The sequence below is a fragment of the Cotesia typhae genome, unplaced genomic scaffold (assembly GCF_013202065.1).
Source record: "Cotesia typhae breed Kobodo isofemale line unplaced genomic scaffold, CoteBio_Ctyphae contig_123, whole genome shotgun sequence".
Classification (NCBI taxonomy): domain Eukaryota; kingdom Metazoa; phylum Arthropoda; class Insecta; order Hymenoptera; family Braconidae; genus Cotesia; species Cotesia typhae.
In genome coordinates, this window is record NW_027423715.1 from 2,906,079 (window position 1) to 3,167,507 (window position 261,429).

General features: G+C 29.5%; 2 protein-coding genes and 2 long non-coding RNA genes across 9 annotated transcripts; 2 read left to right on the forward strand and 2 right to left on the reverse strand.

Moving 5' to 3' along the window:
- The first annotated feature begins 21,430 nt into the window (after nucleotides 1-21,430).
- On the forward strand, nucleotides 21,431-58,400 carry LOC141533364 (uncharacterized). 2 transcript variants are annotated; one of them, XM_074252222.1, is made up of 2 exons: nucleotides 21,431-21,505; nucleotides 55,932-58,400. In XM_074252222.1, the coding sequence occupies exons 1-2, from the start codon at nucleotides 21,458-21,460 to the stop codon at nucleotides 57,201-57,203; spliced, it is 1,320 nt and encodes a 439-aa protein (XP_074108323.1). In that variant the 5' UTR covers nucleotides 21,431-21,457; the 3' UTR covers nucleotides 57,204-58,400. The 2 variants fall into 2 exon arrangements, with proteins under 2 accessions (XP_074108323.1, XP_074108312.1); XM_074252211.1 differs by lacking the exon at nucleotides 21,431-21,505 and adding an exon at nucleotides 33,728-34,584.
- Nucleotides 58,401-74,934: 16,534 nt separating this feature from the next.
- LOC141533370 (uncharacterized) lies at nucleotides 74,935-235,348 on the reverse strand. Of its 3 annotated transcripts, XM_074252236.1 has the most exons (5): nucleotides 171,369-171,426; nucleotides 170,888-171,148; nucleotides 170,535-170,716; nucleotides 121,420-121,462; nucleotides 75,528-75,668 (listed from the first exon to the last, which is right to left on the reverse strand). In XM_074252236.1, the coding sequence occupies exons 1-4, from the start codon at nucleotides 171,417-171,419 to the stop codon at nucleotides 121,441-121,443; spliced, it is 516 nt and encodes a 171-aa protein (XP_074108337.1). In that variant the 5' UTR covers nucleotides 171,420-171,426; the 3' UTR covers nucleotides 75,528-75,668; nucleotides 121,420-121,440. The 3 variants fall into 3 exon arrangements, 1 of the variants encoding a protein (XP_074108337.1); XR_012480256.1 differs by lacking the exons at nucleotides 170,535-170,716; nucleotides 170,888-171,148; nucleotides 171,369-171,426 and adding exons at nucleotides 220,035-220,206; nucleotides 235,272-235,348 and having other exon boundaries at nucleotides 74,935-75,668; XR_012480257.1 differs by lacking the exons at nucleotides 170,535-170,716; nucleotides 170,888-171,148; nucleotides 171,369-171,426 and adding exons at nucleotides 123,598-123,716; nucleotides 124,592-125,875 and having other exon boundaries at nucleotides 74,935-75,668.
- LOC141535170 (uncharacterized) lies at nucleotides 114,743-115,343 on the reverse strand. The gene is made up of 2 exons (XR_012480559.1): nucleotides 115,029-115,343; nucleotides 114,743-114,922 (listed from the first exon to the last, which is right to left on the reverse strand). It is a non-coding gene; the product is annotated as an uncharacterized LOC141535170 (long non-coding RNA).
- LOC141533379 (uncharacterized) lies at nucleotides 127,046-132,116 on the forward strand. Of its 3 annotated transcripts, none has more exons than XR_012480259.1 (4): nucleotides 127,046-127,060; nucleotides 129,099-129,181; nucleotides 129,308-129,421; nucleotides 129,506-129,657. It is a non-coding gene; the product is annotated as an uncharacterized LOC141533379 (long non-coding RNA). The 3 variants fall into 3 exon arrangements; XR_012480261.1 differs by lacking the exon at nucleotides 127,046-127,060 and adding an exon at nucleotides 132,102-132,116 and having other exon boundaries at nucleotides 129,103-129,181; nucleotides 129,506-130,010; XR_012480260.1 differs by lacking the exon at nucleotides 127,046-127,060 and adding an exon at nucleotides 130,129-130,771 and having other exon boundaries at nucleotides 129,103-129,181; nucleotides 129,506-130,010.
- Nucleotides 235,349-261,429: the final 26,081 nt, after the last annotated feature.

The following is a 261,429-nucleotide window of genomic DNA, read 5'->3' on the forward strand; positions in this document are numbered from 1 at the left end:
GAAACAATCGTGACCCAAACCTCCTCTCTACTCGATCCTCGATCTTTTACTCAAGTTGTATCACTTTTCATACTGTTCTCAGGGTACTGAAAGGTAAGACTTGACAACATCAAGGCTGATGACCTTCCTGAGCCATCGGATCGGGAATCGAGAGTGGAGTTCCTCTTTACGCTTTTTTTAATCTTATTCTGCATTTCTGCTTGCACTATTCTCATTCTCATTCTTCTTCATACTCTTTAATTTAAGTTATTATTGTTGTCATTATTTTTATTTTCACTTAACTCTCTGTTCCCGTACCGGTACGCTAGACGGTGGAAGTGGTTTTTTCGGAAGACTGCATTCGAAAGCATTCTCATTGCATGTCAAAGGATAAAAATTTTTCGTCCTTCCAATTTCTTTTCTTTTTTTTATATTCATCATCTTTTTACAACTTTGGTATTAGTTTATGTACGTAATAACCTTTTAAAGACGATTACTACATGAAAAAATTACTTGACTCAAGAGAAATATCGCTGATTCAAGGAAATTATTTTGAGAATTGCCTTATATTTTTTTTCAAGAATTTTTGGTCTTGAAGCCTTCTTGAGACTAATTTTTAAAGGTATAAAAAGTAAAAGGAATCCGAGAATTGATTCAATCAATGGTACCACGTCGCTTAATTCAAGAGAAAAAAATAGAGATTATCTTGTGACCTGTGAATGAAAAATTCATTTTATAAACTCTAAAAAAAAATGATAATATTAAAAAATAGTCATATTTTCAATTATTATTATTATTAAATAAAATATTTCCAAGAAAATCGTACTGAGTAAACGCTAGTGAAAAAGAGTGATTAATCAATCATAAAATGTCCATAAAAGTTTGGATTGTCGACAAAAAAAGTGACTTGCATTTAATTATTATACAGCGACATAAAAGCAAAATCCTTATAAATCTCAAAATAATTATCAGATACAGATATATTTGTTAAAAAAAACTTGCCACAATATACACAACCATAATAATGAGATTTAAACGTATGAATGAGTATGTATGTTGGAGGACCGCAAAACATTTGTAGAGGGATGTTGAATCCCACTGCGGATTTAGTGGTAGATAAAAGGAAGAGGAAGATTCTGATGACTTGTATGTTGGCAGAAATTCTCGTCACGCTCTGGGAAATCATTCCCGTACGATAAATGTCCACCGTGTCGCAGCTGCATCCGGATAATTTCCACTGGACCTTATATGTATATATGGTATCAGACGTACTATTATACATGTATATGTATGTATAATTGTATTCCCAGAGGACCAGAGGGCGAGAATATTTTTGAGCTGCCTGTGACTGATCCCACTGAGACTTGTATGGCCCAGTTTTGCTCGAGGATTTCGGGTGATAGTAATTATAATTAAAACTAACAATATCTTAAAGCAATAATAATGCAAGTTAAGACTTACGTTCTGTAAAAAATCTATTTAATTTCCCTGGATTATAAAAAAATGACAATAATAATAATTAAAAATTCGGATAAACTGCAGAACATACCGAAAAAAAAGTAAAGTAAAACACGCAGCTGCTTCTCAAAGATCTTATTTCACTTTTATCTTTTTTAAAATTTTGATTGATCTCAAAAGATTGTCCCGGGAAAGCTCGTAATAATATAAATTGACAAAGGACTACCGTTGCGTGTTTTTAATTTACGACATATTATAATATATCGAATTCGAATTCAAAAGCGGATCCTTTATTCATTCTCGCCACTACCAGTTCCAATCGCCCAATACCTTTATATTACATTCGCTCGCGTCAATACACATACACACACATATATATATATATATATATATATATATATATATATATATATATATATATATATATATATATATATATATATATATATCACATGTGTCATATACATTATATACATGCGTAATACAAAATATAACATAAAAAATAAAAACATGCATTTCCGTTTTTAAAAAAACTCACACGATATATTTCCGATCTGGTGTTTCATTATTACTAATTACATCTATCCCTTATATTATTCGTTGTCTACCTTGTATACTTTTAACTCTCGAGAGCCAGTTGTTTGATGTTATTTCCTGTTTGTTAAATTTTGACATTCAACTCTTCCTTCGTTACCGTTATCCACATGTGGATTCAGATGATCATCTTACAATTTATTTTATTTTTATTATAATAATAGGAATCTATAGATCTAGTCTGCGGTCTTTGTTGTTATTTTGGATTATGAAGTGAATATTGTAAATTCTCTACATATTCATGTATAAAAACTTGAATGTAAAAAGTAGGTAGATGCCGATTTGTTAAAGGATCGGAATCTGGTAGACTCAAATTGCCGCGAGGGCGTTACTTGTGTGTGTCTGTGTTATAAATATTTTACATGTAGAGTATGCAAGCCATGCATCTGTCGTGAAACACGCAAAATATCAGCTGTAAGGGTTTTATGGCAAGAACTGATCCAAAAGGGTCGGTTTTAAATCTTCGATTTTATTATTTTATATAGTTTTGTACTCTTGTTATTATTCAGTTTCAATTCTTGATGAAAGTGTAATAATGCAACGAAAATATTTAATTTTAAACAAAGTTTAATTCACCAGAGATCGCCATAACTAGAAAGGATTTCTTTAATTAAGAAATTTGATATGATACTCTACAAATTGCGCATTGCTACCGTTATACTATACCTTTAGCCTTTTATTTTTGCCGAATATAAATTCTCTATTTCTTTTCCGAGCTCCGAGTTGCTGAATTAATTATTTTTCTTGTCAGGCATCTTTTTGTGTGAGCCAAGGTAATGATAAATAACTCCGTTCGAGTTTGAATCATTCTTTTAATTAATTGCCCATGAAATCTGACACTTAAATATCATTTATTAGGAAATTAATGATTATTCTTATTATACTCATTTTGTTCTTTTTTGGATTACTGTTTTTACACAATGAATTTTGTTTTATTCTATTTTATTTTGTAAATGCAAAAATGGTATCAGTGAATCAGTAATGAGTATAAGAATTACTCTTGAACCAACCCGCAAGCAGCTGGTCCATTTAATTCTAAGAAAGACACGAAAAACCCCGACAGTGTGAAATTGAGGGAAAATTCGTAAAGATCCGCCGCCGTGTACGTAAATACATTATTTCTTCTTTCTCAAACACAAATTTAAAAGGACTTTGGGCTTGTCTATTCAAGTTCTGCGTTCCGCACCGGCACGCTTTTCAATAACATCTCCACGTCCTTCTACTTCACGAGCAAACTATACACATATGTAGTAATATTTTATACATACATGTATATAAAAATCTAACATGTATAGGTCGTAAAAATAGTAACAGTAATAAAATAACTAATAACATAAAGAAATGTTAAAAAGAATAACTGCAATGCGATACACAAAAACGGCTTGAGCCCTCTACTCTCAGCTGCTATGCACACTAAAGACTATTTCGGATAATCGAATTGACATCCGTTAAAATCGTGGCCCATAAAAATTTTTCCCTATGAAAACTCGCTGGTTGGTCCTTGGCCCATAAAATTCTACACCCCGGGAAGATCGATCGTTAACGTTCCATCAAAAGAGAAGCGGAAATATGTTACACTATACTGTGTTACGTTGTTTTCCCCATTCTTATTCTTACAACATATAAGAGCGTATATTCTCCTCAAGTCGCGTCTTTTATTTTATTTACTCATTTTTATTTCATTTTCCCTCTTCTTCGTACCTCTATCAGTACTTTTCCCCATATTTTATTTATCCAAGTGCAATAAAACTTTCATAAGATCATACCACTCATAATAACGCATGATGTAAGATACATATAAGATATGAGATGAAAGACTATGGACCATAGCCGTAGACTTGTAGGGTAATCATGATTCACAACAAAATCGATTTTCGGCATTTAATCACCTTTTTTTCGAGTTACATAGTTATATTGTTCAAATAATTTGAAATATTTACCGTAGATCCAGGGGCAGTAAATCGGCATTGATATGTTCCAAAATTTGACACGATTATTCAGAGAATTTGCCGGGTTATTTTACGATTCTTCGACTGACCACCGTAGTTAATTCAAAATGTTTTATGGGCTTTTCTGCACTCAAATTTGAACGTCTTGGTAGCCCAATTTTATTTTTCACCTAGACACATTTAATCATGCATTAAACGAGGGCAAGTAAGACGTCATAAAATTCGGACATGTACATTACAAGAGACACAAAAAAAATTCTTTTACATTTTAAAGCTTGCATATAAACTTTAACTGCTGGGTTGATAGAGCTTCAATGTACAGAATTATATAATCACCCTGATGAAGTTCGGAGAACTGAGCCTGAATCTCCAAATGGATGGAATGCATCCATCTGTGCGTGCGTATGTGTAAATTCAAATAGTGAATGGCTTGTATACATACCGAGAAGTTTAACAAGTAAAGCTAAAGCGGGATCAACATGTGGCTGACGGCGAAATAAAGCAGGACTGGTTATGGATGATCAGTGTTGGTGGAACAGACGTAGAAAATAACACTACAACTAAAAGAATTAATACTAAACTGGGACTTTGTAATTATGAAGCTGGGTTTGGTTCTTATACTTGTACTTAAACCAGTGCAAGTGGATGTTGGAGAAAACAGTTCGTAAAAAGTTCGTAAATGTGTATATTCAATGATTCGAGGTACAATGTAAAATCTATAGTTCAATTTTTCACCGATTGAGAAATTTTTTTTGGCTTAATAAAGTTAATTTTATTTGATTTAAGAATTTTTCGTCTTGATCTAAAACAGTGAAACTCTTTAATATTATTTTCTTGGTTCAAGAATTTTTAATTTTTCTCTTGATTCAAGTTAATTTTTTTTCTGTGTAGGATCATCTGGTTTATTAATTCGTATCTAATTGGTATATAAATGTTTATTTGTGGTAAAATTTTGTTTTAGAAAAATTCTGGGGGATTTTTTACACCATCGTTGTTTTCATTTCAGATGACGAGGTGTTATTCGGGCTTTATGGGTTAATTTTGTTAGTAGGTTTGAGGGATTCAGGCATCAGAGTGATGTTTAAATTATTTAGGGTGTGTGATTCCTTTTATGATTAATGGTTGCCATTTTTATTTTAGATTCTTTTGTTCTTGTAATTCATAGGTGGTGAATTGAAAAGTGTCAGTGAAATTTTCCATACTATAGTTTAAATTCATTGATTAATCAGTTGAATTTTTAAATACTTTTTTTATGTAAGCCCAATGATATTCTACTAAAATACTGAATACAATAAATTTCTGAATAATAAATCGATGAACGGCGGTAAAGTTTATTATACACGAGATAACTGAATTATCAAAATCAACTTCACTGATTTGCTAGCCGGTGTAAATTCCACTGGTATAATGTGATTAACTTTAAACTTCAAATTAGCGGGGTTCGTTATCCTATCTCAGTTAATAAAATCGTGGGTATAAACTGAATTATTATTTGATAAATATTTAAATTTAAATACTGATAAAATATGAATTCCATGAAAATTTAAATAATCCAACCCGTTTAGTTTAAAAATTTAATTAGAAATAAAATAAAGTTATTTTCTGAAAAAAAGTTTATTCAAATAACTTGTCATTTAATTAAAATATTAAAAATTAAAAAAAAAGTCTTTGTTCTTCACCTAAAAGATAAATTTATAGATAATTTCCTTACCCTTCCAACTAGAGGAAAATATAACTCTGAAACCGATCCAGGTGGTGAGTAAATTCAGAAAAAAAACTTATCCAACAAAAGTTCATTAATCACTGACTGTTAATTTAACTGACAACTGAATGACATTACATTAAACTCTCATGAGCACGTGTGCAGTGGGATCAAGATCCACGGGGGGATGTTAAACATTTAATTGTTCACCAAATGAAAATCTTGAATTGAATTAAACAAAATGAATTCGGGAAATGGCTCGGAAGCTACACCAGGACACACCATAAATCTTTTTCCACCGGTCATTCTTCTTTACAATAGTATTAGTAATAGTGATACTATTGTACCAAGTCAATAGACTCTCTGGCCTTTATAGTAAATGATTTACTTTGTTGTAGGCATAAAACTACTACCACAGTCATGGTCATACCAATAGTAGCCAGTGTCATAATAAATTAATGATATCAATATCACATTTTACCAAAATACTTCTATAAACTTTTAGATTAATTCATACACTTGAAAAAAAATCTAACAGCTAAATTTTTCGACTTGCTGATAGCTTTTAGTAACATCATAATCACAGTAAATATGACTTGTGTCATACATGAGCATGTCAGTATGTATAAAAAATATACGAACATATGTGGTCGTATAAAAAAATTTTTCAAAAATAATTGAGCGATTTTTTTTATTTATTATTAGAAATGAAAAAATAAAACTTTAAATTCCAAAGTTAAAAACATACATTATAATCTTCTGACCTCGTTCTTATGCCCGGTCAAAGGACGTTTATAAGGCCCAAATTCTAGGTAAGGATCTATCTTGGGAAAGCCTTTTTAAAAGATAGTTTAGTTTATATTTCGGGTCCTATACTCTGGATCGAGTATAATAAAATATAATTTAATATTTTCAGTACATAAACCCCATTGAAAGTTTACTCACGCTGTAAGCAATGGGTCTTTATTTATTTATTTAACTTTTTTACTTTATTTTCTTTTTAAAATTTTTTTTTTCACGGTCTCTTGTTGTGTGTGTGATTATGCACACACGCCGCGGGTTTCTTAGGAGCCATCTATTCGATTCCACACACTGCCATATGAATATATACTATTACGTATATTATATTATGTAGCAGATACAATGTGAAGATGTGAAGGTGGTTATTTCCCTAGCGGGAAAAAAATCGTTAATGTTTTGAATAAGAAGCCGCTGCATTACATTAGTGTACGCTCATATCATTGAACATGTGTATGGGAGAACAAGAACTAGGCCACGGACCATTTAGAATTTTCTCATATTGCTCTTTACATCTAAACGTATGTTTACAACGCCATATGATAAATTTTTTTTATCGAATACATTCTGGAGTTAAGTGTATTTTTAGATTTGTTTGGTTTATTTTCTTGTTCCGGGATAGGAAGCTTTTTACTTTATACTTTATTTACTTAATAATAATTTATACGCGTGTTTTCCTTACAGTCAAAAGTTTACGGTTCGGTAAACGTGTGACAGTAGTTTTATTCAGTTGGTTGGAGACTGGGAAAACTTTTCGCGACTAGGTATGTGTTATGGGCATTTTATACTTGTAATAACACAAATACTAAATACAAAGTTTACTTTCTTCTATTAGTACATACAAAAATTTATTTCTATTATATTACATTATTATTATGAGTATGAGGTATGTTATATTAGGATAATAGTGAATTTATACTGTAGCATTTTCACAGGGTAACTTTATTGTCGGTATCGTTTTCAAAACAGAAATAACAATATTTTTCTTTCATCTTTTTGTTGACATTGATATAAAATAGTCTGGATGACACGGCATCCTCGTTTTATTTTATTGAGTGATGATTGTCCTCACCATCGGATCATGATTTGCTAAACTTTTGTGTCCTCCATTGTGTAAGTGTGCTAAGAGTTAAAAAATTCAACAAAACGGAAATTTTCACGCCAGTTATTTTATTGTTAAATATTCGTTATTTTTTTATACCAACGGTTTTCTTTTTTTTTTTTGTCAAAGTTTGAAAATATTCTCAAATTCACGGTGGTGAAATTTAATTCATGGACCCACATCAGTACATCGTTGATCAATAATTAATTAAGTAAATTGATAATAAAAAATTATTATTAATAAAAAAAAAATATCAGAATTTAAGAGCAAAAATTTCCTTGATTAAAAATTTTTTTTCTCAAGTTAAGTTAATTTTTTATCAACGTAGTTTTAAGAAAATTGTATTAAAAAAAATTTTTAACGTTTACACACACACAGATGTCGATTCAAAAGTTAAAATTAGCTTTCAAGAAAATTCTTATAATTGTTTACTCTCTTGAAATTCAAAGTTGTTGGCTCAATTTTTTTTTTTTTTTTTTTTTTACGTTTTGTACAATAAAAATACCAAAAATAATTTTTTATCCACATATTTATTCATTACACAAATGTTTGGAGAATACATAAATTTAAAATAAATTAAGCACTCGAATAAATTATTAATTTGAATAGAGATTTTCACAGATAAAAGCACAAGATTACTATGATTCATAATAACATGGTCAATAATAATAAATAATGAAGTAATGTAAAATAATGACCTCGATATGAAATTATTGATCGGTTATTTAATCGTTTGAATTTATTGCGAAGTTAAATAGCTGTTTCAATTGAATTTTCTCAATAAATACAACTCAACTTGATGAGATAAATAAATAAATAAATAAATAATAAGTGTATCTATCGATATGTTTATTTTAAAAATTTATATGTATTACGATTAACTGGTAATAAAATAAAAACTACAGATAATCGAGTTTGTAGTTATCGGACGAGAGCATAGGTTATCAATTATCAGTGTAATATGTATAACAGAAATAGTATAATAGAAAATTATTTTTTTTTTTTCATTGCATGTAGAAAATTAAATTGTTGATATTATTTAGCTTTTTTTAATTTTTGTATCTTTGTTAATATTATCTTATCAACAATATTGCTCAACTAAAACCTCAAACCTATTATTTTGCGATTTCAAATATACTTAAACTGCGCATAATTAATAAATTTATTTACATATTTAGATTGTTTGTGGTTTATTAATTGTTAGTTTTATTTTGCAATCATATTACTTTTTTTAATTATTTTTACTATCTAAAGCAAATGGCTGATAAAAACGATTAGTCATTTTTTATACTCGTTACTTTTTTTTTACTTCTGCACAGAATGTTCAGTAATTTATTTACATGATAATTATAATTACTTCCGATTGGATAAATGAAAAACGAGGCTACAAAAATAAAAGTAGCAATAATTATTTTTGTTGATAATTTTTTTGTTATAAAATTTATAATGTCCATGACTAATTTTTTTTTAGATGAATGTTTTACTGACGAAATTATTAAATAATTTTTTTTATCACAAAAATTATATTTTTACAATTAATTGCAATGAAAAAAATTAATTTTCTTGTGAAAAAAAAAAAGAGAAATTTTTAAGTTAAAAATTTTTAATTACAAAAATTGAAATACATTTTATTATTTTGAAATAAGTTATTAGGCAATTAATATTAGAAACTAGGTATCAACATCTATGTATAATAATTACGCGATGTTTCAATTCGCGAATTTAATTAATTACATCGTAGAGAAACACATGAAATAAATAAATCGAATTGGGAAACTTATTTTCTTTTAAAATAACATTAGTAATTTTAGTATTTAAAAAAAAAAATTATTTTTAAATCAGTCTATTGACATAATAAATATTTTTAATAATAAAATTTCAGTGATAAATTCTTGAGACGTAAAAATAATTTATTTTAACACTAATAAGTAAACAAAATAAGAAAGGAATTTAAAAACAAATAAATTTATCTAATAAAATGAAGACAGACGTGTTTGATTTGCGAATTAATTTCTAAAAAGCATAAAAATAATATTAACAAACGGAAAAACACAAGTTAAATATAAAATAATAATATTGGAGGTAAAGTAGAGATACAGATTGCAAACGTCACGGACGACTGGTGCACCCGCATTTCCCACATACTCCTCGATTCTCGACTGGTATGAGGGCTGATATGTTCAAGGCCGAGGTCGCGCTAAATATCTCTACGTGCGACACATACTCGTATTTGCTAGCTAACCCGAAAGAGCGCTCAATTATTGCAATGACGAGGACAACTACTGTTCCATCTGTGATGACGTTAAACTTTAATCAGTGTTAACTCACCGATTTTAAACTCACGTAAATTCATTTATCGCGAGCAAATAAATTGTTGTAAAGAGAATTTATCAAAAAATGCTACTTGTAGATATAAAAAAAAAATTTTTAATGCAATTTTTATAAAATAATTTTGGAGCACCAAAAAAATTTCCCCTACTCAAAAATTTGAAAAAAAAAATGTTTTTCAATTTTTTTTCTCATTTTTTTGGATTCAAACAGCCCAAAAAAATCTTAAAAATCAAAATCCCCTTCGTGCAACTTTAGTTACTGAATAAACGAATACAGAAAAAAAAGTGGTATCCCCTTAAAAAAAAATTACGCTTCAGAATAATTGTATAAATTAAATATATTCTCATATTGCTCAACAGTTATATTTAAATCGAATTTAGACACAAAATATTTATAAAATCATGCGCTTAATATTAAAAAAAAAAAAAAAATAATATAAATAATAACAATACTTCTCGGAACTAATACCAAATGACCTATTGACTTTCGAAATAAAGACAGAGTTTTAGTAAGAAGATAATTATAAACAATAAAAAAGTAAAAACAATAATTAAATAAAATAATAGAAAAATAAGAGTAAGTAGTGCATGACATTGCGTGGCTGGCGTACTGAATCTCACTTACACCAAGTAATCGTCCACGTGCATTTAAACTATAATAGCACAGAAGTACATCGTATATTGCACAGATAAACACAACTACTACTGCGTAATCGTCTACTTACTAGTTACTCTGTGTTGGTGATCGCCATGTCAGTGTGTGGGGGTTGTCTGGCGTCGTCTTGTCTAGCGCTCCCGCGAATCATGTGATGCAATGCAACTTTGTATAATATGTGTTCATCGTACTACACTACGTATACTTACGCTGATACTAATACTTATTGAACCCCGCACACATATTTACCTTAAAGTTTATATTATCTACTCTCACATTTCGATGTACATGTAAAATGATAATAGTAGTAGTGTAAATATAAAACTAAACACACTTACACTTACATCTACATCGGAAATAATCCAATCGCAACTGGCTGACTTACGCACATGTACAATACAAATGTATGTAACCGCGTAACTTGCCTATGACATAATAAAAAAAATGAACAAGCCACTGTTAAATTATTTATTTTTTGCACTAATCAATTCTCGTGACTTGTTTTCTTTTACTAGGAAAATATATACATCTGTATATTTATTACTTATTAACTTTACGATACATAAATTAGTCTTAATTATCGCTAATAAAATATCCCCATTTTTAGCTCGCAGTCCCGAGTAAAGTGGGATTTAAAAAAAATTTTTTATTGCAATTGTTGTAAAATATCTTCGGGAAAAAATTATTTAATAAGCGTCTTTTTAGTTTTATTTTATTGCTAAAAAACTGGAATGACAATAAAATTATATATTAATTTAAAGTAATTTAGCTAAGAATTTTTCCGATTGTTTTTTATTGTTATATTACATAAAGACCGCACTGAGTTGGTACTTGGAAGCTAAATTTTTTATCGGTTGAATTACATTATGAGAAAAACGGATTTTAAATTTAATCTACAAAAAAAAATTTTATTTTTATGCTTGTTCAGTTTTATTCTTAATTTAGTAACAAACAGGTTAACGGGTTAATCCATTTTTGTAATCGATTTTTATCATTTAAATAAATTAAAAGTGGATTATTAATTTTTCTCGCGACTTTATTAAATATTTATAATTTGTAATATTTTCATTTCCTGAATTATTAATTAGAGTTATTTAATAAAAAAAGCATTCTGTTAATATTAATGTGCTTTTGATGCGAGGTATAAACGATATGTAAAATTGGTGATGTTAACAAATCAACATAACATGTTTTCGATTTGCCGGTACAGTAAAGCACACTCATCGCTGGCGTCGGGTCTCGCAATATTACTCAATATTGAATAAACGCAATGTATGAGAAGAATAAGCGCGTGCTTGCTTGACATAAGTAAGAACAATTACGAAAAAAAATTTTTCAAACTCTTATTTTACTTATTTTTATATTTCTGAGGTGCTTGATAAGCATCTCAGATATATTTGTTGATAAATTCCACAAAAATCATAATTATAAATAAATAATTAAAGAGTTCTTGCTGTTTTATTCATAATCAAATTATTTATTAAAAAAAAATCTCCAAAAAATAAAATAAAATCAATTTAATTAGTCTTATTTTATTAACTCTCTAGATAGGAGAAAATTCAGCGATCATGCGCCATCTACGGGAAATTTTAAAAACTAAATTCGTTTGATAAATTTCACTTAGTCTAGGAAAAATAGGAAAAAATTTCCTTTAAAAAAATAATTTTTTTTTTTCCGTAGAATAAAGTGTTTTCTTAAAATAATGAGTAATGATGATTGAAATCCTTAAATTACCAAGGAACTAATCTCGATTGTTCTCGATACAAAATAATAACAGGTATCTGCAGCACCCATCGAAGGTTGACGTAGATACACAATTACATATTATATGAATTAAAATATTAACTTGCGTCACATTGTAAGAGTAATTGCTCCAAGGATTGGCTAATGACAAAGTAATAATAGGTGGGATAATATAACTCTATTGATGAATGGTTTCTGAAAACATCAGAGACTGTTTGGTATCAATATTAATGACAATTAATGGCACATGTATTATTTGTGAGTTAGTCCCTCTAATTGTACAGTTTTTGTAGTTTAATAGCCAGAAGTAGCATAAAGAAAAAATAAAATCACAAAGAAGATGCATATATGCTGATGATTATCTTGAGTACTTGGCTCGTGATTGTCCATCGGCCATGATTTAATGAATCACGATCAAGCTGCTCAAATCTTTAGTCATTTAAAATGAATGGACTAAGTTTGAATTAATAACAGCTATTTATTTTTTAGATAAAAATACTATATGCAGGTATGGTAAATTTGGCTCAAGATGAATTGAATAATTGGTGTTACTTGAAAAGTGGTTGTTGAAATCGGGCTGAGATTTACGAGTCAGATCCATGCACTAGACCTACTGTAATGACGCAACAAATCTTTTTGTTTCGTATTTAGTTTGGCCTCCGTGATATCACAGTGGAGATTGCGCTCTAAGCTCTAAATCCTTACTGTGTTTCCGAGTGTTGTAAAATTTTTATTCGCTTGTTTACTTTGATTCATGCTCGTTAATATTAACTACCGAGGCTTTTTAGATAGTTACTTTTTTTTTTTTTTAGTTTTAAATTGCTTAATTTTCTTAATGTTTTTCGGTAAGAATTTTATAGATAATTTTAGTAGAATTTATTAAAAATTAATAAATTCTTTTTATAAAAATAAAAAATTCATTAAACTTCAATTTTCTGTCAATAAATAATTAGAAACATTCTTATACAATTATCCATAAGCGTTAGCGAAAAAAATTATGGCAGAAACTTTTTCCTTTCGCCAATTGTTTCAGCCTCATTTAAACGATTGGAAACCAATTAAGTGCCCCGTAATTACATGGATAATTTTTAAATCCACAAAATTACTCAACGTTAACAATCCATGATCTGCAAAACTAAAAAAAAAAATTAACTGAGCAACGTTTTATAAGTGTAATAAAAAAATAACAGATGATACGAGGTATTAGACTTTATAACTCTCGATAAATTTATTTTCAATGATTATTATATACCAATTAAAATTTTTTCGCATCCCCTATAAGATTTTTACAAGAAAAATGTGATATCAGGCGTCTTGATCCTCCGAAAAAATATTCCTGACAAAATAGCCCAAAATAAAATTTCTACTTGTATTGAATCTATAAACATTGAACATATATTATATCTAATACAATATATATTGTATATTTTGGTGTATGGTAAAGGAAGACAACAAATATCAGAATTAAGGACAATCTTATCCACATCAATGTGTATGCACAAAACAAGACAAGACACAAAACCAGAAAACGAATGACACGACTATTTGCCGGTACAGATGGAGATGACTAATGGATTTAATGTATGATAAATTTTACCTAAATATCTATTTCATGTTCGGACTTAGCAACCGTAATTTTAACAAACATCATCATTACTGCCGTGTCATGGCTAGATCCCGTAATTTTTTTGTCCTGTCGGTTATCTGTGTATTTGTGAGGGTGATGCGTTATTTATTTTTTCTTAATTATTAAATCCCATTAAATATTAAACAATCTCTCTAATTATTTTATTTTTGTTCGTTCGATCATTAAGATGATTTATTAGACGTCACTTTAATCAATTATTTACATTAATTTTTACTTGCAGACTTGAATTTTCGAATTTTCTCCGAGCTACAAGCAAAAATTTAAAACAATATTGAATTTACTTTCTTCTCCCTCAATTTCCTCGTGCATATAACGTCAGTCACCCTGAACTGGGTCTCAATTACACAGAGATCATTATCAGTGCAACATTAGATTCCAAATGGACTGTAGAATGCGATTGTCGTACACGTATCTATAGTACAGTACCATTACTACGACTTCTATGCTGTTTAGTTTATGTTAAGAACAAGCTTTGTATCAAGCTATAGTCTAACTGTGCATATACCCGTATAATATATAACAGTGGATAAAATATATTGCCAAGGACTTTATTTAAATAACAGTTTTGGGTAAAGGACGTTTAAGCGTAAAATTTTAGCTTAAATAACAATTTGCAAGTTTAACTTCATATATTTACGCAAAAAATTTATTTTTAATTGAAGTTTTACAATTTATTTTGACTGAGAACAAAAATTTTCGGAATCAAAACAATTGTTCTCTTAAAAATAATTTTTTTACGTGATTTAATGATTCTTCATTTTGATTCAAGACAATTAAACTCTTCAAAATAATTTTTTTGGTTCAAGAATTTTTTTTTAAATACAAATTAATTTTTTTTTCAGTGTAAATATGTCGTGTCTTTAATAATCACTCCACAATTTTAAGATTACAATTTATTTTTTAAAATATGAAAGTAGGTAATGTAAAATTTTTAAATTGCCTTGGAAATTTAAATTCTACCTTGGATATAATTTTTATTTCATTAAAAAATTTTCTCAATAAATTCTATCAAGTTTAAAACACACAATACATATATTTTTTAAAAGATTAAATACATTTATATACCTATAAATTTAAAGACTAGTTCAAGCCATAGTCTAATGTGTATAGTGTCAAGTATAAATATTAGATGCCTAAACGTCTTGATAATAATGTAACAGACAGCTTGTCGCTTTGTGGTTGAGCTTCATATCATAACAAGTAATACCAATACTAATAGCTGAGTATATGTACATAATAATAGTAATAATAATAAATAATAACAATAAGTACTGATGCAATCATCACTTTTTCTAGTTTCTTTGTCATACTTTTCTTGTACATGCTTTTATTTCTGTCTTACTAACTCAATATCAGCATGACAAATACAGTTCCACCAAATATCATTACTTATTTATATTTACAATATATGTGCTCTAGTATTAATATTATATCCACGTATGTATTTTTAAGAGATATGTTTATGCATACACACAAGTATAGTACATAGGCTGACTCAGAGGCACAACCATAGACCATATACCAAACGACCACGCGTGTCAACTTCCGATTGACGATATAAAGAGATACTATCTTATGACCTACTAAACATCTGTTTTTCTCAAACTTTATGTGTAGTGTCTTATTATAACAACAATATTCATGTATATTCTCATATTTTATGTCTTTATTCATTTATTTTTTTTTTTATAATATTGTGTTGCATAAACAGTGGGATAATTTAATTAATTATTAAATATTTTGAGTTTTAACTCAAATATTTAAATTTAAGATCTTTGATATTATATTTGTGTTCTAATAATTCATTTTGTGTTATTTTATAAATTAAAAAAAAAAAAATAAGAATTTAAAAAAAAAGTAAAAAAAAATTTTTTTTTTTTTAAGTGTACTTAAAAAATACAATGTTTTTTTTTTAATTTTATTATGACCCTTTTGCCGATACAACAACCAACTAGCAATTGTAAAACTTATTAATTTAATAGAAATAATACAACTCTAAGAATATAGTTAAATGTGTAGTTTAATTAACGCACTATCTTGAATGTTTAAGCGTGAACTAATTACTGGATTTCCCGTTTTTTATTACAGAGGACCATTTTTGTGAATATTATTTAGGTAAAGAATTTCATTGTTCTATAACAATAGTTTTCATAATGATTGATATCTATACGGTTATCAAAATTAGAGCCAGTTTGTTCTAATTTAATAAAAGTAACAAAGGACAAATTTAATAATTATCAGTTCTCTTTTAACAGCCATTGATTGCATATATTTTTAATGGATTTCTCATATTTTTAAAATTATTTTATTCTTCACTGGAAACTCATTCCCGTTAATTTTGTAAGTAGACATAAATTTTTGACAGATTAGAAAAAATAAATTATTTGAACAATGCATAATTAATTACAGTAAGGCGATCGAGTAAAACATTAATGTAGCTTGGATTATATCGTTTACCTAACTCTTTAAATAATCGTTTAATCTAGTACCACTGGAGTTTACGTTCTGTTGTAAATAGATAAAACTATATATAAATATGTATGTATGTTTATTCTTATTATCAGTTCTGAGTCAGTTGAGTAGAAGTTGTTAGACAGCATGTATACGCAACTTTCGTAATCTTTTGTTTTATTTGGCTAAGTACTTACGGTTTTAAAAAATAAAACTACTGATATATACATATTTTTATATTTTATTTACTGGTAAAAGTTAATTTTAATTATTATTAAATTAGATCAAGTGAATTAACATTATATTTTTTCGATTATAATTATTAATAATAATAATAATAATAATAATAATAATAATAATAATAATAATAAAATTTAATAAGTTATTAACAATAATTGATGTAATAAAAAAATAATTAACACTGGCAGTAGTTAGAAAATATTATTACAACAATTACTTAATAGTAAAAAAATTAACTATTATAGTATACATTCATATCTACGTATGAAAAAAATTCAATAAAAAGTGACATATATATGTAATATTTCATTGGTTCTTAAAAAAACATGTTTATGACTTTTTTGAAGTACAGACAAGGTCAAAAATTTAACATTATTATTATTATTAATATTATTATTTTAACTTTAAAATTTTTCTAAAATTAATTTGTGATTTAGTATATTCTATGATTTGTGATTGTCTTTTAATTATAATTTATTGGCAATACACTATAGAGAAAAATAATTTTGTCATGATAACAAATGATTGATTCGTTCTATTATATACTGACTTTGATTTATCATTCAAATATCAAATACATATTATATTAAAGTGTTTCAAATACATTATACGTTATCTAACATCAGAATTTCAATCACTTACATTAGAGTGCAAAAAATCTCAACAAGTAGCTTATTTTTCTTAGAATTATTACTACATATTTTAATATTATTTCAAATAATAGATCTAATTCTGATTAATTAATATTCCATTATTTATTTAAAACTCCATTACTACCAAATAAAACTTTCATTATTATATTCCACAACCATATATAATTATAATTGTAAATTAAAACTATTTGTTTTTCATTAATTTACTTTATTTCTACGACCTACTTTTATCAAATTTTATTCCCACAAACATTATCTGTTAATGATTGAGAACGCGAATGATGTTACCACGAACGTAAATTACACAAACTGAAAATCTTCATGAATAATTACTTTTTCATATAATATAATATTTTTATGCGTAATTGTTTATAAATACGTGATTACGACTGATTTTAAATCATATGAATTGATAAAAAAATTTTTATTATTCTTTTAATTTACAACTGTTGGATAAATTGTTATTTTATTACATCCAATAATTACTATTAATAAAATAAATAAATGTTATCAAAAAAATTTAATTTTTATTTTCAAAAATTAATTACAATTAATGATAATACAAATAGAATTTATGTATCCAAATTTAGATAAATAAATTAACGGATTTAATTCTTTAAAATTTAAGATAATTCTTAACTATCAGTACAGAGTAAAAAGTCGATTTTTATTCGTCAATGTCAAAAAATCCATATACCTACGTTACATATTTATACAGCTGTAAAATTAGATAAAATGACGAGCTCGATGAAATCATAGTTTTTTCAGGTTTGCTGACAATGCTATAATATATATGAAAACGTAAACATTGGTAATAAACGTATGTATAAACAATACTAAAACGTACGAGTTAGGATGTATTACTTTAAAAAATTCAATGCTTATTACTATTAAAAATTATTTAATATTGCAATAAATAAAAATATTGGCCGTATAAAATAATTTTATAAAATTACAATGATAAAATTTAATATTTATTGTTATTATACTCAAGAAAATTTTTTACCAAGTATTCAGAAAATTTTTATCTCAATCTGATTCAGTGAAAATCCAATAAAATGACACAAGCTAATACGTACGTATAAAATCGCGTGTGTGCGCTTAATAATTAAGAATTAAATATAACAAGAGGTCGGTAAAAGTACTCGGTGTAGCATGCAAGTAAGCACGTAGCTGCAATTATACGTTATTTGCAACTATTTAATATTTATCTGAGAAGTGCTACAAAAAATAGAATAAAGTCATAAGTTCCGTTATAATTTTCCTAGTAAAAAAAAAAAAAAACCGATTTAATGAATTAGCTATCAGTTTATTTATTAAACAATAATTATTTATTGCACTACACTGCATAAGATTTTTGGATGATTTTCAAAAAAACGAAATTAAGGGATTTTCCGTGTGCTTATTACTTTTTATCGATCAATAATTTAACACTGCTTATTACGAACAAATTAACATTTAGCTCGTCTAATTACTTTTATTCGGTCATTACTGTCGCTGACATTTTATTCAATTTTTTTTACTGTACGTAAACAATAATGATCTATGCGGAACTCAGATACCGAATTTTTTTTTTTTTTTTTTTTTAAGAGGTCAATTAAATTTTGATTGCCGACGTAAAAACCTAAATCAAGAATGTATTGTCAGTGTGTCATTATTCACTTGTTAGTTGAACTTTGTTTTAATAAATAATTTTATTATATTTTTATTATTAAATTAATTAATGCATTTAAATTTGTGTGTTAATGTAATCATGCTAAATAATAAAATTATAATTATCAGTTTTATACAACTTGGCTTGCAAATATATACGGTTGTTAAATGATATTGGTATGTATGAAGTTGTTTATTATATAGATAGAAATGCAATAAATTTATTTACGCGTGCATAAATTAATTACTGTATTATTAAATTTTGCTTCAATTAATTAATTGTAAATTATAATCATTCTTTATTTTATTACTCGCTTATGATTTATATTTAAATAAATTTTTTTATTTTTTGAATAAAAAATTCAATTTGACATTAAAAAAAAATGGACTTGAAAAATTTTGATTGTAATTAAAACATAAATTTTTCATCTTAAGTAATTTTTCAACATCATTTAAGAACATAAAATTAATTTAAATTATAAAAAAAAATTTTTCCAATAATTTTAATTATAAAGTAATTAAGATAAATGATAAAAGAAATCATTGTAACAAATCATATGATATAGAAAAAAAAATATAAGATTAGAAAGCATTGAAGCGATGTCAATAATCAGCGCTACTATTCAAATACTCCCATAAAATAAAAGTCATACATTTTACGATAGTATATAATTTAATATATAATTATGATAGTATAATGATATACCGGAAGACCGTGTGATGTCTTCCTTGAAAATATCGATTGCACATGTGAACGGGTATGAATACTATCACACTAATCTATAAATTTAATAGTGTAATGAAAATCCGTTTATGAGTTATAAACATTCATAATTTTATAATTGCCGGTAATAATTGCACAACTTCCTCGCACGACAATTTCAAGTGTGCAATTTTAAATTTACAATTATTATTAAATATTTCAAGTGGTGAAAAAATTTTTTTGAGCTGATAAAATATAATTAGATTAAAAATAATATAAAAATTTCAAATTTCAAAAATTAACAATCATTCGGCAGCCACCTTGAAAATTTTGCATTCATACCTATTCCCTTATTGCGTCATGAATTGGAGGTTAAAGTCAAGGTCAGTCTAGTCAGGTTATTGCTTGGTAGGTCAAAACTCGAAAAAAAATTATAATAACAATAATAATACATAAGAAATGAGAAATAATTTAAATTTTGTATCACATGATAATTATTTCCTGGAATTAAGGTATTTTTTGAAAAGATCCATCATTATAAATTATAACTATGTGATACTGGTAATAATGTATTGTAGGTAAAGTATGTATGTTTAAATGTGTGTATGTTGATATTAGTGCGAGTTTGATTCGCTTTGGTGGATACTTGTTGAGGAAATGACGATAGTGGAGGGGGAATAAGCATTAGCGTGGGCAAACCCGTAATTACCTTTATCAAAAACGACTTGTTGGTGAGTAGGTGGATTCACAGAAAGCAATTACATGTAAATGTTGAATCGTCTCGGTTCTCGGTTTAGTTGACTAACCCATCTTCTCTTTCAGTATGATTATTTATACAGTAAACTTATTTATTTAAACAAATCAACCTTTATTTACTCGTTCTATCGAATACGTCGTCGATTATTGTTTAAATACATCCACTCTGGTATATTTATAGCTTCCATCTTTAATGTATAAAGTAATATAATATAATTTATTACCACAATACAATTCCTGTGAATATTTTTACTGATATCTGTGTAAGTAGTTGATATTTTTATTTTTTATTGACGTAAAGTCTATTTAAAGTTGTTTATTTAATGTATATATATATATATATATATATATATATATATATATATATATATATATATATATATATATATATATATATATGTTTTAAGTACAATTGTGGATGGTCAGCGTAAAAGACTGATTGCATATTACCGTTATCTTTGACTCTGCTTTCCTGGAAGCTGAAGCGCATGATGATGCAGACGCTCATCATCACCAAACACCAAGTATTTAGTTTCTCTTTTTATTATTTATTTTTATTTTATCTTACCGAGCACAGTGGATGGATGTGATTGATAAATAGTGACGTTTATCTTCATCAATACAAAATGCTAATAATCTTCATACTTATTTACTTTACATTTTTTAATTATCTCTCGCTTAAGCGTAAACAATTTCTAACAAACAAACTTAATTTTTGTATAAAATAAATTATTGCACTGAATTAATCAAAAAAATTTTCTAATATGCCCTTTTATAATTTTTTAAATAAATTTAGTATTGAAAAAATCCGACAGGTGGCGTATGATCGCTAAATCTTCTCATAGCAAGAAAGTTTCAGGTGTTTATATATAAGATAAAAATTATTTTTGGAATTTTCTGAGACTAAATAATTACTAAACTAATTTTTGATTAATACGACATATTAATTAACGTATTTTAAACAGCTAATTATATTTTAAAAAATTGTTTTCAGGATAGTAATGTAAAAAGGATTTGAAGAACGCAAGTGCTTCTACTCATCAATGATGGATTGTTACGAGAGTATGATCGTGTTTGGCAAGACCCAAATGGTAATGTATAAAAAATTTTTCAACATCTAATTAGATAAAATTTTTTTTACCCACAACTATTTAAGAATTATATTAATAAAATATTTAGAATTTTAATGACTTAAATTTTGAATAATTTTATTATTTTAAGAACAATGATGATCTAATAATTTTTTTAACGATCATATTTTAAATTTTGTTTAAAAAAAATGACTCAATATTGGAAGAAAAAAATCTTTGACGAATAAATGAATGGTAAATTAAAGGAAATCTATAATTAATTGGTAATACTTGTAAATAAAATTAAAATGAAGAGAGAAGAAAATATTGATGAATTTAACCGGGTATTAATTAATCAAAGATCGGTGCAAACGAGGCATGCTCACGCGCAATTCACTAGTGATGCGCAATAAATTAACGAGAGGGCAGGAGAACGAGTCCAGAGAAGAGAATAACTTTAAATGGTATTTAGGTAAGTGGGAGAGAGAAAGAGGAAGAGATTGAATAGCTTGCCCTCTACCTACTATTCTTCGCGTTTATATATACCCATACTTTAAACCGTACACTTGTTGTGTACTAATTCAATCGCAAACATTGTCTAATTGCCTTGAATCCCGAGAATACACACTAAAAATTAATATTTTTACTAGATATTTATTAACAGAGTTTATTTATCATTTACGTCTAGTACATATTATTATATTGATACATACTTTAAGTAAATATGTTTTCAGTTTACGAACATAAAAATATTTAATTATTGCTATGCGGTATAAAAGGGGTTATGTTAAAAATTGATTGTAAAAGTATTTTAAAAATGATAATAAATAAAAATAGTTAGTTTTTATTGAGCTAGGTTACGATCTCAGTTTATCGTGTACGTAAAGTTTAGTTTTATCACATTACTTACACTTGCAAATACCCACTGGAATGCCCGATAAATTTGCTCGATCTATACGTGTATTGGGTTCTCTGTAAGCGTTAGTACATTACATGTATAAATCTAAAGAGAGCGTACATATCTCTAACACGTAAAAATAAAGAGCAAACGACAGGATAGTTAATTTATTACTGAGTTATCGAGTAATGTTTAAGATACACTATAACAAATTAATTAGAATCATCGATCTGTTATTTTTTTTTTTATCTTTCATTTACATTAACTGATAATTTACTTTACTGCATTAATTTATTTTCAATAATAATAATAAAATTATTAAATTTCATTACCAAAAAAAAAAAATATTCAAATCTAAACAACCTTATTTTAAAAGCTCTAATTAACTTGATTAATATACTGCAAGTTAAAAAAAAAAAATCAAGTGCACCAATGTTTTATTTTTCATCTTTCGGCTTACTCAATGCGATAATGTTTTATTTGGTTTTTTATTATTTCGTACACGCGCAGATCAGCGAATAACTGGAACTACACTTGGTTCACTGAGCTTTTCTCTTGGGTCTTGTTTGCCGCATTTTATAAAACATTTAAACTACGTTTTTTATTTTAATTGATACAGAAATAAATAGACAATTGATACAAAACAAAACAGAAACCGAAAACCAGTTTCATGAATTTTATCATTTCTATAGGCATCAATCCAACAAAACTAAAAGTTATAAAACAGCCATGAAAATTCATTGAGTTTCGGTGAAAGACTCGTACTCGGTGCATGTAGTGGCTAATATTTTTTATTATTTTTTTCGCTTTTAACTTTTTAGTATGGTCGAATGAGTAGCCGCCAATTAAAACATTCACATCCGGACAACAGTGCGTATACATATATTGTATGTACATATAATGTAATAGTATAGTATAGACTGCATTTCGTGATGTGAGGTCATTCCCAGAACTCTGTCTGTGGCGGATATCGCGCGAGCTAGCGAAAGATATGAACAAACGGATAATTGCATATATTGTCGCGTAGTTTGCACATATTTATACATATATAAGTAAATTTATATGTTAACTTACATCTAACCGAACACACACATGTTTATAAATATATATTTATATTTGCACAGCAATATATAAATGTAATGAGCGTTCATTCAACCGCGTTTCATAATTCGCTTCCGAGAATTTAATGATTAAGTCTTTACGTCAAATCATTTAAGATATTTTTTTTATCTTTCCGAATAGAGTATCCATTATTTTTAATTAATCGCATATTAATCACTTATTCCTAATTACTAATTATTAACTATTTATTCTTTTTAAAAGATTTATGATTTTTCAATCACCTCAAAAATCTATAATTACTGTAATACAAATTTTTTTTCCCCAATAAATACCCGCGAAAAAATTTTCTGATACAAAAATTTGATGAATCTCTGATCTGATCTAAGTTGACGATATGAAAAAATTCTAATAAATTTTTTGCATTGAAAAGAATGATTGTCGATCATTAATAATTAAAAATTATACAATTTTATGAATGATATAATACATAAAGTAAAAAGATGTTTAAAATACACAAAAAAAAAATGTAAGAATTTGTAATTTAATGATGCGTAAAAAACCTTTCTCGTGTCCTTCGCTCCATCAGAAGTAAAACAGCCGTCCCACGTGATACGTCTGTCGAGGACCTTGAAATTTTCTGTATAACAATTCTATATAATTGCTGGCCGATTTCATAATTTTGTGTTCGGCCAAACGGTCACAGTCACTAGGGCACACTCCATATGTATATTTTATTTAAAAACAAAATTTTTTTATTTAAAAAAAAAATTTTTATCTCAAAATAAGTATTTTGATTTTTCGAAATAATTTAATTTTTTTTTTTTTTTCACTTTCATATTAATTTAAAAATTGCAACGAATGTAAAATCAGGCTTTCTATCTTTTAAAAATAAGAGAAGGGAAGTCTTGACTTTGAGGGCGAAATGAATAATTACATGTTAAATCTTACATTGGCAAAATCTAGATCATGGTCACATTTATTGCTCAGTCTATTGTATAACTGTAAATAAAAGGAATTAACTTGTTAGAGCAGCAGGGCGCCCAAAGAGTAAAGAGTAAAGAGTAAGCCGTAAAATAACGCAGCAATTATCTTTACTTTGTTTTCTCAACCCCTCTTTTCGGATCACGCAATTGTTAAGAATTAAGAGCGATCTGGTTGCGGTTAATCCGTCATAACCAGGTTCGAGAAAAACGTGGGAATTTAGTGTCAAGTAGTTTAAACTCAAAAAGTTATTCGCGGTGTATAATTAAAAATTATTAGATACAGCAGTACAATATCTGAGGCTAAGTGCCGGCAAGTGAAGGTCGGCCTGAAAAAATGTTTCAATTTTTATTTTTATATTTGTCTTATAACAGTATAATGACTGGGTTGTTGTATGTAATAAAAATAATAATAAAAATAACGAATCTACACGAATAATAACCTTTGAATTCTTGGTATTCGCCTTATATTCGCATTCCCGATACGACACGCGTATCACACAGGAAGTGGCATGTTCGAACGTGACGATTACTTTAGCAAATGAACAAACAACGCGGGAGAAAATCAATCTAATCGAACTTATTATCTTATTCAATATATTATATATTATGCATTTTTCGATTTTTTTACATCATTCATTTTAAATATATTTCATCCAATAATGCGGGTAATTTTTAAAATTATTAAGTTACAAAAAAATACTAAATCTATTATGATTTAAATAGAACGTCGATTATATCTTAAATTAATAAACCAAATTTTATTAAATTCTGAATAGTAATTTTACAATCAACGGTAATACATTAAAAAAGTCATTAACAACTATAGTATGAAATTATTTTGTCTAAATGACCACTGAGAATAGACCATTACACGCTATACAACACAAAATTTAAATATTTTACTGGTGTATGGTTACGGACCATAAATTTGACCTTTGTCATCCCTCGGACTCATGTTTATACCTGACTCTGTAAACATTACCATCATTTTTACTCTTCACTCAAGCAATAATGTCAAACAGTGGTCGGGTTAATATTGTACATATTTAAATATGTAAATTAAAATTTTCACGCACACTAATTTCTTTTATAAAATTATTACGAGCTTTGTGAAAATATTATCCCCAGTGATTGTCTGCAGCACAGGTCTAACATAAGTAAAGAGTAACGAGAGTTAATGTGTTTTGAGAAAAAAAATAAATCCGAGTAATAAGAGAAACCGGTATTGTATTGAGCAGTAAGAGGAACCAGTTACAATTTAATATTTTTTTTTTTTATTTCAAATTTATTTAGTACCGTGTCTATATATATATATATATATATATATATATATATATATATATATATATATATATATATATATATATATATATATTCCCTTTTTGCCTTAAAACATACTTTCTCCCTCTCGACGTTACACCACGAAATTACGCAAGTTAAAGCATGATACTTGTGTTGGATATTGGTATACCTATAGATCTACAAAAGTGGAGTGGAGAGTACAAGCGTGCGACGCTTTAGTACTTTAGTATTAGACCGGGACGTATATCTCGAATTTAACGGAGGCCTCCTTCCTGGCGTTCCCATTTCCTGTAGATCTCTCTCGGGATGGAGATGGAAGAGGCACCCTTCTTCCGGCCCAAAACTTCAGTCGTTCTGCAGGCAACACATAAGCAAACCCTACGTATTACCTTGATTATTATTATTATTATTTTTTATTTTTTATTATTATTATTGTTATTGCAAAGATTAAATAATAACAATAACTAGCAACCTTGCAGTCACTATGTGACTGCCGTGAATTGTGAACTATAAATAAAATTTTGCTTTAATAAATAATGACTTTTGTTAAATTGCATTGTATTTTTTTAATTATTGACATTTTTAAAGATTTAAGCTTATCCTGATGTTACACTCATCAAGAGCTTTCATTTAAGTACCCACTTGCATTTTTGATATATTTTTCATTTATTCATATATTTATAAAATATATAAATATATGAAAAATCGATGTGGGTACTCAAATGAAAGGTCGTGATGAGTATAACATCGGGATGAGCTTATATTTTTAAAAATGTCAATAGTTTTATTATTATTATCATTCTTACAAATATTTAACATTAAAAAAAAAAATAATAATAATACCCGATATATGTACCATGACTTATATTACAACCCCACATTCCCACGTGTAAAAACTACCAAAATCTGATACAACACATAGATGTTATATATACATACATAAACATAACACACATTAGGAGCTTAAAATCCGACGTATAGCAATGTAAGCGCCACTTACACCGACACCACTACACTCAATCAACTGCTGACTGTGCTGTTATTATATGGGATAGGACATTTAAACTTTAAAGGGACACGCTCGTCTCTGCCCGGTGAGTTTAATATGAAGGGCATTCCGAGACTGAGTGGTGTATGTGTGTAGGTATAGATGTGTGTTACTACGGTCAAAAGAAGAAGGAGTATAGAGGCTAAATATAAAGAAGGAGGTATAATGTAAGGTATTGTTGTTGTTATTATATGTTGTATGTAGTACGGATCGGCAAAGGGGAGACTGCAAAACTGGAGAACTCGAGATTTAATTGAGAAGAGATCGCCGACGGTAGACGGAATTGAAAAGTTATACAGACTTAATTAAGGAGATCCTCTTGATCTTCTTGCACGTGTTGGATGTATATGATGATAATAATAATAATAATAATAATAATAATAATAATAATAATAATAATAATAATAATAATAATAATAATAATAATAATAATAATAATAATAATAATAATAATAATAATAATAATAATAATAATAATAATAATAATAATAATAATAATAATAATAATAATAATAATAATAATAATAATAATAATAATAATAATAATAATAATAATAATAATAATAATAATAATAATAATAATAATAATAATAATAATAATAATAATAATAATAATAATAATAATAATAATAATAATAATAATAATAATAATAATAATAATAATAATAATAATAATAATAATAATAATAATAATAATAATAATAATAATAATAATAATAATAAATTATTTAATATTGAAAATCAGTTAGCGCGCATTTAGAACGATTTATAAATAAAAATTAATTAAAATTAATATCAATTATCTCAATTAAAATGATGTTTTTATCAGTGAGTATCAATAAATATATCAGTGTATATTGACCAAGGAGCAACCGAAGAAGATGCCAAAATGGGGTCATCGGGTTGACTCACTAACAAAATACATATATGAAACATGAAACACAAACAAATAAATAAATATGGAAATGAAAGGACGGGGGAGTGTGTGCAACTGACGGTTTAAAATATTTGTAAATACATACACAGATAAAATTAATTATTATCAATAACAATAACAATAACAGTAGTAAATATGATAATAATTATTATGTGTACCCAATAGAACATGAAAACTGACAGGACAGAAGATGGAATAGCGGAAACGTAATAAAATAGAGAGATGAGAGCCCTAGAGACATGAATTTCCGACTAAATTGTAATTGTTACTCAGCAGTGTGTGTATGCACAACGAATCAGTATGATTAATCGTTCACATGCAATGCAATTCGAGTAAAGTGCATGCTGCTAATGAGTACCCTGCATTGTCATACTGTCAAAGAGATTACAACCATTCTACTTCTCCATGGATCCTCTCCTCGTTGCCATTGCCGTTATCAACGGTCCCCAGGTGCATGTCACTAACTATTTTCAAATAATATACCTACTGCTGTCTTTTCTCGCGCTTTCTCTTCCCCCGTCGCTCCTTTTTCTGCGAGCTGCTTTTCCACTTCTCTCTCCTGCTCGAGCTCTAATGCTGCGCCGCTTATCTGCCAATTGTTGCAATCAGTCCATCGTTTTGTGTTTCACTTATTTCGTGTTGTTAATCGGACTACATTAACTAGAAGCTTTTAGTGTTTTTTCAATCATGTTGATAATGCTAACGATAGTCATTATTATTATCATGAAATTAATTATTTTTAATTATTGAAATACGCTCGGTTAAAAAACAATAATTGACTTTTACTTGAACAGTAAATATAGATGTTCAAGTTAAAAAATAAAAGCTGTGAGTTATAGAAATTTTAAAAGGGTTTTTATTTGTTAGTTTGTGAGTTGCTGGTGAGTGTTGAGTTTTGGGTGTAGAAGTAATACCGTTATTGAAATATCGGGATTTGCGATACTATCTAATGCGTAATGAAATGAAATAAAAGTTTCAAATCTAAATCTTTTTATTGTACTCCGAAAATAGTGATGAGTCATAAATTTAAAATCGTTTTCATCAATCGATCAATTGTATTTTTTAGAATTTTTAATGAGATTTAAATAATCCTGCCTGATGCTAAAACTCGGTATGTAAATTAAATATTAATTTAATTTAATACTGATTTTAACACCTTGATTTTTTGGTAGAAGAAAGAACGATCGAAAAATGAAGAAAAAAAAAATATTAATTAGCTTAGATTTTATAAAAAAAACATTTTTATTTTTTTACAGGAGAAAATCCTTGAAATAATCATAATTTGAAAGTTTTAACATTATTTTATTATTGACGCAAGAGTAGAGCGTAGTGTGAAGTCTTACATTTTATTATTATTATTGTTATTATTATTATTAGAACCGGGATTATCAATAAACTCGTAATATGACGAAAACAAACGTGAAATGATGAAATTAATCACGTTTGTTCCTTCATAACGTGTTATATTATTCATATTGGTATCACGTGAAACGTGATGCATTCCATATTCATTTTTAGAGAGAATTTATTAAAATAATATATATTATGTATATTGTATATTAATTCTAACGTAATTTGATGTGACGTGTATAATTTAATTTGGCTGAATAAGCACGTAAAATAATCGCGTGTATGAAATTTAAATTAATTAATACAGAATAAAAGTTTGAGTTATGTATTTTCAGATGAAATTTTCGTATCAAAAATTAAAAACATAATTTTTTAGTCTTATTTTAATTTTATTTTTCCGAAGAGAGGGGTTCTAGTATTTATCATAAAAGTTGAATTGCTCGGTAACTGCTGACACCTTACTGTCGTTTATAGAACTAAATCCAGGGATGGAACTTTTTTTAAAGTATAATCTTTAACTAAACTAATATATCCTGAATATAACAAAAAAAAAAAAAATATTTTTAATTATTTTTGACAACAGAAAAATATTTATCAAAAATATAATATTTATTGTGTTGATTAATAGATCAACAAAAATCAGTGAACGCGACTGAATTAACAAGTTTATTGTGCTACAAATCAAGCAGTTTTTTTTATTTTGCTTACGGAATTATATAGCGCAGCCAAAAAAAATTTATTATTCGAAATCGATACTTAAAACCCATTAAAATTAGTGTCTCAACTCTAAAACAATCCCGTTACTTGAATATATTTTAACTGTTTCATTACTAGGACAGGACATTTTAAGATCTTTTGTTTTTGCAACTAAATTATAATATATTATCGTGAACGCGCGACTCGTGAATTAAAAATAATCAAAAATTAATAATTATGTTAAATCTTTTCTCGGAGATTTTTCGGTTGATATACCTTAACTCAATAATTATTATTATAAATTTAAAATATACGTATTGTAATCAATTATACATGATTTTTAGCGATAAATAAATTTATCTGCCTCACCAACGATCAAGATAAGAAGACATATATCATTCTTATATATATGTTGATATCATTACAATGTGAATCTATTATAAATGCTCGTGATTTATTGATTTTTTATTTTCAATCTATGATACGCATAATGCATCATAGATATAACTAATTGAATTACTATTAAATATTCAATGTGTATACCGATGTGTCCTCCAAATGATAATATAATCATTTATGTTCTTCAATATCTATTTGTTTTAATAATTTCACTCGTATTTATTATTATTAACATTTTAATTATTAAATAATAATAAATTTATTGTTAAAAAGAGGAAATTAATGTTTATGTGTTAATGTACTTGTAAATTAAAAAAAAAAAATAAATACTGTAGAGATAATTGGCACGTGGATTTTATTTTGAAGGTTAAATTGATAGTGGGTAAAGTATTTTAACGTAAACACACTTTATATCAGTTAAAAGTATTTAGTATGCTCAGGCTGCAATCAAACATCCGGTAGCACTTCTACACATCTATATACTTCTAATAGACTTTTATTTATTTATTTATTTTTTTCAACGCTGTAAATTCAATTAACAATAAATATTATTAACTTCCGCGCAATTATACACATCCACAATAATTAATGCATGACCGCGGTCAGTTCATAACTATAAATTTTACTTCCATAAAAGCATTCAGTCCTTAAAATAATAATTTCTCAGTGAACAAAAAAAAAAATTGATTTTATTTTGACAGTTTTATCATTTAAATTTACACAAATAAAATAAACGCTTGTCTAATTAGTCTATATAACCTAACCTAATTATTTAAAGTGTTTATCTGTTATCAAATAAAAATTATTAAAAGTCCATATGCGTTGTAGTTACTTGGTCATTTTTATTTAAAAATTCATAACTGAATGTCGCTTAAAAATACATTACGCTGAAGTTATATGTTCAATACATATTAGAGAATAAATATTTTTGGATGAAAAAATTCGTGGAATTGCTACTTTTGACTGTTACGCCGGTAATGATCGCGAGATCACGTCTTAAACGTGACGTCTACACGCAGCCCACTCTTATACACTCTACGGCAGTTAACTCGAAATATTTTGGCACAAATTTATTTTCATGTCCTCACAATGATAAATCACTTTATATTTATTTAACATTTATATTGTAATCTTACAAGAAACACTAATTATAATTGTCCCGAGTCGTTTATGCCAGCTCTTTAAAATTCAACTGATAATTAATGCTTGTTTTATATTTAAAAATGATGTTTACCAAAAAAAAACATTACCGCGAAAAATTGTAGGTGTTTTAAAAACTACTTGCCTTTGCCGGGATTCGAACCTGGATCTTCGGCGCAGAGTTCAATATTTTTTTTTAACCAGCGCATAACCTTTTGATAAAGACTATTTAACTTTTAATATATAATTTTATTTTTGATTTGCATCAGCGGTTAATTTTTTATCTATTTATTTCAAAAATACTACAAATTTTTAATTAATTATTTAATATGAATTTTTTTATTTAATTTCAATAATAACTTTAGTCAAAAAAAAAAAAATTAAAATTAGTAAAATCTATCTCTAATTTTCTCTATACATATTATTTGACTTGTTCTAATAATTTTTTTGCCACTTTTATATAACTCGAACATGTAACGTCATGTTTATTACTGCTCGTGTGACGAATCGATTAAACGGTAAAATAAAAATCAATTTGTTAAAAAAATTTTTTACAATTACACAAATTATTTTTTGCAATGATTTTCAAATTGTTGCTCAACATATAATGAGTAATTTTAATTTAATGGCTTAGATTTTATTTTTAAAAAAATTTAATAGTCATAGAATTGAAGTTTATTTTTTGCTGCGTTAAAATGATCGCAAAGACAAATCGCGTGTGCAGAAAGTTTAGAAAAAATACAAATCACAGCTACTTGTAATAAAATTAACTTGCGTGTAAACTATCCGTACTTATTATATTCCCTGGGAGATTTTTTAACGCGGTTTTATTATCTAATACTTTTTAGTACTGCAAAAATAAGAGTAAATAATTTTTTTTTTTTTTTTTTTTTTTTTTTTTTTCAAGGAAAATTTACTCTTGATTTAAAATACATGTGTAATGACCGGTCATTGACTTAAGTTGAAAAGTAATTATGAACGATAAAAAATAAATTAAAATTTATTGTTTTTTTTTTAGACAGTTCATTTGGAATTTTATATATTTTTTTTTATTATATCAATGACTATGAATACAAATTATTGAATCGGCGATGAAAAAAGATTTCTTATCTGTTTATTATTGTTCATCGATTTATTTTACGGTACTATATGTGATACAGGTTCAATGACTTTTGGAATAATATTAATTTTAAAACAATTATTATTAAAACTGGTGTTTATATGTAGAGAGAAAGCAGATGGTTAATTTTATCAAAAGTTTAGCATGTATTCCATTTATTTAATTAGACTTAAAGTATACACTTTGCAATTAAATAAATTTTGCTTATTATAAAGTAAAATATCAAAATGAATTTATTTAACATTTTTGGATTAATTTTTATGAATTGTTAATTATGGAGCACTTAAATTAATAGTTTATTAGATTACTTAATTGCTTAAAATAAATATAAAAGTATTATTAATTTTTTGATAACTTATTTATAATTTAAAAACCTCGGGATGATTTTTATATTTTTTTATGAAAATTAATTTAGCAGTTGTTTGAAAATTTTAAAAATTATTTTAACAAATAAATTATGGCAATAAAAATTGACATTTAATAATTAAAAAAAATTGTATTAACTGTATATATTGCTTCCCCTTGCTAAAAACAAATTTAATTGTTTAATGCAATAAATAAATTAATTAAAAAAATTTTTAAATCATTTTAGAAAAAATTTTTTTGTTAAATAAAATTAAAAAATAATCAAGTGACTGCTAATTTTAATTTAATGTCATGAAATTAATTAAAAAAATTTTTTTATAATTCAATTACAATAAAAAAATGCTTCTAAAAATTTTCACTTGTAATTTTTATTAATTTTTACATGTGAAACTTTTTAATTTATTTTTTTCATAATAATTAAATTGCTATAAATATCTAAAAAAATTTGTACTGTCTTACAACTCCAGTGTCATTACTTCTGATTAGTTTTTTGAATAAAAAAAATTAATATCAAGCAACTAGAGAGACCTTGAGGTCTAAGCTGGTGATTCCTCACCCCTTATCAGCTAAAAGATTCAAAATACTTAATTGCATGAGTTTGACACCAACTAGTACCCTTAAGCGTCTCCCAGCGTGTCTGCCGAGAAGGCGAATCACACATACACCGAATCCCACACACTCACACCAATTACGCACACATACACGTCAAAAGCATGCGTGCGCAAGTAGTGTAGACACAAACAAACAGAGTCGGCGAGCTTTTAAGAAGCAACGCACACATGTACAAGACAGCTTGGTTACTTCGTCCTTACCCTCGCCCCGATTGGCTGATATTCAAAATAGAGTACGTGTTCCTAGTGCACAGTGTGCCGGCAGCAGCGCCACCTCCGGCAGATGGAACTAACACACACACACACTTTGCATTGCTGGTCTCGGAGTGGGGGCTCGGAGATCGCACAGCTGATGCAGTACTGTAGCCTGTAGCCCGTAGTCGTGTAGTCTGAGTAGCGTACAGAGTGTAGAGAGGTGAGCAGACGGTCCGCGCTCAACTCGGTTCTCGGTTCTAGTCTCGTTGAGTTTCGAGTTCGAGTATAGACCCCAGTAACTCCTGCTAACGAGTCAGTAGCACATGAGCGCTCGTCTAGCGGGTTTCGCAGCGTCTCGCCACCGGGAATAAAATGTCATCCCACAAACCGAGATCTAGTGTCAATGGATATTTATTATTATTGTAATTATTATTGATATTCGACAAAATAATTAAATTTTTCAAGTTTGTTTTTATTCGAAATAATAAACAAATTATTTATAAACTTTTACCGAAAATAAATATTTTTTCACGGTCTCGTGAAGAAGGGATTGATCAGCCCGTGGTGCTAAGACGTTTCACCATTATTTTATATTATTATTATTATTATTATTATTATTATTATTGCTTTCGGGATTTTATTGTATTTATTACAGTTTAAATTTGTAAGACTCTCTGGGATTTTATTTTTTATTATTGGTCGTTTTGACGTCATTTATCCAGAGGATTTGTGCGGGTGCATAAAACGACCTTATTATTTTTATTAATTATAATAATAATAATTGATTAATATTGAAATTATAAAATATATATTGTGTGACTGTGTAAAAATAGTGTAGTGAATATTGAAATAATATATATTATTATTATTAATATATAAGGCACGAAAATGGTGCCCCAACAGCAAGATAATCCCGCTAATTTGGGAACCCAGCAATTTGGATCTCTAAGAATTAACAAAAATTCATCCACGCCGTACTCAGATGCCACTCAGGTAACACGTGTTTTTTATTCTGTCTCAGTGCTGCTGCTTAGTGTGTCGATTAATTTTTTTTTCTTTTTATTATTGTGAAAATAAAATCAACAGGCAGTTGATTATTTTTTTTTTTTTTATAACACTGAAGTTGACAGATGTTAAAAATTTTTTAGCAATTAAATTATCAAAATTAATAAAAATTACAAGTGAAAATTTTTAGAAGCATTTTTTATTGTAATTAATTTGTTAAAAAAAATTTTTTAATTGACAGCTGACCGCTAACTTCAGTACTTTTTTTTTATCAATAAATTAGGCCTTAAAAATTATTTAAAAAATTTTTAAAAAATATAAAAAAAAAATTATGATATTGAAATCAGCTGTTGGATTATTTTTTAATAAATAAATGATTAAAAAAATTTATTTTTTGATAAATTTATTTGTTTGAAAAATATTAAATTGTCAGGTGTCATTTTTTTATTAACATTTTGTTACGGATTGATAAAATTTAAAGATAAGAAAATATTAAAAGGGAGTGAAATGAAATTTTTAATAAAGATACACATAAGTAAATAAATTAGTTGCAAGGGGTTTATTTTATTTAACTAATTTCCGCGGTAGCGACGGATTTAACGAATGATGGCAGCTTGCCATCCGGTTTTACTATTTCGTATTTTGTATAGTGTATTTAATATATTTTACATTGATACACTTTAGTGTGATTAACAAGTAGAATTTTTTATTCTTTTCCTGGAAAAAATTTGTTGCTATGTTGGTTTAAATGTCAGATCTTGAATTAAAATTTTTAGACAAAAACTGGATGAAAAATATATTACTTTTGGTTTTATTTTATCAGTGCGTGCAATTGTGGTTGTGAAAAATTACAAGAACTGTGAAGTTTGTGAGCACTGACAATTTTGGTTTTTTTTTCTGACAGAAAAATTGTTATAATAAAAAAAAAAAATTTCTTAAAAAATTGTCAGATGAAATTTTACTAAAAGTTTAATTTTTTTCACAATATATTTCGTTTAAAAAATCTTAATTATTTTTAAAATACTGTGTAAAAATTTTAATAAATATTCTGGTAGAATTTAAAACTCCTTTATTGATAAGAAATTAATAGACAATTTAGTTTAATAAATTTTGTCTTGATAAAATAAATTTAACGAAATTGTAGAAAATCAAAAGCTTAAAAAAAAATCATTAATGATTTTTCTATAATCATTAATGAGAGTCTTATAATCGTAATTATGAAATAAAAATAAAAAAAACAATAAATGTCAATCTCTAAGTAAAAATCAGGTTAAATTAATAATTAAGTAAAATATTTTAAAACCTGCGTTAAATTTACGATATCAGTAATAATTGTAGGTAACACGTAACATGTAATAAATTCAGCAGAAAACAGGTTAGTAGTTAGGATTGTGTATCCTACGTCAAAGAACGTGACGGTTCGTTAATTCCCTTAGCGACAATCCAAAGTATAAATACAAATTATTTTTTAACTTAAAAAATTCCTGGACAAAAGTTTACTTTAAAAGTTAGAGTGATTAAAATTGATAGCAAATACAAGCGCCGGAAAAAATTTTTTAAATGTCTTTCAGGTATAAATAGTCGATAAGTAATTAATTAGTTAAATAACACCATAGTATTGGTGTCAGTACTAAAAGTTGTTTTTTTTCTTTCATTTCAAATGACTGATATCAAGTCTTAAGTGATATAATTGACGATGTATCAAGGTTGAAGTTTGTTTTTAATATTTGGTTCTAGATATGGAGTAATTACGGTTAATAAATTTAATTATTTAACGAAAAAATATTCGGTAGTTTAATAGTGTAATTAGAGACCAAAAAATATACTTCTGTTATTTTAGTTTGTGATTAAAATTTTATATATATCTTACTGTCATTAATTTGGTGTTGATTTTTTATTTTTATTTATTCTTAATCGAAATTTTTTATTTCAATATTAAACTACTTTAAATAAATTACACAAAAAACTTTTCAAACAATTACTTTGGCTAAAACTTTAAAAATTAGGTAATCAACTGATTAAGTAATATTAAGTAGAACTTGTTGAAAAATTAATTGCATTTGGCAAATTAACAACTTTAAAAATATTTATAACTTTCATAAAAATTAATTACAATTATTATTCTTAATTTTTTTTTCAATATAAAAATATTTTTTTAAATATACTTTTATAAATTCCCAACACGTGGACAATTTTTTTTTTTTTATAATTTAATTACCAAAAAGAAACCATATGTCTGCTATTTTCAGTGTCATTAAAAAAGTTATTTTATTTCTGCGTTGTACTACGATAAGAGATAACGTGAATTTAAATTTAAAAGTACCGTGATTAGATTACGCTTCAATATTAATATAATAATATTAACGAAATAATTTAGTTTGGCCAGAGCCGGGTGAAACAAAAAGTAGACCGTGACATTCGTTGACAGGCAGTTAACCCTGAGCCTCTCTTTACTTGTCTCATCTCCTCGAGCAAATTCGATGTTATCGATTTTTGAGGGATACAGCGACTGCCAGATTTTATTTTTTTACTTCTCCGACTCCGCGCCTCCATATACCTACATATATAACTATAACCATTTGGTTTTTTTGCTCGAGCCGATGCGATACTTTACCTAACATGCGTTGTTTGCTTAAGAAAAAAAAAGTAACTCTTGCTTGCTTTTTTTTTTCCTATCCTCCGTTTCTTGTTTGTAGACCTCTACACATTTTTTTTTTTTTTTTTTTTTTTTTTTTTATAAGTATTGTAACGTAGAACAAATATTTCGAGTACAATACTCGAGAGATTCGAAAGATAAAAAATTACGCGGATAATCAAAATTGTTTTTTGTTTTGTTATTTTCTTTCTCGTTTTTCATCAGCATAAATTCAGCTTTACTCGATACTCGATATTTTTACCTCCGTGTCATTATTGCGGTTTCTTCGGGTTCGGTAAACTCAAGTATAGATACATCAAGATATGTATTCATACGTGTATTATATATAATGTCTTGTGTGTGGGAGTATGTCGGTGTTTGTGCGATATTTTTAATTAAAGGAATTGATTATTGTTTTATCTTGCGGTATTGTATGACATTTAAAATATTAAAAAAAATTCATTATTATTATTATTGTTTTATAAATCTAAAAATTATTGGCTTAATTAAAAAATCTTATAAATTTATTACAAATGCTTGCTTATAGCGACTTAAAATAATTAATAAAAATAAGTCTGTAATAAAATTTTAACAGCAATATATTTTCTTGAAGTGTAAACACCTGAAAAAATTTATGAGATTGACAAACAAGTAAAGATCTGTGAGATTACCAGGTGACATTAAACACCTCTTTTAAAATTAATTTTTCACTGAAAAACATACAAATCCCCAATCATAAATAATAATAAAAACAGAATTTTTTTTTTTATTAAAAAATAAATCGAAGTTAAAATTGAATTTTTCAAATTAAAAATTTTTTTAATTTTTTAATTTTGTCTGCATTGATATAAGCTGAAAAAATAATGAAATTATTATAATAAAACTAAATATTATAAGGTTAAAAAAGAAAACTAAATAAGAGCGTGCCAGACAGACGGGCAATTATCCTTCTCCTTCTGGATTTTAATGGGTTAGTTGTTCCTATTATATCCTCAAAACTAATTCTAGATTTTGCCATGGTCCCAGGTAGTCTCGGGTCATATCATGTGTTTTTTATCGCTTCAGGGAAACCGACGGTCCTCCTATCTTTTCTCCACACCTTCTACCTTCTATTCGCTTAATATATAACATACATTTACTTTATTTTATTTTATTTTATTTTATTTACAATAATATTTATTTAACCCCACTAAAATTTTCACGAATTTCAAAACAAAATACAAAATCATCCAAGCGTTTCGTAATTATTAACGAGAAACATTTAAATAATAAATTTAATGATATTTATTATTTTTAAGATAAACTAGTTTTGTGTATTACATAAATAAAATAATTATTAACCATGTATGACCTCAATTAATAATACATGACATACAGGAGATAAATGTATTAATATTATTAGCATTGACAGAGGGTTATTTTTATTTGTATCTACTCGTTTTGAGTAAATGTCATTGAAAAATGTATGCACATGTGTGCAATATGTAATGTGCATTTTAAACTTTTCTACCTTTCCGCGTTTGTTCATAGGTCAGGACCTCGTGAATGACCATTGAATGGTTGATTGCTATAATTAGTTCCCTTGAAAAAGTTCAGAGACCTCTTTCTGGTCGTTACTTATCTAAGCAAGCGATACGATAGGCACGGCAATTACCAGTCACTCAGTTTATTAGTCAGTTCGTATACCACCAATAAGAGAACTTTAAGAGATTATATTTAAGTGCAATATCAATTTAAGTTGCATTTTTTATAAAAAAAAATTTCAATTTAAAAATAAGTTTTTTTTTTTCTAATTAAATAACAATAATAAATTTTATTTTGTATTATAATTATTATAGAAATTTTTAAAATAATAATTAAATATTTGAATGACTAAAAAAATTAAAAATAATAAAACATTAACATAACTACATATGTGTAATAAATTTATTAGTGTGCATAAAAGTTAACAGTAGGTGATTAGATATTATTGCGGAATATTAGGGTGATTGTTTAAGCGGTATTGCTCAAAACTTAGCAATTATTATCATAATATATATTAATTTTCCAAATGTCGAAACATTTTATTTTATTAAATTTTATCCGTAATTTGTAATTTTAATTAATAACGCACTGCCGGTGATGTGATGTGAGCACTTAGTTTTGTTTCAATAATTTTATTTTGAGAGTAATTTAACAAGAGTGTATGTAGATGAGATTTAGCGGGGAGATAAAAAATAAATACGTATACAAATATATATATATATATATATATATATATATATATATATATATATATATATATAACGGTAAAATGTATAAAGGAAAGATAAAAATGTTTAATAGCGAGGTATATTTTATTTACATTGGTAAAAGTATGTGTATGTTGTATGAATTTATTGTATGCCGCGACAGATTTAACTCCCGCGGTGTCACGTTTGGTTAATGATTCGTAAATCCCGTCGCTTTAAGGCCGGACACAATGGTTAGAATGAGGCGTCACACTTAGCTGCGCCACACGTTACTTGCGAATCTAATTGTTCTAGCGCTTCCATTCTCTATACTAATATAAATAAACAGTCTAATGTCATTTAAATTCACGTATAATTTTCACTGTCGACAGATTAAATATCCGAGCTACTCTTTTTTATAAATTAACGCAATAATAATACGTAGAAAATAAAATAATAAATTTTTGATGAAGATTAAATTTTTTTCAATAATTATTTTCAGAAATAAAACTAAAAATTTTTGATTATATCCTGAATTAAATATCGAAAATCCAAAACTCAACTATACGCTTGTTGTCCATATAATATTATATACTCGCAATAAATAAAAGCTCTACTCTGGAGATGAGAGAACCGGCATACATGCATGCTCGATTTACGAGGGTATTACGAGCAATGTTTATCGCCGTCTTGGTCTTCCTCTCAACATTTTCTTCCTCAATATAATACAAAATAATAAAAATATTTATTTTTTTATGACGCTAAATAATGCTTATTACAAATACGTCCAGATCCGGTAATAAATCCAAATCAAAAAAATTTTTTTTGCACATTAAATTAATTAATATCAACCAAAACGGCTCAATATTTATCTTCGTATCTCACGTTTATTTATTATTTATTTTTGAATTTTTGGCTGATTATTTAAATACCTTTATCAATCCAAGCACGAAGTACACAAGAGGCGGATGATAATACATATAAATTTACCAAATAAGTAAAAGAGAGTGCAATGCACCCAGCGAGTGCGATATGCCAATGTCACGGAGAATAAAAGATAAGATTTTTTGGATAAACAAAATGTATGGATGAACTACAATAACCACTCAAGGCTCTGTACTCTTGAATCTTTACTCGATGCATCAGGACTTTGGGACTCCGTTATCGGGTATGTATCGGGAACAGCATTCACCACGGGTTTTATTTTTATTTTTATTGTATATGTGTGTAATATCGAGATATGTATAAATATGTGTGCGTTAAGTTGTCAAGACACGGGTCTTTAATTCTCCGGACAAGTACTTTGGGCTGTTTGTCCTCGAAAAATAACTTTTCAGATAGATAAGCCACCTACCGGTCCTACGCACTCGAAAAAACCAGGAGCGCCTTTACTTTCTTGTTTTATTATTATTATATACATTAATCCGCTTTATAATCTCACTTCATTTTTCTTCCTGACCTTCTTCAGCTTCTAGTCATTAGTTTTTTTTTTTTTTTTCCTCAATATTCCGTTCTGTTCTGTTATGCGTAATGTTCTTGAATATTTAATAGAACACTTAAAAATTTTTTTAATGCCTCGTATCTCTTATTATCGAGAATTTACATTTTTAATTTTCGGTAAATAAATAAATTCATAATCTATATTATTAAAAAAATAAAAAAAAATTTTGTGTTGTATTTTATATAATTATAAAAGAAAGAATGAAAATAAAAATGACTTGGCCACCCTGTAGCTGCTTAACAATTAAAAAAATTTTCAAATTAAGTAGAGTAAAATAATATTTTGACATAAGGCATACATATTTTATAATATACAGTTATAGTTATGTTATCTTAGATCTGACTAATGCATTTTAAATGTACATTTGTAATACGAGATTATAACTATTAGACAAATGTTTACATAGTGTCAAATTTTTTTTTTCTATGAGTATTTTATTTGACATAAATGCATTTATATTTTATGAATTTTGACTTAGTCTATTTTAATAATAATAACAATAGATAATTGTTAGAATAAAATAGAATATTGATTTAATATAATCCTGTTACGCGAACGCATGCACGCATCGCTTTCAAGTGAGTGAAACCACACTACACGGTTGGTACTCAAGATCTCACTGTCACTTTTGTAATACCGTTGTCCGTACACAACACCGCCGTTACAAGCACGTTACATTACAGCATGATTCTTATCCTCGGGTACTTTCATAATCGAGTCTCGGGATCATCATCCTTTTTTAATCTGTCGTTACATCGTATCGTATATGCCTCAAATTACCTCGATCCATCTATTCACGTCCAATCCACATACATTAATATAAAATTACCTACAAATTAAATTTAAATCAAAATTTAATCACCACTACTCTCTTATATTAGCTAATCCGAGTGATTACCATTTAGAATACCGAGCTCTCACTAATATTTATATTAAAAAAAAAAAAAAAAAAAAATAACCAGTAATATAAATTTATCAAGGCGTTTCCTTAAAATCGTAAAATTATATTTTCTCCAAAGAAGCTCTTTTACTTAAACTCAGACTTTAAGCAATCTTGTTCATAATATACGCATAAAAATAAACCGAGCCGTGCTATTTTCTTAAATTACCATCAATTATATATCTACATCATGTATACTACCATTAATATATAAGTAGAAATATAAATATAAATTTAAATATCTGTTAAACAATTTTTAAAATTCAATTTTCTTTTCTAGCTAAAACTTTCTCATTTTCTTCTTCTTCCCTTTTATTTTTTATTGCAATTTTACATTAATTAAAATTTATCATTTTAATTACGGCGTTATTACTCCAGCTGAAATCTAGCATGTTTATTTCAATTATAAATATCCACAATTAAAGTAAAAATAATAAATTAACAAGTTTTAAAATGTCTATCTAACTTTATTTCTCTAAATGATTAACTTGTCATGTCCTACATCGGCTATCGTGGTCGGATGTTAGTTAGCTGATTGAGTCGCGTGTCGGCCTCGTGGGATGAAGTCGATGCATATACAATATTCCGTTCAATATATCCAACTAAAACTAGTACACTGCTGAATCTGAAGTACAAACGAGACACGGATAATTAAAAGAAGAAGAAGAAGAAGTAAAAATTAAAGAACATGAAAATTAACCAAGTAAACATCATTGAAGCTCGGAGATGAGATTTGATTACTCGAAGACGAAAACGAACGAGCAGAAAATGTTACAAGTTAAATAGCGGGTACGAATTGACCGTATTATTATTGTTGTTCTTGCCAAAGTATCGACTCATCAAGCCTCAATTGCACGAGTTAACGGAACTAATCGCACGGAACGAGGACAAGCTCACCCGATTCCAAGTTTCGTTCCACGATTATTTTCAGTAGGTACTATACTACACTTTCAGGATAAAACTTCAATTTAGCACCATACTACTGAAGACTAGAGAAAATTTTATTGAGTTGTGTGTGCTGGCTATCGGATGAATCTTGATATGATAGTTTTTCTAGCGAGATGACACTCTAGACGCGAGAGAGTTGAGAGAAACCATTCAATTCGTCTGCATTTAAACGGTGATCCTTATACGATCGATTCTTAGAACGATCGACTCCCGTTATACGCGATAGCTTCCTTACACGATATGTTCATCTTTATCTCTATCTTTCTCTTCTACTTTTACATCCTTGGTGGATACTAACTCACTTATATCGATATTTTTTATTTATATTCCTTCAAGGATTTATTTCCTGATGTGTACCGATGATTCACCGCCTTTTACTTCTTACCTGTGAATCAGTCTTTAGTTTCCTTTCAAAATAATCTACTCGGAAGACTATTAATTTTGTTCTTCATTTATAAAAAAATTTACAAAATTTTTTCAATTAAAAAAATTTAATTTTAAAATTTTACGCAAAAAATTGAAATAAAAAAAAATTTTTAATTAAAAAATGTAATCGAAAAAAATTATTTTCCATAATTTTTAAAATTGTACTCATAATTCCGGTGGAATTAAAAATAAATATTTTAATTTGTTCGATTTAAAAAAAAAAAAAATTTTGTTATAAAAATAAAAACTCATTTAATTTTTGAACGTATTTGAAATGACGATTGGAAGCGTTGAGAGGGGATTAAAGAGTAGAGAGTATCAAGTATAGTTGGAGGCAGCTGGTGAGCTTTAATGCAACCACTGGTCGGTTGGTTGGTAACACTATCTATCGTATATAGAAGCAGTAGAGTGCGGTCTGGTTTAAAAGTGATGCGGTTTTCGACATTTCGTAACCGAGGATGCGGATGTGACGCGTGACGCATGTACACGCGATTCTCTTAAGCTTCATGGGCTGCTGCCATCCATTATTTTGCATATTATCTGCATTCATTTACATTCTCTCTTTCTCTGATATCACTCCAATAAAATATACTATTCTGCATCCATATTACTTATTAATTAATATTAATATTTATTCTACAGGAAAATTGATAAAAAAAACTTCCAATCGTGGTATTAAATACTTTGCTTTAATTAAAAATGTCGAAAAAGCTTGTCTCAAAGTATTATTTTCACACTCAATACCAAACGTTGTTTGTAATTCAACTCAAAAAGTATTAAACAATAATTCAATACTTTGAGATTTCAAAACAGTCGTTAATCATTTGCCAGCGGAATATCGCGGTCGATTTGCGTACTCTCTCATCTAGTATATATATATATATATATATATATATATATATATATATATATATATATATATATATATATATATACATAGTATGTACATTTGTATACATCCTGAGTGAGAGGAACGGGCAGTGAATTAATTACTGCGCTCGAGGTAATTAATAACCAAACGATATTCGTCCGCAGCAAGTTTGTTACTTGGTATTATAATAATACTCATGCACTTACATTACGGCTGTGCATATATATACCGGTATCGTTATCCGCGTGGGCAACACTCATATAAATATATTAAATACACATCATTCTGTGCTATACATATATTATAATACCTACGTACGGTTGTCCACGCGTGTGTTAATCGTAATCGACAAATAATTATGCAACTTTAATAATTAACATCCTAATGAGAAATATTAAGGGTTATTATTTAACATTTTTATAATAATAATAATAATAATAATAATAAATAAATAAATTTTGTGTTTAAGGATTCAAATCATAAAACTTAAACTCTATCCCAAGTGTTATATTGAGAGTTGTGTCTTGACGTGATACACTAATGTACCATATACAAACATATTGTATAGACGACATACCTATACATCGTATGCTGTATAAATTTAATAGTTGTACAGAGATAAGTTTACCTAAGTGTACTTAACTCTTATTGGCTAGTATAGTTCCCTTAGCTACTTTGTATCTCACTAAGTCTCATGTTCTATAGATACCAACAGCTCGTATGTCTATCAGTTTAACGCACTTAGCTTGTCCGCCTTTATAATTTTATAATTTTATTTTATTTTTTATTGCTTAATCTTTGTTTTCTTTTTACTTTTTACATTTTATTTATACGTAAATAATAAATAGTTACCGTCAACTATTATTTACATTTAAATACAGTTATAAATACAAACATGAACGCAATAACTTCCTTTATTTTTTCATCGTACAAAAAAAAAAAAAAAAAAAAAAAAACAAATCTTCGAAAATTACATCAGAATTTTTTTAAATACAGACAAAATTGCTTAGTTATTATCTTCAAGTTAATTATCACAACATTAAAGTGTAATAATAATTAAAAATAATAATATTTAAAAAAAATTATATTATTGTACTAATAATAAACATAAAACATTTGTGTGTTGGTGTAAACATTTACGATCAGACGCAAGTCACTGTCTCGCATTTGAAAGTCAATAATTATCTTACGAAATGTCGTCACAAGCCCTGGTGATATTATTTAACAGCATTCGTATGTTAATTTATTTAATAATATTAATGTCATTATTTATTTTAATATTTTCATTAAATTTATTTATTTTATTTTATTTTTTTTTTCATTTTAAATTTATTAGCGACCCAATGAAATATCAAGTGAAACCGTTAAAGTTTAGTTATACAACTTATAGATTTATTGGGAAATGAAAAACACACATGTGCATGTATGTGTGTATTGAGACGACGCGAGAATTAGAAATAAGCCGACTTAAGTTAACTTAACTCGTTATCGTAGAGTAAGTACGCGAGAACTATTTTCCCACGATCTGTGGCATTAGCTGACGTTGGTTAACTCATGTGTGTATATCTGATGTGATCTAAAGTGTCTGAGATCGAGTATTTTTGCATCGATCGAGATAATCTATACCCCAGTGCAGCCCACTTTCATAGATACAACTCACATTATCACCATTAAATTAAATAATACTCACCTACACTTTACAATGATAATATTTTCCCCCCTCAATTTTTTTCTGGCTAATTATTGCGGGTAAATACCGATATAATTCCGTGGCCCTATCAAGTATAAAAGTATAAAAAGTTATTTTCCAGACTAATTACTGTAAATCATCAGTAATTTAATGACAATAAAAATAAATACACCTGTCAAGGTTGAATTCAATGTTACTAGTGCCTAGTGTGCAGTGAAGGTTTTTCTCTTAAACTTTTATTGCGATTGTAAGCCATTTTTAGTCAAATAATTGACGGTTAATAGAATACTAAGGACAAAAATCGCCTGAGATATGTCCCGAGCAATTACCGGCAGCCATGCTCACTTTTTTTTATTTTTATTAATTGTAATATCTACAATGGCTCTTTTTTTTCAGCTAAAATTTAATACAGATATATGTTTTCATTAATTTATCAAGAATATTTTCTTAAGGATTAAATTATAAATTATTTGCGCTAATTGTACTAAGAAAACCATAATTGTGGTTCAAGATTCTGTTTATTAAAAAAGGATTTTTTTTTTTTTTTTTTTAAGACAATGATAATAAATATTTAAATTTGATGCAAATAACACTTTTATATTATAATAATTAGGTGCGTACATTTTCTTGAGTAATCGACGTGCAATTAAATTAAATTACAATGTCGATAATATATTATTTTCTTATAATACACACACATATATATATATATATATATATATATATATATATATATATATATATATATATATATATATTTATATCACATTATCGACACAGTATTAAAAGCAATTTAAAAAAAAAAATTAATTGGGCATTTAAAAATTATTTTTGGGAACTTTTACAAATTTTAAGTCAATTAAAATTTATTCATAAAATTTACAAAAAAAATTTTATATAAAGTGTAATTTTGAATTTAATTACAAAAATATCTGACAAAAATAAAAATTGCTATAGGAAGTTTCAAATGACTTATTGTAATTTTTACAATGAAGAAAGTTAAAATTTTTAAATTCTCACGGTTTTGTTTTGTAGTAATTTTTTTTAATTCTCTTCTGTTTGTAAGAATTTAAAAATTTTAACGTCAATTACTTTTTTAAATTATCAAGAAGTCCCTTTGAAAAGCATTAAACTTGACATAATAAAAAATTAACAATCTTTGATTTTAATCGACATTCAAAAAAATGACAAAAATATCAAGTAATGTTTTTTTTTTTTTTTTAAATAGAATAATACGCACAATTAAATATTTCAATGACATTATTCCTCTTTTATACAAACATCAGGCTATTAAACAATCGCTAGAAATAAATAAATTTGAACAGTTTTAATTTTTTTTTTTTTCAAAACAAACTTTAAGGAAATAAAAAAAAAAAAAAAACAATTTAACGATAAATGACATTAAAAACTACTTATACTCAAAGGTAATTAATTTGGTCTACAATTATTTCAAAAGTTGACGTAATTGAATGTTAAGCTGGATTAATCGCGACACAACAATTCACTGCAACGTAAAAGGAAAAAAAAATTTTTTAATTGTTTTTTTTTTAAATAAACTACAATCACTGGGTGGATTTAAATAATGATAATCCAGTGGACGATAAAACAAACGTGTGTCTGTTTGTTTGTTTTTAACACTCATATTTATTCTAATTATTATACACATGCATGTATAAAATATAAGGATTCAAATTGATGGTCATAATGTCTCTCTTTCTCTTTTCCTATTGACAGCTAATGACGCGATTATGCAATTATCGAAACGGGCGCGGGCAAGGGCATCGCTATTCCGATTAGATCTATCGGCGACGATTTGCGTTGCTTATTAGACACCGGTATATGATAATGCTGTAACAACAGAGCATTATACTTTTAGATAAGTTCGCGGATTGGATGGTATATAGCTGTAAGTATGTGAGCACGCTTACGCTTGTATGTAAACATAAACACTTAACGTCTATTCGATCCACGAGCATTATATTACTACATTTACTAGAGATCTATTATATCTATGTAGGTTAGAGAAAATAATTTTAAATTAAGAGGGCGTGAGCTGAAGATGATGCTTGAGTATTTAAATACATAATTTACTTATTATTATTATTCTTATTTAATAAAAAGGTAGCTTAATAATCAGCTTATGTACCCGATTCAAATTTTAGATAAAAATCAAATTTATTAATTTGTTACCACTACGCGGCTGCCCAATTTCTAAACACCGTAACTGACAATTTTAAGATTTTTATATTAAAAAAAAATACTTGAATATAAATATTTAAAAAAAAAATTACTTGAAATTAAGGTCTAAAAATTTTACAATAATTTAAAGTAATTTATTTTACAATATATTAATTTTTATATAAATTTTAAATTCAATTCAAGTCTAAAAAAATTTTTTATTTGATTTCTAAAATCATGTGTATAACCTACAATTTACGAAACTTTTTAATTTGTGATAAAAAAATTAAAAAGTTGTGATAACAAATTAATAAATTTGATTTTTGTCTAAAATTTGGATCAGGTATATGGCCTGATTATCAAACTACCTTTTTATTAAGCAAAAACACCGATCTTCACATCAATTATTGAATATTATTATTATTGTCATTATTAGAGGGAAGTATAGAGTAAAAGAGACAAATTTAAATAAAAAATTACAGAAGTAAAGAGTGTTTTCTGTTTTCGCCTGTCACGGTTGATTCGACTCGGTATCTGGTTGATCTTCCATGGTTAGGTAGCAAGTATTAAACCGCGGATGAAAGTCACTCGCTACATTACACTAGTCGGTCAAGGAAAGACGGGGCGAGAGGCTAAATATCGTTATATTGCTTACTACTTATACTAGCATACATATCTACATAAATACATAAATACACAAATATACAGTATACGGTATAAAGTATACTTGCGCATAAACTCCATGTAGTTACTCTCAAGTTGTAAAAGACCCGCCCACCCTCGTTGATGTCGATATTTACAACAACAAAAATAATAATAACAATCGCATATAATATCTGCTTTCCTCAACTTGAAACAATAAGAAAAATAAACGACTGTAAAATCAATGCGATGTAAGGAAGAATCCTAGATCCCACGAGACTTGTATTATTTATTTCTCTACATTACTGCTGACCTCCTTTATTTCCAATAACAATAAAAAAAATTATTACCATTACCTAGTGCTATATTACTTTTCAATCATAATCATTTATAAAAGTATGTAATATATATTGGATTTATAGACAATGCAAATATTCGTAAAAAAAAAATCTTGGCTTAAAAATTTTAACATTAAAATTTTTTAGATTTTTAATTTTCACTTTATTTAAATAAGAATTATTTGCATTCTAAATTTTCACTTCAAATGATTGATCACTTGCTATTTTACCCCACAAAAAAATTTTAACATTAAAAAATCAATAATTAAAATATTAATTTAATGCATTTAAACTATCGAGTAATTTTAGTGTAATAAAAAAAATCCTGGTGTGATTAATCTCCATTGGAAGGTCCACTCCCACTGGTGTCAGTCCTCATTTCACGTGTGCATGCATTAGTGTTGAGCATAATTCGAGGCGTGTGTAGAAAAACCAGCGATTACGTATTCCAAGGCCCCGACCAAGAGTGATTAGTCGGTAATGCTCTATCCCAATCACCGTGATATATGTTTCATGTTCCACGAAAAAATTAAATAAATTTTTTAATTTTAAATTCTAAAATAATATATTTTAACAAATTAACATACACTGAAGATTTAAATCGAGCGTTATAGATCGAGATTAATGTCATTTATTTAAAGTGAGAAAATAATGTATCTCTTCTCGCCTATTAAGTATAAAAAATAAAACGATTAATGACTAGACATTTAAATTTGTGTAAATAAAGACACCGAGCCATGAATATGTTAATTGGAATCATGAAAGCACGTTTTTTATTAATGAAAACAATGTGACATGAATTTAAATAAAACAACAATAATTGAGTTTTTAAAATTTTTTTTTATATTTATTTTTATTATTATTGGTAACATTAGCTGCTGCACCTACTGAAAATAAGGTGTGTAAAGTGTATTTAATTGATTATTTTCTAAACTAATAATAATACCAGTACTTAACTAACTCGTTAGTTTATATATTTTTTTTTATTTTAGTCATTTGATTGATTTTAAAAGTTTTATGCACATAAATATTGATTTTTTAGCGGTTTTAATTAACGGGTTTTTTTTTATTTAAGTATCATCGTAAATAATAACAGTATAAGATGAAATGAGGAGAATAGAGATACCCGGTGAGACAGAGACAGATCAATCCACTCACGCGATTTCAAGGCCTCAGGAATAAATACATTTTGAGATTCGATCACGGGTGATAAACGATTTCATAATTTTTCTTACTCACGTTTATTAGTCTAAAAGATCAGACTTTAAGATATTAAATCCCACTAATTTTAAATTATCTCGTTAAAAACTTAATTTTATAAACAAATAGTTTTTTTTTTTTTTTTAATTTTTTAAATTTTTTTTGTGAAGGTTGAAAAAAAATTTTGTTAATTTAAATTTAACAAGAAAGAAAATAATTTCATTTTTTTGTTAAGTAAACCGATAAATCATCATAACACTTAAAAGAATTATGACTTCCGTAAGTACTCAGGCTATTACAATTGTTTTGAATTTTCCTGTAATCACGATAGCGCTTTAATATTTCCGGTTCTGCGTATACATTTATATTAAAAACTCCTAAACTAATCTTCACACAGTTAAATCGATGCAATATTAAGATAAAAAAATTTCATTAGAATTTTGAATAATAATTCATACATTTATTAGAAGAGTAGAATAGCAGCAAAAAAAAAAGTAAATCCTCTGCTCGAAGATCTTTAAAAAAACCCGGTGAAGTTTATTCTCACGTTCTCCGACAAAATGACAATTCCGTGTTCTTCATGGACGTGCGTTGCCCGACTAGGAAGCGACAAAGAGATTCCTTGAGTGTGCGGTTTGTTGCGCAAACGCCTTGATCCTTGCCAGTACAATCCAGTGGCACTTGTACGCACATTTGTCTTTATTTTTTATTTTTCCTTATTTCCTATTTTGTGTCTTTTCATACTTAACTATTTTATAATTTTACTTGCTACTTATAAATAATAATAATAATAAAATGTATTATTAATTTTATTTTAAATTTTTTCTATAGTCAACTAATTTAAAATTCAATTTTATTTTCGATAATAATAATAATAATAATAATAATAATAATATTAATAACGAATAAGTAAATAAATAAATAAAAAGTTAAATGTAATAAGAAAAACATGAGAAGCTTATGAATATTATTATATATTATTCACTATTAGCCTGCAGCTGACGGAAGTGAGAAAACTTAAGGTCACTTGTAGAGGCAAGCCTGCATCTCAACTCGGTATCATGGCCTTCGGCAATAACTCTCTGAGAGTACTGAGTAATGAGTATAAGTAGTAGTATGCGTACTTATACTGGTTTCCTTACAATCAGACTTACTGAGCCAAGCCGCAAGTGCTTATAGATTACATTAAGTTAGAATGTATGAGTAGAGATCATTTGTGCGTACGTGACACGTTTGATCGCTCCGAGATTCCAAGCCTCAGACTACGTGTCTATAACTTTTAATTATTTTTACTTATATCATCAATATAATAATCCATTTAATTATTTAAATTTTTTTCAAAGAGGGAAAGACAACAATAAACCGACAACAAACTCATGCTACTTTTTAAGCCGACCCCTTCATTTGTATAATTCACGAATAGAGTCTACGAATCCTATAATTTCTCTATACGTTTAAATTATTATTTCTCAACAACTTATATTTACCGTCGATAACTCAAATTTATAAAACGCACCGTTACTACTTTAGAACTGTAATTCTCCCTTTTTTCAGCTTTCAAATTCCCTGTAATTAACGTTTTATAAAAAAATTTACCGAGGTCGCGGTCATTTCAAGGAAAGAAAAAAAAATACTCAAACTTTATACTATTATTTTCCATTTGAAACTTATTTATCAAATCGCTGGTTCAATCCCCTCAAAATAAAATAACAATAACAATAACAACAATAATAATAATAATAATAATAATAATAATAATAATAATAATAATAATAATAATAATAATAATAATAGAAAAACCATATCAGATAATAAAATGCATTTATCTGTTTTTCTTACCCCTTTAATAACAATAAATACAATCTAGTTCTTGTGAAATCGGATCGGTGTATAATAAACGCGGCACATGTCCTCTGAAACCTTACACTCGGTATCAGGCTAATTGCTAACCAAAGCTAATACACCTTGCCCCTGAATATGCACATGAATATATATCTATGCATAACATTTAATACATACCTACCGCAATTTTATGGTGTTGCATACGATAATAATACTATTACTATAATTATTGAAAACGGGCGCATACAGGTATGCACATACGAGTGATGTCTGCATACATGAGCTGGGTATTAAAACAAAGCCAGCAAATCGGTATCCACATATTCACTGCGAATTGATACTAGCTGCAATAGCTGAGAATAATTATATGAGACCTTGCAGCCGCGTCATTGTAAGCGTTTTAAATCGCTTACATTATTAGTAACTTTGATGTGATGTCTCAAGCACACGCACTGCAGCATAATTATCAGTTTATCTGAGTACTATTCTGCATACTTTCATATTTATACAAATCTATATATTCATTTTAATTTACTAATTTATTTTCAATAATAATAACAAATATTTTGTATCTTGTGAACTATTGACATTTTTAAAAATATAAGCTCATCTTGATGTTACACTCATCAAGACCTTTCATTTGAGTACCCACATGCATTTTCATATATTTTTCATATATACATATATATAATATATATAAATATATGAAAAATTGATATGGGTACTCAAATGAAAGCTCTTGATGAGTGTAACATCAAGATGAGCGTATATTTTTAAAAAGATCAATAGTTATGATAGTACAGTGCAATTTAACAAAAGTCATTATTTAATAAAGCAAAATTTTATTTATTTATAGTTCACAAGTCACGGCAGTCACATAGTGACTGCAAGGCTGGTAGTAATAATAATAATAATTTTCATAAGTTTTTAGTTTTAATAAATTATTATTATTGTTGTTATTGTTAGTATTATGTTTTATTGTTTATTTTTATTGCCGCATTGTTATTATAATTATAATTATATTTATATATTATAAATAATAAATTAGCAAGATAGTAGGCCAGGTGATAAACTAACATATATAACTAGGGTTAACACGTACTTGGCACATATCCATACTCAATGCCAGCAACCTTTTTTAATCATTCATTACCATCTTATTTTCCTTTCATCTTACCAGTTAAAACTTTTGTCAAAAAAGTATAAAAATATACTAAGAAAAAAAAGTTTAATGTTTTAAATTTTTGATGTTTCATGTGGGTTTTACGAGCAGTTAAAAAAAAATACGGGGGTGAAGAATAAAGAAAATGAAAAATAAATGTGTAAAACGCGTTCTTTTGATCAGAGATCTATGGCCGAGTTTTAGCGTGTACAAGTTGCGTGTGTGTTATGCACGTTTGAAGATATATATTTTATATTTTTTATTATTACTCACACTCTGCTTGGGTTTGTAGTAAATGGAAGCGTGACCCGAAAGTAGACTGCAGTCGTACGGCACCCTTACTTTTATTCGCCGGGGAAATCAAATGAAGACTTTAGATTTTACTCACCTTTTAAAGTACTTTGTACTTTTACTTTTTTTTTTTTTACTTGCTAGAGAAATATATAAATAAAATATGACTTAGGAGACCGTCCGTTTTACTTCTTGTGATAAAAATAACGAGAAGTTCAGCTGTAAATTGTTTGTTATATTTTTAGGAAAAAGTACGAAAATTTTTGACAAAAATTTATTCAAAAAAATTTTTTTTTAATTAAATTATGCCAGAAAAAAAATCTTAAATTAGCCCTAAAAAATTAGGCTAATTTTTTTTTTGAAGAAAATTTTCATTTATTTTAATTTTAATTTTTCATTTTCCACTTACGATCCTTAACTCACTGGATCTGGTAACGGGTTAGAGTATAATGACCCCGGTGTTATTAAATTGATATAGGAAATCTTCCAACATATTCGGCACCTTTTAACCATTAACTTTATGACGCCTCTTTCTCGGCTCAAACTTTTATTACTTTTACCGTTACAGAATCAAGTTGAGTTAATAGGAAATATGGGTAAAAAAACTATGCGTAATAATAATGTACTTGTACACATATAAGTAAATAAAAAAATAAACAAACAAAAAATAAAATATTTCTTGTGTAGTCGAGAAATATTTTAGTTTTTATTTCTCTTCTATTCTATTTAAACTCCAAAAAATTAGAGATGTAAATTTTCAATTAGAGAGCGTGAAGCAAATAAAAAAAAAATTCTACAAAATTATGTTAAAATATACTGCTGAGTATTACTCAATATTCAGCGCGACAGAAATAGAGTCTAAGTTTTTAATCTACAACTAAACATAAAATGATTCGAGTCCTTGGTGAATTTTTCTTGTTAAATCTGAGCGCGTTTTCTCATTATTGAACTTGATGATGTCTTGTAGTATTCAGCTGGTGATGCTCAAAAGCTTGTGAACACATTCAAACGGCAAAACAAAAACTGTCGTAAGAACAAGTTGGGACAACTACTAACTATATTTACGCTAACTGAGGAATTACATATATTATTATTATTATTATCCTAAGTATATAATATAATACCAGCCTGACGAGTTTTCCAGTAGCGTCAGAGGTGATAAAAGTTGTCGTGAGAACTTGTGGGTTTAACTTTAGTTATTAAGCAATAAGAGAAAATACCTTCGTTTTCTCTTTATTAACATACACACTGTATATTTAATATACTTGCTGAATAAGTTAACTAATAATATACTTCAAACGTTAATTTCAAATTATACATATGTATAATTTATTAATATTAATTGCTCCTTTCAGCTGCTTGTTTTTCAATTCACATTTGACATTACGTAAGAATGCCATTTTTTAAATAAAAAACTCTTTAAACTGAAAATTAAGAATATTAATAATTTATTTAAACTTAAAAAAACCATCTGAGGCTAAATGCGGAAAAATATTAAATATACATGTATGTATTTATCAAGTATGTACTTGAATTGAATCCAGTACAAGTACAAGTAAAGATTTAACTGTTACTGAACAGATCAGTATTTGAGACGCGACAGTGAGTCGCCAGCGACTGATTGCCACTAAATGCCCAATCCAAGTTCCTGTTTGATGTTATGTTGGTTAAACTGGCGCCATCGCACACTTGTACACTTCCTTCCACGTTCTCATACGTAGAATTATAATAATGTATTTTGTCTCATCATTTTCTCGGTTTATAAGAATACCTAATTGGTAATTACCATAAATTCTGATGCGTATCAACTCTTGATTTGGATACTAGACGGCGAAGTGGAAGCAACGACATCCATTAGCGCGAAAATAAAAATCATAAAGCAATCTGACGTGAAACAAAATAAAATAAATCGGCTAACGCGGAAGTACGTTGAGGGGCATGTAAAAAGTAGCAGAGCAGGTGTGGCCGAATCGTGTTAATAAATTCGGTGTAATGGCCGATGCGAGTTGAGGGTGGATCTTTATTGCCGGACGATATGAAAGTCAAATTACATCCAGGTGTTCACTTAGATGTGCAGCCCTCTTTCCGTTTAACTTAACATACATCCCATTATATCTATTTATCTATCCTCCGGGCGAGTAATTTCGTCTCAGTAACTTGATACACATTCAAATAGTTATTTTGGATTTCATCAGAGTCCTTTGCTTGTTGACCTAGTTCGTTTCAACCTGGGGCGTTAGACCGAAAACAATTATCAATTAATGTCAATTATTCGTTTTAAAAGGGGATACTTTTAATTTTACTACTCAGAAAATAAACTTACTTCAATTAAGTAAATAATTTTGAAGAACTTTGTTTTATTTTTTTTTTTTTAAGTTGTAATAATAAATAATAAATTTTTTTCCTGTTAATATTTTCCAACTGAAATTAAAATGAAAAAAAAATTTCATTTATGTTACAGACAAAGAAAAACAACCCGAACCACATAAAGCGACCGATGAACGCGTTCATGGTGTGGTCGCAAATCGAGCGTAGAAAGATCTGCGAGGTGCAGCCGGACATGCACAACGCGGAGATCAGCAAGCGATTGGGCAGGCGCTGGAAGACGCTGGACGACGCCGAAAGGAGGCCGTTCATCGAGGAGGCCGAGCGACTGCGGCAGCTCCATATGATGGAGTACCCGGACTACAAGTACCGTCCGCGAAAGAAGGCCGCGAAGCCGCCGTCGCCGCCTAAGTCCAAAGACACCAAGAAGTCAAAGAAGTCCTCCTTGTCATCTACATCGTCCTCCACGTCGTCCTCGCCGTTGGCCTCGCCGACCTACGCCCCCGCCAGCCCCTCGATAACGACTGCCACCACGACAATATCCACCAAGTCCCGTAACGACAGCAACAACAACAGCCACCACCAAACGCCCCTCAAGAGGCTCCAGGGGCACACCGTCTCCAGCAACCCAGTCTCCAGGCTAAAGATAAAGCTCGCCCTCGACAAAAGGCCCATCTCCATGGACTACACTCCAGTCCCGCCCAACGTCACCGCTAAAGTACCCAGCAGCCCCTCTTGCGACACTCCAGATTCTCCAGAGTCCGCGAGCTTCTACGAAGACAACTACCACGACCACCTGGCTCTCACTACCACCACCACCACCAACGTCCCAGGTGCTACCAGGATGAACAATAACAACAACAACAACAACAATAATAACAACAGCAATCATCACAACAACAACTTGCAGCCAAAAATAAAGGAAGAAAACGACCTGGAGTTTGGGTCAGAATTCACGAACGACCGGCATAACATCCACCGGGACTTAGCACTTGGGAGAAGCACCAATTTCTCATGTCCGTCCAACCCCCTGCACCTCGACAACTACAACAGCGTCTTGATAAAGCAAGAACCTGTCGACAGAAGTACGTCGGCGATGCTTCCTACTGGTGGTCTTTCCATAAACAACCACCCGACAATTAAAATAGAAGAGCCAGCGATTCCCACCGCAGCTGTCACTGATGGCAGTCTAGCAGATCTAGATTCCCTCACGGATTTGCTTCAAATTCCGACCTCCGAGTACAATTCAGCCCTGGATCTCGACATTGAATCGATAACGAGTGATCTAGAGTCCTTTGAATCCACCAGCTCAACCAGCGTAGAGCCTGCTTTTCCGTTCACTTGTACGCCAGATGTCGCTGACATGCTTTCTGGGATTGGAGTTAACAGCGATTGGCCGAATTTTTAGAGGTTATTATTCCCCTGGATTTATTTATTAATTGGAATTAATTGTCTGATCCACGTCGCCGTTTGCTGTAAAATATTGTAATGGTAATCGCAGATATTTTTTTTAACTACCAGCATAATTAAAACTTTTTTTTTTTTTTTTTTTTTTTTTTTTTTTTTTTTTAACGTGGGTATTATTTATTTTATAATATTATTGATAAATACTTGGTTAGACAGATTTAAGCTCGATATAACTTCCAAACTCACTTATCGAGAGTCTGTCGACAAAATGGCGCGTCGAGTCCATGAAAACGCGCCTTAGTCTTTCACTGCCGTCTGCCGTTGTTGCTACGGGCAATTTAAAAAGTTTATTTTATTTTATTTTTTTTTTTTTTTTGTTATTTTCTCTCAAAAACATTTACTACAGCTCTAATAATATAATCGGAAGGATTTAAAATAATAAAATGATTAAGCGGTCGCTCGTTTGTTGTTTTTTAAATCCGAGTTGGTCATTATTGTATGATATACATATTAAATATTCATGAATTAATATAAATGATAAGTGAATAATAAATTGACTTATTTAATAAGAGTTTTTGTATGTATTGTAGTATACTAGATGATAAGAGAAAGATATGAATTTTTTACCGAGTAAAGAAAGAGAGAGAAGGATTCTAACGACAGTAAACAAAGCTCGTTTCATTTATTTTATTAATATTTATAAATATATAACTATTTATTGCAATTAATCATAAGGTTTTACAACCTATTAATTAAGATTATTGTAATAATAATAATAACAATAATAATAATAATAATAATAATAATTAAAGATCAAGAGCTATTATTTGTTAGAGTTTGTTTAACCAGGTCGTTAGTTCTTTTGTTGTGTATATCGTTAGAAACTTTCATTAATATATTTAATATTATATTATTATTAATTAAAACACAATATACTTAAGTAAGAAAGCAATTAATAGCTTAAGTTTTTTTTTACTAAAATTTTAATAATATTTTGAGGGTAAGTCGCTTCAACGCGATGCCTCGGCATTAAATATTAATATTTTTTTTTTTTTTTTTATTTATCTAAATTTAAATTATAATAATCATGAGTGTTACAGATGGTTGTAAAAATAAAAATAATTGAAGTTATTTTAGTTATTAAATCAATATATATATTTATATATAAATATATAAATTTCATTATTATTATTACTATCATTTACGGCAAAAATTACGCTACTATTTAATATTTGGTTTTCGTTTGTCTGTTTTTTATTAATATTAATATATTATCATTGCTATTATTATAATCATCATTATTATTATTATTTTTATTACTATTATTATTATTAATATTGGCGTCTGTTTTCATTTTTTTTAAGTTAAACTTTTTACATCGAAGGAAAATGGTCGAGATATTATGAAAACTTTGATCTCATATTCTTACATTTACTTAACATTAATATTAATTAATAAAGTTAATTAATTAAAAAAAATTAATAATAAATAAAAATTAAATAACACTGACTTAAAGTTGTGATTTAAAATATTCGCATTTGTTTTAAGCAACAGCAATACTTAGAATTTTATTGCGGAAAATATTATCGCCATAATTTTTCTCATTAGGGTGGAAGAATAAAAGCAAAAGAGAGAATTGATGTTTAAAGTTTTTAATGAAGTAAATATAATAATAATTAAAAAAAAATAAAAAGCTAAATAAATATATTTAAATAGTGCCTCACTTCGGTCTTTAAACGTAACTTTCGTACAAAATTAAATACAGGGCCAAACTTAAGTGATGTTAGAGTTGTATTTGAAAGAAATACATTATTTAATAATGGAGAATTACAGATCACTAAAAATCACGTTTCAATAAAATTAAAATCATGTTTCGGTTAGGATCACGTAGGCGAGAAACTTTGTAGGATAGTGCATTAAAATGGCCGATCTGTAGTTTTACTCGATTTTTTTTTTTTTTTTTTTTTTTTTTTTTTTTTGAGTAACTAGAGTTCGGGGATTTTTAATGCATTGTAAGTTAGTTACATGGTATGGTAGAAAATTTGTGACTACAAACAGGCTGTGACTAACTCTGGAAACTAATGAATAATAATAATTTAAACAATACGAATCATAAAAGATACCGAGAATAAAGAAACAAATTTTGCTTATTTATTTTATAAAATTGACCTTTTTGAAGATGATTGCTTTTAATCTTTTAATTAATTAAAAATATTGTATGTAAAAATAATAGGTACCGTAAATGAATTACGAGAAAGAATTGACACATATCAGTTTAATTTCCCCGGTTTTTATCCAATTTATGTTCACTTTTGTTTGGTTTGGTCTTGTTTGGGCTTGTGTAAGCCAAGTGGCGGCTCAATTAAATTGCTGATGGTTATTGCGTTGAAGATTTTCTTAAGTTTATACTGTATGGCCAATATTAGTTTGTAGAAGTTACGAGAATTATTTAATGGCCAAAGGTTTGTTTTTATTTATTAGTCGACGCTTAGTGTTGGATATGTTATTATTGCCAAGTAAAGTAACATTTAACGTAAATTGTTTATTATTTTTTCTGTTTTTATACTTCTATGTATTTTAATAAAATGTTAGTGTGGTCAGGAATTTTAAATTGATATTGAAAGGTTAATAAAAAAATATACAATTTCATTGTTTCATTTATTAATAATTAGAAAAGTTCTAAATGGACAAAATATTTTCAAAATATAAGATAGTTTGTTTTTTTTTTTCGTACAAAAAATTAATTTTTATTTTTTTCATTGATTCAAAAAATTTTCTAATAAAAAAAAAAAAATATTTCTTTTTTAGTTTTATTTTTGGAAATTGAAAAAAAAAATTTTTTTTTCAAATTTTTTTTTGGTAATTAAAATTTTTTATTCCGGTATTGATGTTTAATTTTGATAAAAAAATAATTTCCAAACTGTTTTACATTTTTTAACTTCTTCATTTTGAACTTTTTTAACTTGAAAAACAATTTTTGAAATAAAAAAAAATTGGTATTGTATTTTTGGGATTCGGGTGCCAAAATGATTTTTTAAACTCGGACTTTTGAATCAATTGGACACGTGGTATGATATTTGTAATTTGAAATAAAATAAAAAAAAAAACAATATAAATATTCGATAATGATAACTATGAAAAGATAAAACAAAAAGTTAATTATTTTTGTGGCTTATTCGTTCTTACTTATTCACAAAAAGCGGTTATTTGCGTAATAAGTTATTAGCGAAACATAGTTATTCATTAAATATAAAAACATAAAATTTATATTGTATATATTCGTAATTTAAAAGCTAAGATTGCGAAAAATTATTCAAACGAAATTAAAAAAAAAAAAAATACATTTGTAAGAATAATAAATTTTTAAATAAAATTTATTGTATATTTTAAAACAAAGTATTTTTTGGTTAATAACCAAACTTCAAGGATTTAAAATATTTATTTAAATCAAAAGCTCAAAATTATCTCAAAGCTTGAATTTTGTTTCGGAATATTTTGGTAATAAAAAATCTAAGTCGCGCTTCCCAAAATTTTTAGACGTCCTCGAAGTTTGAATTAAAAGAAAAATCAAAAAGAATCTCGAGTAATAATTAATTATTTAACGAATTAATCAATCGAAACTTGAATTCAGACTAGTATAGTCAAGTTATGCTCAATTACATAATAATGTACCTTTAAAAAAAAAAATATATGATTAATTGCACTTCGGGATACTTTTTGGTGACTGCTCAGTTAAGATAATTATCTGATTAAAAATACACTAATTATTTGTCATGCGTTTAAAACGCACTTGTGTTATATACCAATAATGATATGAATAATAATAACAATAATTACTAATATTACCTTTCAATTTTCAATAATAATAGTAATAATAATAACAGTAACAATAATAATAATAATAATAATAATAATAATAATAATAATAATAATAATAATAATAATGAAATTAATAATTAACCCAATGCGTTTATTACGCTATATTGTGTAATAAAAAAAGCCAATAGGTGTGTAGAATTTGAACAATTCTTAGTATGTATATATGTCCAATTGAATATACATTTAAAATTATTTTAGCCTGGAAAAAATAAGTCATTCGTTTTTTTTTTTATATAAAAATCTGTGGACTTAAAAATTTTTAAGTTACATAAAGTAAAAGTCCCAATTATTGACAGGGGTCCAAATATTTACACCCTCAATTATTTTCAAATATATTTAATTATCTGTAATAAAAATAATTATCATACAAATTTTTATTAAATTCTAATTAATTAAAAAAAATGAAAAAATTTACTTTCGTTCAAAATATTAAATATTAATTATTAAAAAAAAAAATAAAGTCACCACCTTTTTCTTTAGTTGGTTTTTCTTTGGTGTACTTATTCATTTATGCTTTTAAAATTTTTACTGTTAACTTCTTAAATTAAATGTTTATAAATTAATATTGCTATTTAATTATTTAAAAAAAAATTAAATTATAATTTTGTCTCTTACAGTGTCAATAATTGGGGCTTTTACCCTGTGGCATATTTTTTCTGGGTAAAAAAAAGTATGAAAAAAATTTTTTTTGAAAAATGTTGCTTAAATTTGAATATTATATATTTGATTACTTATTGATTATTATTATTAACTATTAAATAAAAAAAAAAATGGTTTTGTTTTTTTCGGGTCTGATAACGCGACTATTAATTTATTATCTTTGTGTTTGATTTTATTATAAATTATAATCATAAAAAAAATATAAAATGCGAAAATTTGTGGCGCTTATTTTGGATACGAATTATTGATAAAAAAAAATAATAATAAGTTTCACGTCAATGTTTTCCGCGGATGAACCTCGCAGGTAAAAAATTTTAGAATTTACATCGAAAGTATTTGCGTTGGAGGTGTGCGGTATTTACGAGTAATAAAATAAAGACTAATGCAACTAGTCCAGTTTAAATTGCAATTGCCAATCAATATATATGTGTATATTAAATGAAATTATAACAGAAAAAAATTATATATATATACCATTAATTGTTCGAGCGACCGTTGATAAATAAGACAGATTTGAAATTTAAAAGCCCTGAAGTCTAGTTATTTGAGTATTTTTTATTAATTAATTAATTAATTATTGTAAGCGAAAATAAAAAAATAAAAATACTCATTGCAATAAATTGTCTTAATTAGCGAACAGTTTAAAAAATAAAGTTAAATAATTATTTAATAAACTTAAATAAACAAGTACACCAAAGTGCAATATAATTATTAAATTACCGCGAGACAGATCAAACTCGGCGAGCACTTTGACGAGATACGTAAAAAAAACAAAATAATAATAATAATAATATAAAATATATTTGAATAAAAAAAATTCTATCCACCAGTTTGGCAAAGGTGTGTCTATTTTTTGCGATAGATAAATATACTGGAAAAAAAAAAATAATAATAAATAAATATTATTGCATTGTAATTAAAGCTGATTTTTTTACATGCGTCAAAGTTAAATAAATTTTATAAATTTAATATCTATTAATATTTTTACAGAAATAAAATTTCAAATTATTATTATTATCATTTATTTATAATTTTTTTAGAAATAATATTTTAATTATTATTTAACGCTTCTTTTTTTAATTTTATTTGGCTATTTTCAATTAATTAATTGACTTTGATCTCTCGTTTCTTTCTGACTTAATTTTTTTTTTTAACTTTGCGTTAATTATCAATTATTATTATTATTATTATTATTATTATTATTATTATTATTATTATTATTATTATTACTATTAATATTACTATTTCTATTATTGTATTTGATTTTGTTTCTGAGCTGTAAGAAAAATAAAAAAAAAATACAAAGAGAGAGATTGAGTGAGTGCAAAGTGAGAAATAATTATGGAGATGAAGTTTACGTTATTATTCATAAGCGAGTACTTGGTACGAGCTAGAATATGTCAGATTTTATCATTAAACGTAATAAAGAATATTCATTAAAGAAATTACATAAAATATTTAAAATATAAAATAAAAAAAAAAGCAGTGTCTAAGTTATGAGTCTAGTTTATTAAGTTATATAAACTATAACTATAAATAAATAATAAAATAACAAAGGCGTTGTGCAGGCGACTAACTGAGAAGAAAATGATTGAAAAAAATACAAAAAAAACCACTGTACATTTGTATTTAGTCCTCTTGTTTATAATACTTATTATCTTGTTATTAAGTACCCGATTTATATCATTTTTTATCGAAATAATTAAAAAATAATTTAAAAATATATTGATTGTGTATGTTATATTATTTCAATTTTCCTTTCCTTTATTTTTAGATATTTATATTTTATTTAAGTATTAATATTAAATAATAATAATAATAATAATAATAATTATTATTATTATTATTATTATTATTATTATTATTATTATTATTATTATTATTCTACATACTATAACTACTTTATCGCAGTAATTAAAGTAAGTATATTTTTTTTTTATCTTATTTAATATTTTTCAGTAATAATGATAATAATAATCTACATTGTTAAAAGAATAAAAAAAATTTTGTGTCCAGCATACACGGAAAAAACAAAATGACACTGGATATCATTCCAGATTATACTCAGTGATATCTGTGGTGAAAAAAAATTTCAGATAGTAGCTAGTATAATCCATATTATACTAAGTGATATATATTATATATATATATGAAAAATATGTATATATGAAAAATATATGAAAATGCATGTGGGTACTCAAATGAAAGCTCTTGACGAGTGTAACATCGGGATGAGCTTATATCTTTAAAAATGTCAATATTTAAGAAAATACAGTGCAATTTAACAACAGTCATTATACAAAATCAGTAATTAAAAAAATAATTCGCCATAATTTTAGCGAGTTTAAACCGTTAAAAAATTGCAGGTGCAAAGCGACTGATCTCATTTAACCCGTTTATAATTACATAAAAATTTTAAAAATTTCCATAATTAAAATAACATTTCACTTTTAATACCAGCCGTACTGTGATTATATTCTGGAACAAAACCTCGGAAAAAAAAAAAAAAAAAAAAAAAAATAGTCAGCTATTATGTTTGTATTTAAGGTCATAAAATCACACAATAATAAAACAAGTACTCTTACAATAGCTTAATAGTTTCTTATTTCCGTGAGAGCACATTTTTAAAAAATAACAAGAAATAAGAAATTATTAAAATAAAGAGCCCATTGTGTATACTTGAGCTCTCAATTTGTAGCGGTAGAATGTTAGTTTAAATTGATGCACTCATGTTACTCTAAAAAAAAAAAAAATAATCAATGTAAGTGCAGTAAACTTTATAAATAATTCCGAGGCTTCTACAGTACACATAAATTAAACAAAATAATATTTAATATTAATTTAATTTAAAAAAATTATTGAATCAGTAATATGTGTAATTCGTTGTTTGCGTGCATTAGAATTGTGTAGTAAGGCTTCCGTGCACTTTAAAAAGCATTCCTGGTGGCGAACACGACAAAAGTGACGGCACATGCAATTAAATACCTCCGAAGGTAGGAATATATATATTCAGACATTTCATCGGGGTGGTTTGATTCATGAAGATTAGTGACTCGTTACGTTTTCGCACGGCTATGCATGAACGATAATGCGCACCAGCTATTAATAAACAGCTCCAGCTATTTCACCCGCACAGTAATATAAACACATATTATGCATTTGTATATCAATAAAGCAAAACAGCGAAGTGTAAAAATAAACCTTGATAAATATTAAAGGAATAATCCGTCGATGCGATAATGTATAATTGTCAAACTGCCAACGAGAGTTTTTTGCACCATTAACCATCGCCCATTACCCAGGCTTACCGCTTTTTTGGGTCTCGATTTACTAGTGTTCTGTTAGTTGCAAAAAGAGCACCCAGAGACGAGAGACGAGATATATAAGTTGTGGTGTATCGAGTTTCTTATAATGCCTAAAAAATTTCATTCTACATGATTACACTTGGGACACTGTATATCTTAACATAAACCAGCTGGCTTTAAATACGAGTTAAGTTGCTTTTGCAAATTTTATCGCCGCGGATTATGTTTTAGATTTTTTTTTTATCGTTAAAAAAATATTTGCTTAGACGATTTTTTTTAATTTACTTTTTTTGGCTTTGTTAAAATCGATTTAAAAAAAAAAAAAATTTATAAATTTTAAAATCAAAAATAAAATTAGCAATCTTGGTAAAAAATCTTAAAAAAATTTTTTTTTTAATTAATTTCTTACAAAATTGCCCATTTTTTAAAAATAAAATTTTTTTCTCAAATTTAGGACGAAATAAGTCAAATTTAAGATAATTAGTTTAATTTAAAAAAAATAAAATTAAGAGAAAATTAATTTTTATCGTCGACCCGGACACACATTTTTATCAAGAACAGTATGTACATTGCACGTAATGACAATGAATCATCTTGAATAATTATCCGACATTAAACAAAGTGTATAATAAATAATGATGAATAAAAGGAAAGTAAATTGTGATTAAAATAAATGAATGTAGAATGTACATCGACTGTAATGGCGCTGTAATAAACCCAGGGGCTTAGGCAGGGGCTGGGGGATCGACTACTTTAAAAAGTAAGGAAGGTCAGGTATTTTAACATAATCAAACGAACCAGCACATTAATGACGTAACATACGGTCCACAACAGTGTGATGGTACAGTTAATAATGTGTATTATATATATATATATATATATATATATATATATATATATATATATATATATATATATATATATATATATATATATATATATATGTGTACCCATACCGTGCAGTATAGCAATATATACCAGACTGGCTGTAATAAGTCACGAATTGATAAGAGCCCGTTATCAAGCTATCGGCACGACGACCTTGTTGATGTTTTATTTAAAAGTTATTATACGACTATCAAACCTTGCTTTTTATATCAAGATAGTACATAAATTATTAAGTGGACGATTTTAGCGAAACATAATATACAATAATATTACTATAATCCACGATGATAGAAGGATTTAGTACGGAGTAATTAACCACAAAAAATTTTTAGTAAAATCTAAAAATTTTTAGAATTTTTTTTTTATTGAAAAAATTATAAAAAAAAAATTTTTTTTTAATTTCCACGTGTAAAAAACTGCAAGTGCAATTTTATAAAAATATTTATTTGTTTCAATTTAATTATTAAAAAAAAAAAATCAAAAAATTTAGAACCATGAGCACGGGCTCGAAAAAAAGAAATTAATTAATCCGGTGTTAGCGGATATGTTAATCGAATTTAAATGAACAGTGGGAAAAAGAGGACGGTTCAACAGACGCGGGGTTTTAAAGTTTAACTATCAAATGCTTATTACTCATTGCACTGCACTGCTGTTGCTATCGCTATCGAAGGTGGTCTGTACATTGTCTGCTCGGGGGCTATAAATAATGAATTTTTTGACATCTGCATATTGTGGATATTGTACAAAGACCGATTGATTTATTTAATAGCTAGTGCATAATCACGTCGTACGATATTTTAGTATAATGCACTTTATTATCGCTTCCGAGCTGGTTTATGATTATTATTAGTTTCGCTGAGAAGTTTGACAGGCCGTTTAGGCGTTGTAAGCTTGTTTATCGCCGATTTTTGGAGAATTTCACTGCTGGAAAATTGACAGTAAAAAGTTTTTTTTAATCTAAAAAATTGGTACAAGAATTTTTTTTCTAATTTTTTAATGTTTAAAATTAATAAAATTTTTTATTATGTATCTATTCCAATATTTTTCCGTAAAAAATAAAAATAATTAAATAAATAAATAAACATTTGAATAAATTGAATAAAAATAGAAAAGCCAGAATTAAAATATTTAAAATTATAAATAAAAAATAACATTAATATATTAAACTCTTGATTCACCTGGACCCAGTGGATGAACTCGCCAGAGGTTATTAACTCCTTGATCGCGTATCGGTCGGAGCACTCTGCTAGAGGCGTACACTTTTGTATATACATATGAATATATATGTATATATATGTATTCCCGGGGAACCTGCAGTATAACAAGATCTCGTATACAATAACCCTAATACTAAAACAAAGCAGAATATACACATATATTAAATGAATGGGCTGGATGATACATCGATAATATATTCGCATATATTGTATACAAACAATTGCGTACACATTGCAAATGAAAAGGCAATTACACTTGTGCAAATATTGTTAAACAAAATGTTTTCAAACAAGTTCAATATTCTTGAATGTCCACATAATATACGCGCAAAACATCTTCAAACAAACAATTCGAGCGTACATACAATTATCGTCAATGTATTTTCATAATTAATTTATTGATTATTAATCGAGCAATCATCAGCTATTAATCACTAAATAAATTAATTTATTAAATATTTAGAAATTACAGGGACAAATATTAAATTTGTTTATGAAATTGCGGAATAAATTAACTATCAAAATGATACGCAGCAGATTAATGCACGCGCTATATATTACACGTGGAGTTTTAAACTGCCGCGCAATAGCTTAATACCATTAAATAATTACGCAGTGTTGTTTGAACGTTTCATTATATTATGCTAGTCGCCACGCGCGGACATACCATACGTGTCGCTTTATGAAATAAATTCATCGATAGTTTAACTTCTTAAAAAAAAGTGTAAATATACGTTTTCTATATTAACTATTGCTTTTTTTCATTACTGTTGTTGTTATTATTGTACATGCGTTTTAAGTGGCACGTTTGCAGAAAATTACTGTAGATAAAAATTTATTGTCACCTGCAATTAGTCTTTTAATTACTTGCATTATGTCAGGTTAATGATTTTTTCTGCGTTTGTTTTCATTCATTGATTTATTGTTTGTGCAATTTCAGGAGCTTGTATTAATTTTAATTTATTTATTTTTAAAATTGATCCTTACATTTTATTTTAAAGATTTTTCATTTGAGAAAATTTAAATGATTTAAAAAATATTTTTTTTTTTTTTTTTTTTAAATTATGTACAATTTTATTGCGCATTTAGTTTAAATTAAATATAATTTTGAATTTTTAATTTTAATTTTAATTTGTATTTTAAAATATTTAATTTATCGCTTATAAACAAGTATAATTTATTGATAAGAAATAAAGATATAAATGTCAACTTGAAAAAACATAAATAATTCTATTTTTCGATTAATTATAATTATTAGTTACTAATTTATATTATTTAGATCCTTTAATTATACACAATAATTTAAATTAAATTAATTTAAGGAGACTTATTGCTAAAATTTAAAGTTTCAATAATTTTTATTAATTAAAATATAAAAAATAAACTTATTTAATTTTTTTTTATCAAAAATAATGAAAATTAAGTTTTTTAATTTTGAAAAAAATATAATTTAGAAATTTTAATTAAAATTTTTAGACAAGTAAACAAATTTAACTATTTAAAAAAAAAAAGAAAAATTTTCTCTCGATTTAAAAATTAAAAAAAATTTGCTCCAAAAATTAATATTGTTCTCAGTCGAAATTTTATCTCGCCATCTTTTTATAAGAATAATATATTTATTAAATTTTTATTTACTCACAAACACTTTTCGATTCCCCAATAATATATAAATATAATCTTGGCCACTCTTACGCTGGCATACGCTGGCATACGATACATAAACATTAAATTTGTTGGCAACCCTGACCGGACGAGTGCAACGCCACGCACGACCTTGAACGCTTGGTTATATTCCTCCATCTTGTCGCTGAAGATTCGAAGAAAAATTTTCCCTCTTAGCAAAAAATTTACTAAAATAAAGAAAGAAAATTGTCAGCCAATTTTTACATCGCGGTTAACATACTTGTGCTTTTTAAGATCAAAGAAAAGTATTATTGTTATTAACGCAAGCTTTTAATAAGTAGTTAGAGGTTATTTTGCTCCACGAACAATGCACAATGTATACGAATTTAACACTAAGATTTACTCCTCTCATTTATCAGTAATGATAATAATTGATCCATTTCTCTGACACTTATCCGCGATTGCCTAATAACAGATAAAAATAATAATAATTATCATTATTTAATTTCCACGTGATGTACTTGGCACACTATTTAAAGCCGCTTAATATAAATCTAACACGCAGCGTAGATACAACTTAAGCATAAGTTTGTGTGGTTAATGTAAAATAAAAATATTGCTTTAAATAATTATATTGAATTTTAAATGGGAGGACTCTGACGTAAAGAGGAAGCTTTTTCACTCGCCCGAGCTATTTTCAAGGACTTAAATATTATGCTTAAATAAACTTTTGTTAACTTTATTGATTTATGTCCTATTTATTGCTTGTAAGTACTTTTACTTTCAATTGCTGTTTAAAAATAGTAACAAGTTTGTTTATTTATTTAATAAATTTTTTACGTAAGCGTTTAAAATTTTAAAAGAAAATTTTAGTGAAAAAATTCATTTCTAAACATAGAAAACTTTTTTCCGTGTATTAAAAAAATAATTTTTAATAAATTTTCTACTTGCCTCAATTTATGATAGCAACTCGCAAAAAATCATAGTCGCGGAAAAATTCAAGCGAATATTAAAAGTGAACTTTAAAAATTTTTTATTATTCTTATTGTATTTAAATAAATTCAATTTTCGTTTAATTCTACTGCGGAAGGTATGTAAATTTAGATTTACCAAAATTGTTTGTTTTTTGGTAAATATACCATTGACGCACATGTAAATAACGCCGTATATAAATGTTCTGACATACAAAATAGGAAGATCTTTAGTAAAGATACATCGACTTGTCTCAATACTAAATACCATACCCCACGTATTCTTAATCAGACCACTTGAATACGTTATCCAGAACGCTTAATTACTATAAATACCGGTCGAACCTGCTATAATACATATATTATACTCGTCTTGACGCCCTCTACATACAACAACACACTCGTATATACATATGAGCTCAGCCCAGCGGAATAAGAGGAAAACTAAGGTAATGTTAGCGTTAATTCTCGATAACCCATATACTTACATTTATATCGCACCTACCGTGACAGTTATATTTATGTAAACAAATTATCTGGCACGCAATGAAAATTATTTTCTCATTTTCATCTATTTAAATAAATTTTATTTTTATTATTATATTAAAAATTTTTAAATCTCACAAATTTATTTAATATTGACTCAAGGATTTTTCATGGTTAAGATGTTGACGCGGCCTAAGTTATATACTTACATTCTCAGTATTAAGTATTCAAGCGTCTATTCAATTTATAATTATTTTTATGGATGTCTCGAAGTCATTATAGATAAATTTTATCTAAACCGAGTATTAATAAAATTTTTAATCAGATCCGATGAATAAGAGTAGTATTTTTTTTTTTTTTTTAAGTGCCTTTATGATTTTAAATCTTTATTTAAATTTTGAAAGAACAAAATGACACTAGATATAATTTCAGATTATACTCAGTGATATCTGTGGTGAAAAAAAAATTTCAGATAGTATCTAATATATTTGGAAATTTTTTTTTATTGAAAATTTTAAAAATATTAAAATATTTTAAAAAAAATCAAAAATACTTGATAAGAAGATTTTTACTCGCCAAAAAAACAATTGTAATTATAATTAATTCTCAAAGTACCATAAATCTCTCGCTTACAAACGACTTGCATAAAAAATCCCCATCAGATATTCGTACTACAAGGATGGAACCAAAAAATGAGCTTGGAGTACCCGTAAATATAAATCAATAGACATAAAAAATGAGTATTTATCTTTTTAAATAATCATCGAATCCGAACGAAATAAAGGCGAGGTGAAAAAGTGGATGCTCCTAAAAATCCAGATAACTAAAATCCACAGCATAAATACCTCGACAAATTACAACACATTTAAATTTATACGTTTTACTTCAGATAAAAACCAATCAGGTAAATAATTATCCAGATAATTTCGTGATTTAATGCATAAAACATTTATAATTATAATTATAATAATAATTATTATAGCTGGCTTGGTCTTCAGGTCAAAGTAAATCCAAGGAGAAAAAAAAATAAATAATACAAACGAGCTTGCATTATTAACAGGACAGAACAATATTTAAAACTATTGTCGATCACGTGTAGATCTAACGAGCCACGTCTACTCGTCGTCACGCTAAACATTTTTTTACTCAGCATGCGTATACTAATTACATACTCTGTATAAACTTATACCCTGTTTATTCCACTGGATGCGTACCCCCCCCCCACACACACACACACACGCGCGCGTATGCACATAAGTACACAGTAATTAAGCATTAAGGATAAACATACGCAAGTGGTACGATTAAGGATGTACCCTCTTGTTGGCAACAAGTCCTATCGCTCGTTTTTCGAACCACCGACGTTCGATATCTGCTTAAACGATCAAACATTCACACACACGCACAAACCTCAGGCTCGAGCATAAAAAGTCTGGCACATATTTTTATACTATTTGTTAGTATGTATGTGATTTAATCGCCTCCTGACCCTGCAGAAAAGTTTAAACTCATGCATTCTCTTTCTCTCTTTCTCTTTCTCCAGCATATATCCAGGCTCAGACTTTTTATTTGATTTCGCTTGGTTTTAACAAAACTCTTAACTCCTCGATTTAAACGCAGATCGGTATATCTGTCCAACCGTGTCCAAACACAGGGACCCGGGTTACATATGCGTTTTTTAGTTACTGTACTTTTAAAGTTTATATTAGTTTTTTGGTTGTAAGTTTTTCAGCGGTGATTTCACATTTTTTTTAGAAAAAAAAAAAATTGGGATTGTTTTTATTTAATTTCATAAATTTATTATTATCATTTCACTAAAATTTTTAACTACTAATTTTACTTCTTTTTTTTTTTTTTATTATAAAAAATAAAATAAAATTTCCAACATTTTTAATTTAAGTAAAAAAATTTTTTTTAATTAAAAAAAAACAATAATTATATTAAATGATTTTATTAAATTGCACTGTACTTTCTTAAATATTGATGTTTTTAAAGATATAAGCTTATCCCGATGTTACGCCTATGAAGAGCTTCCATTTGAGTACCCACATATATTTTCATATATTTTTCATATATACATATATATAAATATATAAAATATATGAAAAATTGATGTGGGTACTCGAAAGAAAGCTCTCTAAAGTGCAACAGTGTGGAGTATAGGGTTGGATATACGCTCATCTACCTCTACTGGTGAGTAGAGTCCTTACCTCGGAGCACATAACACACAACATGTTGCAGCTACAGATATTTTTAGTATTACATTCGTCCTTGGTTTGATCGAGGTTCAAGGCTCACTGCCATATGTAATGAGACGTTGATTTTACTTCACGGCCATGAAGTTACAATTTTTCACCTCTATCCTCATCCTCATCCTCATCCTCCATCTTTCCTTTCCATCCACATCAGAATCTCGTCCTGACATTTATCTAAATTACATACCCCGCAATCCAATCTCTTTTTTTATTTATTATTTTCATCCACAATTCACCGTCGCACATCTAATAAATATTTTATCAACAATTAACTTTTATTCCGCGAGTGATCTGACCATTATTGTGAACATACATCCCCAGGAATTTGTTTAATTTATAAATAAAATCGAGGTCGAGGTTGAAGCTTTTCTTGTATATATTTTTTTTATCCTAGACCTAGACGTTTTTGTATGCTCACGTTGCGACTACTTTTATTCGCGCCCAATACTATACAAAAGACGAAAAATTCAGAATTCTATCTCTGCTGTCAGAATACACGCGAGAATATTGATGATCAAGAATATCTTTGATAGATTACTTTTTTTTTTTAATTTAAAATTTTTTTATGAGCAATAAAATCATTAATTAAATGATTAAAAAAATTTTTTTTCATAAAAATTTTCGTATTTTATATTTTATACGTGCTGTACCCTTTAATAATTTTAATTTTTTTTTTTTTTAATTTTCAAAAACTATAATGAATTCGAAGGATAACTTGTCGGGGATATTTTGTCCGGGAATATTTTTTTTGGGATATTTTGGCCAGAGATATTTTTTCGGCGATCCAACAAATTAATTAAAAAAAAATTTCAAGTCAAAAGTAAGCAAGAAATTTTTTTTTTTTTTTTAAGACTTTAATATATAAATAATAAATCTGTATTCGTATTCCTTTATTATTTATCGAGTATTTCATATAATTTATTTCGCTTAGCAATATTATTTTATATTTTATATTTAATTTATTTCCAGGCAAATGTATCTATGTATTTATGCTATGAGTTTATAAGTACATATAGGAGAAAATTGCGCTCGGTACGTGAGACATGTCGAGGAGAGCAAGAAAACCTGGTGCTGTAAGTTTATTACTGTGAAACTATTGAACAAGAAAACATCACCTAACTTAAACCGCCTACGTTACTTGTATTTGCGAAAAACAAATTAACCTGAGAAGAGGGAAGAGGGATTCTCGTATGGTTAAAAATCCGCAGACTCAAGGCCTTTATGCTGGTTAGCTCGTATGTTTGGGTCGACTTTGAGTGTGTATAAATATATATATAAATGCGAATATGTTTGCTTTGTACGGATTCAACTGTGTAGTTACGGTATAAGAGTGTGAGGTGAATTGTGAATCCCGGCGTCTGCTACACAGTGAACATCGGCCCGCAAAATAATGTGCCTTCAGTTGGTGGCTATTTTCAGTATGATAGTAGGTACTTTACTTGATTTCTACCTTGCCTTCACTCCTTACTTCCTTCTTTTAGATAATCGATCCAAGATATCAATTCTAAAGAGTTCTTTTGACAGACTTAAGTACTAGTTTGTATTTTTAGATTTTTTTATTTTTATTAATTTTTAATTTTTGCAATAAATCAAAAATTTAATAATTAATTTTGTACAAAAAATTTTATCAATTTATTTTTTATTAATAATTTTAATAATTAATTTTTTATAAAATTGAAAATAAATGGTGAATTTTTTTTTTTAATTTTTAGCCTTTAAAAACAAAAATTAATTTTTATCACAAGTTCTAGCGATTTAAAAATTAAAAGATGAAGAAGCTGTAGCATAAATACTCGGTAGTTAAAGAGTTACATGTGGGCAACGTGTGTATTTATTAGTATATAGGTACATTGAAACAGAATGGAAGATGTTACAAGTTCGGATGTCAGAAAGAGAGCTCTCACCCGCGATAAATGAAGGAGTGTGATGGCCTCGCCGTTGTGGGAGGTCAGGCACACGATGAATTTTTAAAAAAACAGGTCTCACCAAATAAAATACTTTTTAATTTTATTAACGCTAAATATATCCGACAATTTGTTCGTAGGATGACTCGGTTTATCGAGAAATCCTCAAATTAAGTTTGAAAACACACTTTTGTTTGCCTAAATAAATTGTCTTGAGAATATTTGATTTGATAAATATTTAAGGCTTAAATTAAAAAAGTTTCTGCAGTAAATATTTAAGATTTTTTATTTATTCTTTTTAAATATTATATAAGTAGTCAAAAATTTTTGTTCTGTAAACCGATTCTGTAAATAATAGATTAAGTAGATTTTATTTAAATTTAATTATTGCTCATTAATTTTATTTCTTAGTTAAAAAAATTTTTTTTTATTTAAAAAAACAGAATCAATTTTAAATAAAAAATTGGCGAATTTTTATTCAAAATTTTTTTTAATAAAACTTCTATTTAATAAAAAAATTACTGTAGAAAAGAAATTCATTTTTTAAGCCAAGTACAAATTTTTTAAATTAATTTTTTATTACGACATTGTTAATTTTCTTTTAAATAAATTTTTCTTTTATTATATTGAAGATATTTAAAAAAAAAAATAAATATCTATTTTTTTTAATTTTTATTATGTATGTAAATGTATATTTTTTTTTTTTTTTTAGGAATGAATATATGAGTAAGCGCGAAAAAGAAATAAGTGAAAAATAAAACAGTTATTTAATTGGTAATTTACATTTAAACAGACACTAAAATCTAAAGTGAGATAGCTTGACACGAATCTTCATGACTTCTCTTGCTCCCAGCGTGTTGTGCAGGTCAGTTGTCGACACCCACGTTCGTTCGTCGATGTGATCAACCTAAGTTACTGTTTCTTCGCAGTTTACGACTGCACTTGGGCTTTTAACTTTATTCTTATACATATACATATACATATATTTATAAATCCATGCATTTATACAAAGCGACGCGCAAGTGGGGTAGCATTGTGACAAGCCAATAAAAAAGGGCAAGACACAAAAGAAAAATAACATCAATTACTTTATTTCTTACAAATTGAATACACAGACTTTACTTGTTCCTTTTATGTCGCTTTTAAAATTTTATAACGGTCCGAAAAAAAACATTTGCATTTAACGGTCAGCCGAGAAAATTTTCGTATGAATAAAAATATAATTACTTGCACTTAAACATTGTTTTTTATTTTATTTAACTCTTCTTTGGGATGTTTCTGAAACAAAAAAAAATGTTTTACTTTAGTAAAATATAAAATAATATATTTTTTTGTTCTAAGTAGCAATTCAAAATTTTACGTCACTTGTATTGAAGTTATGACGCAGTTTTACAAAATTTTTCTGAAAAAATGCAATTATCTACGTCAAACTTTACGTTCAATTTTGTAAACATGCATCATAGACCTTAATTACATGTCATAATAGCTGTTTAGAAATTTTGGCTGCAACGACGTGTTATATATATATATATATATATATATATATATAACAATTTTTGTTATTTCTGTCACAATTTTTGGGAAATTTTAAAGCGCTTAATAATAGAAAAAAAAATATTTTAAATATAAATGTAACTTTACTCAACGATTTAAAATATATTAGCAAAAATGTAACCCTTAACCCCAGATATATTTTTTAGCGCCATAAAAAATCATAGACAAAAAAATGTTAAAATAAAAAAATGAACAAATCTTAACGTACACAGGATGTATTATTTAAAAACATTGTAAGTAAGAACGGAAATAGGTGTGTCTGTTGAAAACATAAGAAATGGATAAAATAATAAACATGTTATTTAAAGAAAAAAAAGAAAATATTAAATTAACTGCAGAGTTGCTTGACCTCAATAAATAACATAATTATACTCAATAATACTTGAATTGATTTAGCAAATTATTATCTATTTTTCTCACACTCTCTTCCATTATATTTATATTTATACTCTTGAGTTCTTACCACGCTGTTATTCATTTTGGGTAATAAAAATTATTAGCAATCCCGAGGAACAAAAATAATCATTAGACCGTGAAATATGTAACAGCATAAATTCGCGTGTTAAACATTTATTTGCGCTTATTTTAGATTATTTGTCCTTGATAGATGCATTTGTCCTCTATGCACACTTCTCGCAATTCGTGATACTCTTCCCAATGCATTAACGGCGGCAAATTTGCTTAGCAAAAAATCTCTAGACTCTAGAGTAAATTTTGTTTGATAAGTTTGGATGACTGTTTATGAAAATTCATTTATTTTTTCTTCCAACTATCCATTAAAAAGGATGTTTAAAATAAATATTGCTTTATTTATCCATCTCGATCCATGGAATAGTATGGGAGCAGGTTCATCATTTGTCGCATCCCTGAAATTACGAAAATCGTTTTTAAGATTGGTTTTTGCTGTTAACCTCGAGCAATCCTGTCTTACGATACACGTTCTGGTTCGGTGAACGATCCTTGTGTAAACGGGTCACACTATACACCAGCATTCACTTTGTATTTTATATATATACGATGGATGTATTAGTAGAAGTCATATTGGTATAACACAGCTAAGTCTCCTCGTCTCCCACGATGTGTTTATTGCATTTTAAAGAAACTAATCGATTTATTCATTTTAATTGATTGATTACTTTATTTAGCTACGGAGCGATCGTCTCATGAGCTTCTTATTCAAGGAGGTAAGTGTATTAATTAATTTCTTCAAGCTCTGTGTTGTAACTCCTCGTCAGGGCGTCAATTTTACTGTTTTTATTCTATTATTTTTATTGTATGTTTTGTAATGTGTAATGTATTGTTACGACTGATAATTATTAACCCGATAAATGTTTGCATAGATTTTTTTTCTTGCAAATAAGTTGAAAAAGTATAAAAATATATGAAAATTAAATTAACTGCTATTTAAAAATTTTAATAATTTATTTTATTGAAAAATTATTTAAAAAAAAGTAAAAGAAAAAATTACACGTTTAATTTTTTAAAAATATTTTTTTATTATAATTGAATAAATTAAAAAAAAATTAAAAATTTCGGCTAACTTTAGTAATTTAGCTTTTAAAAATTGTTAAAACTATTTAATAAAATGTTTTAGTTTTTAAATTTGACATAATTGTTAGCTCGGATAAAAAAATAAAATTATTAGATAAATATCCTGTTGGAGGTTTATAAAATAATTTTATTCAAATTCAGCGATACACATTGCTTGGACAAAAAATTGTTTGTTCTCACGACTATTAAATTTCCATAAAAATAAAAATAGCATATAATCAGCGTCGACATCATCATTATAATCTCACCTCGCGGGATATTTATTTTAGCGAATAATAATATTATCATCTCTTTTATTTCTTCCTGTCGCGTCTTGTACACTCTGGGTTCTCGTATTATATTATCGCTTGGCATCATTTCGAGGCCGATGATTCGCATGAACACCGGAATTATAATTTTTTAATCAAGGTCAGCAGATCTTTCATCAAAACACCAGATTTTAAGCGCGTGGCCATGAATGCCATCAGCGAGCCTTTTTTCATTCTACTCAATGTCAATCATCGCTTATTCTTTTCCTTTCTTACATACCACATACTACACACCATTGCACACCATCATCTCCAGTTAATTTACCCGGAAAAAAAATTACAATAACTCTGACAACGCCATCGTAATAAGCCCTTTACGCCTCAAAAATATTATTAACTCAATCCTCATTTGTAAACCACACACCAATAAATACTGCATACAAAGTTGTGATCGGAATGGTGTGCATTGATGGGAGCAAATAATTCCTTTAAAAATTTGAAAAAAAATTTTTCTTATATCTTTAAAAATGTCAATATTTAAAAAATTATAGTACAATTTAAAATAAAACAAATTAAATCTTATCAATAAAAAAATCCACAGCAATATAAATTCCAAACCATAAAATGGTGTGCAAAAAGCCTTCACACCACACACCACACACCACACACCACACACTGCACACCTATCTCTAAAATATCAATCCTCCAGTAAAATTATCTTACGATCATTTTTATTCGCTAATCTCGGTTACGTCTCAATCAGTTTTTATCATAAAAGCTATTAAACTTTTTTAGGAGGCTCGTCGAGACTTCTGCGGTCAAGTTTACATGAACGAGTGAGCAGAAGGGGAGCACCTTTTCTTTGGAGTTGTCTGAGGTTGCCGCCAACGGGCACCATCATACTACTCGTCTCTTTTTATCTGTGCTCACTCTCACTCTTAATTCTTATTCTTATCCTAATCCTCGCTTTGCACAGGGATTTTTTTTACCGGGTAACTTTTTATCTAGACTTGTTGTGTGGTGTGCATGTGTGTATCAGTAAAAAGACGTACCAACTCTTACTTTGTGATTTCCTTCTGTTCTGTTAAGCTGAAGAGAATCCGCAGTCTCTTTATTCCTCTCAACTCCTTTATCATGTGAGCACACCGCGGGCTCGATAATGCCCAGGGCAACAGGTGTCGAACGGTGAATTATGTCCGCCTTATGCTTCGAATGCGATCATTCATTTAATTCAAAATGATAACATCCTCCTTGTACATATATTATATTATATTGTGCGTTAAAACTAAGTTTTTTTTTTTTTTTTTTTTGTTTTTTTTTCCACTGCTTACATCGGAGATTTCTTACTCTTTCTCTTCGGTATTGGCTCAATGAATTAATTACCTTCGACGGTTAACGTCTTATCTCTCGTCTACGGTCTACACCCGATATATATTATAAATATGTTTGCATATAAATGTCCGCTAAGTATTAACAGTCAAGATATATTTTTATGTATGTGTTTTAAATACGAGTATTTTAGTTTGGCGAAATCGAAGATTGCTTACGCGAGGTCAGGAATCGCCAGTGGGTAACAAAAAGTAACTCGTATGGTACTTGAACTTGAGTCGACGCCAAAAAATAGCTTTTATCTACATACATACGTAAACGCCCACATTATCGTATTTTTTATTCGGCTCTACGCTGTACTATCTTTTTATTTTATTTTAACCTTTATTTTTTATTATTATATTTATTTTGTTGGAAAACGTACGTGTTGTCTTTAACGCAATCTACAACTGTTATATATGTTCTGTGTATTTATGTTTTTTATCCACGCACATATTAGCGTGAATACGTTATTAATATATTGAGTGTATAAATAAATTCGAGTGTCGTTGTACTGTGTGTGACCTTACCCGATGACGACAACAGATAATTCTTGTAAGTTCTCGGGTCTTTAGATTTTATTTATACGGTATTTGGGTATTGTAAGATAAGCGCCTCGAAGATTAATGCATTTTTCTTTTTTTTTAGTAATTTTTACTCAATTTAGATAATTTAATTAAGACTGTTTATTTTTTAGATTAATTTTTTAAATAATAATGAAATGGCAGGATTAAAAAACAATAATTAAATCGACAAATTGCTCCAAAAAATTGTCTAAAATTGCGCAAATTCACGTAAAGAATTTTTTATGATCACAAAATTAAATAAAAAAAAAAATCCGGCGTTATAACTTCTCTAGCCCTAGCTGAAGAGACCAAGACTAAGACTAAGACACCTAAACCGATCAAGGATAATAAATATATAGACAAGAAAGATTGTGACCTGAGGTTGAATTAAAATAAAACTCTTATGCTCATTACTCATACATGCAGGGCCGGGATCGGAGCTGGACGTTATGTTGATGGTGAGTTGTATCGATAGAATTAAATTGACGGCCGGCTTAAGTGACTGGCAGCGTACTGAGTCAGCAGGAGCAGAATAACCAGCAGAAGCAGAACCAGAAGAGCCGTGCACCAGCAGAAGTATAAGTCCGGCAACCAGCAGGTAGGACCTCGAGCTGGACAATAATTATTCAGCTGCAACGATGCCTGATGCCTGATGCCGCGAATGTATAGCCATTGAGGGCAATGGTTAGTCCAAGGTCTTGGGTTCAAATCCCTACCCTGGCGATTCCCAGTGGCGCTTCCTCCCGCAAACAACAACCTCCGTTCCTAGAATAGTCGCTCTGTCCCTCTACACTCACATCAGCTAAGTGTATGTGTGTGTGTTTAAACGCTCTTTCATCTCATCTTGGGTTATATTCTCCCAGAGTAACACCAGAGTGGATATAGTACCAGACCAAGGACCACAGACCAGATTTAAGACTCTACTCCGGCTCGGATATTATATTGGGCACCACTAAAACTCCCCAACTTTAAACGCTTATTATTACGCACTGCTCTTGTTTTCGTGTTAATTTAAAACTGTATTTTGCATGACTGTGCAAGATCAATGTACTCTATTAGTCACTGATTATTTTTCAGCTGAATAATGTTGGATGACTTTTTGCTAATTGTTCGTCATCTTAATTTCAGTTGCTTTATTTTTTAATCAAGTGTGGACTCAAATGTGTGGAAAAATTATTTTTTTAATTTTACTTGGTTTAAAAAAATTTTATTTTTGTTGTAGAAATTTTTAATTCGAGAAATTTTTTAAATTTATAAACAGAAAAAAGAAAATCAAAGAATTTTACAATTTTCTGATAAGATAACTCCTTTTTACCAAACAATTTCTTTTAAAGGAAAGATCCGGGTTCGAATCCTGGCTTGGTCGCAGTCTCAAGATTTTTCTAATAAGCACAATAATTTAAAGAATTCTTTTGTAAATAATTTGGGTACCGCAAGTGTGTTTAAAAAAAAATCCATTTAAAATTTTTGAGAAATTATTGGAAAATGGGGTGAATAAAAATACGCGGTCTTATTATTTTGAAGCGAAATGTATGCTAAAGATGGGTTATGTCAATAACTATGAAATTTAATTGTCTTTATGCAGAGCGTTATTTAGGAGTATTTGCTTTAGAACTTCTTTAAATAACGTATCTTTTGGTCGATAATTTCCGGGACGAGTCACATATGCGCCTGCTAAGATTACGCACCATCAAAACAACAACGAATTTACGTTTTCTGTTCTAAAATAGTCTTCGGGAATCCACCACTCATTCTAATTGCTATCTAAACTTAATGAGAGCCTCAGCTCTACTGGTCCCTTGTGTATACATACGTATATATCAACCTGTTGGTGTTTTTCTCATTAAGCTCAAGTATTATTATGATAAGTTTAACCAAACAAGAAAATCCCCAAATTACTAACAAATATTAAAAAAAAAAATTTATTTCAGATTTGAGGCAAAACTTTTAATAAATTTGAATTTTTTTTTTAATTCTTCAGTCCATTAAAATAATAGTGAATAAATTGAATCGCCGTGTTAATAAAACTCTAAAACAAAAAACTTTAAAATCAAATTATATAATTGATTCGTAAATTGCGTTAAAAAATAGCAAATACTTGTTATATAAAAAACAGTAAACGATTAAGTAAACTTTGTTGGTTTTATCTTTAATATACTATCTGATATTTAAAATAAAATATCTCCCGGAATAGCTTTCCCGAAATATATATTAATATCTCAGTTTTTGGTTTATTTATTTGTTTTTTTTTCTTTATAACAATTTTTTGATGAAAAGCTCTTTTTCAAATCTCTATTTACTCATCCATACATACATGCATACACGTATGAATTTAACGGCTTAATAATTGTCATTTTATTGCAATAATACATTATAAAAAAAAAAAAAAATAAAATAAAGAAAACAAACTACGGACGAACGTAAATAAGAAGAGCATGTAAGACGTACGTTAATGCCATCAGCCTCGTCTTCGGGTTAACGGCACGTTATTTAGTTTAAAAATAAAACGATAAAAAAATAAACTTAAAAATATGAATAAAGTTATATAGATAGGAGAATATTATCTTCCAGACGATTTAACCTATCGCTTCTTTAATACTTAACCGCTTTTCCGAAGTGACAGTCTTCCGAACAGCAAGTTTGCTAAATTACACCAATAAATCTAATCGAATATATTTATGTAACTTAAGTTAAGTATTATATGTAGATTGTACAAGGTAAAAATTCAAAAGCGAATAACTAAAAGACGGAGAATTTAAGCAACTCAGACTAACCGTGGGCGTCCTCGACGGGTTAACGACTCGGAAAAGCGACTATTGGTCTCTCTGGGTCCTTCGCCTTTTCGTTCTTTCACTTCAGAGCTCTGTCCTCTCCTCCCTCCTATCCTTTAACCCACCCCGACCCACCTCTCTTTTCTTCTCGTGTATCACCGAGCTCTCTTGTTGCTGTCACTGAAAACGGGTCCGGGAGCATTCATTTACCCCGGGTTATTATTTTTTTTTTTTTTCACTCTTTATCCTCTGGTCTCTGCTCTTTTCCCTTTGTAATTTATAATTCCAAAAGATGTGGACGTCATTATCGGGTTAATGCTTTGGAAAAATGACTATTGACCTTGCTTATTATTTTTACACGCGGTATAATTTCCCTTCTGAAAATTACAATCTACTTTTTTGTTTTATTTTAATTATCTTTCTTATTTTCAGAAAAAAAAAATAATTTACTTGAATTAAAAAAATTTATTTAATTTTTTTTGTGTGAAATTCAATTTTATTTTCAAAATTTTTAATGAAAAATTTATTTAAAAAACTTTTTTTTTTTTACCTCCAATTATAAATTTTCTTCAAATAAAATAAATAAATATAAACTAAGCTCGATATTTCGAGATTTAACCTTCAAACTTCGTCAACTATTTGTATACTACACAGCACAATATGGATAGAAGGAAAAGAATAATTTCAAATAGAGATAACGAGCTCCTCATCGTCATATCACACGAGTAGAGTCTTTTTTAACGGGCTCCTGCCACGCCTTTTCCGCGTATCACGTACTTATTTTATTATTATTGTTATTATTATCATTGTTGCTTTTCGGAGCTTCTTCAGTCGTTTTTTTTTAGTAACTACCAAACTTTTTCCTATTTTTTACATACTGAATATCCGTCAGCTTTTTACAATTTTTTTTTAAGTTCACAAATAAGTGTCGCGAGTTTTTTTTATGATGATAATACTTAAATACAAAAAAAAAAAAAAAAAAAAAAAAAAAAACATTAAACACCCATAAATTGATTGATTTACGATAAAATGAAAGTAAAAATTGAGTGTAAGATTAAGAGTAGGATAACTTTGGTAATTTTTTCCTCGATTCGTATATCCTATTGGTCAAGAAATAATAGCCATATATTTTTGACGCTATTCACTTTTTGGGATCCAGTAAAAGCATATTTAAAAGATATGATTCGCATTCCTAAGTGTGATTTATCGTAGTCTAATTTTAAAAATATTGTGGCGCCACTGATATTCTGTCCGTAGTTATGAACGATCTTTTAAAACATATACACTTATGATTATTATTATTAGTATTATTATCATTATTAAATTAAATATTTTATAAAATATAAAGTCAGAATTACAAGTACAAAAATAAAATAAAATAAAGAAATAATCGTTTAATCATTCTTCAAGTTATTGATAACCAAAACGAAAATCCTGACTTGTTAATTAATTTTTAATATTCTTAAATTAGTTACTATTAATTATTATTTCTTAATACAATAAATCTGTTATTTTTAATCCTGAAAAATTAAATAAAAAAATTTATTTGCATTTTTAAAAATAATACTTATAAATATAAATATTGTATACTTAATTTTTTTGGCATGATACTCCGGTTTAAATATTTTAAAATCTATATAATAATTTATCAATAAAATTTTCGACTGATTTATCAGCAATAAAAGCTTATAGGAAACACATGTTTTGGTCAGTTGCCAAAACCGGTTGGCGTGTTTAATCTTTATATATATATGTATATATGTATATAGTTTGAGAGCGAGTAGAAAAGGTGAGGACAAGCTTGAGCTAAAGTAAGAGTGAGTGGCTTTACTAAACTTGGTATGGAATTGACTACTCTCTATTATATATCTCTATAAACGAAAAAGTGAATAGACTTCTGAATCACGTATGCTCAGCTTTAAATTAAGTACTATAAAAACCAGTTCTGTCTACTCATCATAAAAATTTTTATGTTTACTCTTTATATTATATTATTCTCAAATATTTTCATATAAAAAAAAATTTATACTGTTATAACTTCATTTTTTTTTTTTTAGCTTCTAAGATTTTTTAATTATAATTTTACTAATAATAATAATTTTTATTTCTAAAAAATTATAATAAATTTATTAATAAATAAATAAGAAAATTAAAATTAAAAAAAAAAAAAAGGTAAAATGTTGAGTACGAATGACTATAAATAAAGAAAATATGAAAGCACTGCGCTTGGTTAAATTTAAACAGAGGTGTTTTGAATGGCAGACACGAGCGTTGAGTTTTTGGCGTTTATGAGTGTATAGTCTGTATATAAAAGCTACCGTAATTTTTAATTATGTTTTATAATTATGACAGACTCGTTAGTCGAGTTAGCGAAAATTTGCAAGGGTACCTAATGCTTGGCGACGTACCACTCTTAGTGTATATATATCTGTATAAATATACACTGTTTCTCTTTGTCTACTTGTTTTAAACGTGACCAGACACAAGATACCGGTTTTCTCGGCTTATTTACTTTATACAGGATCTTTATACACGGCTTTAAGTGCACGAGGGACAACAATAATAAAGGAATAAATAGACTAAGACTAAAAAGTAATATTCAATTTATTTTTTTATTTTATTATCTCTAATGAGCTTCTTTCAGCTATTTTTTATTCCAGTAATTACATTTAATGTCTCTGGAAAAAGTTGTAAGGGTCTCGACAACAAGAAAAATCCCGGCTAATGTAGTATCAATTATTGACACTGAATATTAATAAATTTATAGGGTATGAATCTTTTAAAAATTTTTTTTTTATGTTTTGGTATGAAGATTTTACTGAAGTTAAATAAATTTACCATAAAATTCTGTTTTTTGCATTTTCTGGTGGAACGATTAGTGACAGAAAAACTAAAGAGAAGTTATTAGTAGAAAATTTAATTATCTTTAAAAAAGATTAAAAAAAAAAAATTACTAAAAAGCATCGTTTAAAAGTTATAGATCATCTTACAAAATAATAAATGGTAGATTTTATTAATTTTTAAAAATGAACTATTAAAAATTTTTTTCACATTAGTAATAATGATAATAATAAAAATAATACGGTTTATTAATAGAATATCAAAGTCTAATAAAATAACATATATTTTTTATTATTCAACCACAAAAGATAAAAAAAAATACTGTGTAAATTGTAACTTTAGACAAAATTAGTCATGTACAGAGAATAGTATAAAAAAAAAAAAAAAAAAACTTTCTTCAGCTCATCACACATGTGATATGTAAGTGTGTAAAAGACGTATGTACCTTGATCTAGAAAAAAATATAATTAATGATATCGCAGAAATGAAATTGAGATAACAAAAAATAAATAGAAGTAAAATGATAATACCGATAGTTGTATTAATTTATTATGAAAAAAAAAAAAAAAAAAATCAAATAAAAATGAATAATTCATACGGCCGTTGATTATTCATGTAAAAATAAGTGAAACAGGTAAAATGATAAAATAGTATTACAATGGAAGTGATATACGAGGTAGAGGGTACGAGGTTGTGTTGTATTTCCCAGCAACCGAGTACAGTAGTACAGTGAAACACTCTCTTTTTATTGTTTAATATAATGTATATTTTAATGATAAATTAATTGATGACAACATACCGTTGCATTGTGATGATTTAATTCCGTGCTCATTAATCAGCCGAGCGGAAGTGGCGTCGAAGAGATGACAGTGTGGCAATTATTCCGGGTGTGCCTAATTCGCGATAACTTACGCGATAACACACTGGCAATTTAATTTTCACGGTCGCTCGGGTATTTCGGTCAGCATTTGTTTGCTCCGTTGTGCGATGCCCCCAAGCTATTTAAAATCATTTTTAACACGTGTTATACTAATAAATTACATTTAAATAATAATAATCATAGGTACAGTACACAGCGCTATGATGGATAGTGTTCAATCTATCCTAGGATATTTTATTTGATGTATTTATAATAAATATTGTTATACACAGTAAAAAATTTTGTGTCATTGCGTTAAAAAATTTTTTGTTAAATATTTAATACTTTTATGTGTTAATTTAACACAATAAATGTTAAATTAACACATAAAAGTGTTAAATATTTAACAAAAAAATTTTTAACACAAAATTTTTCATTTTATTTAATTATTTATATCATAAAATACCCAAAAAAAATTTTTTAGCGTTTGAAAATAAGTTTTTTGAATTTTTTAATCAGTGTTTGTCTACTCGAAGTACTCTCAATAAATAATAATTTAAAATAATGAAAAAAAAAAAGTTTAAAAAATAGAAAGATGTTGACGAAATAAATAAAAAAAGTGTATTCGAATATAATAAGAAATTGGATATGTGACCCGGAGGTTCCTCGCAGGTAGTGAATATAATAACGGGGTCTACATTACCAGAGTTTAACTCACTCACACCTGGACTCTACACACATGTACAGTTTGCGAAGAGCGAGTAAAGCTGGGTCCGCGAACTTGCCGAGACCAGGACTACACTCAAGGATATCACCAGTGTGTGCTATCTACCTGAGCGCGTTATGTATATGTGTGTGTGTTTTAAGATCGACGAGAAAGGTCCGGCAATCGTCTGGTGGGCGGACATCGGGCAAGAGTCCAGCGGAGATCGGTGCCCCCCGCCAAGGACACCCACAGTGCACCCAACACTGTTTGCTTCTTCCGAGCTTGTATCAAACCAATATTGCATTAAACTCACTATATCACCCTTTAAACATTCAAAAGACCATCCTTATACTCTTTCCTTTTTTCTCCGGCCCTTTTCTCCTCTTTGACATCGTTAAATAAATTATTTATGGTTACATTAAAATGATGTGTTGCAAAAAAATTTAATTTGTTAATTGACTACCAGACTAATTATTTTATACAATTTTTCGCCAGATATTAATTAATAATATTTTATTTAATTTTTTCTCCATTAAAATCATTTTTATATTTTTTTACTGACAATTTTAATTATTTCTTTTTTTTTTTTTTTTTTTTGATAAAAAAAAATTATTTGTCTAATTTTTTTCAATATTCTGTAAAATTAGATAATTAAAAATTTAATCAGGATACTCTCCTGTTTCAATTTTCTTGTTTTTAATCCGTATTTTTCCATTAATTTTTTTAACTAATAACAGCAAAAAAAAATTAATGAATAAAAATAATTTTCAGTTTCTACTTTTTCTCTTTCAACTTTAATATCCCTAGAAAAAAAAAAATATTATTAAAAATAAAAATAAACCACATGCATATGGTTAATACACAAATTTAATGTTGTAGTTAATAATATCCGTGATGTTTTATAGAACTGGTTCGTAATTTAAATAAAATTATTAAATTATTATTTATAATGATGTTATGATGACGGTAAGAAATTTTATTTTTAATTATAAAACAACTTACTGCTTTTAGCAAATAAAGTTAATAATAATTATGAATTTATTTTTAATTTGACTACTAATATTACTATTATTTTTTTTTACATAATTTAATTAATTAAAAATATTACAAATTCAAATTATTAACATAAAAAATCAATAAAACCAACAAGTACAAAATAATATAGCAGTAATAAAAAGATGTAGTTAATATACACATGTATCTGTGTGACGGTAATGAGTAATGAAATGAAGAATAAGGTGAGTATTAAAAATAAAATAAAATGAGTTAAGTAGTAAGTGTAATAATAAAGGTGTCACTTGTATACATGTGTGTATACCATGAAATCATGAGTGTGTACAAGACCTTGTAACGTCAAGGACACACAAGAGGGTACACTTATCTATAGACTCTTCCTTTCCGTTCTTCTTATCTTTCTTATACTGTTCAGTTTTATATATATGTATATATATATGTATAATAAAGTTATAAGGTAACGAAAGCGACTAGCAGTCTGTACTGACGGAGTTTCTTCTGAAAACCAGATACATAACCAGTCATTCTCATATAGTGTTATATAGTTTAGTTCTATACTAAGAAAATTGATTTTCGACTACCACACTACGCTATGGCGGTGGTATTAAACTCGACGGGTGAATTTATAAAAGTATAAGATTAGATAAGACTTGCCATATAGTATATTGTATAGAAAACGATTCAGATCATCATAAATAATATTTAACACTTTAATATCTCTGATAAAAAATAAATATAATCCACGATTTTATTGAATTATTATTATTATTAATTTAAAATTAAATTTTTTTATTAAATTAATTTTTTTTTAAATCAATTTTTTTGCAGATGATTCTTTTTAAAGATTTACTTTCAGAGATGATTAATGTAAATAAAAAAATTTTTTTTTCAAAGATTTAAAAATTGACTATAATTTTTAGCTTAAATATATGAGTATGCTAAAAACCTACAGCAATGCTGCAGATAATTATATATTTAAAAACAGGCATTTAAATAACTAATGTATCACAATTGCTTGTCTTAACATCCATTACTCAGGCTCGCATTTAAATATCGTTGAGTCGTGTAAACATGGGTACGTAAAGTATATAAAAACACGTTGACTTATTTTCTTTCAGGGAGCTCACTCGAGCAGTATATATAGTCAGACAGTTACCATTATGTGAAGCGTAAAAAAAATAGCTAAATAATCTTTTCATTACCGCCTTAATTATAATTTTAAATCTGCTATTGTTTTATTTATTTATTTGTTAATAATTTCCTTCTTAGTTAATTAATTATTGACGAGTGAATGATTTTTCTCATTCGCATTAAATATTGAGGTTTGATTTATAATATATAATTTTATTGTACTTCTTGTATATATATTTTATATTTATATATTAATATTAATGTACTGATAAAAATATTTGTATACCAGTAGTAGGCGTATGACTAGACTAGACTAGACTCCTTAATCCCTGATACATGATATACAGGATATGATTATCTCGTATAACTTAGTCATTAGTATTGTGTAATGCATTTATATAAATTACGCTTTTCATTCCCTTTACATGTTTTTTTTTTCGTAATACTTTTATGTTAACAAATCCATTAGGTAAGTAAGTCTTTAGGTCACATACGTTATAAATAAAAAATTAAAAATAATAATAATAATAATAATAATAATAATAATAATAATAATACACTCATCGAGACCTTTCATTTGAGTACACACATCAATTTTTCGTATTTATATATATATCTATATATATATATATATATATATATATATATATATATATATATATATATATATATATATATATATATATATATATATATATATATATATATATATATATATATATATATATATATATATATATTATATATATGTATATATGAAAAATATATGAAAATGCATGTGGGTACTCAAATGAAAGCTCTTGATGAGTGTAACATCAAGATGAGCTCATATTATTAAAAACGTCAATATTTAAGAATGTACAGTGCAATTTAACAAAAGTCATTATTCAATAAAGCAAAATTTTATTTATTTATAGTTCACAAGTCACGTCAGTCACATAGTAACTGCAAGGTTGCTAGTTATAATTAATTTCATTAAATTATTACCAGCAATTTTACGACCTTAAGTGAAGCCTTAAGCGACTTATTTTTTTTTTAAATAAAAAGTGAAATTAAATTTAAAAAAAAAATTTATACCAAAAAATACGAAGTACATGTATAATTAATAATTATTTGATAGTAAAACAAATGAGGCATGGTTGAAGATACACTATATTTAACAAAATATAAGTAGAGAGTGTGGAATTATTGATTAAAATAATGAATAATAATCATAAGTACGGAGGTTATTAAATGTAAATAATAATGATTGGTGTAATGCTGGTGATGACGGTTATAATGAGAATGAGTTTGTATTCAGCGAATGTGAAAAGTTAAATGATGAGAGGAGAGAGTAATAGCGGATAAGAGGGAGGAGGGAAGTGGAGGAGAGAGCTAAAGGGCGGAAATGACATGGTCTTGCGCTCGAACAGCAATGTAACTACTGTATGGATATAGAGGCTCTCCGAACTGCCCCCGGCAATAGCAAGTACTGAGAGAGACTCTCCCGCATACGCAATATCGCAATTACACTTCCATTACGAGGCTTCGCGTCATGAACGATTTATCGATCCTGCTTATTACCCTCGCGGTGACTGGTATCTGCTTCCCGTGCGCTAGTCTCACTATTGTATACATATATATATATTATTATTATTATTATTATTATTATTATTATTATTATTATTATTATATTATAAATAATACTTCAACCTCCAAAATTATTTAACTATATATACCTCCAATAAATTAATATAATTATATTATTATTTTTTTTTAAATATATTTGCACTGAAATCTTAATTAGTTGATAAAAAAAATCTTCATTTTATTGCAATGACCCAATTATATATTTTTTAAATTATAAAGATATATTGATGTCAATTGACAGTGGTTTTAATAAATTTATGTAATTATAAAAAAATATAAAAATTGTTCGTGATCTCAAAATCTAAAAAAACAATTTTATTTATCTTGAATAAATATAATAATAATTATTTTTTTATAATACTAATTTAATTTAATTTTATTTTATTAAAGACTCTGCATATTACGAATTTAAATATTTTTTTTACGCAAAAAAATTTACAATGCAATAAGTTTATATTGTACATTGATTTACGTGTTACTGAAAAATTAATCATCAGCTGTTATTACAACAAATCAATCAAAATTGACTGATTAGATGAACTATAAAATATAACAAAAAGATATGATATTATATTGTAGTATAACAATACGGCAATTAAGATACACGGTCAGCATAGGTGGATCATCTGTTAGAATGTCAAAGTGAATTAGCCGTGGGCAAACGACAAGCTGACTTGGACCTAGAACAATTTATCAAACCGCATCACCTTAAGAGACATTTCTTTTTGCTCTGCGGGAAGCGGGAGAAAAATCCTGTAGCGTATTTTTAAGAGCCCTCAACTTCTCTTCTTTTTTTTTTTTTTAATTATTATTTTTTTTTACTCTCCTCTTTAAATCTTAAACTCACAGATTTTCTCTTTACTTATGTAGTATTCTACAATACGGTTTATTTATTCGTGAAACGGAGAAAAATTTGTCGTTGCGCCAAAAACTTAAAGTTAACGTCCTCTAAAAATATACTCACTAATTGCTGGTATTTTATTTTAAAACCGTGCTCTGTACTCTCGATTTTGTATAGTCTATACTTATGGAAAAATGTTTTTAATTTTTTTTTAAAAGATTATTATTATTTTTATTATCAAAAGTAAAATTGAATTTTAAATTAATTAATTGAGTGTAGAAAAAAATTAAAATAACAATAATAGTGGTCCATAAATTTTTAATTTTAATTATTATTGTCTATATTATTAAGAGAATAAAAAAAAAATAATATCTATTATTTCAATAAAATTTTTTCGGTAAAAAAATTTTAATTGTAAAATTAATTTAATTTGGATAATTATAAAAAACTTTCTTAAAATAAAACAATGAAAAAAAAAATTTTTTTTTTCGTATGTAACCATTTTATTTTTTCATGCAAGTTAAATAATAATATATAAGTATGTAATTACTTAAAAAACAAGTATATTTAAAATGACAGTATAAATAACCCGATTAAATAATTGCCGTATACCCACTGTAATTTATACACCGCGGAATAGTGTATAAATATATAGAGGTATAGCATGAGATATGAACCATAGAAACCGGATCAGGTTCATTAATTTCCAATCAGTTTCAGTTATAATTGAAGCGTTACCAAGAATATCCTTGCAGCTGGAAAGGCAGTAGGGTAAAAAACAATAAAAAGTACTCGACATTGAACAATCCAATATTTTTAAACATCATTTAATGTTGAAGAATTATTCAGTTGTCAAATTTACACTTCTGTTGCCAACTGACATCTTTTCCGGTGCTATCGAACAGCAACCTTTCATTATTTTAAATAATGTATTCTGTTATTTATCCTGAAGAATAAATCCTACAATTATTTTTATTTCGTTTAACACCAGAGTACATTAAAATATTTAATTTTATCTCGTTGTCTATTTATGACATAAATAATTTATAATTTTTTATTTTATGCTCATGTATCTTTTTTTTTTATTTCTGTATGGCTGGAGTTTTTTTTTTTTTCTTACATCTGTACATTTATATATTTTTTTTTCGATACTAATTACAAGTAGTAGCTAATTACTTATTTAACGATTCATGTCTCAATGTCCGGACGGTAGATCGGTTACGGTCATTGACTGATGATTTGTTTTATCGCTAATTTTGAAGAATTTTTTCTTAATTATTAGCAAAAAAAATTTTTAGAAAAATTGATTTAAAATTTTGTGAAATTTTTAATTCTAAAATTCGACATTGATAAATTTTAAAAAACTATTGCAATAAATTTTACGTATTAATAAATTTTAATAAATAAATAAATAAATAAGTAAATAATATTTGATATCTTCTGATTTGATCATAAATGTCTTGAGCAAAAATTGGTCATATGGACAAACAATAAAAAATATCTGTAGATTAATTAAAAAAAATAATCACCGAGAGTTAATGTTAAATTAGCATACAATTAATTAAATTGAATAACAATATTGCGACATATACTAGTATATTAGCATGAACATGTATGAAAAGATTTATACGCTCAAAGCCTTATACATTAGTATCGGGCTGTATCACACAACATAAAACACAAGTTCATTGTTCCGACCTCTTTCCTCTTTTCTTGTTGCAATGTGATAATAATAAAGAGTAAGAAAGAGTTCTGCCTATTTAATTGTGAGCGAGCAAGAGGCTGTGGTTAAAATAAATAAATAAACAAATGAATTTAGAGTATTACATTAACAGTACTAATAATAATGTGTTAATTTGTTTTATATCGTATTATCGAGAGCTTTTATCCACGATACGAGCATGCTGTAAGCGGCTGATACATTAGTTATTAAGTAGTTGCTGTTAAAAAATTTGTAAAAATTTAAATTAATTAAATTTTTATTAAATTAAATTAAATTTAAATAAAATAAAATATTTATACATAAAACTAATATAATTTCTTATGTTATAACGTTGAATATTTAATTTATAGTTTAATCAACGTCTTGCACATAGAGTAATTAAATAAAATAAAACGGAGTTAATATTGAGAATTGAGAAATTGCTGGGAAGTAGAGGTAATTTAATAGTAGATTGCCGAGATCCAGATCATAAAACGGGCCGACTCGGTTTATATCTAGGAATCGGTCATGCAGGACATAGACAACAGGCAAGACATGAGACAAGAAACAACCACCTTGGTGTAGTGGCTGCACACATGAGTTAAGTCGTAAATATTGGATTGTAGTATGTCGTAAGTCCTGTGCAAGCCCGCGTGTGACTAATACTATTTTTCAGTATTATAAAACTCGTTAGGTCACTGATGTATTTCTATCCATGTGTATAAATTAACTATTGGTAATAGATTGCGACATGACACCCACGTTAAGATTTTAGAATACATGATATGAACTCCAGAAGAGACAAGGGAGAGCTTAGATGCTGGAGATTTTGTTTGTTCTATTCATTTAATCTATCATTAAGCATGTGAAGTACTACCAATTACCAATTAGTAGTAAATGTCATCGGAACGTATTATATATTATGTGAACTATTGGAGAAAACTTATTGCAGTTAAGTGATGATTTGATAACTAATAACTCAACTCGTACGCGAAAGTTTTCATAGATAATTAATTCGAATTATTGATTTTAATCTATATAATTAAAAGGATAACTCTGTGGTAGGAATATTATTATTTTAAATGAGATTTTTTAAAGTTGAATTTGTCTATAAAAATTTTTTTTTTCTTTCAAGAATTTTTTTACACAAAAAAAATTTTTCGTCGAAAAATTTACTGTTTAATATTTATTATAATATTTTTTATTATTATAATTTAAAAATTATACTCGAATATTCACACACTCCTAAAAAAAAATTCCCGAGATTCCAACAAAAGAGATTTGATCTAAAAAAAAGGTCAAAAGAGTTGATATTTAAAAATATTTGTGAGGTTAAAGTTAAAGTGTGTTGAGATGAGTTTTAAAATATGTATAAACGTATATGTAGGGGCTGTGATTTAAAAGTATAAACTAAACAGTTATTGGAATACTGTTGGTCCGTAGTCTTGGACTAAATACGTACTTGCAAAAGGAGAGACACGCGAAAATTCACTCAAAAGAAGTTAACAGCACAGCAGATGTGTTTGAGTAACGTGCCAAAAATGTGCCAACGCGAACAAGAGATATGTAAGTACCAATTTAACCAGCATTTGACGGTATTATACTCTCGCGAATAAGAGTAATCCAAGGGACCTTGAACGAAAACGGAATAAAATTCGCCGGTCATCCATCTCGGCAATCCTTTCCACTGTGTTGGATGTGTTGTATTACTAAAAAGCAGTGTGTGTGTGTGTGTGTGCAAGTGCGTGCTATGTCACCCTCACTATCACTATCACCGTCCTCGGCTCCATCACACCCTCAGTCTTTTCACGACAAGGTAAAGAAATGGCATATTTGTTTTCTTTATGACTACACTGGATGAAAAAGTTCATCACTTTCTATCTACTATCCATCTTAAATATATATCACCGTACTCTTTGTCTATTTTAACATAAATCTATAATTTATTATTATTATATCCTGAAATAATAGATTATTCTTACTCAATGTTATTTATAATTTTATTTACACATAAAGTTTTCATCATGCTACTATAATTTATTTTTATTGTCAAGGTATTTTTATTATTAATTTACGAATCAATACACGCTATTTATTTACATAAATTCCTTTTATTTGTTTAAAAATTATCAAAAAATATCCTGATAATAAAAAGCAACGATTAAAAAAAAAAAAAAAAAAAAAAATAATAATTTTAAATTTAACTCTCTAATTATGAGAAATTTTAGCGACCATGCGCCACCTGTCGGAATTTTTTAAAACTACATTTCTAAAAAAAATGATATTAAAAATTATTTCACCAGTACTTATATCAACCCGCAATTGCGTTAAAAAAAATAAAATTTTAATTACTCTGAAATGCACATAAAGTTTGCTTATTTATTCAGCATAACTGACAATTTATTATCCCCGATAAGAGTGTTTAATTTATATAAAAGCAAACTAGAGAATAATAATAAGTATAGAGAGGTAAGTGTGTGTTTTAATACTAAATCGAGTCATACAATCCATCTAAATATTAAAATCCTTTTACAGTATAATGTGAAAGATATAGCGAGTGTGCTTTGCTGATAAAAGCGCGAATGATGACAGGATAAGAAGTCACCGTGTTGTCTGTACGGTTGAGATAATCTTTGTACTGGTATAGTAAATGTATCCATGTATATGTTTATAGGTAATAGATGGTACATAGACATAGGTAAGTTTAAAGTCATGAAGCACATAACAGGCACAGTGATCGTGACATGTTGTTGCGCATCGCTAAAGTTCAGTACACTCACTACATACTACATACTACATACTACATACTACATACTATATACGACAGGATATAGGATATAGGATACGATTAGCTGTTTGTACCGTCTACTATTTACTATATGTGTACGTTGGTTTCTTCTGTTTGTTGGTAGGTATAGTACGTATGTCGCACGTACGCTTAGTCAGTAGTCGAGCGGTCTTGAGAGCTGAGTTTGAGCTCTATTCCAGAGTACACCGACACAACCCGAGTGACACACGGGAAATGCTAACGAGGGTTATAACCAACAACCAACAGCCAGCCCATCGCGGTTACGCACTAAACACAAAGAATGCTTGACAATTCCCAGGTGCAACTTATCTATATCACCAGTCTTGTTATTGTTGTTCTTATTATTATATTGTCACTTTGGATTTCCCACGTCATCATACTTTTTATGACACAACTTACGTTTAATTGCAAGATCATTTTTTGACTCAGATTAATCAAACTTTTTTCCTTTAGTTTTCAATTTTCATGGAAAATTGTGTTTCATCAGTGTTAAAATAATAATGAGACTTTTTAAACAGAAAAAAAAATTAATTTGAATCAAGAAAATAATTCTGAAGAACATTAACTAAAATAAAAAAATTTTCTGAGTAAATTTGACTTGATTCAAGACAATGAAACTCTTTAAAATTATTTTTTTGACTCAAGGAATTTTTTTTTGGTTAAAATTAAATTTTTTTTCTGTATAAAAAATAATTTTAGTTCGTGCTATTTTTTTTCCTTTTTACACGCTAGTGCTACCTATCTTACAGACTCTTATTCGCTTTTATTGATGGTTATTTTTGCTTAACAAGCCAGTTTATTGATAATCTATAAAAAAAAAAAAAATTGAATAGTTCTTTTTAATTCAAATATTTCAAACTTCATAAAATTTTGCATTCAATAGATACAAGAAACAAAAATAACGCAATAAAATTTTTTACAACAAAAATTTGTGAAAAAATATTTAAATATAATTGAAAAAAAAAAAAAAAAAAAAAAAAAAAAAAAAAAAGATTGATGCATTAATTTTGATAAAACCAATAAATAAAACCATCCATACAATGTTAAAAATAAAACGAACGATAATAAAAAAGCAGAGTGATAAACTCGAAAACAAGTTGAAGGATAAGGACATGTGTGTTTTTTAATTTTGTTATTATTTCTAAAGCGGTTAAATAAAATCTTGGTAAGACAGCGACTGTTGAATCGAAGAACACATATGTAAAAGTACAGTGAGTATGTGGATGTGAATGTAGTAGGGCGGCCACACCAGTGGGCGAATAAATCTGCTCGGAGTAGAGGCTGCTCTTGGAAGCAGAAAATAAAAGTCCCGAGACTAAAATAAGTTTAGACTTTAACTTGAAGATGCAGTTTCAGTGGTCAGCGCTTTCGACTTCGGAGGCCGATAGACGTCTCAAAGTTACGTCTGTAAGTGGTATCCCTATCCCTTTTCCTCTCCACTATCATCCCAGCTGAATATAAAGCGTGTCTTTGGCCACACTGTGTACGAGGTACAAGTGCATACATGCACTCGCATATGTTGATGTCTACCCTGAATTGTGTACACACCAGCACACCCGGTACGGGACTACGTGAGTCTACCTCATTAGGCGTCAACAATGGCATAACAAATCATCGAGATTACGATCTCATCTGCCTCCCTTTAATCCGCAAACAACCGACTGCTTGGTGCCGAGTAATGCTTTTATAATTATTTTCAATTGCGTTTACCCATTTTCCTTTTCAAAATTATTTTCAAGTATAATCAAATCATACTTACGGATTTATTTACTTTGCTTTGCGCCACTCTCTCATCTATATTCACGTTTATCTGTTACAGTGTTTACTTTTTGAGCTCAGTCGGGGTTTACTTCACGTAATTCAAGAAAAAAATATTTCTAAAAAATTTCACTTGTAGTTTTTCAAGTTTTTTACATGTGAAAATTTTTTTTTAATTTTTTAATTGAAATTTCTTCAATAAAAAATTTATAAAAATTTTTAAATGTCAGCTAACTTCATTTTTATCAAAAAGGCGTTAAAAAAAATTTTTTTTTGTAATTTTTTTAGAAAATTAATGAAAAAAAAAAATTTCTAAATTAATTCCAATGATCTTATTATTTTCAACTGCAATTATCTCAAGTTAGGTACGGTAAATCGTCTTCAAATTTTAACAACATATGTCCTCAACAAAAAAAAAAAACATTTAATCGAGTTTAATACCAAAGCTGAATTTTTTTCTGGACCCTATAAATAAATAATTCCTAGAAAGAAAATAAAATGAAAGAAAAGAAAAAACCTAAAAGAAAAAGAACAAAGCAAATAAAAAGTACCCGCGACAACTATAGTATGAAACAAGTTGTGACAAGTCTAAAGCAGGTAAAAATGTGCGCCGGAAGAACATGGCATAGAAGAAAAGTTGTGAGGATATATTTTTATATATGTATTGTATCTATATTTGAATTTTAAGAGTATAGAAAAAAGTAAAAATGCAAGTAAAGCGACTATTCTGAGCAGTATCGAGGTACGAATCCGAGTTTGAGCGGGTCTTGGAGTATTATAGGAAACAACACCTGCCCTGTGGTGCTCGCGTGATTCTAGGTGACTATCAACTCGGAATTATTGAAGATCCGTGGCCCGACTACTCCCCTGGAGGGTAATGCACCTGTATTATCACCGATCGATCGGTACCTATAGTCTGGTCAGGGGAAAATGTGAGTATTTTTAATTTCATACACGCACGTCCGACTACTGCTACTCCTACTACTTTTCTTGCCCTCGTTCAATTACTATTATGCAGTTAGATGAATTATTAAGCTATGTATCCAACCTACTCAGTTGCGAAGTTTATTTATATTATTTATTACTGTAAACTCCGGTGTAATTAATAATTACTTTTAATAAAAAATGTTAGCGATAATATGTACTTTCCTAACGCTAAGCAAGCTGTAAATAAATTATTTATTATTTTTAAGGAAGTATTTAGAAAAAAAATCAAGGAAATAATTTTTAATTTAAGAATTTTTTCAAGTTAATTTTATTTTTAATGTGAAAAATATTTATTAAAATTATTTAAATAGTATATTTTATTTTCTCAGGATTTTTTTAAATAGAGTATAGATTTTTTTTACAAATACCAAAAATTACCATAAGATTTTATTTAATCTAACCCGTACGCGGTGGCACTATAAATTATTGAGAAAAAAATTGATTATACAGTGGATAAAATATCTAAAATTATGCGTGGTCTGGCTTCTGGAGTTTGAGATTTATGTGTGATTATATCATTAACAAATAAAATCCGGGTTTTTAAATGATTATTTTGAACTTTTAAATTATCAGAAGCTTGTACAAAATTTAATATTAAAATTAAGCTGTGATGTTTATCAAAAAATTATAAAAATACGAGCAAATTTTTATTAAAAATCTCTTAGTAGCTTTGTTTTTAATTATACGGAATTATTGCTAAAATTAGAATCATTCCAAACAATTTTTCACCTTCCCCCCCCCAAAAAAAAACCATATTAAATTGTTTTTACTTTAACAAGAAATACAGTATCTATTTCTTGACAATTAATATACAAATTTAATGAATAATTTATTGAAAATGTCTCGTCTATTTTCGTACAATTTTTGTTGAATAAAACGAATGAAAAAATTATAATTTTTCTCTTTCAATGCTTTCAAATATTTTTTATTGAGTGTAATTGTTAATATTGTAATATTGATATTTTTTTTTCAATCCACAAAAATAAAATGTCTGTTTTAGATTTGTCCTTAATATTTGAAAAGATAATAAAATCATAAGTATCTCGTTGGAGGTTAAATTCATATTAATAAACGGGGTTATTAATTAAGCGACCGAGAATATTGATGTAAAGTAAATGAATAACCGTTTGGATATTATTAAACAGCTAATTATATATATGTATACATAAAAATCGATAATATTGAGGATGGCGCAGTGTCTCTAGGTGAAAGGTGAGAGATTATCGATTGAAGATGCGGGCGGTCGCCAATAAGAAATCCAATATATCGTGTTGATTATGGTAATTAGCGAAGATCGATTACGACTAATCGATTAATATATTATTAACATAAAGCAGAAAACAAATCAATATGTATGGAGTAATAAAAAAGGATTATTACCGTTTGTGTTATTATAATTATTAATTTAAAGTTTATAATTGCACTACTAAACGAGTTTTGTCGCTGAAATAGTAGCCACAAAAACCCGTTGATTGGAATCTAGACAGACGTGCAAGGAAAGAGCCTACAATATGTAAGGATGGATATGTATTAACTACATATGTGTATCTACATATACCTGGAACCCGTTGTGAGCGGTTTTCTTTGAGGTTTTCAAGCTACGGAGTTTGCTGACAACGCACACCCGAAATGCTTTGATTCCCACCGAAGGAGCGTCTAGTGGCCTTGCCAATAAATTATACAATATTTATTGGCCGTTTATTTTTTGGGACTTGTCTTAACATGTTTTGCTTGTATATATTATGTGTATATATCTATATCTTTATCTATGCTTGTATTTGTACATCTTTCACTCTTTTACACCAATACTATCTTACTCTTTAACGTATTGCGCCTTTTACCAAGTTCTGGAAGATTCAGTGTCATGTTTTTTTAGTGTGAGCTTATTTAAATTACGCTGTTGTGTTTTTTGTGATTGTTTTTGATAATAATATCAATAACAATACAGGTACGATGATTGAAAAAATATCGTGATCCCCAAAAACTATTTTTAAGATAGCTGGTTGTTTTAATTGAATAAAAAAAAAAATTTTGGAAAATTTACTTAAATGTTATCGAAAAAAAATCTAAAAAAAATTTTTAATTCAAGAAATTTTTTTCTAAAATTTTTAATAAAAAATTGATGTGACGTTTTCATTGTTGTCGTCTTCGTTACCATGGAAACGGTTGAATATTTAATTTTTATAGAATAAATTTTTAATAAAATAATTCGATAATTAAAACGTATGTTGAAAATTATTAAGCGTTAAAATATAATAATAATCAACAGTTACATAAAAAAAAATTCACGCACCCGGAAAGATTTTCCTTTGAGGTGATAAATTACCTAAAAAAAAAAAATCCTATTACTAAATAAAAAATGTTCCTTCAATTAACATACAATAATTACTTGTACTTAATCTATTAGCCACGTCACTTGCTCTTTACTGCTACTACATGGTGTACGGTACAGTCAACATCTCAACTTCTCAACTAAACATTAAATTACTTAAGTGCACAAGTGTATCAGTGGCTTGGTTGGTAAACCTACGCAGAAAAACGTGATGAACATATTAAACACGAAAAAAAATATAATAATAAAAATATATATCTCGGACTATGTAATCCACGCATGTAATGCCAACATTGCATTAGTAAATAACACTCCCAACATTTAAAAATATTAATTTTTTATATGAATAAATCTTCACTCAACTGTTACTATTTTATAAACTGCAAATAAAATAGTTATTATTTCATAAGCCGTAGATAAATATAACGTGTAACAAGTATATTATTTTTTATTATTTCTGTATTATGTGATATGAAGACCCGAGAAAGCATTATTTAGCAATTATAAGTGGTTATTTAATATGTAGCCAAAGAAAATAAAAAGTTTTTAAAGTTACTGTTGCGTAACTGGGAGTGTCTTTAAAGGGAACTAACAAACATATATAATGTATAATAATATAATTTAACGCAGTATAATAGTGTTACAGTACACATTCGCCGTTATGTACATTAAATACCCTCTGTAGGCGCCATCTCATCAAGCTAAGTGAAATATTTCACGATTCACGAACCAAGAATTATATTACGCATTAGAATTTAATTTTTTTAACTACTCGCTCAATGCTTATCGCTTACTGGCTATTAACTACTGGGAAAATTCGGTATTCTATTGTTAGAAAAGTTGTAAGTCAAGCTGGATCATGTTTTTTTTTTTTTTTTTTTTTATTACTTCGTATATAAAATTTAATGAAAAAAAATTTAACTTTAATCAATATCTTTTGGCTGAATTTTTTTTTATATTTTTTGACATTAAAAAGTCTTATATTTTTTTAGAAAATTTTTTTAGACAATTTATGCCAAAAATAAAGGAATTTGTTTCCTAAAACTCGAGCCACTGCCCAAAATAATAATCAAACTATCAGTCCCATGACCTAAAAATCTACTTAAATCTAGGTCTAGATAATCCTTATATTTCGACAGCAAGATCGAAACCACCGTGAGAAAACTTGCGAAAAGAAGTGAGTTATCGTAACTCATCGCAATTAAGACCGCTAAATCTATTATTTCAGACTCAGCGACTGTCACATTATTAAATATTAAAAATAATGTGTGTTTAGGATCTCTGAACGTGTGTCGCGGGTCGCGGCGCCAGACAGTCGTGGCGTCACAGTGGCCTTTCTCTGGCGCTATACCGGAATTTTATAGTTTAAACAAGCTCAGCTGGTTTTGTCTTAAATTGTTATCATTGCGATTATAGTTTTGTAAAAAGTAACTTTTATCACCGCCCAGTGCATAAGATTTAAAAAGTTTTTTCATTTTATTTTACATTTATTCCCTCCTGTCATTACATTCATTTTCAGTGGGTCAGATACTGTTTTATTTATTTTCCTAAGATTTACAATAAACTTCACAGTTTAACTCCGATCCTGATATTATGGTAATAAGGTACTACTAACTGTAGCAGAGCATAGATGAAGATGATAATTTTACTTGGAGAAAGTAGACCGAGAAAATAATAAAAATTTTTATCGTTAAATTTTAATATTAGATTGTTTTTCACAGAAAAGATCAATTCTTGAATTAAAAAAATTTTTATTGATTAAAAAAAATTTTTTTTTGGTAAAATTAATTTCTTTTTAATTAAAAATTTTTAAGTACAGAAATTCCCGATAAACGGAAAGAAATGTGAATTTTTGAGCTTAGTTTAAAAAAAAGTGTTAAAAAAATTTTTTTGCAAACACTGTGGCACCTAAAATTCACTAAAGATCCAGGTTACACAGAATTTTTTCTCTCGACTGTTATGTAGCTATTTGTAACAGTTTAAATATTCACCCGCAGAGAAAAACTGAGTGGAAGTAAAGAGAAAAAGAAAAGATAAATTTTTTCCCGTTGTTCAAATATTTACGCGCACTGATAATTTTAATTAAAGCTTTAGAAAAATTTAGTCTATTTGCTAGCTGGAGTTAAATATTTATCGAGCTACAAATGGATTTTAATTAAACTTGTTCGAGTACATGGAACTCATTACTTTGAAGCTTAAAATATTTTTTTTAACGTTTTTTCAAACAAATTCTCATTAATATGCTCTCAATTATGTTAAAATTCTTAGTTAATTACTATTGAGTAAAAATTTTCTGAAAAAAAAATTTTTTTTTCTATAATCAGGACAAATTTTTCAATTAAAATATTTTTATGCCGCATGTGTTCTACCACCGGTCCGTGATTACCAAATTAGAATTTTTTTACGACATAGTTGCGCCCTAAATTTTTTTTAACGATCATGGGCATCCCGTAATTTATAGCCGAAGGAATAAGAGATACTAAAGAACGATTGCCAGAAATTTTCTTGCTCCTCCCAGCCCCGAAAATTCGGTGATAAAATTCTAAAAATAACAACTTTCATTTTTGGGTTTTGCTTTTATTAAAAAAATAATAAATAAAAAAACTTTTGAGTTTATATTTATGAAGCATTTGGAAGGAATAAAAAAATAAATTTTTTTTTATTTTTCGCAAAGTTACAGAGAAAAATTTTCCTTTTATCGGTGTAAAGTAATTATATTAAAGACTCAGACCGTCTTCCGATGAATTAATAGCAACATATTCGAGTATTACTGTGAGAAAGTAATATTATAATACATCTCGGGGATTACATATTCATAAATATGACTATAACTGCTCAAAGATTATTATAATAACTAATAACGTTTCTTAATGCACATTGAAATGATAAATAGTTATATTAAGTAACAAAAAATAAAGCACTAAAATTACTAGAGAGAAAAACTCAAAATTGCATAATTATGTCAGTAAGTGTGTCAGTGAAAAAAATTTTTTTTATACATATATTATATTTCTATATAGTTATGTTTATGTATTACATATGCAAAGCATCTAGTTGGCGTTTTCTGATAGAGTTGCGGTTTGTTTTGAATCGTAATTAGTGCCACAAGATTATTCTTATAAATGTATGAGTATAGCTGTAATATTACAGATATAGTTATATATTATATGTTTATAGTAATATTTATGTACATTACATTCGCATATAATATAATGACAATCGTGTAAACTTCTCGAGTTAAAATACTGTAATTTTAAGCGATAGTTCGTCATCATTTATGCCGTTCACTCATGCGTATTTATTTAAGCTCTGAGTCGCGGTTTTAATTCTACTTTTGTAGAAAAATTTACTTACGAAAAAAATTTTAATTATTACAATTATTTAGCGTTACTTTATTTTTACTCAAGCCGATATTTTAATATTGGAAATTTAAAAGAAATTTTATTAAAAATATTTCCAATGTTTATATTTATTCGTTAGTATTTTTTTATTAATTAGAAGTGAGATAGAGAATATATGAAACAAGATATTGATATGCAAAGCACCAGTAGCAAAACAAAACCGATAACTCTTCAATAAAAATAAACAATTCTTGATATTATAAATTCTATAATAAAAAACAAATGTTAAATGTCACATTAAAGTTCAAGGGCAAGTTTTAAGTATTTTAAAAAAATTTTTATACCTATATAGATTTGTATTTATAAAATATAATATAAATAAAAAGAAAGTATTAAATAGTTTATCATGTCTGGAGGTTATCAAAATCCCTGCAGAATCAGAATCAATTATCCAAGACGTTATTGAAATGTTGCAATTTTATCTTTTATTATTATTAGATAAATATTTGTATTAACTGTGCATTTATTTATTTTATTTTTAAATTCAAATTTACATACTCGATTAAATTTTTGATATTATCTTTCGTGCTTATTAAAATAATTTTTTAGATAAATTTTTAATTATCAAAAAAATTTTTTTTCCTCAAAAAAAAAAAAAAATTATTATTTTTCAGAGAAATCTCACACCGAGAAGCACGTTATAGAATATTATAATTGTATTATAATTATAATCATATCAATTAGAAGATTCTGTTGAGTAACTGGGCTTTGAGGGGTGATCTGGTGGGTTGACGGAAGGTGACAGAGTAGAAGCACCGGATAGGTTCTCAGCTAATGGGTTTGAGTCGTGACATTTGTCAAGAGGTTGAAGAGTCTAAATGGAATGCTCAATGTATGTTAGCTGTCCGTTACCACCGGCGTGTTTCTACATACGTCACGGTACGCGGTGCCTGAAGTATACCTATATATTTATGTTATGTTCTCTTCTGATCCTCAGTTAAGTTCGCTATTAAACCATTATATATCACATAAGAATAAGAATGTCTATAATACGGGTATAGTACTCAGCATACACCATATACTTATTCTATACACCCCACAACTAAACCAGAGCAAGCAAACTCGGTTTCCCGTCTCGATTAAGCGTTTCTGCTCCTTGCATTACAATTTCAAGCTCAACTACCGTCATGAAAACAAACTTTCTGCAAAACTTTCGACGGTCTTACTCACTACACGCGATACTTTATTATTTACCTTTTATTTTTCATCGTATGTGTTTATCTATTAAATATTCATACTGATGGCTTCTTTAGAAATCTAAAACTTTGTCATTGTTCCTATTAAATATGCCTTGAATAGCAAAATAAGATCGAGAAGTATCATTTGTTAAAAAATTTTTTTTCTAGTTGATTAAATTAAAAATTACACAGTAAAAAATTTTTTTATTAAATATTTAACACTTTTTTATATTGATTTGAAAGAATAAGTGTTAAATTTAGGCTTAAAAGTGTTAAATATATAATAAAAAATTTTTTTAATTTAAAATAAAAATTTTATTTGTCTAAAAATTAAAAAATTCGTATTTAGAAATAAAAAAAAAAAAAATATAACCCTAATTTATCTTAGAAATATACTTGAGAACTTTAGTTCTATTTATCCTGTATAATTAAAAAATAATTTTGACAACCAACCTGTTATTTACAAATTAAAAAACCCTCGAAACAAATTTACGTCGTACGTTTTGAAAATAGAGGCGATCGAAGTAACCCCGAAACAAGTTGGATTTCCAACCCCGTTCTCCCTAGTCCCCAGTCCAATAATTTTCTACCCTAATAATAATAACCTTAACAACTCCAGTATGCACTTTGGTGAACTGAAAATAAAAAGCTGGAGCTTTACTTGCATCGATAAAAAATTGAACGTTCCCAAAAGTTTGAGTGGTGTTCTATGCAATTTGAAATAAAATGAAGCCCGTTAATTTAGCAGCGCACAAAGGAAAGCATGTCGTTGATTCGCCAGCCGGTTCCCACAGGCCCCTCACCAATTTACGGGCAGCGGAGATTACGCGAAACGTCATTACATACTATATTTGAACGTGTATGCTCCGGTGCGTGTTGCCAGAGTATATATATGCAGGCTGGTTTGTATCGATCGAATACACTTGTTAAAGTGTTGAAGTGTTAAATTTGTGGGTCTAAACTTCTAGGTACGAATTCTATACAACATCACCCTCTGAACTACTCGCACACTGATAAAATCAATCCCATTTCCGTCGCCAAAAAGCTCAATTACTTTAACGATAATCATCAATTTCGATGGTAATGGTACTGCTAAAAATTGCATGACTTTTATGTCGCTAACTGAATTTTGAAACCCACAATCAAAATCTATTTTTGCTCCGGCTTTAATTCTTCATTTGTCCAAATCATTTCATCTACTTTTACCGTTAACCAATTAAATTTTACTTAAATACATTTTTAGAAAAATGGAGTCGATATTTTTAACAATTTTTTGAATGCAAATTTTGTAAATTATAATTGGTAATAATTAAAAATTTAATTTTACAAATTAAAAAAATATAAAAGAAAAAATTATCTGAAATTCTTCAAATTTTTTAGTTTTTTTTTCCAATTAAAATTTGTCTTGCAAGAAAGATGCTCAAAAAATTTTCCGTAATTGACTAAAAAAAAAAAAAAATGAATGTCAAATATATTTTTAGAGACCCTTAAAAATATATTTATGTAGTAAGTACAGATTAATTATATTTAAATGAAGAATAAAGAGGGCATTACATTAGATCGAAGGTAATAGAAAATAAATGAATAAGCTTCTTCATCACGAATGCGATCTATCTTAAAAGTGATCTTTGGTCATAATGGGCAGTACGTGACTGAGGAGAGAATTAAGTACAACAACCCCCGGAGAATAATTTACATAATATGTACATTGGATCGTAAACTTAAATCGGGTACTTGGATGGGCAGACGAAAAATACTAGTTAACCGTAATGAAATCATGCGTCACCAGTTAGATGCTAGATGTATAAATATAAGACTGCTCAAAGTAATATATAAGACACTCATTGAATAGAAAGGATCGATTTATAGATCTGATGGATAAATGAAATGTTTGTCTTAGATATTGTGGGGCTTCTATCTAATAGTCCGATGTCATCGTATCGTCAAAGTTGTTCGACGTGGTAACTGATAATGATAACTTATAGCTGATAAAATTATAATATTTGAGCTCTTGATTGTAAAACTTCACTCTTTATTGATTGTGATGGTGATCTTTTCAAGTGTGTCACTATTACGTACTAAAATATTATTGTTATTATTTATCTTCAAGTTTTTGGTACCAAATTGAAAATAAAGCTTAAAATTTTGTCAATTTTAAATAGCTTATTATTTCTTTCTATACATGCAATGAAAAAAAAAATTAATTTGAATTAAGAGAAAAATTCTTGGATAAAGTAAAATTTGCTTAAACCAAATTTTTCATTTAAAAATTTTTTTTTTATTCAAATTAAGAAAATGAAGGTTTTAAAAATTATTTATTAATTCAATAACATTCAATCCAATGCTTCAAATGTAATTATTTATTGATTGTCAAATAAAATGAATAAAATATCACTAATTAATGGCATCAAAAAGACTGTTGAAATTTAATAAAATATAATCCATGAAAAAAAAAAAGCACTTTTGTACTTGACTCTAATTTTTTTCAATTAAATCTAACAACTCCCATTGGAAAACATCTCCCATGTTTTTTTCGACAAAAATTTACAGCAATAACAATAACAATTATTTGTCAATTTATCACCCGTCATTTTTAACTTTTACAACTTCCCTTTTTCCGAGGATAAAAATAACAAAAACCCACCGTCGATTATTTTCACTAAAAAAAATTGACAATAACAAAAATTCCAGTACAAAAGCTTTTTATTCTCACTTTATCATAAAAATAAATTCACATTGTTCATTAAATCAAGCGTATGTGCAAACACGTAATGAAAAAAGGTTCATTGAGCGCACGTGTTTTCGTGGATCCAAAAAAAAAAAAAAAATAATCGTTGGTACCAAAGTACGGTGCCGTATAAATTTCACCGCTGTAAAAATACATTATTTTCATAAATAATATTTTCAGTTAACGTGTATTTTCATAAGGTCGGTGACCCCCGAATACATCCGTCACCGTTACGTCAGTGTTAACCATTCGAACTAAAGAAAATATATCCAATATAATCTCTACGATGTAATTTAATGCCATAAAAGATATTCAAAAAAAAATACTAATATAAAGGAAGCTATTCATACATTTCACATGATATATATGTATATAGATGTATATATATAATACCCAATTGAAAATTCGAGAGGCATTTTTACCTATCTCTAGTACAAGATAACATAATACATGCATATACATTTCCCAAGGAGGGATTATTTAGATCACGTCATTGTTAAACTATTTTCCCATTGTCGTTATAATACATACATCATATTATTGTAATATTTAAATCAACCCCCTCGATTTTCACACTCACCTGCCCAAAATTTTTACCTGACACTCTATCCCGGGCCCAAACAAAGTCCCTCTCAGATTCACAAGCACCCCACTGACGAAAAAAACACAAAGAAGGACACAAAGAAAACCCCAAGTCCCGTTAGTTCACAACCAGAGGGGTCGCTGCACTTTTCATTCACGCAAAAATAATCCGAGGGGTCGTTTTTCTCCCTTCCTCAATAGAATCAAAGCACACCGGCACTGACTCTAACCTATTTATATTGTGTTCTTTGTCCCGAGGTATAATGGGGCACAACGAATTTTTCTGGGGGACCGCTTTTCGAAGTTTCCGTTTTTTTTCGCGATCCGAGGGCTGGTAAATCAAGAAGTGTTTATTTTGTACTGAATTTTTTAATTTTGTAAACTGTTGGAAATGTTATTTTGATTTTTACAAGATTCTTTTCTTTGTGGGTCATTTTATATCGAAGGAATTTTTAAAATCATATTTTTTGACATGTTTTTTTATGCTTGCCTATTAATTTTTGGCCTTTGATCTGTAAAAATTTATGAGATGAATTTTTTTTTTTAATTTAAAAAATATAATCGTATAAAAAAAAATGACAAAAAATTTTTTTTGTAAAAACGTTACATTACATCTAAACATTACATTAAATTTAAAATTTTTTAACACGAGTATTAAATAGTTTTAAAACGTAAAGTTAAGTAATTTAAAAATACTGATTTTAAACTTGCGACATAGGTCTTACACAATACAAAATAAATTTAGTAGGAGCTCTTACAAAAGTACAAGGGACTCACTAGGGAAATAATGTCACAACAGATCTATTTAGCGGCAATACGATACATCAAAATACAGTTCGAGGGGTAAAACAGGTTAGGTCTTCACAGCGGGAGATTTTTTCTATTTATCTGTGCTGCATGGGCCCTATTCTTGTCTACTGTCTCTATGTATGTAGATTTGCTGGTAGCGTAGGATTGTATTGGGTTTGTTGTTGTTCTCCACAGGATTTGTGAGATTATATCTGTATACGTGTAGATGCATTCTACATAGTAATGATGATCATTGTTTACGGGCCTGCGTAGTGTGTATTATATGTGTGAGAGAGAAAGAAAGACGGGATTAGGTATAGTGTGTCAACAGGTGTGCTCACTGGATTTTGTTTTTCGCTGTAAATTTATGTGTGTGTCAGTGTGATACAATATATGCAACTGAATTAGTTCTGAACTTCATCAGTATGTATATCTAACTCTCTAATATGATTTTGTGGGCGTACGACTTGTCTATTTTATCAACGAACTACTATTTGTGTACGGATTCTGTATTTGCGAGGTTAATTTAAATTTTGTGGGTAATTTTACTCCGAAATTGTTTTTTGATTATTTTTCGAAATATTTAGTCACACTTAATAGAAAAAATTTTTTTTTAAATTAAATCAATGAAATTTTTTGCTTTAATAAATAATAATTTTTTTTAAATTCCATTGTTCTTTCTTAATTATTGAGGTTTTTAAAAAAATAAGCTCATCCCGATGTTACACTCAGCAAGAGCTTTCATTTGAGTACCCACATGCATTTTCATATAATTTTCATACATACATATATATGATATAAATATAAATATATGAAAAATTGATGTGGGTACTCAAATGAAAGGTCTCGATGAGTGTAATATCAGAATGAGCTTATATTTTTAAAAATATCATTAGTTGACAAGATAGCAATGTCAGTTCTTAATTATTGACGTTTTCAAAGATATAAGCTTTCACTTTGTAACGAAAGATTAAAAAATTCTATAAATAGAATAAATAAATAAAAGAAGCTTAAATAGTATAAAGTACGGTGCGTTTGTACACGAACAATATACTCGCAGCGGCGATCTCAACAAAGTTGACAAGGGGGTTAGTCGGTGCATTACGTATTCCAGGCACTTTCGTCTACCGGGTTTCCGCAAACACACGATCCACTCTTGTACCATTAACTTCGCCAGTTCTTCTGCTGATGACAGTGATAGTGACCAGGCTAATTATCATTCATCATTCTTGTTTTTAATTATTCCTTTACATCTCGATCTACTAAGCAAACATTCAAAAATCCGGTTTCAAACAAACGATTCTTAAAAAAAAATAATACTTTTAAATATTCACCAAATGTGAGTTTAATCGTGCCCGAAAAAAAATGACTAAATAATAATAATAGTGGATAAAAAACGGCAAAGTTCATGTACGGGGTCATAGACCTTTGAAAGTTAAATAAAAAAGCTACCAATTATCAAGTGTCTCTCATTAATGACGAAAAAATCCAATTGAAAGGAAAAAAAGTTTAGTAAAACGTAAAAACAGTCTCTATAATCTGCGCAGGCTGTCGTTCCGTTTAATTAGGCCGAGATGTATCGCTTCATTGAATAGAACCGAGTGTGCACAAGATCAAGATGATAGGTAGCGACTACCCGCACAAATACACACTCAGATCCTCGTACCGTCAGTGTATATTTATATAAATAGAGGTGTATGTAATCAACAAACCATATCACGAGCGTACATTAACGTTAGCTGATGTTGCCAAGGACGGGGACGAACACAATCCAAGGAGATTGACACACACTTTTAATATTGTAGTTTAATGTATCTAATCAAGTCTACAGGTATTTTTTTAAAGCTCACCACATGTATTTAGAGGCCGTTGTATACATAATATTACGCTAGGTGTTCGCTCTGTTCGGGTTCGCCGATCGAGGTTTGAACTCCGTTGAACTGTATGAGGTTAGACGAAACAAGTGTGTGTATATGGAGTAGGATGAAGTGAACCAAGTGTGGGTGTGGGTCTGTGTAGTCGAACGAGCAGTTATCGGGTTGTCGCCGGGTCAATGTCGCCAGAGTAATTACCCTCTGTCTGTTTTTGCTTGCTCCTATTTCTCTCCTGGAATCGCCCATGTGTTTTTTCATTTTTTAATATTTTTATTTTTCAGGTCTTCGTTGACATTGCCACCCACTTACAGCGTCATTATTTTATTATTTTTTTTTAGATAATAATTCATTACGGATAATTTTTCTGGGTACGAAAATTGATTAGATTAATTAATTTTTTTTTTTAACAAAATTTCTCTCAGAAAAAAATTTAATAAAAGAATTAAAAATTTTTACCAACAAATTTTCTCACAAATAATTTCACACCTTCTCCTTTCTCAAATTTCTCATCAATACAATCGATTTTTTTGTTCATTTGTATTTTCATCTTTGTGAGAAAATTTTTGAACGGTATATTGCGTTGCGTGTAACCACCCAATCGTCGCAATACAACTTATATTCATTTATTTTTATATTTATATTTATATTATCTTTACTCTCTTTCTTTCACTACCGCTTAGCTTATTCACAGTTATCACTTGGCATCGAAACCTTTTATGCGATTGTTAGTGATGTTGATGCGGTTTAGCTCTTTATGCTACTTATTCCTCACTTTCAGACACATATCCCATAATACCTTAAAAGTATTATGATTACCATTATAATGATCCGAATAGAAGTAAATATAAATATTGGGAAAAAAAATTTTTTAATAATAATAATAATAAAAATAATAAAAATTTTTAAAACGGTTAAATTACAACTCGACACGGTTTCACAGGAAAATTTTCCCTCTTTGCTCTAAAGACTCACAATTAGTGAATATAAGTTAAGTTAAGAGTAAAGAGAATAACCGAAGAACACGAACTTGTGAAGATGATGATGATGATGATGATGATGATAATGATGAGAGATCCGAGTGGTGACCACTCATGGCGACTCCGAGGTTGGTTTCATGAGAAACGAGCCGCACGTCTTTCTATCTTGGTCTTGGAGCTCCGTTCACCGCGATTAGGATCGCTAACTTTTAACTATTCCACTGTAGTCAGCCTATACTACTTATATTATGCTTTTCCGAGCTTACACTGCTCTACATGCTATGTGCACTGGATTCTAAACTCACTAATCCTATCACCAACTCGGCTATCAACCTTTACTGCGTACTTTTGCTAGTAATAGTATACTCAGGCTGCTTATCTGCTATTCGTAATTATTGGGGTCGAATGAGCCATCATTGTGGGAACTCTGTATTTTGTTAATTAATTTTCATTTTAAATTTAATGTTGTAGATGTGTGGTGATCGTAGACCAGTGCAAGTAGAGGTATTTTATTTATTTGATTTGTCCAGTCATTTCTAATTAGTGAGACGAGCACTGCGGGATACTGGAGATAATTTTTTGATGTTTTTTTTTTTGTGTCTAATATTAACCGTTTTTGTTGTGTTTATTTTAAACGGTGTAGTTTTATTGATTTAGTTGGAATTGTTCGTGTAAATGCTTAGAAATGGAAAATTTTACGATCATAAATTTTTATTTACTAAATTTAAAATTAAATACACTGATAGAAGAACTTATTAACTATTAATAATTTAATTTATTCGAAGACAATTATTTAATTTAGCCAAAAAAAATTTTTATTTTTGCTTTTCATTTTAAATAAATATTTATTAAATCCTATGATGTTAAAAAAATTATTTGTTAACAGTTAATAATAAAACTTATTAAATATAAACAAATCCTTCTATCAGTAAGCTAATAAAAAAAATAAAATATGATTAGTAGATGATTTGATTAAAATAAAAATTGACTAATAATAAAATACATCTGATACAATTGCATCAATTGAAATAACTTATTAACTTGAGATTTTCCTCTTTCTCAGGGTGCCGATGACTCGATTGAAACAACTCTGTTAGTAATTGAAGGCTCATCTCCTGCTATGCACAACAGGCTACACGTATATAAATATAAGAACAAATACACATCTAGATATAAAAGATCTTGCTGTGAGACGCATCAGGTAAAGAATCATCATCATTGCTCTAGAGCTGTATCTGGTCTCTACTCGTAATGCACAAAGCACCGATTGTGCTTGGTTCTCGGCACTAGACAAGCAAATAAAAGTAAAGTAACTACTCAGAAGTAAACCTCACTCCTGAGACTTACAATATACTCTCTCTTGCTCTTTCACTAGATTTTTTTTTCTCGATTTTATTATTTTCTTCTTCTCTACTCTTACACTCTTGTCGAGTAAATTATGATTGTCGAGTCCATCAACGCTTCTACGTTTTATAAGTCATTACGACATCCCGATCTTGCCGTTGGAATAAAATTACCCGGAATCGTTCCTCGCTCAATACAACCTCTTGGACTCCATCCGTTATATTAATCTATAGTGTTTTTAAATTTTTTATCGTACTTAATATTTATTTTTTAATACGAGTTTCAGTAGATCCTAAGATTTATGTATAAGAGTTCTATCGATCTAAGAAAACACCGGTTCAACATTATTAACCAGATAATTTCCTCAATTAGCTTTTTCGTTACACCTGACTGACTATTATTTTATTTGTTTATTTATTTCCTCACAATTATTGTGTAATTGTAACATGAAAGTTCAAGAGTGATAAAAATAATCCTCGTCAATTTTAAAATTTTATATTTACACTAAAATTTTGCACGCCTTATTAAAAAAAAAAAAAAAATAATTCCGCGGTGATTTTTTTATTAATAATCATTAAAATAAATTTAATAAATGAAATAAAAATAATTAAAAAAATTAAAATAATTAACAAACTTACTTACTAATAATTTGTAGCTGAAAATACTAAAATTATATCTACTTTTAAAACTTGTATAAGATTACAGTAAATTACTCATGTTATAATAGAGACATATTGCCGTTACATACGCAATTTATGTTTCCTATTACTGTTTTATACTATAACATTACCAGTTTAAGTAAATTGATTAAATTATTTTATAATAAGCGGTTTTATTTTTTACAGTATTTTATTCTAAGTTTTTTTAAGTTTCAGTGTGTATTTACTACCAATTACTATATTAGCTACTATAAAGACTACTCTCTGCGGCGACTGGTAAAGCAGATTAGCTGTGACGTCGTGGCAAATGGTGGTGATGACCATGAGGAAGTCCTAGACGTACAGCAACAATTTTTATTCATTATTTTTAAGCCAAAAAATTTATATACTTTGATTTAACTAAATTAATAATTTTATTGCTTTAATAATTTTTGAAAACCTGGATGATGATGATGATGATGATGATGATGAGGATGTTCATGACGCAATTTAAGATGAAAAAATTAAACTTCAAAAATTTGTATTAAAATTACACTTGCAGTAATATTTTGTAAATACTCATCAATTTTTGCAAAAAATGGGAGAATTTAACGTTTATATAAATAAATTTCCAACGAAACGTATGTTAACGTGTAAAACCGCTACTATATTGGTGTTTAAATGATGAAGCAGGTGTTGATATACCTGGGAAAACGTATCTTATCTGATAGTAGTTAGTAATTATTATTGAAAAATAACTCCGAGGATTTTCACGTTTTACTCGACGATCATAACATTACATAAGAATTTATCATAAGTATATTATGCAACCAAAGCATCAAAATAATTATAAAGTTTAAAATTTTTCCAGAATAAAATTTAAGAAAATATGTTTCAAGCCTGATTTGAGTTTTAAACTTTGTAAATAATTAAACCTTTCAAATATTCATTAATAAATATTTTTGTACAAAAGTAAATGTGAATATACAATTATTGAGGTATTAAATAATATTAATTAATAGTTAATGATAGAATAAATTATTAATTAAAAATAGAACATTAAGAAAATATTTAATTTTCTTGCAAACTATTTTTTTATCGAAATGAACTGTCTATAATAAGTCCACGTCAACGTGAATCATCGCGATGATTCATTTGACTACCTACTGCTGTCATGTATTTTCATTTTATTTATTTAACTCGGTTGTATTTGTGCAAGACCTTTGTCATTCCCGTTTGATAATTACTGAACTAACGACTCGACAATACAAAGTGTCATTTTGCGCGAAAAGGATAACTTTACTCAGCGATATGTATTTCCGGCATGACATTCACCTGTTGCCTGTAATCATTAACTAGTTAAAGAGTTGTGAGCTCTCTTATCAAAATCCATTATCTATTTGTGTTTATTTAATTTTTTTTCTCATGTTCTCATTGTAAAAGTCAGATTATTTATTCAGAATAACAAATAAATAATCAATAGAATATTTTTAAAGACTTTGACAGTTTATTTTCTATTTTATAAATTTCATAAATAAAAATAAAGACCTATTGTCTAATAATTTAAAAATTAAAACTGATAAAATTGACACCAATTTATAAATAAATAAAAGATTGGTTAATAAAGTTAATAAATAAAATAAATAATAAATAATCTTAACCTTGGTTACATTAAATATTATTAACAATACATGAATAAATAAATAATTGAAAGTGAAAGCTTTATTTTATTTTAAGAAAGTAATGACTCATTTTTATATATCTTATGATAAATATAATGTTTAATTCGATTAAAAAAATTTATTTATTTATTTATCACTTAAGCGATTGTGATAACAATAATAAAACCTTCGTTGTAACAATAGTTATGATTATGAAATAAGATTAATTTTAATACGAGTTGAAGGCCATTATTTTTAATTGAGTTATAAATAAATAAATTGAGATATTCATTGTAAATATTTATTGTTAATTTAATATAAATAATCAATGTCAATAAATGTAAATAAATTATTGTAATTAAAAATTTTAAAAATTTTAAATAACAATAATAACAATAATAATCTGATGTGTTAGTTGTGTCCTGAGGGGACAAAGCTGATAGGATATTACCAAACTACTGGATTAATTTGCATGGAGTTCGCAACGTGCCAGAGTTCCGTGGCTTGCGGCTTATCGATTGTTCACAACAATATTAACTATTCCCAAACAAGAGTTTTAATATCTAAAGAAGCGGTTTTACGGAAATTAAAGTACTTATTGTCTATATATTATTATTAAAAAATAACAAATGTTCTAAAAAAAAATTTAGAATCTTGTAAATTTATTTTCAAAAAATTGAAAATTTTTTTTTCCATAAATTCCATTTAATTAATTAAATTTTTATTTAAAATGTAAGTAAAAAAATATGAATGGTACTTGAGCTAAAAAATTCTTTTAATTTTATTTAATTAAGAAATTTTGAAAAGTTTGCCTTAAAAATAATATTGATATAATAGTTAGGGTGTATTTATTGAACTTATTTAAGTTAATATTAAAACTATGTAAGAAGTGAAGCTAATCAATGTGTTTGTTGTTATAAAGTGACGTTTCTCTACAAAGTAATACATTTTATTCTATAGCATGTGTCCATACTGCTAATTAAATTATATGTATTGTAACTAACTGCAAATATATGCCCTACAGTTGTACTATGAATGATAACACGTCTTGAAAGCCAAAGGTCATATGTTTTATTTAAATTTTAGAAAAAAAAAATTTTTTTCCAATAAAATTTTTTTTAAGTCGCATCTCGACTATTGAGTCAAAAATTAAACGATGTACATACAAAAGATCGAATTGGATACTTGGAAGATTGTATCAGCATTTCCTTGACGAAGATGGAACTCCAGACAGGCTATTATTGTCGAAATATGAGGGAGGATTTTGCCTTGCATTTGATAAATCACAGAAGTAATCAACTGCTCTGGTACAATAATCTTACAGAATATAAAAAAAAAAAAAAAAAAAAAAAAAAAAAATAGTATCTAAATCTAAATGGAAAAATAACTAGCTCTCATCAGTCTATTTGCGTAGTTATTCAGCTATCTAGTTCATCAGCATCTCACTAGAGTGAGTTAGAGCGAGCGTCAGTATTATATCTCATTTTTATTCTTAATTTAGTCTAGCCGAAAAAAAAAATCAATGTTATATTACTGTTATGAATGATGCAAGAGATCCCCTTATCATCATACTCGTTTCGCCGAGGAAAGAAAAGCTAAAAAAAAAGTTATTCACTTTCATTATTTCTTACTTAGTATCCCAACGCATCTATATAATACTCATTTCACTACCGGGGCTCTAATATTATATTTTCTTACCACACGCTTTTATCTACTTATTTTACTCGGGGAAAAAAATCAGCTAAAAATTTTATAGACACTTTGGATCTTTTTTCTTTAAATTAAAACTTTATTAAATCTATCTGAATTTATTCAACTATGAACCTCTGCCTAATCATAATTACATTAATAATGATGTGGAAAAATTTTTTAATGCGGTCATATCAGAAAATTTAATATGCCCATATTTTTTTTTGATCAAAATAGTATTAAAATCTCCGACAGGTGGCGCATGATCGCTAAATGTTCTCCCTACAAGAGAGTCGAGTTTTAGAATTTAAGAAAAAAATTAAAATAATTTTTTTTGACTCTTTTAAGGAATTTATTTGACTTTTACTTTCAGTTTAATTATTTTAATTAATGAACACAATTATATAAAAAATAAAAAAATATTTTTAGTGTGAAAATAAATAGATAAAAATTCTATATCTCCCATCTTCAGTTAATTATTCATAAACGGTAATTTACAAAATTATGTAATTAACACTTATTGACTCCAATCGATATGGAGATCTATATCAAGTTCAGCACGTTGATTTACTCCACTACTTTAGCTGCAATAAAAAAATCAATAGTAATAATATAACTATGTAACTATTCTTGTCTTTACCTATCAATTGCAATTGTCGGCGATAAATAACGAATGATAAATGACAGATGGCTAGCAGATAGAAGATAATGCCAAACTACATGAACAGTAGTCTATATTTAAATGTATTTTATTTAATTAGTATAGTTAAACCACCAATTTATAGTATGCTAAATCCAGAAGAAACCCATTTCAAGCTATACACGCTTTTAGATCGTGCGTGACTTGATAGTTCGATAATGCTAAATATATTATTTTTATATATTATTCAGTCGCTTGAATTTGCATCCTTAGAATTAATCGGTAAATTTTTTTTAATTTAATAAAAATTCAAACACAATTAAGATTAAAATTAATCTTTAATATTGAGGCGTAATTCATCTGCTCAATTCAGAAACGTAAATCAAGATTTCTTTCTATCATTTTTTATTTTAAAATAAATTTTTTAAAAAATTTGCATGAGTTTAAGTTTAAGTAGGTCGATTTATGATTCAGTGTAAAATACAATGCATAAGAAGTAATGAGTAATACAAACACTTGAGCTTTAAATATATATATATATATATATATATATATATATATATATATATATATATATATATATATATATATATATATATATATATTTACGTACACACTATCATATGTAAAGATGTAACGCGACCTTATTTATACTTTTTGTCATTTATATTTATCAGCTTTATGAGTAGAACTTATCGAACAAAGAAAAGTTCCTTATATTTATTTATTATTTATTTTTTTTTTTTTTTGTATCTAATAACTGTATGACTGCTGCGTAATAGATGTGGGATGATTTTATTAAACGATGTGCGTATTAGAGTACGCCAAGTTGTAGTTTATTTATTTTAAAGTTAACAACAAGTGAAGGAGGGATAAGAGATAGTTAAGAAAACATATGGAGTGTTCATATTTTTACGGAAGATCTCAACTCCCGTATGCTCAAGATTCGCGTAAGAGCATTTGAATAGTGTAATGCACACGTGCGTCTTATGTTCACCAGTACAAAGTATGAAGCGCAATTACCACAAGTTATTATCTTACCCTGTGAATCACTCTATAATCAACGTTGTCTTTCCCTATCTATTTTTTTTTTTTTTTTCTAATTTCGTCATTCACTTTTCTTATGATACATATATTATTCTTTAGTTTTTTTTTTTTTTTTTAATATTGATATTTAATATTAATGAAAAAAATTAACAATTTTTAATTGTTAATAAAAGGATAATTAATAAAAAAAAAATTTAGAAAATTAATTAGTAATTTTTTACAAGGGTGGTAAATTGTTAAAGTTAAAAAGAATTTTAAAGTAATTTAATATTTTAATTTAAAAGTAAATGAGTAAAAAAATGGCACAAATAACACTTAGATAAAAAAAGTATACAGTAATTCCAGAAAACCCCAATGTAACCACCAAACACGTTTTAGCCGTAAGTTTATCCCACCTGTCAGGTCACGTAGACCGTAAATTACCCCGATCGTAAATAGGCCCCGGACGATTTTCTCAATATTGCTCTGTGCAATAATACCTATAGTATTTATTGTTTACTTATTTTTATTTTTTACTTTAATGTTTATTATTATTATTATTGTGATTATTTATTTTTTATTTTTTATAATTATATCAGCACAAAGACAGGAAGAGATAATTAAAATGATAAATGAATATTAAAATTGGCAATAACTGAAGCAACTCACGTAATGAAAGCTCGACGACAGGTTTATCCGAGCAAGAAATACAAGAATAAAAAAACTAAAAAAATGATTAAAGGAGCAATTACTGGTGGTGATACTCGTCGTTTCTTGTCGCATAGCATGGAAACGATTGGTAATAAATGAGTGCACCTGCACGTGCGAATCTTGTCACATGGCTCGTGCTGTCTTAGCTCATTACTTTGCATTTATATTTCTTATTTTATCCCGACATTATTTATTATTGATATTGATATTGATTCATTTATTCCCAATTATCGGATATTATCACTCAATAACTCAATTACAATTATTAACAATTTTCCCGTATAAATTATGTTTATTATTCAATTAAAGAAAATAAAAAATTTTTAGAAAAAATAAAATGAGTATAAAATTAATTTTTTGTCTTGATTTAGTCAGAGGTAAAATTTAATTAATATTTTTTAAATAATATTTAATAAAAAATAAAAAATTGTTAGTTCATTCAAAATTTTTTACGCTAGAAATGCGGTACGAAAATAAAACTGGTTTATAGAATACAAAAAAATTAACAAGGTCATGTCTTACGTAAATTAACTTTTAATTTTTCTGAGAATGACACGGGGATCCATTAAGAAAAAATATTAGTTATGTTGTCAAAATAAACTCACAATGTTTTTTCTTAATTATTAATTATATTTAAAATAATATTTTTTTATTAATATAATATTGCAATTTTTTATTTTTAAAATCAACTCTGAAGAGTCTTTGTAAATAGTAAAAAAATAATAATTATTCAAAGGACATATGGACCAAAATCCTTCACCACATAGCGTTTGTATTTGCTTAGTAATGATAATGATGATTATCTTTAGTGTTTTCTAAATGAGATTTTCGACGAAATAAATTGGAAGGATTCTGGGATTAATTTTTTTTATAGTCAGTTAAAACGTGACTAAATTTCGTAAAGAGTAGTTGTGTGAAAAAGGTCACGGTCGGGTCCACGGAAATTCTATTTTTTTTTTTTTTTTTTTATTTATTTCAATAAAAAAAAAAATCTTGAGTATTTTATTGCATCGATAAAACTAAATAAAAATTATCAGAGCGCTTAACTTGAAAAATTTTTAGTTTTAATAAATTGTTATAAGTAAAATCTTTAAAATTAACGTAAAAATAAAAATTAAACTCACGAATTTTCGGACACCTTCAGCTTAGAATATCAACAGCAGAAATCTGAAACAAAAAATAAATAAAATAAAGTAGCAATTAAAATAATAGCCAAGTTAAGTTTAATGACGAAATTTCAAAGCTCAAGTCTTCTTATCAGACATAAATTGCAAACTCCGACTAAGTTAACACGTGACTCTAATTATCTCATCTGCAGAGTAAACTTGCAGCTCAGAGCTTACATTAACTCAGTGGCCCGGGGTATTGAACCAAAGATCAAAGTTTGAGGCGAAATCGCAGTTAGACTGTTCTTGGAAAGATCACGTAACTTTGCAAAATTATCCGCTAACAATAAATTACTTTATTTTATAATTACTTCTGCATTACATTATTATACTATTTACTACCGAACTTTTATTGCTTCTCGCTATTATAATTATAATCATAATCATTATCATAATAAATTATAATTGTTACTCTTTAATATAGTTATTAATGCCCTCACATTAATAACAATTAAGATTCTACATATGGTTAGTTTAAACCGCGGTCTAATAATGTCGTAATAAGTCCTCAGTTAATCTGTTGGTGTCCAACTAAACCCAAGGCTACCGAAGTACACACACTCATTGTCAGTACAGCGCACACGTATGATTCAGTTTGGACACAGCTGTTTATTGTAGACATTTTATAAAAAAAAAAAAAAAAAAAAAAAAACATACAACTATAAAGAAATAATTCAAAACGTTCATCCAAATATGTATCTCCAGAGAATTTATTTTAAATGTGATGACAAGTAGCAGCAAGCTCTGTATCTGCACAAATAATTTTTATACTTCAATAAAATTTTATTATTTGTCATTAAATAAATTATTTTTCCTTTAAAAATGACGAAATCGGCTTTAGATTCTCAGGCGAGAGTGGAGTATAACCTTCGCGCTTAAGGCATGAAATAAAAAATCAAACTCGGTGTTTTTATGAACTGCCTTTTATGTATCGGTATCGATTTGTAATTTCCGGGTGACCTCGAGTAAATTTACTTTTTTAATTTCCTCAATTTTGTCTCTCTGAGTAAACACAAACTCACTCGAAAATTGTCGCAATAATGGCGAGGTTTCAGCCGAATAATTGCTACAATTTGCGAGTTAGTGACCTTAAACTTGGAAGTGTGAGACTCTCAGTACAATGCAATATATAATCTGTATATAATATAAATAAGAGTACACAGCCACAGTAAAAAAAAATTTTTTTTGTAGAAATTAATAGCTAAGATTTTAACTTTCTGAAAGGGAGAAGATTTGGCGATCATTCGCTACCTATCGGAAATTTTTAATACTAATTTCAGTCAAAAAATTTTTTACGGACATATATGATAGTTGCAGGTCTGATATGGACATATAATACATAAAAATAAAGAAATAATAATAATAAGGATATATTAAAAATTATATATGGACATAAAAAAATTTTTTTTAAAATTAAAAATCTAAAATGTAGACAAGAGACTAAATAGTAAAGAGTAGAGAAGACTTATTAGCAGTAACCCTTCTGTATATATTTTGTTAATGTGAACTCTCGAGCATGTAAGGAGGAGTTGTATCACTTTATCAAATTTGTGAGACGGGACTGTATTGTGTGGGTGGGTGTGCTACACTTTGGTTTCACTTTCCGGCAGCGGCACGTGGAAACCTACTTACCTCGAGTGCTCTCTTGGCACGATACTCGTAGATGATAGATGAGACGACATTATTCAGCTACACGTCGTGCCTTCCGGATTGCGGATATATTGGTTAACGTATAAGCAAGCGTTTACACGTGAGAGCGTGGGAATCGTTCTTCTTGTAATCTTTACATGACCTTCTTTGATTTTATTTACTGAATAATTGTTTCATAAATATATAATAGGAGCTTTTAGTATAACTAAATGTTTGATTTATTTGAGATTGTTTGTTCGTTGTTCACCTTTTGTAGGTAAATTTTTATTTCTAAGATATTGGGGAATTCCAAAATAAATCGTAGTATTTATAAACACACTCTCAAATTTTTTCAATTATAGACTTTTTGATTAATGATAATTAAAAAAAAAAAAAAAAAAAAAAAAAACTAGTGATTGGTTTGATCTTAAAAAAAACTTTCAAGGTTAAAAAAATGAATCATTAGATAGCCGAATGTTAAAAGATAAATATTTAAAATAAACTCGCCTGATAAGTTAAAAATAAATTTGGCACAGCAACAATTAATTTTCTAGCATGATAATTTTTCGGAGGAGACTTTCTGGATGTCGTACCGGTGCGGAAGTGATTATGATGTTGACTGTAAGCTACAAATTATGTTATATTAGTGTCACTTATTTTGGCTTGTTCTTTCAATAACAATATTTTTAATTAACAACAATATCAATAACATTGTCGTACATTACTCATTTTATCTCATTTATGATGTTATTTATCATCAAGATGTATATGTTATGACATTATTTACATAACCTTTCGGTATATATTTGCCAGTACTTGTTATTTTACTTAATAAGCCGGTATATATTTGCCAGTACTTGTTATTTTACTTAATAATTTATTGTTAAAACGAGCGGAGTAACATCACAAAATGTATATTGTTATATAATTTAATAAATAAAAAATCTAAGAATCATGGCTTAAGATTATGATTAGTAGTATTGAATGTTAAAACGCAGACACAACTCTGTTTATAAATTGTGAGATATTAATCCATCATAGAAATCGGTTTGAGATTATACATAAATCTCATTGGACAGAATAAAAAAATGTAAATGTTCTTGAAAATAATTACTATTATCTTTACCATGATCTGTATTAAAATTTATTTATTTATTTAAAGCCAATCGGCTTTATACATTAGTTTTACATCAATTAAATTTAATTAATTAAATTAATTTTAGGCAAAAAAAATTTTTTGATCGTAAAGCACGCCCCGATGCTTTGCATCATGAGTCGTACAATAAAAACATCCAAAAATTAACTTATTCCCATGATATGAAATGAAAAATCCAGAAGAAAAATGATGATAAAACCGATCTGATTAGTAAATAGTGATGAACCGATAATAATAATGATAACCCTCGAAAATGTTAGTATCCAAAACTCATCGGGAAGTAATAAATCAGTTTCTTTAGTAGTAGTGTCAAATGATTGTTATCTATCGATAAACGATTTACACCTTAGTGTGCAGCGGTGGCCAAGATTGGATTCCTGCTGCGCGAGCGTTAGTTTTTGTTCTCCTCTGGTGTAACTACTTCTACAGGCACACATCAATGCTATCTGTATCCAGACTATACACAGCGACAATAACAGTATACATTGACAGAATTTTATCCACATTACGGCCACGTATGCAGGAAAATACACGTAACAATATGATAAAAAATAACGAAAACGCAACCGGTGTACAAATAAAGCCAGCAATGTATCACCGGAGCCTGGCCACTGGAGACCGGGAATAAAAGTTACACACACAAGTGACTTTTGTTATTAACCATAATGCACAATTGTTCGTCTGTGCCCGTGCCCGTGTCCGTGTCCGTGTCCGGGTATCTCGCATTGTGTTGCTCGCAAATGGGGATGAATGGACCTAGTTTTATGTGTGCCGTGCACTGGTCAAAGAAAACTCTGATACTAGTTGCCAGTTCCTATTCCTATTATGCCTTATTTTTAATTTATAGCTGCCGCGCTGCATGCTCCTGAAGAAAATTCGTTACGATACTTTACCGAGGGTACTAGGCGTTAGACATTCGACGTATCTAATAGCTAATATTAACTTTTTCCATTCATTGTACTTGCGTAACATTGCTGTAGATTTTATTATCAAGTGAAGCTTCTTCGAGTACGTTGTACTCTACTCTACGCAGTATCACCGAATCTTGAGAGGTTTTTAGGTCAATTTTCACGCTTCATAAATTCGTAAGATGCACAGCAAAAATGAATAAAAACACGTTTTCCCTGCAGTTAATCATTTCAACTTTGTTAAGAGTTCTAAAATCAATCATTCATTGTCCTTTTTTTTTTCTATAAAAAAAGTGACAATTTAATACAATAGATCGCTTTTGATTTAAAATTAAAATTTTTAATAAAAAATTAAAAATTGTGTGTTGCAAATAAAAAAATTAAATTCTTTATTGAGAATTTTTCATTTATCGCGACGCAATTTCTGGGAATAATACTATAGTTTTCCACACTCTTGTGGAACTAATTTTCTCGTGAGTGTGACTTGAGGGAGCTCATCAACAAGAGTTTCTTCTACCCGAGGGATCATTACACCTATACACAATAACCTTTTATTGTAAATTTAGTAGCTTTGAGTTTAGCTCGCTATTTTTATTCTTGCATTCATATCTTTTTCGCTTTTTGTTCCGCTGAGTCACCTGGGACGTTTTTTACTATTTAATTTACTTTTGTCGGTTTATATTTTTCACACGTTCTTCTATTAAATTTAACTGTAATGACAGGGAAGAATTCTATCGAGGGAATAAATTTATAAAATAAAAATTATGAGAATCTAGGCTCAAATAAAGCAGCTAAAATTTTGAAATGGTTAACAAAAATGTATCTTTTAAAATTTTAAATAAATAAATATCAATTTTAAAATCAGACTAATAATTTACGCAGTTTAAAATGCGTATACGTAAGCACAGATATCGATAATCAGTTAGTTAAACTTTAAAAAATGATAATGCGTCAATCACATATCTACAGCGTATTGATATGTTTATATTGCGACGATTAATACGTTAATTGAATAAAATGTAAATAGTTTATCAGTGATAACAGATGTTATATCATTTAATCATAACATAGGTCAGGATTTTTATTTATTTCGTCAGGTCATGGCGTACGTACATTTATAATCAGCGTACCAGGAAGTTTAAAAATTATGATATGACTCGTGCCTTGATCTCTGATGATATTTTATTCCGTCAAGATCAAGTGCTATCGCTAACACCCCGGAAAATTTTATCGCTTACATTTATGTAGATTAGATATTTGTAAATATTGTCTTAAAAATATATACAGACAGTATTTAATTTTTAACGTATGAAAAAATTTTTTTCTATAGTAATTTACGCCCATAAATAATTTTTGACTAAATTTAGTTTTGAAAATTTTCAATAGGTGGCGCATGATCGCCAAATCGTCTCGTTGGAAGAGATTTATTTTTTTAAGTATTAAATTATAAAATAAAAATCATTTATTTAACTTTTTTAAGAAGCTTAACTTGCATAGATTTCAGTTTAATCAACTACTAAGCTGATTTTTGTTCGATAATTAGCTCAATCAATGGTAAACAAACCAAAAACAATCAGACAAAAAAAAGGAATCGGTAATGACCAAGATGGAGAATGAACCGATACAAGCAAGGTGTTTCTTAGCACCTTGGTAAGGCTTGTTGGCTTATAAGGAATAAAAATTGCGGTACATATACGTATCAAAGAAAACTAAAGACCGGCATTGCTGAGCAAGGCGAGACATAGACGTCCTTTTCCACCTGTACGAGTTAAGATAACCGACAGTCACTCGAATCGACAAAAAACAAGATTGCGATAAGGGATCAGTCCGGAGTAAAGGCTACTATACGCATATACCAGCTACAGAAACAAAATAACTGGAGTTTGTACTACAGGATGGGATGCAAGTAAGAAAATAAGTAAAGCGTCTTTTAAACTTACACGATTAGTTTCTTCTACTTTGCTACTTTTAGTATAAGTGGCGCTGATATCTATCCTACCTTTGTAGTCAATTCTTTCTTTACAAGTGTTAACTGTTGTTCTTTCATTTGTACGGTTTTTTTACGGATTTAACAACGGCTATTAGCTTTGTCAAGTTTTTGGACTTGACTGCTAGTTGGTAAAGATTAGAAGAAAGATTTATATTTGTAGGAGTAGTGTAGAAAAAATCCTGGAATAAAATTATGAATAATATTTATTGATCGGGAACAGTAACCTCTGACGTGGAAAAATATGTATTTATATGCACATTTTAATCGTAAAGTTGACTCAGTTACTCAAAAAGACGTTTTAAATTTATAAAATTTTATGACTACATCTCAAATCATAACATATCTGTTTTTAAAAAATTATGTACAAACAATAATCGTTTTCTCAAGTTGCTTCTGCACGTGTAAGCCCCGGCGTTTGCGTAATAGCAGTAGTTCTAGATCTGACGTAGATTTCAGTAAGATAGCTACGATAATAAGTATCTATACCCAGCAGAATGTAGAGCAAGACATGCCTTAATAGCTAGAATATATGATCGGATGTCACATAATTACAAAGTTACAACCTGTGGGTCTTATAAAAAATTTAAATGTTTTTATATACAAGTGACAGAAATATAGTTTGAAGTAAGTTCAATTCGCTCTTCTAATAGAATATTTTATTATTTCAATCAGAGAGTGCTTGATGTAGAGACAAACACATTAAACGAAAGGTTTGTTAACACTCAAGTAACAATAAGTAAGAATAGGTTAGTATGCAAAGCATTGATGTCACTTTTTACACTTTTTTTGGGAGCTTTTAATATCACAAAGATGATAAAACACTTTATTTACTGGGTCGAATTATAAATATATTTTGATACTACTGGGCGTTTACAGGTGGCACTACGTGTTAATTCTTTTCTTATGAGTCATTTTTGATTCAACGGAAAATTTTATAATTTACTAGCTGCTCAATTTTAGAACACAGTCACTGCAAAATTTTTATACCCGATTTTTTTTTAGTACTGCTGTATTTTTTATTAATTTAAGAGCTTCATTTCGGGTATTTTTTCTTAAAAATATTTATATTCAAGTAAAAAAAAATTCATTCATAATATCAGTAGGGATTTATAATATTAGTAGAGAAGTAGGGATGTTTTTCCAAGATTAAAGTTAATTTCTTTGATAGATATCAAGCTCATCATGCATGATGATTAGTTTAGATTAATAAAATTCTAAACAATAAAATAATACTTTATTTTTTAAGCTCGTGCTTTTGAAACTTTCCATGTTAATAAAAGTTTAAATACAATAGTAGTTGGATAGTTACGAACCATCGGTGTATAACTTTTGTCTTTTTATCTTAAAATCGTATTGTCTAGGTTCGTGCATATTCTGCGTTATATACACAGAACAAAATCCTTGTTTTCCTTTCATTGCACACGAAAACTTTATCAAACTTTATCTTTCTCTCTTCTGTATACCCACCGAAATGAGAAAATATATCTATACATATGTATATATAATATATATAATAGCATTTGACAAAACTCGTTCAAGCGTACGTCGCAAACATAATGCGATCTCTTGATTATTCAGACTTTGGTTGGACTCAAAACTACTTTTGTCCTTACTCGGGAAATAAACTTTTAATCTTTATGTATAGTCGCTCTCTTTATATGCAAAGACGTCACTTTAATTAAGAATTTCTCTGCCACTGGGATAAAATTTAAGTTAACATCAATTAAAATTTACAATGTCGAATCTAAAGCTTCGCTTGTTCAATTAACGTATTTATTAATTATATGCTGTGATATATTATATGCATTTCATTTATCTGATTTGATTTTCCTTATTTTGCATCCTTAACCTTTGATTCGATATTTAATTATTAGTATGTAAATAAGGAAAGAAGCATTCATAATTTTTAATCGATCAAATAAAATGTTAGATTATATCATGTTTTATATTGTAGATCATTTTAGTATAAATACTGACAATTCAGAGAGTTTAAGCCATTAAATTATAAGAAGTGTCTACTGTTGTCTCGAAGAAATCGTAAGTTTAAAATATACTTAATAAATATTTTATTTAATTTTAATATTACTAAAAATTTTTTTTTAAATAATTAATAAATTAATTTTGATTTACGATTTATACTAAAACAGCCTGAATTTTTTACAGCCTTTAATTGACAATCCAGTTAACATGTCGAAGCTCTTTATCAGCTTTTTCTTCTTTGCATTGCTCGCTATCATCATCTATCCGTCCTTAGGATGCAAAGAAAACGGAGAAATGGTAACGAAAAATTTTTTTTTAATTGATCAAAAACTGCCATTTAATGAAACTTTTTTAATAAAAAATATATAAATATTATTACAGTGCAGAAACGATGGCGAGTGTTGCGATAACTTTTGCGTGACCTCCATGTTCGCTTCAATATGTGAGCCCAGATGGGGAAAATAATTATTTTTTCATGTAATTTTGGTTTAATAAAAATAATCAATATTCATATTTATAAAATAATAATGAAACTTTTTTGTATATAATATTATATATTTAGTTAGAGGCTAAAAAAGCGGCTCGATGTTACTTAATCAATAAATTTGTACTATTTATAGTCGGCCCTTTAATCTTGTTAATTTATATTAATTTTTCTGGTAATAAAATAAAATATTATGTTACTTTTGCCGACAAAGATATAAATACAGTGACAAACACGAGTGATGTACATGGATAGTAATTAAAGTGAAACATTATTCATTATTCCCGGAAGGCTGTAATATAGACTGATCGTTAAAATAGTGTTCCATGAATAACTGCTGATTATTGTGACAGCTTCTATCTCCGCGGTCCGCGGCGCCAAGGTTATTACCGGATCTCCAAGGTATCTAATAATTTAATATTGATGACAATTTATCAAATTGTTTTCAATGATTCAATAATTAATAAGGTGTTTTTTTTATCTTTACATTCAATTTAATTAATTAAAATTTTTATTACAGAACATTTTAATTAAATTTTACGTTAGAAAAAATGGAAAATTAAATATTTATTAATTAGGGGAGGGAGAAGAGGACTAGAGTACCCTAAAAATTTTGTTAAAAATTTTTTTTTCACACAAAAGCTCTAACAGTTTTTAAAAATATATTTTAGCGTAATTTTTCGCAATTTAAGAGAAAAAAAAATTTTTTTTTTTTTGTATATTATTGCAAAGTAATAAAACAATAAGAAGGTTAATTAATCAATATTAATGAGTTTTAAAAAGATTAAAAATGCATAAAGGTATATAGATAAATAAATAAACCTACAAGCAGCACTTATCCCTCTGTAAAGCATATTGTTGTACTATTCGTTTGGGGTATGACCGTTTAATAGAGCCAGGCGGTTTACAAGTAAGCAACACTAGTTTCCATACGATATAACAACCCGTACAGAAACCCGTGAAATTTAACGACGGATGGAATATAAGCAAGCAGCGACTCAACCAATAGAGTTACGGTTTAACGCTATGGAAGCTCGTATCTTCTGGTTAACACACCGAGCATCAACATCAACAAATCTAAGGATGTGTACAGTGTAAACGTACACACGAAACGAGCGAAAAAAAATTTTAAAACGATTTTAAAATAAAAAATAATAAATGAATTCTTACACTGCTCTTAACGCATCGATGCTTTTACCCCGTCGAGTTGGAGCCTCGCCAATGAAAATCTCGTAAACTTTATTCTCGAGTCTTCGAACATTACAGCGCTTGACGAAAATTTTCAGTGATTTTTCACAAAGTTATTTTTTATTTTATCGCTTGCAATAAAATTCAAACCTTTATCTCATCGTTAATTGTTGAAACATTAAAATAGTTATTACTTTTTATTTAACATTTATTTTTAAGATGTTTTTGCGTGCTTACTATTTTTTTTTTTTTTTTATACTTTGTCGATATTTTTTTACTTAAAACTCCGAAAAATTTTTATTACAAATTTTCTCACTAGAAATTTTATTTAAGTAAAAAAATAAAACAATTATGTTGTTAATTAATTAATTTAATTTTTTACAAGTTAAAACTCAATTTTATTTTCAAATATCAATTTATCTTGCAAATAAAAAATTATAAATATTTAAAAAATTTTTTAAGAACATAATTTCCCCGTGCCAGTGCTGATGAAAACTCAAAAAATAATTTTATTGAATAGCATAAAAAAATTTAAACTCAAGTCTAGCAGTTATTGACTAGCTTACAATATATCCTAATTGTAAAATAATAAAAATAATTTATAGTGATTAAAGATTTTCTGTAAATAATATGTTTTTGAAAGCGCTGACTGTATAAGTGATATGCCGGCAATATAAGTTTTTACGGAGGATTTCGGCACTGCGATATCTAGATTAAAACTACGGGGAATATGAGTATAGTAGAAGAGGGAGACCCTTTCTACGAGACGAAGATTAGCTTGACGCATGGCCACCGAGATTGTGTGCAAAAAGGATAGAAGGGAACGAGAGAGAATTCCCCAGAGCCCTCATCTACCGCATGCTATATACATCCAGACTTATATACTCCCTCTTTCTCTTCCTCCATGTACGTACGCTACCCTCATTCGATATACCACCCTTTGTCCTCTTTCCCTTATGGAAAACCATTCGCCGAGTTTATCAGCTCTCATACAACACTCGTAAAAAAATAAATAATTGTCTTGTGCAATATAATTTTAATTCCAAAACCGATATTGTTTAGCGCTATATTTCATTTGAATTCATTTTATTCATCCTACAATTGACTTGTACTACAATAAAATTTTCGAGCAAATTTTTCAGTGTGATTCAATATAAATCAAACACTAAAATTACTCTGATAAAAAACTCTGCAAAAAAAAAAGAAAACAAAATGGATTTTAATAATTGAATATATTTCAACATTTTTCATATCACAAAATCGAATTGACTCCTCAAAACGAATTCAACCTACGTATTACGGTAGATGGTATGTTGAAAAAGCAGCAAGGAGCTGGGGAGTGAAGAACGAGGAGTAAGAGATAGGTGAACACACAGAGGTACTTCCAGTAGCAGTAGAAGTAGTGAGGATGTTGGATGGAGAATGTAGAATGTCGGAAGACCAGAAATTTAACTCAACTCGCAAGATATTTGACGCAAGGCAACGTGAAACCGTGACTTGAATTTGAATATCATCACTTTGATCATTTCAGACATACGGGACGTCGATCGAAAGCATATAGTCGTCTATCGTCTACGGGTTCGCGTCATAGGAGTAGTAGAGTCGAACCGTGAAGAATATTTTGCACAAGACGAGTCTCAGGTGTGAGAAAGTTTGAGTAAAGGGCGATAAGATAACCAGAGAGACACCAGGTGGAACCGATCTGCAGAATACTTTTTCTTCTATATTTTTTATAATGATTCATTTTTTTTTTTCGAATTTTTTCTGTCACTTGTTACTAAGTTAAATATTTAATGTTAGAAATTTTTTTTTTAATCTATATGTCAATTAAAATTTTATCAAAGACAAAAATTTAATTCCTTAAGAATAATTTATCCATCCCTATCTTTATAATCCTTCTTTAATACTTCATATCCTTCGCATTTTTTATTATTTTCATTTTTTTTCACCGAACGGAAAGAAAATAAGAGTTATCCAAGCGTGATATTGGCTTAGTTTCTAGGCTTCAGATATCGAGCAAGCCATGAGAATAAAACTTATCCTTTTTAGTGGTTAAAAACCTTGTGTGTAAAAAAAATTTTTCAAGAGTTCTGAGCCAAGAGCCCAGTTAATCAACTGTACTACTATAAGTATAAAAATACCAATCGAAAACCTGACAACTCAATTACCAACTGGAGAAAAAACTTGTTCCGTTAGATTCCTTTTTTTTTTTTTTTTTAATTAATTTGTAAATGCGTATGCTGAAAGCATGAAGTATTTGTCAGAGGTTGTTTGAGGCGTGCAAATATTTTCAGCTTATCCAAACAGGTAAACATGAAAGCTCAAATTACGGAATGGATGAATTAAAAACATTCATGAGTTCGATTTTTTTACATATACACCAAAAGTCCATGCTATCAGAGGTTCAATAATTATTATTCAGACAAAGGGCTCAGCTTTGTTTTTAATTTCCTTTAGTGTAATTTTTTTGCTTCTATTTATTCGCTACTTTTTTTTTTTTCCACCTCGACAAAGTTGAATCGAGAAAATGCTGGGTATTGGAAAAATAAATAGAATAAACCGATAGCTCTTTTACCATTTGCATTTATAGTGTTTGATATTTTTTACATCGCAAGTAACCATGTCAACTGGTATTTTTTAGTCCGCTTTTTTGCGTCTTTTATTTTCTTTGAATCATACGAACAGATAACAATGAATAAATGTGTTCAAAATAATTTTTTACATATTGAATTAAAATTTTTATCCAAAGTTCTATAAAAATAAAAAAAAATTTTTTTTTATCATCTACAAAATAATCAATGCCGGTGCGAGAGAGGGTTCTCAACTAAAAATAATTAATGGATAAAACTATAATCGAAATAACGATTAAACTTTGATAGAAGCCCCTGGGGCTGAAACTGAAAATATCGATAGAGGACTGAGATACACATAACTAAATTGTTATCGGTTTATATCAACGCTCGTAATAGTTATAACGGTTTAGTTAAAATGAACCCGCATGAGATGTTTCTCATCAAGTATATATATATATATATATATATATATATATATATATATATATATATATATATATATATATATATAAGCATAATACACGCATATGAGACTTAACTGATATCGCCATGTAGAAGTTTAACGTGACGACAATTTAACTATGTAACGACGGAACCTACCTTCACTGGTTTGATTATTCCCATCGATAGGACGATGCGTGATAACTAAGCAAATCATACGCTTCAGGACTTTGACATTAGAATGTATATAGCTTAAAAAAATCACGTGTAAAGAAGTGCAGGTATATTTGTATAATAGTCTCGTATTATGCATATGTACGTTACGTTGGTGCATTATCAAACGATTCAGCCGACCGATAATGCACTACTATTTTTAACTGTCAGTTTTACTGTGTGATTATTATCTCATTATTATTTTTTACCGTCAGGTAATATTATACCATTGATTTTATAATTTTAGTCTTACACACCCATGAAGAAATTTTCTGATCCGCCATATACAATTTTTTAATAAATAATAGTTCCGAAAACCTTCGACAGGTAGCGCATGATCGCTGAATAATTTCCCTAGAAGAGAGTTGAAGTTTAAAATATAAATAATTATATTTTATTTATCAACAACTAAACCAGCTTTTATAATTACAAAATGATACAAGATCCAATATGTTCCAAATTTGAACATCTCAGACATGACCTCAAAAATTTAATCAGAACTGAAACATGCTTGGCCAACAGTAATGAAAGCCTTTGGCCTCTGGTTAATTTACCTGCATTTGCTTAAGGTCATTAGATACCTATTTGGGTGATGCCGAATATGACTGAAAGCCACAATGCATATCTAACACCAACACAACTGCACCGCTCTAATTTAAATTAGTGAGCAAGACAAGGAGTAGAGCACGGCAAGGGATCATCAGAGAACGCTCGTGATACCACGACCACAGGAACGTGCCTCCGTATTTCAATTAAATATCTCACCAAGTAAAGCATATATCTGCATTCCAGTATGTACCACCAGCAGGAGGGTTTCCATTCGTATATAGATTACCCAGCGCGGTTTCCAACAGTGCGTGGGCTCAGTTCTTGAATCAACCACCCTCATCTTCACTTGAATCGCTGTATCGTTGTTCATTAACCATCCCCTCTTGGATTCGCCCATCAGAGCATCAGACCCTTTACTACTCACTTTATATCTTGTATTTCATGCTTTCTCTTGCTGCACTTGTTCGCTCCATTTTTTCCCTCATCATCGCCACCACCGCCATCATCATCATCATCATCATCATCATTACCATCATCGAGATGACTAGGTAGGTAGGTACTCAAAAGTCCGTGTGTGATCACACAATCTGGCGTAGCGTAGGGAAGCAATTCTCCGGCACGTGTGGTGGAGAATAGAAACGGAGGATTAACCAACGGGGATCCAGATCTGAGTACTAAACAGTACTTCTCTAGAACCTTCAACAGTTGCTGCTACACTGCTCTGTGAAGTGTGTGACTGCATGCATTCGATCACCCTTCTGTGGAACTATCAACCAGCTTCCAGTTTAGTCGCAGACTAGCCGGAAGGCTCCTGGTTTCCTAATTTGCATCGTCTGCTACTCCACCAGCTAAAGCCGAGTGTTGGGGATGTACCAATGAGAGTGTGACAACGACAATACTATTGGGTTTGCTACCGTACTGTTTATAAGATACCTATTAGTCTATGTATGTGTGTATAAATGGATGGAGGTAGCTATCTACCGTTCGGGATGGTATAAGTCGAGGATCAGCGGCATGTTTGGGTAGACGTTGACGGAGATTGCCCTAGTCATTGTCTATACTCATGGAAGATGGTTACGCCGGGTTAATGTTCCTATATCCCGTCCGCTGGGTGATTAATGTCGACCATCTGACACTTTGGATACCATTTCGGATGAGGATGGATCTTTCGTTTGTATGCCGGGGATTCGAGGGATAATCTTAGTAATTGTTATTAGGCGAAAGGGAAGATACATGCTTCATGCTACTGCATATATTCTTCGGCTTTTGATAATTTATTGAATGTTAATTTAAGATTACGGTAATTAGTGTTTATTTTGGTTTATCGCTGCGGGAAATTAGTTAGATGTTCTTGAGAGAGAAGAAAATCGATCAAATCTAAGAGTTATTTGGTTAAATTACTTAAATATGGAATCAGTTTGATTTAAATTACTGTTACCAAGGACGATGAATTAATTTCACAAACGAAATTCGATAATCAATAATCATTAATGATGAAGTTTTGCATTGAAATAGCTGCGGTGATTTTAATAATTGATTTGCATCTTGCAGATATTATGTGATAGCCGAAAATTATCAATTGTGGATTGACGAATTTTTGCTCAGTGATTTTTCGATATTTTTAATCACAATATATTTTTTTTGGATACTTTACAGGGAAAAAATGTAATATAATCAAGCGAAAAAAATAAATTTAAGGATAATTACAATTTACTGAAAGAATCCATCAAAAGTATTCTCGCAAAGTAAAATTTGTCGAAATAGCACGTATAAATGGATGTTGTAATTTACTTCCGCCATGCTAGATAATTTTGTTAGATAGATAACTTATAGGTTTAGCGTTCAAAGGATGCATTGGCTAGTGGTAACTTATTACGAGCTGGTGGCTTATCAATGTGCTGCAGACCCCATGAATCTGAGAATAACTGCTTCCGTGGAGTCGATCTGTGGCGTACGAGTAGAGACGTGCTCAACATTTTGATCCGTTTCTCTCTTTTCTGTTCGCTCGATCTCGCACTACACTATTTGCTACTTGCTACTTCGATTCTCTTTAGTTATCTTTTGTGTTTACACGTATAGCGCAGGATACGAATGTGCATGCGAGGATCAAGTCGAGATATGATTGTTGCCGTTGTTCTTCCAGACGTGGATGTAACTGTGGTAGGAAGATTTACCAATAACCACTACCACGGGTAAAGTTTAAAAGCACGAATGGGGGATCAGAGAGAAGCGAAAAATCAGAATTCCAAATGATATCAAAGGAACGGAGAATTTTATCCCTCGGGAAAATTCGATAATCCCACCTGGGCTTGTTGTGTATTGCGAACCAGCGAGCGTGAGCTATGGAATATTATTTTTTTTCCTTTCTATTGGCTCTCTCATAGTAATTTGCTACATTCCTGACATTCGCGAAATTGTTAAAGATGTTTTATTTTTTGAATTAAAATTTTTTGCTCTATGATGCTTCTGGGATTTTTTTTTTTTTTTTTTTATTAATTTACTTCTAGATTTTTTGAATAGCTTTGATGTATGGTAAAAATATCAAAAGAAGAACCCTGATGTAAATAATTTTCATCAAGAAAAATATATAAAAATTTGGTAATAGCCTATAAAAAATAAATATATTAGAAAATGAAACTAAAATTTAATCACAAGTTATTTACTATCAGAAAAAAAAATATACTCTCGTTAGTTCGAAATATTTAAACGGAAATGAAAAGTCCTAAGATCTAATTTAGCGATATAAATGAATACCCATGTTATTGCCGGAGTTGAAGCATACATGGACGAAAAAATTCAATAATAAAAACTGGCTAGATCTCGGATAAATTTTTCACCGGGTACAGCGGTGATTACATCCGTGTTTCTTCGCTAGCAATTTCTAACCTCATTTACAGCACTTTTATTTCTATTCACGAATAAAATATAGAAAAAGACTACAAAATAGCCCGGGTAGGGAACTTAAATTATATTCTGCAGCGACGCGAAAATTCCGTCTTGGTCTCCTCCAAGAAGAGGCATAAAAAAACTGCCGGTGTAGTATAAAAGGCTGCCATACATCTTGACCGTTCCACCGGAAAGAACCGGAAATCAATCAAAGACCGTTCCGGGAAAAACGGGAAAAAGATTACCGGGAGTTTATGTCCTCAGAATATTTCACACTCGCCAACTGAGCAAACTAAAAAATCCCATCCGGTTGTACATTTTCAAACAACTTATGATCTATAAAAATAATTTTCAACATCAATATCCTTTTTAATTTTATTTATTTTTTTTTTTTTTCGATGTCAGAATTGTAGAATGTACTACCTATAGAAGGTTTCGATTTAATTTAAATGCATCCCTAAATAATGTTTCGAGCGAAACTCGGCCGCCATTGTGCCTAGTACAATATCCCCGACCGCCCTGTTCTAGCTTTCACTCTTCACTTTCACCTCCTTTCCTCCTATCCCGATTCTCTTTACTTGGTAGCGCTGAAACGAATAGAGTACAGACTCTATACATTCCAAACACACTACAAAATCTCCCTCTTTCCTCCTGCCACCCCTTTTAACCGCGTCGTTCTACTCCAGCACTCGGTTTTCTCAATTCTAACCCTCGTTAGTTACCCTCTTCATCCTTCTCGTTTTCAATGTCCCCTCAACGTCACTCGCGTTCAACTCCTTACAACCCTCGGGAAACTATTCTCTCGTACGTCCTAAGCTATAAAGTCACATTTTTTAATCACTAAGCAAATGCATCTCTGATATTGCGAGTATTGATTTACATTTTTTTTTTTTTTTAATTGTTTGGTTAGTCCAAATATAAATGCTTGCTTCGACTTCCTCTAAAGGTGCTCCATGCGTACTTATTTCTCAATGCACAGAAAAATCATTATTGTCCACATACATTAAACGAATGTATCCTGTAACCTTGAGAAGAATCGCCACTAGAGGGAGTTGGCTGTACAGTCTAAGCCTTCATAATTGCTCAATCGCTTGCATTGAATTTTCTCAAATAATTTCGCGAAAAAAAATTTTTACCAACAAAATAACGGTAAAATATCACACAGAAGAAGCACAAATCAGATATCACACCATTAAAACCAATTGCATGTACAGTAATACAATGCTTAAATATATTATTTGTTAAAATAATCATGACCCTAGTCTAGGTTTACGACCTCGACCTTAACGTGACTACGATTCGGGTCGCTTACGTGAATTCCTTTTTTTTTTCCTTTTTCTTCTTTTTTCATATAAATGACGGAAACAAAATTTATGAGACAAACTAAACCGTTAGCTAACATTTAAAGCATAATGTCGTTAGAATTTGAGCGTGGTTTGAATTAAAAAAAAAAAAAAAAAAAAAAAAAAACATTTTTTCAAGAAATATTAATTTTTTTTCTTTCATAAAATTATTATTTTTACAAAAGAATTATTTCTGAAAGCTTTCTTGATCCACAAAAATTTTCCTCAAAGCCTCTTTTACTGAGCAATATTCGCATGCTTTTCATTTTTGTCAATATAAAATTAAATGCTCCACCGATTTTGTAGTTTCGTCCGAGTGGTTGCGCATAATGTAAAACCAAACCCGAGTGAAAGTTTGCTTGTCCGAATAGAGATCACATAAAAAGCGGAGCTTTTACCTATTCGACTAGGGTGGAGCGGGTCTGGGCTTAGTTGTAAGCAACTAAACCGGGTATTTCACTGTGTACTGTGTAGTTACTCTAAGAGCGAGTGGAATGTACATGTAGGGCTGTAGGGTCACTCCTGAATTATTCCTCACAAAACCAGGTCTCCGGTTTAATCTACGAGCACATTTACTTCTTTACCCGTGCCTGTACCATTATACCGGCGCGGTTTTATTTTATTTATATTTTTTTCTGGTTTGCTTCTCTTTACCTCTACATATACCTCTTTACTTCCACGATCGTGCATTCGTATTGGTCGAGAGTATTTATATATACTGGTATCAGTGCTCTGCGATACACATGTATATAACCGAGAGAAAAGTATGTTTTGGTAAGTGAGTTAAGCGACATATAACATAGCTGACCATGCCTCCAAATACAGTTGGGTCAAAGTTGCTTCGTAAAAATGTAATGAATGGGTCACGATATGTGTACTTTACTTGGTGTGTTGTTGTGACATTGTTGTTGTTGTTGTTGTTGTTGTTGTTGTTGTTGTAACATTAAGAGATAGAGAGCGAGAGAACCAGAGGAGTTATCGTAAAATGTTTTAATGGTTCCCTTGTCTCTATTTTAACAAATCCAAATAAATATTTATCAAACATTAAATACGACCATTTTGAATACGACCCATAAATATCAATGTAACAGTCGGTGTAGTAATTTACGCAGAAAAATTTATCCTCGATATTGTTAGACGAGATAAAAAAAAAAATCCGAATTTTTTTCTATTTCACAGAGAAGTTTTATGTAACTAGCAACCGCGCTTCCTCAATATCCGGTTTATCTCGATTAATTCTAACATTAAGAGCCAAAGATTGTCACACAGTGAGAGAAAGGCCACCAACACGAGTTGGCAAACTATCATATAAATTATTTTAATAGCACCCTCGTTTCTACTTAAACAAAAGCTTATAAACATGTCTAGCGTATTGAAACAATAAATAGCAATGTAATGTAACCATCGATGTAATAAGTAACATAGCTCGGTATTTGGATTCGTATCGGGTGTAACATAAAAAGTGTAACAGAATATATGATTCGAATTCCGTAGTATAGAGACAGGATTAACAAAAAGGCGCTCGCCGTGATTTCAACGTTCCTCGTGGAGTAGAGTATCGTTCGGAGCGTGACACGCATAAATTACGATGTAATTACAGTCACCGGCGATCACGATCGAGCGTCTCTCGAGAGACAGCAGACAGATCGGATCTCTCTCCTGAGAGATATCTCTGTCTACTGGGGCTTAAGCTCTGCAGAGAAGGGTCTTTGTACTACATACGAGTACATCTACATGCGGTACTCCCGCAGTCACTAAATGTGATTGTGTTTGTGACTGTGACTGTGACTATGGGCTCCATACTGTTCAGTTGTCCCGTGTTATTACAATCCTCCGTCTCTATAACACACTCAATATAATCTGAGTGTACTTTGAGCCCTAGAGAGAATCCAACACTGCGAAACAGAGCCAGATACCCGACGATTCCGCAGCCAGGTAACACGGTAGCCGGAATCATGCTTCAAATCTGATGGAAATAGTCAACCTTGTATTTGTATTTGTTTTTATATTGTTTCATGTCGGAATCTCTTGTACAGTCTGCCCAGATGGTGATGTTGATGCTATTTGACACGCTAAAAGGAAAACGGCCACGAATTATTCCCACACAACCCATCGCTTAATATAATTGTTTTGTTGACGGAAAAAAGTTACTTAGAACCAAACAAGACACAACTTTCCTGATGTCTTGTCTTGTAATGTCGATTTAACACACATGCAAGTGTTTGTTTTTTATTCCGTACTTTTAGTGATACACGCGGGACTATTTGCTTCAAGCTTGGAAACTAGGTTGGATTTTTTATACGATTTTTAGCTAAAATTTTAAATTAAATTAATTAAAAATTAAGAATTATACTTAAACAGTATTAATCGACTTTGAAGAAATTTTTTTTAGTTTAAAGTTAATCTTATTTTTTTATATATAAAAAAAAAAATAACGTTTTTCACGCTCATATATCTGATTTCTCTATCCGAACATTAAAACCCCCTTGTATACATCTATAAATAATACCAGCGAATAAAAATGAAAACATGATAATAATGCCAGAGTTAACAAAAGTATAAATCAAATTTAGCAATAAATCCCGTTCGGATCGACACTATTCTCCATGCAAGCATGTTGCCCGAGGAAATTAGGAGTTACCGTTGTAAGAAATCTTATTCTTATTCTTATTATTACTCTTATTCTCTCTGCTCCTTACATCGGCCTTTTTTCACGGTTCTATTTCTTACTATTCTTCAAGTATCGACCCCCTCCGCCTTGAACTTGGTTTCCACGGTTCAAAGGAAGTCACGCTACGCGATAGAGTAGACAAAAAAAAAAAGTGTTTGTGTATAGAAACGAGTGAGCTGAGAAGGATGCATTGCTTGTCGGTCGTGTAGCAATGCTGATGGTGGTAAACCGACTGATATCGTTCGTATATATGGAAAAGAGATCCTACCAGGCGTGCTGCACACTCTTTACCGATACCGGCAGGCCAATTGTAAAGTCATGTTCACTGCAAGTTAACCACGCGGGATAAGTACCGCGATTTCGGATCAGGTCAAGAGGAACGCAAAAAATAAAACCTAAATCATAGCTCTTTATATAATAAGTCTGGACATTGTTAAAAAATTTTCTAACTGGATTGATATGGCTCGATAAATGCCTCTATACCCATATATAATTTTTTTATCAAATATAGTTCTGAAAATATCCGATAGGTGGCGCACGGTAGCTAGATCTTCTCCTTACCAGAGTGTTCAGTTTGAAAAATTAAGTTTAAAAGAAAAAGTAATTTTTTTTCACTCTTTTCAGGAACTTATCTGACATTAATTGAAGTACGTATTTATAAAAAAAATAGTAATGTAATTTTTTATACTGATATACAATCGACAATTTTTTTCGCGAGTATTTATTTAAATGTTTAATAAAAAATCTATCGTAAAGCGAATAGTTTTTTTTATGCCTGATAGTTTACTGGATGACAGCAATTAAATCATTGTCTAGAATATGTATTCACTCTGAACACTACAAGCTCCGAGTCATGAAATAAGGCGGAAAACAATGGCTTAGAAACGGGAAAACAAAAAACTAGACAGAGTTGTATTAGAGTAATCCCCAAACGAATTCAACGGAGCAAATATCCGGTAACTAGACTAATGTGATATTGTGCACACTACAAATAGATTTTTTTTTGTTTATAATACATTAGTTACACTGTAGACCGTACATTAGTTACTGATTGAACCGGTCTCCGTTTCAATGCTGAGGTTTACTCTACACTGGATAAGTATAATGTATCCTATATCCCATATCCTATTGTGGATTAATTTACTGAGCAGCTCGAGCATGCAGCTATCATATTAGTACATACAACACTTTTGGGTGTTCCTCAGTATTTGCTGGTTAATTAATTTAATAGATGTACCGGTTGTCATTAAAAGCTTCAATAATTGTCGGGTTACATTTTGATCTCTTGCTTTGATTCACTAGCTTAAAAATTTTATAAAAAGGGACTTTAACCTTTTTATTTTAAGCCAATTTTTTATTTTATTATTATTTAGTTAGTACCAGAGTATGATTACTTTTTTTTTTGTTTTTTTTTATAGGCAACTTTATGTATGTTAAATTGTTAGGAAAAATATTTCCTATTTCTTTTATTTTTACCTGCTTTTTATGTTGAATTTTCAATGTTACCACAAGACATTCATCAGTCTGTTGAAAGAGGGTTGTCGGCTTACCGCATTACCCTTCTATTAAAAAAAAAAAAAAAAAACTAAAAAATAAAATAAATAAATTTTTTACTTTTAATAAAACTGAAGGCAAATAATACAGTTTCTTTATAAACGGTGGAATTATTATAACAATAATTATTAATATTGATTAGATATTGATACATATATTAATTAATTATGTACCGATACTTGTATTTGCCAGCAAAGGGCTTCGATATTTACTAATGGTTATACCGCTGCAAAATCGATAAACAGTACCACTGCTGCTGTTTTGCTAGCCGCGTATAATGGAAGTCTGTGATATGTATACATAGTATTCACGTACGGATGCGTACAGAGCAACGGATGTTCAGATACGAATTGATAGACGAAATTACAATATTTAAATTATTCGGTGAATTTTTTAAACAGATATTATAACGATAAATAATTATTTTATTGATTTTAATTTTAAATTTGGTTCATTGATAATCAATTTACTTGTTCAAAAAATTTTTTTTAAATTAATAAATTACTAGATTAATGTTTATTCATAAAAATTATTTTTTTTTTCGACAAAATAAATTTATTTGTGTTTTTATTATAATTCTTTGATATTTATTAAAAACCATACTTCTAAAAATTCACGATAATGCTTTATTTTATGCGGTGCGGTGTTATGTAAAGAGTATAAAGTACGTAAAAAAAAGCTTTGATGTTTTTGATTAAAGACACCGAACTACATATCATACTATCGTAAAGTAAACACATAATATAACTAGAGTGTGATATTGAACGTCAACATTGTGCTGATTTAACACAAATCTCGTCTACCTTGAATTTAAAATTTGCATTTGAAATTTTAAAATGCAAATTTATGTGCTGACTTTTCTCACGCTCAATCAAAAAAAAAAAAAAAAAAAAAATCAGGAGTAGCAAAATTCTAACTTATTTTTCGATTAATATGACTGCGTACGAAAAAAAAAAAAAAAAAAAAAAAATGGAAGAGGATTTTATAATCAAACGTTGATTACCGAACGACTGTGTATTTAAAACCTCGGGGTTTAACCCTTCAGTCATTTAAATTTCCGGTTCTGGGAGCACAGTAAAGACAGTAGGATATAGCTAGTACCCCAGTGGAATTTCGTAGAGTTTAACTTTAATGTAAGACAGCCTCAAATTTAATTAATATAGAAGTGAGTCGTTAAAAATCTGTAGGTGCTACAAACTTTTGTATTTAAATTTTTTTGGCTTTTTCCTCAATGCTATTAAATTATTCCGTCAAACTCACTTTCTGCTAACGAAGTTATTCATGAAATGTGGATTTAATTGGGCGGATGGAATTTCCAGAAGCATTATTATTTGTTTAAAAACAAACTGTTTCTAGTTTATAGTAGTTGAATTGTTGCATTGGTATCACATTTTATGCTAGTATGTTATATTTTATTTTAATTAAACTGTATGAAAGCAAAGTTGTTAATATTTCGAACTTTGTACGCTTAATTAATTATATTCATATATAAATTAACGAATCGTTTCAACTGAAAAAGAATCTAATTTTTTTTAATTAAAAAATGGTAAATAAAATAAATAGAAAAGCAAGTTCCATTAAACAACCAACCAAGTGTCGCGTAATCCATACAACATATAGAAAAGCGAGTGTACAGATAAGAGCCCAGGTACTACACTGTACTATAAACTCTGTATTAAGTACACAGCTTATATTGTAGCGCATTGCCCAACCGATCGTGAAGTGTGATATTGCTGACAGTTTACTCAAACGCCCGGGAAAACTTTTGACCCTATCCCTACGCCTACATGTTACTCATTTTTATCTCCGTTTTAAAAATTTAGCAATTTTTATTTGTATAATTTTTATTTCGGACAAACTAACGAGCGATGGCCGACGAGTCAAGAGAAAATTTAATTAGAGTTACTCGCTACTCCAAGAAGAAAGAGGAGATATTTCTGATGAAGTAAATGAATTAACAATAAAAGAAGCCGAGGCAAAGTTTAAATAAAGTGGGTGGTTATTGACACAAGCGATCGGCGAGACTGAGGATAGGGTCAATTGCCGGTAAGTCTACATGCTGGTTGTGAAGTATCAACAGGGTTGAGAATACGCTCCAGTGGGCCATACCAGACACACCTCGGCTAACATTTAACCACTACCGGAAAATGCAGTTCCGTGAAAATCGGGTGTAAACGCCGAGATCGATCCCCTTCCAGGTAAGCTTACAAATGTCTGCCGCTTTTTAAATTTAAATAATCTTTCTCTTCCTTTAAATAATCCTCTAGTTGTTACTTTAACTCTCCTTCTCCTTCCACGATTAAAAAAAAAAAAAAATATTATCAAGAGTTTCCTTTTAAAGTTTAAAACAATTTTTAAGAACACTTAAAAATTTTTTTAATCTCCAAATTTTGATAAATTTTCAATTAAAAAAAAAAAAATTTATTGGTCGTTTTTTTAATATTAAAATTTAATAAACAACCTTTGTATTCAAAGTGCGTACATGTATGTATTGAATAAACTATAACGGATGTTAAAATTTCAATGGGAACTCAAAATATTTTGGTCTGTTTGATATTTTTTAGATTAACATTAAATATAAGGGTGGGTTTATTTGAATATGTTAACCTATGTAATATTTTTCATTTCTCGATTGGTCCTGCTGCTGGGATGGAAAATAACCGAGGAGGAAAATGATACAGGAAAGAGGATTTATTCGGTTAGTGATCCGTTGGGGCTTATTGTTATGCTTATTTCCTTACTATGCATAATTATACAGAAGGACTGATATATTCGGCGGGTAATTTCGGTGGATAAACTTTAAAAGCAAAGCTCTGATAGATTTATTGACGCACGATTTGAATATGGTTGGATGCTAATGGATAAATTTTAGGCAGTTGCTACAGAGCGGGTTGAAAGCGGAAAATTCTTAGGTCTATTAGCATCAAAAGGAAATTTTTCCGTATTACTGCTTCAGTTATTTTTTATTTTTTTTTTTTTGTGTAAAACAAGAAATGGGGAACTGAGAAAAAATTTAGTTAAAATACTGAAAAAAAATGACAATTAATCATTTTAATAATTTTTATTATTATTAATAAAAGTCCGAGAAATGTATCGAAAGATTCGGACGATAAGGCGTCTTCGACTGAGCACCCACCACGTGTAAACTTAAAATAAGAATCCTCAGATCTTCGGAAGAGACAATATTTATCCTCCCTTAAGAGTTACTCACGATTGATTTTTTTGCTGTTACTGTTATTATTATTATTGAGATTGCTGTTATTGTTGTTGCTGTTTACGTTGTTTATTTAGGTGGAAACTGTAAAACCGTGTCGATCCAACGATATTCGTGCGCGAACGAAGAGCCTTAGGGATCGTACGATGATTGTCCCTTCGATAAGACACGCGATGCTCTAATAATGCGGGTCTTATCGGTCTTACCACGGTTATTCGAAAATTTATCGTTTAAAAAACTCAATTTAATGCTTTTAATATGTAACTACATTTTGCAATAAAAATAATTACAACTGAGCTATTCGGTAGCTTTTTATATCACATGTAGGCGTACAATTTATTTAATAAAAATAATAAAATTACTCTCATAATTTATGTCTATAAAAAAAAAAAAAAAAAAAAAAAAAAAAAAGATTTTTAATCAAAGTTATAAAAAATTTTTTAATTGAAACACTATTCTCAATTATTATCGATATTTATAAAATGTATGAATTAATTTCAATAAAATTTTCTTGTAAATTTAATAATAAAAAATATAGACAGTTATTTTTTCTATTTGAAAAGTTTTCGATTGAATTGTAAAAGATTCAGCAAATGACAGGTACGTGTCAAAAACAAATTTTCTTTCTTTACGTCAATATTTCTATTTCAACAGATATTTTCATAAAAAATCAATTTACATGAAGACAACGATACATAACATTTATATATAAGCCAATATTCCAACATACAGAACTTTTATATTCTTTAGAATCTAGCGTAGCATTCTTACGGGTCATTTTTACCTGAGTATCACGAAGAAAAGTGACATCATGTCAGTACTGGGTATCATACAAAGAAAACAAGATAGAAAATTTGAAGGGGTTGAAATACACAATTGCTTCTTCGAAACCTGTCATTCTCATGTCCAGTTTTCGTTCAGACGAAGAAATATATATCTGCCGTACGATCCAAATAATCTTTTATTTTCTTTTCGTCTTTTCTTGAATTATATTTTTTTTTTCACAACTTTTTATCTACACCTATTTCAACTTCTGCCTCTGCTTATACATTGAACATGACAGCGCTTACCTTTTCGCAGGTATTGTTCGCGGGTTTAAATGAAAATAAATAGGGCTAAAAAATTCTAATGTCACTAAATGTACTGCATTTTATTTCTTGTTTACTCAGAGAAGATAAAATGCAATTGAACGCGACGGAATAAAAAGAAAATGAGCGTAAACATAAAAAAAATTGAATAATAAATGTCATGATTGTTTGATATCACGAAGTCGTTTCATGAAGAGAAAAAGGTTTTACTTCAAATTATATACCTTACATTTGCACGCTACATATTTATCACCTGATAAAAATGTATATACTTTTTTACTTTTATCATTTATTTTAATAAAAGCTCACCAGGTATTTGATGAAAAAAATTGTCGTTAAAAATTCATAAATTGTGACATTGTTAATCGAATATTTTTTTTATTGCTTCTATATTTTTAATAAAGACGTTTTTTTCATATATAATCAATATTAACAGTTGATAAATTTTTGTATTATCGTCTTTTTCTAAAACTGATAATTTTTTTTATTTCAAAAATTGAAAAAAATTTTTTAAATAAGAAAAAATAATTTTTTTTAGTTGTATAAAATTTTTTTCGAGTCATTCTTTTTCTCCGATCAAATACCAAGCGTCCATAATAAATTACAACCAAAAATTTAATTATAAAAAATGATATCCCACGCGCAGAATTATGATTTTGGCATGCGGCTAAATTCACTGCCAGTGAATCAGCATAAACCTTTTTTGAAAGGAAAAAATGCCGAGTAACGATCATAGTTGATAGTTTACGGATGATGGTGATAAGTTATAAGATAAAACCGATGTTAATAGGCACGATGACAAGGTAATGTTGGCTGGTGGCATAAAATTGAGGAATTACTCGAATCTCTCAACAAAAATTTCCACTAGACTGAAGACACCCCTTATTTGGATCTAATTGTTCTTCCATCTCACACGCTCATTTTATTAGCAATATTCTAATTTATCCGAAAGTCGTGAGTCTCGCATTCGACTTAGAGTAAATTAAACATTTAAGAGTTGACTAATAGAGCAAAGTAGAGGCGAATAAGTCAAGAGGGAACGAGAGTGCAGATATTACACATTACAGGCACGTTAAATGTTCTTGAACTGATGTCAAATTGCTTCAATTCGTATTTCGCTTAGACTTGCCTCAGCCTCTACTGACTTGCCTCCGTGCATTTACAAATACGGCACAATACAGGAGAGAGCGACTCAGTACAGAGCTTCTAAGGATTCTCAACACCCCTAATTCCTCGTCACATCACCACCACCATCATCATCATCATCATCATCATCATCATCATCATTTGAAAATACCCGAAACCGCAGACTAATAGTCACGTGACTCTTATTCACTTAGTAATATCGCGTCTTTTCATAATCAAAAAGACGACTTAGCTACGACTTTGAGGTGAAGACCCTTCGCCAAGATGATTAAATAATTTTACGTCTATATCCATTCATCTCCCCTAATATTCAGCGGCTGAAAATTTAGACACGTAAAGTTAGTAACCTCAATGATGGCGCTAATTAGCTTCATAATACTTTATAATGATGCCTGATTACTTTCATTATCTTTTTTAATTTTTTTTTTTTTGACTAATTACTATTTTAATTGAGTTTTTTTAATAAATTGAGTGTTTTTGCATCAACATTACGCTCAATTGATTTTAAAATTTTATTCTCTCTTTGATAATCCTTTTGATTAATTAATAAACTTCAATCTTGTCTTTAAATGACTATTACTTAAATAATTTCGATTTTAGATAAATTAAAAAAAAATTTTAAGTTGTAAATAATTTAATTTTTTATCCTATAAATTATTTTAAAATCAATCCATACAATTTGTATCTTGTTACAAAAAAATTAATAAAGCAAAAACTAAAAAATTAAAAATAAATTGCAGACAGTCGTTCCTCTGTCTTTTCCTGGCGAAATAAATTTTTCCACACGAGTGAAAATTATAAGGTGAAATATGATAGATAGAGAATGAGAATATTCCTCAGGGACTATTAATTTATTCATTGGGTCGATATACATTCCCCTAATCGGAAAGTTCTTGGTCTATATAATGTATCTACCTATTCTCGTACATAACGGTACATGGGTTACAGTATGTACCTTTTACGATTGTTCCTTCGAGCTGGTATGGGGAATAGAGAAAAACAGGGGGTCAGTACTATTTTTTTTTCTTCTCACACGGGAATATACTGTTCTTTAATATCAGTACCAGGGTGAAAAAGCGAGATATAAATCAAATTTAAGACGAGACTTTTTCTGCTTACTCGGCACAAATCTAAATAAATAACTGACCTCGTTTCACACGACAAAATCATGTCGATTCATTCCCCAAGATCTTCAGTGCAATGAAAGGGAAAAACCAGTAGTCGTTTGCTAAGTCACTACTTACATTATTTCATTTGTTGGCTTATTAAAATCGACTTAGTAACATCTGAATCTCCTCAAATTTTTCCACCGTCACGGTCATGTTTTTTAACAAGTTTCTATTTCTTCTTCTATGAATGATAAACTCAAAATTAATAACCCTACACTACAATCCGTAAAAAAATAAAAAAAATAATTTTATTTCAAATCTTAATTTCTAAAACTTAACTCTCCTGTTAGGAGACGATCCAGCGACCATGCGCCACCACGCGGAGATTTTTATAGCTACTTTCAATCCAAAAATTATGCAAGAAATATGTGACAAAAAATTTTTAAATTAAACATTCATTAGTGAACGTTAAAGCCATTAACTATTTTATTAAAAAGAGATATAGTTAAACAAAGAATGAACAAGCTTGTCCTCAATGAAGGAATATCTGTGTGTATGCTTCGTTGAAACTGTAGCAGAACACAAAGAACAAGTATGTGTATATGAGAGAAATGGTTTGTCTTTTGAGAGCAATTCGTTCCTTTTGTGCCATTAGGGTGTTGAATCAACTAAATTATGCATAATTTAACTAGACATTGGCTTTTGAATTACGCAGCCTGAATAAATATGCTGTATTCAAAATATTTATAAATGTATAAGAAATTATGATTATGAATTTTTTAACGTGCTACTGTTTCATTAATATTAATTTTTTCTTGATAAAATTTTTAAAATATTTTTTTTAATTATAATAAAATACTTCAATTGACAAAATTGTAATTATTTATATAAATTTGAATAGAATTCTTTATGAATTGTTAATTCATATTGACAGACTTATATATTTATTTTCAATAACCCTCAATTTATTTCTTCAAAGTATGAGTCCTAACGACAGTACAACGATATCCCAAATAAAAAATCCCACGAGGGGGATACTAAATTTTTTATAAACATTATACTATAAATTCTCTAAACACCATTGCTTTGTTATATTTCTGCTCAGTCATTTTCCATTCAAGAGTTTGAAAAAAACATATTAATTTCACAGCATACACCCATATATTAGCACCCCACACGTTTATTATTAGTATAATTTAATATTAAAGACCCACTGCGGGTGTCATATAAGTAATACAATTTTTGTAGTACTTAACTCCAATTATTAATCAATAAAATTAATTTAAATGTCTTGTTTCTGATTAATAAAAATGACTGATTGAAGTGACTAACGTATTTAAAAAAAAAAAAAAAAAAAAAAAAAAAAAACAATTTAAGTCTCTCATTGTTTTAAGTATATCCAATTAAAATGCTTTGAAAAAAAAAAAAAACTTTCACGATAATAATGAGAATTAAAAAAATATTTAATTAAGCTAGTTCTTTATATTCCAAAAAGCGTCTATTATTTTATTTATGTAATTACGAGAAGAGTTATTATATTAAACACAAGAGTATTCGTAAAATAATAATTTAAAACGTGATGAAAAATAGGCATTGTTGAATTTTTCCGGGCAGATGTGAGCTTTTTTTTGTTCTGATTACGAGATTCGGATTTTCTGAATTGGCTGAGGGGTTGAATAGATTTAACTTCCTTTTTCTCGGTCTCTTTTCAATTCTCATTCTCATCTCTTTTAGGTTTTCGTATTATTACCCAAGCTACCGGTGGATAGGAGTAAAGGTGAATGGATGAAAAAAAAAAAAAAAAATGAACGAACGAATAGAGGAAACCCAGCCAGGGAAAAATAGGTGGTAGTAGAATTGTTGTAATAGTAGTAGGGTGGCATGGATCACTGAATTCGTAGCTTTCCCGTTCAACTTATATAGTTAGGATGGTTATAGCTATAAAGGTCTATCAGGATAATGTAGAAGGGTTTGTCTGTTGGGTTTATAATGTGCCTTGAAATATACATATACATATATATTTTTTTTTCATATGCATTATTATCATGACGTTTTATTCTGGGAAAACAATCTCTTTATTTTTAGATTTATTTTTTTTTTAAACATACACAATTCAAAATTTATTATTATTATTATTATTGTTTTTATTATTATATTCGAACAAACTAATAATATTATTAAACAGCCATTGAATCGGAAAGTAATCAAGAGAACGTGGATTATTGGTTCACTTGAATGGTTTCCAATTCATTTGCATGTTATTATTATTTTCACGATAAATTGATTCACGAATATGGATGGTATGAATTAGTGTATATGCTCGATCAGTCGATGTATTATATATTATATGGATGGCAGTGTATAATGAATAGGAAGCACGGGGGTAAATTTTGTGATAAAGCACAATAGTTAATGTCGAGTGGATGAAAAGCGTGGAGGTATTAAATATTTGTGTGAATAAAAGTGAATGATCGCAGCTGACCACGACTAATGTACGATGATTGACAGGCTTCAATATTTTTGATTCGTCTGGGTGTACTTTTGTATAAGCGCTATTTTATAAATTGTTATTATTTCTATAAACATATGTTCGAGATGAATTGAATTACATATCTTCAAATAAAAGGGTTTGATTATTTTGTATCTTTGACATATAAATTTATATATAGGTACTTAAAGCTTTGAAAAAATTTTATATGATTAATAAAACTATCCCAACAACATAAAAATTAATGAATAATTTTTTATCACTGTTAAGATAAAAAAAAAAAAAATCAAATGGAAATGTCATAATTGAAAAGATGTTGAAAGGGTTGATGATGTGCCAGGACGGAATTTCAATAAGGTTTGAATGTTGATGTTGAGCTAAAGTTTGAATTTATAAGGTCTCTTAGACAAACGGGAATACGCGAGTATGTTTCCATCGTGATATAATGATATAGGGTGATGTAAAGAGGGTAGAGGAGCTGTGTTAGTCGACTAGCCGAAAATAAAGGGATGATGTCGAGAACTTGAGTTGTGAGTGAGTTAAATATTGTGGGAGAGGTGGAGGTGGTTCGAATAAGGCCTTAGGGTGTTTTGATTGCAATCCGGGAATTAATTAACGAGCATGAGCAGGATCCAGTCACCAGGAAATCTGACGTGACTGCTGTTCAGGCTTAACGTTCAAGCAACGTCACCGTGTTTTCAGGGCCAGGAAAACGTACTCTATCCATCTACCTACGTCCTAAGCACCTATAGGCACCATATCGGTATATACCGACGTTACTAACCAACCAACCAACCAGCAAGATAATTAATAATGGGCTTTGTCGCCTGGCACAACTTAGGAATACTAACTTTCAACCGACGAACTGCTTACGAATGCTCGACCTGATCTACTCAGAGACGGAAATATAATCCTCTCAAGAGATTCAACAATGTGCGCAAATTTTATACCGGATAAAAGTTTTTCTATTATATTATAAGGATTCATTAGCAGCTATGAAAATCCTCTGTTTAAATTTCAAACAGATAAGTACTTTGGTTTAATTAAAATAATTTATTATTTTTTATTCTTTAAAATAAGTAAATAAAAATATGGATGTATAAATATGATTTGACATAAAAACATGAACAAATTTATAAATTGTTTTTCACATCGACAAGACTCCCTATTCATTATCTGTGTTTTGACACACGAGATGGAAGAAAATCCATTTTACTTTGTCGTTAACTCGATAATAGCGAATGCATAAATCTTGGTTATAGAAAAATAACGTTTTTGTACACGACACTCTCATATATACATAAATAACAGCCACACGTGTGTGTATGTATGTACCTAAAAACCTCTAGACTCTAAACTACAGCACACCCTATACTATATTTATGCGTGCGCAAAAAAAAAAAAAAAAAATTGAAATTTTTTTTTTCTTTTGCATAGCCCGGCAAAACACCCAGTAATTTATCCACGACATTCGAACATTCCTATATCAGTACTTGATTAATGATTCATGTAATATCAAACCGATACTTTTTGATCAATAGAACAATCAGTGTAAATTTTTTATTGATACAAATTAATTAAACAATAAAAATCAGTATAATTTTTATTGACTTTTAAATTTGATATTTTTAATAACTATTGACTCAATAATAAATTCACGGTAATTTTATTTCATGCTCCGGTAAAAAAGAAAATACGAATAGTATATCTGAAGCGTCAACAAACAATAAAACAATTACTTTAATTGGTAAATTCAATTTTAAAATTTTTAGTTTTCAATTCAGTTTGAGCTGACACTATTTTTATCTTAAAACGTGTAATGAAATAAAAAAAAAAAAAAAAAAAATTAATAAAAGTTCAATGAATTCACAGTAAATTGCGAATGCCAGTCGATTGAACTTTTCCAACAGATATTTTACACTTGTGCAGTGATATCGGCAATTCTTCTGTTCATCGTACAAACAAACTACGTCTATGGTAATTTTTATTTTCATATTTTTTTTTATCTCCCTTTTTTACAAATATACGTATAAATATATTATAGTTGAATGATTTTTAAAAATATTCATGATAGCAAATGGTGAGCGAACTTTTCGCTCTTACAATTAGCGTCAGACAACAGTTTGGTAATTGGATCGTGCATTGCCGGGATTTCGGAAACACTCGAACTGCCAGAAAACCAACTGAATACTATTTACTCAATATGTATGGATGTATATTAAAAAAAACATACATGACGTACAGATACGCACGTAAAGTTTTTTTTTTTGTTAATTTTAAAGATCATTAGTAAGGCCCAAATTTTTGTTGTAAATATTTGATATATCCGCGAAAATATTGGTCTTATAAAAAAGTTTTTAAAAATTTAATTTTCTGAAAAAAATATTTCTTGTAATTTTTTTTTTTAAATTAAAAAAAAAATCAAATACCTACTACTATTAATCTTAGCTCAGTGACGTTATGAATAATAAATTTGATGATTTTATTAATAAATATAATTGGAGAATTTAATAAAATTATAATTTAAGAGTTCTCAAAAAAAGAAAAAAAAATAATTGGTATCACAGTGGAAGAAAATGTCGGAAAAATAACTCAGTTTTCGACATCTAAGTGAAAAATATTTAATTAACTATCTGAGGTAAAAGGTTTAATATGACAATGAAGATACTTTTCATTGAATAAATATGTCACCGAGACAGTGAAATAAAGGATATGTCTTCTATTTATTTTTATTAACTTCAACTACCGAGTGAAGTCAAGCCGATCGATAAATTAGCAGAAACATGTCAAGTGATACTTTGGTTTATTTACATTCGCCTTGATGTTCGCATGCATAAAAACTGATTTCTGTTTTCAATGATACTTTACTGAAATAAATTTTCTTTTTAAAAGTTAATCTAGGTAAATATTTTCTCAACAAAGTACTTATGAATAATTAAACTAAAAAATATTTCATTTTTTATTCAACATACCCAAAAAGATAAGAAAAAAATTGAAAGATTATTTTTTATTTATTCAGTAAGAAAATAAATAAAAGAGAAGAAATATTGAGTGTTATTGAAAGCTTTGATGTGACGAGAATTTTATGAGTTTTCTCATAAGCTCTCAAAGCGTCAAAGCTCCAAAAAATAGTAAAGTAATTTGGCCATAAATAAATTGTTCGCCAAATTCCAGAGTCGCTTTTATGCATACAGAATGTACAGAAAATGTAGTTTACTCCATTATTATTCTTACTAAAGTTTATTTAGTCAAATATTAATTTTCTGTACAAAATAAAATTAATTTAAATAAAAAAAAAAATTAATTTTAAAGATCCAGAAATTTAATTAAAAAAAAAAATTATTCTCCAAATTTGAAAATAATTTATAAAATTTTATTTTTATTCCTTTATTCAGTAAACACAGAACGGTGTTGTGTTACTTGACACTGTGCAGATATCTGGATTCATTGATATGAATAGCATAGATATCATATCAAACATAGTATATAGAGAAAGAAGGAAAAGCCCAAGCTGACACAGAGATCTTCAGTGTTCTCTGGTTTAAGTGGTATGTCACTCGGTATCCATGTAAGCTCACAAATATTGGCTTGTATCTTTGACCCCGAATGCGATCGTTGTGTGTCGGATTATGGATTTACTCTGGGATCTATCTGTGATATATTTTAAATATAGTTGCTCAAACAATCAAGGCATTGTCGCATCTTTGCTCTATAGAATATACCTTTTTGAACGATTATAAATTTTTAGCACGAGTTTATACTTTTCAAATATGTCGCATAGTAATTCAATAAATTTTTTATAAGAAAATTGAGATGTTAAAATTTTCTGTAAAAGCTACTAAAAAAAATTAGTAAATTTTTTTTGAGATTTCTTAGCGGGAAGTTAAAAATAAGTTAAGTTTGGATAAACTATTTTCAATTTTCAATTATCCCGTTAAATAAACCCGTTAAATTAAATTTTCATCTTATTACACTTTAATTAAAATTGATGAAGAAAAAATATTGGTTCTAATAGACCAATAAAGTGGTAAAACAAGACAAAAATAAATAAATAAATTTTTATTATAAATAATAGCTGGAAATAAAATGAAAAAATAATTTAAGTGAAAGTAAAGCTGTTAAAATAAATCTAAAAAAATAAATAAATAATCGCAACACAAGGTTAATCTCAGTCTTGTTTACGTCAACTTCACAGAAATAAGCAATAAAATTTAAAAATTTACGATAGTGACTCTTAAAAAATAACTTTTAAAAGTATATACAAAAATTACTTTTACTGTTTTCTGTCACAATTACTTTTGTTATCATTATAGTTACGATTATCAATATATAATCGTCAAGTTACTAAGTCTCAGGATTAGAAAATCCGCGGAATCGTTAAATAAAAATAATTACACAAATATAAATTAAATCGTAAAACTTTTTTTATTAACCCAATACCAGCAAAAGTCGCTTGAAAAAATCTAGATTCATTTTATCACCGAGTTTCCTTATTTAACAATTATTCAGCAAGTCGAATAAAATATTTTTGATGAAAATTATTTTTTTCTTCATTTATTTTCTTTATTCATCTCACTTATTCAAAGTACAAGATGTAACGACATGTCTTATTTTATTTATCTGTTTTTATGTATTCCGTTATTTTATAAAGACACGATACAACGTTATATTTATATTTATAGTTATATCTATAGCTGTCGCACAGTAGTTTCGTTGATCGTTATGTTTTTTGCGAGGGTGTGGGTTATAAATATTTTTCTCCCGGTGTTTTTATATTTTTTTAAGTAGGTGCCTCTGGTTTTACACCTTACATTTTTCAAGAGTATACTTTGATATGAATGAAATTTACAAACACTGACTGAGAATATTTGTATGAATAAAAGATAAATGAGAATCATGAATAAAAAAAAGTTTGTCAACTTTATATGAGTTAATATTTTTTACTAAGAAGAATTAAATAATTTTCGTTTCAACTTCAGAATTATGTTTCTCATTAAAAAGTTTTTCGCTTGAATCAAGCTAATTTTTTATCAGTGCGGATGACTGGTGTATCAATGCCATATGGTGATAAAGATAAAACAAGTATTGAATAGTGAGCAGTAATGAATTTTTATAAAATTCAGAAAACAATGTTTTTTTGTTAGCCTCTTCTAAATAAAATAATTGTTTATGAATTTATGCCTGTCAAGATCACATAGTCAATAACGTACATACGTGGAGTGTAGATATAATATTATATAGACAGATTTACTGAGCAACAAACGCGGTTCTGGGAAGACCCATTGAAATCATCTCGTTAATTCGAAGGACGAATGAAGCAATTTAACGCTAATTAGCGTTCCAGTAACGAGATTCATTGGCAATCTCTCTTCATTACATCGAGTATCAATTGCGAACAAGTGCAATGAGGATGGTTCACTGAAAAATAAACCGCGGATGTCAATTTTATTTTTCATCCATCTTTCATAATTGCATATTACTATTACCTTATATAATTCTTTTTTTATTCAATTATAGGCATCAATTTCTTTTAGATCAATATCATTTATACGTCATCTAAACTAATGAGACATTTTTTTAGACACAGTGAAGAAAAAAATTCTTGATTGAAGTGTAAATTTTTTTGGCTTAAGAAAATATTGAAAATTTCTTGAATGAAATCAAAGAAAGAAAATTTCTACTTGCTCCAAAATAACTTTAAAAGAAATTTTTTTTTCTGTGCATATCTTAAAAGAGGGAATTAAAAAAAAAATCTTTCAAATTTTTTGAGCATAAAATATCCGATATTTACGTTTGAAGATGTGAGTGTGGATTTAAAAAATCTTGAGATAGTTTAATTTGTTGAATGTCGAAAGGTACAGTGATATCATGACAGAGAACAATTAGCGGCATAAGAACTAGTAATTATCCATAAATATAACAATTATTTATTAAATTTAATTTGACAGCAGATATAAAATAGCCGTAATTATATTGTATAATTGTGATCGTCATTGGCTTGTATAAATTTGATGAAGTGTTTTCATATATGTATACCGTGATACGAGATATTAAAAGTAAAAATAATAAAAAAGCTGTTGAGTGATTACATGGAGACGAGTAAAATGATGGCATCATGACAGTAAATGCGTTACGGTTTGAGAATTTGAACGTCAACGCTCGTGCTAAGATGGTGAAATGTTTGAGAGAGTAAAGCGGATGCTCTCATCAAAAGGAATAAATTGTAACAAAAATTTACTGGTGTGGAATGAAGACTGGTGTGTTGTATATACATCGTGGATGCATCTTGGTGTAGATGATTGCAAGACAAGGGTTTTTGACCTCACAACCACAGAAACATTTTTAAAATGACAGAAAAGCTTGCCAGCAAGAGGAGCGAGGGAGAGAGAGATAACTAAGCAGCAACAAAATAAAAATAAGATGAGAGTGTGCAATGACGATGCCGGTCGGTCGACTGGCATCAGGTTCGCACGACCTCAGAGCGCTTCAATGTTTACCCACTAATCGACAAGAACTGGTCGCTCCAGGTTTTTCTCAGCGATAACGAACTAACTCCAGTAGGTCGCTCTACTCGCAGAAGCTCTTTTAACAGCACAGGCCCAGCAGCAGATCTCTGCCGAGAGTTAAGAGTTAAGAGGGTTAACAGCTAACCATACCCATACCAGCTAAATCAGCTCGAAAGAATATTCGTTAACAGCACCCAACTCACTTACATTACTTACTTACTTAGTTGGTTAGTTAGTTAGTTGGTAACTCAAGTGAGTAAGTGATGATTATTAAGAAAATTATTATACCAGGCAAGGTGATACATCAACCGATACATCTCGTGTCCTCTTGGTCTAAGACAAGGTCTAAGTTCATACGCTTTTTTATCTCCAACCTCATTAGACGCCGAACATTCAATTACTTTTTTAAATTACCCGGTAATATATATTTACGATAGCGAAAACTATTATTAAAGCTTCGATCGGGATCCTTTGTGTGTTACTTTAAGTGTTTGCGACTATTTTTTATTGGGTTAAATGTAAAAAATTAAAATTCTAGAATTTTAAGAATTTTTTACCTTTTTTGGACTTAGTTTTATTAATTATATACTTTAAAATTAATTAGGTTAAAAATTTCCGATAGATGGCGTCTGATCGCTAAATTTTCTCTTTTCTAAAAAGTTAACTTTCAAGAATTAAATTATAAAATAGAAATAATTTTTTTTGCTATCCTTAAAAATATTTTTTTAAGTTAAATCAAATTATTAAATAATTTTTTAATTAATTTTAAATCTCAAATCGATGCATACTGTCAAGTGAAACGAAATGAGAGGGGAAACTTTTGAAACTCGATATTTAAAATTTTAAGAAAAATTAAAAATATCCTCTCAGTGGGTGATGATTAATGATCGAATCCTAACTTTGTAGCTAGTAGTTTTTACCCTAAACATAGCGTGTAATGGATGTGTAACAAATGATGTGCTAGGTTTTTATATAGTTCATGATTCTAGCGTGAAATTGCCCATGCAGCCTGATCAAAATTCATAAGCATCAATCATCTATAACTTATCGACTACTTTCTTAATTTATAATTATCTGGCTGAAACGTTTGACATTATTTTTTTAAATAAAACAAAAATATTTCTTTTTATAATTATAATTGTTTCACCCGCCAGAGGGTGTTTCAGTTCAATTTCGAACATGATTCTCAAAACAATGCATTTGTCAGACGAAAATTAGTTTCGTTAGAAAGTTGTCAGGCTTAACCCTTAAAATAAAGTTGGGATTGCATTGCGTGGCTACGCTGCTTACTGCTGTTGTCAATGTCTGCGTACAGAAGTTGGAAAATAGTTATTAACTCACGGAATTATAATTGGAGTGGTTTTATTCGTGAATAAAATACCCTGAGGTGATAAGATGATAAGAAGCAAAAAACGTAATTAAATAAATAGTATATATTATTGCACGCGTAAACAGTAAAAAAAAATTAAGACATGCTATTAACTTGCTCGCTTAATTTATTTATACCGTCTACAATGCATAATATATTTTTTTTTAATTCTTTAAGATGTTAATAAAATTTTTTTTTTGTGGATGGTTTATTTTTTTTTCTGCTTAAAAATAAAATGATTGAGTAGTTTTTGTTTGCTGTCATTTCACCGAATAACGAATAAAGTTAAAGAGTAAAATATCTTCTATTTTATTTCAGCTCACTTGATTTTTATGTTTTTCTCCGAGAAACTCTGTCAACTACATGTTATCATTTGTGGATCTTTCTTATGAACCCAACGAACTTGTAGCAACTTTTAGGAGTACTAGAACTGCGACGTAACCAAAAAAGTTTACGAGAATCTACAGAGTTCCTATCCCTTAATTTTTTCCTTTGTAAGCTACGTTCGTACTTACATTATATTAGGGATGCTGTCAATTTTGCGGTATCATAAAGATAATCTTTATTTCTATTCAATTTTTCCGGAACTCAAGAACAAACTTATTAAGATCATCTCACTCAATTTTCTATTTTATTAAAAAATTATTAATTAATTTTATAAATTATTCTTGCTTAAAATTTTTTTCTCTTGTTATTTTTTTTTTTCTTTAGAAAATTGACACCTCATTTTTTATTTAAAGCATGTCAATAAAACTTCGTTCCAAGGTAAACTATAATTAATTATATACAAGCTTATAGTTCAAACAAAACAAGTTTCTCTTCACTCTTCATGAAGTTATTAGCCGTCAGACGTACGTCAGGCGATGTCTATAGCTTGAAAACGTAATTCGTAGTAGTGTCAATCTTAGGAAAGAACACGTTCAAGTTAATGTCATTCGAGTGACAGTGTGGTATACATCAAAAAGGAGCCACACATCAGGTGCTTCCAGATATTTTCCCGATATTGCAGTTGTTTTCAATGTTTGAACGGCAGAAATCATCAGTAGAGTCGCTACTTTGTGAAATAGTAAAATCTCACGTCATAACCGTTGAACCAATCGTAATAACTTAATTATTAAGCACTAGGTGTATGACCCATACGTGTATACAATGTACTGGATAAAATACAAGTGAAGTTTTAATTTAGCTCAAGTATATTAGGCGAGTTGAGCAATGCGTGCCTCTATCGACTAATATCAACGCATGTCTTTTCTGACATAAATTGTAATTATGAGTTATAAGAAATGTATATGCCTATGTGAACGGATAACTGAGGGTTGGTTTAAGTTTTTATAACTGTTATTTTAAATTTTATTCGTTAAATATCAACTATAATGCCATACGCTATAAATATTAGTTTGAATAAACTTTTTTCTGCAGCGACGTAAATTGCAGTTAAAACTTTATACTTTTTTAGTCTACTTACATCAGTATTATGATTGTCTAGGTATAAATATCAAATGAGGAAATAAATTTATGTTCTTTTACAATTTTTTTTTTTTCATGAATATTTTATCAATTTCTATTATTTTATCAACATACAATGTGGTTGAATATTCAAGAGTTAAGTGCGTTTAAATATTTTATTTTAATAATTTTTTTCGATTTAAAAATATTTTTTATCCGGAAAAATTGCTAAAATTTGGGCTTCTGGAGCAAAGTACTCTTTTAAATATAAATTTTTTAAAATAACGAAAGACATCAACATCCGTTGTTTCTGGTGTGATATTAATGCACCGGAGGTTACCGACGTAAAGTAATTTCCCGGGTTATTTTTTATCCTCAACCGCCTACTATTTGGCCGTTGAACGAACAATAATTGGTTGCAAAAAAAAAAATATCCGGTAAAATAAAATTCGGGTTTATATAAAGAAAATACAACACAAATGTTTGCATTAAACTGTTACGTAAACAAATATAAATATATAAATAATTCACCAGGATGTGTATTTATTTAACATTACATTATTTAAGATGTTAACATTGTGAAATTTTTGTTTTATTCTTCAGAGTTTAAACGCGTTTACACTAACGATCAACATGCCCATTTGTCTTTGTTTACGGGAATCATCTGGTAAGCAAACTTACCTATATAATCCCAATTAACACCTCTACTCGCGCATGCTAAAATTCCCCGGTTGCATTTAAATCAATGCTCGAGGGAGGGGACGGAAGAAAGTTTTTAAAATTTAACGAAACTTTTAAAATAAAATAAAAAACAAGGAAATAATATTGCAGACGTACATTTTGCGAGGTTATGGTCTGAACAAACATCGACAGTATATATATATATATATATATATATATATATATATATATATATATATATATATATATATATATGTTAATGATATATATACTATATACTATATACTGACTCATGTAGGTACAAGGACTTTAATTTATATTTTTTAGCGGCTGCTAAATGCAATGTTTTAAATTCAACATTTCATTCCTGTTTTTTTTAAATATTTTCTGTACAAATATATGTCGTGGGTCGTTTCATATCTCTTGGGGTTAAAAAAGTCACTCAAGGTAGATGTGCATGGACGTATGGAGCAAAAATTTATGCCGTCGCGACACGAATATATTCTACTCGTCACGCGCGTTATTCCAATGTGTTTTATATTTGCGAGAAAGTCACACAGGATCTAAGCTCGTTGCTCGATTAACTTTACGGTTTCATTTGCATAACATGGACATTTTTTTATTTTTATTTTTGTCTTTAATAATTTTCAGTTCTCAATAAAATAACTAAAATTTTTTAGATAAAAAATAAAAATAAAATAAATTGAAAAAAAATTTTTGCAATAAAAATTTTCCTTTCTCTTATTGTAAAAATGTGTTATTACCAGACAATAAATTAATATTTAACAAGTAAAGTTGTTTATTAATAAAATTAATCATAAACAAATTTAACCAGCTATTAATAATAATTAAATGACTGATGCATTAAATTTATCAAGCATTAAAAAAGAGAGTTTAATAAAAATGAAAATAAAAAAGTCTTGCATTGTAACACTACAGTTGCGAATAATATATACGTATATATTATTATGAATTATGATGGTTTGCACGTTACACAGTGACTCAGTCCGAGTGTAGCATAGTGGGGTTCTACGACCGACAGCGAGTCTCGTGTGCAAACTTTCTCGATAAATATTAACGTCGTGTAATTACATTGCCAAGTCATTTGCCGTTTAATTATTTAAATTTCGAACAATACAGACTTTCAAGTCTTTTGATATAACGTTCAATTTTTTGACACCTTACTGCAGTTGTTAAATTTGTTTTTTAACATTGAATAAAAAATCATCAGTGATTTTTCGTATTTTATCTCTTAATTTTTAGATAAAATATTTATTTAAAAAATTTACTCAATTGAAAAAAATTTTTTCATACTTGCAAAAAAATAAAAAAAAAAAAAAAAAAAAAAAAACTATAATTTTATCAGCAAAATCATGAATTTAATTAATTACAATAACACTTGAAACAATTAAATAAGCGTATCATCCGCTTAATTGGCCCCGAAGAAAATGGAGTTCTACATTACAGTTCGTAAATAGGTGTCCGGTACGAAGATTAAACGATACAAGCTTGATGATTGATGAATCCCGAGAATTAACGATTACTATTTTGTGTAATATAAAATGTTGGTCCTATCCGTGTTAATAATCTAAAGTAACCAATTTAGATTGTATAATGTAATGTAATGACGACCAATATAACTAATGAACGCGTAATTATTCAAAGTATTTAAATTCTGTCCTCCAGTCGATCAATTAAAGTGAGCACTATTATCATTATCATAATCATTAGGCCGTTACATAAAGCATACTATCCTCTGGTCGGTGCGTAACAAAGCGATGGACCCCTGATCCCCGATCAATCCTAGCTGGGAAATTGCTAACACTTATATTACCTGGTGATGCACCAAAAGGACGCCTCTGAAAACCTGTTTGCTTCTATATTTCCATATGAGGGCCACGATTGGTTCACATAGTGCAGCGTTTGATAGTGAAGAGCTGATCGAACCAGCTTATTTGAATAAAATTATACTATTTTCCGTCGACACGCGTCTTCGTACCCGGTTTTTAAAATAAAAATAAAGCTTATAAAACTCCTAATTAATATTCCGTTGCTGGGTGTTACGAGGTGTGTCGAAGATTCCCATGTATTCTCACACATGCAAATTTAATTATCGACTATGGAGTAGAGTAAACCCTCCAGGCTTAATACTACTTTATATAACATGTTTTGATGCAATTATGCTCCTCGCTGAGTGGAGTAAGAGGTCCCGTTTCCATTAATATTGTGAGCATGTGTGTGAGCTTTATTTTGATTCTTATTTATGAAGATTGATATTCGCTAATGCTAAGTACTTTTTGGTGTTGCTAATTTGGATATACATAAATTTAGATATAAGTAGTCTGATTTCGACTTTTTGTTTTTTAAGTGAGAAGCATTAAGGATGGACTACGCTCGTCTGGAAATCGAAAAATTCGTTTTGTTTTTTTAAAGTTGAGTTTTGGCGTTTAAACAAGGTTATTTATTTTGATAAAAATGGAGGATTAAATTTTTATTTTATCATTAATGAATAAAATAATGAAGAGCAGACTATTTATTCAAGAGATTTTTTTTTTTATTCGTATTTTTTAAAAGCGGATTTAATGTTTGAGCAGTAATAAATTATTTACTCAACGAGCTATTTTTTATTGTTGAGAAATTGTTTGATGGATAAATATTGTAACGATTGATTTATTTGTACTGGAGCTTGGTGTTGATAATTGAGAATAAATGATGGTAAATATTAGCTCGAGATTGAAATTTTGCCGATCAAAAATGAAAATTACTCTGAATATCTGTTTAAATTGTTGTTCAAATAAAATATTGAAAAATATTAATTTAATTATAAATTAGCATTTTTAATCTATTGAAATATTAATGCGCATTTATGAAACACACGATAAAAAGTAACTGTTAAAAAATCCGACAAAGATTAGTCATCAATTGGTAAGTAGTCATACTGGACGACAATTAGCAGTGTGTATGTTTTTTTAGTGATTTTCTCGACCTCATTTTTTCCGTTGTTTGATCAATGAGTTGATCGCGAGAACAATATACTTTTATGATGATGATAACACAATATATAGCGCAATGGACAATGTATTTATAATAAATACATAGATATAGATTAAACCTTTGATTACCCGGATGAATCGTAGTTTAAACAAAGCAAAAGGTTTTTATCTATCGTATGTGTAACAGCAATAATGATGATAGTATAAATAATTATTTTACAACTGATAAAAAAATATAATTAACCATTGCATGGAATTGTAACATAAACGTGATTGTGATGCAAACTATGTTTCTTTATATGCAATGTTGATTTATGATTTGCACTTATATTTGATAAGTTTATTATAAATGGATGTGTGTGTGTGCGCGCGCGCGCGCGCGTGTGTGTGTGTGTGTGTGTGTGTGTGTGTGTGTGATACATTTAAATATTATTTTATTAATTAATTAATTTATTATTATTATTATTATTTTTATGATATTTAAAATATGTGGTTTAGGATATCAATAATATTAAGTGCTTTGAATAGTCGATAGTATAAAAATAGATCAGTGATATAATATGCAAATTTTACGTTTAGTATAGTCGATATTAGAAATATAAAATAACATCTATAATCGTATAAGTGGACAAGTTTTACTTGATATATATAAACGGTGTCATATAGTTAAAAAAACAAAAAAAATCGAATATTGACGGCGTAAATGTCATGAGCATACAGTAATTTACTTGAACTACGTACACAGAGTTTATAAATAAACTATATCAAATTTTAAAAAAGCTCTCCCTTTCTATTCAGCTGTCTATTAAGTATTATGACAGCGTGTATAAAGAAATACACACACGAGGGGTTGTTACTATGAGGACTCGAACAATGTAACTTTATTTTCATAAATTGCTAATATAAATTTAATTTGATAAAATAAGTTAGAAATTTAATTTTCTGTCTATTTATATTTCAAATAATTTTGCTATGAAAGTAATTTTTTGAGGAATAAAATTATGTAATGGAACGAACGGTAAGAGAAGAGTGTAGACAAAAAAGTATTAAATAATGAAAAAAAAAAAAAAAAAAAAAATAGTCTGAAATTTATTGTTAAAAGTGTCGATAATATAGACGTTAAAGCAAAATAATTATTAAGGATTTTGAATACACTTATATATTAGCATGTGCTCAGCGGAGCGCAGTGGCAAACACACATACAAACTGGTAGATTTTATCGCAGTGGTTTCTCTGGGTGATTTCAGACTCAACTCGGTACGGCTACTGCTCTTACAACTTAACTCTATACCTATACCTGTACTTTTCCGTTCGCCGAACATTAATTTACTACATAGCAGTAATAATATTTAGTCCCGATGTGCTGTTTTTATTTGCTAATGTCCTTATTTCACTTTAATACTCCATACGCTGATTTAAATCTTTTTTCTGAGAAAATTATAAAAGTTGCTCGTTCTTTCGTATAATTTATTCGCTCTATTCTAAATGCAAATTTAACTAGCTCAATAACTGTTTTATTACGTCAGGTAAATTACATTCAAATGTTTTGATTTTTTAAAAACATTAACATACACATAAATATTTTTCTAAACTATTCAAAGAGACAAAAAATTTTATCGCTATTATTAAACAAATTTACAGCAGCATTGTTGTTACTTTGAGGAAGTGTATTCACTGGATTTATTTCAATGTATAAAATTTTTTAAACATTTACTTGGAATGTGAATCCTTTAGAATTTTTTTTTTTTTTCAATTTAAAATTATAATTTTATTTTTTGTAAAATCTTTCAAAATTTCTTTTAGAATAAAGAAAAAGAGCAATTTTACGCGTAAGGGTCGAAGAAAGTAATCATACATTTATTTTAATAATTTTATATGAAGTTAAATAAAGTGGGACATTTTATAAATAAATAATGAACTTAATAAATAAATTATAAAAAATTACAATAATTAGAAAACGATTATTTAAATTAACAGAAAAAAAGTTTCATTATACATGATTGGCAGCTACTGATTATTTACAAGAAACGATTATTTCTTTAACCAGAATATTGTGTGAAGTTAATAATCGTGACTACAACTTCTAAAGTACTCAACTTTTACCGAAATAATAAGACGTACTATACTTTTCATATTTGAAGGTAATTTTTGGTGGCACGAAGTTTAAGTTTCTTTTCTAATTGGCCATTTCCAGAATTGTCCAGAGGCGATTGAGTCACTTAACAAGATTGCGAATTATTTTCAACTTATTCCGTCGTTTATTTCACAAATTTCATTTTTAATTTCAAACTATTGAAGATTATTTTCAATTTTTAATATTTAAAATTTTTTTATAGATTTTTATAAATTTTATGTACCAAAAAAAAAAAAATTGTCGTGCTAAAAAAAAATGTAATTTAAATCATTGAAGAGCCACAAGAAATTCAACAAATAAAATTATTAATAGGCAGAAAAAAAAATTTAAAAAAAATACATAATCATTAGTTACAAATTTATAATATTAAATCCCACAAAAAGCCCGAGAGACATGATTTTACATCATGTCAGGAGACTTTGTTTGCGCATCTATAGAAGCAAAATTTGAATTAAACGTCAGTAGTCAATGCAAAATGGATGCAATGTTGGTAAGGTTTGTGTTGCGGAAAACGGGTATTTATTCACAGGAGGCACGAGAAAATACAGGAAAGTCTCCTGAGAGCTAATTAACCTAAACACTACACCAGCAAGATAGTAGCAGTGCCCGGTCTGAGTTCTGATGCTCAGAAACCACTGGTTGCTTACACTTACTTCCATTCGTAACTACATTTAATTATCTTTATGGTTTACTAGAGTTCTGATTACTCGTAAATGCTACCTACCAACCTAACCGTGTAATATGCTCTTACTACTCTCATTTGCTACTCGCTCTGACGTACTTGCTTCTATTAAATATATAATATACACATACGTGCAGTGCCTCTATTTTTGAGTTCTGCATTACGGACTAATAGCAAGACTCCGAGCTTTTGCTTGTCGGGTTTTATTGGTTCATGCAAACGCTGCAGGACGTTTTAGCACCTAATGTTATACTATAGCACAGCAAGTACCGGAAAGGCCACCAAGGATCATTAAAATCTTGGTAAATTCTCTATAAAATAATTTTATTAATTTCCTCTTTCTGTTTTTATGTATTGTATTTTATTCAGATTTTTACGCTCGAGTTGATACGTTATTACATGGGTGTAAAGTTAAAATATGTAATTTTGAAAGAAGATTTATCTTCTTTGGATAATTTATATACTGTGCGGTGGACCCTTAAGGTATAGAGACTATTAAATATTCAAAATTAATTCCTTGAGCTGTTTGCGGTCTACCGCGATAATATAACAATAATTATCATTTTTTTAGTTGTAATGATAATAAATATATGAATGGAGAGTGCGTATACGCCATATTACCAAAATTTTATTTTTTTTTTATAATCTAAGGTAGTAAAATCTATTCAATATTGAAATAATTAATTGTATCATTTTTATTACTTAATTATCTCCGTTTTATTTCTGATTACTATTAGTAGCTAATAAGTTTTAATAATTATTAGCAAAGATCTATAATATATATCTGTGGGGGAGTTAAACAAGAAATCTATTTGTTGGTAGAAGTAAAAATCTAGTGTAAGCATATTGCTATTACTATTGCGCAAACTAATATTCTAACAAGCAGTAGAGTTGATAAAAGTGATTGTCCGACTGCAACTAGTAGTTTCTCCTTGCCTCATACCCTGTATTATATTTGTCGGCACTGACTCGCTAGTTTAAATGAAGGTAAATGCTCTTGTAATATTGACCCTGTCCTAATTAACAGTCAGTTAAACAAAATAAATTGTAACTAGAGAAACCCATAATTATATCATTTTTATTTTTATTTTTTATTCGATTATTATTGTTATTTCCTCACGTTTTTTATTACAATTATTATTAGTGGTATATTTTTTTTTTATAAAAATTATAATAACAATAACAATAACAATAATAATAATAATAATAATAATAATAATAATAATAATAATAATAATCGTTTAAATAAAAAATAAAAAATTAAACACTTAAAATAATAAATTGCTGGACTCGTTTAATGATTATGATATTAATAATATTAAGTGGAAGAATAAATAATAAATGAGACAAATTTAACATTATATAAAATGAAAATATGAAAAATTAATACAGGGTAATAACATTGAATGTCTTATCATATAGTAATAAAATAAAATAGTATAAAAGGATGCACATAAGTACGCAGTCAAGTGCAAATGAACTCGGTGCATAGTGTATAGCGATGCAGTGTAGCGCACACGCCTGAGTCATCCTGGCAATGACAAGGATAGATGAAAGAAACGCATTAGCACGTGATGTTTGCGCAAATGTCATGACAGGTACATAATTGAAATGAGTTTGCGTGGTGGGAAACTTAAATAAATAATAACAACTCTATAAAATTAATTTTCTAGGTAGTGCGTTAATATACAATTTGTTTTATCGTAAAATATCATTACTTTCAGATGAAATGATACTAAAAAATTTTAAAAATTCTTACAATCAATGCCTATAAAATATTAATAGCGTAAATATTTTTATGAAATTACGATAATAACAAAATTTAATTTTATAAAATTTATGCTCGTCAGAATATATTAAAATTTGAGCGGGTTAATTATTAAAAAATAATAATATACTATAAATGTAGCAGGTAACATGTAGACTGTAATTAAAATCGCCTCAACACGAATATCAATCAAGTTGTACCTTCAAAAAAATTTTTGAATAAATTATATTAAGAGAAACAGACGAAAGTTTTACTATCCTCTATAAACCGAAAAAAATAGTAACTATATAATATAAAGCAAACTATAAAAATTTATAACAGTACACAAAAAATAGTCTGGGCAAATGTTTTTTTGTTTTCGTAAATTTAATATTTATTTTATTTTTCAACGTCTCCATCATTCAGGCAATAAATTTTATTGAGTTATACCGTAATTCCATAAAAGATAAACTAGCTAGCTTATATGGGTTACCTTGAGCATGCAACAAACCACAACGGACCACTAAAAATTGATACGAGGATCAAATAATAATAATAAACTGTACGCTCGTCTTGAGTAGTACCCTCCAGGCATATTATACTCTTTTCTAAATTTTTTTTCATACTCAAGTCAATCAAACTTTACGAAAACGTATCAGTTTTTATGTAATAAAATTTTACAATCAACATTCTATATTAATTTGCATTTTTAGAAAAGTCATGTTTTAAATTTTAATTTATGTTTTTTTAGAAGGAAATTGGCAGTGGTAATTTTTGGGTTAGCCGCAGTAAATATTTGATCAAAAAAAATTATTTAAATCATTATTTATTTCACTTTAAAAAGCAAATCATTTACCAAGTCCTAAAACATTACTTTTTATTCTGAAATATCATTAGAAGCTTACTGATAGTTTTCTTCATTATCTTCAGGGTTTATTTCCTCATTTCCTGGCTGAGAATTTTCTGCACCATTTTCCGAAAATTCTTGACCGTCGGATTCTGGAGATTGGTAAGTTGCAATCACTGTGAATTCGTAACCAGGTTTTGGAGTGTAATCATTTGGATTAGCACCTGGCGCACATTTTGCCTGGTAAAAAATACGAAATAAAATATCACTAGTTCTAAAATTATGACTAATAAAATAGTGTCGATGCTTAATTTTTAATCGACTAAATAAAAATTTAAACTGAAGTATTACTCGATAATAAAATAATCCTACAAAATCGTTGATATTCTTTTAAAAAATTATCAATCTTACTTCTCTTGTTAAAGTTATATTTTTGATAAATTCTTCAGTGAAAGCTGAGAAATTTCTCTCAGCCATTTTGCTTCTTAATCCTTCCTCCAGATATTTACGATGATCTATCCATGAAGCTTCTTCTAACATACAATCCAATAACATAGCACGAATAATATTTACGTGATCGTCGTTTTCGACATCGTCAATAGTCATTGCCTTGTTTGCACCCGTGGATTCAGACAGCTCAGTAGAAGAATCATAGATAGGCTGAGCTGAGACCTTTCAATAATGAAAACTATTTAATTAAATTTCTTTAAAAATTTTCATATTAAAAAATCTTTCTCGAAGATTTTTTTGACGAACATTCACACGATTGACAGTGTAAATATTTTTATTCACACGATCTTGATTTAATTTCATGTCACAGTGAGTCCAATAAATTTTTTACAGTTAATTGGAGAAAAATAATTGAGAAAAAATAATTTTACTAGATATTTACCGCGATAACCAATAGGCTCACAAGAAGACTGCAGATTTTTAAATGAAACATTGTGATTTTTTAACTAAAAAAATTTTAATTGTTAAGAATTTATTATTTTTCATATTTTTGAAAAAAAAAAAAAATATTTTTTACGTACTTGGAAGATTCTTCGAGACTGTAGAAAATAATTAACTGTGATTAAAAAAATCCGGCTCACTTTTATACCCGAAAATTAATACGCAGAGGGGGATCAAATAACGATAGATAAAAATAAAATAAAATTCTGTAGAACGTTTGGATAATATAAATTATAATTACAGTCCAATGACGCACGGTGAGATAACAAAGTCGTTAAAAGTGATACTCATTTTTCCGTCCTTTGTTTTGAAATAATTCTGATCGTAGCATAACTCAAATTTAAAAATAAAGCATTTATAACTATCATAAAAAAGTGTGAACTAAATAATTAAGTCGTTATCTCTGTTAATCATAAAAACCTTGTCTGGCCGCATGACGCATGTCACTGAAGTTTAGAATTGTACGCACTTATTGTAAAGACTTTAATGATGAAATAATTAGTTCTAAATAGAGTAAAAGACGCCCATTATAATTTTCTTTAGCGTTTTATAACGTCATTCCTTACAAAACAATATCCAATCAATTTACCGAAGAGTAAAGAGAGATTTCATAATTACTAAGAAACAACCATTATTGATTATTGTTTTTCTGATAATGTACATCAATAAAAAATTTCTTTTTGAAGCTTTTGGTTTCAAAATTTTTTTTTTTGTCAAAGGAATCATAAAATATTTTCATTTGCATATATACTCAACACACTGTGTGAAGTCACTCGGTAAGAACCAATCACGATTTATTTGGTTTCGAAATCATTAAGTTACGTGAAGTAATTAAATTATTAAATTAAATGTAACATTGATTTTAGAATGATAATTCAAAAGCACTCATGCTTATATAATTTTTAATAAACATAAGACATTTCGAATGATCATTAACTATGAAAGGAAATTTGTCTTCTTTGAGTATTAAACATTACATAAATTCAATATTGAATAAGTCAATTTTATTGCACTTAAAAAATTTTTGACAATCATTAAATTATTTAACCTCATTGAAAAAACATCGATAATAAATTACATATAAAATCAACGTTGAAACATCGCGAGTCAGTGTTATGATTTTCTGGACGAATTATATCAAGCAGCCTTGCTGGCAATTATACTCGGTTAATTTGAGTTTTGTGTCGACGTTTTTAACTCATTAATCATGGCAAAATTTGTACTTAAGGTAAGTATAGTAATTACTGTTAAAGAATCTTGTAAGAAATGGTTAAAAATCAAAATTTTGATACTTAAATTTATAATTTATAATTTTAATTAATTTAGATTGCGGTGCAGTATTTTTTGATGGTCATTATTACAATTTGCACGACTGTTGCGGACTATCACGAAAAAAGTAAAAGTACGAGTAATAAAACTAATCATAGTAGCAGTAAAAACTATTCATCAAGCAGTAACACGCATACGCGAAATAGCACAATAACCAATGAAAATGGGACGTTCATCGTTTACTACAATGCAACTTCGAGTAATATCAGTAGCATCTTCAACGAGACTGATTTCGGTGAAAGTAACTTCGATGAGACTGATGTCGATAAGACTAGCATCAACGAAACTGATTTTAATAAGCATGATCATAAAGCCAGTGTAAATCATACTTTTGCAGTCAATGTCTTCAATGAAACTATTTCTAACCAGACTAGTGTAGCCGAGAACAAAAATGGCACCGTAACTGTCGAAGGGAGTGTCACGACTGTGGATAAAAACGAGACCACCGTTAGCAAAACTGAAAAGGTTACAAATGAAGACGGCGACACTACTGTTAAGCAGACTGTTGTAACGAAAGACAGCGACGTCACAACTGTTGACCAGACTAACGTCTTTGGCAACAAAGATGGAACTGCTACTATTGAAGAGATAGTGACAGTTGCTGACGACGACAAAATAGTAGTCAATCAGACTGGTTTAACTACAAACAAAAATGGTGTCTTAAATTGGGATCCTGTTTTTACAGTGGAACGTGACAACCAGACCACTATTTATAAGACTGACGTAACCAAGAGCAAAGATGGCACGATAATTGTTGATGAACTTGTTACCATCAAGACTAAAGATGGCGACACTGTTCATCATACTGTCAAACATGAAGACGCCAATGGTGGGACTAGAGTTCTAACAAATACCGTTACTGTAAATGGTACTACCGTCGATTGTTACGCTATCTCTACAGAATTGGAGCGAAATGCTTGTCAACTAGGCACTCATCAAAAATTTTTTAGGAACTAATTTTATGTCTGTAATTTTTGTAATTAAATAAAAATATTTTAGATAAAAATACTCTAAGCTTTCTGTAAATTTTTTGAGTTTTTTTCTATGCACGTAATATGCAAGAATATTTCTCATACTTTTCTTCCTGTGAACTGAGAAATTCAGTTAATAAAGTTGAGTATGCACACACGCATAGGCCAGAGGTTAATTTTGTTTATCGATCGACGTTACCTTCTCTCTCTAGCTCAGTATCTCCATACATCACCATAATGTAACGCCATGTAGTTATCTTGTGAGTTATCGACAAGTCTTTTATTGTAATTGCTATTACCGTGAGCCAGGTTATCGAAAAGATCTTCAGGATGCTGCTGCTTACATCCATAACCAGTAAAAAGTATCCAATAACTGATTTCTCTGTCTTCATTATTTTTTTTTTATTTTTAATTTCTATTCCAAGTTTAAAACTTGGAAAAATCAAAAATTATCAAATCAATGAAAAATATAATAGTAATACAAAATTAAATAATACTAACAATATATAATATTAAATTGTCCATAGAATTAACTATTGATAGAAAATATAAAAAACGTTAAACATGACTTAAAATTATGTTCTTATGTATTTATGTGATTACTTGGATACAAGGGTGACTAATAGTTCTATGCAGTAGCACGTACCTACTACTGAGATGGCTACTGAAATCAGTTGTTCCACTGTGTACCGTTTATATGTATATTTATACTCATGTATGTACTTAATATTACAGTGCACAGTGGATGTAACGGTCTATCCCGGCGTAATGTTAACGAGCAGAGTAGACCGATGCGAACAGATTAAATAGAATGAAATGGAATAGATGCAAAGGAATATATAATAGAATGGATGAACGAGCGAGCAAGCTAGGGCTTACCGACTACTAACTACAAGAGGATGACGAAATCAAGCGGTAGTAAGTAATAACTTTCCGTAATTACCCGTTGTTATTATATGACTGCAACACTCACCGTTTCACGCGATTCTAGACAATCTGGCGATCAATTGTCAGGGAAAAATTACTATTAATGAATAAATCTATTGCCGCTGTTGCTATTGTTACTGCTTAGATGTTGTTTCTTGTTTGGGTAATCGAGCGGTTAGGTAATTGATGATAGATGATTTTAATTAAGATTTTTAAATAATTACTACTTTTTTTTTTATTATTTTGATCTTAGAAAACTTGCTTCGAAATTTATTAATTTTAATAAATATTTTATCAATTTATTAAGAGCTAATTAAATAATAAAAATTTTTTAATTAGGTTCTAATAATTTTTTAGTTTAGATAAATTTCAATAATTTTATCATTGATCTCCGAAGAGAAGATGAATTATACAAAAAAAAAAAAAAAAAAAAAAAAGAAGTTTAACTATAGGTAAGATAATAAATAATTTGAATAAAATTATGTGGAAAGAACTTTTAAAATAAAATAAATCATGATTAAAATAACTGGAGTACTGTATGCTAAGAACATACTTTAGATAATAATTTATTCAATGGATAATGAGAAGACTGTGAGTGTATAATCAAACTTAGAGCAATAATTGAAAAATAAACTTATGACGTAATGGGTGGAGGAAAATAAAAAAATAACAAGTTAGTTGCTGCACTCGGAGATTCTAAAGATTACAAAGAAAGCTATAAAACTTTTAAGCATTATAATTTAATCGTAAGTATGCCTTTGTGATAAATTATTTAACTTTAGTGTACTGTGCCACTGAGAAGTTTCCGAAGTGCGCTCGATAATCTGCAATGCTATTGGAATAACAAGTTAGAAGAAATTAGGTACTTCAATTGGACTTTAACACTTTAACAAGAGGATAAATTCGTGGCTTCTGAGTATAATAATAAAGGAAAAAATAATTATAAGCGAGCCGTAGATTAGCGAGATGATCCATCCACCAACACAGAAATAAAAGCACAATAAACATTAGAGCATTGCATTTATCAAGCACGTCCGCCAATGACTAAATACCATTCAATTTACTGACACCGGTCATAAACTCATTAGTCATTAAGGCTGATGAGAAGGAAGGCCCTTGACACAACTCAAACTCTGGCTCATCCATAAATGTTGTTAAATAGTTTAGTTAACACCGTTTAACCCGTCTTTCCGCTTTGACTTATCTTTCACCTTTGCTGTGCTAGTAAGCAGCACTTTACCATTACTCACGTCCAGTTTACCCACTGGCTTATACTTGTAATTATAATTATAATTATTGTCACTCGTATAACTCTACGATTAGATTTTTCCTGCTTAGAAAAATCTTAATGAAGTTTTTTTAGGGCGCCAGTTTACATTAAAATTCACTTTCTGAAATAAAGCATTTAATTCTTGTAAGAAATAAAATAAACATAAAAAATTTTAATAAATTATCCCACCACAAATTTTTTTTTTGAATTAAAAAAAAATTTTTTTCTCCACTCACAATTTAAATTGAATAATTTTCCCGATGTATTTCCAAATTACAGCTCAAAGCTTTTATAAAATTAACCAATCTTGTTTCTCAATCCGACCGATTGATAAATTACATTAAACTAAATCAACAAGATCCATATATCGCGCAATAAATCCAAACACAAGCGAATGCATCAATAAAATCCGATCATGAAGCTCGGTAGAAAGTGAGCATCAAGCGTTCTATGATGAATGTCTATAATAATCTTAAGCTGCATCTTCATCTACCTAGCTCAACCTCCACCTCTTACAAACATATCTCACTTAGCATTGGCGTCTAAATCTACCAGTGGTCTCTTAAACTCTCATTGACTTCCTTCTTATTCTTTTCTTCCTCTCCGGTGCAGCTGCATCGGAGCATATGCCGTGTACCCATTAATTTAGTTCGAGCCATGCCATACCAAGGAGTCGGCACAGTAGAATCGCGAATAAAAACCATAAAATTCCCATTATATCCTCGGGACCCGTGGGCGCGTTAGTTGCTTTTATTATTATTCATTATAAATTTTCAAATTACTTTTATATAATCTGACCGAACTCCAATGTTTATATTTTCCGTACCCACGTCCATATTTTTCCGCAGAAGAGCGAGTAAATCTGGAACCTTGATAGAAATAAAAACTAGCGAGTTCAATGAAGTTTCAATCAACCGAGCCGATGAATTTTTAAATTCTCGTACTTGTTGCCAGTATATAAATATATAAACCCATGCGAGGGTATAAATATGTGTGAGTATAAAATACTGACGAGAGTATTTAATAGCAAATGCGGCGAGCCGGAGGAGTTTTTAAGCCAACACACGAGTAACTGAGTGTAGTAGAGGCTGCCCCTTGAACCGGATCACGGCATTAACCTCCGGCTGATGCTGTACATCCTTTCTCTCATCTCTACCTCTTACTCTTATTCTTTTCTGCAATATATTGTGGGTACACTGTACACCTAACCGTCCTTTTTTTCTTATTATGTTTTTTTTATTTTCTCACCTTTCTTTTATTATTGTTATTTTTCTTCTGGTTCTTTCCTTTCCACTCTCCTCGCTTTACTTCTTTTCTACCGCGCTGCTTCACTAGATATATTTTTTTTTTTCTGATGCACTAGACACTATCTCTGATTTACATTTGTACGACACAACCTTGTACCTTGTGCCTTCCAGAACAGACTGCAATTTCCCACAGCTTAGGATTATCTCTTATGCGCTTTTGAATTCGTAACCGAGTTTATTAATGCTGATTTCATTCAATTAAGCGGTCGTCTCGATTCATTGGGTTGCACTAATGTTTTATTTTGGTTCATTGAATAATGACTGATTATTCAAAGTGTGAATTATATATATAATTAACAGAATAAGAAAAATTATGTCTCTTTACATAAAAAAAAAAATTTATTTAAATCCAGTAAATAATTTTGAAGAACATCTTTTTAAAAAAATTATTATTCATCGTTAACGATTGCTAAATAAGATTTGGAAGGCGACTTAAGACCTTGCAATGATAAACAATAAATAAATTATCCTGGATTGGGATCAGGATGTTTAGAACATAAGTTTAGAAAGAAGCTTTGGCCATGACTGCAATTAGCGGAGATTAAGGATAAGATTAATATATTATTGGATAGCGGATAGGAGTTTATTATTTTTAGTGTTACGATTGTTGTTATTGAGCTGGATGCATAGTAGTTGAGGCAAGGCTCGACCAAGGGCGCGTAAGAGCGTTGCACGAGCAGAGCTACTATATACCATCCGTATGGTATTATACACAAGCGAGTAGAGCGCTGACCAGAATGAGAACGATTGAGATCGCGGCATCGATTGCAACGCTCGTAAGGTCACAGACCTGCGATCTGGTTGGCAGGCCATGTGTACCGACCCCGGTGACTCTTTTAAAAACACTCGAGGACGCGATGCATGCATTTACATTGTATCTCTCTCTTCTCTTCCGCAAATCATCTTTTCAAACGTTAATCATTATATTATAATAGATTTTTTCATGATAAATACTCTACGGTTTACTGTTATGGATATCAGTCACCATTTTCGTTATTTTATTCAGGAAAACAATTAAATAGTTAGAATTTAATTACAGTATTTTTTTTTTTTTTAAGACAATTTAAATATTTATTGGAGATAAAATAATTTTTAATTCAATTGTACATTAAAAAAAAATTAATTTAATTCCAGATAATAATTTTCAAACCGAAAAAATAATTTTAATTGAAGAGAAAAATTCTTAAGTCAAATTAAATGTAATTAAGCCAAAAAAAATTTTTTTTATAAATAACAATTTTTTAATTGATTTAATTTTTGTTATTTGCAGAAATATTAAAAAAAAATGCTTCTATTAATTTTGTCAGCAAATTTTAATTTTAATCAGTGATTCAATTGCTCGTTACCATCGCAGTTAGTTAATATTTAACCGTTTTTATTTTTTTTTCCCAACACTTATTTTCATCTGGAAAGCGAAATTACTAATTTGGTGAGATACAAGCGTGAAACCGCACCAAGGCCACATAAAACCCTCATCCTCGTCCTGATCTCTGAGTCGAGCGGAGTTGAGTGAAGTTTAAATAAGTGAGAAGGGATGAGCGCAGAACCGCGAATCAAAGGGGCCTTGAAATGATCTTTTCTTTGTAAAACAGAGATACGTAGGTGTAGATGGAAAATAAACAAACAAATAATTGAATAAACATATTGAAATTATTACGATGACTAACGATTGTTACCCGCATATCCAACCCGAGGAAACGTTGAATTTTATTGTATGCTAATTTTCTCGATAGTTTTCATCAATGCCGGATCGCGAAAAAAATTCAACACAAAGGAGATGATTTGAGTTTACTCTATCTGCATCTTTTGAAAGTCATCTGGGTGTTTGTTCGTCAGCTGAGGGTTATATTATCGCTTTTCAAATGAATTTTTAAATACTGATTTTTTATTTTTAGCGTAGAGATTTAATTGGAAACATCTTAAATTATCCGAGTAATTTTTAAGTAATTTTTATTTTTAAAATTAAATTTAAAAATAAAAATTGTGAACTTTGCTAATGTTAGAAATATTTCTCAATTAATTCCTTTAAATTTAAAGTTAAAATTGAGTTTTTAAAAGAAAAAAAAATCTTAAATTCCTGAACTACTAACCACAATTCTCCTAACATATAGACACTTAACTATCGTGACCATCCCTTGGAGCCAGAAAACTATATTAAGCATGTTGACCTCCAAGAGACAATAGACTCAGCGTCATCGAACAAATAAATTACCGAGGTTTGTTTAAAAAAGTAAAACAACTATGTAATGTCAGTGACTATTAAATAAATGCACCCGCATGCATTACCAATAACAATAACAAATATCTTCCGGATACTTATATGTCGACGTCCACGACTGGTTTGTGTCCACCAGAAGACCCTGGAAACCCAACAAGGGCATCAGCTGCATTTAAACGACTCAGTATAAGGCAACCGATGAAATCATTATCAATTATCATCATCATCATCATCATCATCCAGTGAATGCTCATACCCAGGAGATTAATGACACGGCCAGATAAATTCGTCACTTGCTACTCGGCTAAATAATTCTATCCATTAAAAATAAAAACCTTGAACGGTCCCGTTAAAGCCTATCCGAGAGTCAACTTGACTTTGAATCACTTAATCGTTTGATATTTGATCTTGATGAACTGTAGGTTGTTCGAAGGATGTAGATTAATATGTGAGTATGTGAGCTGAACACACATGCATGCTAGATAATGTAGAGTGCAGACTCGCTTACCACGGAATTAAATGAGGCAAAGCAGGTATTCTAATTGTTTTCATGGGGCCGTGGACTCTGGCTCTGGACTCCGGGTCATGAGTATTCAAGGAATCTTTATCTTGTTCGGAACTTTACCTCTTACCTCTCAGCTTTCATGCTCTCCATGTATGCATGTACGTGAGTACAGTCGATGTGGAAGAATTACTGGTGTTAAAGTTTAAGTTTAAGTCACTGAGCGAACTGCGGGTCGCGGGGCTGAGAGGGTTAAGGGGTAATGGTTCGGTCAATCAGGGTCCGTCACAGAGGGTGCTTCGATTAAGCGGCTACGAGCTAGTAATATGGGAACTTCACGCAACAAGGAGCCCAGCCCATCCTTGTAATGCTTTAAAAAAGTAACTCCGGCAATTTAATAGCTTTGAATGGAATTGTGAGTAATTCACGGGACGTTATTACTCGCGGTTTCGAGCAGACCGAGAAATTGTTTGGACTATTCGCTGTCAGGATGTGGCTCTTTGCATGTATTAAGGGCCCTCAAAATCTATTTTTTTCTTACTTATAAAATTAATAAAGTTTTTATCACTACGTCTAATATTTTCGTCGTAATTCCTCAATTAAAATTCACAATAGTCTTATTAAAAAATTATCAGACATTTTTTTTATAAAATTAAATTTTGAATAACTTTTATTCAAAAAAAAATTTTTATACGATCAATAATTAATTATTAACAAAAATTGATTATATTTTTATTGAAATCATCTTCATTAAAGTGTACTTAATAACAAGCAACAAGAAAATTCAATTCCCTCTTTAGCTTACACTGTATCAAAACTTTAGCTTCAAATAAATTAAATAGGAACAAATTTTTCACAAGCGCGTCGTAACGGTCAGAATAAAATGAAAAAAAAAAAAAAAAAAAAAAAAATACTATAATAATTCCTATAATAATTTACTGGCTGATTAAAAAGTCGAAAATAAAAATAATTCTCACTAGTATTTGCCCCGTTAATTTATTCACGAAATAATTGTGAACTTGGTGTGTTTTACCTGTAGATAAAATCAATTTCTGGCAGAAGTGCGCACGTCAGTTGAATTATTTATAAGGAGTTTCAGGAGTCTTTATCAACTTAAATGAATGAAGTGAAAAAAACAACTGTAAGCCGATATTAATATTGCAAATAGTAGATAAAAGTTTCCAAGCGTAGAACGTTGTGTCGTAGCAAGCCCAGTGAAACAATCAACGATAACGCAAGGTTGTCAACCGACCCTCGTCGTTTTTTACAACATCAAGTCTGACGTGTGTCCATGAACCGTATTTACTTGCAGCTACTTTCTCAACACGTTCTTTGGGATCTGCTCAAAAACTACATTTTAATATTTAACTTTCTTATTTTAATATTTCAATAAATATTAAACCAACCACAACCTTATCGTCAATCCGATAATTAATGATGATAAATAAAATAAGGGAAAATTTTTTCGTAACTAAGTTATAGCCTTTGACTTTTGTTTTTATAAATCTCCTATTATAACAGCTCATACATGTCAAATCACCGATCTTTTCAATGTCCAGAACAAGGAATGGCGTATAAATGAAAATATAAAATTAAGTAGAGCGGTAGTTTTTAGTTCATTGCTCTGAGCTGTTTACTCACGGTTTACTCAGCTCATGTAAACATATAAATCGTTAAATTCAGTGATATTACTGAGCATAATATAAAGTAATAATAACTTTTAGGCACTTATGGATCGTGTATACATAGGTTTATATTATACACAACCCAACTATCGTTTCACTGAATTTAGTTTATTATTTTACGACGTATCGTATACACATTATTTCGCATTACATGGGTTATTTGCTGAGGTATCCTTTTTACTTTATTACTTTTGAACGTTAAACTTTTTTTTTCTATAGAATAACATTCAATGTGTTTTTATAAAATTCCGATAATTGTTACAAAATATTTCAATCTAAACACGTCAAAAAGTTTCAAGTGGCTAGTTTTGTTAATTTTTTTAATTAATTTATAAAATGCTCTATATCTGTCAAATTGTGTTTTTTAGGAATTTGATGTTTTTTTGTAGGAAATTGACTCCAAAACTACTGAATCGATTTAAAAAACTTTTTCACCGCGACCTGCTAGTGTTACATATTTTTTCTATGCATGGAAAGCGGTAAACTCTGAAAGATGCTGATAAGAGTTGAGATAAAGGTAAAAAATATAATTCAGATAGTAGACGTAGTATGCGGAAGTATATTAAAGTATTGGGTGTATTATATGAATATCTATATGTACATTGTAAAATAAGTTTTAAGATTGATGTTCAAAGGTAGGATTTATTTATCAGCCTTTTCCGTAGCAGAGAAGACCCGATGTATATCCATTGAGTAGAGGCTCCTTTGCGTATTTCAAGTTTTTAAAATTCCCAGAGAGCAAGCACGATAATAAACTTGTTTTCATTCCATACGAGAGCCCCTATTTTTCGTTGACTGAATAGCTTCTTAGTGAAACTCGACTCATGCGGATGCTATAACAGATACAAGGGTGGAAAAGAAATTACGAGTATAGCGAGTATTATACACAGTATAGCACAAGGGAGTAGAAATAGAGTGAATGTAGAGATAGAGAGTATTGTGCTCTTGCTTTACTTGGATCTATAGATCGCCAACAATGTATATATACCCTAGTAGTCCTATCCTCTACGTGGTTCTCTCCCTTAACTTGCATTCCACGGATAGTACATACACAATATAGAATGTAACAACGCAACCAAAAAAATTGACAAGCATAGATTTTTCCAAATGTGAAATAGACAGCAAGAATAAATGAGAGCAATAATGAAAAAATGTCGTGCTGTGAAATGAGATGAGAGGACTGTGAAAAATTGCTGGTATATTATTTATTGGGTTGTACGATACCAATACAAGATGAAATTTAATTAAATCTGACAGTAAAAATAAATTTGTAATTTTGGGAATTTAGTCAGTGATTTAATATAACATTATATACGGAAAATTAATTTCAATCGGCAGAGAGCTTAACTAATGATCAAATAATTATTTTATTGATTTAAATTTTGTCGATTTAATTATTTACATCCGAATTTAATAGATATTTTACTCGACTCGGATATCTATATGGGTTTGCATAATAAATGAAACTTTGTATCATTGAAAATTATTCAGATTTATTATTTAATTGAAATTTAATGCTTGGTAATTAAATTTAACGACATATTTTGGAAATTAATCATTTAGTGGTGAAGGTTTTAATGAGATATTTTATTTATTTGATAAATAATTATTATTTAATATTAAAAAATGTGGTATCAATATTTATATTTATTGTTGACTATTTTTTTAATCTTCCAAAAATTATCAGAATTATTAACGCCAATAATTATTCAAAAGTTCAGAAATATATTGTATTATTAATCAAAAAAATAATAATAATTTGATAAAATATTTCTTATTATTTCCCGATAAATTTAAAAAGCTTCAGAAAACTAAAAAATTATGAATAACAAGCACTGAAATGGAAGCAAGAGCTTAATATAGATTGTTATATGATTTGCTGGCTCGGCAAAAAAAAAAAAAGGTCGAACATTATTTTCCCAGACGACACGGAGCGCGTCTGAAATACTGAAATAATGTCGTTGACCGCCATTGACAGTTATTGCAAACAATTTGTCTAGTTTATATCGGCGAGCTCACTCTCCAGCCCCAACTCTCTCTTATCTTCCTTCAGAATTTTTCTCCATTCATTTTTTATTGGTATCTCTCCTCTATTCGGATTTTGGCAGCACTGGCTCTCTAATTGCGCCGGTGGATCTCGGTGTTTTTGATTAATCATGTAATACTGTCACGATCAATCTCCCATCTCCCCAATTTCAATAAATACTTACGTAAATTATTAGTAATAGTATTAATACACGCAGAAACATTAATTGTTGCATAATTCGCATCAGAGTCCATGTGTCAAGTTAATCTGTCTCTATTAACGGTAACGTCACTCACTCATTATACTCATACGTAATGTAATGTAATAAATAATTAAATTAGTACCACCGTCGGGACTAATTGTTAATTATTGTAAGCAGTGATTTAACGCCGGCAATGAGTGTCATGGATTATTTTAAAATTGGTACGCTTAGGTCAGTTAAAATAAATGGGATTTATGTTGGGCAAATTTTAAAAATAATCTATCAAAATGGATTACACCGCGATCAACTTAATATATTTTTATTACACAGTATTAACTGTCGTAGTGTAGGGCGACGTATTGGCGACATATTGGCATTAAAAATATCGGCGGATTTAATTGAACGACAGTGACCTCGAACGTGACCCAAGCAATGCAAGAAGGTATGGTATATACGGTCATCAATAGTGGTACCGTTAAAAGCTATTAGCCATTAAAGTGTCGAAATATTTTATGTGTTGAAGAGGCCAGAGGGTGAGTGTGTAGGTTAATAGTACGTAGAGAAAAGTACCACGCTTTCACTTAAAATTATTTCAGAACGATAAAAATAAATTACTAATGTATTGTACCGTTGGAACTTTTTGAACTTTTAAATAATTATTGTTAATTGATATTGCACGCCTCATAATGCCAAACACTAGAGAGTGCTCTGTGATCAAAAAAAATTTTTAAACCTTTTTTTTGTAACTATTTTTAGCGTATTTACTGACAATAAATTTCCGAATTACAAATTTTTTTTTCAATACTTTTTAAGAATTTTTTTTTTTAATACTAATGCAAAAATTTCATCCGATATATAATACTATTAGTTAAAATAAATGAACCGACGTCCGTCAATGTCTTGATGATCATTACCATTAATTTAGTTGGTGAATCAATCAGCGTCTCTTGCAGTTCCCTCCGAGTACAAAGTTTAAAGTCAACACCGAAAAACAATAGTGCGAAACCGACTTTTGGGAGCAGTAGCCCACAAAACTTAATCCCGCAAGCATTGAAACCGATCTCGATCCCATTATTTGTCCCGAATTCGCTTAGATAACTTTTCGGCGAGTCAGATTTTCGTTCAAACAAGTTAAGTATTACGCTGGAGGATAAATGAGAAGAGCTGAGAAGAGACGAGACTGGGAAGAGCCAAGTTTCAGGCGAATAGGTTTGATATGGGTTGAGGTGTCTCGAGAGGAAGGAAATAACTGTCTGTGGATTATCAACGGATTATCTCGGTTGTAAATGCGCAGGAGTCTGACTGGGTGGTATGCTAGTGCTGGTGAACTCAAAATAGAGGAATGAAATACTGAGTGGTAAAAAAGATATAAAGAATCGAGCCAACTTTCGGGTTTAAGAAAAGTTTTAGCATTAACTCCTAAGAAGAGAGTTGCGCTTACGACTGTTCGTTCTGGTCTGCTTTAAAATTTAAATCGAGATACTATACGGGTGTCTCACAGATCAAGTCACACGTTTTCCCGTTGTTAGACCGCGAGTTTTCGCCCGAGTTATAAGGAGGATTATTTCCGTCTACTTTCGATCGAAATCGATAGTTATACATTGTGTGTTAATCTCTGTAAAAAAAAATTATTATGCTAAAAAAATGCATAATAAAAATTAATCAACATAAGTTAAAGTTTAAAATTTTAACTCTGCCTCAAATATTGAAGATAAAAAATTATCAACAATTTTTTTGTAGCAAATTAATTGAATTTTTCATTTTAAAACACATTCAGTAACATTTATTAGATTTTTCATATTAATAATAATCATTATTATCAAATATAGTACGCTAAAAATAACAATCGCGATTTTAAAATTATTTTAAGCTTTAATTTTTCTACTATATATTTTTAATCAAGTATTTCCAACCCTTTTATTGTATCAACCTATATAAAGCTAACATTTAACCTACCAACATATCGCAATTCAACTAAAGCTAGTAAATAATACTGAGCATAAATTATGAGGTGAATAAAGTTTTACCGTAAAACACACATGTAATCTAGGGGCTATTATTTAATCGAATAATATTCCGACGATGTACGGCCAGTTTGCGGATTGGTCGGAATAAGCTTTCTTGATGGTAATAACAATATTCTACCAAGACATTTATTTTTCACCCTCCACGGAATCGTACTAATTTTAAATATAAGGCGCGTCTTTCTAGTGCCAGTTGATAATTTTTTAAGTCCTAACTTCATAAGTACGGTCATTCGATGAGTCAGATCTAAAGTTTGCTAATTAAGGCTCGAGCTTATTGTTTTAAATAGTGTTTATATGCAAAAATAGCTAATTTGCATGAAAAAAAATTTTTTTTAATAGTTGAGAGTTAAATTGTTGAGAGCTGAATTTTGTAATAAATTTTTAATTGAATTTTTTATAGAACTTAAAATGAACTCTTTTATTATAGAAGAGTGAACTTAAATAATTAATCGGCTCTTAATAGAAATTTATTATTTATATTAAAATATGAAATAAATAACGCAATCTTTAATGTATTTTTTTTTATACTTTTTCTGCTGCACTATCATCATGGACGTTCTCTAAAAAATATAATATTTCTCTATAAAAAAACTGGAGTAGAGATGATGGGGATGATGGAATACATAAAGTTTTAAAGCAAAACCATGAATAAGCTACTCTGGTACTGTAGGTAGTTCATTATGTGTCTTAGTTCGTAAGTAAAAGTCTCTACCCTTAATTCAACTCCTCTTTTTCATTTTCTGATATTAAGTATGCATCGCTACTTCTGAATTATTTACGCCTATTTCTAGCCGAGTGTCGTTAAAAGTTACTAAATAAATGGCCCTTTTTTATTACTCTCACTGAAATTATTTCATTCTGTCACCTCCTTTTCGTCTTCTAATGTTACTGACGTCGTAATAATGAAGAGCTTCGGTGAATATTAATTCTCATATCGTTCGGAATGTTGAAAAACTCTCGATTGAAAAAAATTTTTCTATTTTTCAAAAAAAATATTTTTAAAAACTTTGGAATTGTAAAATTATCCGTGAAAAATTTTTTATTTAGAGACTGATAATTTCTGTAAGAGTAAATATCATTTGTAATACGATTCGCTTGAGTTCGTGTCGATGCATTAATTATACTCACATAAATTTGTTATTTTTATCACTTCTGATAATCCGAAATTTCTGCACATTTTTTTCTACAATATTCGAATATTTTAATAGTAAAAAAAATTTCAATCACATTGATATGAAAATAACATCAATATTTCATGTCACCGTGCCATTGAAATATTTCTCCATTAAATATTTTTACTGGTTAATTTTTTTTCACTCAAAATTTTAGATAAAAAAAAACCATTTTTTAATGGATTAAAAATACTTCGAATTTCTTTCTTCAGAAAAGTTGGTTTGAGGTGTGCAATTCAATAATAATAAATTTAAAAAAAAAAACTAATATTTTAAATCGCGTACGGTCTGTAAAATCACTGGTTCCAATTTCGAGATAGCTAGTAGCTTTTAATGGATAACTTTTATGGATTTTCGCATCAATAGTTGACAATGTCCCTGAGAATCAATCTCTTCAAATCCACAATACACGTATCGGTTATTTTGAATAAGCTTTTCTGTGATCTGAAGAAGATTTATATTAAAAAGCATTCGCTGAAGCCACACAAGACATGACATTAAATACATTAGATATCTTATGCATTTGTGATGCTGCGGTTCCGCGGAAAATTTTTTACATTACCGTGTAATGTCATATTGCAATACCGCGGAAACATTTTAAATAAAATTCTCCAAAAGTAAAAAAAAAAAAATGTTCAATTTATTTTTATAAAAAAATTAATTTGTTGAATAAAATTTGAGATAATTTTTGACTAACTGATAACAACGTTTATATTAATTTAATGAGCGGCAAAAAATCAATAGTCTGTCTAAAAGAAACAAAAAAATAAAGAAATAAAAGACAAGAATGAAAATAAAACAATGAGGGTGGAAACAATTGAATGGATTCTTAGGTTCGTTTTCAGTGATACATGACGCCACGGTAGTGACCCTCCTCGCCTGCAGAAACAACCCTATTTTCCTCATTCTCATTTACAGCCTCACCACCCTCTTACACTCTTTTTCTCTATTTATATTTTTTTTCCGTTATCCCACACTTGAAAACTTTTCCACTTGCCGGTTATTCATTTCCATTTATTCACCGAGACTTTTTCGATTTTATCGAGTATCTTCGGTGAATTCACAATAAGGCGATTACCCATCTAATGGCTACTTTTATTTCAATTATATTTTTATTCAAGCTCTACAATCAACGCCTTTGTGCTCGTTATTCATCAACTATATTCGCAATTCAGGTTTCATTAACGCTAACGACTAGCTATATTCTCTCAAATACGGAGTAATTAAATCAAATAGTCAATCAATTTTTTTTTTTACTTTTATCGGTTGTGATCTTACATAAAATCACTAAATTTCATTTAAAAATAGAAGAATTATCTATCGGTTTAAAAAATGTTTCTGATTTTTTGATGTCCTGATATGAAAATCAGTCATCTAAGGCCTGATAAATCCATAAATAATTTTTTCATCAAAAGTAGTTTACAAAATACCCGAAAGATGGCGCATTGTCGCTAAACTTTCTCGTTAGAGGAGAGTTCAATTTTTAAATATTAATTTCTAGAATAAAAATTATTTTTTGCCTTTTTTAAGAAGCTTATCATGACATTAAAATATGAAAATATATCAAAATAAATTGTTTACTTTCATGTAACAGAAAATTTTTTTGCAGATAAAAAAAAATTTCTAAACAAAAAAATTTTTAAAAATAAATTCAGTAGAAATGATGAATAATAAGAATCTTCTATGCTTCCTGTTTAGTAACTTTTTTTGAGAGCCATCTGTTCATCAGCGCCGAACATACATTTCGTGCCTCGTGTAATCAGCTACTTCGCGTTCTCTCTCATTCTTCTCCCTTTAATAATTTGTCCCGGTCTCGGTCTCAAAAAATGCTTCTATCCGTTTTTTTTTTTTTTTCTTTATATTTGTACATATATATATATTCTAACTCAACTCCACTACACTTTTTTGTTAAACTTGTACTCTTGCAGAAAATACGCAAGTACTCACCCGAAAACAAGACGGCTATTACATGTAACAAGCACGTACGTCAAGTAAAAGTAAAACAGAATAGAACAGAAGAGCCGGAGTAAGAGGAAAAAAAATAAATTAAAAGAAAATACTGACAATAAAGTTAACTAATCTTGAGACTAAAGCTAATAACGTCATTCACCATTGTATTTATATTTCATTACGTCAACACGTATTCCGATAAATAAATATAATAAATAATAATAACTAAACGAAAGTAAGCCTCATAAAAAATAACGAGTAATAAGTTTAATAAAAAAATTATTACAACTTTTAATCAAGAGCATTTATCACGTATCGCTGCATTCTCAATGAAGCCATCAAAGTTAATGTACATGTTTATATATATGAAATAAAGCGAGGGAAAAATATTTTTCATCTTTAGTTTTTATCCCCGTCGATCGTAAACTCTAAAATGTGTAGAATGAACTTTCGGGTTTATAGACGGCAATTGAGAGAGTATAAGTTGGATCAGAGAGAGCATTTTTTGACGTCGGGTGACTATTTGAGCCACTTATATATGACATTTCAACTTCTTTTTACGAGCTTATTTTCTCTTGGAAATATTTCGTTGGAAAGTATTTCGACTTATACACAACCTTGTACGTGTGCTTTATGCTTAGATGTCTCTATGCTTGAATGTCTGTATGTCTGTAAAATGTGCTGGGTAGAGGGTGCTCCCGATCCCGACACTGCGCCGAATATAACGTCAGACACCGTACCCAATCCAGCAACAGGGGATGGGGAGACTGAATTACTGACAGAATAACACGAGGGTAACATATGTGATAGGGATAATTAATTTATTGAGGCCTTTTTCATTTCAAGTGGATCAGATTTTTTTCTGTTTTTATTATTATTTGTTTTTTGTTTAATTAAACACTCAGGAAAAATTTTTTTGTATATTATTCACGAATTTAACAACCTGTAAAATATTTTTTTGGCATTGTGAATTTTTATATCAGGCTGTGTGGGAGTCATTGATTTTTTCCAGTTGAAAAAAAAAAAAAAATAGTAATGAAACTGAAAATAAGTAAAATATGAAAATTGAATGGGTAAATATCAGGAAGGGTTGGAAAATCGATACGCGGCCGCTCAAGAACATTCTACGAGGGGAGATCTGGATTTTTTTCATCAGCGTATATATTTGCATTGGTGTAAGAGCAGCACATTCGACGGTGAACGGCGAAGCTGCATAAATAAAACCGAGCTTACCCACAGTCGTGATACAGATAAAAGAATCCTCGAGTAATTAATTTATTTCTGAGTAAATGCCCTTGCTGCTCGGTAGTATACCGCTACTGCTAGTACTAACTATACGTAACAATTGAAGTGGTTTATGTATAAAACGCTGGTTTCCTATTGATTAATTGTTTTTAAAGAAGCGTAAAAAATCTACGGGCAACTCTAATTCAAACTGTTTTTACTCTCGAGCTCGAGAGGGCCAATTTAATAGAGTGAGTGAAAATAAAGGATGCATCGGCGTATCCCAGGTGTTATTAGCCATAGGCAGCTGCAGATAAAGAAAACGAGCGTAACAATGGAATTACTACGCCGAATTACTATTCATCGAACTAATACCCATGGTAAATAGTAAATGTCTATCACGCGATTCGTGTTTTCGGAAATTAAGGGCGTACTAACCTAAATAAGAAACAAACAAAATGGATCACAGAGCCATGATACCGGATGGTATACTCAAACCTCTTCTCTAACTTTGTACTCAACAAAACAATTTTGTATTTTATCAATTTTTTTCTCACATTAGGTGAGTCATCATTTTTTTATACTAACTGTCCTTTATTAAAGTAGATCCCCAATTTTTGATTAGAAAATTTCATTAATCATACTTCTTACTTTTTAACAATGTTTTTTTGTATTACGGCTATCTTTGATGATTTTTTATCAAATTGATAATTTTTTTCATAAAAAAAATTGAAAAAATTATTTTTTTAATTTTTCTGAATTTTTTTTCTCAAATAAATCAATTAAAAAAAAATTCCTGTCATTGATTAACTTCTAAGATTTTTTTAATACTCTTAAAATTTAAACTCTAAATTTATTTTATTAAGTTCACAAAAAAAATTGTGTTAAAATTTTTTTCCACTTTGCCACTCTCAAATAGAACTTTTTGCGCAAAAACATAATGATCAAGAGTTGGTTAGAGGCGCTGAACCCCAAAAAAAGGTGACACCCAAAAGAACCCCAGGTGTTTTAAAAAGTGACGTAGAAGTTTTAGCCGGTGTATGTATGTATGTATGTAGGTGCCAAAGGCCAAAAACTCGTGTATCATTCTCCTTGATGTCTCACTCTTTTTTTCTTTCACATCATGAAATCTTTTTCGGTCTCTCCATTCGGGGTGAGATGCACTCTTTTTTTCTCTCTTCTTTTTCTCAACTTTTCTCCTTCTTCAGTGTCTTTTTTTTTATTCATTTTCGCAATTCTAACTTTTCCACTTTGTGAAATAAGAACACGTAAGACCGAAAATGCCAACTTGCCTTTCAGCGAATCTTGATAAAACGGATTGATTGATTTAAAACTTCTAGACGTGTTATCGAAACAAATGTTTCCACCGGATAATGGATGAGCTTACTCTCTAAGTCCGTGTATACTTCTTATGTTCCCTGTTACGTATAAAACTCTAAACTACACAACATATATTCATCTTATCACATTCTATTAAAAAACTCGCTTACACATCAGTTTATTAATTATTTCATTCACTTGTCAATTAATTAAAAGAAAAAATACCAAAAAAATATTAAACAAAATTGATGACACAAAAAAAAAAACGAGTAGTTAAAAAACTAATTTTATCACGAGTTTTGATAAATTGAATGAAGGTTCCCGGTTGTATATTTAAAATGAAAAATAATGTATGGAATTATAGTTATTACTTTTTTCTCTTATCCCCGACATGTTCGGAGATAAAAAATATAGGTATATTTATATAAGAACGTGTGTTCGCGGAAGTGCGTTAAATTTTGTACGAACATCCGTAGTAAGCGACTTTGATAAATTCAAAGAGCAACTAACGACGCACAAGCAATTCGCTTCTGTCACAGCGCTAAAGCCGACTTTACTCTTTTTCACCGTGCATACCTCCGTCTACATGCATCTACACATATCCACTGAAAGGAGCGAGCTATAATGCACCACCCGAGGCATTAAAAGACTTAAAATTCATTTTATTTAAAAATTTATCTTCTCCTTCTGATTTATCATCACGTGCTTTCATTTATTTTATCGCTTTCAGTTTACAACTTATCAGGTACGCTTACTCCAAATCTCGATCTCAAGTTTATTTTCTATTCATTGTTTTTTATTAATCACTTTCAATAATTGCTTCTATGTTAGCTAAAGTATTGCACAGAATTTAATTAAATTTTATTTTCTTATTGAAAAAATATTATATGTTTAAAAAAATTTTTTTCAGCTAATTGAGTCGAAAATTAGACTCTCAATAATTTCCTCATTGGCAAAAATATATTTATTTAAAATAAACGAACCACTGGCTCAAAAAAAAAAAAAAAACCCAATAAATAAATTTTATAATAGCAATAGTTTAGCAACAGTAGCATGTAAAACAGAGTTACCGAGCAATAAGATCAAATGAGCCGCATATTAACGTCTGTACTTAGTCCTTTTTTTCGGGCCCATAAAAAGGGGATGTAGCTTTTCACAATTAAACGAAAAAAGAACATCGCTGTGACTGTGACTGTATATTACATCTCTACATACACATCCCCGTAGATATTTATTGCACGAACATAGGTATAGAGAACCGCCTCGGAAAAGTCAGTGGTGCACGTAGAAATAGCCGGTGTGTCCCATATACGCAGAGGATTGCCTGGGGAATTACTTCGGGGGAGAGTACAAGAAATGCAAGAAATTTAAGTAGTTTTATTCCTGCAGAATCAGCACGTGTGTACAAACACACGCTCACACTCACACCACGTGTAATAAAAACTAAAAGCTAGACGTGGACGCGGTATGGCAGAGAGTTGATGAGGAAATAAAAGACTCGGAATGAAAACAAATGAAAACAAGCAGTCGGGGAAAGAGTTTAGTCGGGTAGAAAAGGTAAACAGAAACCGAAATTCGCCAGTCGCATATGTCGTGTGGTCACCTTGACGATTTTTTGGGGGTCCATGCCACCGGGGCCGGATGTTCAGCTGAATGTATTTGGCGTGTTGTAAAAATAACGCGAGCATATGTGCAGATCTGGGTCTAAGAAGTCCGCTATATTTGTACCTACGTGGCTCTCTTTCACTTTGTCCGCTGCATGCTGCTAATATTGCTGTTATTATTATTGTCATCAGTGTTATTGTTGTTGTTGTAAGCTGTACGTGTACTTGTGACCTTACAGTGTCACACTGGGAGTAATATTAGGACTCCAGTTTATTTTTTCCATTTGTACACGAGTTTTATATTTTTATCGCGTTGTTCGTTTCCGGTGAATCATAAAATATAAACACGGATTATTTTGTTAATTACATGGTTGGTTGGTTTTTTTTTTTTTTTTTTTTTTTTATAGAAAAATTATACAAAAGCTATTTATGGCTTCACTTTGCAGGTTCTTGTAAATTCGCGCCACAATGCTTAGGCACCTGATTTTTTAATTAAAGCATGTCAATAAAACTTCTTTCCAAGGTAAATTATTATTAATTATATACACGCTTATAGTCCGTAAAAAAAAGTTTCTCTTCATTCTTCATGAAGTTACCAGCCGTCACTCGAACATGCGATGTCTATAGCCTCACGACGCAATTCGTGGAAGTAATGTCTGTCTTACGGAAAAATACGTTGAAGTTAATGTCATTAGAGTGACACATTAAGTACTAGGTGTATGACCCATACGCTGTATTGGATACAATGCAAGTAAAGTTTGAAATTTATAAACAATGCTCCGTATTAAAAAGTTTTGATAAGCAAATACAATAAATTTTGAATTTTCGGTTCCTCAGTACTTAATCAAGAAATATAATTTAATTATTATTTTATGAATAAATTGAAAAATAATTAAATTTGTTTTTCATTCAGTTAAAATAGGTAATTTTGACGCTACTGTATATAATTTTGTCATCAAGGAAAAGGCTTAATAGAAATTCTGTTCTTTATAAATCAATTTGCTCCTGTCGCGGCTCACCAACTCATTAAAACTTTCCTCTAAAATTATATTGACATAAGGAACAATGACATTTTAATATACATGTAGCATGGCATGTTCATTTGAAACTTTACAAAGCTGGATAGATATATTAAGTACAATGTTTTATTTGTCGATTAATAAAACCATCAAAGGTAATTTTGTTCAATTACAGATACACGGTTAATTCATCTCCTCCGGCATTCTATTTACTCTCTATAGAATCATCTTAATAATATACTGTCTTAAGTGACTTTTGTTTTTTCCTATAAACGTAATATAAATACCAGACGATCAATAATTTTTATTTCAATTAAATATAAATCGACTGATAATCACGAGTAAAGATTAGTTATAAATTACATGTCAACATTATGTTGATTTATGCATCTAATTTGCAATCGTATTATTATTTTTATTCATAAATAAATAGTTTTGCATTCGAAAATTATTGCTTAGTATCTTAACGGTTTACTTAAATTATCTTTGTTTTATTTTTCGATTGAAAATAGTGTTAAAAATATCCGACAGGTGGCGTATCACCCCTAAGTCTTCTCGCTACTAAAGAACAAAATCTAAGGTATTTAAAATAAATATCTTTTTTTTTTTTTTAATTAAAAATAAAAAATAGAAAAATTGACTCTTGTGAAGGATAAAAAAATTTTTTCATAACATTTATCAGACACATTTTTTTCTCACTCCATCCAGAAAGCCCCGAAAATTTCTATATTCATTTCTCAACACAATATGTGTATCTATTATGCAAACAGTAAGTAGATAAAAAAGTATATTGCAAAGTGTACCCAAGAGCACGTAAAAGTATTTGTATATTCAAAAAAACAGTTTGCAGTAAATTTCACCCATTATATTTTTCTTCCTCACTCTTTTTCTTTATTTATTTTTTCTTTCCTTCTTGTTGGTGTTAACTTTGGTGCTTTTTCCGATACACATGTACAGAAACAAACATGTACAGGTATGTATTAGTATAAATCCACACACAAGACGATAAGTATATAAATATGAGAGTAAGTATATACGTGCATCGTGATGATAGCCACCCATAAGCATACAGAAGAACTAAACGTGGAACATAGCAGAGGCGGTAAAGGATATCGGAGTCGCGCTTCACAGCACACGCGCTTAACCTCTTGGAAAATTTTTAAAATATTGACTAGCTAGCGGTGAACCAACAGTCTGTGTCTGAACGATCGTCTGTTTTGCTTCATGTTGCTATTTGTATCAATTTTTTTCTCTTACTTTGATCTTCATACATTTTTTCATCAAACACTTGACTCCTGATGAATGATGAATTTATTACTTCTCGTTTATTTTTATTAACAAATCAGTAATAAGTAAAAAAAAAAAAAAAAAGTAAAGTCGATGAACAAGAGTGCGTTAAATAATCTGAAAATAGCTTTAATAAATGAAAACGTAGATCGTAGATTGGGTAATGAGAGATGAATGGGGTGAGATTACCATCAGTAGCTTATTAATAATTTCATCGGTGGAAAATAAGAAAAAAAGAAGGAAGAATTCCGGCTATGAAGTCACTGGGGAGGGCGAAAAAGGTTTAGAAGGTAATCCTTACAGAAGACTGCCGAGACACAAAGATAATGGGCAATCCCTTTGCCAGGGGATTACCTATTAACCTCAGTTTCCTTTTGCTCGGTAGTTTCTCATCGTTACTTCCATGTGATGTTATATTCGTTGTCGTTGTTCTCATCCACCCAAAATTCAGAACACGTTTTGCCAGCGAGAGCTCGAGGTAAAAGGTAAAGCCTTAACGAGTTTTAGATAGTATTTAGTGACACACAAGTACCACCGGGTTAAACGTCTTTCTGATGAATTGATAATATGTTTTTGTTTTAGTTCTCAGGTCATATTTGCGTTTGAATTAATCATCTATGTCCTCTATGTATACATTGCTATTTATATTTTATCTGAGTCACTTGAAAGACGAATCCAAAGTGTGGATTGGAAAATGGAAACTAAGCTTCATTTTCCCTAGGGAAGCAACTCAATTGTTCCTGCTGACTGTAGTAGTTTTTGGTTTCATTTTAGTTGTATCCAAATTTGTTCGTCCAAAACTTTGGAATAACTAATCCAGATTGTCTCATGTCGTCTCGATTTGATCACTAAATCTTGAAGCTTCTATATGTGGCTTTAGATTTTCTTATTTGTGAAAAAATTTTCACATTTATTGAATGCATTGGAAAGTGTACAATTTTCTATTTTCAAAGTATTGTGTCAGATTTCAGTAATTTTTCCTTCCAATAATCGAAACTCTGGCCTGAGTTGAAGATAAGGGCAGTAATTTAAGTTTTAATGAGGTATGATTGAAGAAATAATTGGTACAAAATGGAAGTCTTGTTGGGTGACTAAGAAATCAGAGAACAGAAGGTTGTGTTCATTGGCAGGGTGAGGTCAAGGATACAAGTAAATGTGGGTTGGATAGACGCGAGGGTAAGCACTAAGGCGAGGTACTTTTCGCTTCCATCAAGGTCTTCTACCTTCTACCTTCAGCCTCATCTCGCTCGGTCGCAGAGCTGAGACTGGTCTCTCTTTATCGAGGAGAAATACCATCAGAGTATACATCAACAGAGGTATTTAATAATTTAGAGCGAACCAGCGGAGAAACGCGTGAGCCCTGTTGCCGTGGCTTCGATGTGACATAATCAGCTAAATAATTTAACAAGAGTCGAACCCGGAGCTAGAGGATGAGTTTTGGGTTTGGTCTCGCGCTTCCCAAGGTCTTCCAGCACCGTGGGAGTTTAAACATTTGGTAACTATTCTATTCCGTTAAGCCCGAAATCGTGATCGTGGCATGAGGAATTCCTAAGTAAAGAAAAGTAGGAGACCAAATACCGGGATCGAGCGAGAGAAGATCACCGTGAACTAAATCAGGAAACGTTGTTAGATGTAATGGTGGTTCAAGATAAACCGTACCAGCTCTAAATCACCAATCTATTGAGAAATGTCTGAGGTCTTAATATTTTAGGGGATAATCTTCTTGTGACAGTGTCACCATCGATTTTCGTCACTCTTTTAGCTGTCATTTTTATCAGCGAATCATATAAATTCTCAGGCATTAGTTATCTCGACCCTTGACACTTCATTTGTTTGATGATTTTTTCTGTTATGTTAATTAAACTTCACCGTTCAGAAAAGTTCTACCAAACTTTAGTGATTAATGTCATCTTTTTCGTTTCAACTTTTAAATTTATCCAAACTAAAATTTTATAAAAAATTTGTGTTGTAACTTTAATCAATGTTCATTAGATTCAATTCAAGGCAATCGCTTCAACCGAAGAACTTACAATTCAGTAAAATTATATTACACAAATCTTGCATCAAAGTAACACCTCTCACTTTCAAAGCGCTCTCGCTTCTCGACCAATAATTCATCCTGAAAAAGTTATCAATCACCAACTAATTAATGAATCGTAACTGTATCATCAATTCTAGCTTATCATGGATCAATTACAAAATAAAAAGAGTGATTTTAATTGGTGCAATAAAATAACTTTCTCAACAAACGGCAATTTTAGTTTAACCAGATCGTTAAGTCTGGTTGATAGGCTCAAATCAATAAACGATATGCTAATAATATGCAGTAGTCGAAGCCAAGTAAGGAGCTGGCTATATTATTCTCACAGCTGTATAATATGCAATTAAATCCATAGCATTAATGTGGTGCTTGTCTATATGTAGGAAAAATTAATAGCACCGTTGAGCTACGGAACGGTGATGAGTAGCTGTAGTTTTCACTGAGAATAAAACTACCTGCATAGAGACCATTATGTTTGATTAGAGCTTGTATTGAAGCGACGATACCTTTAATAACAGATAACCACTTTTGAAATCGATGTGTTTTGTTAATTTATAAGTATCGAGTTCTTGCGCGATTGCTGCTGTAATCATCATTGATTTTGTCTGATCGATAACTGGTAGCTTGTAACTTGCAGTTTATGGTAGGTAGCTTATAGTTGATGGTTTAGTATCGATTGCTCTATTTCTGCACCTTTTGTTGTAAAAATCCGCAAGTCACTGTGGATTTTTTGATGATGTGATGAGTTACACAGAAACAGATCAAGTGGTAGGATTAGTTGTGCGGTTTAATTAATGTCAAATATAATTAGATGGGGATGATATCAAACGCGATACAAATACACGATGCAAATGTCACGACGCGTGTTCCTTAAATCAAGCGTATCAATGTCAGTCAGATGTGAACAGAGTATTAATTACAGATCAAACCATGTGATGATTGCTCGATTTCGCAATTACGTGAATACCTGTGATCTACAAGCTCTCTTTGCACAAACCCACTGTACATACATTACACATCACACATCACAAATCACACATTTCATATACTTTGTGTTAACTGCACCGCGTGTTTGGTGATTTTGATTCTTCGGATTAGACATTAACGAGAAGCTGTTAACCACGCTTCAGTAATTCAACTAATTGAAGTTTGTTTCTAGTTCGCGGTAAACTCAATTCCGTTTTATTTTATCAAAAGTGGTTCTTTCATACTCCGGAGGGTTGGATCGATGGAACTTGACTTCAAGTTATGAAAATACTTGACAGTAAAAAGTACAAATTGGCCAATTTTTCTTGAATTACTTGCAATTTTATTATTACTTCGTGCAATACTCAACGCATTTACATGAAAATGTTATTTTCCAACCCCGGGAGCTCAAATTAGACTCCAATCGATAGACCTCGAACAATTGTCAAGACAATAACTGTAATAGAACTTTGAGTTTAATCGAAAAATGGAAATTTTGATTTGTTCATCAAATCATCAGTAATTTTATTTTTGCCTCATAAATCAAATACTAAATATAAATAATTACTAGCGATCATTGACTTACAGTAATTCTGTCAGTACTATTTTTAATTTATCTTCAAAAAATTTTTTTTGTTTCCTAATTTTAGATTAAATATAAATATAAAAATTATTTGTCATCATTGATTTTAGTTTTGAAGGAAAAATCAATAATGAATCATCCAGTAATTTTTATTTAAATACCCAACGCTTCCTTGTTGAAAGAAAAAATGTTTAAATTTTTAAAACTGAAAGTTTATCACAAGAAAAATGTTATGATATACTTTTTGACTTTGACCTTGTCAAAAGTGTTGCGATACTTTAAACAAACGCTATTTTAATTATTCCCGCAATACTCAATGTCAAGTTCTCTTGGCATGACTGCAAAATTGTACGCTGACAGAATAAAAAGCGAGATAGACAGCACGTCGATTCTAAAATCTTGACCTCGGGCTCTCTCACAGTGGCTCGAAGCTTACGAGATTAATGAATAATTCCGGTTAAAATATTTATATCTCGACTGTCGTGAGTGAGTGAATAAGTGAGTGACAAGCGTCCTCTCAGGATAAATCGACCGCAGCTTTGAATTTTTATTCTTGTTCCCGTTTATTTATCTTTGTATTTTTATCCGTTTTATCTTTTTCACTCGCTCATTTTTCTAATAATATTATTTTTTTTTTTTTTCTTTTTGGTTGATTGCATTAATTTACGCTCGCGAGCTGAGTAGTATCCACTCGACTCTGGCGAGCCGCCCACGCAACCAGCTTGCCAGCTAAGCTCTAGAGAGAACACAAATGTCAGCGAGATTAGTTTAATAGTTCCCGGAAAATCATTCATAGTCCGAGTGCTTAAATTCAGTATCACTTCATCCACATATTATACCTAACTCGAGTTTTATTTGACAGTTGCATATATGATTGTATATTTAACTCTGCGAATTCGTGTTTTTCTTCACCTTGATGTCTAAATCACAATAATAAGATCTGTCAAGCATCATTAACTCATGTCACAAGTCACTTGTTTACTTCGTTTCACCAGTCATTTATTTTCCTCTTTTATGCACTAATTCAGCTACTAGTTAAATTTCGCACGCCTAAGGTGGGATGTTTAAGTATTAATTTTTAAATTTTTTCAATGAATTTAATATTAAATTTTTTTTATAAAAAAAAAATTCATTAAATTAAAAAATTGAAAAGAAATAAAAATATTTTTTCTTCAAATGTTATAAAATTAATTTAAAAAAAAAAATTTTTTAAATAATTATTGTAACCCATCGAATTTCCAAAAATTTAAAATGAAAGTTTGAGAATTGAATATAGCCATATTTATGCTCTATTATTAATTATTCATCTAACCCGAGTTATGATGCAGCATAAGCTCTGATGAGGATATCTTTAGCATGAAATTTATCTGGATTTGAACAAGTGCCGAAGCATGGTGACGGCAGGTTTTATCCAGGCGTCAAAGATTTAGTTTGGTAGCGTGTAATGGGGAAAAACGTAAAAAAAGGGCATTGTCATCCTGGATCCATCGATCAGCAGAGGGTAAGTCGATCAAGTGAGCAAACGGGGCGTGAGTTACGATACCCGAAAGCAAAGGACGTTTGGTCTGATATCCTTGAGGCCTACAACAGACGGGGTAGAAAGTAGTGAGTAGGTAGGCCCCTTCAACCGCTCGGAAATGAGTAAACACCTCGTTAGATTGACCGTGCGTGCAATCCCACTTAAGGAAACTGTTATTTATTTAATTAACCCGAAGCCCGGCTAGTTTATCTAACAACTCGATTCATTACCGCCCTGAGAAAAGTGCATCAAGAAATAGAGAGAGTTATTTTATAAAGCAATCTTTTGGTTAAACATTGGAGCAAGTAGGTGTGCAAGAAAAGGCCTCCGAGGATGATGTATTCCCGAGTTCACTGTCATTAATTATTGGTGATAAATCGCTGCTTAATTACGCGGTGGAACTTTGGGATAATCTTTGCACCGTCACCTTACACCGGGCTTTAGAGTATTGAAAAATTAATCAAACAAGAACAAAGAGCTTTGTGCTTTTACGAGATTGTAATAAATGATTATTAATAAAATTTTTTTTTACCGAGATACAAAGAGTTATATTGAAAATTTATAATGCTAATAATTACTGTTGATTCACTCTAACTTGACAATCTTTTGTCTTTAGATATCGATGGTTTCACCAGTAAGATCTCTTATCATTGACCCACCCCCTTAGAAAATATATCCTTGTAACTGCAACTAAAATTCTTTTATTCGTTTGTTCTTGTCTCAAACAAAAAACTGAATAGAAAGAAGAGCATAAGCTTTTACTCTTATTCTGGCGGGCTGCCAGCAAAGTTCAGCTGCATGAAATATTTTTGTTTGTTTCTCGAGTCACGTTCTATTCAGAATCCCTGAATTTTTAGTCTGCTAAATTAACATCGAAGTAATGATATACAAGTTTAATATTCCAATTATCTTAAATAATTTATAAGACATTAATACCTTGGTAAAGTCAAAAATATAAATAATAAATTCTAAAATATTCTCAAGAGTTTGTGCATAAGAGCGCATGTTTATAATTGAATAAATTATTCAAATAAAATAGCGAATCGATAGTAGAATATTTTTTCACTTTTCCGTTTAAAAAACTCTGAAGTATTGTAATAATTCAAAAAAAGATAATGGTAGTTTCTTAAGTTTAAATGTGTATAGAATTTTTTTTTTTTGGTACTTTGTGTTCGGCTCTAGATACTATACTCAATTTATTATTCCGAATGTATAGCAACTGGCAAGAAGAGAGAAACTTGGTAAAGGGGAATTTTATAGCCATAAGCTTCACTATTCCTCTTACCGCGTATTATGCAAACAATATCCAAACTATATGGATTTTGAGCTGGCAAGTAAGCGAACCGAATAAGTAAGTGGGAAGCTGTGGTATCTAGTTTGCAGTATCCAGGAAATAAAAAAGATTGGTGATGGAATGAGCGTTATATCTAGCAAACTTCATCAGAAAACTTCAAACATATAATTAACATTCAAAAAGTATTTTTTATTTATTTTATTCGGTGGTGAGGACCGCGTGTTCAAAGATTGCGGTCTTTTCACATTAAATCGCGGTAACACCATCCCGGCTCACCAGGTTGCGCCCCGGGAGATTATGGTAATATACCGGCAGACGTTTCGGGGCCATAAAAATAATATGATGATGCCTGAACGCGGCTACTTGGCATACGAAGAACGAGTTGTTGCTTCTGTTCTATCGCTATCGCTATTTATAAGAATTTATAAGCCTTATGAATAAGATGAATGTTAATGTCACATATAATCGATCTCCTGAGTCTAATTAAACTAAAACTGAGTGCATTAACGAGATTGGTATGTGCGAAAACAATTTTATTCGAGTATAAAAGTTAACTATCTGATAGAAAAGAGTCGTAAAACTGACAGAGAGCCAGCTCGTCAAGATTTAAACATTGATGTGTTATAAAAAGGTTACTGCCGTTGCCTCGCTTGGGGAGTTTAACAAAGGGAGAGAAGGATAGATTGTCTAAAGACGGGGCATAAAACCTGATGTAGATGAGCTAAACTGTGAGCTTTAACTCCGTGGACGTATTCAATGCGTGATTCTTTCAACTATAAACGAGAGATAAAACCCTTCGAACCGCTGCTGCGCGTGACTTTCCTTGATGAAAATGGATCTTCCTGAGAGTTCACGAGAGAGGACTCGCCCATTATTTCACAGTCAAACTTTATTGGTATTATTTTAATCTCTATAAGGGCCGTTTATTATTCATTTTATAAATATTATCACTGTGCTGGTTCTTTAGCTAAGCTTTAAGCCAATTATCGCATCGGGGGTAATTATTTTTTGTGTCAACGACTTAGAATTATTTTTTTGTCAATAGAGATTTACTTAATAAAATTATTAAAATTTTTATTTTAATTAATTAATTTATTTTTGCACTGAAAAAAATTAATTTAAAAAAATCTTCAATTAGATTATTTTTTAAAAATTTTTCTTCTAGTTATCTAAAAATTAAAATAATTTAATTAATTAAATAATTAACCCAGGAAATGAAGTACGATAAATATACCCGTAAATAAAATAAAAAATCTTTTAATTTATTTAAAATAAAAATGAAATTAATATGATCGGTAATTACGCTATTAAATGAAACTAATTCAATGGAATAAAATGTTAAATAAATGAATGGAAAAAGAGTAATAAAAAAGTAATGAAAGTACGAATTGAAAGGAAAAAAATAAGTGAAATGAAATGAAATAAAATGAACCTCTTGGAGTTTGAGTTATTTTTTTTGTCTACTCCGCAAAATTACTTCCGAAAGCTTTGTCGAGGATTTTCATTTCCCGAAATTTTTTCTCTCCATCTCAAACTAAACTAGCGAGCAGACAAATCACCTGCCGGCGATCTTTCCAACCCATCACGGACTATACGTGCCCTTTACCCTCTTTTACTTCCACACTGTCCATAAATTTCGCTTTTGATCAACGTTAAAGAATAAATAAATTTCGGGTCACATTAATTAATTTTTTTAGTCTTTCTTCTTTCGTTCTTCCCTAAGAATCTTTCAAAGTAAGTATTACCTATATTTATTTTTAATTAAACTACTCGAGCTTTTCTGAATTATTGCTAAATTTTCTCAGAAAGTTTATTGATATTTTATTTCATTGAGTCGCTTTATAAACTTTTTAATTTAATTTTAAGTATCTGTAAAAATTGTCAATAACTTTAGCAGGAAACTTTTTTATATATATTATACACTTTGCATACGCGAACTTATTCGTAAACTTTAATAATTTCTAACTTTTCATTCAAATGTAAACTTTTTAAATTACACACGATAAAAATTACTTTTAATATTTTTTTTTTTTTTTTTTTTTTTTCGAATTATTAATAGTTGCCTTGAAAGTAATAATTATTGATTTACTTTCATTGAATAAAAATTCAAAATATATTCCCAGGGTGAATTTTTACAGTGCATTTATAAAAAAATAATTTCCTAGCTTAGATTTTTTTTTTTTATTAATATACAATTTCATAAATTTAGATTCAACAAACTCATCCCATTCTTTTCTACTAAAAGTATACATTACAAACTTATCCGATGCGCGGCATTAATTAGGATAAAAATATTTCCGTCTCAATTACCGGGTGAACAAAAATTAAATATTCGCTGACGGCGCGTTTCCTGCGACCAGAATCTGCATAACAGACGCATGAAGATGAGACGTATGGAAAGCAAAAAAAAAAGAAAGGTAAAAAAAATGGAAAATGAATTTGTTAGCAAACAAAAGAAATTGAAAATTAAAGATGAAAGTTTTTGTGTGTGGCTGGATCATAAATGTTGAGTTGAGTGGCTTTTATGCAGACAATAAACTATTTTATTTTTCGTTAACCGAATAACCGAGAGAATGTAACGTATAATATATAATAACAATAATCGGAGAACCAAAAGCCTGCATAATAGTGGAACACCGCAGACTTCTCAGTAATACATTTTTGTGTAGCTCTTTCTCTGGACGGAAATGTCGTCGACCGAAAAATTCATTTTTTTCATTTCGGCATCCAACCACAGACACACTCTTTTGCCCACTCGTAAAAATATTATTTACGTCCCTGACGGAGACATATTCACACCAGCCCGGTTTTTTTTTGTTTGGACAGAGATCTCCCAGCTCGTGCTTTTGAAATGTTTGACTTGACGAATAAGAGGCGATAGCAAACTTGAGAAAATAACAAATTTAAAATGTTACACGGCTATGAATATTTTAAACAAGATCTATGAAGCTTCTTATTCAATTATCTTTCTCTTGCACTTCTTTCCTAAGTATCGCACTCGGGAGAAAAGGAATGATGAAAAAAATTCATTTTTCATGCGACGTTTCTTCCATGAGTTATTTTTTAAATTCTAGCCATTTTTTCTCACTGCAAGCTTTCATGCACAAACAAATCTGACGGGTATGTTGACTGACGCGGCATCTGGTGGCTAAAATTTCACTTGACTCAGAATAAATTTTCTTTGTTTTAAAATTTGATTTTATCGACGGAAGACTCATTAATTTTCAATCGAGAGTTTCAAGTCCAAGATAAAAAATTTTTTTACATTTTTATTTTCCTAAACCTTGAGACTATCGCTCAGAACATAATTAAAAACCTTAAAAAAATAAAATTCGGAGATAATAATAGTTTATAGTCCATAAAGAGGTTTTTTAGTGCGGAAAATAATGAAAGTTGTTACGATTTTTAATACATAAGATCCTCGTAGAAAAGTGACGCCTCTTGTCTGCTTATTTATCGTTTAAGGGAAGTTAAAAAGGGGCCGAAAGTAAAAGAGATATCCTTTTGGCGTTGGGAGTCCTCCTTCAAGTGGCTCCCGCGCTGTTCCTTCTATGTAGTTTAGATTTTAAGGGTAACGCGTTGGGCATTGGCTCCCTAACTATACCGGCACTTTATCTGCATTTTATTGCTGAAGGGTATACGCACCCACTGAATATAGGTGAAATGTGACTAGACCGAAGAAATGGATAGGTTATATTAACAAAGAGGAAGAACCAGAGGCCAGGGAAGACTTGCTCATGGTATTTCGATTGCCCATCTAATCGTAGTTCCGTTTTCGAGCCGGATATATTGTCTGTGTGGATTCCAAGCGTTTTCATGCCCTTACTTTTTTTTCGTCACTTTTATTTGGTAAATGATGGATTTTCTAACTGGAAACGACACCGAACCCTCTAATCTATGCTATTAATGCTCGGATTTCGTTCAACCCCTGCATAAATCTATTTTATTTAAATTTACTGTTGTGTGTTTTATGACAAATTCTTTTCATAATATGTTTATTTTAGGTTTATACCTTTTTTTACCGCATCTCCATTTGTGAATTAGAGCTTTACTTTTAAAATAAAAAGGCAAGCTATTATGCAGATCAATTTGTTAATGGAACAATTTTTTTTCTCATAAATCTCTTGTGTTATTTTTATCGTGATAAAATGAGACATTTTTTATGGGTTGAATTATAAATAATATGTTCATAAAATCCGTGAAAAAATATTTGTTTCACGATAAATTCGATCTTTAAAATTATATTTTGGAACAAATACAATATCAAAGATTACTTAATTAAAGAAAAAAAATTTTTTTAAACCGATACCACGAAAATAATAAACTATCATGATTATTTTAAATTGTTATCATCAGTTGGAACGTAAAGTAGAGGATTTCCTAACGTGTAGAGCTTTCAATCAACAATTTACAGAGCAGCCTGTTCCCGCGGTCAATTAACTAAATGAGAAGCAATAAAACTTTTCAGGCTTTTAGTATTATGAGTATGTTACTGAGCTTTTAGTATTCTTTTATGAGCACTTTGATGTTGGTTCAATCCTAGAATCCACACTAAGTTGGAATAACATGTTGCAAACACGTCGATTTTTCCCTTCGTTTCTACCGCAATAAATAGCCCGTGCATTTAAGTGTTTCACAAAAAAAATTTAATTGCGTCAAGTGTTTTAGTTTATTTCCTTATTTTCAGAATATTTTTTTCTGTAGTCAAAAAAGATCGCGAAAACTCGGTGTCATAAAAATTAAGTTGCTTTTAAAAAAAGGGCGGTAGAATTTTTTTTTTATCGCCGTGCAAGCACTCGTTAAATGTTATAGCTTGAACGTCTTTATCTATTTTTCTGGTGAAGGCGTTGAACAAACTCCCCGGTGTCTCTATTTATCGGTGTGACACTCTGTCCAACTGACAATATATCTCAAAACATAAATTTTATTCGCGTCAATAAAAAAGTAAAAAACGGAATGATTTCTTAAAAAAGATCGTATGTATTTTACGACAAGATGTGTTTGTATATGTATCCTGAGAAACAATAAAAAATAAGCAAATCTTTGCTGTAATTTTCTTAAGATTTTATTTTCCGAACACGTTAATCAGGTAATCAGTTGACGGATGAGCGATCGTTAAGTTGATTAAAAATAACACTAATGACCGATAAAATGTATGTTAAATCCAATTTATTGTAGACTATTAAATTAAAATGATTTTTTAAATATCAAACTGTCTCGGGCAATAAACAAAGCAATAAAATTTACTTTTTAGATTTACATTTTTTCGACGAATGCTCTTAGCCGCAGACTTTTAGGCCAGACTTCTCGAGAGTCCGATCGCATTATAAATAAAGTGACATTTGAATTTAAGTCTAAAGATATAAATATAGCAAAAAGTATCAAGAAAATAAAAGCGAACAACCTTGCGAAGGTTAATCTCCGTCAGGAAAATCGCAAAAGTCCACTGGGAGCTTCCAGGAGCTGACAATAAATCACTGAAGGCGATCAGTTGTTTCGGAGAAGCTCATACCAAATAAAACGAAGAAGAGACTTACTATACGCTTCGAGCCGGAATTTCGGATCATCATAAAACCGGGTGATTCACCGTCGAATATATATATATATATATATATATATATATATATATATATATATATATATATGTGGATGGATGTTGTGTTATTTTTTATGTATGTATATAGTATACAGAGTTTAAAAGATACGTTAAGTAATCCAAGCATTTTTAAATAATAATCCAGTATGTTGGAGAATTTCCCTTTTGTTGATTCTTGCAACACTGTTGAATTCTTGGTACGCGGACATTCATAACATCACAACATGGCTAAATCTTTAAAAATGTGACGGATTTTATTGCGTCGAGACGTCGTTGATATTCTTCATTATGGGTTATATTGCTCCGAGGGGTTGAAGAGGTCACACACATCGAGACAGTCATTCTTAATACCATTCTGTATTCATTTATGTCTGCCGGACCAGTGAAAGTGACTATGGACACTTATCTGACGCCCACGAATATTTTCTGACACGCGAATTAAATGTGCGATTGTCCAGGAAGGTCATTATTGAAGCGATGTTGCATTGTGTTGCTCTTTGATGGATACATATGGCTGCATATATATAAAATACTGAGCTGGATATTTTAAAAAATTACCTTGAAAAACTCTCAAGTTATTTTTGACATTTTAAGTACATAAAAATTTGCCCCTAGCGGCCGGAATTTCAATTAATTTTTTGTCTCACTTCCTAGTTAAAGTAATTTAATTTTACTATTGCGATGACTGGCGTTATTATTATCGCATAATTTTATAAACTTGAAGACAATGAAAACATAAGGAAAAAAAAAATATGTCGAAAAGTTTGGTGCGATAAATAATATTTTGGTGACGCCATAAATAACAGCGACAGTTTGTAGTAGTTAGTTATTATGTTATTATAATATTCTCCACAACATAGTATCTATTTTGTGGGTAAAAATAATTAAAAGTTTGTTTAACCCCTTATAGTACTGGGTAGTTATGTGCAATAGAAGTAATAGTAGTCTCAAGAACGTCTTCTTCACTTTCTGACACTTACTGTTATCAGCAAACTGCAACTCGGCTTTCTGTATATACTTACTTTCTTTAATGCATAAACTTGATGAATATTAATGTTCATTTTCATGATTTACGAATACGAACTAGACTTTACACTTTATACATCAAATATAACATTATACATATTTATATTTTAGTGTTTGTAACACTTTAGTTTGTTAATTAACTGAATTCCAATTCTATGGATTAACATGTATTTAAATAATCATCAGTTTGGTAACTTTATAGTAATAATTTTCATGTGCACTAAATTTTAATAAAAATTTTGGTGTGTTTAAATTTATAAAGTGATAAATAATAATATTTATTTGCACTTATTTAAGCACTTAGAACTTAAACTTTATAAAGCCAGATGCAACAATTTACCGCAAGTTGATTTATTAAACAGAAGACAAAATTTAAATTTCCTTTTTTAATAATTCACGTTTAGTTGAACCTGGTAAAACATAAATCGCACACAGTTAACCTCTTTATAATATCATGACTGCACGTTGATGTTGAAAATCCTGTTGCTAAGTAAAATTGAGGATTAAAAGGTACTAAGTCTCGGCTGTTGAATGTTTATCAAAAGACTCAAGATAATAAAGATATAAACCGGTGAATTATTGTCAAGGATTTGAGCTTCATTTTTTAGTAATTTAAAATATTTAGAAATTTTATTTCACTTTAATTAATTTTTTTATGAAACTCAAAATATTTTCAGAATTAATTGTAAAGTTTTTACAAAAATAAAGCTCTCAGTAATTAAATATTTCAGAGCATAAAAAGTAAATTTTGTATTTTCAGTAATAAATTCTTTGATGATTTACACCAGTTGTAAACGCTCGATAGCACAGTTTACTGCTTCATAATTTAAGTTCCTTCAATAAAACGTGATTAACTTTCTAAACTTTAAATTGTAACAATTTTTATATTAAATAATAAATTTTTTAATTTTTTCTCTTTTAATTTCACTAAAAAAAATTTATATTAATGTCAAATAAAATAAAATCTCCGTTCAGACAGACGATATCTGATTTGAAGCGACTAATCAGTCGAATGGGCAATTTTGATTACCAGCCATATCATATATGTCTTCATTTCATCATTATAAATTAACAAATGGTTGTTGATAAAAAGTGTATCATGATGGCTAGTAATTAATTTTTTTTTATTCAGTTTAAAGCTGAATGTTTTGATTAGTGAGAATTTAGAACAAAACAAAATTCATAGACGTTGATAAAATCACGCGAAAAATATTAGGAGCGTTTATTGAACAGAAACATAACTGTTACGCATTAATATATCATGTTAGCAATATTATAAATATTTCTGTTAGAGTTAAATTAAAGATAGACTTAGATGTTTTATATCCACAAATCTGTCGTTAATATTCATGGCTCTGGCCATTAACTAAAAAATCTAAACTAATATCTCCTCTAAAACATTTTATTTTAAGAGCTTTTTTCTTTTCTTAACTGATACACATTTTTTCACCGCAAATGACACGCGATAAATCAGAGCCCCGACACATTCGGATGATCGCGCGAACTAGTATAAGTGATTATAAATTAACTATATACATTTTTTTCTCAGTATCTTGCTTTGTCTGGTGTCTTATTTTCTAGTTTTGTGCACCAGATGTTTAACAGTTATGAAATCGGCATTAATAAAATTATTTTTTTAGTGTAGACAAACTTTTTAAAAATATCATTTATCAAATATATTTTTATTACGCTCTTCAAAAATTTTTTTAATAGTTATAAATTTTGAAGAGCAGTTATAGTTAATAAAATAAAATAAAATTTTAATTATAAAATTAAAACTGGGTCATAAATAATATTGAATTAAATTATAAATGAAAAATAATGAATTATATATATTGCAATATACAAAAGTATAATTTATATTGACAAACAAACTGATAACAATGATCATTGATCATTGGTGTATTTTAAAAATGGTATTTGTTATTTGAATTATGAAGGTGACCAACAAACGAGCTTACGGGTTATTGCACATGCAAACGTATCTGGTTAAATTGTGCAACGAGCGTGGGCAGAAGTGTCGTAATTTTATTCATGTAAACAAACTTCATTTTTATAATAACTAATTTTCATTCTTGATAACTCGATGAATTTTTAAAATCTCTTGACATTATTGATATTTTATTTTATTATTATTCTTGTTTGTATTGTTATTGTTGGTTTGCATTTTATTAACCACTTCTTTGGTATTTTATTTTTTATTTGTTTGTTATTTATACGAGGATTGTAATTTTTTATTAAAAAGATTCTAACTTTCCTTTCACTCGTTTAAATATTTCTAAAAAACTCGAAAAATTTTGCGAAAGAATTATAATGAAGATCGCGAAACCTCAACTTTGATTTTAATTAAATTGTAATTTATACTGTTAATTTTTGTACTATTAAAAATTTTTTTTACTTCCTCATATCTTCTATTTTGAATCATTAATTAGTTGATTTAATTAATCAATGAAAAAAATTAACCATGGGATAAATAATAATAATGAGTAATGAGTAACGAGAGAAGACGACTTATGATTGATGACAAATAATAATAAAGGTTAATAAATATGAGCTACGATAATGGAGTTAGTGTTTAGCTGAGGAATTTAATAATCGAAAAAGAAAAGAGGAGTAACAAAAAATTAGATTATTAGTGGATGCAATGCATTAAGTGGTTAAATTGTTAGTCGGTTCGCTCTTTAATCAGTTTAATTGCTGGACGTGAATCAAAAATCCAGGGCCATTACGAACTTAAACTTATGCCTTGCGTCATATGTTAACTCTCATCATATTGCAATCGTCGTCTGGCTTCATTTGAGTTACGAGAAAGTCCCGGTTGTTTTGCTCTTTCACATTTGGACGAGTAATAACACATTTGCGCCTCCCATCACACTCGTCCTCATCCTGAGAGAGACAGACTGTTTTATATTACCAGTGATATTAGTACATATAAATACATATAAGTTCGGTGACAGTGGGGCTCCATCATCTTAAAACATATTTTTATTTTTTGCCCGAAAGATTTATAAAAAGTTCAAACAGATAACTGACACAGATTATTTTTTCTTTGTCATTTTTAGTTCTTGACTTTTTTAAAATATTAATCATTAGGATTAATCGTGATTATTTATTTTAATTGATTGATTTTTAGAAAAAATTCATTAATCTATATTATTAAGAGAATAAGCAAAATCTTGTAGTAAGATTTATTTGTTGTAAAAGAGTTAAATTTTGAACTCAGAATTTTTTTTTTCACAAAATCTTACTTTTATTTTCCAATTAAAATTCGACAAAATAAAAAATTGATTTAAAAATTTTTTTTCATTGCTTTCATAAATTTTAAAATTCATCTTGTCGTAGGTAATTAAAAAAAATTTTTATTTTACTATTTTCTGTATTATTATACCTAAAATTTGATTGACAAGTTTTAAAACAAAAAACTAACGTTAGTTTCTTAGAATTACAATTTATAGATCCAATTAGTAAATCCAACGGTGTGGTAATATTATATCTCTTTACAATTAATAAAATAATAATAAAGGGTATTAGCTTACGTTGAGTGGCGCTAATCAATAATTATTAGCATATAGCAAACAAACTATCACCCAGAAAGTCGGGACTAAGGTGTGCGCAAATATACTTGGCAACACATCAGCTGGCGGGCATGTAGTGGAGATACAAGAAAGACGTGAGTGTGAGTCAAAAACTTTCACTACGTACAGAATAATATACAAGACATAGTGTAGAGTTGTATAGTTGTATAGGCTAATATAAACCACGAGTACCAAGTACCAAGACTAATGTTAGTTAATGCTAAAGAAGGCACACTACCTAACCGAGAAATAAGACCCTGAGCGAGAGAAGCCTCGCCCATCACTTGTGTAACGAAATAACACGACCTGGTTCCCATAACTGCGCCAAGTAGCATCTACCGCATATCATTTTACTTTATATCATACAACACATCCAACACACGTGTTATATCCATGTATAATATCAGCCTCAGCTAGGACACTCAATATTTATTTGTCTACCACTTTGTTGAATAAATAAATATATCACGTGAAATTACTCATTGAAATTTTCATGACAGATTTACAGTCCCCATAATATCGAGCACATTTAATTCTATTTTATTGTCGAGAGTCTTATATCTAGTGTGATATAAATTTTTTATTTATGGGCCCATTCAAACGCGCCTTTAGCTCCTGGTTGCATATTGATTAGCTCTCAATTTTCACACGCAAGGATAATATTATCGAATAATTATCAGATAAATTATTGGATGTGTTTAGCAATTTTTTTTCATTTTAAAATAATTCAATTATTCGGAAAAAAAAAATTATTTCTGGCAGAAAATTTTTTTGGGATCATCCTGAATAATAATAATAATTTTTGTAAAAAAATTTTAAAAAAATTTTGGTGCTAAAAATGTCCCTTACATAATGCATAAGAAAAAATTTAAAGTGAAATGAGAATTTACGAGATTCTAAAAGCTGAATTGAATGGAAAGATTTAAATTCTGGGAGGATAAATCCTTAATTCGCGTTAAGTATACGTGTGAATCTTGCGGAATGGGCTGGAAGGCCGCGATCCAAGTGAGTTGGTTGCAATTGGGTGAGTAGAGTGCATTTGCCATGTTCCGGGATCATCTTACTCATAAAATCTCGTCAGGAGGATTCAGGATGGCGAGGAGTATTGAGCGTCTTGGCCCTATGCTGTACTTACACTACTATACGCTATAAAAAGTAAAGTTATCTGTAAAATAGGAGCGCTGCGGATCCTATTGATGTTCGAAGGATCAATGATTAGTGATTCGTCGTGGTAATATTATAGCAATAAAACCTTCGCTAACATGGAAGGATTACGTTTAAATTGGGTATGCTATTACCCCGATACTTTATATACATACAAATCATACCATTTCACGTTTTATCAATTTTTAAAAGTAGTCTCAAACGAGGAATGCTATCAAAAAATTTTTAAATTATTAACAAATGATTTTTTATTTTAAAATCTATTAACTGTTAATTAATATACTTGTATCACCCCAAAAAAATATTAATTAAATTTCAAATGATATTTATTTGTATTTAATAAATGAATAAATTATTTTTAAATGAATGAATTTATTAATAGTCAATTCATTTTATCAGTGAAATAATTATTTTGCAATTCTTCAACCTCAGTTAATTTTTTTACTATTATAATTATTTATAATAAGTTATTTTATAGCTACGAATTTTAGTGTGTCATAAAAAATTCTTCATAAAAAAAATTTTCGATTTTTATTTATTCTTTAACGCTCCCTTGTGATCATAAAATATTTATATAAGGCTGTCGTAGTAAGAACTATGATTTATAAATATTTTCAAATTACTTTTATAAAGGTACATAATTTTTTAAACTCAACAAAACTTAAAAAAAAAAAAAAAAAAAAAAACAAAAAAAAAAGTAAAACTTTGTAGAAAAATATAATTAATATTTAAACTTGAGATAAAATTGCAAAATAAATATAAAATTAACGTGTAAATATTTATCTAAAATTGAATAAGCGTCTCAATAAAATGAGAAGGTTAATATGTAATAATTCATAAATTTTTCGAGCACGAGATTATTTAATAAGCACACAGTGGAACGATAAATTAAAAGATTAATTCATTAACATAATTCAAAAAGACTAATCACAATTACAATTAATAAACAGTTGAATTAACAGCCGTAATTGCAGATGAAATAATAAAAATGAATAATAATAATTATAATAATACAATGTAATTTAACATTAAGGTGCATTTTAATTTGTTAATAGTCTTTTTGAGAGTATATCATTAAGTTAAATTACACATCGTGCGATCGTATTACTTTAAATTAAACATAATGCTGAAAATCTAACACGGAGGCAGTTACTTGGTATACGGGGTCAAACGAGGTCACCCTTGCATGCACATTTTACACATACACTATTAACGTATAGTCGTATACTACACTTTATACCAGATAACTTTCACGTAATTCAAATGAAATACAAAACCTAATGGATCTCGGTACGTACGTTGTTTGTGAAAATATATATCTATATATCTATATATATACACGCAAAATATCATTATCGATGTACAATAATTCGTACATAATAGGATCTTGATAATGATATCTATGTTATTTATACCCAAGTAATTGGTTTCCAAGATACACAACTTTTAAATCTTTTATACAATCATTTTTATTTTATCGTTATTATTGTGCTTGTATGAAAAGACTGATTGTTATTGATATTATGTTATTACTATTATTACTCTATAACTGTAAAGGGATTTGTGCAATTTCATAAATTAATAGAAGATTGTGGCATTACAAACTACTTTTATATTAAAGTATAAAAGAGATATATTGAATATGAGTCTGAAACTTTTCATTACTATATTTATTATATTCGATATTCATGGAATGTTAACCGACTAAACAGTCGAGAAGCTTTGATGAATACTTGGAATTATTACTATTCACGATTCAAAATATATCAAGCATTTTGTATCCAGAAGATTATTATATTTCACATTGTTTAAATTCAAGAAATTCTAGCCATAAAACTTTCATTCGCGATAAAATTACTCACTAATTTTTCCCGGGCAGGAAAAAATTTTTTTTTGCTTTGCGCACAAATTTTAATTGAGAATGTTAAAAAATAATTTTGTTAAAGTCCTTAAACATGTCGATAAATAAACAATTATAGGAATAAATTGAAAAAAAAAAAAAAAAGTGATGGTGAATTTTTTTAGCAATTCCTATTTTGTTGTTAATTTTTTTGTTTTCATTGGATTGTACAGTTGACCAATATGATTGCTGGACGAAACGTGATTACAGAACGTTCTCGCGTTCAATTACAGGTAGCCGTGACCAAGCCTGTATATTTCATGATATTCCGTTTCGTTCGCAATACATTCTGTGTAATTCTCTCTCGGCGTTCCACAGTACAATCCTAAAAATATAACTCAAATATACGGTATCGCGATAATTTTTTACGGCTCAATTTTACCCATTATCAACGCAAAAAATGAATTACCACTTTTATCATACCAGACGTAATTTGAATTTTAAAAAAGAGAAAAGAATAAATTGCTGGTATTAAAACGTCGATTCTAATTTTTTAAATTACTAACAAAAAATATTATTACCATCATTGGCCATCAAACTACTGTTCTTGCTCCAATATTCATTCAAAACTGCTTTTTCAGTTTTATTATTAATTTATTTTTAAAAAAGTCAAAGTCATTGACAAAATTATGACTTTGTCTCATAAAATTGTTAATACAATCACTCAATAATTTTATAAAATATCAAATTATTCCGACCGGGAATTTGTCAAGTGTTCTCAATCGCTAAACTATCCAACCATATCCAAACTTCCTCAATTCTTTTAGATATCTCACGTGACATACAGATCGACAGTTAAATTATGTGTCCTACTAGAATTGGAGTCAAACATTCTCTAATTAAATGTAACTAGTCGATTGATGTTGACTAGTACATATGGACAAAAAAATTCTAATAAAAAAAATAATTACAGTAAATTTGAAAAAAATTTTCAGAAAATGCATGGAGTAGTCTAACAATTTAAATAAAAAAATTAATAATTCTCAGCATTAAAAGTCTGGAGATAATTAAAGCCGAAAGTTTAAACTAAATATTAATAAAAAAAATAGTACTCCCATAAGGCTAAAATATCGAAATTTCCTCCAATTTAACAGAATGTTACGATAAATCCGATTATACGAGACTTTATAATGAAGGTAGAACACGTTTCACTACTCACCATGACAAACTTTGTGAAGCGAGCAGTAAAGTCCACTGATCCATATTCATAAACTCAAATCTCCTGAAAATTTGAGCTGTCCGATGAGGCGAGGGAGAAGCCAAATTTCGCTATCAGTGTGTTGTGTCAAGAGAAAGAAAGAGAGGCTCCGTACGTGCTAGTGTCGTAGTCATAGTGACGGGTCTAAACGAGTAAGACAGAACCTAACGGCAATATAAGCAACGGGATCGAGATTGGGATCGGGAACGGCAGTAGCGGGAGTTAGTGGAATATCTGCCAGTATATATGTGTATATGGCATGACGACGGTCGGCCTTTTCGACGAAAAGGGTTGCTCAGCGCCGTAAGGCGTCGTTAAGATTAACATTGCGCACCCTACACACCCCACAGTTTGTACTCATTACCTCCACCCTCTTTCATCTATCTACTCCTTAGTCGAGACTGTTGTTCTACTGAGCATAAGAGGTGAGATCTCTCCGGTCAATAACGCTCCACCTATTTCTATTCTGACCTTGTTATTTACTCTTTATTGTATTCCCACCAATCACACACCGTCTCTGGTCAATTTGGCTTTTATTGCTTTTATCTGATAACCGGACTATTAAATAATCATTCAAGATAACTTTTATATTATAATAAAAATTCTTTCAGGTTTATTAATATGTTTTCTGCATGGTCGAAAATATTCGATTTCATTTTTGGGGTGACGTTAGGCAAAAAATTATTTTTTTAATAAAGTTAAATAGAAAAAAAATTCGTTAAGTTTATGATGTTCAGTAAACATGATTTGATCATACATGCACTCGACTCAACTCACTTAAGTCATATTATAAATGCTTAACAACAAAACGGCACCGGCGATTAGATTTAGAGCTCGAGGGTAGAAAAGGGACGGGCCGGCTTGACCCGTAAATGTCTGGGAGAACTTGGTAGATTATAGGTTGTTTCAGCGTGTGCATCCATACAAGGTCTTGTTGATGAATAAATCGTTTTGATAAACGAACAAAAACGTATCACACGGTGTCTAAGAAAACGACCATTAAAGTATTTAAAAATAAACTGACAAGAATATGGAGCTCGTTGCCATAAGTCCTAGAGTATAATATCGAAAGAAAAAAAATTACAAAAGGACGAGCTACATAACAACCCGCTGTTGCTCTAATAAAAATTTTATAAACACAGTAAATGTTTTTAATATATATTTTTTGCATTTATTAACGCTTTCGTGACTGTTATGCGATAAATTTAAATTGCCTGGTATTTTTAGGGCTCTTGACCTCCTAAAGAATGAGAACGCAACTCACAACGAACAAGATATTATGATGCATCCTAATTTCAATACTGCTCCGTTATATTTGCTTTTATTACTGATTCTATAAATACACACTTAATGACATGTGTGATACGTCATGTATTGAAGATTTTAAATTACGCTGAGGATTGAGAAAAAGAAACTTTCTCAAAAAAAAAAAAAAAAAAAAGTGCTAAAATATTTTTATTTATTCGGACTATTAAATTATCATATTTTTGTTAATTGATGAATTTTTCCTCTGGCAGTCGTAAGATGAAAGTTTAATTTTAATATTACGTTAAATTAGCTACAAATGTGCTAGATGTAGTTCAGCTAATTACTACATTAGAAAAAAAATTGATTCTATAGAAAAACTTCAACTTTTACCGAGTAAAAAAATTATTTAAAGGATTTTCCACGTGAATTTAATTCATTTTCGACTCTTAAACACCGAAATAAAAAAAAATGAAGAACAAACCAATTACAAGAAAACTCACGTCCTATCAGAAACACGGAAAAAAAGGACCTCTAACATGAAATTATTTAAATGAGAAATATCCTTTTTCACATACTTTTTAATTCAGATTTTTTTGAACATGATCGTGAAGGTTCTTAAGTCCTGGCAGTGGCAGTGGCCATGATTCTCGTGTATAAGGACGGATAGCCTGGAGGTATATATCCAGGAATAAACCAGAGAATATAAAGTTTAAGTGCATCGATGGCTAGGAGGAAAAACATGAGGCTGCGGATGAGGTGGAGGTCTCTCTCCGAGGATGACATCAATGACTTGAGGCGAATAAGCATACCTGGAGCCTGGATCAGCATAGCATAGCCTCCTTATTCACTTGGCTGTTGCATTAGGCGTCATCCGGAACAGTCGATGCACCCGGTCCTCCACTCGGGACGTCGTCTTCGACTGACGACCGCCGGAGCACAACTTGCCGCAATATTTTTATAAATAAATCCAAGAATAATAAAAGCTGTCCAGGGAACCAACAGAGTCCGTAAAGTTTCGAGGAAGATATATAAATATATGTGTATATATGTATGGGTGTATGTATATTTATATACACATATATGATCGTAAATCTCTGTCTTGTAGAACTGGTTATACAAAATAGGCACTTGGCTTCGCCATCGAAGCTACTTCGGATGCAAACTCTACACCAAATGCACGCTCCGGCAAGATCTACGCGCTCCTATAAGTTATATATTATTTTTATTTGGATATATAACATTACTATCAGCTCAGCAACCTTATATTATACTCCTTTTTCTTTTTTATTTTAATAAACTAAAGATTCGAACACAGTGAACTGGAAAAAATTCACAGGGTAGATGCGGACCGAAAAATATCGATCTACGATCTGAATCTTACATTCAATTCAATTTCATTTTTTGTTACTTTTAATAAAATGCAAACTCGGGTTTTAAGTTGGATTATTAAATTTTAAAGTTTAAAAATAAACTTTGTGGAAAATTTTTAGTTTGGATCGAGTTTGTATCTTAAAATTTTAATGACAAAAATTTTTTTAGAACCTATTAAATGGATTTTTTTGTTAAATTACTTGTTTGAAGATGTTTAGTTCTAGAAAATACTATACATCATAGTATATAATAATAATAATTATAAAAATGATATATCCGACTGAGTATTGATTATTGAGTAATAATAAAAAATTAAAAACTAATAAATAACTTGGATTTTGATCGTCTCTACTGCCAATTTGAATAAGAGTTTTTTCTATTGTATGCAATATTACTTATTCAGTTTTTATTTAAATCCAGTAATAATTTACTAGCCTGGAGAACTGATCGGAAGAACCGGCTCTGCATAGTGCAGTATACCAGATTCTATATATAAGGCAATCAACTTTCCTCCCGTTTGATGCGTCCAACAGATGTACGTGGATATGGCCTAAGGCCATCATTGGGCGAGAATTATTCCGCACAATACACACGAGCATCGCTTACATCCACACACATGCGCTATATATGCAACGGATGATAAAAAAATCAAGCTAATTGATAGATTACATGCTAAGGTTTATTGACGATCATCAAAAGATCGTGAAGTGGCCTTTCTGGTGAATTTATTGCGCTTATACTTTATACTCTAGACCGGAAAGCTGCCGTTTATGCTCCAGGATAATGGCAATATATAAGACAAGATCAATAAAGTTTACTTCGATGCTCAGATTCCCTCGATAGGAACCGACTGTTTAGTTCCGACATTCCCTTAGTCAAGCTAATAAAATTATCTAATTACTTATAATTGTTGTTGTATTTATGTTTACTACAATCAATTTAACGATTAAAGCAAACTTTATTAAATAAATGAATAGTACCTTTGAATTTTAATAATCCAAACGAATAATTTTAAGACGCAATTGATAAATAATTAATTTAATGTATTGGCAATAAAAATAATTAGCGAATTAAAAATGTACTCACCGGTTATAATTCATCGGGTTACTTGCGCCCGTTCAATAAAAAACCGATTCACTGGTTTAATTACTGAGACATTACCAGTCTGATGGGCACTTCGGAACAGCAGCTTTAAAGGTTTTAGCTTCTCTTTACCCTTCTTGACGCCCTTCGTAATTGGTTCGTCGCTATTTAACGACTTTACATGAAACAAAAATAAAATAATAATTATTTAAATAAATAGTTAAGATACTAAGCTATAATTTAATAATTAATCTATTATTAAATTTTATTTCTAAAGAATGTTATTAATAAAATTTTAAAGATACTTAAAAATATTTGTAAAAAAAAAATTAAATTTAAATTTTGATAATAACAATGATAATAATAATAATAAAAATAATTTGAAAGATATTAAAGTTGTATCGAAAGTAAGTCATGGCCTCGTGATTTCACGAGTGTTTCATGCCAGCGAAAAAATTCAATTGTTATAATTTACAATACAGTATTGAATATCTGTAAAAAATATTCCGATACATAACAAGGCCGTCGATTAAAAAGATTATAGTCTCGACCGTTATTGACAATGAATAAAATTTTTGGAATACCTCTATCATTATTATTATTATCATTATCATCAAGTTCAATATTAAATATTCAATTACTATAAAAAAATGTTATTATTATTATGTTTTATCTAATTTTAAACTCTTTAAAGTAATATATATTTTTTAGATGGGTACGCGATTCGTCTTGCACGTGCTCGGTGTCTCGTAAATTGTTTTCAAAGGACCCTACTGTGCTCAGAGTCTCTCAACTATGGAATATAATGCGGTTCGAGGAGGGTAATTACCCCTAGCAAGAGTCGTGCGAATATTAACATCAGGCCCTTGACTCGCATCCACGATATTCAAGGGTCGTGATATTTATTGTTGCTGGAATTGAAACTTCATAACAACCGACTCGAAGATCTCTGCACAATCAATAACAAAAATATCAATATTCTGATTAACTATTAAGCCATGAAATGTTCACGAAGTAATTTTGGGCTTTTTAATGAATGGAAGTTTAAAATAATTTGGGGGCAGGTGCTCGCATTGATGGATTTTGGTGCATAATTTGGTGAAGTGAAGCGAAAAAAATAACGAAGATGATGAAAAAGTGAAGATGTAAATTTAATAATGTAGGAATGAAGGATAATTTAAAGTAACGGATTGTGAAGCAAGGTAAGGAAAAATGGAATAAGTACGTCCAACTAAATTCCATTTCAATCACCTAACCAATGAGAATTGACAGCGTTACCTGCGTTTGATTTCGCGGGAATCGACTTCTATGGTCTTTATTTTTAACAGTCTCATTTATAAAATCGCCAACATTCAGCATTATGAATTGCTATGGTGTGTAAATGTATCTTTTATTAAAAAAAAAAAAATGCAATTGGATTAATAAACCGCAATTTCAAGATTACTGTAGTGTGTGAGGATAATAAGGGTTACTTTAAATTTGGATGAGTGAAATTATTTTTAGAAATAATTTTATTACTGTAACCCATTTTTAACTTATTATTATACCGATAAAATAAATTTTTCTTAAAATAATTAATAATTTCATTTTATATCAAATCAAAAAAATTTCTAGAATTTTTAAAATAAAATTTTTTACTCAAAATTAAATTATAATAAATTGCAGTAAAATTTTCCGGAGGATCAAGAGAATTTTAACACGCGAATTATTGAAGTAATTCGCCACCCATACCGCGGTAGTATTTTGCATGTAGTACAAAGAAGGGAGCAAAAAAAGGATATTTAAGAGGTTGACACCTCCATATTGGATATTAAGACATGATATACGCATCGATTATTCATGAATCATGTTCAGTTATTATGATTCACGTTGAATTAACACGCAAACTGGTTTATAGCATGGCTATGGCGTCGTTAGAGAGTGTCGGCACGCGCCACACGTGGCGGAAGTGCTCAGTAGAAACCACGTGTACTTAATCCATATAAAGGATAAACCGATGTAAGATATATGAATAGGCGCCTGCAGGAAGTGCCACGTCCCTGATATTGATATTGATATCGATGGTTAAATATTTTAAAAGAAGAGACTCCTCAGCCGTATGCTCGACATCAGAAGAACAAATCTTTGCTCAGCTCGCCAATAAATTCCCCTAATCATTGGATTATTAATGGAACAATTTATGTAACGGTAATGGGTTGAAAAAATATTACGTAACAACGTATATAGTGGAACGGCAATAATCGCAATTGAATCAGAGATGGTATCAGCGAAGTAGTTCATCATCACTTATCAACATGTTTTATAACCACGGGGCGTTGTTGTAATCACGCATTACAAGTTGAGCTCAGTTTCATTAAATTTATTGGTGTGTCTACATCTAGTCAACTGACTAGTCACTAGTCACTATTCACGTAATATCCATGTAATATAATATAATGCATGGCACCATGTTGAGCAACGGAGTATTAGAAGATCGGCCGAAAGATCTTGACAAGAGATACTGCAACTGCACACATTGAGTAAAACGATCACACGTGAACCGGTCTTTACTTATATCAACGGCTAAGCCTTTTCCTGGGATCAATCATCATTATTTTGTACCCTCAACACCTACGTTCGATACAATACTCTCACAATACCTAAATTGCATTAGATTATGCATTTACGGTGTAATATAAACAGCTAACGTGCAAACAATTGCTTTTCATGATCCGAGGTTCTATTAGAGGAAGAGGGGAGGTGCTACGATGCTAACTGAGAACAATTTTAACTGTTAAAAACTCCCAACAAGATGGAGAACATTTTATTCGAAGCGGTTACTTTAGATGTGGACATTAAATGGTCCAACTATAATTATTATTTAAACACAGTTTTTCAATTTAAAACTTCCTCAGTAATAAAAGCAACGCGACATCTATGAAGTTAAATGAGAAGTAAATCGTTGAACATGTTACATGGCGGCTACGCAGCAGCTGGTTCCCTTGGAAGTTTGTAGGTTATGGGTTGTGTGACCGTGGAACCAGTTTGAGGAGGGGGCAGAGGATAGATAAAGATCGCGTAGTTTAAATACGGGGAACAGCAGTAGCGGATAGAAGCAATACAAAGTACAAACACGAGATAAAACGGCGGGCATGAGAGTGGAAGGGAAATAAAGGACAAAAGTGTCATTGATTGATGATGATCGTAATTGAACAACTCGAGAGAACAATCGATGCTCACTGAATGGTCACATAACCACAATACCCTGGATTAAGTTCTCTACACGCGACTACGTACTACTCTCCCTTCGCCCTTGTCTCTTCTCTCTTATCCTCGGACACACTGATACAGTGTGGGTGGACGAGTCAACCCGGTAGGATTGGGTGAGTAAAGTGTAAATGAGGGGTGCAAGTCGACACGAATTCGCTATCTTTCAAAAGTTTACCGTGTTACTGTGAAATTCCGACCCTTGAAATCCCTAAAATCTATGGGTTATGTTGTTAGTGACGCTGCCAGCCGCGGTACAGGAGTCTGTTATATTACGCGGGCGGATACTGAGACCGAGCGGGTTTTTATCTCCCTGTGTATCCGAGGATTTGCATGTTTTAATATGGATTCCTCATACACGTTTATCGGCCATATAAATACCAGGTTTATTCCTATCAGGATAAATTTATGAAGGAATAATAATCCAGTCAAGTGAAAAATACTTTTGGTTATTTTTATGGAGGTATGTGATCGCGTAAATAGTAAGCATTGTTGGTAAATTAATTATTGTGATGATTACATGAATTACAATGCAAAAATTCTAGGTCAATATTTTACTACGGAGTTTTAACGCTAAATAAATTTAGATTTGAAATTTTATCAATGAAATTCTAGATTATTTTCTCACGACTAGATTTAATTATTAATTGGCTTAGTCATAAATATAAAAAATTACAAAATCCTGAGTTATAAAGAAATAAAATAAAATTATGCAAATAATAAAAATTATAATTAATATATACTTCATAAAAAAATAATAAAACAATTAATAAGATAAATAAAACATGAATGCAATTCCAGTGAAATAGTAGAATTAAATGCCGGATCGGGTGAATTATTTACGAGGGTCCGATTTACGAGCAAGTCAATAAAACAAACAAGTTGTCAGAATAATATCATCTGAAAACAAATCCAGATTTCTGAAAAAAACGGTATCATAAACTTTTATTTATGAATTATATTATATAAATGTGATACCAAGGAGATTTATTATTATTATTATTATTATTATTATTATTGCTATACTTGAAGATAAATAGCTAACCACCCAAAAGAGTTAAAAAGAACGAAATTATGAAACAAAATATAAAAATAATAATATGTGCTAAGACCCACCAGTGAGTTGGTCTGCACATGTAAAACTTTTTGAATTATTGATTCTTGAAAAGCAAATATTCATATGTTTTTTTCATGGAAACTATCATTCTCTCACAACAGCTTGACAGCGACGAATTTTTATTTTTAATATTATTTATAAATTACTTTGACTGCTGGAGCCCGAAGTTGACCAATTTTTTACAGCTTCATTTTTTGTATCTCCAACTTGTTAATGTATCCAGTCACCACTTTTATAAATCAGTAGATTATTTAATAAAGTTATAATTTTTAATTGTACAAATAATTTTTTACTTTTTGCACGACTCATAATGCGAAACGATCTTAGAAAGTGCTTCTAATTTTATGTAATATAAATTAAAATAATTTATTTATACAATTTATCTTTGCAAATGCCCAGTAAATAATTTTTTATTTTTTTTAATCAATTAAAATTACGAGTTGTGCTTTTTAAGACTTTCCAAACTTTTTTGTTTAACTTTGACCTTTGATGAGTATAATTTCTCGATTTTCAGCGAACAAATACAAAAGAGCAATAAATAAATTTACCCCTCTATCAAGAGAAGTTAATGATGTTTACTCTCATGTGAGTTTAATGATGCATTCGTGCAAGCAAAGCCATCTAAAATCTCTTTTTCCAGCATTATACATGATACCCAACATATATATCCGTATATCCATTGATATGTATACTAGTGTGTAGATATAGGAGCAAAAACTATGAGGACAAAGCCGCAGTCTATTGAAAAAAAATTATAAGGGGATATTGTGTGACAAGAAGCTTGTATACCCCGGCATTAACCGTTGACTCTAACGATCATTAGTCAAAGTCGGAAGAGGCATACACTGGATTGTCACCGGGTATTTCACCTTTTTTTCTCCGAGCTCGTCACCCTTGTAAAAAAAAACCTACCGAGTTATAAAATCACTCAACGATTTTTTAACGATATCTTCCGAGGCTCAAGCCCAGCCCGAATCACTTTTTTACAATAGCCTACTTAGTATTTAGCTGATACAATCAATTTGCATTTTTATTTGCATTTGGAATTTTTTTATTTTCATTGATAGGCTATGAAAAATTATTTTCTATGGAAACTATTTATCTTCGTATTGTATCACGCTGCAGTCGAATCACTTATGCATGAGCACATCCATGAGAAAATTTTTTGCTTTTTATCTAATCTCTAATTTTGAACAAACCTTCAGAACATCAATTGAAACGTCGAAAAAAAATTACATTTAATATTTAATAAGCTTTATTGTTGCTCAATATTAATTAATTAATTATAAAAAAAAAATGATTGAAAAATCGTTTTTTTGCACCTTTTTAAATGTATAAGTCCTTAAAGATTTTAAGGACTTCAATTACGAGCATATGCTGGTGACGTTTTAGCGCTTTGTTGCCAAATTGCGTTTAATACTTAGAGATCTTTTAGAGGTAAATTTATTCACACCCTCACTTTAGTAAAAAAATTGTCGAATTATTGATTACGATCCACAAAAAAAAAATTTGCTCACGTTTCTCTCTAATCTGGATGTTGCCGACTGTATGAACAAGAATTAATACTTGGTTATAATGATTACTCCTGTATATGTGTGTGTGTGTGTGTGTGTGTGTGTGTGTGTGTGTGTGTGTGTGTGTGTGTGTGTGTGTGTGTGTGTGTGTGTGTGTGTGTGTGTGTGTGTGTGTGTGTGTGTGTGTGTGTGTGTGTGTGTGTGTGTGTGTGTGTGTGTGTGTGTGTGTGTGTGTGTCAGAAATAGTTAACAGTTTGTAATCACTATGCCGACAAATTTACCGAGGGATAGAGACTAAACCATGCAGAAGGGTTAAACCTAGGGCGAAGCTGCGGCACCTTGCGAGTCGCTGCTAATTAAATATTCCTTGAGGGTTGGGTTTACTTTGAAACTGTACTAACCTTCTAACCGTACCGATCTATTTTAACAAGTACTTGCTCCAACAAGACACTACAAACTTTGTCAAACTTGGCCCACGTCAGCAAGTTATGTCTTGATCTTCATACGCTTATGTGAACACTTATGGCGATTACCTTCTTCGTCTTCGACCATTTTTTTTTTTTAACACCAGCTCGAAAATATTATTTAATTTTAATTTAAAATTTTATTTTTGTAAATTTTTTATTGACTCAAGCCTAGACAAATTTTGAAAGACAATTTAAAGATTTTTTGTTTTGATTGCGATTAATTTCAGTGAACATTGACACACAAATCAACGATTGCAATACGATTTCTGATGGATGAAAATATTAATTTTTAATTCGATAATTCTGTTACAAAAAAAAAAAAAAAAACAGTAAGCAGAGTTGACGATTTTTCATTAAAAAAAAAGGGGGAGTTTTTTTATCCGGATTTCCATTTGTATCCATGTTGGCTGTCAACAGGTTTGACATTGTTTCTATTTGTCTCATTCCTTCTATTTTTTGTTCTGTCACTGCCCGGGGCCAGTGACAACAGAAAAAATACATACACCAAGTACATATACATAGGAGTAGAGTAAAGAGGAAAAAAGTAAACTAAACAGGCAGCGAGCTGAAGAGGGGTGCCTTTTCATAAGCACGTGACTCGATGGTTGAGTGATTGATGAGTATGAGGATTCACTGATCGCCGTACAGAGAAGTAAAGCTAAAGCCATCAACTAATTTGCTTTGACAGAGGATACACTATTTCCCGCTATGCTCTTTGTTTACCAACAACTTATTATATTATTCAGGCGGACAAGACATTAACAAGTTAGTTTTTCAGTGCACTACGCCCTTGTGAATTAACGCCTAGCTCACTACCACAATTTGGGGCATCTAAATCAAAATCCCTAGGAACGTTGACTGTTGAGTGACGATATAATTTTTATTTAGATAGATTATTTGTCTTTTATTAGGATTTTCACCAGAATATTATTTAATTGACATTTTAAATATTGAGGAATTAATTTCCTAAAATATTATTAATTTTCTAAATTTTTTATTTTGATATAAAATGCAAATTTATATTGGATAATTTAAATGCAAAGAGAGTTATACGATAGATCACATTCATAAGTAACAAGAAACAGATATAATTATTTTATTATATATTCCCATGCATTACAACATGTGTGGGTCAGAATTTGCATGATCCAATCGCGGGTTAATGAAAAACGCCGTCTATCAAAGAATTTTTAAACAAAAATATTCACCGGGTGAATATGTTACACGTAAAACTCACCTCATACTCACACGCAGAATGAATAATACCCCTGTTGCTCGCATCTCAAAACAGCCTATCCCTTTCCGCAATTTTCCCCCAGCTAGTTTTTTATCTACCCGCGATAGGCATTGCGTACACGTACGCGTTATTTCTTGGTTATTACGCTCCCCTACGTCCAAAAAGCGCATATTTATTTCGCATGCCATGTCTATAATAATCTCACGTATGTATTACACGATACAGATGTGTAATAAACTTCAAAAATTTTGCAATTTGCTTCATTTTTTAATTTAATCAAAAAAAAAATTTTTTTTTCGTACTGGTGTCCCATGTCGCCATTTTGCTCCAAGCAACTCGATGTCAAGCTTTCGAGCGAATAAATAACAGATCTTTCATTTAATAACACGGCTACTTGAGACACAATTATTTTGAAAATTTTATCTTCTTTATCTTCTCCCCGACTAATTATAATATGCCCCGGAGTAATCGAGTATGTGAGCTCTTTTTTTCTAGTTACCGAGTAACTGCGTATGCGCTAAGGTTATTTATTTGCTACACAGGCTTTTTACTTTTTTCATCGTAGGCGGTACATGTATTTTTTTCCTTTACCTCAAACATACATAGACACGGGAGACTTGGATGAAAAATATCGAGGCCGAGTTGTAAAGTAACGTTTAGTTAGTAGGAAAACGTCTATATTTAAATAACGAGAAGAATTCTATCCTGGGTTATTTATTATTCTCATTCGTTCTTTGAGCATTCGTACGTAGATTTTTAACAAGTGGCCACCGTGACGCCCTTATGTGTCATAACAAACGGTGTTGGGTCTCCGGAATAACACCACCGGAAAAGTCATTCGTTAATAAAATTATGTATTTGTATTTATAAACCGAGTAAATGACAGTCGAAGCATACTTTTTCTAAAAACTCCTCTTTATTTTAGACTGGTGTTATAATTATCACGCAGATGTTGACGGATATATGTGATTTTAATTATGGTTTTATGTTTTTCTTTTTTGTGAGTTACCGTGGGGTAAAATTAGACTAATTTATATCTATTTTTTTTTCTTTAATTATTCAATTATGGAAAATTTAAGTCGAATCTGAAGTAAAGATGTTTAGAGATATTTTTTTTTAATTAAGCAATAAATCTTAGACTTTTTGTTGTTCGACAAATTTTTTTAAATTAATAGAAAAATTTTTTTATCATAAATCACCGAAATAATTCAAGTACAAAGTAATTTCCCAACAAAGATAAGAAAGAAAAAATTTTAAATATAAAAACATATTTTATAATTACTCATCTCTGAAAAATGATGGCATTAAGTTGAAAACTAATTTATCCAATATTAAAAATTCACTTCAGTTCACCCGTCTAGTGCACTTTGAAATTATAACTCTCCAAAGTAAAGTATACTCCACACGAGGGAAATCAGAAACTTGTTATAATACTTAAAATTTGTTCGTTTACCTTCTGAATACCAAGTAAAGATCCATCATATTACACTGCATTCATCAGCCAATGAACTTCATTACCGCTCGCGAAATAACAGCCTCTTAACAAATTGTTCATCCCAAAAATTGCAAAATAAAATTAATAAGATAATTAATCTACTAAATTCATACTTTTTAATAATGATTAAGTGAATTTATTAATTAATTTTAAGTGATAAAATGGATTACTCGGATATTAGATCAATTATTGACGGGTTGAGAAACTAAAAGGTGGTATTTGTTTTATTTAGCGGCTTAATATCAACGAAATAATATTTATCAGAATAAATAGTATTAAAGACAGTAAATATCGATCTAACGTCAGTGGCGTTAAATTTGATGAAGAAATAAAGTTTAAAGGCACTTTAAATTCTCAGTGGTGGCATAATAAATCTTAGCTGGGTAATCGCGCTTTAGATTCTGGTGTACAAAAGCTACGGGGAGAATATAACAGCGACAAAGACAAAGACAATAAATATAAATGAATGAGAAAATGAATGAGTGTAAGAAAGAGAAAGAGAGGGTGAAAGTGTAAGACTAGAAAGTACAGGCAGCAGGTCCCCGATTATTATTTTCCTCAGCACAGTAGTAATAAATTTAAAAAGTAAATCCTCCCTTGGTTTGCATTTTTCTTAGAATAAAAATAAAATTTATAAAACGATCGGTGTGTAATGTGTAAGAGTATCACATCAGTGTAATTCATTCGTGAAAAATATTTTTTTTCAGCTTTTAGCAGCACGAAAATTAAAGTGCCTGAAATGAATATATGTGTATAAATGTCTGAGGGTATATCTGCTTAAATGTAATGCAGTAACTGCCATCGTATAGAGAAAAGCCACCTGCGCCATTCAGAGTTATCACTTCGCCCAACCAAAGGTCTTATCTACGAATCCAACGAGAATAACAACGGGATTACGAAAATTAAACCGGTTTCTCTTCATGTGTCCCTTCTGCATCTTTCCTTTCACCCTTAATTCTTGCGTCTAGGTTCTGTTTCTATTCGGCATTCAGAGCTTTTCTCCTCTTCTCTTCTCTATTTACTTCGGCCATCAGCTAAATAACTAATGCTGTGTAAATGTATTACTAAGTATACGTACAATCCGGTACCGAGGTGTGTATAGAACCTAATGAATTCTGGATTCTGTCGGAGCATCAGCTAAAGCTGTGAGACTTTTATTTTGCTTTCCAGAAAGAGGAAACAAAGTTAATGCCCCTGTATACCAGCAGATTTGCCAGATGAGAAAGATAGTACTGGCTAATGCTCCAAACTGCTGTCACACAAATTTAGCTTTCGGGGACGTGATCCATCGGATGGTTATTTCAATTCGTACTTGATGTTAGAATTATTGTTTTAGAGTTGGTCGCTTGTGTTTTGGTTCGATTGTTCAGTTAAAATTATTTTTAACTTTCTTTTCAAATTAATATCACAAAAAATTTTCAACTAAATTATTAAAATGAAATATACATTGAAATAAATTTTTTATTAATTTTTTTAAATAAAAATAAAATAAAATAATTTTTACCACGCTGAAAAAAATCCCGGATTCACTCCGGATGGGAGTAAATGTGGAGTAAAATTCACTCCCGATTTTTTACAGTGTATCTCCTTTTTTTTCGTCTCTGTAGCATATGAATATATGAACGTACATCCTCGGCAGTTGTATCGCCCGGGGATATTGATATGGAGAAGAAAAATATCCGACGCAACCCTGTTTTAGTATGGATAAACTGTTGACGTGGGCTGTATAGACAACTGTAGTGTCCGCGCTACTACTTTTGAATACACAAATATCAATATCGAACGCGCTACCGCTAGAATATTATAAAAATTCGGAAGAGATATATCCGAGTTTCCGTTGCACTAAAACCCGACTCGTCACACCTGATGTTTTCGTAAGAGCTGAGCTTGCTATTATTCATGCTTTTCGGTCTCATATATTGCGATATTAATTTACATAACATCAGAGCCGAGTTTGACTTTTTTTCTTTTATTCTATAATTTTTATTAATATTTCCCGATAGTAATAATGATAATGGTAATGATATGATCGCTGGGTGTTTAATGAAAAAATCATGGAAGCGTAAAATTTTATTGCAATTTTACCCCAGTCAACTAACAGAGACTAAAATAAGCGAAAGGGTTCGGCTAATAATGAATAGGCCAAAAAAAGACGGTCATAAGTTGAAAGTCAGTAAAGTCAGGTATTTATATATGGTTAATATGTATAGGTATAGATATAGGTATTCATGGATTATCTGTGGTCCTTTGGGGCGCAAGTTCGAACAGATATTTCAGGGTCGGCCAGTCGTGAAAATGCAAAAAAGGGCTCTAAGCTATTGCGAGTAAAGTCGGTGATATCGCGCGCTATTAAAAAAGTTTCGTCGTTCATCCACTCATAAAATGCACGCAGCTAATCCCCGGGTAATTTAAGACCAAGGGATGAAAAAATTTTGTTGCGCATCATTACTGTGAAATGGCCTTCTGGCTCGGGAGTATGAACGAATCGTCAAGGGGACTGTGCTAATTTACCACCGCTAAAGGGTTTTTCGACCACTTTTTTTTATCATCCTCATGATTATCATTGTTATAAGTCATTATTGTTATTATTATTTTCAATTATCTTCTGGGGAAGTTCATCCGAGAGCAATTTTCAGACGACCTCATTAGTATTTGATGCATTATTTCTGGCTTGTAATCTTCTTACTTTCAAAGATTTATTATACTTTTTTAAGGTAGTGTCAATATAATTTTGTTGAACCAGTTCTTTATTTTTTAATTAATTTCTAAAGGTTAATTTAAAAAAAGAAATCAATTTCTCAAAATTATAATGACGTAAAAATGATTCACTGATTTTTCATTATAAATCACTGTTCGTAATAAAAAATATCCAACGTTTTTTTTTCCCTTGATCCGACTAGTGAAAAGTTACAAAAAAATGAGGGTTATAAGAATGAAAAGATACGATATTTGTATCCTGTATAGTGAAAAATGAAAGCTCGTGAGTGAAATTGGGAAAAACGCTAATTGATATTAATGAAGAATAGTTAATTAGGGAGTGGCAAATGGTGGAGGGTTACCAAACATCTACAGTGAATCCATTGGGGATGTATTTGTACAATTGCCAAGTGGATAGTGAATAGATATTAATGATCTTTCTCTCCACGCAATCCGACTAGCAAGTGCTTCCTCAACAATCTTTTTATGTTTACTTTTAACTTTTTCCTTTAAGATAAATAGACATAAATCTGGCGTGACTTCTAACTCAATGCTGGTAATGCAATCATTATTTAAAATTCGAAAATCCTAAAATATAAGTGTAAAGTTTATAATATTATTAAAATTTAGTTAAATAATTGATGTTTTAATTTATTTAATCATTGTGATTAGAAAAGTTTGTGATAAGAAAATGCTTGTGAAAGAAAAAAGTTTGAAACAAATGAATAGAGAATGATAAATGTAGAATAGAGTGGGATTAAATTATAAATAAAATGCAGAGAGATACAAATTGAAAAGGAACTTTAGTTATACGAGGCTCTTATTAGTGAGAGAGCTTTTCTCATTTACATATTTTGATTATTTTCCTCCCGTATTCCCTTATCGCTTCTCTCGATACACTTAACAAGATTATTATTCACATTGACGTCAATAAGATGAGTGTAACACACTTGACAAATGTTATAAATTTATTTCAATCTGTTGTGTTGAATTTTTTATTTTTTATTTTTATTTTACTTGTTTAAATAATTTTCAACAATCGATAAATTAAAATTTTTTAAAAATTAAAATGAGATAAAGCTTGTAGTTATGTATTGTTTACTGTAAAGTGTACACAAGATGAATATGAAATAATTAGAATAGCTTGTATCTTCATTAAAACAAGTGGTAATTAAATGAATGAATATTTGATAAGGTATGCGAGCATCAGGCATCTTGATGAGAATTTTCCATAATAGCCAGCTACCGTCTAGGTAAGAGTAGGGTGCACCCACTGTAAAGCGAGCTGAAGTGAAGTGAAGTAAAGTGAAGGGGTTACATGCAAATCCTCCGCAGATTGGAACGTTCGCGTTACGAGTAGTAGTAGAGCGAACCCAAGTGAGATGTAATGTCGTGAGTTTGCAGAACCCAGAGGAAACACCTCGGTGATATGATCCAACGATACGAGCACGGGAGCGTAATAGAAGTTGGGTTCGCTCAAAATAATGTCTCGGGTCGAGTAGAAGAGTCTTCTTTGCAAAAGGGTTATTGTCGGAGTTTAAATCCCGTTTTTTTATAATTTACGCCACTTGCAAGAAATAGTTTTTATATATAAGGGATCACGTAAACGCTAAAAAATTTTTTTATCTATTTATCGTGATTTTAAATTTGAATAATGAATAATTGATAAATTGATGGAAAATTTCATAAATTTATTGTATATCACTCATAGGAAATTTTAAATTGTTTCACGTGACATTTATGAAGAAAAATGAAGTGAAAATCGCTGAGATAAAAATATATGAGAACATAAAAAATATATTGATAGTATGCAAAATAAAACTGTTATAGTTATTTCTCAAATATTTTTGTAATAATCAATATTAAAATTTATTTAGCAGTAGATAATCCAGAGACTGATGAAGCCTGAAAATTGCTATTTACTGCAGAGTAGACGTATAAATGCTTAATGCTTACTTATAAAAAACTTTTTAATCGATAAAAAAAAAAAAATAAACAACTGATATGTTACTCTTATATCATTACTTCATGTATTTATAGTATTACTTCATGTCAATACTTAAATTACAAGCTTGTAAATTACTTCAAACTAATTTTACGAAGTTTTTTAAAATTATAGCTTAGTGTTAAACTTTTTAGTCATTTTTTATTTTTTTTTTTATTTGAAACAGTTTTTACTAACAGTGTAAAAACACAAATTGTTATTATTATTATAAGTATCCCATAATATATTCAACGTTAAAATTCATTCTATTTCTACTTCTACTGTCTTATACTTGAAAAAAAAATTCTGTAATATTAAGTACAACCTGATTTTATTAGTTTGATGTCAGTAGCATATACTTATTTAATCGATAAGACAATATGGTATAGATAGAGTTTCTATCGTAAGAGTTAGGCGAAATAATAATAATATAAATAATGATAATAATAATTTAGCGGATGGAAAAAACAGTATCGAGCTTAAACGCTTTTGTACTATCATATATAACTCGGAAAAAGCAGGTTGCATACACGAACTTATCGAATAAAATATATCAGCGCATATGTATATTTATTTGCAAACATATGTGTAATGTAATTAGACTAAGGTTGTGTTGAAGAGAACTAAATAAAGAAGGAAGAAAGAGCAGGGATCGAGAGAGAAAGAACACAACGCAGCTTAACGTTTTTCGCGCTGCTTTCTGCAGGTTTCTTTGCACCGTTCGACCGGGTATAGTCGACTAATTTCTTATCCCGCGCATTAATTAAATTAATTAAGTCCAATTAGTAGGGCGCTACGCCTTTTTCCTCCTTTATTTTATGTACATTGTCAAGCTCTTCTTTAGCCGTGACGAGTGACTTTTATTCTGTTTGACACTTAATGTTCAATCGGTTCTTCAAAAAAAAATTTATTTTTATTTTAATTATCAATTAAAAATCTTTTATTTTTTATCGCATCCAATTTTTCTAACTATTTTCTAAGATGACAGATTATTTACTTGTGAAATCTGATCAAGGAAAAAAATCTTTAAGCCAGAAAATTTTTTCATGTAAGAAGTAAAGCTTGTTTTCTCAACTTATAATAAATTTCTTACTCAAAATATAGGATTTCATCCCAAGATTCGATCCTATGAATAATATTTATCGCATGATACCTTCATCTATACAATAAATCTTCCATATTAAGCAATGTTAATTTGAATTCTCGTAGCATTAAAACTAAATCATAATGAATATTTAAAGGTACATTTTAGTAATGCTCATAATTCCCAAGATTTAACAAGTATTAACAGATTAAGCCCTGAATATATTATGAAGCATATAAATTATTGTATTGTATAAATTGCTCTTCCACCCAGAAAACCACCAGTCATTTTCCGGATGACATTAAAAATATTGTCATTGACAAAATATTGCTTATTGTTTTTTTCCACTTGCGTAAAAAATCTGTGTAGTAATTTTGTATAGAAAAAAAAATTACTTACTATTGTTAAATGTCTTTGAAATAATTTTCATCCCTCAAAAAAATTCTTAAAAATGTCCAGTGTTGTCGCGATTCAATCTTGTGTTTTCGCTGTTGTCGTGAAAAATAAAAATAAGCATAAGTAAACAAAACAATTAAAGCAGTTAGCGCACTAGAACATATTAATTCAGTATAATTATATTCTGGGTTAAATGTGTTGAATTTAACGATCCCATAATTTAGTTTAATGTACGTCTACATGTCTGAGTGTTAGTAGAGAAAGCAATTGTACAATATCTTTAAATTAAAGTACTCTGTAGTCTTGGTCCCAGTTAAAACCGCGAGTAAATGACCTCTATTCCAATCGAGAACGGTATTCTAAGTGGGTTCCCTTATCCGGTAACCGCACCCTTATTCTCATTCTAATTTCAACCGAGTCTAAGTGTAAGTCTGACGTCGCAACGTTTTCCCGGCACGGTGTGTTGTGTCCGAACCCGAAGATTAATCAGCAAGGGTCTGATTACTCAAAACAGTAAACGAAAAAAAATAAATAAATAAATTAACGCGAACACGTAAAAAATTATTCGCGTAATTTTAGCGGTTGTTTGAATAGCGTCTTGTTCGTTTTCGCTGATGGATTAACTTCCTCGGGGGAAATAAAGACACTTTTATACGTGTCCAAAGCTATTGTAAATGGAGAAAATTTAGGCGGTTGTTGTTTTGTGTTCCTAAAAGTATTTTTTTCCCTTAATTCTTATTCTTCTCAGCTCCTGTCTTGCTCTCCTTTTTATCTTTTTTTTTTTCAGTTGTTTTTTTCATGCACTTTAGAGATAAGACCTAAGATGGTACTCGTACTCGTGCTCGGTGAATAGAAGGGAGCACCGCGACGAGAAGTTCGAGTTATTCAAACAATGGCATTTCGAAAATAAAGGGAAAGAGAACTCTGAAGTTTGTAAGATGTAAAGGATGCTAGAAGAGGGCTTGTTCCCAGCCGAATCATGATGAAAAAAATCCCTCCGAGGATGCTGTATTGTCATGGAATTAGTACCCCAGGGAATAGCGACGAGGATATTTTTGTGCTCAAGTATTAAACAAAAAAATTAAATAACAAAAATAAACAAATACGCATTTTGCTCAACATTTTGTTAAGTTTTTTTAATGTCTGTTCCTTTTTTTTTTAAATTGAATGTATTTACACTACTTCTAATTAACAGAGTCACAAATTTTTGTAATTCTTCATTTTTATAAAATTTTATAAAACACAAATATTATTTATTCACAAGATTAATAATTTTTTCAATTTAAACTATTCCAAAATCAGGACACCCTGATTTAAACTATAAATATTGTGTTAAATCTCAAACGAAACCAATAAAATTTGCATTAAAATCAAATAAATTAAACATCTAACTCCTTATAAGATTATTCTATCGCATCGTTAGTACCTCAGAACACTCCGAAACTTAACCGTTCTCTCAGAGGGACTATTTTCTATTTCTTGGTCTCCTCCATCCTCATTCTCTTCCTACTGTGGCATATAATGTACAATAACATTACTCTGGGTACACTATACACTGTATGTATACGTATACATATACATCCGTTCATGTAGATAAATATACATGCATCGGATAATACAGCTCAATTTAGAATGGCGCTATCGCGTCACGCTATTACCGCAAAAGTTGTCTCTTAACGCTGCTTAAGAAAATTATCATGGTAATCCAGTGAAACATGTACAGTAGAATTGGTTGCGGATTAGAGAGTGTCGCTCGATGCTTTTATACTCTACTCTATCTTTTACCCCTATTTCTAACCTCATACTTCACTCTACTCCGGTGTGTTCACTTGTCTCGTCTCGTCTCTCCTCTTTTCTGTCTCACTCTCACTCCCACTCCCACTTAAAACTCTCACCGCGTCTATTTACCCTAATCCATCCTCTACTATTTGTGAATTTCCCGAGAACTCTCAACCCTCTACTCATATTAGCCTTTACCCCTCAAATCCGAATGTAATGCTTGTTATCGAGCTTTGTCGTCTCACTGAAAAACACTCGCTGGCTAGAGATATTTTATTTTGCTTCGTTTTATTTAAATATATAAATATACTTGGGATAAACTTGATGCAATAACATTTCAGTTGGTGAATGTATTAAAAGGATTGGTCTTCTGAATTACTGAGTTAATTATTCAGAGCTTTGATTTCACATGCGATAAAAATTCTTTATTTAAAATATTTACTCCAAATTTTTAGTATCTTGTGACAAAAATAATAAAAATTAATTAAAAAGTAATATTTATGTTTACGTTTGTCTGAAAAATGTTATAAAAAGAAAAACTCGATAAATTAATTAAATGTTTGTAAAATCTACTACACAGATTTTCTTCAAAATGGTATTCTTGGTTCAAGATTTTGGCTCTTGAGTCAACTTAATTTTTTTATCAGTGTAGGAATCGATAAGTAATTATGATTATATAGATTTTCGTCTAGTAAGTAGAGCTTCTGGCAAAACATTTCATGTACGTCGATATGAAATGTGAAATACTCTGTTCTGTTGGTGTCCCGATCCGTTAATAAACCAAAAGCATTGCAAGATAACGAGCAAGCTCGCCGACTAAAATCAGCAGTTCTATTTCCTCCCCCTTCCTCTTCATCATATCTGTCTCTGACTTCTCACAGCTCAAAGCGCGCATAAAAAAATAAATAAATAAATGAAACTAGTGCAAGTGGTACTGTATTATACAGTGCATAAAAAGCTGAAGCTGAAAAGGATTTCGCGATTTTGTATTTAGCTGACATCAAACGAACGCTCGGAGCTTTCATGCGACGACCTTTTGTCACGATAGCCTAGGGACATAATTTTGTTTTTTTGACAAAGGATAAAAGAGCAAAGAATTTTCTCAATTTTATTTTATTTCGTTCTATTATACTTTCTATAAGTTAAAAAATATTGTACCGATTTCTGTCACAGAAAACCATGATTGTGATTAGTTGTCAGTATTTTTTTTTTTTTGTTTTGAGGAAATTGGCAGCAAGAGAGGTAAAGCGCTATGATTAATATTTTTCAATTAATTTTATTAAATGTTTATATATATATATATATATATATATATATATATATATATATATATTTTTTTTTTCTTTACTTTGCGGTTTTGATATTTTGTGAAGAAAATAAATTATAGTTTGATTTAAAGAGCTATTAACATTTTAAATTATTGACTTTTAATTTCTGAAAATTTCTAAAAAATCTCGGAAGAGCTACTTGAGAATAAAAAAGTTAATTAATAATTTTTAAACCCAAAAAAAATTTTTTGAATTAGTAATTATATAAAAAAAAGTCAAAATTTAATCAATATCACATCTAATGATTAATCATAATCACATTTTGTTAAAAAAGTAAACAAAATTTTAAATTATTTTCTTAAAAAAAAAAATTTTCAAGTAAAATTGAATATTAAATAAAGTTCGTTTATATCCCTATTACATAATATTAAATAAATAATTGCCTTTTTTCATCACAGCCATTACTTAATATCTCTTTAGCTTGTGCATCCGCAAAAGAAAAATATGCAAGTTACGGGATAAAGATAATTTTACTCGCATAATATGAAAGAGGAGAAAACAACATAATAACAATAACAGCATAAACGACATGATGCAAAAGCATAGAAGGTAGGAAGAAAATAATAATTTTCGTAAGTCTTTGAGCAAAGGTTACAGGAGCCTCCACATTACTCCTTGAAAATCGATTTACGGATCCAAGATGCCAACTAAATGATGCATGACGAAACGATAGACGTAAACATGAGAAACGATTTGGGACTTGCGTCAGCGTGGCCTGGTCAGCTCCCACAGGCCTGCAGTCAACAATTTCGAGGTCTCAACGAGTTTTTGATTAATCCTCGGGGATTCTATCTCCCTTCAATTTTTAAAAAATCCATTTTTTTTCTAGTATTTATAGAGCTTTTATTTTTGCTCTATTTTCGGTTATGTATCAAATTCATCCAGGACGCGGTATTCGATCATTAAATTCCCGGGTTTTTTCCTCTGACAATCTATCTCAGTTATCTTTGAAATCTCTTTATATTTTTTATTTATTCAATTCCCCAATTTATCATACTATATTATTGCTATTTTATTTTACTTTTCTGTCATCATTTTTATTTATACAGATAGTTCATTCATTGTCTATTTTTTTATGGTATAATTCAATTATAAATTCTTTTGTATTATATCAATGCTGATAAAAATATTTTTGTTTTTTTTTTTATTCACGTCAACTATTAAAAAATTATTTTAATAAATATAAATGAATATTAATATTTTTATGAAAATTTAATTAAGATTGAAACTGTTATTACTTTTTGATTAACAATTTATAAATTTAGAATCACAAAAAAGTTAACAACAAATTTATTTTATTAATATTTAAACGATATATATATTTATAGATGAAAATAAAATTTATCAACAATTCTGCCACTTTAATGTAAATTTTTAATATCACTGAAATATTTTAATGTAACCAAATATAACCCATTTTCATAAAAGTATATATTATTAATACTCAAAAGTTATCAGTTTGGTAATTGACTTTGCACTTCAAAAATATTGGAGAGAAATTCTAGGGAGTAATTCAATAAGAATATATTGACAGCTTGAAACATAACTGAGGTAAACTTCAAACTTTTAACACACTATAAATTTCACCGATGGAAACTTTAAATCGCTTTTCCACGAGTTGTTCCTAACAGTCTGTTCTCCGGGAAAGATCTTTCAAACTATCGTTTGCTTAAAATCAATGATAATAACTATCCGATTATCTAAATTTGCAGAACACTAACTCGGCTGATGTGCCTGATTATTTCAACAACTAGCCGTATATTTAAAGCAATTGGTTAATTGAAACATAAAATTAAGGTACAGATTTATAGAAAAAATAAAAAATAAATTATTTTATTCTCATAAATAGCCACAAAAAATTTTTTTTTGCATAATAATAATAAAAGTGATTAATAATTTCAGAAAAAGATTGACTTTTTTTTTAAATTCGATTAAAGTCTCACATTTTGAAAAAACCAGAGAGCTAAAAATATTTTTCTGAGAATTATGCACAAAGAGAAAAAGAAAAAAAAAGTAGCAAGAAGAGTTCCAAGAAACAGTGGGGTTAAAATAGTGGCTGAGCCCTTATGGCGCCCTTGGGTTAGCTCTATCAACCCCTTGAACATCAATCCCCGTTCGTCATCATCAGTGATGTATTCTGTAAGTAAAGTATAGCTCGATAATAGCTCCACTCGTTCTATTGCTATCCAACTGATCGCCGTGCAAGTAAAGTTTATAATAAGTAAAACCCTTCCAGCGAGCGTTGTTTAATGGAAAAATGTTGCTCCAATTAATTTTGCTTCATGTAGTATCTAGATTCTATCAATCACTCTCGTGTCATTACTCTCTCAAATACTCTTCAAACCTATCTTTGTTTCCGATAGTTTTTCTTCCCACTAAGGGTCTAATATTTTTCAGAAGATCTAATTCATTCAACACCTCCCAAGAGTTATTAACTCTAATATTTCTACTCTAAAATAATTTCTACATCTCAAACTAAAATAACTTCTTCATCAGTCAAATTAATATTTTATCAAAATTTAAGAATAGTTATTTGAAAGACAGATAAAATAATCCTTTTAATTTAAAAATTTTTTTCGAATGAAAAAATTAATCCGCGGGATGTGTCGTATGCAACGCAAAGTATAGCTATAAATATGTTTAATAGTTGACGTATATCTTGACATTTATATCGAATATATAAAAATAAATGTTAACGCAGGAAAAAATATATTTTTGCATGCATGTATTTCCATGTGGGATTGATCAAAAATAACGTAAACTTACATGTAACTCCATCTTTGTGTCGTTTTGCAAGTTATCAGAGTCATCCTTCTGCTTTGTCGTCCATGAATTGGTTGGAATGTGTAGAGAAAATTTAATTTCTCGCAAGTAAATCTAAAACAATAAATAGAAAATTTTTTATTTAATTATTTTTCTAATTATAAAATTAAAAAAAATTTTCAGAGCTCAATTTTCAATGGAAAATTTTTTGGGATGGGTAAGTGGAATAATAAAATATAAAATGGAAGGCCTGTGAACCGAAAATTTCTATAAAAAAGAAGGATAATAGTAATGGTAATGGTAATGATAATAATAATGACATATAGTATAGTGATCGTTAATTATAATGTACGTGGATCTGTAGCTGCTCGGTACCCTTGTGTTACACACAGCGCCGCGTTAAGACCTTCAATTTAGTGGCATGAATAAAGAGGAGTCTCCAGGCTGGCATGGCGTTTCTGGTGGATAATGTATGACGCCAAGTTGAAACTGTTCCACCGGGAGTGCGTCGTCTATCGAAAAGATAAATGAGGATACATGCAGAGAATGAGAGAGTGAACATTGAGAGGGAGAAAATTCAAGTAGAGGTATACCAGCAGGCGGCATGAGGGCGAGGAAGGCAGGAGAGGTTCCTCTCTAAAGGACTTTCCTCTAACTGTTACTCCAATTGCTCCTGAAAACCGCAAAGTGCTCGAGCTAAGATATTAATCTTGCTGTTTTGTATGAGAAGCCAAGTCTCGACAGACGGAACTCACGTTTCTGAGTTGTGAACGACTTGTCTACTCTTACTTACTTACTCACTTCCCTATAAAATTATAAATTATTAACTTTCCTCGAATCAATATATATATACCGATAGATATACCTATGTATGCCGCTATTTACGGTTCAATCATCAATCTCCAGTTGTACCGCTAAAATCTTTGCAAGCTTATTTCACCATCCTGAATTATATATTTTAAAAGATACTTTTATTAAGTACGCTGAAAGGAAACCTAACTTGATTTATTAGCAAAGTTAACCAAAATTAAACCAAAAAAATTTTTCTGAGAAAATTCCTTTTTTTTTTCCTTCAAACAGTGATAAGAGAATTTTTTTATAATTTAAAAAAATTTCTTAACTAATGTTATTTTATAAATATTTTTCAATCGTTAAGAAATCATTTTACATGCACTTTTTGTTGTGATTAAAAGATTAAAAAACAAGTTGTAAAAAAAAATATAAATACAGCTTATAAATTAAAGCCGCTGGCAGTCACTTGACTTAATATGTTTTTTGCTGAAATGTAAAAATTATTAAAAGCTGAAAAATCTGTAGAAATAAAAATTATATAATCACGTGTAATTGACTCGGAGGTAATTACAAAATAATCTCAAAGGAGTCTCTCATGACAAATTTATAAGCACGGATCCCATAAATTATCCATACACTCTACAGGACAGGAAAGTATTTCAATACATGTATAAACATAAATTCAAATAAGTTAATTAGTACATTAACTCATTTGCTGAACATGAATACTCTATTATTCCATACTAAACCTTCAAAAGATTTTTTTATTTCACATTCAAATTAAATTTTTAATCCTAAATAGTTCTCCCTCATTTTATCAGTTTCATACAAATAATTCTTTTCAATAAATTCGTATAATTAACGTGTACGCATAATTCGAACTCACTCATACATTTTATGCATAAGTGCTTCAGTATAAAGAACTCGAGTTGGAGGATAATATTAAACACGCAATTTATTTCCAAACCAACGTTCATAATTAAAATTCAACGGAAACCGAAAGCTCTTTGATATGTTTGAATGTGTAATTGCGGTATAACTTATACGAGGTATTTATGCTTAACAATATATAATAATGTGGTTTTTTATGTTCTTCTTTGTGTATTCCTCTTTATGTGTATTCATATTTTATTTTTAAAGAAAAATATTTGATAACAGAAAATTTTTGACAAATTTTTGAGTAAAAATATTTAAACTAATTTTTTAAAATATTTTAATTGTATCATTTAAATTAAAAAACTCTGAATTGTAAAAGTAATTAAAATTACGTGAGTTAAAATTACACAAAAGAGATAAAAGTGATATAACATAAACTGGGCGACATTAAAAGAAGAAATTCCTCATATAAGAGAATGATAATAATATATATAATAGAACATAGACAAACAAGGAAAGTTTTGTGTTATATCTGGTAGTGACATATTCACGAGAATCTTTATGCTTTGTTTTTATTTTACGTGTTTGAAATTTTTTCTTGAAGTAATATTACAGGATTGAGCCGAATACGAATGACAAAAATAATATTTTTCGCGATTCACTGGGTCCCTCTTATCGGCTCAATAAGAACTGTCGTCGGCAGATGATCCATTGAAATGAATTCTGGACGTATTGTGACTAACACTTGATACTTTGGAATAAGTATGCGTTTTGTCACGTTATTATTCTATTGTTCGGAAAAACGTTATATTTTTTTGTGAAGGTACTCGGCTCAAGGATTTTAATATTGGAAAATTCTTATATAAAAGTAAATTACGATTATTTTTTTTCAATATGCACTGAAAAAAAAATACTATCTTTTATTTTGAAAGGTGTCAATTTTCTTTAATCGACAATTTCGACAAAGTCACATTTAAAAAAATAAATGACCGGTAAATAATAAAAAATTACTTAGTTAAATGCAACGTAAAATGTAAAAATAACCAAAAGATAAATATTATTTACAGCGCCGGTGAATAATGTTTAAGAAATAAATGGAGTGGAAAGAGTAGCACGGCAACAGGCTTGTAACAAAAGCAGAAACTACCCTCACACTGTCTTATTTACGTCGTTCGAAGGTTTAAATCACGTCGTTGACACTCGCACTGTGCGTAATGGTTTACATCTAACCCTCCAAACTCCAAAGACGGTTAAATTTTGGGTCTCTACAAATGAGAGTACAAGCGGTAAACTTATAAGCTTTTCACCGTAGTTTCCGCATTGCTCATTTTAAATGTTCATTTTCAAAGTTCTCAATTTTACATCTCGCTGCTTTTTTTTACTCCGTTATTTTGCTTATACTCGGCACTACAGAATAAGCAATACGCATTAAAGTAACTACAGTGACTAGTGAAAGAGAACAACGATAAACAGAAACGACACTGAGGATGAAAGAGCGAACGAGACAAGAAATTTTCATTTCGATTCAAATCTCGAAACTGTTTAATTCTTTGGACAAAGAACCAACGCTTTTATGCACTCGCGGTATTGTTGTACTTGTCATTTACTTTAAAGTTCTTTTATGATGATAATTAAAATAATAACAAGTCCGTCTAAAACTTTTAATAAAAGTTTTGGATATAAAAAGTTTTGGAAATAAAAAAAGAATTGGATCATTTTTTATATTTCTACTTATAAATAAATTATTATTTGCAAAATAAAAAAAAAAAAAAAACAGTTTTAGTCTTTCAGTTTTAATTTATGTTCCGAGGAAATTAATTTGTTTAAATCGGCGTATTATTTTTGTCAAATACATCTGTCGCTCGAAATCTTTTTAATTTTTCAATTAAAAATTCATAACAACAAAATTGATGTTTTTATCAGCGGCATATATAACACGGCATTCGCGAAATTAATGACATCAATTAGAGGAGTTGATATTATATTCAAGAGAGTTCCGATTGCTTATAAATAGCTCGTCAAAATTCATGAGAAAAATTAATTATTTATTATCAAATATTTCCGGTTGAATTATCGGTGGACCGTGCGTGCTTTCGTGGTTCCAATTTATCTCCTACTCTGTTTTTACCAACAGTTATATCGAATTATAAATTATTTCAATTTGAATATTTAATAAATATAGACCGTGGAATAAATTTTCTGATACGGCCAATTTTTATACACTACATTCAGTTGAAAAATTATTTGTGGACATATCTGGCCATATCGGAATGTATTTTAACGGAAATTTTAAAGTTAACTTTGAACTTGAAAGATTGAATTACTCACATTAAACTCGACACAATGACGCTGATACGGATAAATTAAGAATGGGCCAGTAAATGGAAGCAAACCGATTTGAATGAAACTCTGTGTCATTTTTTGTAACCTTTTTTAAAACGGATAGGGCTTAAATGTGTATATATATGTTATATGTGTATACATCTATAAGATTGTCGACTCGTCAACACAAAAAAGCAGTCGAATCACCTTATTTACGAGTACTATCTTATTCCTTTCTTTATATTCTTTTCTTTCATTCGTTCGCCGGTTGGTTCATTTTTTTATCATTTTTTTCGCCATCTTATTCGAAACTCACTGGAAACTTGGAAGAAAGATGAACTTCTCCTCCCACTGTCACGAGGAATGTGCCGGCTTTTTTTATGTAAATGAGAAAGACCTCGTTTAAAATATATTTCCCATTGGGGAACCCACGGTTGTCTCCGGTTTCATTTTAAAGAAAAGAGGGGTAGATTCGAAGATCGCATTAGTGAAAAATTTCAATTTCGAATTTTCAGAGCCGGGGGTTTGATAAGAAACGGAATAATTATTTAGATGTTTTATTCCTGTTCAATCTATTATACTTCATCACAAATTTTTAATTGCTTTTCCTCCTCTTTTAACCTCTAGAATTCTATTATTATTATTATTATTATTATTATTATTATTATTGTATTACAGATAATAATTAATAGTTTATCGTTTTTATAGAAACTCGTTATACTTCCGTAGTTATCAAGTTATAAACTCGCTACTTCATTATTATTTATTTTATATACGAAGAATATTAAATGAGTGAATGAAAAAGTTTCGAGTTTCGGTAACTATATTACAGGTTTTAATTATTCTTGAGAAAAAAATTTACAGTTTTAAAGTTAAATTAAAACAGGTGGTTAACCTATTTTTTCATAATCTCTTTAAACTCAAGATTACACTTTGTACTTGGTAGTAATTGTTGTAGTCTTCGTACTTACACTTTAGTAAAAATTTTATATAAAATCGATACGAAGTTTATTTTTTAGTACAAACAGGTGATTAAAACACTTAATTATAAAACTTGAAGGTATAATGAGCTCTAAGATTTTTTTAAATAAACCAAAAATAAAATAAGTGAAATGTTTAGGGTCAACCGCTTTCCTTATTTTTTTTTTGTGGGATGAGCATCGACAATAGATCATTGAATAAGTGACATTGTTGAAAAAAAGGAAAAAAATTCATCTTGGGGTTTATTTAGACCGGAGACCCGAGCCAACAATTCCCGATAAAAATGACTGTTTAACTTCTTGCTTTACAAAATATGATAAAAAGGAAAAAATGTGTTTTCTTTTCGTTAAATTAACGTCCAAAAGATTTTATCCCTTGATGAACTGTTTCTCTTTGATATTCTGTCATTGATATATTCATACAAATATAATACACCCATATAAAATATAAAAGCATAGGAAAAGTCGAGTAAGAGCTGCTCGAAGGAAAATGTGGAAATGAAGAAGAATAGAGGCGAGAAGGACAAATTCGGGAGTGGAGCGGGGACATAAATTTAAAAGCGGGCAAACACGAGACGGTAAATCAAGTTTGTTAGTCCAGTAGCGACACCCCTCGACGTGTATCCGGCATCGCTATTGTATTTGTTTGAGGTCGGAGGTGTGAATAGTCGAGTTCAAGTCAAATAAGAATAAGTAATGATAATAATAATAATAATAATGAACAGAAAAAATAATGGAAAATAGTCAAAATGAAAAGCGAGATATTTTGGCGGGTTGCCCAAACTTAAATTTAAAATCTCGAAATATCAAGTGTTTTGGTTTAACGCCAATACTCCACTATCATCTATTTTATTTTATTTTATTTATATATTTATTTTGATTTTTTATATTTTTTTTTCGCTGATGTTTTTCCGGCCTACCTCGATTTATCGCCCGTTATTCACAATAAATATCGATTGTCATATGTCATATGCCGGAATTAAGGAGGAAGAGGAAAGTAAGTCCGAGAAATAGAGAATAATAAGTGAAATTGCCGGAAAGAATGTGGTTAAATTATCTAACTGCCAAGGTGTTTCGGTTCTTCATTTTCTTCTTTCATTTTTTGCGCTATTATGAAACAAATTGAAAAAACGCCGCAGCTATTTGTTATTTTCTTTGTGAGAAAATTATTGTTATAATCTCAACTGCTCCCAGAAAAAGTTCTTATACTGACAATAGAAAGTAATAACACTAAATAAATTTATCGATTCATTTTTTTGGTATTTTATTGATTTTTTTATTCACTACGAAGTTTAAAAATTGTCAAGTCAATTATTTAAAAATAAATCTGGCGGTAAAAAAAATTTTTTTTTTACTAACATAAATTTTCAATGTCAATTTCCTGAAATGCGTTAATGTTTCTGTACATGCTCAGAAACTTGAGCCAAAGCTTCAACTTGATAAAAATTAAAGAAAAGATTGACAAAATTTTTTTTATGTTCGACTAGATATAAGAAAATATGAAGAGAAAGACGGTAAAAATAATACTAAAAGCATTTGAAATAAACTGGTATAGATTGACATGACAGAGCGATTAACGAATAGCGATTGTATAAGTCGATGGCGAGGGAGCTTCTGACTAATTACGGAAGAGTCTTTATGGATTCACGGTCGCTTGAATCGGGCAAACTTTGCACTCCGTTAATTAAACCGTTGCCTTGACGAACGAAACCGGGACGGTCTTGGAGCAAGCGTCCCCAGGGAGATTCAACCCTCATAGTTTTCCACTAAAGGAACTTCATTTCGCTGAACGAACCTGCATTTGTCCAACTTTCGGTATCGATTCGTTTCATCTAAGTCACAACTCTGTGGACATTCACCGATGCTCCATTTCATTTTCTGCTCCATTTTCTTTTCTGTATCACTCCTGTCATTTTCATTGTCATTTCCACTGTTATTATTATTATTATTCTTAAAAGTTTTTTATTTTCAACGTTTTTAGGTGTTTTCCTTCCCCAATGTATCTGCGAGCGCTAAATTTTTATCTTTCTGTTTAGTTTACTCGGTTTACTTCTCTTCTATTCGGCGACATTTTCTCTCCGGCACTCCACGTACTTTTCAAGAGTATTTTGTTCCACTAAAATTTAGTTGATATTCGGATCACGTTGTCCTTGTCGTGTCCCAACATAACCATCTGTTACAAACTAATCCGACAGCTTCACTCGTATTACGCTTTATTTGGTTGCGTGTAAAAAAATATAAAAAAATAAAACTAAAAAATATCACTAGACTTTTAAATCCAATTATTGTTATTCTTGGGTTATAATGAAACCTACATAAATTTACATTACGGAATAAATTTATTTGCAATGTATTCTTGAGCTTAATACTTTTTTTGTGCTTATAAAAAATTTAATTTTTTAAGAAAGGTTTATCCTCCGTGAAAAAATTTTATAATGTGGCCATCTTAGGCTATGAGTGGGAATAAAAATAAATTATTTATTTTTTTTTTATAAATGTGCAAGTCAATTAAAATTTTTTATCAAATAATATTCAAAAAATTTCAAAATTTCCTCAAGTCTTGTTCTTCATCGAGTTTCGTGTGTTAACAAGTCTATCAAAGAGATTTTATTCGAATGGACCGGATTTAACGAAGTTTATAGACCAGATGGTGTCTTGATCGGGTTTGCAGAAGTTTAAGAGAGAGAGAAAGAGAGAGTGAGTGAAAACGGAAATGAATAAACCTAAGTGATACTCCGGTGCAGTCTCTGAATCCCGAAAACGGCAAGAGAGAAAAATAAAGAGAAAAACGGGTAATTGTATCCGAATAAATTGATCGAGTTCAAGCATGTGTTCAAACTGAAAATAAGTATGTTCCGTTCGATTGTGCGTAAATTGATCAAGATACCGTGACTTTTATTCCCTGCACCCCAATCCAATCTTTTAAAGTTAATACTCTCCTTAACATACCGTATACGTTTACTCCTTTTAGAATTTCCCTTTTATTTATTCCCTTTCCTTTTTATACTAGTACCCCTCTCGAATCCGAGTCACACATTGTAAATTTTATTTGTCACATCGACATCGCCCGGTTAAATTACACGTCACATTTATTACAGCAGTTTAACGAAAAAATTACGCCAGCACAGCGAGAGAAACTACGTCGGAAATAAAATTAAAATTATTGCCTTTATAATGGAAAATAATGATAAGAAAAAAAATAGGCGAATTATTTAATATTTTTTGTTGAATAATAGCTAGGGCGTGTTTGACTCAATTTTCGTGTGTTCGAATGAGTTAAATTGAATTGAAGCAAAGGTACCTTTTATTTGAGCTTGTGTGTGAGTATTGGTCTGTTGGCTGTGTGAAACTAGAAAATCCGTTCCAAGGCTAGTCACGATCAACGTGCGAGAGTACTTGTACTTGTAGTAGCAGTTTGTTAGAGCAGTATGTGGTTCGATTTTGACGTTAATTTCATCCGGATTAGAGGCTATTTGTGAATCAAGTGGAAATGCTTGTTCAAGTATTTTGTTAATTAACTGACTATTTGGTTAATTCTCATTTCTTGTATACAAAAACTAAATTCAATGAATCATGTAAAAGTTATTTTATTTTTAATTTTTAGTTAGAGGTTTCTATAATTACAGAGAGAAGTTTTTAGTTTATTTAATTTTTTAAACTTGTGTTAAAAAGTTAGTTTAATCATTAAACTTCTAATGCTTTTATAATTTTTTTAATAAATTTTTTAAATTAGAGGCTAAAAATTAAAAATCAGCAATTCCCAAAAAAAATGAGTCTATTGCTCCAAATTTCTCGATAATTGCAAACTAACAAATGAACGAGGAGCAAATTAACAACTAGCAATTTTCCCGATTGAACGGGAGCCCACACAGTGATTAGCAACGGGCAAAATATAAATCAGGATTACACGTCACTCGTCATTACCAAACGAAATAAAATTACATTATCGGCTTATAATGAAGAAGCACTTTGCTATTTCGAATTTTACCACAATTCTCTATCCTGTATACTGTTTCCAACAAAATTAGATTGCATGTATCCGTAATTAGGCATAATCAAATTATCCAATTAGCGTTTAAATTCTTGTAAAGCTCGACTCTGGTTCGTTCCTTTCTTTAGGAAAATAAATAACAATTACAATTATAAATAAAATAAAAATAGTATAAAATAATTGATAAGGGAGAACATGTGAAGTACCCATGTCCTTTTAACTCTCTGGTTCTTCAGCGGGCGCATGGAAACGAGAGCAAATTCAATTACACTCCTATCCTGAATTCAATATTCTCTGACAGATACTTTGACTGGTTGCTTGTACCAGTAGACAGTAGTATATAATAGTAGTACAGAGTACAGAGGAGAGTTTAGGTTCTAACCAGTATTTGGCGATAGTAATAGCAATAGTGGTACCAGTCAAGGCAGAAGGCAAGCAATAGTATTGCTTGGAGTGATAGTAATAGTGGTGCTTTCTACCAGAATAAAATGAGATAGAAGTGGAGTATGAGGTAACTGGTGAGGAGTGCTGCGTGTAAGCGGCAAACACTCATCCTATAAACAAGGGTGAGATTTCTCTTACGAGTATGTGCTGTGTGTGTAAGTCCGGATCAATGCCAATGCCTAGTACACAAATACTTGACAGTATGGCACGTACGTTGATATCGAAATCGAGTAGCACGGTGGGTTAGCTACGGCGGTTTTCTGCAATGCAGCAGCCTAGCTTTGCCGATCCATTAAATTACATACATACGTTAAATTTTATACAAATGTCCAAGAATACAGAACACAGAACATAGACATTGAGAGCTTATTGGTCCGGGATCTACCAAGAGTTTAATTCGCGCCGATGAACTATCGGTATTCGACAAATTACATGTCGCGAATTAAATTCTTTCAAGCTCTTGACTACGCTTTTATTCTCCGAGATTAATTCTTCTGTGCATCGGGTATCTCCGTAGAGCTCTCGGTACCCAGTACTGCCTCTGTGCTGTTATATATCTATTGTATTATATTTACCGTGCTCACGTTAAGACTTAATAGGCACTCGTTCCGAGACAATAGGTTTAATTATTAGGATGGAGCTTAAACTGTATTGATCGTATGTCACTTGGAATTTATGGGATGTAAGATACTTAATGGAGTTTTTTATATTCAGTTTTGAGTTAAGCTCTTGAGACTTAAAATTATTATTAAAGAGTTCAAAATTTGATGGTATTTATTTTTAAAGAAATTCTTCAAAATAATTTCTCTCTTATTAAGTCAATTTTAAGTAAGACAATCACGATTTTACCTAAAATAAATATTTGTACTATTAATAAGTCTTGTTGGGGTGTTTAAATATTGAAACAAGTGGTAAAACCAAAAAAGGTCCGACTGAAATGGAGTTGTCGAATTAAAGTGAAGGTATATGACTTATATATATATATATATATATATATATATATATATATATATATATATATATATATATATATATTAGGGTGGGTCAAAAAAATCGAATAATTTATTTTTGACTTTATACTCTGAAAAATAGGTTCGTAGACACCTAAAAAGAATTCTCTCCAAGTATAAGCTCTTAATTATAACGGGAAGGTCCTCCGCTTTGCGGGTTTCTATTTTTTTCGAATAATCAGATAAAAAAATTTATATCTCGCTTCCAACTGCTTGGAAAAATATTCCGTGGCATAGATTTTGTGAGAAATTGAATGCTTTACAAAAAGGTCTCTTATGACTTTTTCAAAAACTCAACCGATTAAAAGATATTCATAGTTGAAGTTTGGCTATTTTAAGGAAAATATTCGTTTTTATTATGAATTTTATAAGTCGATGAAAAAAATTATTTCGGATTGCGGAACTCATGATTTTGTAGGAAATTTACTGCTCTACAAAAATGGTCTCTTATGATTTTTTGATTAAGTGAAGCCGTTACGAGATATTCATCGTCAAACATTAACGAATATCAATATTTCCAGTTTTTGATCAATAATTCGATAAATTTTAATTTAAACTATGAGTTTCAGGAAAATTTACATAAATTTGAGTTTCGATCGATAAAGAAATGTTATAAACAATTTTTTTAATATTGTTTTCAGTCTTGAGCTTGTTTGATTGCATTAAAACAAGAAATTAGAGCATTTTTTCGACATATAGCCAATGATTAGTTTAATTTGAAGTGAATGACATATTTCTTTGTCAAATTTAATATGAAAAGTATTGAATCAAGTGAGAAACAACCAGTATTTAACTTTTTTATAGATAAATTTTTTATTGAATTATCAATTGCAATATAATTGTCTATATTTTTAACATAACAGTACGCTATTACTATAAATAATTTCTTTTATTACAATTTGGGAATGTTTTTGATGTTCTTTGACAACTTGCAATAAGTACTGGAATTGTTCTTCATTTTTTGTCAAGCATTGATTATATTCACTGACTAATGCAACAGCTCGCTCTGCTGAATCATTGACAACTTTTAGTTGTTGAAAGTATTCTTTATTTTCGAGATAACTCTCATTAGTAGGCCATAATTCAACATCGACATCAAGAAAGTCATACGGTAGATCGAAGATTTTGAAAAGATTTAATGACTTTTTAGACACAAAGTCACTCAGAGTTCTCTGCGCCAATGAATTCAAATCTTTTTTAGCAATTACAAATCTTTTAGCTTTAGAATCTGTACCTTCACGAGTATTAACAGCTTCAACAATACTTTTTTTGAACAAAGAAATCTTTTCTTGAGGCATTTCTCCAAGGAAAATCAATGATAATTCCAATAATTCTTTATCTAACTTATTATAACATTTCTTTATCGATCGAAACTCAAATTTATGTAAATTTTCCTGAAACTCATAGTTTAAATTAAAATTTATCGAATTATTGATCAAAAACTGGAAATATTGATATTCGTTAATGTTTGACGATGAATATCTCGTAACGGCTTCACTTAATCAAAAATCATAAGAGACCATTTTTGTAGAGCAGTAAATTTCCTACAAAATCATGAGTTCCGCAATCCGAAATAATTTTTTTCATCGACTTATAAAATTCATAATAAAAACGAATATTTTCCTTAAAATAGCCAAACTTCAACTATGAATATCTTTTAATCGGTTGAGTTTTTGAAAAAGTCATAAGAGACCTTTTTTGTAAAGCATTCAATTTCTCACAAAATCTATGCCACGGAATATTTTTCCAAGCAGTTGGAAGCGAGATATAAATTTTTTTATCTGATTATTCGAAAAAAATAGAAACCCGCAAAGCGGAGGACCTTCCCGTTATAATTAAGAGCTTATACTTGGAGAGAATTCTTTTTAGGTGTCTACGAACCTATTTTTCAGAGTATAAAATCAAAAATAAATTATTCGATTTTTTTGACCCACCCTAATATATATATATATATATATATATATATATATATATATATATATATATATATATATATGAAGATAATAATGTTACATTACACATTTAGAGAACTTGTTTGGGCAGTCGTTGAAATGTTAATAGCAAGGCATGACAAGGCAAATTCAGTTAAAAGTTTATAAACGCCCGAGTGAATTGAAAACTAGTGTCGGTCCTTCGTCACATCCCTTATGTATTAAACGACTCAAATGTTTGAATAGCTGACCAGCATTCTGTTGTTCTCGTAATGAAACTTGTGTGTTACATTCTCCATGTTCGTATCCTATCCATTCCATTCCAGTCCATTCCTTCTGTTCCTTTCCATGACTACCGGGTTGCTCTTACACCCTGGGCAGCTACGCCATACTATTATCCCCAACTGTAACAGTGTGTACGTAATACTCTTCGCCTAACTTCCCTTCAGCTTGAGCTCCGTTTAAGCTCGAGCTTGAGTTCAATTCTCTTCTCGGTCTATACACTCTAATACCAGTGACTATCTAAACGTATTTTACAGTACACTCGTTGCAGGCTGTAGTGAAATAGTGAAATAGAGTCGGTATGTTATCCCGAAAATTAATCCACCCACGGCAGTACCGCGTTTTCATTACGGCATATTTACTCAGCATCCAACCGTGGCCGAGAACTTTCGAGTAATGTGTTCCCAGGAAATATTGCAGATTACCAACCGCAAGTAGCTCTCAGTACATATTGTTATGCTATAAATCTCCATGGGCTTCTTTATAGAAAGAAACTTTATTTATTCTCTGCTATTCACCATTTTCAAGCGAGTGTTATTGTGAATAATATTTATCTTTTGTTATTTTACAGCTACAATTGAAAAAATTTTGAAAAAACAGACAAAAAATTAATTTTTTTTTTTTTTATGATCTACAGATATTTTGTTGAAGATTTTTTTTCCCCTGCTAATAACTTATCACCCCAAAAGCTATTACATCAGACCGCTACCCCATTATTCGAGAGCTTCCAGGAATTCAATAAGACAGATCATTGTGAAAAATCATAAGATAAACTAATTAACGGGATCTTATCGTATTTTCCAGCTGACAAAATTCTAAGAACCCTACGACCCTACTGCAAACTCTAACGACTAATACTCCTCACTCTCTACACAACTGATTACAAACATAAAACATAAAACAGAATTTATCAAACAATTGAGACCGAATTTACGAGTTAACACCTCCCCGAAAAGCTAAATGACACTGACAAAGAACTTATAACCGAAAACAAACTCGGGTAAGCGTTTTACAACGAACCCGATTTACAAGATAATTTTTCATGAGAATCCGCGACCTGACATCGGGATCCTAGATCTCCATCTAAACCGAGGTATTTAATTCTTCGTTCTTCTTTTCCGCCCCAGCCGTGCCTCTTTTGCATAGCATTTGAATTTTTTCAATTGTAAGCTCAAACGAGGACAACAACCGATCCCAGATATATATCCCTTGGCATCGGATCTTACCACCCTCTTCTCACAGAAGATCCCGGATTTTCGTTAGCACACTCAATCGTTTTTTACTTATTCCACTCCTCCACTTTAATTTCTCACGAGCTCCACAAACTTCTTTCTCTTTTATCTGACCGTATTTCTTTCATTCTTCTTTCATTATCTGACCGTATTTCATTCAGTATTTCTTTCATTCTTCGTATTCAGGGTTTTCATTAATCTTGGCTCCATCCGCGTGGATCTACCGAGGAAAAGCACCGACATTTTAGCGCATTTGTAATGCAAATTATACTTTTTTATTTTTTATCTTTTCACTCTGTAAAATAAATGTAGTCTTTAGTAAAGACTTCCTGGATGTTAAAGTACGCTCGGATCAAGAGTACTTAATGGTTACTCTATTCATCAAATATTATTCTTATTATATTATTATTATACATTTTTATTGTTTTTTAACTACTGTGCCATCAGCTATTTATCATACTATCGTGACAATAGAAATGGACTTTCATTGTAGCTTTTATTTACATCTGAAAGTAATTTATTATTTTTTTATTTTTTAAATATTATAAAATTTTTAAAAATCAAAATTTTCGACTTCTTATCGTAAAATTATTTACTAAATTGCCCAAATATTTTTATAAAATACTAAATCAGTTTCAGTAACTTTGAATGTACTACTCCGATTTGTATCTAGCAATGTAGCCAAAATTCCAAGAAGTTTATGGAGGAAGTTGAAAAGGAATAAAAATAAACTCCCGATAAAAGTAATCGTAAAAATCGATTTTCAATACACAATAAGATATTATAGATTTAAGGCAGCTATTCTCTGGGAAAATAGCTTAAATTTATCGAAAAGGAAGACATAAAACCGAAGACAATAAAGGTTGCAGATCGGCAATATGTAAACCTCTACATAGGCAATCTGTAGGCAAGGATGCCGGTGATAACGAGTAGAGAGGTACGAAACAGATATTCGGAGAAGGAAAAGGCCCTCGAAGAAATGTCATCGGCGTCTTGACCCTATGCGGGTCGTGGGTCACGGCTATAAACCGGCATCCCGAAGACATACGGGTGTGGACTTCCTTAATTTTGCGGAGGAAAGAAGTCCCTACACTCGACATCTTTTCTCTTCTCCCTTGTCCTCTGTTCTTCCTTCCTTTATTCTTCTCAGATACATTCATTTGCTTTACTCACTCAACTGGGGACATTGGCCTATATATTTCTGGTCGCGCAAGGGACTGCACTACCGGTGACAGCTTTAGCACCGAGCAATCAATAGATAACGGCCCGCAAGCCTCGAAATATCCGGTTTGGCTCCCTTATTTTTCTGCTCTAAAATTCCCATGTTTCCCCATAACCCATAAAACAAATAACGATATATAACTCTCACCCTATTTCCTATTCAGCTAAATTCAGATCAATATATTCTTACTGAAATTGACCGCTGACTATTGACATTACATTACCTTCTTTGTTATCTCAATAATGACGTCCAAATATTGCCGTAAGATGTTGATGCTGAAAACTAGGCCATCTATCGAACGTCAACTGTACTATAAATTATCAAAGAGTGTTTGTTATTTCTAGAGTATTTGTTTTTGACTGAATTTGTTATAATTTCAGAATCAGGACTAAATATCCTGCCAAAAATATTCTTGTTTTTTTGTTTGGATGAAATAATTATTTTTTTAAAGAAAAAAATTTTTTTTATACTCTTATAGAAACAATTTTATGAAAAGTAACTCAAACAACTATCATAAAACCTTGGAACAATTCAATTTATGACTCCGAAATTTTTCAAAAATTTGTCAATTCCAAAAAAATTTTCGAATGTCAAAAAAAAAAAAAAATAAAATTTGATTCAAAATCACAAAATATACATTCATTCTTCACCGACAAATCAAGATAAGGATTTTGTCAAGTCCACCATCAGTTCTGTGGCATCAAACCCCTTAAGCTGGACAAATTGTTGAATTTTGTAGATTTAACAAGGGGATAATGGTCAAGTCTGAGCATGGACATTAGGAGGGAGCCGTTTTTTCTTATCACTGAGATGATATCTGGGAATGTCGGGTGTTTTCGACACCACTGACACTGATACCGATGAGTCTTCTGTCCGTATTCGAGCACCATGGCCGTATAGTGGCTACAAAAGTGGGATCTATATCTAGCCCGGACTTTAGAGATGTCTAAATTCGCGAAAGCAGATAACTGATAACAGAACAATTTAGCGACCGTTCTAAAGTTTACCCCTTAAGTATTTTTATGGCCCGACGTTTAGTACCGGGAGATACAGCCCCCGATTTTTTTCCCCAGTCTTGCTTACCCTACTGTACGCTCGACACACTACACGTCTGAATCTAAAGATTGACCTATGACCCGGTTATATTGGTTTTCGCCTCGCCAAAGACACTCTTCTGTTTTATCTCCTGCTCTGGCTTAAAGGAGCACTCCTGCAGCGGAATACTTTCACGAAGTAGAAAACAGGAGCCATCTTTCATCCGGTGTTGGTTTTGGTCTTGAGCAGGAGCTCAGAGAATCCAGAACAAAGCTTGTGGCCAAGAAGCCTCGATTGTCTTAATACCAGGCCTTACCTATTCACTTTTTTGGGAGGGTGGACACTGTTTTTATTGGCTATTTCTCATCCGGGATTCCGAGTCCTTGATTTCGGAAGCCACTCGTCATTCCACGTGATCTATTACTGCTTTCATTTTCTCTCTGGTGAAAAAATTTTTTGATATAGACATATGGCTTTTTATGTCCTGATATGATCATATATATCCGTATATAATTATTCGACCAAGGTAAGTGTTGACAATTCTCTACAGAGGGCACATGGCAGCAGAATTATCTCTTTATAAGAAAGTTTAATTTTTAAGCAAAAGACATTAATTTTTAAGTCAATCCGTCAAAAAATGGAACTAAAAATAGTTTTTATCAGTGAATTGTTATTTTTCTCTGATATCCAACACCTACTACAAACTAACTAGCTACTATATTTCTTTCAAGTTATAATTGTCACGTCCGGAGCTCGTTAGTGACCACTTATTTTGATATCAGCAGATAAGCATCCAACTAAGAAAGCAAACTAAAAAAACAAAGCAATTAAGTCAATAAAAAATAGTCATGCATCCCGGCAATATTTCATGACACTCGACTATAAGTATCTGGCGAAAATCAACGACAGTTATTTCGGTTTTATTCGAGATGACGATTATTTTGTCATTTATGATTGCTGCTATAAATACTGGAATAAGAAAGATAAAGTAGTAATATTTGATCATAGGCTGTCGGCCTATGTATATAGATATATACACCGAAGGAGTGACGATTGCTCATTGGAGCTGTATACTACAGTATCATATAACTATCATATGATGTAATATAGTTATAGTTATAGAGTGTGGGGTAGAGGTAGAGAAAAGAGAAAGGACGAGGGTGGACAAGGGGCATCCTGCGAAACAAATGATAGTTGGAAAAGTTTTGTTCATAGTCGGTGCACGCCCCAAACGACGCGTTCCAGTCACTGATTCCCTCATTAATTTTTAAAAGATCAATACTAATGGCTTCATTTTTTCTTTTTGTTTTTATCTAAAAAAAACTACATCTATAAGATACTTTACTATTGTAGGAGTAGATTTTGTCGGGCACTGAATCATCTTATGGATTTTTTGGAAATGTTTTGGGTTTGTTTTTATAGCCCATTTTTTTATCGACGAAACATAAAAAGGACGAGACACAAGATGAGACGAGACACTGTTCCGGATGAGAATTGATGAGTTTCGGGAAAGGACAAATTTACTTGCTCGATCAAGTGATTCGAATCTCGAAAGCAAATGCGAAGAAAAAACGAATGGTCGAGATTAAAATCCATCGCTAAGTGTCGGAATTTATGTATCAATCATCTTGATGACACTTGGGTGTTTTCAACAGAATTTTTCGAATATTCTTTCGTATTTTGTGGAGGAGAGCTTAATGAGGAGGAATATGCATCCACGAGTACCGATTGTTTACTTTTGTTGATTAAAAAGCTCTGAATTTATCGTCCTTTCAAGAGAGTATTTTTTATCGACTGATTAATTTCGGGGTTTTATGAGCTTGATAAATTTCCTTACATTTTTCAGGTGAAGAATAAGAGAGAGAGTTTTACCGAAGACAATAAGAATTTTAATGGAGGAATTTCATTTCAAGGATTTGATTAATTGGTTTTTAAAAGTGGTTTTGTACAACAAAAAAAAGAGGATGGGAGTTTTTTTTTTTTTTTTAATTCGGTGACAATATTGTCCTGAGTTTCTAGTAATTATCATATAATGTAGATATATTAAAAACTACAATACAAGCTTCCTAGACTATTATAAAATTCTCTCCGCGTACTATAAAAAATCTTCAATAGCCTCACAAGAAAGTTAAAAAATTCAAGTTGAATTACGACATTTGTAATTAAAATAGTATATTACATCGTTGGCATGAAATCGAGGCACATTTTGTAAAGCTGAACAGCTGTTCACGTGCCAAAACGCCGGCGATAAAGCGTCAACAGTATGTCAGAGACAGGAGAATGAAGTATTACTTACAATCTGGTATTACGCTCTTTCCCAGAACCATTTCTGCACCCGTGCCCATTCAATTCAATCCAATTCAATCTGTTGGTGAAGAAGAACATTATCAATGAGACGAAAAACTATTTAAACTTCTACGGTCCCTTCTAAGTCTATAAATTAAAACAATATCACCGTTTCAGATCTCCATTGAAAATCCACCGCCGCCCGTCAACGAGTTCGGTGGTTAGAAGTTAAATTTTACATTATCAGTTATATTACAGAAACGCTTTTATCAATGAAGATTTTAGCAAGATACAATGGAGATAGCGAAATATGTTCGCTGCTAAAAATAGCCATGTAAGAGCAGCACATATGTAGTATATGTGTGCTTCGACATTACCCCCATCTGAGGGGATTAACGATTCGACGAACTCGAACGACGTTATGCTCCCCAGAGAATCGTATCAGTGGATGAAGAGACTATATTCGAATTTGAGGTAAAGTATCTCTTATTTTTAGTTTTTTCCTTCAACTTAAGGCCTTTAGTTCAACAAAACCATTCCAACTCACTTTTATTGCTCCTCTTTTATATATCATAAAAAATTTCTGTATATAATGTACAATATATATAACATCAGACAAATAAATCAGCAAGTTCCTCTATTTATTGACAATATGGATGAATTTGCTTCAATTCATGACCATAACCATAGAGATTTCCTTCAAAAGTAATATGTTTTTTAAATATAGCGATATCAAAAATTTTTTTCTACAGTTCTGACTAAAAATTAAATTATCCTTAACCTTAATAACAACTTAATAGTACAAGTACATACTTGGGAATTAAAAAATAAAATAAACAAGAAAACGAAAGTGAAAAATCTAATGTAGTTTTGTAATTTGAATACATAAACATAACTTTTTATGCAGCAGTAACATAAAAAAATGATATAGTAAATTGGTAGTTGACGTAAATTCAAACCCTCTTCATGGAAAATTTTCCTCAGGTTCTTCTTTTCTTTCTTCTTCATCTTGTTTGGTAGCTCCTTCTTCTTCCTGTTATTTAGCCGATCCTTTGGAAGTTTTTGAATAAGCCCCTCGACGTTAAGTTCAGTCTCTATCCTATATCGAAAAGTACATAATCCTAAAGGCCTAATAACATATTCCTCTTGGGAAAATGGGAAGTAGACGACAGGTATCGCGGGAGGATTTGAAAAAGAATCGAGAAATGGGCAAAGGGAATTGAGGAGGCAAAGAAGACGCAATGCACAGAAGTCTTGTCCACCCTCGTCTCCTTCACCCAAAAAAAGTTATCTCCGTTCTTATTTTCTCCTTTTCTTCCTAGTTTTATTCTCGGTAGTGATCTCGCCGCGTTTTCTTGCCACTTCGATCCAATTTCATCCATCTTTACTATTGTGTACCTAACCAGGGACCGGGGTGATGGGAAAACCGGCATAGTCACAATAAGAGCCTGCCAGTGATAGAAGAGCGACATCAATACGTTCGAGCTCGAGTTAAACGAAGATAACCATAAAAAGGGTATCTTATTTTCTATCTGGTGACTCCCTACCAGTGCTAAATCTATATATTTGGTATTGAACGGAATGCCTATCGAAAGTCATGCGAAATTGGGTGGTTCACGGACTATTACCTCGCCGGATGGCTTCTCACGATAAATTTACCAAACCTGATTATTTAGGGACGACTACCCAATAATCTTCTGGTCCTCCAACACCTGGGCTGCAGAAATTAAGTAAAAAGCTATCTACTATCTTCTCTGCTTGTCACATTTTTTATTTTGTTTTGGATTTTATCTTATAACTTATAAAATAGAGCTAAATAAGACTCCCGATAATTCACCCTTAACTTCTCTCAGTTCAGATACTGCTCGTCGCTAATTTGATTACTTGA

What these genes read in the sequence shown, in the direction of transcription:
- LOC141533364 (XM_074252211.1), top strand. Translation starts at nt 34,480, where the DNA reads ATGGTGCCCCAACAGCAAGATAATCCCGCTAATTTGGGAACCCAGCAA. An exon ending in CGTACTCAGATGCCACTCAG is followed by an intron (nt 34,585 to 55,931) that starts GTAACACGTGTT and finishes TTTATGTTACAG; the next exon opens with ACAAAGAAAAACAACCCGAA.
- LOC141533370 (XM_074252236.1), bottom strand. Translation starts at nt 171,419, where the DNA reads ATGTTTCATTTAAAAATCTGCAGTCTTCTTGTGAGCCTATTGGTTATC. An exon ending in ATATAACTTTAACAAGAGAA is followed by an intron (nt 170,717 to 170,887) that starts GTAAGATTGATA and finishes ATTTTTTACCAG; the next exon opens with GCAAAATGTGCGCCAGGTGC. An exon ending in GATAATGAAGAAAACTATCA is followed by an intron (nt 121,463 to 170,534) that starts GTAAGCTTCTAA and finishes TTTTTGTTTCAG; the next exon opens with ATTTCTGCTGTTGATATTCT.